The following is a 256713-nucleotide window of genomic DNA, read 5'->3' on the forward strand; positions in this document are numbered from 1 at the left end:
TTTCCCACTCTGGATTACCTTGGGAGGGTGGACAGAAACCGATCGGCACACCTTCACAAAAAAAAAACCGGCAATGACGTTGATGTGGCCCCGTTCAGATGGCACGACCTATTCAGGTGGAACAATACAAAAAAAAATGGAGTGAAATTCTTTGTTGTGTGTTCGTTTACTCAAGAAACTTCGGTTGAGTACTATAACTAAAATTCACTTTCAATTGTAAAGATCTATTAGACTGTGTCTGCGATATGCCAGATTCCAATAGGGATCGTTTTGGCCTTACTATTGAAAGGAATCATAATAAGGCAGAACCCGGCTCAATATTCTACTGGTCAATCTCTTATAACAGCAAGAAGAGATCAATGAAAAGACACAATACATTCAGCATAAAACTGTTCAAGTAGACAAAATTCAATTAGCACAGAAAATCATTACACTCATTTCACTCTACGAGAACGATTATGTACGGGCCTGTTAACATGACGTACTCCAGTAAAATGTACTGTTCAATATTTGTGCTTCATAATAAGAACTCGATCCTAAACCGTCCTCAAATCGATCACCAATCGTCTCACAAAAGTGTGGTAAACATATTTTCCTACTTGGCCACTTTCTTATCAACACGTTCTAATACACCGTGCATGATCATGCCGCCCGTTTTCCGTGTGTACATGGACTGCCGATCGTTGTTTATTTATGATTTCCTTCCAATCGGCCACCTTCCCTCCCGTTAGTTGATAAGATTGATGGAAAAGTGGCAGCACTTGGTTGCGCTAACCTCATCGACTTATGAGGACGATTGGAACGAACTCATCCGTCTTCTAAGCGCCGCGGAGTTTTATTTTTCGGGCTCAATCAGTCCGAACCGGTCCACTTCCGCCATGGCCTCGTATGTACCGGCCGGGAAGGAATGTGTCCAACTTATTAGAACGATTGGGAGCATTCGGATGGGACGGCTAGGATGACGCGCGAGGTAGGATGTGTTTTAGGGGCGCGAGCTGTAAGCTGCTGGTCAGCTGACCCGATTCGTCGATGCGGAAAGATCGCCCCGGTTAGTGATAATGGGAAGATGAGTTCAGATTCGTTCGGTGAGCGGCGGTCCCTCTTATCATCGCTACGTTAGCTTTGGGATTCCTTTTCGCCCAGTTAGACAATGCTGGGTGGCACTGTAAAAGTCACCGTAACCGTACCCTGAGCTGTTGCAAGCAAACTGATATTGTTGTGCGTTGTTTGTGCACCCGTAGACCTCCCCCTGAGACGGTGGTAATTAGCGGCGAATGAAGCATTTTCCAAGACCAACTTCTTGGTAGCAGATTGTGCATTCAGTCGCTGGGCGTTTTACTTTCATTTTTGTTTGATTTCACTCATAAATCAGGCAGGTAGTCGGAAGATAGGCCACAGCGATAGTGACGCGCGAGCGTACTATCAGCTTCACTTTAATAAACTTGACATAGAACCGGGCAGGAACAGATTTGGATCAAGATCTTTGTGTGCTCCGTTCGTGCCACATTAATAAGTTGCAATTGAACGTCACAGTGGCGGTATGGAGCAGGCAGTGTGGCTGTTTTCTTGTTTTAGTACAACGATACTTTATGTTTAGTACAACAGGGGCACACTCACAGTTAGGAGATTTATATTATTACGCTAAAAATCCCTTTACTGAAGAATTTCTGACGTAATTGGGTGTAAGTTTTTGGATACTGTTTGGAACAGCCACTACTTCTGTGCGCGCGATATCCCATACAATGATCGTGCCAGAAGGAACGCAAACCTGTTACTACTTACGCTATGCTTGTGACACATGTACGACACAGTTGTTTGTTTGTCAAATTAGTACCAAAACTCAGCACAAACCCACCAATACGGTTGATGACTCGAACATGCTGATTTGTGCTACCGCGCCAAAACCACGACGAAACATTTGTTTTACATACGCATTGCGAGAGTTGACGGTGTCTCACAGTTTCCGGTTAATTGTGGTAGGAATGTTTGCTTCCGCCGTTACAGGTCTTTTGCGAGTTTTTGCTAAGTGATTTATGTTTGGCTGTGAATTAAAATTAGCAATCTGTGGTATTGTTCGTTTATTTGTTCAAGGTATAAACTTCCTTTTTTTCGAAAATCCGTCAACCTGATAAGTCATTGAAAGGTGAGCGAGAATTAAGGCTCAGAGTAAGTAGCTGCTGTCGAATTTCGAAATCCTACTATGGAAATGCATTGATTAATAGGTCTGTTAAACGAATGAATACAAATTTGTTTAACACGTTAACAGCACTTTCATGGTCAATTAGCTTAAAATGTAGCTTGATTGAGAAAAGAGATTAATAGCAGTGTAAAGTGTTAAATGGTTCCTTTACCGTATTCGAATACAATCATTCTCGTTCAAGCCCAAGTTGGTAGAGATTCCCATTTTTGGTACCTGAATTAAGGGAGTATAAACATAAAAGAAGCAATTATGCTTAAGCCTTGCAGTTCGTTTCGTTTCCAATGCAATCAAACCGAATGCTGAACCAACGGAAGCAAATAGCAAGAAACATACTGCGTCGTGTCTCTAGTCGCAGGGGATGATTTATTTTCGGCCTATTTTTGGTGCCTTTTTCAAGTACGATAATTACGCTTTAAACGCTTTAAACGCTGTATTGATGCGATGCATAAAACAAACGAGCAGATGTGGTTAATATTTTTTTACAGCAATTATTTATAGCAACTTTAAAATTGTTATAGTAATCTGGCTCTTTGAGTTAAAGAACTTTTTAAATCTGCACTGGACACAATCATTTAGGAGCAAAAATCCCATATTAACTTTCCCTTTTCATTCTTAAGTTGCACATACAACACTCACAAACACCTCTGGCCGTATTTTTCTAAATTTAGTGCTAACACTGAATCTCTCGACCCGCACAAACACTACGCATCGCGATGCGTATGCGTGTCACACGTTCGGAACAAAAATAGATGCCGCGTGCAGACTGCAGCACGCGGAACACAAAGGCACTGCAGCTGCACTTGCACGCCATTCGCCAGCTCCTAGCCAAGCAGTGACCGAAGATTCTTCTTCTGCTGCCACACACTGCTACTAGCAAATCGGTGAAACACATGTGGCACGTTACGAAAGCAAAACCAATAAACAGGCGAATAGAAACAAAGGGCCAATAGGGAAAAAACAAAACATTGAAAAAAAACTGCATGTGCAGTGTGTGGGATTTCGTTCGGCCTCACTTTATCCTGTCCGAACCCTAGAGCCCAGAAGAACCTGACGGTTGGAATGTATCCGAGTACTTTTCCATGACAGGTTTGGGCCTCCGAGGCTTGAGATGATACGAAGCGCAAAAAAAAGGTACACTTAAAAATAGACAAGTTCCGATTCTGGGTATTTCTCTGCGGTACCTTCCTCATGCGGACCTAGGGACTGAGGGACTGAGAAGGATAGCAATAAAAAAAAGAAGCACAAAACGGATCACCGCTGAAGAAGATGAACGGAAAAAACGTGGCATAAGATACAATTTGCACAAACGCGGCATATGAATGAGGTCGGTGGACGGCGCCCGAGGATCATTGTTTGCGTACTCTCTCGCCGCTGGGAAGATTATTCGAGATGGTTGGTTGAGGTTCTTAGGAAGCGTTTTTTGTTGTGAAATTTTTGCACCGGTGACACAATGCAACAAGTTGCATCCGTGTTTTGCAGCAGCTTGTTTAATAAACTTTGTTATAATTGTTATTATTGTTATTATTACTTAACATAAGCAAGAAAATATGCTAATATGTTACAAGCTTAATCCAACGATAACAATAAACATAGTTTGAATGAAGTCCACAGTACATAAAACCGATCCATGTGACATGCTAGCCCAACGCAACACAAATGCTGAATGAATGGTATGTGGCAATGTGCAACACGCAACATAAGTCAATGTAATGTAAATAACTAAACAACACCGGCGGCCAAGTATAGATGCGCCAAAGCCTCGCAAAAGCCGTTTCGTAAGATTTGTTTGTCCGGTTCGGTTTCGTTTTCGGTTTTCATTTCTCTCTGTTTTGGTCCGCTCGGCGCACGATGGCGCAATGTGCGTTTCCTTACAGCTTTTATCGCTTTTATCTTTTGGTCGGTTTTCTTCCCACGTCCGTTCTTTGGCCAGTCTTTTGCACAGTTTTCCCTCTGTGCCTCTGTCCACTTGACCGTCCGCGAATTTTCTACCCACCCCCGTGTTCCTTCCAGGAACGGGCGCCGGTTCGATCGGCTTATTCTCATTCAAGGCACAACGCCGCACGATTGGCATCTTCCTTCCAACCACCATTTCCTCAGCTACCCAATCCAAACCGTGTGTATACACAGATACATATTGACAACGCAAAACTTGTAACATTCTTGCTTCGCCGCCAATAGAGGAGCCTGAAACGCTTTGCGTTCGCTATCTTCAGTTTTCCGTTTTCCTTCTCATTCGCATTTCTCGCTGTCTTATGTTGCACTTTCCTGTTTTCGTTCGTCGGTCGCGCTCGAACCGCATTCCTCTAATGCCGCTGTTGTTGATGATGATGGTGATGATAATTTGCAAGCTCACGGTTGGCGCGCAGAACGCTGCTGCTTCCTCTGATATTTTGCAATAATGTTTTTGGGGGAACTTTCACACTTCCAGCCTGCTGTCCAAGGGCGAGGGTATCAACAGCTTTGTAACCCACAATTTGCACCTTCCCTTAAATGGGGCGGATTTGTGGAGCCTAAAATTGGGGAAATGTTATTAGGTATTTATTTAATAATTTTGTGGCAAAGTAAGTGGTAAAAGTTCATCTATTCAGTCGTTTGAAGTTATTTTTTAATAAGAAAAAATAGTTATTAAATTAATTAATTGGACTCAATTGCGATTTCATTCCTGTTTTGCATATGGCGTCCATTTCTTTCCGTGTACTAGTTAAAACTTAAATTATATGCCTCTTCAATCGCCACCCAATCTTTGATGCTACAAATTAGTAATATCATTGCGCAAGTAGACATGAAAGTCACTTGCGTCACTATTACACAAAGTTAGTTGGTTTAATTATGAAAACATACTACGCTACAGCTCTGGACAGTATTAAATACATTGATAAAATTCAACCACAGGCAAAATAACAATAGACACTTTTGTCTATTGCAGCTACATTTAAACCATTTAATTAGCTGCGGATAGAAAATCGAAACACACAATCAACACAAGATGCACACCGATCATAATCACGCCGGCCACCAAACGAAATGGAAAACGGCAGCGAAGAAAAGAAAACAACATAAGTAAAACTGTTGATTAATTCAACATAGCGCACATTTGCAACAGGGGCCAGCCACACTACACTCACGCTCGGCAGCACCACGCAACCCAGCCCAAGGATCGGTGTGTGTGCGTGCGCGGCCGGCCCATCGAACGCACGTTAATCTCACGCTGTACCATTTTAGAATGGGCAGATCATGCCGTCGTCGCACTTCGGTTTTGGCCGCCAGCGAAGCAACATCACCGCCGTTCGTTTGCTACGCGGTCCGACAAATTTTCCCGGTCGCTTTTGAGCTCTTTTCGTTGTTTCGCTTTTTTGGAGGTTTGTGTACGATCGCGATCGTGTTTTCTCTTTTGAAAAAAAGGTTGGTCTACGTGTGTGTGTGCGTTCGTAATTTTTGCATCATGCAAAATGATGTAGTTTAATGTGTTATTCGAATTTTGTGTCAGTGAAGCAAAACTAAAACAACTAACTCGTGACTAGTGCGTTTAAGTCACCGATCTACCCATAGTGTGCATGAAACTGTTGCTTTCGTGTAGATCGTGTTCGTTTTTGATAAGATTTTTGGAAACGTTAAAGCATTGAAACTTTCAATGATAGTGCTGCATAATTCATCCAATTCTATGCCCAAGAATGCTGGTAAAGCAGTTCGAATGGAAGGTGTTAGAACAAATTTAAAATAAAAAGCAGTCCATGTGAATGTTTTATCAATGGGGCAGGTTCGGGTTTTAGGTGGTTCGGCTTATCTTACGCGTTTGTTGTAAGAGTGAAATAATGTTACGATTACTAAGCGTGTGTTAGCAAAACCACAGATATTGCTTCGACTAGTAGTGCATTATGTTAAGTGCGTTCAGTTCAACGTTTTATAGATGATTGAAAACACTATTTCGTTCTACTTTTCTGGATGTAAAACAAAAACACATCGTTCGACTTGGCGCATTCCTGTGGTTGGTGAATTTGTAAAAGCAGAACTGGTGTCGGTGCGATTAGAGCGGACCACATAAGCGTACGAATGCAGCGGACATGTACCGAAAACAGATCGAACGTTAAAAGCACGCCCCGAAACGTGTTTTGGATGGGTAACGCATAGAAGAACTAAATTCCATCTTCTATCGCCCCCGATCGATCTTGCCTATTTTAGTCTAATGCTACTAGGCGTTCAGCATTATCATGGGTTTAGCGCATCACCGGACGCACGTCGCTTAGTGATCGCTTGTAGAAGAAAGTTATTCTAAATACCAAACGAGTGTCAAGCTTTTGGGGGCTTAAAACAGCTTTGCAATAAAAAAAAACACACACACACACCATTCCGCCCCAGTGCATTTGAAATAAAACGCCGTACAAAAACCGATATTTTCTCACCCACAGTGGTTCGTAGTGTTGTGATCGATCGACGAGCGCCTACGCCACCATCATTTTTTGTTCTGTTTTTTTTTAATCCGGAATTTTAGTTTTTCTTTTGGTGATCGTGTCGATTTTGGAAGGCGAAAGTTTAACCTCCAGAAAGTTCGACGACAGCAAGCGTCCCAAAAAATAAACCACAACGCTACACGCGCGCCGGTTTTCGAACGATCGTCAGAAGCAGCCACTTTTGCTGATACAGCAGCGTGGTAAGTTTATTTACCATATGCTGGGTGGCCCGATTATGCCAGGGGAGTGTATTTTTCGTTACTTCTGTGTGTGTGTTTTTTCTTCTTTTGGTTTTTGGGCCGTTCAGTCTTTGAACCAGACATGCAAGATTTCTACAACGTGCGTAAATCGTCTGCTACGGGATGCGAGAAACGTGTGTGATATGTGTGCTGAGTGCCGATATGCCATGGATGCGTGGTGTGGCGGTTAGAAAACAGGACGGAAGTTTAATAGACGTTGTAAAGACACTGTGATGAAAATTCATGTACAATGAGAGGTATTGTGTGAATGCATGGGTCAGGGTTGTTTGTTTGTGTATGAGTCGAAGCGACTTGGACATTCTTTCCAAATTGGCTCTTTCGGTTCTGTTCGTATCGAGACTCCATATTTACCACCAAAAAATGGTTGTGAAATGGAACCACACGAAATGAGGAATGACGACGCTCAAAAACATAATGTCAGTGAACGACACAGCTGTGCAAAGTGGAGCTTACTGAGAAAAGGTCGTTTTTCGTAGGAATCGGGAAAGTATCATCGAACATTCAGAATGCTATGAAAAACTCGAAAATTAATTTTAAAACAAAATATTGAGGTGCTAACTAATATCAAAACGACTTACAACTAATTTAAACCGTTCCGTTATGAACTTCAAATTGTGTTAAATGTACCATGAAGTACGTCTCCACCAAAGGGTCTCGTCTAGAACATCCATAGTGGCAGAGGAGTCAGGGTACCGGAGCTGTAGACAATTAGTGTAGCATTCACGACTGTTACTTCCCTCGCGTGCAGCATAACACTTCGTTTGGCCTTCTGGGTACGAAGTGAGGCGCCTCGTCGAGACCTAGACCGTGAGCTTCACTTTCCCTTCGCTGGCAAGTGGCGAAACGGCAGCACCACCAGCACCAGCAATGTAGCAGTAGCGGTCAGCAGTTCACTGTAGTAGCCACCAGGGCTACTAGGCACGTTTTGTGTCTTGCACTATGCACCATCGAACCGATATTGATCAGTGATAAGCGAACCTGCGAGTGGCGCTCCCTCAAAAGTACGCTGATGCTGATAATGGAGTGTTTCGCACCCTTTTTCCCAGATTCAGCTTCACCCTGCATCGATCGGCACACCACGTTGCTATCCGTGCAACGATTCTGCAACAATAATCATTCGCGAGCGTTAATGGTGCACATTTAATACATTCCAAACATTGATAATCCTGTCCTGATAGATCAGGATTGCCTACGGCGGGAAGGCCAGCCAGCAAAACACAAAACATTCTAGAACATTCACATGTCACTGTAACGGATTAGCTGGCTGATCAAATGTCGACCCTCGAAAATAGCGTTAGCCTTGCTTCACCCAACAACCAATCGTACAGGTCTGAGGTTAGTTCTGATGTCGCTCCAGTTCTTGTCGCCAGATGCGTAAGAAGATCTCCTGCTTAGTATCCATTAATAACTTCTGCGTCGCGGCTACGTCATTAGCTTTGCGCTTGTTGTTCAACCATTTTGGAACCGGTCTCCGGCAAGCTAGTCACCCCGTGTCCTCCTCTCCTTTATCTGGCCCGGCAGCTCCAATGCTGGAGTGCTATGACCTACAGCCAGGTGCGCCATCACTAGCCGCTAGTCGTAGTACTATCACGCATTCCATCTGCAAACACTTTCCAAGCGTGGCGTACCAACAACACGTTACAGAGCCTACGGTGCCCGTTCGGTACAGCAACTCCCAAGGTATGACCTTGACTTTGAGACGGCGAGTTATGTGTGCGCAAATAACAACCGTCTGAAGAGGCCAATTGATGGAGAGAGAGAGAGAGAGGACGTGCGAGCAATGGAAACACACAGACCTCAAAGATGTTGGGTAGCGAAAAGTGGTCGAACGAGTCCTCGGGCCAGCATTGTAATTCGCACAATCGTTCCACAAACGTTCGATGGTATTGCTGGTACAGTTTGTTGGACGTGATCATCGACGATCGGCCCGTTTTCCACGGACCGGTCGGTATGTGCATGATGTGAAGCATTTTGTGTAGCCTCGTATCTAAAGCTCTAATGCATTATATTGTTGTATACTGATCGTGTTCCCGAGTTGTCCAAAAACAGACCGCCATACATGGCTGGCTGCACTCGCTGATCGTTAGCGATGGTGTTGAATAACAAACTCTCAGCCCGGTGCACGATGCGTTTGGAAAATTGTATAAATCTTTCGCTAATGATACGATGGAAACTTTTGATATTGTTCCCACTCAGGTTGTATGATTACTATCTCTCTCGCATTCTCCCTTAATACTTTCCGAAAAGTAAAAGAAACCCAACGAAAATGTAGTCATATTGCCATATGTGGGTGTGCACCCTTCTAAATGGAGCTTCCGAGAAAACGAAACGCACCAAAGGGAGGGTTTCTTTCGGTAGAGCAATGCTTACCCACAGTTTCATTGTCAATTCCAGCTTTTCCTGTCATTGTCCGACGCGCCCACACGGTTGTCTGAAAAAAAGTGCCATCCATAACGTGTTTGTTTCTGTATTTGGAGAGAGGCGCGGACCAAAAATTGTACATGTGCTGACCATATTTGGCGGCCGGCAAATGTCTGGTGAATGGCGGCGCTTCGGTTGCTTCTTCGATTGTTGGCTCCTTTTTTTCTGCTTCGAACAGCTAATAGTGCGATCCTAGCGAAAAGGGGTTATGAATTATTGGACAGTGAATTGTGTGCTTGAGTGGAGTGTCAAGATCAGCAAGATCGTGTCATTTGATGGGGAAACCCCCAAGGGAATTCGGTTAGTAGATAGTGCAGACTACTTCGTTTTCGCCGATCTTCAATATTGAATGGTGGTTTGATAAATCATCCTTCATTTTGTTGTGTGGTTGTGTTTCAACATGGTTAATTTTTGGTCTAGTCTTGCTTTCTTGGCGATCAATCGAAACAATAATCAAACACCCAGTACCTAATGTAAAAACCGGTAGCAGTCATGGGATATCGGTTACGCACGACTTCCCTGTGACGCCAGTTAACGGCGCACAACGCCACCAGCGTGAACGGCCGCATTCGGGCAAATAAAGTTCACCCCAAAACGTATGATGCAGACAAAAAAATTAAAAATCCACCAAAACGAAGGCTCGTACGCGGTGTGTAGCATGCAGTGGATACGCGAAGTTGTGGAGGTAGGGCTGGTGTTTTTTTATCTTAAAAATTATATGTATTAAGAAGCACCCACCCCTTTTCTCCGTTCCATGGTCCACATGGAGCACGTTTTTTGGTCGGCTACCTTCACCGCATTGGACGATAAGATAAACAATATGTACAAACGAGTTGTACCGCATCCTAGGGGCCAAATGGGAGACGCAAAATGTAAACGTGTTACCGAAGAGTTACCGAAGTTGAACGATCGCAAACCATGGTGCCCCAAACGTACGAGTCTTTCCGGGTATAATATATCTAGCGCCAGGTTTACCAATGTATGAGTGTGTGTGTATTCTTGAATCGGAAGAATAAGTGTAAGAAACCACCTCTTCGATGCCAATCAATGTTGCTTGTCTCATGCGAAATCACATCGTCACGTGAAGCCGCTCGAGAGTATGGCGCACCGCGGAAGGTATAGGGTTAACCGGATGATCACGAGTTTTTTGATTATTTGGGGTGACTCGTTCCTAATTCCGATACAACCTCGATTGCGACAGACTTCGATAAGTCATGACTCAGGTGAAAGTGAAACAGGAGTGGTGAAACAGACGATTGATATGGGCATGTTTGCAATCGTAATATTATACCGAAGTCGGAAGCCCACGGCAGGAATCAAACGGAGGCGGACCAATTTAAATATTCATCGGAAAGTGTGTCTAGATGCTGTCCCCATACCGATTTAGACGTTCGAGTTTTAGTTATGTACATGTGGTTAAGAAACATTGTCCTGTACTAAAAACGTACTAAAAACTATTAAAGCCATTTAAGGTTGATTGGTAGGGATCTTTTTGCTGGGAACACTAACTACAATAATATCCCGTGCTAAGATTCAACCAGCTCTTCATTCTCATCTTCAGATGCCGCCACAGAATACGATCGAGTTGACCACCAAACCGGAAGCGGAGAATGGTGCTACCGGAAAACTTTTGCCCGCCAACGGTAATGGTGAGACGGCAAAGGACAAGGAGGATCCACCCACAACCACACTGATCGTACCACCGGACGGTGGTTGGGGATGGCTGGTAATGGTGGCGTCCTTCTTCTGCAACGTGATCGTGGACGGTATCGTGATGAACGTCGGCAGCTTCTTGGGCCCGATACGGGACGAGTTCGGTGTTAGTGAGGCGGAAGTGGCCCTGGTCAGCTCGTTGCTGAGTGGGTTTTACCTGCTGACCGGTCCGTTCGTTAGTGCACTTGCTAACCGTTGGGGTTTCCGGATCGTGACGATCATCGGTTCGATTGTGGCCGCCCTAGGATTCTTCGCGTCGCAGTACGCCACAAGCATAGTGTTCCTGTACATAACGTTCGGGTTTGTTGGTGGCGTTGGATTCTGTTTCATCTACGTACCTTCGGTCATCACCGTCGGATATTACTTCGAAAAGTGGCGTGCGGTCGCGACGGGTATCGCTTTGTGTGGTTCGGGAGTCGGTACGTTCATCTTCTCTCCCGTAAACGCGATGCTAATCGAGTCGCTTGGTTGGCGCAGCGCTCTTGTTGCACAGGCGGCCATTATCCTGTTTTGCATCGCATGCGGTGCTATTTTCCGGCCGATCCAACCGACCGAGGTAACCGCTACCAAAACCGATGATACCCCGGCGGATAAGGGTATCCTGCTGGGCGAGGGCTTACCGGTCGTCTACACAAGACCTTTGCCTGAAGGACGCTACGCCTACTCGATGCCAAACAGTTCGCACAACACGTGGATGGGAGCGAACCCGAACTACCAGTATCCGACCGCTGCCGAGATCTTCCGTCAGGGCAGTGGGCACAATCTCGATCGCCGACCATCGCACACATCCGGTCAGCTGGTTAGTCACAATTTGCAAAGCACCACCAAGAAGCTGGAGAAGATCCAGAAACGCCTCGCCGGACAAATGACACCGGACGATACGATTCATGCGCACGGTTTCGCTACGGCACACCATGAACTGAATCCTGTCGGTGAGGCGGACGAGGAAGAGACAGAGAATGGGACACTGCTAACGGCACCGGAGCAGCAAGCTGCCACAATCACGACGGCATCGACTCGCCGGCATACCGTATCTGGACGACGACCGAACGAACCGGCCAACTCGCGGCATGGCTCACGAAGAACGCTGAACGACGGTGCTCGCCCAATGTATCGTGACGATATCTTCTTCACCGGCTCCCTTGCACGAATTCCACAGTACAAGTCGCAAACGTCCCTCGGTTACCATATGTCTGTGACGCGGTTGCCGACACAGGCCGATGTTGAGGAAACGGAAACCGAACAGTGCATGGTATGTCCGGAAGCGGTCCGCCGTACACTGGCTACTATGTTGGATATGTCGCTACTGAAGTCACCCTCATTCATGATGCTAGCCTTCAGCGGGTTCCTTACGATGATGGGCTTTTTCGTTCCGTTCCTGTACGTCAAGCAACGTGCCGTGGCCGGTGGAATGGCAGATGAGGTGTCTACGTTTATCGTTTCGGCTATCGGTAAGTTAATAGCTGCGTTCTCTTGTGATCGAGGGCTAACAAAGTGCATTTATCCAACAGGTATTTCCAACACAATTGCTAGGGTGGTCTGCGGATTGCTGACATCCTTCAAGAATATCAACGCACTGCATTTGAACAATGCTGCAATCACGCTGGGAGGCATAGCGACAATGATCAGTGGTATCTACATTACCGAAGCTTACCAGTTTACGTACGCGGGTATCTTTGGACTTGCAATAGGTATGTTATTCGGTACAAACTAGTCGTAGTACAGCTCATCTAACAAACTTGCTTTCGGTTTTACAGCTTGTTTCTCTGCGCTACGTTCAATTCTGGTGGTCGATCTGATGGGACTGGAAAAGCTCACCAACGCCTTCGGTATTTTGTGCCTGTTCCAGGGCATTGCTGCGTTCCTTGGTGCACCGATAGCAGGTTAGTATTTTAAACCCCTTTCTGCGCTTCGTAAGGAAAAATTTTGCTAACTACGACGTTACTCTCTTTATAGGATACTTTACCGAGCTGACTGGCAGCTATGATGCTTCGTTTTACATTTCCGGTGCTCTTATCACACTGTCGGCCATTCTCTGCTACCCGCTGGCCATTGTGAACCGATGGGAAAAACAACGTGCCGCTAAGAAGGACTCGCAGAAAGTTTAGTGTGGATCGGCTAGCCTGCAAACCGAGGATTAATCTATTATTATTCTAATATTTGCCTTTATTAAAGTACGTTAGTGTACCGCTACAGTGCCGGCGATACTGTGCCTGCGGTACACAGAGCGAGTGAGAAGCTTCTAATCGAACATAAAACAGAAGCATCTTATCATGCCAAGCTGAAGCATCTTGCATTGGTGGAAGAAAGCAAACAGTCTTTCGAATACGCCATAGCGGCAATTGATTGATTGCTGATCTCCATCACGATATCCTACAGCGGCACTCGCACTTTTAAGGATAAGCCTGTAAGGAAATGAACTCGGTGCTATTTCATCAATAGGCTCTCATATTAGTTAATATTTTATGCAATCAATAATCTTGGCTTGGCTGGTCTTGGCTTAATTACTGCATACTGCATTCGAGCTAAGCACATCGCTAGGTAGTAGAGAATGATTGCAAATTTTGCTCATCCATAGCGTTATTTGAACAGATGGTTTAAATCGTATAATTTAAGAAGTGTCAACAACGGTCTTTACCTGCGCGAAGCAATGTTTGGTTAAGCAAGGCAAAACCCGGAACAAGCATACATGAAAAAGATACAATAGTGAATTTTTTTAAACACTCTTCATCTGACTTAAGCCGATCCTGTTAGCACACTTTTTCTTTTAATACTTCACCATACAACCGTTTAAAATAGGGAATGGGAATCAATTTCTAAAAACAAGAGGATAAAATTATGAATTGCATACATTCGCTTTTGCTGCACACTTATAGCAACTAATGTATCAAAATTGTTCTAGAATGTTCTGGCGATACAATTGCTTATAAAATCAATTATCAGCCATGTTTAGGATCTAGCCAACGTACATACAAACTGCACCGTTTAATCTGCTTCCATGTATGTTAGCAATATTCCCACTAGCTGTTACATGCGTTACAATTTTGCGTAACGTTTCGAGAGACTGAGCAAGGGTCCAACGTAAGCCGTCATTCCGACAGGTGTAGAAGAGCTGATTGAACTAAAAGACATTCGACTCGGGGTTGACTGCAGGTACGTCTTTAAAATGCAAGACTTCTGGTTTCATCAATATTTAAACATACAGCAGTAGTTCCTACCATGCCATACTCTTCCTACCTTCATGGGAAAGAGTCGCCCGAACGAGACAGGAAGTCCATAAGTTTTATTTAGATTTGTAATTTTACACTCCTCATTAACGACAAACCTGTACGCAACTGTCCACACGGTACGGTAACTGTCCATCCATGCAGAAAACGGATCGCGTTAGGCTTGCTGTTTGTGGCCGCACCCCTTTTGTTTGATATGTTTTTGTGTGTTAGCAAAGCAGCATAACGATACGAGTTTTCTGTGCGCAAATAAAGTAAAGTACACTGAACGAGCGTAAGCTGCATGTGTGAATCACTAACCACAAGTAAATCACGATTGAAAGACATTAGCATAGCAGGACAGAGCAACGGGCGAAGAAAACAGGATGCATGCAAAACGGAACGCAATACGAGAATAAATTATCTGTGATATCAGCATATATGAACTATCTTAAGAATATGTTGTTGATATAAAACTGCAGACATCACGGTGGGAAGGGAGTCGTACATCCGCTCATGTGTCGAAGCCTGTGCAACACTATTAACTCTTCCAGAACTCTTCCACTCTTTGAACTCACGCTCGGAGTTAATGTCTTGAACTATAATGCCTTGCATACTGTTCGTCAGGCATGGTCCGGAGGGCAACACGAAATGCGACAGAATTAATTCATCTATTTTTCTGGTACCCCATAGCTGTAGATGGTAGAAGAACGTATAAGTGGAATAAATATACCTAATTTAAGATTTGTACTTCCTGTGGGAACGAGTGTGTGTAAGTTCGAAATCGGCTAAAACGTATGGTGAAAGAAATCGAAACGAGTGACGCAACGGTTCACTTCCTGCTTCCCATTTTCATTGACCAGGATATTAGGTAAGTTCTGGAATGGAATGCATTTCGAAATAGCCATTTTTGTTGATTGACTCTAGCACTTGTAACGGCTCATACAAACGCACCCGCAAGCTGTCACCGTGAGCCAAAGCTTCCCAGAGTGACGGAATTCCATGCCCAAACGGGCCATTGCGCAGGTCCACCGCGTAACGGTCAAATGGTGTACGCTGTCTCTCGTTCACCCAGAGGAGGAGATTTGAGTTGAACTTTTTCTTGTAAGATATCGATTATCTCCCGAATCTCTCCCTAACAGTTGTGACCGTCGTCAGCGTAGTGGTCGCGAGCGTTAAGACTGGTGTGTCCCGTGCAGGAGCTTTCGTGGATGATGGCTGTGTGGTGATGCGAAGGAAAAGTTTATTCTGTGAAAATTAGCCGACTACTGGAGGTTTTCCATTCGCGATAGTATTCACGATAGAGCTCTAAAGGACTAGAGCATACTTGCTGGAGAACAAACAGCTTTCACTTCCCTAGCATTCGTTGGGAGGCTTTCCATAGTGGAAACGACCATCTCACTACTCATCTGTGAAGTGTAGAAGTTTTACGGAAGTGCTTTCAAACTAGCACAAACCAGAACAACTTGACCATCCAGGTCGGGCGGATTTGGTGTCAGCTTACATGCGTTATGTCATTCATGTAAACGAACGTTTCGGTAGGGGCGAAAGTGTTCATCCTAACGGGAAAAGAAATCGATGCCCTTGTGAGTGGTGCGGTGCGTGTGTAGGTGTGGGCTCTAATCCGTGACTAGGTGACCTGGAGCAGCATAACCCGTACAACCTGTGCCTGAAAGCGCAAACAAAAACAACGGAAATTCGTGTGCAGGCTCGGTACCTTGGAACGTGATATTCCGAAAAAAAAAAACAATCGACACCCCTGGTAGCACCCCAAATACTTTCCTTCAATTGGAAGAAATTATTGATCGTTCCGATTAGTGACGACGTGAGGCGTCCCCCTAGTGTCAACCATGCAACCCTTCTCGAACGACTACGGTGGAGGGTACGGTGGCAATGGATACGACCAGCAACCGCAGCAAGAAATTCCGATGCGTCCACAGGGTGTCGCACGGCCGATGGTTGACCCGGAGGCCATGGGTGAGGTAGACCCTACACTGTACGTTCCCAGCGTTGGGGCCAATGAATCAGACCCCAAAAAACCCAACCCTGCAACAACTGCAACCGTACAATCGCTTCTCGTTTTTGTAGATACCCCCAGGCGAAGGAATCGACACACAAGATCCGGGGCAAGTCGGACATACTGGAGATGGTGTTCGGATCCGTCGACCAGGAACTGCTGCCAGTGAAGACGTTTTACTTCTTCTTCTACTCCGCCTTCGGTTCACTGTTTCCGCTGATGGGTGTCTACTTTAAGCAGATGGGTATGAATCCTGGTCAGTGTGGGTTACTGATCGGTACGCGTCCGTTTGTGGAGTTCCTCTCGGCTCCATTCTGGGGTAGTTACGCTGATCGGTAAGTGTTGGACACGAAGATGTTTTTGTCGTAGAACGTAGAATAAACTCACTGTTGTGTTGCAGTTGTAAAAAAGGTAAAATGCTATTGCTGGCGTCACTTGCGGCATGGATTATCTTTACACTACCGCTCGGCTTTATTCAACCTCCGGCTACGAGCTGTATCGAGCGAAAGAATGCAACCGATTTCGAGCTCCGAACACCTCAAGTACCTCGTATTCTGAAGCGCTCCATCGACGAGAGCATGCTGGAAGAGATCAGTTTCGGCAAATATGCCACGGATAGTGACAGCTCCTTCACCCGGTGAGATACTTGGGGAGAGTTGGACCGAAAGTTGGAGTGAAGTAACTGTTTGTTACTGTTCTAGGGTGGAACGCGCGGCTCGGCCAGTTGCAGCTGCGGGAGTATCCCCGTTGGATGTAAGCTACGCCAACAACTTCAACGAAAAGCTGCATCGCGATTGGGTATCGCCGTTGTTCTCGTCGATCGTTTATCGTACAGCGGTATGTCGAGAGATTCTCTGTGCAGCGTGTTAAAATCCGTCTTTCTGTGACTACAATATTTCATGCTTTCAGGACATTCAAAAAGCGTTCTTCTTGTTGCTGCTACTGGTCATTATTGGCGAGTTCTTTAGTGCACCAGCCATCACACTGGCGGATTCAGCCGTCATCACGATCCTCGGTGAGGATGCCGATCGATACGGCCATCAGCGTATGTTCGGCTCTTTAGGTTGGGGATTGGCCATGTTCTTTGTCGGCATAGCGTTGGACCATTCGACAGCATTCCCGGACCATCCGTGCGGTCCGGAAAAGCAGGAGAAGAACTACACCATCTGCTTTGCCACGTTCTCGGTACTGATGGGAGCGGCCCTGATCTCCGCCACACAGATCCAATTCAAATATGACTACTCGGTAAGTATGTTGTTAGTTAGTAAACATTCAGCAAAAATAGACGTAAGTAATATCATTCGCGTATCTTTCTAGGAGACCCAAGAACCTGTCCAGGTGGAGAAGGTACCACAAGAACCGACGCACGAGGAACAAATGCAGGCTCAGCTGGCGCAACAGCTGCAGTTGCCGTCGCTTGCGGCCTCCGGAACAGGGATGGCTAGTGCAGCACCACCTCCAGCAGCTCTCGGTGCCCAGGTAACCTAATTGACGGCCACCGATAAACCGACCTTTAACATCTCTCCTGCTTTACAGACAAAAATGTTTGCCCAAACTACACGCGAAATGCCGGAATGGGTAACGGTGCTGAAGCAGTTCAAGAATCTCAAGTGTGCCTCGTTCCTGTTCGTTGCGTGGTTCATGGGCTTCGGTATCGGGCTCATCTTTACCTTCCTGTTCTGGCATCTGCAAGACTACGGTGGTTCGCCAACACTGTTCGGTGTCGCCTCGGTCATCAACCATATCTCGGAAATCTTTGCCTACTTCTTCAGCTTCCGCCTGATCACACAGATCGGTCACGTGAAGGTACTCTGTCTGGGGTTGGTCGGTAACATTCTTCGCTTCCTATACATCTCCTACCTGAAGAACCCGTGGTGGGTGCTGCCGTTCGAGTTTATGCAGGGTATGCACGATTTTTTCAGTGACTTGTGTGTGTATGTGTGTGTATGAGGTGAAGATTATACTTGGAAGTTGTGCTCTATCTTTACAGGTATCACTCATGCTGCCGTCTGGGCTGCTTGCTGTTCGTACATCGCGCACAATACACCCCAACACTTACGATCATCTGCACAAGGTAAAGTAGATCCCGTAAAACCGTGCCAGATTGTATGATTCAAGGTGAAACTAATTTTAAAACATCCGTTACAGGAGTACTGCAAGGACTTCATCACGGATTGGGTAGAGGCTGTGGGGCTGTCATTGGCGGAATGTTCGTCACCTACTTTGGTACAACGGCCACCTTCCGTGGTTATGGCGTGATCTGCATTTTGGTACTTGCCGCATTTGTGTTCATCAACTTCTACCGCAAAGATGAAGGCTTCATCTCAGAAATTCCTACCACGGAGGATCCTCATCAGGTGCGTCTAGCGTTCGAATAGGAGTTTTGCGATTTTCTGTAAACAATTTTATTGAAACATATATATTCCTTTTAAATTGCAGGTCGCAGAAGAGACGGCCCATCTGGCTCCTCACGGTGTTCCAAGCAATCCTATTCCACGGGCCCTCTCCAGCACGCGACTCAACGAGATCGGTCAGCAGAACGTTGATAATGGCTATGGCACCTATCAGACGACCGGTGGAGCTTTGGATGTGCCTGGTGGTGCTCCAAAGAATCCGTTCGGTGCACCGCAAGGTAACGTGTATGGCGGAAACCAGTACTAAACATTAAGCCACCACAAAGATCATTTCAAAGACAACAGAAAAGCGAGAAAAAGTTCATTGACTGAATCAAGCAAATTGGTACACGCGAGTCAACGGTGGCGAAATTGATGTCTACAAGAGTAACACACAGGATGTGAGTGTTACAAACATATGAACTATTTCACTTAAGATACTGAGCGACCAAAGTGTCAAACCCCTTGTACATGAGCTCAAGCAAAACGCCATTCAGCCATTCCGGCCCACATGCCGCCACCGTCGACGGCTACTTTGATGTGAAACGTAAAGGCGTACGATCGGTTGCAGAGACGCGCGGCACCATAAGCCATAAGCCTTGGTCATGGTTGTTAGCTACTAATTCTTAGACATCAGTAAAAAAAACTCGTGAAAATCCCAATCGCATAGAGAACACTCGTTTAATCAACCCACCATCTTGGAAAAGACCTTACCAATCGAAACAGCTGTCGTTTCCTTTCGTGGATCACTGTCCCAAGGTATATAAATATGCACTTGTCCCGCATATATTGTGTACTTACTCTTACTAATACTAGAATTAGTATTTCCAAGGTACTACACGCACCTTGATCTTAAGCAATTATCATTTGACGGCCACTTGCGTCATTCGACTCGTTGTTGTTTTCGAACTCGTTTTTCGTATAGCCTTTTCCTGTTCCTCTAGAAAGAAATGAAAAAAATTTGCTTGTTATCAGGTAGAGCATTCGAGCGACATCAAAGTTGCATTAATACTATAATCTATCTATCTATCACCGCACATTCTAGCTGGTGCACGGTGTGTCTGTTTAATCATAAGTTAAGCGAGCGGGACATATAAACTATCTAGAGTAAAAGAAGCGAAACAAAACGATCGACATCTATTGAAGAAATCTCGTGTAACGTATTAATGGTGGCATAATGTGCAGGAAAGCGCGTTTGAACTCTAGGGAAACTTTACATTTATACAACTGTTATAATGTCTATTCTAGTGTAGTCTAGTGTCCTGAAGGAACACATCGGTTCTAGATTACGCGACAAATAGTATGATAGGTATAATATAGCCATCATGTGGATGTGGTTGTACAACTCTCCCTCACTCTACCGTTTGTCTGTTGGTGTGTGTGTTCTGTAAGTGTGCTACCAGTGTTGGATCCCTGTGTAACGTGTGTACGAAACGAGTGAAGCGAGTCCCAGTGACTTAAAAATTAAAAACAATGGTAACAAAACATTAGTATATCGAACTCTATTGATTCCAACAATATCTTTCGAAAGTATCGAATAATTCTTAAGTTAACCAAAAAAAACCATTTTATGCACACAAAAATACATACAGCAACGTTGAACGAATCCAGAAGAATCGAAAAATGTGACGTAAAAACCATTCCAAGGCACAACGAATTTTGCTCTCATTTGCATGCCCTTTTGACCCGGTGAAGCTTGGTCCTGTTGGGTTCTCAGCTTCATCGTTTTAGTAAACTCTTGGCTAGTTTAAGTTTCTCCACAATGTCTCTTCAAGCAATGTCATAGCCGCAAGCAGCGATGAACAAACAAACAAACAACTAAACAGAACAATCTTATATAGTATAAAGTATAATACGGTGGCAATTTTTACGACGAACGTAAACATTACACGCAAAAGCTTTATTATCTCTAGCGAGACATCAGTGCGCATATCAGTTTCCAACCTTATACGTGAATGGTATTTTTATTGAGAGAGGTATATTTAAACCAGCAGCATATTGAATTGCCTACGGGATGGCACGGTAAAACGGATGGGTTTTTGGGATAGGATGCAACCGGCGTACCTGTATGATACGATTGGTGGGAGGGTATGCATTCCATCTTGCGCTATCTTACAGAGAATATTTACTAAGCGTATTGGAGCAGAAACAAATATTAAAAATATATATATACACACAAATATTACGATGAAAGCAAAAGCACTTGCGGTGAGAATGGCAGTGTAAGCGGAGCATTCCAAGATCAGATAGCACACCTTATATATGTTCATTAATTATGGTTAACAATATCGACACACACACATACATATGTGCGAATTTAATAAGTTACTGTTTTACCACCGCTACGCCATTAGGCAGGACGGTGCCAGTATTTAAGCTACAAAAGTATTACATACAAAATTACAAGTTATTTATTTCAAACGAATCGATTCATTCGTTCTATTGCGATCGTTGATTGCTGATGCTCTGTTGTTTACAATCCCATCGTAATCCTGATAGTTGTTTTCGTGACCTACCAACCGTAAACGAACAACCTGAGTAAAATCTTAAATAACACTAATATCGATCTACTAACTAACACGGATATTAAACAATCAAACAGAGCAACCCATTTGCCGTTCCAACGCATGACATGCCCATGATCGATGTACAGCACAGAAGAAGAACTGCATGTAAGAACGACCCACAAGCACACATACATACAACTATTGTAAGAAATGCACCGCTAAAAAAATTATGCTGTAAAGGTATCTCTAACTGCGTAAGCAACTCACCATCATGGGCAAATAAAGACAAAACGTTAAAAACGTACGCCACGTGTCGATTGCTTTGTTCTAACGTTGATCGTAACTTGTTAAGGATTTACAAGAACGCTAATGCTACCTGGGAATGCACGGCAGACAACGATCCGAGCGCCATCTAAATGCCAGATTCACAACCATCCAACGCAACGATAAGGCCAAACTGTGGTTGAAACATTTTTACGCACTTTTCGATGGTTTTAATGTAATTTTACTTATTTGCGAAATTATTCCGCTCTCCAATTAATCCGCTATGTGTCCCCTAACTGTCCTTCGACTGCTTTCTTTTGCGTTGAAAGTGTTCAAGTTTCAGTGCGAATGGTCTGTAATATGTGGTCATAAAGCACTATGGGATCGTGGCAGTATTTTCCGTCAAACTTCCCAGTCAAGTCTCCGCGTCTGTCAATTCCGTGTCACTTGAGCTAGATTTGTTTGTGTGTCGCGATGGGCAAGAAGCAACGGAGTGCGCTACGACTCTGATTATCTCGGCTTTCGTTATGAGCAAAAAAACTCGGCTTAAATAACAACTCTTGGACTGTACCTCTCGATTCAGCAGCACAACGGCCAGGGAGCAACAACGCGCAGTGGAACGGTGCAGGAAGTAAACAAAGAACGGAAAAGGACGCGCGCGTGTGCATGTGTGTTTGTGTGCGTGTGTGTGTGCGAGCTGGTGTGTGTGTGTGGAAACTGCAGAAAGGAAGCTGCAATTAAGGACATCACCCGGGCATATTGAGTTGTGTTCGGGGTGCTGAAATTGTGTGTCCATTGTTATTACGTGATTGTTAAGTGCGTTGGTAGTGTGTGCGACAGAAGAAGAGGCAAAACGCACCCGTGTGACCCGAGCGTGAGGCACGAGTGAGGTGGAGAGATTATACCGGCAATCGTGGAAATTCGAAGCTATCGGACAGGATGGGAGGATTGCAGGCGGCTTGGTCCATCATGTCGATGGTGACGCTGACACCGTTCTTCGCCTTCCTGTTTACCATTGTGTTTATGGCATCGATCGGAAAATCGTTCGGTGTGAGGCGCCTCTACGTGGATCTGTTGGTGAAAATCTTCGAGGTAAATATCGGAATACGACGGAACATTCTAGTACTGCTCTCTCACAACCTTCGGAAAATTTCACGCGAAAAAGGAATCGTATCCTTTTTTTCCATCCCAGCACTGTCTGTGCGTGGGACGATGTCGCCCGTCTGGAAAGAAAATCAATAATCTCCTGTTTGTGTCTCGTAGCGGTTGCCTCGTTCCTAAGTAAAGGGTACAACGCAAAGGATTTCTTCAATCAACGCGATATGCGTCCTTTTAGGTGCTAAATATCGGAATGTGAACGGGCGAAAGCCGAAACCCTGCAACAAGAAGCTACTTACGGTGCATGAACGTGCTACGTGCTAATGCATATTTACCGGTCGTATCGATTCAGCAAAGGAAACCAATCTCACCCAGCACGCTTTATACTGGGCTTTCACACAGCAACCCCGTAGCGGCGGAAGCGGAAGATTACCGAAAGCCGAGAATTGAATCCATAATCGATAACCCGCCCGTGGCAAATCGGTGTTGCTGGTCAGCAGATTTAAGTCGCTTTTATTATTCTACCCACGATACATGTGCGGCCCGCTGTGTTCGGTGGACACATGTGCGGCAAGAGCCGGGAGTAAGAGGACACGTACGACGGCACTCCAACCAGTCCGCTGGACCGCAGTACTGCTGAATCATCATTATGCCTTATCAAATGTGATGTTAAACCGCGACGGTCTCGATGTGTTGTTTTGTCCGGCCCGCAGGTTGCGTTAAACGCACTGCACAGCACCACCGCAGGGTGACCATGACGCCTATTTTTTGTTGTTTTTTTTGGATTGAGGATTGATGTCCTCCGGGCGAGAATTGAGCAGTCTGCACTTTAACTTGTTAATGAACCGTAATCTTTTTCAGCCGTAATTCAAAATGCTGTGACTGTGCTTTCCGAGGGTTTTTAGTGATTGGTGGTCCAAAGTGCGGTGAGATGTAGATTTGGAAACGAAGGCTCAGTAGAAACAACTAACAACAGTAGCATACATTGTACATAACAGAAGGTTATACGCGCACATTATGGAGCTTAAATTCTTCATGTTCATGCGGAGTTGAAATGTTCCTTTAAGTTTAGGTGATCTAGTTAGCATTGAGGTGACAGGAAATACTGTCGTCGGAAGTTCGTTGGAAGTTCACGTTCTGACCGTGGTTGTTGTTGCTGCACCGCCTGTTGTATACCGTTACCGTTGCCCTTTATACCGCATCGCAGTAGCTGTAGTGTTTGCAAACGGCAAGGGAGACGTGCCTAGGGCCCATTATCTATACGCTTGACCGTGAAATTATAATCGCCTGTACGTACGAACATCCAGCGCTCTATCGGACCTTTTAAACGTTGTATATGCGCGCGTGTGGCACTGTTACGCGGTTTCTCTACGATGCGGTCAAGGCCACCGATGGTGACTGTGAGTTTCGCTCGGATTTCACCACCACACCAACCGCATCCCCACTAAAATGCACATTATTTGCACACTATTCTGTCTTTGTTTTCATTTAAGCGGAGGAATTTATGTGATGCGCCTCTTTGTACCGGAAAGCACAAGAAATCCCTTGCTTTGAGTCTGCAGTGATGTCAATAATCACAAGTACAGTACGGCAGCGAACCGTGCCCCTCGTACACGGCGATGCGGCAGAAGGAATGTTTGGTGATTGTATTGTGATTTTGTTAAATGGCCGGCCTGTTTGTGTTTATGCGATGCCATCGTCAGTGAACCCGAAAAGTTGGGGTCGTGGGTCGTATCGGGAAAGAAGTGCGCCCAAGCGCTCATTCGAATGTGTTTCCTTTACGCCTCATTGGACGAAAACTCGCCTTTACTGTTTCCTGCATATGCAATCGATGCAAGTTCATTAGATTTGACGTGCATCGACTGAAAAGGAAATAGAACCGGTTCGTTGTAAGCTGAGTTTAGGATAAATGATCTGACCTCCATTGCGTAAAAAACTATGCACAGATTTTAGCACGTGACAGGAAATAACTGCAGCATCCTAGGGTCAAGGAAAAGCTAGCATTCTATCCCATTTAGTTACCTGCATATAGGGCATTTTATGTAAAACCGATAAGTTTGATGCACCTCTTCTTTTTGCCTTCATTAACAGCTGAATTTTATTGGCTAGCCGCCTATAGCGCCTTTATTAGCTGGTACTTTTTTCATTTACCACCATACAAGCACGTATAAAAACCAATAACGACGCAAAATGTTTCCCCCAAAAGCCAAGTACCGTTCGATAAGATTACATACAAAAGGTACCTAGACGCAATTGGGCCGATACCTTTATCAACAGGCTATATAATCGGAAGGTACGATATTTCGCCTTATTTTGCATTTTCAATGCTTTTCATGTTTACGAAGGCGAATACCGTGAGGTTCATTTTATAGTGTATGTGTAAAGAGCCTCACAACAACGACCGATCGAACAGGTGATCATTTTGAATGTGCATATTTGATTGGTCGTGCGTTATCCGTGACGTACGGCCGCAACATCATCGCGTGTTATCAATCATCATAAAAGAGCTTTCTTTTGAGCGTTATCAATCCGTTCGGATTTATGATTCCTGAAAAATACGACTACCAATGCCACATACAGCATCTAGAACATTCCTCAAAAAAATGCTGTGAGGTGCCTACACCCCCTGCACTAGTACAATCGTTGTGAATTCGTGGACTTGCTACCCTTTTTGCTTCGCAACAAATCTCCCCCATATCGGTCTCCTAGCAATACAGTGAGGTTTCAGTTTACTTACCAATTAGCTTTATTTATTTGCTCTATTGCTAGTCCCCGGACAGCCAGCAGAGCATCCCTCGTGCTACGCTTCTGTTCCAGCATACGACACCTTAGCTTACTTAGATTGACGCAGAGTGCATTGAAGTGCTTGCATCCTCTCTTGCGCAGCAGTGCACGGTTGGTGATGGTGGTGGCGTGATTTCATTTTTCCATCATCATCACACCAAGGCGAGCGAGGACTATCGACTCTATCCTTTTCTTGCTCTCGCAAACCTGTCACGCATTAGCAACAGTTATTGCAAACGCAAACAATTTTCCACGATTCAAAACATTGCAAGACGACGCACTGGGTTAGTGCGCTGATGTGACGAGCCGGAGCTACCTTCCTGGCCGATGGATTATCAAAAATAAAACTGTTCACATCAGCCGAGGTGCGATAAGGCGGAGCAGAACTGCTTGTTGTTAGAGGCAGTGGCCATCAGCTGGGTGATATAAAAATAAATAACAGCTGTGATAGAGGAAAGGTTCTTCGCACAAATTGATTTGGTTGCAATCAAAATCTCAAGAAGCCACAAAACCCTTGACGCTCTCCGTCGTTGCTTGAGATGGCGTCACAAAGGGGGGCTATTAGATGCTACGCATGACGTAATTATGAATGAACTGTGTTTCGTCGAAACGCAAGACAGCACAGCGGATCTGTGGCCTTTTCGACTCTGGTCGCCGGTGACCTCCAAATTCAGCCGAAACTCGTCTCAAAGACGATGCCAGATTTGTTGTTCACATACCATTTTGAATGTTTTTCTCCAACAGTATAACCTAAACGATCGATCGTCGTACCGCGCAAACCTGCCAGCCACCGAGAGTGGTTGGAGTTGATCTTGTAATTAGAAGCCGAGTTGTTTTTTTACATTCATTCTTTGAGACGGACCAACTTTTTGTGTAAATTTGCTATCGCAAGCTTTTTGCTGTGCGAAATAATCAATTTATTATTCTTATGCGTAACGAGACAGGTTTTTTTTTCTTTTGGTAGACATATTTTTTTAAGAGTATGATGTTTCTCTCTGTGCAAGATGTCTAATAATAATATTCTCCTGCCTTCCCTTTCTTCTTTTAGTTCGGTCGACAAAACATCGAATCCGTTCGGAAGCAACAGTTCGCAAACATTACAAAATCAGATGCAGAAGAGGAAGACACACCTACCGGTGATAGTCTTAGCACCGAAACTATCGATACAGGCGATGGCACGGGAAGGGCAAACACAAACGGCAACATCCCGAACGGTGGCAGCCATCGGTATATGAACGGGCGCGACAACTCGTCACACATTGCGAACGGTGGCAATACCGTCATTAGCCGGGCCGAATCGCTTATCCTCTCGCCGGAAGTTATTGATGACACGCGCAGCAAACATGCCGAACCACACGAAGATGGTAGCGGCGCCGTACGGGACAATGGTGAAGATGGTGACGACGAAACCAAATCTGACGGTACGGAGGGTGAACAAGAAGCGGCCGGTTTCAAGCTGTCAAACTGTCTCGACTACGTCAAGTCCGGCATGGAAGCGATCATTGAGGATCAGGTGACGAGCCGATTTTTGGCGGAGGAGCTTAAAAATTGGAACCTGCTGACGCGCACCAACCGGCAGTACGAGTTTATCAGCTGGCGGTTAACGGTGATATGGATGATCGGATTTTTAATACGATACTTCATCCTAATGCCGATGCGGGTGCTTATTTGCTTCATCGGGGTAAGTTGTCTGCTTTTGAGTCGATCGTACGCTACAAGGAAATGTGTGCGTGTATTTACATGCAGGATGAGTAAAGCAATGGAAACGATGTTAGAGAAAGATCATCTAAAGATGTTCCCTTTTTCTGACAACGCTTTCGAAGCCTTGCTTTGTAATGTAGGTACTAATTGTTTTTTTAAAATTTTCCAATGGGATGGCATGGTCTTCCGCTGCAATACGCCACAAACTATTCCGCTTCAAATCGAAGGTGGTCTACTGTGTGATTGGCTTCGCGTTCGTGGGCATTCTTCCGACGTTCCGGTTGCGCCGTGCCATGAATGACATCGTGTTCAAGCACACGTTCCGTATGATAACGCGCTCAATTTCTGGCGTCGTACGGTTCCACAACCCGGAGTACAAACCGAAAACCTGTGGCTTCTGCGTGGCCAACCATACGACACCGATTGACATTGCGATCCTTTCCACCGATTGCACGTATTCCTTGGTGAGATACCTGGTGTGCGGGTTGTACGATTTCGGCGAGCGATTCTTTGAACGCGGAAGTGTGGGATGTTGATCGTGTATTCTCTGATCCTACAAGTTGGCCGTTGTTTTTTTGTGATTGTATGCAATCTCTGTATTTCATCAACCGGTATTGGGTAGAGGGCAAGGAACACTGCAAGGAACTGCAAATATTGTACACTTTGTAAATATTCACAATCATGCATGATTGTCCAGTGTCGTCCATTTATTATAGTAAGTGGAACCTCAATTTCCTGGGTATTAATATAAGGCTAGTTGTAAGGAGAATCTCACCAAGCACAAATCCGTTGACCTTGGCATCCGCACCGTTGATAAAAGCTAATCGAAATTCGTCAGATAAGCAAACAAAATTGTAAGAAACTGTTTTCTACTTGCAAATGTTTTCACTTAAGGAAATTTGATAACAATGTTGTTCTTTAGAATCATTTCAGAGTCATGCCCAATTCTGCAAACGGTATCAGTTTAATTAAAAAAATATTACACGTATTTCGGAAAAGTATTGCTAAACCTTTTTTAAGGGTAAGAGTAGCTTTAATTATTTCGCAGTTAGAAAATACAGTAAAATGAAGAAAAAAAGGATTTAAATCTCCCAAAAATGGATCCTATTCGCCAAATTTGCAACAAAATACTCAAAAATGTTTACACTCTGCATGAAAACATAGTGATACTACAAATTATTCCTTATCAACAAAAAAAAGACCCTTACTTGCCTCGTAACGTTTCCCAATTACAATTAATTTTCTGTACGATAAGATGTAAAGATTGTAAAGAAATCAATTTCGTAACCGCATCGACGCCTCCATCTAACGTGTGCATGGCAAGACGGTAACAGTGCTGCGGCAACGAATGTGCTGCAAAGCAAAGTTCAAGTCAGGTGATAACACATACACACACACAGCATGATGTGGTTGCATGGGTGAGACGGTGACATCGGGCATCGTGCACTGTTACGATGCAGTTATATGCTACGCAACAACTATAAATTCCCTCACCAGATACCATGGGGATAGTAATAAGCAGTTGAGAGAGAGAGAGAGAGAGTAAAAGTGAGAATCTGCGGTCAATGAAGAAGCCTTACTATCCAGCAAGGCAGCCGGTCAACCGTTACAGCACATGGTTTGTGTTGTTGTTTCGGTTCCACTATCAGCTGCAACTGTTGCATACTTTGTGCCCCCGACGAGAGGGACAATCGACTTCCTTGCGCTGTGCAACTCGGTTCCGATCTCTCATCTGCTTGATGACGTCAAACGCTGTGAGGTCACTTGTGGAACTATGAGCAATTGTAGTAGAGAAGCGGATTTTAAATTTTTGAGAAAATGGCACTGGTAATTAATTTTGATTTTTTTTTTTCAATTAAAAATGGTTCAACCAATGTGGCCAGTAGAGGACAGGAAGGACAAGTAGAAATATATTGCGTATCACGAATTTCATAGTCGTCTACCCCTTTTTTGGCAGCAGAAAATCGAGCATGAAATGGGTTGAAGTGTCCTTTAGGAAAATGTGTTCCCTTGGTCAATGTATCGATTAATCCAGCTTGTATATTGCCCTATCGTTCGTTCGAAGACCATACCATCGCCCATACAATGTAAGATATACAACCACAACAACAATCTGACAATCCTTCCATTGGCATTTGTACCTTTGTTTAGTTACCCTTAAACCATCTGTAAATATTGCTCAACAGCATCCACCAATGTGCTCGTTCATTTTTCCCTCCTCTTTCTCTCTGGCATCTCCCACATTCAGGTCATTTGGTTGACGCTCTGCACCGCCGTGGTTGGCTGCGTGCCGGAAGGTTCCATCAAACGCGCGATGGTGAAGAGTGTGCTGATTCAGTGTTTCGGCTTTCTGTCGAGTGCATTATCATCTGTGATCAATTATCATAACATACAGAATCGTCCATTGAATGGCATCTGCGTGGCAAACCATACCAGTCCCATCGATGTGTTAATGTTAATGTGTGACAATTGTTACTCGCTGGTAAGTACGGCCAAACCCGGTAGGAGGATGTACTACATCATTTACCACCTCTCCCGAAACTGATATGATTCGCTCGTAAACCCTTAGGATATTGTGATAGCGATAAATGAAGTATGAATCTCCTTTTCTAATATACCTTTTTATCTCTATTCACACCACTACTAACTGTATCAAGATCGGCCAACGTCATGGAGGATTTCTTGGAGTGCTTCAGCGTGCCCTAGCTCGGGCCTCACCACACATCTGGTTCGAGCGGGCGGAAGCGAAAGATCGGATACTGGTTGCAAAGCGGTAAGCAATCCCAGTGTGAGAAGTGATTGTACATTTATCCTAACGCCATTGTTGCGACATCCGTAGGTTAAAGGAGCACGTGACAGATCCGAACAACCCACCGATTCTGATCTTCCCCGAGGGTACTTGTATTAACAACACATCCGTGATGCAGTTCAAAAAGGGTAGCTTTGAAGTTGGTGGCGTCATCTATCCAGTGGCCATCAAGTATGTTGGTCTCGTCGGTCGTATTTGCTTTTTGTGCACCCAATCATAACCCTTTCGATCCCGTTCAATTTAGATACGATCCACGGTTTGGTGATGCCTTCTGGAACAGCTCGCGGTACTCGATGATGCAGTATCTCTTCCTTATGATGACCTCATGGGCGATCGTGTGCGATGTCTGGTATCTGCCACCGATGGAACGTAACGAGGGTGAATCGGCGATCGATTTCGCGAACCGTGTTAAGCGTGTCATCGCTGATCAGGGTGGTTTGGTCGATCTCGTCTGGGATGGACAGCTGAAGCGCTCGAAACCAAAGAAAGAGTGGAAGGAAAAGCAGCAGGAGAAATTTAGCAAGCTGCTAAAAGGCGAATGACAGACAGCCTAGCGGTCACCGTACCGATCCCGATGGCAACCACCGTCGACGGATCGGAGCAGCAGTGCAAAAGTTACACCTCCTGAAGAGGTGCCAGAAGGGATGGAGCAAAGACCGCAGGGGTAGTCATATCCACAGTAGTGTGGAGTCCCCTAACCAATAGACCATATACGGACGCAATAGGGTAGCAACAACCATTCTTCTTGACTCTTCACAGTTAGATTAACCATCAAACTTATCAACAAAGCAATCATTCTGCAGGAACGATATCCGTTTAGCAATGCACAGTACTATTACTTTATTCCGTTGCGTGTTTATGCATTACGCACGGGTGAGGATGTATTGTTCAGTAACAAACACCAACTATCACCACCAAATAACAAACTAATCATATGCGCTTAAGGCAAAGAATAGCCTCGCTCACTGTTAAGAACCACTCTTAATTTAACTGTTTCCGTACACCCGTTCGCTGTTTTGGTGCTTCTGTAGTGTGCGTTTATTGTTTTAACAATACCTACCATTTACGTTTAGCGCATACCGCAACTGCAACGGCTCCTCACTGATGCTCGTTTCACAGTAGTACAAACCGATGATGATAGCACAGTAACCTAATTTACTTAAGACGAGCGAGATGTCGCACGATACCCAAACAGAAGCAAAAACACACCAACAGAGCATCAATAGTCACAGGCACGCATCAACCCTGGTTTGGGTAGCATTTTTTCCTTGTCCTTTGCTATGATACGATACTGTCTGTTTGCTTGATTTACCTTTTTCCAATTCACCTTTTTCCATTCCCAGTTCATTGCATGTTTCCGTTCAATTTGTTTTTCCGTAAAGTTTTACGTGATGTAAAATTTGTATCCGATATTCCCTTATATCCCTTTTTAAAAAATCAATTTGTTTTCATGATGTTGCGCTTACAGTTTGTTTTTTTTTTGCATTTAACACACTATTTTCTTATGTTTCTTGTGATGGAAGCAAATAATTTCCTGCATGCTTTTTTGTCCCTGAAAAACAAATCTGTCGTATAGGCGGAGTAGCTAAAACCCGCGTGTAGGGTAAAAGGGCATCCCCGGGCAGCTAAATGGTACCATACGAGTACCTTATACACAAACACACACACAGTCGAAGTGAAAGGTATTCTATGGTGTAAAGGTAGCATTAATAGTAACTGTATATTATAAGACTGAACATAAACCAGGTGATGGAACGAGTGATGAAAGCAGGAGCAGATTGATAGCGGAAGCAACAGACAGGGGCGATTGTGGTTTGTTGTCGTGCGCATGTTAGGCATATAGCGTGTTGCGAATCGCCTTTGCAGGGCCGAAAGATGCGTGATGAAGATATTTATAATCGATGAGAATGAGGACTGCACCCGTAACCTATTTAGTTGGAGAACAACAGGTAGGCAAAAGACTATACGAGAAAGCGAGATTTATGCCCGATAAACTGAGAAGAGTGAATAAATAGATTAGAAATCGGACACCTCGGTTCCGTGGGTCCTAAAGTCAAGCGTGAGAAAGGTTTGTTGTGTAACAATGTGCTCTGCAGTGCTGGAATAAGAAGGGACAGAGAAGGGGAAACGCAAATACAGCAAAAGACAGAATAGACAAAGCGATACATTCATCTTGTTTGTGGTTTATATAACAAAATATGAGGCTAAATTAGGTGCAACCATCGTACTTCGCCAGTTTGCACCTTGTATCACGCTACTGAGTTGCATATTTGGTTGCCAACAGTTGCAGTTACGTCTGTCGATGCATTTAAAATTAAGTGTTGTGTTGTGTGTTTTGGTTATCGTTACATTTGTGTTAAGAAGCGATGTATACCACATGTAAAGGTAGACATTATTTCAAATAACAGGAAAATGATTTGGCAGTTTCATGCATTACGGTGCCAATTATGGCCGAGCGAAAGGATGTTGTATTACCAGTACGATTTTACTACTACTACTAGTAACTACTACTCTTGCATCCCCGATACATGTGTCTTTACGTAACAATCCGAGTATGGGAGGAAAAGAAAACGGTCAAGTAAGGCCTATCTAAGGAGTTGGAAATACTTCATTCAAAATATACAATCTACCTACCTGCATGGGAGGCAAAATTCGATAGTAAGTTACAACTGCCTACTGGCAAATAGTGTCACTAATAGCAAAGACAAAGAATCAATAGATTTACCCATGCACACTGAACCTACCACGTCTGCCAAACAGCAACATTTGCTAATAGGAAGGCATAGTTTGTGAATAGTCTTTTCGGGTGAGTTTTAGTGTTAGTGGCACAGGTTATTCGCTCACACGATGTGCATCACAATGCACTACCTTGTACAGCACCAAGAACAGTTGACCGTTGTGTAGAGAAGCAATAGGGAACTAGTGAGTTGGAACACCACACCAACAAGGACCATGAGTCCAACTGCATATATACTTATAGACGTTCAGAATAGTTTCAGCTGCAGAAAGCAGTGCAACATTGGAATAATGCATTTGCTCTATGCTTCTTTGCCTGCACTAAACCATCAAGCATTGCTCTAGTTTCTTGGATGCAGTATTGTTGCCGGGAAATGAAGCAAAGGGCAATGTGAAAAACCAGTGGTTCAACCGAGGGGTTAACATTTACTGACTAGTCAGTTGAGTTGCAAAGTAGCGCAATAGGAACCTAAAATGCACGAATGAACTAAAACATGTGGGAACAAGGTGAAATGCTAATACTGCTGTCAATGATATTTATGATATAAAAATACATTTAAAAACACACACACAATCTGGATGCCTATGTGTTGTATGGATGGATATGAACCTGAGGGAGATATTTTCCGAACAGAGGATAATTATTAGACAGAGAAATAAAATGTGGAATTTTGTTTTTCCTTTTGTTAAATCGTGTTTGTATTGCATACGCTTTGTAGATGATAGTAAAGATATATTTTTCGAACACATCATGGCTCTTCGACCTTTCAGATTTTTTCTTGATCTGACTGGTATACGACTTACTAGATAACTATGTCTTGATATAAAATTTCTCTTTACTGGTCACGGTCAAGCACCACCATCTACGAGTTGCTGAATCAATTGCGAATTTTCTTTACATTTTGGCTTCTTCTCTTTTGTTTTAATAAAGGGAAACAATTCCTCGGTATCGTACCTAGACCAGTTGGACAACATCTCTACATCTGTTATGTTGTCGTTGCAGACGCTTTTCTCGAGAAAGGGAGAATCACTTGAAATAAATTCTTTGGAAATCGAAACTTCTAGGTCAACTACCGGGCGCCTCCTTAAATCAAATTCGATTGTACTATAACACTGTCGAATCTTCACGAATTTGTAAGTAATTTTTTAATCTTCTAAACAATCTAAATAACGATTCTAATTAAATTACTACATACTAAAAGTTTAACAATAATGATAGAGAAGAAAAACGTAACGTTCCCATATATTTTTTATTCGCGATTCAGAAGTTACGGCCATTTAACGATTAATATTTTTTATTGTTTCCGCAACCCTTTTCCATAAGATTTTATATGAAAGATTTTCTTGGATTGGGAAATATTCTGCAAAGATTGATCGTTACGTTTTTCATTCATTTTCGCGGTAATGGGCCAACTGCTGTTAAGTCGCCCCTGCTTATTTAACCTGCCCAAGAGAATGTGAAGTAATTGCCTAGTTTTAGGCGTTTTCTTCGAACAAATTACACGAACTGGTTTGTAGGGTATATAGGGGCCCACTTCTTGGTGTATGTTTTTAATGGTGGGCGTAAGTTATTGATTACTTTCCTTTATGTTCTTTCCCGGACAGAACCAATTGTATTTATTTTAATAAAAGTGGCTCGTTAACGTTTATAATTCAGCTTTTGTTTTTGCTTTTTAGCTTTTCCTGTTTAATTGAACTAATGTATATATATATTTAAAAGACAATTAAAAAGAATTAAATTGGCATTCGTTTACACCTTCTTAAATAATTCAATGTGGCCCATTTAACGCATCTTTCACATTATTGCTGTGTTTGGTTCCAGCCCGTGTTTTATTCTTTGCGACTCACCAGAAGTAAACCGCTGAAACGCATAAATCATTTTCAGCATCGTTTTTATTTCGGGGGACAAGCACAAAACTGGAAAGCTTGATGCGCCGACGGAACCAGTTTTATTTCAATGGCTTTTCGGTCTGGCAAAACCAGACCAGCGGCTCCCTGTACTGGCATAGTTGCCGCGCGTACGTCGGGGTGTCGGTAACCGTAACTCGATTTATTGACGCGCACGCATTACAAAACTCCAAACTCGCATGTTTCATCCGATGGATGACATTTAAAAGATTCAAAAAAATAATCTTAACCGGTCGGATGATTATAGTAATACAACGCCTCCCATTTTTGTGCTGAACAGAGGATGGGCAAAGTGGTGTGGGTAGAGTGGGGTCGAAAATAATCACATGTTGACTTTGGCATGGAACGAACTTCTCGGAACGCTTCGGGCGTGTTGGAATCGGGGGTTTCCCTGTCCCTGACCGGTGGTAGCTCACTGCCTGTCTGGCCCACTCGATGGGACCGCCTAAAGACGGTAACGGGCTGTCTGCGTAAACTGCTCGCGCACGTGACAAACTGACGGTGCGCTCTGACGTTGGTCGAAACCATGGTAACGATTGCTGCTGCAGACCATTTTCAAGACGGCCGTATTGATCATGATTACCCTGTTACAGTACACTAGAGGCAGAATGCATCCGAGACGAGCGAATCCGTTGGACATGCACTGCACTGTTGGTTGCATTGTGTCTGCAGTTGCCGTTGCATAATAGTCCACTCCGTGACAGCCATCTACTGTCATGTCGCCACATCCCCCCATCGTATGCGTCATTGCGCAGCTTAATGCGCGAGCTTCTGAAGTGCATCCGATAATAGAGTAACGATGTGCTAGTTCACAGTTTACAATAAAGCGACGCTTAATCGGCTGGCTTATGCTTTTGCTATACGGCCTTGCGAGAGTTTTTTTTTATGATGCATGAGACATTGACGAATATTGCCTCATATCCGCTGTTTAACTGGAGGCTAACCTGAAGCGAATGTTCGGCTAGATTATGTGTTTAAAACATAACAGAAAGCATTTATTCTCTGGTAAAATATGATAAACATGCTGCCCTAATCTTAAGTAACCTTAATAGAGTATGTTCGAATAAGTTAAGTTATGTTTGGTTATGGTTCTACGTGGTACAATCGGCTGTCGGTGTCGATTGGTCAAAAGGTCTATCCAAAGGTGAACTCATCTATTCTTTGTTTGAATCATGTCATGAACGAGAGGAAAGTTCTTTTAACTTGTTCCGGCCTAACATTCAACTGCCTCCGCTGACGTCAAAGTCCCTTTGCTTCTCAGTAGTGCCAACTTGCCAGCACCGAAGAAAACTTTCCGCTTATTACAAGCCCCGGCTGGTGATTGGATGGGAAAGTGCTTCCGGTTTTCCATTATCACGCACTAGAAAGGTCAACCCTCGTCCAGGTTGCCCCGGTTACCTCGGTGGATGGAGTTTGTGATTCTTTTATGTTGTATTTAATGTACGTTTTCGTCTTGAACTTTAAATTTTACTCTAAAAACAATATGCTTGTGTCACTGTAAGAGTTTTAAGTTGGTTGTATACACGTGATAAAAGGTTTTTGTGGAAATAATTTACAATGGCTAAAAAGGAATGAAATATTCTTTCTGTAGACTGTGATCCTCCTGTAAGAGATTCTAACCAATTGCATATTATCAGGCGTAGAAAAAACGAAGCATTTGAATAGTGATGTATCCCGCCTTTCTTACCTGGAAATTGTTTTTTCTGTGGCCTTTCGTACTGGTTGGTTAGTTTTTATGACTCTTTGGCGGCTGTTTTCACGACCAACTTCATCTGCATATCTGAAACTGATCTCTTTCCCTCAAACACGAAAACAACCTTAATCTAGCGGTGAAATGACTGTGATTTCTGGGGTGGAAATGCAACTTTCATTCCACGTACCAAGAAAAAGCCACATATCACAGAAAATTTAAGATGGCATTCAACGATCGTCAGCCAGTTTCGCCTACCACTTTCTGCATTCATTGAATGCAAAATTGAACATTGGCAAAAAAACACATTAAAGAAACTCGGAGTAAACTATTGTGCTGCTACATGTTGAGTCCGCTTTCGCACATCTCCTTACCATAAACAATTGTCACGGTTTGCCTGACGTCTTCGGTTTAATGTTTTTCATGCTCTCACCCTCTAAAATGTGGAGGTTCTCAGTTTTCCCTACATCGCTTGCTGTGTGCATGCGTATCTTCACGACCCACCGCCGCATTGTGTTGGGCTGCACGTTTTCCTTAGTTCGCACGTTTTCCATGCCACCATTCTCATCTGCAAAGAGGGACAAAAAAATGGCTACGAAAAAGGCAAATAATTGTCTATTAGTGTTGATTTTTTAAGTTAATTTATTTTTGCGCCAGGAAGCTTCAAAACCGGGTGGAAGGGAAGCAGATGCAAAGGGACAGGCAAACGGTGTCTTGTTCGCTGCAAGACGCGAAACAGAAAGGCAACAATTCATCCCAAACACATACACAGAACCGATCAGAACCGTCCGATTTTGGATCGTAACGTAAACACAATGGAGCGGGCGTATAATTTATCGCTCGCATATATCTGGAGAAATATAGAATTGCTAATTTTATACCTTCCAGCAACTGTAGGTAGCGTTTAAAACGGGTGATGGCATCGGATAGTTGAGATGAAAAAAAAGTTTAATTAGAAATAAACCCAGGGAACCCTAGGCATACTTTTCTATCTAACCTTGACCTTATAGATGTTTGTTTATGATACGTGAACTACAGTCACTTTTCCCAATTATCCCCCCCCCCCCCCCCTAAGTGGAAGCTTTATCTTACTGAAGCAACCAACCAATCGAATTAACAAACGAAATTTCCTCAATCAACGACCTCCGGCTAGCGTGCTTTCCTAACCTCAAACGCATTATGCATCGTTGGGGTTCGTTTCGCCCACCTTTCTTGGCCGTAAAGCAACCATTCGATGTGGGGGCGTGCCACATGCATCAGTTTCGCCTTCATGCATACGCTATTGATGCATCTCGATGCTAACAGTACGTCCAGGTAAGATTCGTGGAATTGTTTCCGGCTTTTTGCTAAAGCACCAAACAATAGCCGGGTTGCAGTTTTCTCAGCAGTGTTTTCAAGTGTTTTTCACTTAAAGGTCATTGAATCGATGATTGATGATTGACTCCCAGTGCGGTGATAGTAACTAGACGGTAGCACGACTCTAACCGGACGGAAGCACCGGAAGCGGGTGCATCACGTTGCTCTATCGAAATCGGGTTTGGAACACGCTCATCGTTTAGGTGGTGTTGATCTACCTAATTAGCTTTTTATGCCTTTCAGACGAAACTCCCCAATGAATCATTCCGTTTGCATTTTGACTTAAGCCGCCTCAAAAGGGGCGGCAAAGGGGTCGAATTGATTAGCCAAACAAAACCTTGCAACCTTGTACGTCATCGAAAGATCGAGTTGCAAGGACGTAATCGATCCGGCTAACACACGCCAACAAGCGTTTTCGACATCCAATTAAGGTCTGCGTGGTCCGATCGATGGAAGAAGACTTCCTCTTGGCGGGAAAGGTAAAACAAATGAAACCAAAAAAAAAGCGCGATCACCGCCACTCGTCCACCGTGCAAGAAATTAGCGCGACAGACTGGACCAGTCCGCTGTGTAACTCGTGCGCTCTAACCAATCCATCCGCATAGCTGCCGTACGGGGTCCGCTATTACGACCACACTAATCATACGAACTGCACTCGATGTATAGGCTCCGGGGTAGGGTAGCATTGGTAGTAAAAGGAAGTCTCGAATCCGATGCAGACAACCGCACCGTCACCGGTGGGTAGGACTGGATAGATTTTTCTCGAAAACAGATCCCGATCGGGGTCCGTACAAGCGGCCCCCAGTATGGAAGGGGAAAGTTGTTTGGCTCCGGTACGGTGACGTGTTCGTCGTTTGCTGCATTTTCTGTCGTTCATGAGCAAAATCAACGCTTTTGGACGCGTTTAGTACATTAGTAAGACATTCGGATTTTATATTTTGCGTTTATGATTATGGATCGGAATGCTTGACGCAGTACTGTGCTACTAGGACCAGAAGAATACATTTTCAGTTTCAGGATGATCTAAGTTTAGCCCACTAGATTGTATTGATCGATCAGAGAGGGAAGCTTTGAATTTAATTTTAGACTGAGGTCAAAGTGCAAAAAATCCATACAAACATTTGTGCCACTCGTGGGCGTTACGCACCCGTAACTAACCGTTCCCTTTCACCGGCTTTTTTTTGGCGTACGACACAACAATTGCACCCGGTAGAATAATGATCCTCCTGCCTTTAGGTTAGGTGCTCGCGCCAAATCGTAACACCTGAAAGAAACCGCCGAGCTTCGACGAGTCTGGTGGATGTATGACTTTCACTCCGATTGCGAGCTACGGACGGCAGCGTCCGGTGTGAGGATTGTAATTATTACCGTTGATGGTATTATTCTTTTTATTTTTAATTTACAATAGTAATAGTAGTAGTAGTAGTGGCTGTGGTATTAGTTATAGTAGCGCAGTCTTGATAGGCGATGGTTGTCCGTTTTTTAGCCTTTTAGCTTTCCATCCCCACCACCGAAAGATCTCGGTCGGGCGCGCGCTCGCAGAAACCATAAGGGTGCTAAGCAACGAACCTCTTTAATACTCCCCTCAGTCCCACCTCCCATCTGTCCAACCAACCCCCCCTACCAGCGACCATCATTGTGTGCAGATCGTGTGCATCTCGTGTGCACTCACTGTGAAGGGGTAGCTTTTGCTTCTCTGTCGCACCATCGCGCTCACACACCGGTGCGCTGGGTGGTGATGTGCGGTAACGCAGAAAAGCAAGAAATAGCGAATCTCGCGCACGGCCAGCGTCATTCGTCGTCAAACCGTACGTGAAGTGCGTTCGTTTGCTCTGCGAGCTGTCGGATAGTCCGCTGGACAACAAACACCCCCGAAAGTAAACCGTCATTTCCCACCAGGTCAGTACTCAGTACCGTTTGTGCGAACAGTGGTGCATCCCTGTGTGTTTTGTTTGTTTGTGCATGTGCCTTAGTGTGGTTTGTGTGCTGGTAGTAGCTGTGAACTGTTTGAAGATCCCTTTTAGTAGTTAGCCGTTACTAGTGCTCACCCCCTAGAAGATCCTAGGTGTTTTTTCATCACTTGCTTTCGTTGGCCGTTTTCGCCTGGTAATCGAATGTTTGTGCGTCGTTGAAACGTTACCCCGATCTGGTCACTCACTCAGGCATCGTCAACTCGTGCGCATCGGTGTTACACTGATTAATTTTTATTAGAAAATTGTGTGCTCTTCTTCCTGCCCGGCATTGTTCCGGGATGATCGCACTGGAATGGTTAACAAAAGCGATAGGGATCCCACTTGGTACTTGGACAACATCAACAAAACAATAAAAAAAAAGAAATGGAAATGGAACCCTTGTCCCGATAGCCGGATGGTCTGATAAACGGCAACAAGTAGCATTCTCCGAGCTGTAAATACGTTCTTACTCCGTCGTTAGTGGCACTCCGCGAGAGCGTTGCAGAGCATGCGTGCTTTATTATAGTTGCAGTAGCTTTTGGCTGAAAATTTTGTGGTCTTACGTCGACGATCAGTTTTGATTTAAACATTTCCCGATACCTGTATCATTATAGAACCACCAGTTCGTGAAACTCACGCAGATCACACCTCAAGATGCGTTCGTTCACCGTTGTTGCCGTGCTGGCGCTCAGCTTCTGCTACGCCCAGGCCGCCGACGAGCCTGCCTCCAAGGAATCTGCCGCCGTCGCTGCCGAGGGTGGAAAGACCTACAAGCGACTCATCCCTGCTGACGTTCTGCGAGGTAAGTGCAACCTAGCTGTGTTACCAATTGGTTACCTCATCTCCGTAGCTGGCCCAAATAATCGTGAACCGGATTGTTCCATTTGCGCCACAAGACACATTGTTTCCAGCAGACAGAACACACGGAATGTATGGTCGGGCAATGTGTGGCGCAATCGAAATTGGATGTATTTGATTTGCTGTGGCCCTAACAGGCCACACCCGGGGGTTTCTGCAACGCTGCAACGTGTGTGTGCGTTGTGGTACTATTTATTTGCCAGCAGAAGACGAGACGCGTCTCGAGGCGGTGTTTGGAGTGAACTCTAAACGGTTAAAAAAGGCACCACACCTCTTTTGGGGGAGATTCGCCATCGTGCGCAATAACCTACAGTGGCTACCGTTGCTACAGCGTTCCGAGTTCCGCTAGGGTGCGGTTGCAAAAGGAACACCATTGCTTTCGGAAACACCTACAAGAAGATTGGTAGGTTGCAACTGTGCCATCGTAAGGCGTAAGGTTGTGTCCTCATTCGGCATCAGCTCCATCGAGAATTGGTTTTGGTGACACGGTTTGGTTGTATTACTTTGTAGTACAACAACGTCTGCCGCCGTGTGTGTGTGGCGCAACAACGATTGAGCAATTGGATGGATGACGCGTTGGCAATGCGCCATGCGTTCAAACAATCAGGTCCAGTGCGTGTAGTCGGCCTGTTCAAAGCGGCCGAAAAAATGCAATCTGAACCGGTTCGTATTAAAAAAACACGCACCAACCATTACCGGTAACGCATGATTTAGTGTACATGTACGTGCTTTCCATCCAGTTCTAGATCGATCACAGAAGCCAAGGCTTTGCAGGACCGGCCCTTTAGCGTGCGGAACCCTGCAACAGTACCGCACACTTTTGAGATACTAATCGAAAGTGACATCTAGCGGCAAACACCCGCCAGCCACAGTGGTTTTGGTGACATTTTGCTTAGCCAGAGCACTATCTAACTGGTATGGAGTTTAAATAAGCCACCATAGTAGCCGGCCTACTCGATCGTGCACCACATTAGTGACCACTGCCTGTTGGCATTGAAGGGACGGCTCCGAGGGCAAGACCGGTTCGATCCTTGTCCAGCAGTACGCTGCCTTTCGATTAGGTTTTTTAGATCTGTCCGCTTCAAACTAACAGCACCAAACCAGTTGCCGAGTGCGTGCCGCAGGTATCAAGTATTTGCTATGGGTGGTGATTAAAATTTCTATCTGGTGCAACCCGTTAGCGTAGGGGGCAAGCAAAAGAGTTGAGCACAAAAATGAGTGTATTCGGAGAGGTTAGGCGAGGCTTGCAGCTAATTAATCCTACACTCCGTCCACTATCCGTAGTTTCAGTGTCACCTTCAGGCAAAAGAGAAGAAAAAGATGTAGTAAAAAAGAGTTTTTGATAGTACTCACCTTCTGCGGTGGTTTTCCCCGCTTTCGAAGAGTAACAATAAAATCATTGTAGTTAATTTACACAGCGAACAAAGCACTCAACCCAGCGGAAAGCCAACGACCCATGGCAGCGCCACGTGCAGCTTGGATAATTATCACGAGGATGTTCTTCTTACCTGGCAGCATACTTTTCTTCTCGCAAAATGGTGGTTTGAACGCGGAAAAAACCACCATCACCACCCTGCGTTCCATTTAACCACCCCGAAGTCGCGATGCGATTTCCGTTTCCGTCTGACAAAAAGCCGTTCGTTTGTAAAGTACCATTTTGTTGGTGGTTCTGTTTTGTCAACTCGATGCACTGTCATGGCTTCATGGGTCTCGCGCCCAGCATAACCGTTACGCATTGACACTGAAAATTGGAAAAAAGAAACACCGGATCGGATGAAACATTCGCATCCACTATTTGCGCGATGATGATTTTTAAGGTCGCTGGTTTTCGGCTGGCAGAAGCCCATCGCCATCGAGCATAATTATGTGGCGATGCCAACACACACACCCGATTCCCCGGTTCACCATGCACACAGTTCATGGTTGTGCGTTTGGGGCGTAGAAACAATAGTTTCTTCATTTTACACTACCTATGCCCAGCGCGGGCTATGATCGTGAAATTAATGCACCTGCACTGCATGTTTACGAACACGAGCCGCATTATAGTGACCCTGAAGTGTGTGTGCTGCACGGCTACCGATCCCACCCGAGCTGATCGCTTGGCAAATCGTTCTTTGTAAATCGATCGACAAATTAACGCTCTAATGGGCCTTGGCGGACCACTGCCACACCACAACTTCATGCAGGCAGGCAGGCCAGAGCGGAACGAACTACATAGTTTGTTTTAAATTATGGCACTTTCATTAGATTGCTCGATCGTCACACCAGTTACACTTCGAAGGTGCGTTCCTCTCTCTCTCTCTCTCTCTCTCTCTCTCTCTCTCTCGCAACGATGCATTTAAAGATTTGTTTAAAAAAGGATTGTAAACTATATTAAAGTGATTTCGCTGCTCATCGGACGAGAAAGCCATTGAAACGTTGGGTCGAAGTAACCGGATCTTGGTTCCTTTCACTTTCGAACCGTAGAGGCAATCTTATCCCATTTAATTCGTACTATTTCATGTGCAGGCTGTTTCCTCATTGTTTTACGAGCAGTGCGGGTGGGACGATCTGTGTTCCGTAAGTTTCCGCTGTGGGAGACATATTGCTACATTGTGTTTCTTGAGCGTTACGAATCGATTGAACATTCGAGATGGCACCACAAATGGGCTGGTCGTATGGCTATGTGGCTACGGTTACTAAGCTACTAAGAACTGTTATGGTGTGGTTAAATGTTTTATATTAAAGTGAATTTGACAAATAATTCCATTTTCCAGTGAACATACAAACATTTTCAATAAGTAACCTTATTTAATACAACCTTAAAACCCTTCCAAACATGACTCACCCACCCAGATAGGTTGTTTGTGTGATATGTTCTTTTTCCTCGCTTTCTGAAGCATTATAATTAGCGAGTCGCTTACGAACGCCATCAGCCGCACAAAAACTGTCGACAAAGACTCTGTTTAAATCCGTGCTGACTAATTAATTAGCATCACAGGCGATGGCAAAATGAATGGTCAAGCTTCGGCTGATGATGGATCCTATTTCAACGCTTTGTTCGCTGTTTACTGTTGTTGAACGGTGTCCACTGTCAAGGTGATGGTGAATTGTTCGCCGCAAGAGGGAGTTACTATGAAGTGCTTTAGTAGCAGGGGGTAGCTACTGTTCAACGAACGAAACAAACAAAAAAAAACAAGTAATCCAATCTCGCCCGTGCTAATTTGCTATTCCGAGCGTGAAAAGCGATCGTGAGGGGATGGCGTCCGCAGGGACGTTGCACACCTGTATGATCTCTTCGCGACCGTGGTCGAAGGCCACCTAAGCTGCAAGCTGGAAGCTGTGTAGGACGTGGAAAGGGAATGGTGAATGGTTGAGGGAGATTATCGATCGTGCGTTGCACAGCGACGAGAAGTGAATGGGAATGTAGTTTATTCGCGAATGATCCTCTTAATGATTTTTTATGAGATCATTCCACCCTACTTGTCGCCATGTTTCGATTATCTTTCGTACTTGTTTAACTTGGCTTGTTATAAATTATTTTTCTTCAGTAGTTTCTTCTTCTTCTTTTTCTTCTTCTATGGCACTACAACCTCGAGAGGTCTCGGCCTGCCATTTCTGGCTTTCTGTGACTTAATTTTACCCGTAGAAAAGTAGTCAGCCTTTCGTACGGGGAGGCGGTCTGAATGGGATTTGAACCCCGGCCCTGCCGTGTGAAGACCGGCGCCGCTGTCGCCTCGGCCACCGGACCGCCCCGTCAGTAGTTTATTTCCGTTAATTCACTGACTCAAAGGAGTTGGTGGTGAATTTTCTTGCAGCTCGTGCAGCTGCATTCGCACTCTTTCTATATTCGATCAGACGAACTTTACTTTCGATCTGCTTTCGAAGGCGCATGCATTATGCAACTCGACCGGCCTATAAACAGAGGGCCGGTTCGGGTATGTCAAGACCCATAAACGGGTCGGAAAGAAATGGCGGCAAAATAAATACAATACTGTTACTTTTCGCACAGGCGCAGCCAATTTCTTGCTATTGCTTGAGAAACTTGAGCTCGCCTTCGCAAAGGTAAAATATTTAACATGACTGCCAACCATGGTGCCCATAAACCAGAGAATGGACCCAAAGAGAGAACATCAAACGCAAACGCACTATCCCGTCACGTTCGATGAAAACCTTCGGCAAGTAAGTGATGCCAAATTTGCATATTACATCATGGATTGCGAAACAAACTCTACGGAAACATTTGGAAAACGGACATGAGACAATCCCTTACCTTTCCTTCTTTCGCTAAGCCGACGTTAAGCGGCACAATGGTGTGCTTCTTTGTCGGAAAAGGTGCCATGGTAGCAGAAGAAATAAGACATTCATGTGCGCTCAGTTGCGTGAAGCAAAGCACAGAAAGGAGTAATATGTTGGCCATGGCAGAGGTGACCTCCGGTCATCTACGGTGGGCAGATCCAGCTCCGGAAATTCCCGGGAGAATAATGATAAAGCATAGAAAACCTGTTCGGATACTCATTAGTATGCCAAGTTTGAAGAGTATTGTTGCGTTTTTGGGCGGTGTGGGCGTTTCGGGGTGTTATTTTCCATCCGAATGGTTTCTTTCTACAGAAGACGCCATGCATGACGTCCATGCGTCCAGAATGTTTTGCTTCGTTTGATCAAATATTTTGTCCCGATTTTAGGTGAAGCATTCTGATCTTAAAAAAGAAAGATTTTTTTGTTTGTTACAGTACAAATGTGATTAAATTACTAAATCAAACGTTGTGCTGCAAATTGAATTCCAGATTTCCCCGGAATGTGCTTTGCTTCGACCAAGTGTGCCACGTTCGAGCCGGGCCAGTCCTGGGATCTGACTCCGTTCTGCGGTCGCTCCACCTGCGTCCTGTCTGACGATGCCCAGCCACGGTAAGCCGATCTCACCTCAACACCCGTATCGCTTAGCTAACGATTGCTTCGCCTTTCTTCCACACAGCCTGCTCGAGCTGGTAGAGGACTGTGGACCACTGCCACTGGCCAACGACAAGTGCAAGCTGGACACCGAGAAGACGAACAAGACGGCTCCATTCCCGTCGTGCTGTCCTTCCTTCACCTGCGAACCGGGCGCAAAACTGGAGTACCCGGAAATTAAGACTACGCCCGAATCGGCCTCAGAGCAGCCAGCCAAGAACTAAGCACTGAGCGTCGCGTGTGAGTGTGTGTGCGAGTGTGGTACTGTTTGCGTTATGTGCAATCAGGCCACCGGCAAACAAGCAAAGCATCTTAATCTACGCCCCTTACGAACGGCACGTGAGCGGTGAAAAGGTCCTATCCTAAGAATAGAACAAAACATAAAAAAGAATGCCTCAAAATAACATAACCACACAAAACAAAAAAAAAAACCCCAACCCATTACCCTAAAGTCCGACAAGTCGTGCAAGACTACTCTTCTGACCTTTCTTTCAATATGATTTCCTTTTCGTTTGTCATTAGCTATCGTTTACATGCTTCCAATGTCTCCAGACAAACTCTCTTTCAATGGAAAGGCTTTTCTAATAGCAAAAAGGTAGCGGCATACTTCCTCAATGATCCCCTCGACAGTAACAGCAAGCAGTATATGAACAATTAGTCAAGTTTGTGATATTAGAAGTATATATTTATCTGGAGAGGAAACGCAAAAGCAAACAGCAAACAGCCACATCCGAGTACACCAGAAACCTGTCCACAATGTGTCCTACGCGGACGTCAGAAACCAGTAGGCAGTAGGTTAATGGGAGAAAATCCTAGTAAGGATTGTACACTGCATGACAAACAGTGCACTGGTATACTGCGTTCGGTTCGTATCGTTTGACACCGCAACCATTCCACCGAGAACATTCCGACCCCGAAACAGGTTTCTTCGCATCTCCTCCATCCATTCATCTACTTCCGGTGCAGACGATCATTTTGTATTGCGCAATGCCTAGATACTGTTTTAAGTTTTGTAATTTTGTTTTTTCGAACAATCTTTTCAAATAAAATTCAATTCAGTACTGAATTAATAACGTAATCCATGAGCTGTGAGTTGTGGATTTCTTTCTTTTTTTATTTTGCACTGAAAACATGAAACACCAATAAATTTAAGTTCTTTTGGAAATAATGTTGAGCCTTTGTGGGGAAGTGGTCTTCGTTTCTTAGCAACTGAAGTTGTTTGAAGTAGATGAAAATTTGAAAATTACAACCGTTACAACCACGTGGTTGGTTTCTGTTTCCCATAATTGCGGCCAATTTTGGCGAATGTTTGCTATAACTTCTGTGTTTCATTTTTACCCCTAAATGTGGTTTAATTACAAGGTAATAGTTCTGTCGTGGACGCGACTATCTTTTTCCATTTTAATAATCTTCATCTTTTAGAGAATGCATCTGTCTTCGGTCCTCGCTGCATGCCGTTCTTCACTCACATGACATCCTTGCCTTTTGCTTCTTTGCTGTTCGTCTACACTAATTTGTTAGCTTGCTTGGAGTATCCGGAAAGAAGTCGATCTTCATCCTTTGTTAATTTAACTTATATTTTTGCTTGCATTCGTATTCTAGAGCGTATCAACCGAAATCAAACTAAAATCGTTTTTATTTAAAATCACACCCTTGCGTGCTACAACTTTGTACAGAAAAAATTATTTTGTTTTTAGTTTCTAGATAAATTAGTGTCAATTAAAATAAAATTATGTCTTAAGGATTATATATTGCATGTCTTACTTTTATTTAAAAAATGTTTCATGAAATGTCATTCATTATGGTCGGCTGCAAAACCCTTTGTCGTCTTGTCAATCTGAACATAAAATGACAGCTGTTTCAGGGCGTATGCACACGATCAGCAACAAGTTGGAATTGATTTTTACTACACTGCTTTAAAAAAGATTTTTGTTCAAACACAATAAAATAGGACGTATTTTTAAATTGCAAATAACACAAGCATTTAAAACGGTTGCATTTTATACTTTGGAGGTTTTGTTGTTCTGATCGACCTTCCAGTCAAACGCATGTTTGAAATCGACCCGAGTTGTGTGGTGTGGTCCCGTTCGTTGTTTGTTGTTAGCAGACTTAATATCAGCATGATTCGCTTTTAGCCGATTTACCACAAATATAAAGCAAATTTCGGTTGTGAGAAAAGAATTAGTAAAGCGAACACTCCAGCGAGGTAACTTCCGGCCGTGCAACACACCGGTCACATTACATAACCATGGGAGGAGGTACATCCAAGGTAAGAAATGTACCAGATGACGATTTGCCGGACCCGCACCGGTTCTTTCTCTCCCGCAATACAGCAACACTCCGTACGCAAAAGTTAATGTCTCCCAATTGTTTCTTGGCAGGCGGAAACCACTCCGGGAAACCGAAAAGATCCGGATTTCACCCGGTTCAAGGCACGGGTGGATCGGGTGTACATCGCAGGCCTAAACAGAACGTACGATGACTATGTACAGCGTGCGGCACGTCACCTGTTCAAGGCACAGAACTTTCAGGACGTTATCGTGGAAACGGCAAAGTAATGCGCACTTCTAAATCATGCGCTGGTAGTGTTATAAGTTGTTCTCATTAATAACGTTTCTCTCTTCCCGCATTTTTCAGTGTTAAGGATGAGCTGTTGCGATTAGGTATCTTCAAGAACTTGCGCATTTCGATCGATACTAGCAAAAGTGACGATGCGACCAAAAACGGTTACACGGTGACGTTCGCGGGTGATGAACTGTCTCGGATAACTGGAAACGTTGGTGTAGAGGTTGGTCAAAACGATGGGGCAGCTACCACAGGTAAGCGGAAGCGATGCGATTGATAGCTGATGGATGAAGCCATGTCCGACTTATGAACGCGTCCGATCGTCCATTGAATTCACAGAGCTGGTCACACCAAATTTGTTTGGACGCGGCGAACGGCTAAGCATCAATTTAAGCCGCAGCTATGTTAAGAACAGTGTGCTGAACATGAAGTTTACCAAACCCTTTCTGCATACGGCCGTGGGCGACTATGAACCAGAGTAAGTCGGGCTCGGGGAAAACATTCCGTGGGAGATAATCGTTCTGAATTTACCACCGTTCTTCGGCAGGACCTCAATTACCCTGTTCCGGAATGCGTCCCCCCATCCATGGTCCAAGTATCGGCTCGAGGATAATGGCATGCTGTTCGACTTTTCCTTCGCCATACCGTCGCTTGGCTTCAGCAACAGTCTTCAGTACGAACTCGGCATGAAGGAACTGTTTGCGCTCGACAAGCAGACACCATTCTTTGTGCGCGAACACTGCGGTCCGCGGCTTGTGTCTACCTTCCGGTACATCGGCCAGTACGACGGTCGGGACGATAGCGTGTTTCCTTCGAACGGTGTGTACGTCAAGGGCACGACCGAACTGATTGGTAGTCAGCTTTCCCAGCTCGGTATTGTTCGGCAGGAGATGCACGCAGAGCTGAACGTACCACTGTTCCTCGGTGCATCGTTGCAGCTGTGCGGTCGTATCGGTGCGATACTGCAGGACAAGCGCAAGGAATCGCTACCCATCCATCAGCTGTTTTTCCCCGGTGGACCGCAGACTTTGCGTGGTTTCGAGCTGGCCGGTGCCTGTCCACGGCGCGACGGCATTGCGGCCGGCTGCCAATCGTATTGGGCCACCGGGTTGCATCTGTGGAGCCCGCTACCGTTCAACCAGTACTTTGGCGGTTTCGGTAATCTGTTCCGGACCCACGCGTTCTACAATATTGGCACGTGCGATACTTACACGACAGGTGCGTTCATCAACAGTCGATGGGTTGCATCTGATCTGACCTTAATCTCTACCTTTTACAGACAAACTGCGCAGCACGGCAGGCATCGGCATTGCATTCCGTATGGGCCAGAAAGCGCGCATCGAATTCAACTACTGCCAACCGCTTTCGTATGAAGCGGGCGATCGAGTGGTGAAAGGGTTCCAGTTCGGCATCGGCTACGAATTCGTCTAAAGCATCCTTTTTCTCACCATCAACCAACTACCCCCGGTTTTGTTTGGTCGTCCGAACCGCTTTACGCTTTTTCCTGACACTCTACCGACACTGTTCGTCTCAGCCAGCAAAGCTTTTTATCCGATGCAATTGTCTTCGTTCGTATTTTTTCGCATTTTATCCCTTAAGTTGTTTCCTTTCCGGTTCTCTGTCTTACATACATTGCCGTTCCGTCTCGCGAGTCAATAAGTTTAAGTTATGACACAGCGTAAATAGATCAGTTGAAAATAAAACATAATGAAACACGATGTTCATACGGGTGAGCGTTTCTATTATTAGCTGGTGACATAATCATGTGGCCGGTTGTTTCTCAATCGCTCGCATCGTTTGCACACTTTGCATTAGTTATGATACTTTTATTTGTTCTTCCCAGCTGCTCGACTTAGTACTTAAGAGAAATGTTGAAAATTGTGTTATTCTGATAGGTACTCTTACCACGCGCCAACACAGGTGTGAGTGGTAGTAGGTAGCGCTGTGCGAGCACGCACGCCTAAACGGATCCAATAATAATGCAGCAATAATCAAAACGATTCCAATCTTCACATCTCGATCATTTTATAATATCTTTCCAGAAGAAGAAAACAAATTAAAAATTAACCGTTCGCTCCTGACATGCTGGAGTCTGCCGATAATGGGTCCCTCCAAAAGGGACATCATGTTCAGTCGCAATACCTCTACTTTGTACAATGTTGTAACGATGCCAATTGTCGCAATCGCATAAAATGCGTCCTCCTCCTCCTCCACCTCCCCCTTCTCGCTGCAGTTGGATGCTAATACATGCTACCACTTATCTTACGTACATATAAATTACGCACTAAATTGCATACATTGTGCCCCTTGCTTAACGCCTAACGCTTTCACAATACACACCGATTTTGCGTTCGTCTAGCCGGCTGTGAATCTACTCTCCTATACTGCCTGCGGCGGGCGCGTGCCAGAGTACCCTTTTCTATTTGCTACACGCTTGTCCGTCCCCGGTACGAAACAGGCGTTAATAGCACGTTAGCTGTATTTTTTTACATTAAAACGAAGACGGAAAAAGTAAAACGCCAAAACGCCAACTAATAAAACGAACAAAGAAAGAAGGGCCAAATCAGTTCCCCACGTCGTGCAAAGTGCAAAACTAGAAACGACGGAGTGGAACAATCATAGTACAGTAATTTGTATATCTCTACCTTGGAAATATCAGATAAACGTTAATAGCTGAATATATTAAACCATCATCGGCGTGATTTTGTGTGAACGACTTTATGTGTATATGTGTGTGTGCATGTGTCCATGTGTACGTGTTAATCCCTGCTGAATGTGTGTATGGGCTTAAATGTGAGCGCAACCGCCATCCTTTCCAGTCTGACGAAAACTGTACGAACGAAAAATGTACACAAAAGCGCTTTGCTCTACTTTACGGTGACGGAGAATCGTACTCCTCATCGGTTGTGCCGTATTTATCCTCGTGGAACGCTTTAGAACTGTCGCCGCGTTTCACAAAATCCATCGCGGATTCCTCCAGCGCTTTCTGTATCATTTCTCGCTCGGATAACTGCCCGAAGCCTGCAACGGGGATGAAACGTAAAATAAGGGTGAAATTGACTGTACAGCTGGTTAAATCTGGCATCAATATCTTCCAATGGAATATACTCACTACCATCGTCAGTGTAGGACGATTCGAGCAACGATTGATAAAACTCGGACATCGGTGTTTCGTCGCGCAGCGGTAGCTGTGGTTGTTGTAAGGACATAAACATGCTACTAGAACCACCGCTGCCACCGCTTTCTTCCTCTCCACTGTCCACCCTGACCGGAGGCGTTGTGCTCGATGTGCTCGGTGGAGAGGGAGCAGGTGATTTATCTGGAACGCGAGAGCGAGAAGCTATCAGTCGTAACATGGACTATCCGGCGAATGGAAACAGATAAACATACCTTGAACAGGACTTTCGGACCGACGTGGACTGTTCGAGGTGCTGCACGCACGATTGCTGTTTGCTTTACACTTTTTCGTTTCTGCGGTGTTCGGTTTTTCGATCCTGTTGCCATCAAGAAGAATTAAACGTGAGGATGCACCGAAAATAGGCTTCATAATTGATAGTACTTACGGTGAGTTCAGATTACGCTTTTTCCTACGGTTGCAGTCGCCGCTGCAGGTTGTGCTGTTGCTGGTGGTCGTGCTACTTGAATTCGTGCTCGAACCGTAATAGTATTGCTGCTGGGAGGACGACGGCGAAGAACAGCATTCCAGCTCGAACGAACTGTTTTTCGAGCTAGAGGAACAAGCGCCTCGATCGCTCGCATGTCCAGATACAGACTGATGGTTGCCATGGGCTGTCGAGGGTGATTTGCGTAGCTCCAACAGAAACGAGGAAGCCGTTTGCGATCCACTTGCACAAGCTGCCATCATCTCCGTAGAGGTTATCGTACTGCTCGTGCTCTTGTTCTGGCTCGATCCACCTCCGGCACCGAGCCGACTTTCGCGACAGTACTGTGCGTAGGATTCGCGCGCAATCTGTTCCGCGATCTCGTCGTTTGTTGCTTCCCAGTCGGTAGTTTTGAGCTTGTCTTCCAGCATCGTTTTTTCGATCTCTAGTTCCTCGCTCATGCGCACCGCATCGGCCACCTCCTTGATGTCGAGCTCGTCCGGTCGGTAACCGGCTAGTCCGAGACCAACGCCGACCGATGCTTTGTACGGGTTAACGATAGCGTTGTAGTGCGAGCTGCGCTGGTAGGACAGCCGGAACGGTTCGTTACCGTTGTTGAGTTGATCCGAGTTGAAGATATTGGTAGGTTCTGTAAAAAAGCAAACCGATAGTGAATCGTGCACCCGCTTCCTTGGAAACCTTGTTTCTTACTAGTTTGATAGCAATATAGCTCCACGGAACGATTGTACATCTCAGACATTGCTTGAATTTCTATGTGATTGCCGTGCACATGATTGGCGCGCTTCCGTTCGACGTAATCGGCTATATCTTCGGTAACAAACTGTGCAAAATATTCGCGGTTTTTGTACTGTAACGATAAACGCAGCGAAACGTTATAATTGTCATGTCGATCCACTCACAAATTCACTCTTCCCGCTTTATCCGACTTACAATGTAATCCATCGTTTGCTGTCGTATGACTTCATGCATATCTTGATCACCGTAAATCTGCAGGGATATGGCACGAAACAGGCACGCACCATCTTCCTCCATCTCGTGCAGGATAAAGCCACGCTCGGACAGTACCTTCGCGAACGCTTCATCGCGCTTTTTCCATTCATCCGCCGTCAGCTGTGCGTCCTTCTGCTCGAAATACTCGTCACCACTGTTGTAGCCTGAGCGGACATCCTCCAGCACAGCATTGAGATCAACACCCGACACACCTGGGTTGCTTACAACACCCTGATGACCACTCAGCAACGTTCCACTCGAACCGGACGATTGGTGTGTGCTTTTTGGCGAGCGGCCACCGCCGGCAGTGCTGGCCAGAGTGCTGGAGCAGGTTGAGGTTTGTTTTTTGTTACTGGCTGACGGTTGCAGTACGACATGATGGTGATAGCTTGGAGAACCGGCAGTTTTCTCACGTTCGCGGCTTTCCCGCTTGTGGTAATGATCACGCTTTAGGCGCCCAAGACTAAAACGAATAAAAAAGAGATGCATTATTTATCAGGGAGCTAAACTCACATGGATCAGAACACAAATGCGACTATTTCCATCCCGTGATTTTTTTTTAAGTAATACATTGTAGAAGGATTTTCTTTGCCTTCATAATGACACTTATTTAAAAGATCCATTTTAAGCAAAATAAATTAATTTCGGATTTTGACAGTAGAATCCTTTAACATGATTCTACCAGCTAATCTGTTAAAAACAACAGTATGGGATAGTATAAGTATATAAAGAAACCAACATTAATCATAGAACCGTGCAAACGATTTTAGACACAGTATCCGTATACACATTGCAGAGTTAGGAAAAGTGAAACGGAGGAGGAGGTCAACACTAAAAATAGTATCCTCCCCTTGATCCACAGCACAAGACAATGCATACTGCATACGGGAGCCGAAAAGCCAGATCTGTTTGTATGGCAGTCCAAATAAAGCGACAGAAAGTGCAGGAAGGAAAAAAGCAAATCTTGCCATCTCTAAAAATCTAAAATCTCTACAGCAGTCTCGCGTACGGCAGGATTTGTTTCACCTTAGTATGCGAATAGATCATCCCTTCGGATGTACCAATTCCTCATCGCGACACATCGGTTTGGAATCGCCCTTTCCGTCGCCAGTGCCGTGCGTTAACATTTGGGGGATGGGAAATGGATGGATCCATAGCATTCGCAGATGGAACGAACGGCATAAAAATGGCCGATAACATATAGGCAGTACTACCGGAGCAGCAGTTGGGAAAGTGGGGGGGAAAAATACAATTTCCATTAACTCCCGTATTGCCAAATGAGCCGTCCCATGGCACACAATATGCACTAATGTTACTGTCATCCCCTTCTGCCCCGACCAACATGACGACGCCATTTGCGAGCAAGCGGAATCGGAAATCGATACTACGTTGTTCGAAGTATGTTTTCCCTACTGCTGCACTTCCAGTAAGAGGGTGGGAGATTTTCAATAACATTGCTGCTGCTGTTCCTGACTGAGCAGTTGTTGCGATCAACATAATTAGAAGTATTGTACCAAGGCGTGAGGTGATTTTCTGTCTTACTTTTTGTGTGGGCTCCTACGATGACGTACTACGCTATCGTTTTCGAAGCTGTGAGGTGTTAGCACCCGTTTTTCCCTTGGCAGCGCCTGTGGAGAAAACAAAATGGGAAGGAAGGAAAAAGAAAAGAAAAAAAAACGCGTGACACACATATTCACTTTGATGAATTCCTCCAACCTATGCTGCAAAACGTTAGAGTGTAGGTGGCAATGAGGGAAGGGAAACTTTTAACCCCTCGGGGAAGCAGATACCGAGCCTTGTGCGAACCAATATTTACTTGTGATTCCGATGACGACAGCTGATTAAGCACCACATTACGGTGCGACGTTCGAACGCTTGCATTGCCAACACCATGGACATTCTGAGGCGTGCCCTCCTGCGTTTCCTCTTTAGCACTTTTCTGATTGACCACGGGTTTAATAGTCATCGCGTATTTCCGTTTTTCACACCATGCAAAGCCACGGGGTAACCTTTGCGTACAGCTTGCAAACGACCTTCTCTTCAATGGCTACAATCACAATCGCACGCACAGTTTCACACAAAGAAAAAACACACTTTTCTAGCACCGAGTAAGTTCTTTCCCGAGCACGAACTTCCTGCACACATCAACCTCGTACAGATATTGTGGTACGACGACGACCACGACGACGACGACGACGACAACGACACGAAAATCTGCTACTGCCTTTAGCCCACGGTACTACGCTACAACATTCGTGCAACAACGAGTGCGAGATGATGAATATTTCACTTTTTGCACGACCACTGGTGACGACAACTTTAGAAATTTATGGAAAAAGCTCTGCCACTCCGTTAAAAAAGCAATAGAGGCACACAATATTATTGTTTAGCAGCTGGGAAGCAGCGAGAGTGAGTGAAATAGGTGTACTTTGATGTTTTTCCAGAAGTGCGAAGTGACAGTACAGCAGATTGCTCGATTCGAGCACTGCCACGATTCGAGTTCTCGAAAGGGCGATGGTGCGCGAAAGTGTGTTTGTTTGTGAAAGCAAATGTACAATTTATTGTTTATTCAACAAAATAGAAGATTGTTGATGATCACAGCACAATTCTTCTGTCTGATGCAAATTATATTTTAAACTGAGACCATTTGTATCGGTAGAAACAGTGCTAGCTGCTACCGCCCATAAAACATGCGCTGTACAATTGTAAACATCTTTTATTGTTCAAAATGCATTAGGAGTACACTTATAGCCAGAATATTCACACCTTACGACCAGAATAATATAGAAACAGCCATCACAAGACATGCAAACGAAACGTAGGGAGATTTCCTTTCGCCAACCCGTGCAAACTTCCAGAACAGCCCCAACATGCTAAAATAGAACATACAGCAAAGGTAAAGATTTGAGTGATGAGCCAGACTTTTTCTGTAGAATATCAGTTCATCGAATGAATCGTACACTGCTTACCCTTTTTTATTCCGGTCCACAATGCTGGGAAAGAGCGAACGCAGATATGTGCAGGTGCAAATCAGCAACAGGAGAACCGAGAGCAGGCTTTGAAAGTTGAATATCGCACTCTTTGGATAGGTCAAATAAGAACGTTAAATCAATATCGAAAGGGTAACAGGGCAAAAACTTACCATTTTGTAAATCCTACAGCAAAACGGAACGCGCTACTAAATACAAATATGCTGCAATTGATTTGAGTTTCTGCATATGACGTAGTTCTTGTTTACGTTTTTGCACAACACGGAATGACAGCTGTTGACAGCACTCAGGAGGATACTGCTCGAAAAGCTTAATTCGACCTGCTGACGGCCGAATAGTGGTCTGCTCAGCTGGACATCCATGATCGTTAATTATTGATGCGTATTTTTACAGCAATTTTAGGCCATAAAAATATGTGTAATTAATATTGATGTGAACTCCTTTTTCACAAAATAACTTTTATCAATCATATATATTGATCAATAAAATAAAAGTATGCTCTTGTAGATCCGCCAGAAAAAAAAATAGAATTCTTTGTTGTTTGTCGCGCAATTTGAAACATCCTACCAAATAAACAAACAAACGTCAAACAATTTCTACACGTGCCGCGCGTACCGGGCCAGAAAGAACGGAAAGGAAATTCAGTAAATGTTCAGCAAAAATGGCTCAGTTTAAGAAAACCGATAGTAAAATCTACTCAAAAACCGCGACCGTGCTGTCGGCAGACACAATCTATTGGAAAAAGTTAGGTGTAAGTAGCAATGGAAAGCTCCGTAAATTGCGGTGTTATAACCCGATCGCTTGACGATTTCCAGGTTCCAACATTGGTGAAAGAGTTCGGTGCGATAGACTACATCGATTTCAGCCCCGTAGAACCTTACCTGTTCGCCGTAACAGCATCAGTTCGCGTACAGATCTATAATCCCATAACGAAGCTGGTGGTAAAAAATATAACAAAGTTCCAAGAGGCTGCTCACGGTGGATCGTTTCGCAAGGATGGCAATCTGTTGGTAGCAGGCGACGAGTTGGGCAAAGTTCGACTGTTTGATGTGAGCACCCGCACGATTTTGCGCTTCTTCGAGGGACATAAAGCGCCAGTACACCGTACGTTCTTTACCGCGGATGGGCACCATGTGGCGAGCTTTTCGGACGATCGTACTGTAGGGTACTGGGATATTGCAACGGAAAACCATTTGCACTCATTTACTGGACACGAAGACTACATACGAGCCGGTTGTACGAGTCCCATCAGTCCAAACATAATCCTGTCCGGTGGTTACGATCGTAAAATACGTATGTATGACACACGGGCAAAGGACTGTGTCATGACCGTCGATCATGGGCAACCGGTGGAATCGTTGCTGTTTCTGCCGAGTGGCGGAATATTTATCAGTGCCGGGGGTACCTCCGTCAACGTGTACGATGCACTTGCTGGAGGACGGCAGCTGGCGCAACTTTCCCAGCACCACAAAACCGTTACCTGTCTGCAGTTGGCCAGCGATGGCAAGCGTCTCTTCTCAGGAAGTTTGGACCGTCACGTAAAGGTGTACGATATCGCTACGTACCAGGTGGTGCACACAATCGACAGTTCGAACGCGATTCTGAGCCTTGGAATTTCCAAGAATGATGAGACACTTGTTACGGGCATGGTAGATGGATTGATCGCTATATATCGGCGAGAAAGTGATCCGCGCGATGAGCAAACTACTCAGCGGAGTACACGCAAGAGCCGCTATCAGCATATTTTCGAATCAGCTGACCAGCAGGTTGATGAATTTAAATACGGTCAAATTGAAGGTCACGATCGGATGCTGCGAAAGTACGAGTACAAGAAATCGCTCGATGCGGTCATGCTGGTTAAGGTGCGTGGCAAGTGGCCTGAGAAAACGGTAGCCCTCATTAAGGAGCTTATACGTCGGAAAGGCTTACATCGCGCGCTCGATGATCGGACACCGGAATTTTTGGTAACGTTCGTAAATTTCCTCACGCGACACATAGGCGACTATCGCTTCACACCGACGTTGGTCGATGCGAGCAACATTCTGCTTGACGTCTACGAGGATTCGTTCGAAAAATTCGCGGGCACCGTTGTGGGTAAGGCGTTCGTAACGCTGGCGGACAAACTACAGACGGAGGAACAGCTGGTGCAGGAGTTTTTGAACGTTCAGGGTGCACTGGAAATGATTTCCGTTGCGGCTGATACGGCGGAACCGGACAGTGGAGACGATGCGAGCAGTACACCGTACGATGCATCCAATAAGGCAAAAACCCATACGGTCATATCGGTAGATTGACTGAAAAATGTACACACGCTGTAAGAGGTAGAAGTAAGACAAAACAAAATACACTGCTTTCCCGTTGGAAACATACCTCGACCCGTATTCCTTCCAGCACTATGAAAGACACATCACCGCAAGGAGGTTCAATGCGAAAATGGTAATCATTTATTGCGTTAAACTTTCATTTTCACGTTATTCGGATTTTTTTTATTGCAACAAATACTTGCATCAACGAAGAAAGTGGCAACGTCGTAGAGCATGCATGTACCAGGGAGAAGGCTGAAGTGTTAGAGTTAAGTTGGATAGTTGTCGTTTTTGATTTGCATACTTTGAGTACAGCAAAGAGTGTAGGGAGCTTGTTTTAGATATCGAAAAATAGAGACAACAATCTTTAGTATTATCCTTTATCACCAGAGCGTTGATTGTTAGATAGATTTTTGAATGATGGGCGATACGATGGTATGTTCGGTTCGTGGTACGTGAGTGTTTAGGTAGGAGCGCAATACAATCGCACCAGTTTACTTAGTACAGCATGTTACTAGCGGAGGCATATTCTATCACAAGGTGAGTAGGTCCTCCTGCTCACCGTTGCACTATTGCGCTATGCTATGGTTCAATGCAGAGCGTGGGAATATGAGTGTGTTTGAGTACTGTGAGCCTCTGTGCCTTGTGGGGAATGTTGTTGCATTTTTTTTTATTTGTGCATTAGCTAACCAACTGTGATCGGTGGCTGAGTACCGAGGGATTGTTCTGGGTTTACACTGTATTGTTTCCATATATATATAGTTTTTGGGTCCACTGGTTTTTGTATGATTTGTTTTCAACGTGTTTTTTGTATCTATATTATTTAACATAGTGTCTTTTGCTGTTTGAGGAGCTTGTCTAACCTAAACGATTCGCGAACAACACTGTGATTGCACTTTTAATGGTAACGATATGCTGGGATCGCTGTTCCGCACGTCGATCGTATCGGTGGTGGTGGTGGTGGCTGTGGTAGGGAGGGCTGTTTCTGGTGTGACTGATGGTGATGCATCGCTCGGTTGCTGTTCCAGTAGTGGTTTTTGCGCTGCCGTTCAGCATGTATGATCGTCTGTTCCTTGGCACAACTGAAGCGAGGGTTGTAGGCGTAGGTTTAGAATCAAAACTAAGGATCGGTTGAAAACAACGCTACTTACAGATATCGCGATAGATCCTCAATATCGATCAGCGTGGCATCCTGACTGATATGCAGCTCATCCCGTTCCATCAGCAACTCCACCAGCTCCTCATTGAGCACCTCTGCATGACCCTGCAGCTCGGTAAGAATTGTCTGCAGCTGATGGACGTTAAGCCGGGTTAGATAGTAACGGGAAAGGCGTCGCTTGTCTTGTGCCAAACTAAGCCCGGCCTTCTCGACGGCGGTGTGAATCACCCTCGTCACGGGAGAGAGTGGCAGGCTTCGTTTTTCGAACTAAAAAACATAATTTTCTAAGTAACACAGTGGACTCAATTCAACATCGTGATTATTGTACCTCCATTTGCATGTGTGCCATATCCTTCGCCTGGCAAAGTGCCATCCTTGCCTCAATCTGTAATTTGGCCTGTTTCGTGAAGAAATCGCACGTGTCACTCTCCTGGAGAAGAGCCTCGCAAAATGGATTCACTTTCGGAACTGACGGACGGAAAAGGGTTTGGTTATTCGTAATATTGTGGATTTAGAATGCTATTCCTTACCTTTTTGGAACTGTTTCTCAGGGACCACTATCTCCGTACTATGGGTTTGGTTATCGTCATGTTTCTGGAAAGACGGAATACGAAATAGATAACACCGTCCAACAATTAACCGAGCATGTGCGCTACCAACCTTGTTCTTTTCCTTGCAAGAAGAAGTTTGAATATCACTAGCAACGTGAGCGGAGTAAGATGAAAAGTTGGCCTCTCTTCGAGTGAGTTGAAGCGTACTAGGACGTGCCTCGGGAAAGTCGAATGATGCTTCTGTTTCATCTCGATTTGCTACTCGGGTGAAGCGTGTTACATTTTGGTGCCCGAATTCGGAGGGATTAGGTTGAGCAGCAGATTGCCCTAGTGAGCTGTAATAATCGTTACGAATAATCCCGTGCTCCATGACATTCGCCGGCTGCGTTGGATTGTTGTGGTAATCCATCGGGCCCGGTGTTGAGTAGTGATGCAGAAGATGATAATGATTCGTGGGCGATTGTTCGTTTGATTGGCGCGAACGGGTAATCTGTACCGTTTGGTTCGAACAATCGTCTACAAGATGGTATTGCACCTCACCCGGACTTGATCCGGCACTATCCCCACTGTCGCCCGATGCTGGTACGTCGCTGGGAGATGATGGGTAGGAATCTACTCCCGATTCCTCCACTCCGTACGGTTTGTATTCCAACTCGCCCTCATCTGACTCCTGCTCCGAATCTTCCGACAGTGCACCATCTGAGGGTGGTCCAAAGCATTCGATTATTTCATCCAGCACTGTGTCTGGCGGTAAAGACGTTTCCTGCTGGAAATTGCTACCAACTGCTTGAACCAACTCGATCGCCGGTGAAGGTGGCGAGCGGTTTCCTTCATTATCGTCCTGTACCGTATCATCTACATCTTCATGCTTCATATCCTTTTGGAACCCATCCATTAGAGTGGTTGCTGGATGATCATGTTCCTGAAGATCATTTAGCTTCGCCATGGTATCCACCTCGTAGCTCTTCTTCAGCTGTCGTTCCGTTCTGGCCGTTACTGATTGCTGTTCCGGTATCAAATCTGGCTTTTGACTGTTGGAGAGTTCCAGCGTTAACTTCGCAAATTCTTTACACGTTTCGTGTGCACTCGAACGATGATCGTAGCTATGCTGCAGCACAATGTCCGGTGGAGTGCAGGCGTAAATTACCGTCGATTCCAGCTGTTCCTCTGTGTCGAACATGGAGGTTGTAAGCGTGGGCGATTTACGCCCAGTCGGAATGAGTTGCATCCGTGTTCGATGGTAGGGTGAATTGGACGGGAAAAATTCTTCCGTTTCCAGTGCCGTCGTCATTGGTGGAGCGTGGTAAAGCGAGGACCGAACGATCGGTATGTCCATGCTGGAATGTAGATGCAAATTTTGCTCATCCACTTGACTGTTGTCACCACCGTACGAGTTGCCATTTTCGTCGCCCGGCTGCTCCGGCTCCTTCTCGCGCTGTTTCATCTCGTTGTCGTCCGATTCGGACACGTACGAGTCCTCATCGTCATCGGACGGGTTTTCCGAGCTGTAGTCAAAATTATCCTCGTTCAGCGTGTACGCCAACGACTGAAAGCCCGGATAATTCGGGTTGATGATGCCCTTACGAATTCTGGTGCACATCCTCGCGCTGGGCTGGGGTAGAATCTTATTATGCTGCTTTTGTGTAGAAGAAAGAAGATGAAGAAAAATTTGCTAGACACACAGCGTGTAGAACGACTTCAGCAATCCACTCACTCCGCGGAGTGATTGTGTTGATGCGATAATCAAAAAACCATGAACCTGGTCTTGGCACGAAAAATTCCGCCGTGATACTAACCATTGCGCCGAGAGGTCGAGTGGTTGGTAGAAGTATTTTCTTCAATTTCATTTCCATCCATAATAAAAAGGAAAATGAAAAGCGAACAAATAAAAAATACATAAAATAGCGCGACGGAAATTGCTACTCGGCTGAAGCTGTGCCGGGCAAATAAAGTAGACTTTTCTTTCGCGATAGTTTGCTGATGACAAAAAAAATGGGTCAACGGTAATCAGGAAATGGATAGAGTTGGAACATAATCTACGTTTCATTTTGTGTCAAATAAATTCTATCCATTTAACAGTCATTACATTCGCGTTAGACGGTTTGTTGCCAAAATAAGTCCCTCGCCACCAGGAGCTTTAAATTCCCGGGGGGAGGAGGAAAAAACTTCATTGCTTCATTATTTATTCATTATGTTGACGAAAACTCCATAGGTTTTCGACGGTAATTTTTACTTCCCCTTGGTAATATTGAGCTTAAATACTTGAAAACAATACCGAAAGGGGATTACAGTACCTTTACCGCAGCCAAAAAATCCTCTTAGTGTCATCCCAAAAGCAACAAACTTTTCTCCATTCTATTTCGCTTGAAAATCGATTCGGCCGTATCAGGCTTCATTAATCGAGCCCGGTGTGATTGGCTACTCGTACTTCATGGGTTCTTAAAATATACATACATACATACACCCACAGAGCCACTTAAAAATGCTACTTACCACAGGAGCAGTGGGGTAAATTTAATTCCATTTCAAAGAAAACCGCTGCCCCCCCCCCCCACCAGTACGACTGGTACATAAATTTAACTTCCTGCACTGCAAAAACCCACGCCTAATAATGTGGATGGTACCACCAATTCACATCCATTCTGGCCGGGCTGACACACGACCACGGCACGGGATCGGACAGGGGGTTGGATGGATGGAGTGGCCAACGACTGGTACAAAATAATGGAAAATTCCCAAGAGCTGGCCTGCTGGAACACGACACGCGCGCTAAATCTCGAATAACAAAAGCTTTCCCGTGAACAAAGGCTTCCACCGCACGGAATTAATATGTTGTGCGAGCCTTTTTTTGCACCCCAAACCCCCCCCCCCCCCTTGGAACCGGTGTTCCATTTATTATGCGTTTTACTTGTTAGTGTTTTTTTTTCTGTTGCTGTTGTTTTCATTTTTAAATACATGCAAACGTTGGCTATCGGTTTACCTCCGGCGTCCAAGGACATTCCCGGTAGACAGGCATCCAGAGGCAGGTAAAGGCACGACCGGGTAGGCTCGTTTATTTATGTGCGTCTTGGCATGCTGTTGCTGTAAATCTTTTCCGGTAATGTTACCGCCAGTTTTTAATTAGATCGAATTCGCGTACACCTGCCTTCCTACATTCGGAAAATGGTACGAATCGTACGTTTCTTTCTTTACGCACTCACATTAGCCCCATGATCAGGCTGCAAATTATTGTATGCAAATTTTGTAGTTGTGAAATTTTATTACCCCCTATGAGCAGCCTATTCATCCCGACTCCGTCACTCGTGTAAATGGATGAAGCTACTTTTATCAGTTCCGATCCCAAGTTGGAGGATCTGGGCATTACGAGCCACAGCAAAAAGAAAGCGTTATAAATTGCGAATTGTGACGTCCCGTACCGAAATTAAAGCGATTAAAGGTGGCAGAAAATTAGAATGGCTGGCAACTTCTTCCCACTCGTGATTGAGCAGCTGCCAAAAGCGAACGAATAATGAGAGCAGCTACAACAACAACATACAGGAAAAGATTGAACGGAACAGGAAAGGCACAGCCCGAAACACGAAACATAATCCCATTACCTGGTCCATCTTAAGGTCAATGAATTATTCAACAGGATTTGGAAATAGAAATGAATTTCGTTACGCCCAGCAGCAGCCAAACGCTGACCATTGCGTCGATGTTTCGTTCTTGATCCGACGGTTGCTTTCAGAATGCATTACCAGCCGAGGGATAAGTCGTTGGCAAAAAATCCCCATCATACCACCCACCGGAGAGATGGAGCGTTCATGCTTCATGCACAAAACGCACCAATTTGTACGTCACGCCACCTGAGAATGATGATTCGTCACACCAGCGCACCATGTTGGTGTTGGTGTTAAAATTTGTCGTGTCCTCGACCTTCGGCGAGAGATAAGAGGGATTCTTTCTTTTTTTTTTTTTGTTAAAGCGAGAACAGAAAAGTCCTCGCCATTCTCATCCAACTTCAATTCCAACTTGTCGCAATCATGGATGGTTGTCTCTCTTTTTGCAGAGGCACAACAATATTCTGAAAAAGAGACGGACCATGATTGCTCGGTGTTGGTGAATGTTCCTTGCTATTGGAGTCATCAACGCTGCGGCAGAGAGTGAGTGATATGGTGACAAAAGGACTTTGTAGGACAGTGAGCGAATTTGGTACTATTTTTTGGGAAGAACAGACACCCACCAACAGCAACAACGGCAGTGCGTACTCTCTGCCAATGGCGCTGCCGGGCTGCAATGAAAGGGGGTACACAAATGGAGGAAAACAACATTTGAATGCCAAATGCAAATAGTAAATCAGTTTAAGCTGACCTTGACAAAGAAAATGCTTTGTCCCATGTAGTTTTATAAGCAGTGAAAACGAGTTGGTAAAATGAGATATAAATGTTTATGAGGTTTTGATTCACGACATGAAATGTTTCCATGAACGCTTGAATGCTGGCAAAATGCTACACAAAATAAAAATAAAACCTGTCCACCGCTTGTTCAATAAATGCTTGTTGTGTCACGTGGGTTGCCGCCATTTAGGCGTCCTTCACGACTTTCAAATCAGTATGTCACCAACCAGCGCCGTCCGGAACGTTCCTTCACGATTTTATCGCTTTCTTATGGTGTATAATAACGATAACGATTAAGCATTAAACATTCCAAAAATTAGTTTCCATGCTGGTCACAATCTACCGGCAGGCATTGGAACTCCTAATCCCGTTCCAATTGCGCGACAAGAATGCCGAATGCAAATGTGTGCGAGCGGGTGTGCTATAATTGTAACCGGTCATGACCGGCATTGCTTTCGGTGAAGTAATCGACCGCAATCGACCTCGCACGGCATGTGACGTAAATCGAGAGTTTGTGCCTCTTTTATTTTGCTTTGTATTTGTTGTACCCTTTTATGCTTGCGTCCATTTCCATTCCGTGGCATGCGATTGTCTCTAGCGAGGGACACTCGTTAGGACACTTTCATAGAGGCGTTCGATAGGCGATAATACAAAAATACAACTACACCACTCCCCATCAGCATCACGTGTCGATGTGCTTCAATCGAGCCGCACGATTATTGCGCTTGAATGGAACGATTTTCAATTCCGCCCGCCCAACCACCCAACACCGGAATCGTATGAATGACAGCGACCTTGAATCGAGCGAGAGCGAACAAGGGATTGGTGTTTTCCGCACACGCTGCCAAATGGAAGTTTTGGAAATGCGTTCCCATGTAGAATAGAATATTCCAGGGCGCACCCCCGCCCACTTCCGGAGCAGCGGACTTAATGGTACATGTGCCCAACGGGGTCAAACATGATGGGGATGTTTGTGATAAAAATAATTCCCGCTGGCACTTTGAGTTCATGCGCGCCACGTCGATGAAGGCGTACTTGTTACCCGTAGTGCCACTTCCGTAACGCCGCACTCATTACGCGAATGGTTTCGTGTCATTTCGTAATATGGTCCCGCCGACTTCTATCGACGCATTTCACCCGTAACGTACGTCGGACGTAATTGGTTTGGCGTAAGTGTTCTGCCCTTTTGGTTTTCCAGCCTACCAGCGACTTACGAATGAAGAAGACAGTACTTGAAGATCGTCCCGTTTTCGTTTGTGCCTCTTGGTACATACCTTTACCGTTTGTCCGAAAAGTACTGCCAAATCTTCGTCCGGCCACAATCGAGATCAAATTTGCTCGATAAGGATTCACTCTTAATCAGACAGTTAACGTCACTTCATTCGGTTTAAATGGGGCACAGCAACCGCAGACAACTAATTACCTATCTGCACTAATTCTTTTTTCGGTCCTTCGGTTTCGTTTTCGTTCTTGCCTCGAGCGTGGGGTCGGGTCCGTTTTCCGACACGGTGCGGCACTGTGTCTAAGCACTTTTAATCGTCTCCTTAACTTTGCGGTACACTAGTACACCAACTCTGTGATCAGTGGCGTGTGTGAAAACCAATCCTCTTTTCACATGATGAATGAAACGCACACGAAATGTATCGCACGTTTATTCGAAACGTTGTAGTTGCTATTGCTGTCGAAAACTGTCGCGGGATTCTCAGCTCTTGGTACGCTTCTGGTGCGTGATGGTGCGCATGCTCCTTGCAGTGCAAAAGCTTCGTTTGTGTTCCAAAAGAAAATGAGCAAAATAATCTTGGGCATACGGATTCACGTTGTACCCGTGCGTGGCAGAGAGAAAGAGTGAGCGAGTTGTAGAGGAAATGACGGTTGACGTTAAGGCTCCAGGTCGTTGCGATTTTCCTGTCCGGAGTGGTGTCCATGTTTTGGAGCATTAGCGTGGGGCACGTCAGTGAACCCTTTAGTGTCTAGTAATGTATAAGTATTTTCAACGGCTTGTCAAAATGAAATTGTCATATGGATACGATTAATCCAGGAACTCAATACGGCCAAATAATAGCATTAACAGCATGTATTTAACGTTCTCTACAATGCTGTGATTGGGAGCCTTGTTCTTTTCATTCGTCTATTCATTCAACCGGTTTACCTTAATTGTTGTTAGCTCGGTTGATGTAATTACCGCTCAGATCCAATGAATTCAATTTATTCTCGGAATTCAATCTTACGCCACAACGGGTTAGGTGTGTTGAAGAGTGGAAAAAGTCAGAACTACGCATCTTTAAAAATAACCTTTTGTCGGTAAAGCTGCACACTTCCTTCACAAACTGTATCTTAACTTTTTTCGAATCGTCCAAACACGTTTCCGTGACATCTGTCAGCTGCAGGCGAGTATCCTCTCAGTAACCACCGAAAATACCCCAATCCATCGATCAGCCAGGCAAAGATGAAGCTCACGTACAAACAGGTTCTTCCTCGTAGCAGCCACCTCCATCTTCCGTTCTCACTCTACTCCACCCCACCCAAAAATACTCGTTAGCAACGCATGCGATCTGAGAGCGAGTGTACACAAAGAGAGCTGTGCTGGAAAGCGTGGCCAGCATTTCGAGAGTGAAAAGCTCACGCCCCCCCCCCCCCCCCCAAAAGCTTTCCACCTTTGACATGACGCTTCCGCGAGAGAGCACTCGAGAGCTTATCGTGTTCATTACCATCATATTTGCGCTCTCAATCAGCACTTTTATCTCTCGCCCGCTTTGCCCCGCCGGACCGAGAAGACCTGTCGCTTGATTCGGAATCTGTACGATTTGATGCTCCCCAAAAGTTTCAGCGCGCACTCAGTGCAGCATCCCGTCAGCGACATTTTCCATGCACGAACACCAGCAGACACGGAGCGTACCCGAGAGCACTCACGGCGCTATCGGACGATCGAATGTCAAGCGCTCCGGACTCGGGCGAGCGCAGCATCCGGCACCAGTTTCGGCTTGGTTGGCTCCGCTGCTGCTTTGAACTCGCAAGGACACGGGTCACGTCGTCGTCTGTGTCGTCCCCGTCGTTGCCTGCCTAGCTGGCTGGCGTAAGCGGTTCCTGTCGAAGTGAACCGTTCGTCCGTTTTGGTCACCCCGTCATTTGTTGACAGCTTTCCAATTTCTCAGCCTTCGTCACTACTATCTGTGCTGTACCTGTTTCGTTTTCCATTTCCCGTGCGGTACACCTTGACTGTGAGCGAACGTGTGAACGAGTGAGTGAGTGCGCGTCTTGTGATTTGTGGAAAAATCTTCTTAACTTGCAGCTTCAAAATCCGTTGCAGAACGTCCGTAGCGAAAGCGTGCCGTGTACCGTGAAAGGAATCCATCCGTTACGCGTGAAAAGCTTGTTGTTGTGTTTGTGTGTGTGAGTGTGTGTGTGAGAGAAGGAAACGGAATTAAAAGAAAATTAGCAAAGTGTGATTCCCGTGGTGGTGTGCAAGTGGTGTGGGAACGTGAAAGCAACCGGGCTGTACAGCCAGAAGCAAGCAGAAAGGATATCGAACACAATTGGAAGGAATCGGAGCCGTGTAGCAGAAAGGATTTTCCAGGGTGTAGAAAAGGTTCATTTCCGGTACGCGAAACTAATACGGTTCATTGTCTGCGGTAACTTAACCACCTTAGTAATCTTATCCGTCACTTCAGGCGTCATGTCGAGCGTTTCAATCTGCTTCAATCTTGACGCACGATGATAGCTGGCCTGACGAATCATAGGCCATTGACGTGCTGTTACAGCGCGATATCCGTCACGTGGGTTGTTTCGTCTAGGCCGTGAACGACTAACTGCTGCTCAGTCTAACCTCCAGCGGCAGTTTGATTGCAAAACCAATGCGCCTTCACCGCAAGGCGCCGTGTTTTGTTTCGTTGAGTTTTAAGTATTTGATCCAATTCCAACGAAACGAATAATAAAAATCTACGAAAATCTCTTTCTTTCCAATGAAATACGGATTTATTGCCCACAGAGGAGAAACGCAGAAACGAGCACTCACTTGCTTGTGGAGCATGTGCCAAGGCGGCCGTTTGCTCCACAAGTACACGCACTGGACAAGGGCTTCCGTTCTGGTACGTGTAAGAATGCAGGCACAATCGAGCTGCCAAGGATACTCGACGGAACGGAACCCCGTTATGTGTTGTAAATAACGTATCGATCTGCACGTTCCCGGTTGCCCATTGTTCCTTGCCACTGCCTTTGCCATACACCCCTACCGTACCCTTTCCCAGCTCAAGAAGCAATCCTTAAGGACTTGCCAACCTCGTCCAGCAGCATCCACCAGCCACCGGCAGGGTGGGCTAAAAGGCACATGAGTGTGCGTACGTACGTCCTTTTCCCTGTCCACAGTGCCAGTTCCATGCTGCCAACAAACCAGCTCGATGAGTGACGGTCGTCAGCGAGTGCGAATGAGCGAGTCGGTTAGTGGATTCGTTTCAATGTGTGAACGAATGAGAGTAATAGAGAGAGCGAGAGAGAAAGAGAGAGAGAGAGACAGTGAACGAGGCAGTCCAGGACCTAGGACGATGTTGTACCGTGTTAAGCACGGGAAAGCGGCGATTACGAATCCGGCGGTGGAGAAGACCCAACAAAGATGAAATTGCGAATTATTTTCATTAGGATCACTTGCCCGTCCGTACAGCTAGCGCCGGAAATGAAGTGTTAATCTCCAGTGGAGATGTCCACAGCACGCGACAGTCAAAACACAAAACACCCCTTCACGAAAATTAACACATTCGCGATAGAATCGTGGCCTTGCATGGGAATGGTGCAGAAAATGGCGAAGGATGAGCCCTCGGGAAAGTGGGCAAGCGAAAGCATAGGGAAAGGCCATTTTCTATGTAAACAAACGATTTGCCGAGACGTCATCTCTGGTTGCCATCGGCGATTTGGGTCAGTCTCGGTAATTTTCCGCCCAATGCGAGGGCTCCGAGATTGACTAAGCTACAGTGGCTGTACCAGCCGCTGCTTACATGGGAATGGTGAAATTGCTTGTCCCACGGGCTTAGGAGCGTCAGGAGAACGGTCTCTTTTCGCTTCGCTATCGCAACCCACCCGCCGAAGTCACTTTTGTTAATCCGGTTTAACGATTTTTTTCTGTTGCTGTTGTTGTTGTTGCGGCCGTTTCGTAGCTTTTGGGAGTCTGCTAAGGAAGAAAATGTATACGGTTTGTTTGCTAATTCGATTGGAAATCCGCTCGAGAGCGTTCCGGGTGTGAGAATGGATTAAATCGTTCCCCATTCTACTGAGGAACTGAGTTTGCTGAGTACTGTACAATGCTGGGCCGCTCCTGGAAAAGTCCGGAAACGCATCGCAGTCAACCGGACCCCTAACCCGAACCGGGGATTCTTATGAGGCGTGCAGATGCTTTGAATGGGCTATAGTCTCCGTTCAAGTGGTTCCGAGCTTGGGCTGGTACGCTTGATACGTACGTGAGATATTTGAGTAGCACTAGAAAGCGTCGTAGAGTACAGGTAGCGCCTTCCCTTCCACCACCACCATTACCGAAGGGATCGTACATCACGCAAAACGTACCGTCGGAACACCCTTTTCTCGGAAGCGCCCATTAATTGTTTACCTTTTGCTCATTCGCACCTTGCGCCTTGTGTCCCGTTTGGGACAGGTATGTACAAAACTCCAATCTCTCAAGGGGACCGGATTCATCGGACCTCACTTCTTGGCACACTTGGTGCTTTCGGTACCAATCACGCCTGTACGCCATGCGTCCGGTTGTTCACCGACAAAATTGGGCGAAGCTTTGCGGATAGCGAAAAGCCAAAAGTCAACGAGCTGGAACGGAACAATAACAGAGGTAAAAGGAAAGGAAAGTAAAGAAAGACAACCACGCATCAAGTGTTCCGAAACGAATCATAAAAAGAGCAACACCGGGTTGCCCAAATTCAAGCCCAAACAAAAAAAAAAAAAAACACCCACACCGAACATAACCAAACAAACTTGTGAGTCATTTGCGGGATGGTAGAAAATGGTTCCCCTACAACACTATACCCATCATTAATGAGATGGCAGTCGGGTTTGGCAGGTGCTTCGGTGAGTCGGTGGTGAATGGAGGCAATCGGTGACCGAGAGGAAAACACTAGACACAGCGTATCCTTGCGTTTTATTGGGCCCCAAAAAGGAGGACAACCAGGCCAGTTAGCCAGTAATGTGATATTTCGTATTCTGTGTCGGTTGGTTCTTGGGTCCGGTCGAATATCGTTATCCTTAATATATATATTTTTTTGGCCGGTGTCCGAAACTTTTCAGCCGCTTTTCGCAGATACGTTCGATGTGGATACTCGCGGGCAGGTAAAGACTGGAAAGCGAGGCTTGGGGTCAAGCGATTCGTTCGACAAAAAAAAAAGGCAAAAGGAGCATTAGTTTAGGTTCAATAGACTACGAACGATCGAAGGCCCCTTTCCATCGGCCTTTGGATGAGTTTGTCGGTGGGTCCGATCTATCTCTATCTGGCCATCGATATCTGTCGTTGACGGTCAATGTGTCATCCATCGCCATCGATATCTATGGGCAATTTCGAAGAGGAGAAGGGTCGTAAGCGAACAAGATAAGCGAAAAGAAATTGAGATGCTGTGTCCGTGGTGTTGCCGCTCACCCGAAGCTTATCTTTTTCTTTGCACAGCTTTCCTCGGACATCTATCCTTCCCGTTCTATCAAGATGATCATTATGCCGAGCTTTATTGATGGAATTATTGTACAATTTCCGAAGCCATATCGGCTAGCGCTGCCTGCCGTAACCTTGTCCTGGCGCCTTCCGTCCCAGTAAGCGTTTCGGTGCCTGAAAAACGACCCAGACGGGGTTATAAAACGTGCAATTGGGAAGCTAAAAAATGTTGCAACTTGGACTTTTGCAGGAGTGGACGCAATAGGACAAGTGAACCAAGCACACACAGACACTATTGTTGGGCGTAAAATGGCCAATAAGTAAGTGGGAATGTGTGTGTGTGTGTGATTTGTGTAGTCCTGTGGTACGTGAGTTTTTCTGGCGTGTAGTGCACGCACCACAGTGTAAATCAACTAGGCATTGCTTCACCGTTTGTAACGCTCACTCGGTGCTGTAAGTGTCCCAGCTTCCTCATCAGCCATCAGAGGGCGCGTGTGTTTTGTGTGCTTTCCCCTTTTTTTTGTTTGTTATTTTAACTCTCTCTTTTCCAACCCTTTCCCCATCCGGGCCCATCCATCCCAACACTGCAACGCTCCTCTTCACTCGATCGAAACAAACGTCAAAGCCGCTGTATGAAGCGCTATTGTGATAACTACCACTCGGGAACGCGGGTGCCGTTCTCTGTACTCTCTGTTGCTGTCAACGTCATCGCCTTCTGATCCGCTTAGCCGTGCTTAAGCTATGGATGCTGTGGAAAGCAAGTGCGCCTTCACAGGAAGCACCGTGTGATAAGGGAGAGCGGAGTGCAAGAATGTTTGCACTTCGCTCTTTGCTTTTTCTCTTTGTATATGCCGTTCTGTGTGTGTGTATGTGTTTTTTTGTTTCGTTCTGTGCCAGTTTTTTGGTCGTTGTTGTTGTTGCTTCTGCTGCCTTCCTGTTTTCCCACCACCAACACCACCACCACGGCTTGTCTCACTAACTCACAACGGAACAGAGTGAAGAACTCCTCTCCACTCAATTTGGCCGTGCACGGAAAAAAAACCAAGGAGAAGAATTATTTGTGCCGCCCAGGGCACCAGAAGGGGAGTCAGCGGGCCCGGAGGATGCGTTGTTAGGTTTGCAATTTGCGAGACCGCCAAGAGTTGCTTCGTGGTTGGTGCGCGCACGGACAACGGTGGCACAGAATTTCCCTCCGGCACATTTTTGCGTCCGCGTCATCCGGCCGGGACCCGCCCGGTTCTGCAATCTACGCTACAACAACGATCCGGTCATGTCATCTATCTTCCCGTCAGCATCTAATCATCATTTTTCTTCCTATCCACTCGCTGCCATCGCGTGGAACGTGGCGCTCAGCGATAACGGGAACAAGTGAGGCAGGCAGGAAAAGCAAAAGGGGAGCGCCAACGCTCCGGTGCACGTTGTGTGCAGAAGCGAGTAGTAACGGAGTCGCCGAGTGAGGTTATGTTTTATTTTTCTCGACGTGCCTCCTCTTCACTGGTGATGGTGGTGGTGGTGGGTGCCATGATCGACGATGGACCAAACCTTGTAGCCTTCTTGTGCGCGTGTATGTATGAGTGTGTGTGTGGACACGATGGCGATAGGGCTATCACCGTCATCTGCCTTGCCAGCGTGATGAAACATTGCGACCAGCAGCACGGAAGGGATACAACAAAACCCCAATAACATGGCGCGACGGTGGCACTGGCAGGGATCCGGAGAGGATCCAGTAGAACGAGCCTGATTAGTGACACATCAGCATGTCATCGGAAAGGCGAGCGCGGAAGGCAAGGGGCACGGTGCCGGTTACACAAAGCGAACATGACGCCGGAAGATGAATTTTCATTCAAGTGGTGGCCGGTTTTCAATTAGAACGATATACCGGGATATACCGTCGTGTTTTGGTCCATCCCTCTTCGCTTTACATATGTTCCGGGCTGAAGCTTTTTCGCTTACATTCAATCCGGACCATGTAAAACCACATGTTTGCACATCATCTTCCTGCTGCCGTCTTGCGCCTTGGTAAGGCTAGCGCTCGTGCCGTACTGCTCGTTCAAATAGGTGACGGCATGCATACGTGAACGTCACCTTGACATTTATCAAAACTGGCTACGCTGATCGTTGCAGTGTTGCGATTTGGATGCTACTACCGGCTGGTTGACTAGTGCGGCACTAGGACACTCTGAAGTGAATGAATTACGCAATTAGTTTTCCCTGTCCTTCTGGAGCAAACCGTACGGGGAGAGTTGTAGAGAGTGCCTCTTTGGCTTGGCTCACTTTATTTGTGGAACATTCAAGTGGTTAACAAGTTTTTAACAAGATTAGTTTGTTATTTAATCAGCGTTATCGATAGCTACGATGCTTCAGGTAATCGCTCACTATTTGGTTGCACCCAAACGCCTACAGTTATGCAATATGCTGAACAATATGTTAGTATTTTAATCTACCCTATGCTTAGAGCGTTACAACAAAAAATCCAAAAAATAAATTCTTCCGAGTAAATCCAGCTCGGTCTAATCCATTGTCTCACCTACACGCATAACTGGACTGACAGGTCTCGGGATCTACACGTTTCTTCGCGTTCAGCCCGTGTGACCTTCTGTTGGCATTCTGTAATGTTTATTATTTTTAACATTGTAAGCCGGGCGATTTGCTCTACACGTCATGGTTCCCTAGAGCGAATCACTTTTCTTGGGGAAAACTTTTCAAACGGTCCTCCCTTCCTGCGCTTCTCTACTCCTCTTATCCACTGCCATCCTCCCCTTGTTCCGTGCACATGCATCGAGACGACTCCCTGTAGAGAATTGTATCATCAACAGTCAAGGGAGCTCCGTTGATCATCTCTCAGTAGCCGCTTCCGTGTGATTAAACTGTAATTTAGCGTTTAAGATTTAAGTGCCGGTGAGATTGTGCGTGTTTCTGTGTATGTGTGTGTTATTTTTCACTCTTCCTGGTCTACTCGGGTTCCATCGCCGGTGGCTGAGAAAAGAAGTGTGTTATCAAAAGATCCACTTGCAGATGGTGTTTATGGTTGGATGTAGGTGTGTGAGTGTGTGTTTTTGTTGCGTGAATAAGATAAAATGGAGGAAAAAGCTTCAGAAAAAAGGATCAACTTTCAACGATGTGAAGGACGCGTTCTTGCGCGATAGAATGAGCAGGCATGCACGCATAAGCGCGTGCACAGAGACACAAGGATCGTGCAAAGAAAAGAAAAAAAAACAAAACATAGCACGAATGTACAAGACAAAAAACAACATCTTTCGCTTTTCACACTGTCCTCTAGGGCATACGATAGGCAGACACATGACACGGCGGTACGGATCGCAGGAGAATTTTATTTTATTCGTTACAACAAAATTCAACCCGCCTTCGCGCTTTCCCTGACTGGAAACCTGCTCCGTCTTCCTCCCTTACACTCCCTTCGTTGAGCACTACGCCCCATCCATCTCGTTTGTGCTTTCCTTAATCCACCCCGAACAAATCACGCCCTTTCCACTCCCGTAAGAGCCGTTTGCAATTTTCTGCCACTTTCCATCGTCGTCTGGTACGAGCTGCCTGGAACTCGAGTTGGGTAGGGTGAAGGGGAAGATATTGGACCAACGCCCCGTTTACCGTATCAACTTATCTTCTCCGGCTTCACCTTCCTTTTGCCACACTTCTATTCTTCCACCAATGTGTTCACGCATTTTGCACGATTCATTTGCATAAAAGCGTCCCCAGAAAACCAAAAGACGTCTACCACCTACTGTTCCTATCCCTTTTTGTGGATAGCTCAGCTCCGCTTGGCCCGCTCCCACCTTCGTCTTCTACCTTCCTCCCTTGCGCTCCTTTTCTCTCTCTCTCTCTCTCTCTCTCTCTCCCTTTCTCTCTCGATGGTGTGGCTCGCTGAGTTTGGTTTGCCACAGACCGTGGGAAAAACGTGTGCCGAACAACCGACCAGGCGTCTCCATCGTCCACGTGCGCTCCCGGTGCCATAGATAATAAATGTGCAGCGCTAATGAAAAGCAACGGTGGCGCACAGCAGCATGGTAAAGCCAATGGAAAGCGATGGTTGTCGCGTTATGCTCAGCGGGCGAACGGTAACAGCTGCTGTGACTTTACCATTGCTTCGTCCGACTTTGGCAGTGGTTGTAGTTGCTGTACTTACCGAAGCTCTCCACCGCGTCTGGTAGGTAGGCTCGTCGGTGGGGGCCGTTTTTCTATCGCTTTTTGTTTAAAATACAAGCAAAACAATGGAGGAGATAAAAAATGCCTCAAAAATGTTCACTTCGCACACGAATCATTGTTTATTATTTATTCTCGTTCAAAAGGAAGCACAGCCCACCGCCTCTATTGCTCTAGTTCTTCTTGAGAGCCATTATTTCTATTTATTCCTTTTTTTCGCCTCTGTCACAGTGCGTTCCGTTTGCATACATTTTGTTCTCATTTACACTGCGTTTTTTTTGTTTGCATACTTCCTGTTTCCCTTTTCTACAGCACCAGCGCTCCTTCCTGTGCTATCAATTTCATCGAGATGATAATAGACGATTGTTTTTGCACACTTTCTCTCTACTCGCTGGAAGGAGATTTTGAATAATTACTATTTATTTTTCCATTTCCATGCTAATGCGAGTCTCTGGCGGGGTCCAATTGCTGCTGCACGCTGTCATCTCCTTTTTCGGAGACGCTTTCGTAATTGAAACCAGAGCTCAATAAGATGCAATCGAGACACGATAAGTCACAGCACCATGAGATCCACCCCACTGAGCTTGGGTCTCGTTTTTATCGAGAAGGTTTTATGCTGTTCAAGCCTTGTTGATTAGCGTAAGTGATGGATTGTGACGTGTTCGAATCATTTCTTGCTTTGATGAGCTTGAAGCGATAATGCATCTGTTGGTTCCTGTAATTGGTTGATTTGTAATCGAATGCTTACACTTTAATTCAGTAAAGCAGACTTATAGTGTATTGCATTATATGAATTACAAGCTTTGACAGATCTGGTAGATAAGTTGCGCATAGCAAATGGGACGATGGCTTTGCCATATCGGACTGGCCTACATAACCTTTGTGTTTAATGATGCTGTTTTTTTTCATTCATGAAGAACGGCCTGACCGTATTGCTGATAATGCTGGTTACTTAATGTGACTGATGGTTTAGGCCCACGCCCACTTTAATTAGCACAAATTTATTTGCGAACCATAGTTCACGAAAAGTCTCAGATTTATGACTGGGTAGGTAGTTCTAAATCAGGTGCTCAACTTGTGATTCAGTGTGGGAAGTACTTTTATCAATGCTAATTTGTGTAGGATTCTAAAATATTTTTGCATTGTTTATTAATATACTAAAGAATCTTAATTAAATATTTTTAAAAAACGTTAGATAAGTGAATCATTTACCTTTGGGTGATGGTTTAATTTGTAGCTGATAACGATCCAAACATCTAAAGAAAATCAGTAAAGAACAGTGTTACGCAAAATTGGCCAATTAAAATCGTTCACACATCAAATTGCACAGACAACAACTTATGCAAACAGATCAACGATGTGTTCCAGAACAGTCCCATAAACCGTGAAACGCGCAGAGAGAAACAAAAGGTACAGAGCAGTAAAATTATAAATTGAATTATAAATGTGCCACTTGAACAACCAACTACCAAAGAAATCATCATTAAAAATGTTATAACAGTTGTTTACCAAAGACAAACCATTCGGAAGCAGTTGAGTTGCCTCAAAGCTGTAAAGAGAATAGCTTCATTCGATGCAACAATAGCAAAAAAAAACCTAACGGTACCATCTTTAACGCTTAGTCTGCCAGAAAAAGTTTCCGGGAAAAGAAACCGGGTGATTCTGAGTCTTGCTCACCGACATTCGTACAGTCGTGTGCGTACGTTTAATTGTTTCGTTTCGTCGAGCAAAACTGTTGGTTCTTCGCAGCCGCAAACAACGTATCTGCTGCAATATTTTGCTGCAGCAATATGTTCGGTTTGCTTTGTAGCCGCCGTATGCCAAGTTTTTTGCTGGCGAGTTGTTCGAAAACGGGGAGCAAGTGAAAGCAAACACCCAAATACGGATAAGCGCTAAACGGATTTTCTTCCTATCGAGTCGCACGTCGTGTCGTACGAGTTTGGTGCCCCGGTGCCAGTTACCGATTGAATCGGACAGAATGGCACCAGGTTTCCGGCACGGTACGGTGTGGGAAATCCCGGTAACACAAACGAGCACCGAGCACTTTCCGACCGCACCATGTACTGCGTGTGTGTTTGTGTTATGTTTTGCCTTTTTTGTGTTGTATTTTGTTTTTTCCCTCATTTTTATTTTTCCAGGTGTGGAGCGCGAATGTGTGTACCGTTTTGGAGTGACAAGTGATGTTCTATTCTTTTTTGTGTGCCTTGTTTCATTGTTTAAGCTTTAAAAAAGGGTGTTATCTTTCCTTGTTTTTGGCCCCCCAAAAAAGCCCACCATTACCTATGTCATTTATTTTCCCGGCCCGCCAGTGTGTCTCGCTTTGCCGCCAATCATGTGGAACGTTGTGTTAAAATCATGCCGTCCCAAATTGAGCACAATACTTGACAGATCGAGTTGACGGGGTGAAAAGTTTTCCAGTCCCCAACAAATAATCAACATCTTTATGAATACTTTGCTTGATTACTGAGCTACAGGGGATAAGAAATGGGGCCACATTACGACAGGTACGAAATCATTTTAAAACCCCTCTCTGATTGAGGATAAGGGTAGCACACTGTGACCCGCCAAATAGCAAGGGCTTCACTTAATGCCCACTTTCACTAAATCGTGTGCTCATAATTCATTTGTACCTTGTATTTTTTCTATCGCTTCCGTTTTTCTTTATTCAACTTTAAACATTCCTGTGCACCGTGGGCACGCGCGACCGGAGCCAATCGACCTGCCGGACCCAGTGGATCGGTGGCATAAACGCTCAAGCTATAAAAAACAAACTGCTGGCGGCAAACGGTGGACGAAACGAATCGCCAACAAAGGAATTGAATTAAATTTCCACTTATCACCGAGGTCACGCCGAGTAGATCACCGGGCGGCTCCATTAGCTGCCCCGATGGTGGATACGGGAGGGGGCGGGCACGGGGGTATCAGTCTTGCCGCCAGCTATAGGAGGGACCGAAGAAATTTAAATCCCATTCCCAATCTACACACTGGGTGTGGTGTGGTTTCGTGGAAATAGGAAGGCAAACATTCGAGCTTCAGCTGTCCGTTTTCGGTAACGCTTTTCGGTTTCTTCTTACGTTAGTTGTTGGTTTCTTTTACCCTGTTGAAGGTGTTTGTGTGTGTGTGTATGTTTTTTGTAGTCATTTTCGCGTTGTTGTTATTGAAGTTGATATTTTTATTTTTGTCTTACGTTTTCATTTCCGTTATTGTTTTTTACCAAGGAGCTGAAGGTGTTCAGTCATGGAGGTTTGGTCGTGCTTTTTGAACGCTTGTGTATGTGTGACTACGTTATTCGACAAGTTCTACATGGGGTGATATTGCGCTCGTACAATGGAACAATCAGCATCTTTGTTTTTTTGTTATGTTGAGTATAAAACATCAGCAGTCAAAATTATTTGTGAAACACTTAAAAAACCATACAATAAAAATCTTTAAATTACTTTCGTTATTCCATCAGTGGCTGGGCGCCTCCATCAAGCGATCGTGATAAACAATCTTTCCACTAATGCATCTTCTAAAACTCTCAGCAATGTTCCATAGTTGGTACAAAATGTAAAATACATGTCAATTTTGTTTCCTTAAAAAAACGCTCTCCATGCATTGTGTTGTTGAGCCATCACGATAGCTAGCAAGAAAAGCCTTTTCGACTTTTTGCTCCACTCCGTTGTTCAATTTTACGCTCCCTCCCATTCCTGGGGCTGACACATAGTGAAACTCCATTTGCCCCGAAGGTATTCACAAATATTTCTTCTTCGTTGTATTTCTTTTTGCTGTTTTATCATTACCGAGGTTTACCGAACGTACCGAAGCGTTTCGAGTTTTTTTTGTCTGTTTCTCTTTCGTGTGTGTGTGTGTGTGTGCATGTTTTGGGTATTATGCTTTACTAGGGTAAAAAGATGAAAGAAGGTACATCGAACTGGATGGGATTTGTTCGCCTTGTTGTTTTTCTCCTCGGTCAGCAAATGAAGAAACTGGTCTTACCCGCTGGGGAGGTTAGAGTTCAAATTTTCCGACTGTCGTTTAAGGTGTAGCAACACCGTTCCAGCAGCCCCAAGAGAAGCTAAATTTGATGGGAAATCGTAATCATGAACGTATTTTCCCAAACTGCAGAGAGTTTAGCAAAGAAAAGCGGTAGTATATTACGAAATGGTTGGACGCTTGCTACCAACCAGCAGCAGCTAGTGACAATCATGCTCTGCGCTTTCCACAATGAGCACCGGCCGAACCTTAGTACCGCTCGTCGTTGGTCTACAAAGCGGTCCCTACTTAATGAATACAACTGCTCTCAGCTGACTCGAAAACACTCACCGGTGCCGGTGCAAATGGGCCTTGGGTTTGGTTCCGAACGAATGTTGCTGAATGACAAAAGTTACTGGGGAACTATAATGAAATCAAAGTTTTCCCCTCCACGGGGCTCCATGTGGCTGAATGTGAGATGAAAGACAGATATAAAGGGTCCAGTACTAGCGGCCGGGGTAAGACCGCAAAGCAGGGAAAACCCGCCTAGCTCGCGAGCAATCTGGGGCTGCTGGTAAGTGCTTTGCATGAGCAAATTTGACCAGAGCGGAACACAATGAAACTTTTCAACGCTTTTTGGGTTTGTGTCTTTTTTCTCTCAATATATTTGCACTTTGGCCTTACCCGAACAGTGGTGTAATGCTAGAAAACGAAAACCGTAGGGTCGACATGATGAACCCGAAAAATATGAAAACCCAACCAGTGCTGCACCGGGGTGCTTGCTGGTGGGTCTTCTTTGGGATGCCGAGTTTGCATGCAAGGCATAACTTTTGCGTGTACACGAATTGAATTTAATGGACTTTTGGACTCTCCGCCTCTGCGATCGTGCATCAATTTTTATGGTAGGGGGCTGTGAGCAATGTGGCCTGTGTTAGCTTTTTGGCGAATTAAAAGTCGATTTTTCAACCTTATGTACGTGTGTGTGTATTGTAGTGGGGGAGATTTTTTCACCCCTCTGCAGTACACTGAAAGCTATAGCCTTGTTTTAGAGCTTTCGACAAGCTTCGATGGTTCTTGGTGCCCTATCGGTAGCCGTTGTTGAAATTAATTAACACGGTTCTGTGTGCACAGGTATGTGCGAGACAGAGTCTGTACAAGCGGAGTAGAACTAATTATTACTTCATTATGAAATTTTATAATTGACCACGTACACGACAAAACATGACAAGATTGGTGTGCGCCTGTATCATGATCGAATGCCATGTTGGTGGAAGAAATGATAGGATAACATGTTTGATTATCTGGCATGACCAGAAAAAAAATCTTAATTTAATTTGTGCTGTAGATCAATCACACACAATCATTGAATCTTGATTGTGTTCTAAAGTTGCTTTTTAATTAAAAAATACTGCACCATCCATAAATGCATGATTAAGCTAGGCATGTTAATTCATCTAAAATATGCATCCACAGCAGCATGCTCTAGTTAAAATAAGAATGACTACGTCAACAATGTGCTTTATTGAATGCATTATTAATACATCGTTTGGTAATTGAGACGACAGAATTTTGCTAAAACTCTCGTATTATTTTAAGATAAATCGTATTATTTCAAGAAAGATTCAACAATCATTATTTTCGACCCATGGAGAAAAAAGTTTATTTTAAATCAAATTTTAATTTAAAAAGAAACTATCACATCAGAAACAAAGACTGAGCTGTTAACCATGTTAAGGTCTAGAAAACCGATGGATGGCTGAACTTATAAGACAAGCCTTGGTTAACATTAATGGTTCGTCATAGGGCTTTTCCTACCACGAGTGTTTGAGGCAACTATTGAAACGTAGCAGTTAGAAATTATTAGATAACGTTTGACTAGTTTCGTGAGACATCTTTTATTTGCAATCCTTTTTCGTAGGCTTTTATTAGCATATTACTGATTGACATTTTTATTTTTATAACTATTGGAAGAAATTTTATTATTGTTTTATCATACAGATTCTCAACAATTTTAAATATGGAACAATAAATCCGCACGCTCAATTAATCCCAATATATGTATTCGTCAAGGAATTTGCCTACCAGTTTTCAATGTTTTTTTTTTTGCTGCGCCTCAAGTTCCGAAACCACTCTCCAACTTACTACAACCCAAACCACCCCGGTACGTTCTCGTTCGCCCATCCATCAAGTGCAGAATTGAAAGCGATTGTTTTTTATGCTTTCATCCCGTCCGTAACATATAGGACCTGCCTTTCAGGGCCGATTTATGCTTCGCTATTAAATAAAAGCCTAAACTTTAACGCGAAGCGGTGGAAAAAACTTTCGTCATCAAATTCAGTTTTACCTCAATCTTTCTCCCACCTTTTTATTTTATTTCCTTTTTTTTCTCTCGCTCTCCGTTGCGCGATCATGATATCATGATACGCAAAAAAGGGTTTCCTTAGCTACATCGTAAAGTAGGCGGTGGGGAAGTTTCTTGTAATAAAATTTTTATCGGACAGAAGATAAACCATGCTTAGCGGAAGCGGGTTACCTCGGGATATGCAACCTGAAGCGATCCCTCCGAACCCACGGGTCTGTACGCAGGAAAGTCGAACCGGAGTTGTCTGCCAGCATCATGCGTTGTGGTTGAGAGTGGAGAACAAAAAAAAAAGGAAAACAAAACTGGGCGATAAATTTTCACACACTGTGGACAATAAAATGTGATAAAATTGCGGAAAGTCACAAATTTCAATCTTAAACTTTAGCATCCTACAACCAGGCCGGCGCGAACGTAACAGATTTTCGGCTTCGAACCCTGTAAGCCATATTACTAACTGTTGGTTGGCCACAGAACGCACACGCTCGGACACACACACATACACACGGAGCAGCAGATAAAAACAAGCCATATTAACAACACTTTAATGGGTGGTATATGTTTGTAGCGATTGGCGACAATAATTAACAACTGCCAGCAGAACGGGGAATCGAATCAGCAGTGCAGTAAGCAGTAGTAAATACGTTACCTGCGAGCTATAATGTTCGCTACAGGAGCAAGTAAAATAAATGGCACTCGCACCAGACCAGACAGACACGTACTGCGTGCTATCAGTGGTTTAAATTGTGGGAAAAGGATTAAAAAGAAAACGTTGCAAAACGGTACCATTTCAGCCAGTTGTGCGTGGAAACGCAAAAGCATGCTGCGTGGTACAGTGTTGTGCACGCCAACTTACATACCATGATTTGTTAAGTGTTTGCTTTGTTGTTAGCAATGATTGGCGCTTTGGCGAAAATTCGAAAGTTCGATGAGACTGCTGTCAAATTTTAATTAGGCCGACTTTCTGCACGTTTAACTAACTATAACTATATAACGACTATCTAACTAATAGTAAATTAAGCAAAGGAAGCCATCAAAAGCCAGCTCGATAATTTTGAAATAATTTAATTTTTCATATGCTATGCCGAAATCTTAGTCCAATCCTGCAATAAATTGTTTACGTTTACTGTATTTTATATTAACAAAGTAAAAGCACTTATACCTGCCTACTTGTGTAAACGATGCCACTGTAATCGTTTCTATACACACTGTTAACTCCCAGCGTATCAGTTTGCGCGGTGGTTTGAGGCGCGATTGAAGAACCATTCGGTGCGCCACTTAACGGCACACTTGTGATGCATAAAGGCAACCAATTGACAATGTTCATCATAAATTCATTAAAATGGCGAAACATGGGGCACACATACACGCATACACACAATTGGCGCTACGCATCAGTCGGCTTTACTAAACGATGCAATAAACGGAAAGATAAATCAAGGATGAAACAAAACTACACTGCGTCAAACTGAAGCTTTTACTTGTATCACTTTTTTTCCACCATTTACGTTTGGTTTGATTCGAAGGATTTTTTTTCAACCAACCAATGTTGAAATCGGCTCGTTTCGAATGCGAAGCACGACTTTGTGCCCGAAATCAACACCGATTGGGAGCAAAATCGAAGCATAATTCGATATAAGCCTTGCCCAAGCGTTTTGATCCATCGCTCGTTCGCAGTCAATATCGTGACTCCGCCCGCCACCGGAGGTTTGATCACAACCTTTCAGCCCTTTTTGCTCCCCAGGCTATCATTCACTGATCAAAAGCGATTCCATACTCCTGTGCGTGTGTATGTGTGCACTTTTTTCCTTGGTTTTATCCAACGGAACGGTTCGGCGTACGGTTGAGAGTTACGGCATCCACGCAGATGGATTGGTTGTGTTTGCTCCATTCCAGCCCAACCCGTTTCCGGTACCAATCGCACTTCGGAGAACTGGGAGAAAAAATCAAAACTATACCATTATCAGTCACTCTGGTGCCATCGTTAAATGTGACCGCCCTTTTTTGTTGCTGTCGGACGAGTATCCTCTGGTATCCGGGGCACGGATTTTATACCATTCCTCATTGACCAGGACCAATCTGTGATTTATTTTACGCAACATCAAATCGGCCCAATAAAATAAAAGCAAGGCAAAATGCAACAACTTCCACTTCCACACCGGCGAGTGCTCATCGGTATCGGGCAGGGATAGACAAGCTGTTTTGATGACGGATTAGATTGTGTATTTCATAAATTTGATAAAGCTCTTCGGGGGTGACTTTCTCGTGATTGAAGAGCCTGTTTGTGCAATAGATGTGTTCAAAAGAAAATAATCGATATTCTTGCCTTACACTAAAAACTTAACCCATATTTAACACATGAAAAACTGTATGGGTTTTCAGCATAAGAGTGGTGAAAAAAACAATGAGTATCTTAAACCAACTCTTAAATTGTACGAGTTTTGAGACCGAAGCGCCTAAATATATGCAATACATTGTTTTACTAGCCGCTTGAATAAGATTGTTACCATTGAAATGGTAAATGTATTACTAATATATAATTCTTACAGTGTTCACTTATTGAGAATATGTTTTTGAATCTTTTATAGTACACACCAATAATTATACAAACCTTCAATAAACTTAACAGACTGACACTTTGTTCTTCCCTGTCGAAGATGTGGACGATAAGGCTATGCTGCTTGAACCAGGCAAAGAAATGGTCCTAGTAGAGTAGACGCAACAATCACTTAAACGCAAAATCATCAGCAATTTGTGGGCCGAAGCTTGCAAGCATTGAATATATAAAAAGCAAGTCCTATAAAACACACCCTCGCGCCACATGGGTTTCTCGCAAAACGGAAACCATCGGCTGACAGAAGAGACAGGAAAGACATGTGGCATTATCATTGGAAGAAGAGGAGCAGTGCGGAACGTAAACATATAAAATCATTCTAATACAATGTACACACCATATTGTGTACAAGTGTTTGTGTTTCTGGCGAAAGCCTGTCCGTCAGCATAACAACCAGAAGCGTCCGTCAGATGTTTAGAAGAACTCCAACCGCCAATTTCGTCGCCGTCCCGCGCTTTGTGCGTATGTAATCGCTTACGCGAAAAACGGAATGACGCGCTCGGCGCACACACTCACATCCACATGCACTGAGCACAGCTACGCCTAAAGGTATGCAAATGTTAATATTTTAACACCACCTGCTAGAGGTTCATGCGGGTGGTGTGCTGTGAATGCACACACCGGAAGCGGCAGCTCAGGCGCCTACAAACGACACAGCATCCATTACAATTATGAACAATTTGGCGTGTCAGAGGCCGGGGATTGGGCCAGCCCTTATGGCTCTATTAACAGACAGAGTGTGGATACAGGCAGCGCCAAAAATAAAAGAGAAACAGAGAAAAGCAAAATAAAACGCCATGTCGGCAAAGAGCACGCGTGTGGCTAAGCCGCAGGCAAAAGTACGCACCGGATCTGTTATTCCACGGAACTCCCCGATGCTGCTACTGCTTTGTAATTCCGTTTGAAGTGAAACCACACATTAGGACGGAAATGGTGAAGCGTATTTTGATTTGATTGGCGGTTTCCAACAGCATGCAAATCTCGTCGCTCGCTCTGGCCACAACTCTCGGCCGAATGAAGGTGGCCGCCGGTGTTTCGGTGCGTCGAACAGAAACGATAAATAAAAGCGGCGTAAGAGTGCGGCTACCTGCTGCTCGCTCCAAGGACCAACAACCCGTACCAACCCGTGGGTAAGTTCCTTGGGAGGCACAAATATTTTGCTCCCACCCACCGCGAGCCCACTTCGAACACATGGGAACCGGGTGTGCTGTCAGAAAACGTAACCTATAATCCCACGCCTTGGGTATCCTTTTTTATCCCCACTTCACTCACTTACTGACGCTCGCTTTATACTTGTGTCCCTCCCCGACCAACGAACCGGCATTACCGCCACGCCGACGAAAGTTATTTCTCCGAGGTTTTTCGAGCACCAGAACCACAACATTGATGGTGGTCGAATACCCGGCGACCGTGTTTCATGAGTGCTTTTGATCGTGGATCGCTGGCGAAAGGGGAAAGCGTTGCAAAAACAAAACGTAAAGATGCCACATGCAAAACGCAAAACGTTGTTGGACGGCTGTCAAACCCGCCGGTTGGTGAATTAGGAATTGGTGTGAGCGGCAAATAAATGGAAGTTACGAAACGTACAAATGTTCCCCGGTCGGGAGGACCGAGAATCGAGAACGCGCATATTTTTGTAGAAAGAGACCAACCGCCCGACCGAGCCACCAGGCTTCAGGGAGTTTTCCACCTTCAACCCTCCCTCCCGTTCGGCTTTCCTACCTGTTCCGCGGTCCGTCGCACGGTAGAAAAATCCCGGTGGGATTTTCAAATCATCGGGAAAATCATCATGAATTTATGAATGGCTGCAGCAGGACGATGATTCGATTATGATTATTTTTGGGGCCGGTCTGTTTGGTCTTATTTGGTGATGGCAGGTTTTCCATTCCTTTTCTGCTCGCTTTGCCTTCTCTTTTGGCTGGCTGGGGTTTCCAAGAAATTGTTGATCGCATCTTTGTGTGTGTGTGTGTGTGTGTGTGTGTGTGTGTGTGTGTTGTGCCACAGCTTTACAATTCCCTCTATGTAAGGGCAAAAGGTCCCGGGATGCTTTGGTGGCGAGAAGGCTAGTGAAAATTGGGAAAATTCAAAAACAAGGGAATATATTGAAAATGGTCTCTCAGGGAAGGTTCACCACCAGCAGCTTACCAGATATCGACAAGTCTAGGCAAGTTTCAACAAAAAACAAAAAATGTCGGAAAATGCGAAAGAACACCAACGTCGATCAAATAGGGTGAAAAAAAGAAACAGTTTTAAATATTTATGACACTGTCCAGTGGATTTGTGGCGATTAGTCCACCGGGAGGAATGGAATGAAATAGCAACGGAAAGTGGAAAATAAAATGCTCTTACACACTCCCCATTCCACGGGAAGCCGTTTGGATCGTTAGATGTTGCCAGGGAAAAATGGTGTGAAAAATGGGTTTTGTTGCTTAGTGAAGCAGCAGTAGGCACCCGAAAGTATGCACTCCTACTCGGCCGGGACCAGCACAGGACGCTTTAATGCGAAAACGATGTTGCCAAAATAGGCGCTGTAGCTTTGTTCTCGGAAAGTTAATCCTCTTGCTACAGAGTCGCATAATTTACTATTTACAGATGGGAAAGGCGAGTGTGGACTAAGGGGGAAAGTAAAAAAGATTTGTATAAGGTTTACATAATGAAACTTAAGCTAGTCCTAAATAAGGAAAGAAATCAATTATTCAACTAAAGTTGTTTTCGGAACTATTAAAACCATGCAAAGTACAACAACTTTACCGAAATAAATTTCTACGTCATGTGACTGATCAACATGTCTTGCGGCTTATTGTTTTCCGCAATTATTGTATGTTATTGTTATTATTGTATGCTTATTGCATAACAAAGCGCTTGCTAATTGTTTTCCATTCCAATTAACCGCCAAAACGTGGATCCAGCTTCATGCTTAACAAGGAGCGTTAAAACGATTATTTGAATTCTCTTTGATGGTGGCTATTCACGGTAAGCTTAATGTAATAATCCCGTAATAACATGGCATAACATTTATATGCTAGCCGAACAAATCTTGTTGGGCAATTGGGCAAATTTGAACGGTGTTACAGTTCAAAGTTCGTCAAAAGACGCTGCTTTACGAGAGAAAATATTTAAATAATTTGTGAAGAATACGCTTTAAGTTTGTTACAAGGGTTGTTGCATTTGTTGCAACCGATTTTTTTACGATAGGACGTTTGAAATAATGGATAATAATTTATAGAATGATCCCTTGAACAGGATTCAAAAAAATATGTTTTTGTTGCATCGTGTCTACTACATCACCGATTATAATTTGTAGTAATGCTTCGAGCAAGGGCCTTTAGCACAGAAATCTTTCACTTTCTGGTGTTGATTTGCGGTGGATTGTATTAAAACTTTTAATTCAATTATCCAAACCTTGCCGCATCCCGTATTACCAAAGTCAACCGCCTTTAAGTGGTGGCTTACTGTAACGGGAGTCTTTAGGATCATAAATACCGAGCAAGTGCTTCCAATTTGCACGTGTGTGCAAAAAGTCACCCTGACCTTTCGCGCCCTCTTGCAGCCTCTCGGTCGTTCCTCAATTTTCCCCTCTGGTGAAAAGATCCGGGAAGGTCTCGTTCCAAACTCAAAAAGGGCTGCAGCCTTTCCGAAGTGTTGTTGGGATGCAAGGCGGTACGGCGCGTGTGTTGGAGTGGGGTGGGTTTTGGGGCTTTCGAGTAGATGAAGAAATATGCAAATTCATCGCTCCGTATTTCGCTTACCGAGCAATTGATTTATCCATTGCCGGGCGCTTGCTTTCGACAGCCTGGCAAAGGACGCATTTATTTCCTTGTCTTTCGATTCCACGGCTCAATCTTCCCTCGGGACGCTGTACGTGTGAGCGGAAATATGGTGGGGTGGAGTACGGGCTGCGGTGGTACAAGGGCAAGGATGCTTCCAAGGGAGCTTATCTTTTAAAAAGCCAAAAGCGTGCGTCAAACGCTGGAGCAGCTGGATAGCAGCACTGGAGGTGAATGGTTTTTAATTTCTTCTGTTCGCAAAGCTTTTGCGCTTGTATTTCCTGCAGGAATTCAAACAAAACCGAGTGAACGGAACCGGATGGCGATGAAGGTGGGGTGAAGGTAAGAAATCGGTTCAAATGGAAACGAATGATTTCGCTTCTCCGAATTGATTATCGATCACTTCTTCACATCGCATCGCATTAACGAGGCGCGAAGCATGGGGCGGCCTTATCGGCAAGAGGTCGCCGGGTGGCTTATGTGGGTTAGGCATTCGCTTTCCCGAAATTGAAGCGAAACTCTCATCCTTCTCGTTGTGCAAGCTAGGCCCGTTTGGGACAGCTGCCTGGAAGATTAATGGGGAAGTCGAGCACCAGCAACAGTGGCAGAGGTAGCAGTCGAGCGGATTGTGACTGATGTAAGGATATGCTACCAGCGAGTTTTTGTGACCCTTTGTACTTTTTCTTTGCTTGCCATTTTTCTTGTTCTGCTCTTCGTTTTTGTGCCATCACGTGCTTTCGAGTTAAGCATGTGTCTAATTCCGCAGTGTCACAATGGCGTGTTTGACTCGATGATAAATCTTTCCTGTTTCGCCTGGTTAATATTCTCCCGGGAGAAGATCGTTTTATTGGCCCGTGATTTTGGCAGGGCAGGGTCGTTAAATGTAAGACACTGTGGGGCTGTACATGGAATGTTATTGGGGAAGGGGGGCGGGGTTGAGTGAGAGAGTGGGAGTGGGAGTAAGGTACAGAATGGGATAATAATTTGCCTTGTTTTTATGGTTGCCCTTTTCGGATCACCCATATTTCGCGCTGTCTCTGTCTTCCACAGTCAAGGGTACCGACAAGCACGATGCTTCTTGCAAAGAGTGGCCAGCCTGACGTCGTGTTGTGATAAATATTTAAAACGTTTCGGTCATCCGGGAGACACGAGATAAAGCTCCATTAAAATTATTTCAAACACTTTTTCCTACCGCTTTTAACCAACATCCTCACCAAGGGAGAAGGTGCAATCAGTAGAATCCTCTCGGTTGAAGGAGCCTTTAAGTAGGGGAACAGCTTTAATCGCATTTTGATTACTTTCAGGTTGCTTTGAAGGTGTTGCGCCGATTTATGTTCTGCTTGATACGGTTTGTCGTACCACACAGTAACCAGAACTACCATGTAAAGCGATCAATTGCAATATTCCACTAACATTTCTTAACGTGACCCAAACAGCAAACGATAGAGTCGTAACAAGCTGATATGATTGTGAAAATTGCCCAACTTTAGCCGTATTGTTTTATGGGTTGCATACTTTACGGCCAATTCACAGGAGCAAATAATGATGGTGGCAGTGCTTACAATAACTAAGCTTGTTATAACTTTGCATTCAACTTTCTAATCCTTTCGAGCAGGGCAAAGGTTCTTCCCGTTCAAAGAAGTGCTTCACCCAACGCGGTGCTCCTTTGCATACAAAATCCTTTCATGTCACCTAAAAAAAAAGTCAACACCACTTTCGGTACGACCTTATTGTAAATGAACCCGCATACAAAACCGCCCCCGGGGGTAGTAACAGTCATCCTGCTCAGCTCAATATCATCTTCCAGCAAACATTCCTTGCTGTTCCTGCGTAGCGCCAGGACCTGGCAGCATTTTTGTTTTTGTTCCTCCTAGCCAACCGTCGGACGTAGTCGTACACTCATAAAACTGTCACCGGAAGCAACTGTCGGGCGGCTTCGGAGTTCACGATGCGGACAAAAACTTTTGTAAAATTAATTCCATTCAGTGGGCAGAACAAAGCAAAAGTGAGGCCAAAAAAATATATACAACAACAACAAAGCACAAGGAAAGACTTCAAAATAGCGAGCCAACGTGAAAGTCGTCGAACCGGGACAAGTGCGTGCATACTTGCAGGCGGTTAATTTTACTGCCGCCCGCGACTGGTACGGGAACGAGTTTACGACTTTTCGAAGGCGGCTGTGCTGCTGTGTTGCTGTGGCCGGTTGTGATAATATCCACAGCATCCGGCAAGTGGCCTGGTTCTGTCAAAGCTTCAGGCAGATTGCATTCCACCAACCGTATGGAGGCCGATGGGGTTAGTGTTAAAGTTTGCCTCTAAGCTCGCGTCCCCAGCCAGGTCCCTGCTCGGTGCTTCCGCGCTTTGCTCTCGCATCCTGTTGGGACATGTTTCGGGCGGATGGCCAAAATTGTTCCCACTTGGCCGGGGGTTGGTTTTGTCTCGCGCTTGTGTACATGTGTCAGTGAAAGAGTTTAACCTAATTATTCTGCACCATTCCTGGGCTCTGGGTTTCGTCGTGGTGTATAATTTGCCTTTAGGGGACGAGCAAGTACGACGATGGGAGAAGTTCTTCGCCATAGCCATCCGCTGGTTATTACCCAAGGGTACGGATATCTTTCAACGATCCGGAAAACCGCCGGCTGGAAACTTGGCTGCCCGGGGGAGGGAAAAATTAAAATAAACTACCAACATTCCACACAACCAATTAAAAAGAAACAACAAACTTCTAGCCCACCACGCTGCCTCATGGTGGAGACGTGGACTGATTGATAATTAATGTTTATACAATGCTGGGAATTGTGATGGGATAGAAGAGGGTTCGGAGAGGTTCGAGGAAGGGGAGAGGAGATACACAAGGGTCAGCGAACGTCCTCCAAATAATCCTCTATGTGAGTGAGTGTGTTTTCATTCTGCAATCATCCTAATACATACTGGTCAAAACTGGAGCCAAAAAGTCAAATGCGGATGACAAGCATAACCCCAGTTTTTCCTTTTGCCAATGTCGAGCACACAGACACACACACACACACATACAGATACACTTACTCACTCAAAACTCTGACTCACCCCGAACTGCACTGGAAAACCGTTGTTAAACGATTTGAACAGAATAAAACACTGGAAATCCACTCGAAGAAGGCAGACAAACTCACGGACATGGTGCTTCCATCTGGATCATGTATGCATATTTGCTGGCGGATATAACGCTTAACTCACGCCAGCAACCCGGGCTGCAGTGGCCTAGTTTAGTGGGAATCGCCACGTATGCACATTGCATACATAACGGCGGGACCGGGTACCATGGGTGCCGCTTAAGTACACAGCGCGCCCGTTTTAAGGGGATTCCATTGGATGGCATCACTGTCAATTTGGGAAAATCGTTTGCCAACTGTTTCTGTCCCAGTGCAAGAAATCAGTATCGCTTTGTACAGGGGGAGGGGACGACAAAAAACTCGAAATCTTTTTCACTAATAGGCCCGCAGTGCACCAGAAGCAGCAGCAGCAGCAGGACACGGTCAACGCCGTGTAAGATGCGATAGAGCACATCGAAAGAGTCAAATGTTAATCAACCGTTACAGTGCTTCCGCGTCTCAACTTGTTGCAGACCGTTCACCAATCCGTTGGGCGGACACAGCTTTCCGGCTGCTTTCCTTTGACCGGATGCTAATGGAGTATGTAATGTTTGGCCCCCCTCCGGCATCATCACCACCTCGTTCGGCTCGTTATCGTTTAGCTGGTTGATTATTTTTTTATTCCGTATTATCGATAGCATCCCAAAAGCGGAAGGCAAACGATACGAAGGGTGTGGCCATAAAGGGAGGGACGTAAATAGCGAAAAAAGTCCCAGGAATTCCTACGATGATGATGATGACGATGATGGTGGGAAGCAAACAGGAAGACCATAGTAGCCCCCTTAAGCTGGCCGAGATAACTGTTTGGATAGATGAAATGAGGTTATGAAATATGCAAAGCATCGTCATTCCGATGCAGTAGATGCGAGCGGCGAGCGTCCCGGCAAAGGTTTGCCCGCTTTTTATTTCCTGCTTAAGGTGAAGATACTTTTCCTAGTGCTGTTGTTGTTGTTTTTGCCTGCCGTCAGCAGTAAAGATGGGAGGGTGGGTTTCGTCTCGATATTGAAATCCGTTCCCTTTAACCACATGTATATTACATCCTGGGGAGTATATTCATGGGAAATCAGCATCCCATTTGGTGTGCTGGAGCCCATCTTTTGTGAAGACCGTTTTTAGCGAAAATGGGAGAGTATTGTGTCTTCCGGTTAAGCACCCATTCAGGGAGCTGATGAGAATGAAAAGCCGATGTAAACATTGACCGAGCAACAGAATGTATCCTTTCAGCTCAAAAATCAAAAGCCTTACAAAGTAAACAGGCAAAGTGTGTGATGTGTAGTTTTTTTTCAATTTTTAATACAAACGTTAATTACTTCACCCATTGCGGGAAAAGACACTGTTGCGGACTATGACATTTTATGGAACAGTCGGGCCTCTATAAAACGTGAACTTCCGCCACGGAACAGGCGTAGTCGTGCGTTGGTGTTTCGTGTGAACAGAACAGTCTTGGCACTGCTTTTTTCGCTATGGATCCGGCAGCTCGTGAAGTGATCTTTCAGAGTAATGTTGGTTTAGTACCGCAAAGTGTGCCTCAAGTATAACAGTGTGTTTCTGGTGGTTCTTACCGTTTTTTTATCTTCGGCAAATGCCTATCTCCATCTCCAGGTGTCTATCGATTCAAAAGGACATGGCTGGATGGTCCTAAACGTGGCAGCAGCAGCAGCAGCAGCTTGGACCGCCTGTCCAGCGCCCGCTTGGAGGGCCTCGGCAATGGTCTGTGCTGTGGCCACCGTGGGTTGGGATAGTTCGAGCAGCCACGAGCCCGCTTCCGAAGCATGCTAGTACCGCATCCGCTTCCGACTACGGTCCAACAACGATCGCGTTGCCAATGAAGGCACTCGGGAGACGCACGGACGGACGGCAACACGATCGGCAACTGACGGTAGTCTTCCTGCTTCTAACGATATGGCTCTCCGGTACGAGCAGAATGTCACCGTCTGGGGTAGCGGGAACCGGTGCGGCACCCGCTGGCTCACTCAACAACATCACCTATAGCAACAGCTTGGTCAAGACAAAGTATGGACCACTGCGGGGCATCGTCTTCCGGACGGTACCGGTGGTCGTCGAGGGCTTCCTGGGTGTACCGTACGCGTCACCTCCAATCGGCAGTTTGAGGTACGTCGGCCAAGCTCTGGTGCAACACTTACAGCGTGCCATGATCGTATCTTCATTGTTTTCGTCCCAGGTACATGCCTCCGGTGACGCCGTCTACGTGGAAATCTCCACGTTTGGTAGATCGGTTTGCCCCAGTCTGTCCGCAAAAGCTGCCCAAGCTGGACGGTACCGATGCGGGAGTGCTGGGAGATCTACCAATCGATCGACTGAAGCAACTCCGACGGCTAGTACCGACGCTGGTCAACCAGTCGGAGGACTGTCTATATCTCAATCTGTACGTGCCACACGCAGGTAGGTCAACGTGCCGCACTTCGCAGGATGCTGTGCCCGAGAGTAGCCCACGGTCCGGCCTCAATTCCGTAGTGCATTGCAGTGTAGAACGTTTCAAGCACGACTGCAAGCATTGTGGGAGTGAAGTCGTCCGATGGAATCAACAACGACCGACAGATGTACTCACCGCGGGTTTCAATCAACCCCTCGTTGGCAAACAGTTCTCCAATGGGTTTTTCGTGGCTTAATTTTGATTCCTAATTTCACTGTTACATTTCGCATCCACTTCCTCTTAAACACCACGACACGCCAGATGATACTGCTCATCGGCCGGATCACCTCAAACCATCAATTGTATATATCCACGGCGAGTCCTACGAGTGGAACTCCGGCAACCATTACGATGGTTCGACGCTTGCAATGAACGGGAATGTTATCGTAGTTACAATAAATTTTAGGCTAGGAGTTTTAGGTAAGTTCGACGCCCCGTTTGCTCTTTCTTCCTATCTTTCGCCATTTCCCCATCCGTAGATTCCGCCGACTATGGCCACTGTGCTCATCAGCAAAAGTTCGCAAGATAAATACCTTCATTTGATGTTTTTCTTTGGCAAAAGTTTCGAATAAAGCTTACTAACTTCGGAAACAGGTGCTTTGTGTTTTTGTTGCTTTTTCCGGGAAACTTGAAGCTCTTAGAACAAAGGCTGTTGACATTTTTATTAAGTTTGCGTAGAGGCCGCAGAAAGCGACACATCTGTTCGGTATACTTTCATCCCATTGAGTTCGCAAAGCAGGCACAGCGATACTGTGTGACAAAAAACACAAGCTGTTGATACATACAATCATGGCACGTGATCACGTGACTCAATCAAATTGAGTAGTATGTTGTTTGTGGTGGGCAAAACTTTCACCGAATAGCTTTATCGGCGGGATATTGGAAGCGTTTCCTTAGCCAGTTTATCATTAAAAAACGAAGTTCAATAAAAAAGGCTTAACTAACCTTGTTCAAGCAATATACAGCAAGATTGAGGTAGTTATCTAAATATACATTTCAATCTTGACAAAGTTGACAAAGTAACACAAAAACCAGTCACTCACAGCATAAATAAAAACAATATAAAACAGATACCACTAACAATATTTGTGTGTGCTACAGAAAGGGAATGACCAAACCAAATGCTATTAGTCTCTTGCTATATTCAAAACTCCAATTAAAGTTCCAGTTTTCCAACCCATAGGCAAAGACTGAGAAGTCAATTAAAAACCTGGGGACGATTTTCCGACGAAGTTCCTTATTTAACTTAGAACAATTAGAATAAAAAGAAATGCATAGCCACTAAAACTACACGACAAGCTAAAAGACAACTTCAAACAACTACTGCCAGTTGAAAAAAAGTACACTTAAACAGTAAATAATTCAAAGTAGTTTCCTTCCCTTTTGTGCGCTTCATCGCACCGTACCACTTTTACATTTCGCTCGCGTATTTGCCTGTCGGCTTGGCAACGAAGCGTAACGCAACCAATGTCCGTCCCGCAGAATGAAATCTTGCAAATTAGCGAGATCATTATCTAGCGGATAGTTTTAGTTTTTTATCCCGCCCACCAGTCACAGTTTGTTTGCTTCCCCGGGAGAGCCATACTGCGACGGCATCGAGAGCACGTTCGAAACAATATTCCACCATCCGATGGGTGATGCAATGAAGGAAAGAATTCAAATAAAGCTAAAGCCACAGTGTAACCCACGCGACCTAACCGACTGATGGGTGCCGTTGGTACCAGGGCTAGCAGTCTAGCCAACCGACTAACTAACCTTTTCCGTCTCGTTCCTGCTCTTTCTCGCCCGTTCGGAAGGTTTTTTGAAAACTGGTGCTAAGGGAAGTGCTCAAGGCAACTTCGGGCTGATGGATCTCGTGGCCGGTCTGCACTGGTTGCGCGAGAACTTGGTCGCGTTCGGGGGCGATCCGGCAAAGATTACGCTGATGGGCCACGGGACGGGTGCGGCCCTCGCCAACATCCTTGCCGTATCACCAGTGGCTGGAGGTAAGCTAACTGATATCCAACCCGACACCACATCGACACGCTCTCAGCATGCTCTGTTTGTCTTTTCGACAGATCTGATCCACCGTGTGGTGCTGCTAAGCGGTTCCGCACTGTCACCGTGGGCCATCCAGCGGGATCCACTGTCCGTGAAGCGCAAAGTAGCCCAACAGACCTCATGCACGGGCGACGTGGTGAACGAAGATTTGGCCCCCTGTTTGCGGACCAAGTCACTAGCGGAGCTTATGAATATATCGTTGAGTAGTCCTAGGTAAGTTTTGTACGTGTATTTGTTTGTTCATTAACGTGTACAGTATTCTATTTTTTTTTTTTTGCCAACCAAACCACCACCACCAAGCCATGGGTTTAAAATCCAGAGGGAAAGCACGGCTGTTGAGCGTGCGGCAACCGGCAACCCATTAGCTTTACATCATAAATGTTTCATGGTGTCCTCGGAGTGTTTATACTTTTCATTATGGCCTGACACGGTCACAGATCGTGCGGACCTTTCGGAAACACATTTGCAAATGGGACCCTTTTTTTCTATAGTTGTGACACAAAACGAAAGTTATGACTCAATGGCATAATTATTACTTTATGAGAGTTTCGCTCTATGTTTACAATGTTTTTAATGTGGTTGATTATTATTGCAAATGTTTTGTGGGCGTATTAACCCGAATGACTTTTTTGATGACCAATTACTGAAATCTTTGTTGGGTTATTAGCGGTTAAGTACAGTCCCGTTAGGGTAACGCTGCTTAAGGGTTGATAAATGTTTGTATAATAGGATGAACTTTTTTAAGCTTTCCATCAAAATCTTCGATACAGTGAAGAATGATTATTCTTAATGTGCGTTCATAGCAACTTAATAAGCGAACAAGTTTTAATATGATAATTTAAATACTTGGTAGTTCGATGCTATTTTTTGTCTCTCATACGGCAGGATCGGTGCTATATCATATCCAGAAATTACAGTACCAAATGAAGGATACCGAGGAATTTGAAATTCCTCTTTCCGGAATTAGACTTTTGAGCCCAGTTGTCTCATTTACATGTTTGTATGCACCTGTTCAGATCACAATCGACATTGCATAAGTGAAGAGATCTTGTAAGTGGAATATTTAACTACTTTCAAGGACCTACTGCTATGAGGCTTGCTTAAGAATTATGCAGTTCAAGAGATTTGCCTTGCCATGTTGCCAGGATTCAATTAGAAACGCAAATTATGACAAGTTCTTTGCTGTAAAAATAAAACTGTTGGCTGTAAATGTTTCCTATTTCTAAGAAAACTATTTCACTCGAGACAAAAATACAATATAAACCCATATAAAAAGTAAGGAAGAATTCATAACACAAACAATGCGATTACAAATCTCCAACTATACATTCAAACTTTTTTGCGGTAGAATCCCACGAGCCCACTTTTGAAACTTTTGCCCCACTACCACACGAATGTTTTTACTTCCCTTTTTTTTTTTCTTCAAACCATCCCTAAACAGTACCCACTGAGTGTTAATTAAAGTGCAATAAATGCAAAACAATTTGGAGGGGTCCTTTTTCTTTTGGCTTTTTCGTGGAAACAGATAAAAGATGCCATTTCTGTGCCTTTCATTCCATTATTATGTTAAAACAAAAGTGCAAATCAGCCCTTGAATCGAAAACCGTCCGCTCCGATTGCTCAGATTACATGGAACTTCGGCCGTAGGGGTGGGGCGATTCACTTTAGGCAGTATATAGATATTATTAAAGAGCAGGAAAAAAAGCTTAAACAAATACTTGGCATTTCACCTTTGAGAGGGGAATGGACGCACGGGTGGTACAGCAAATATCAACAAAACTCTCCCGCTGATAATTATTATCTTGTGCTGATTTTTAATTTCCTTCCTCTCATTGCTACGGCTTGCGGCGAAACAGATTTTTGCCAGGATTTGCACCGTTTGTCGACGGAACCGTCATAACACCGGCCAAGGCGGCCGTTATTAATAATCTTAAAATACCGACCGACTCCGCGATCGCCAGGTAGGACAATATTTACGATGATGACGGTAATGATGATGATGATGATGATGATGTTTTTGGAGGCCCGACCTTTTGTGACCTTTTTCTTTGCGCGTAACTTTAGCCATCCGCAAAAGTTTCGGTACTAACCGGTCTGTTTCTGCACTTACAGTACCAGCGGCATCGAGTTCAGCAACTTCCACAAGCAGGACGTCCTGTTCGGGCTGACAACGTACGAGTCCTACCTCGAGCTGACGGCCGCGGATCTCGAGTTCGGCTTCAACGAAACCAAGCGCGACCGCATCCTGCGCACCTTCGTACGCAACACCTACCGGTTCCATCTGAACGAGATCTACTCCGCGCTGAAGGTAAGACACCTCCGTGTTGGCAGAACCGCGTTGTTCGCGTGAGCTGCGGTTTGGACCGCACAGCCCGGGCACACCGAAACCGCAGTCAAAGTGAAAGCGTAAACTATCTTTTAGACAAAATCGGTTTAATTCCTTTCCTTGAAGTGCGGTGTGCACCCGAGCGCTCTAATCTTACACGCGCAAAACGCGCGGAACGCTAATGCTGGTGAATAATGAAACGAAAACTTGACGGTGGTTTTTAACCAAAAAAGGAGCCGTAAGAGGAAGCAAAAAACGCTGCCCTCCTGCCATCGAGTTCGGTGCGTTTTGCCCTAATTCACTGGTGCTGGTTGAACTCGTTTTAATCAATAACAAGCAATTTAATTATTTAGTGGCAGGCTGGCAGGCAGGAAGGCAAGCAAGTTCAAACATTTTAACGTATCGAAGCAAAGTCGAACGTGGATTTTTTTTTCTTTGCTTTTAATAGCGAAATCAGCAGGAACCACAGGGTTACTTGCCGGAGTTAGTTATTAGTGATCATAAAATTGTTATTTTGAATGCAAACTTTTTTGTTTTGTTTGTGTTTCCCTTCCATCGGGCATAAAGGTACCAACACCGTTAAAATATTAATTTTCTAAAAAAGGAAAATTGGCCTTACTTTTCAGAACAATTTACATTTACTTTAGTATAAGAAGATTTCCAGAGGATATTAATTAGTAATATTTTAAAATACAGCAAAAAGTTTTCTAAAATGATCTGTCTTAATTTTAACTAAGATGGATGTAAGTAGTACGACCAAGCCGTTCTTTGCGAATTAAAAAAAAAACGATTTGTTATGTTTTATAAACTAACAGTTAAAGTTGTTAATATTATCTTTGTACATAACTGTATTCATATCCAACAAAGTTTCAAATAACAATTTCATGATTATTATATTGGTTTGTAACATAACCAACACGAGAAGTGTCTCTGTAACTCTCCTCAAACTTTTACAAAAAAAACACACACACACAAAAGCCCTATAAAAGCTAAAGTTTCAAAAAGTTTAGTAAGGGAAGTATCCAGCAAAAATTGGCCACTCTCGTGTTGCTTGTCTTTCATGCAACTTTAATTAAGACGAGGGAAAAGCTCTTTAGCTTAGTGGTTACAGTAATCTTTTGCTTTTTATCGCTACATTTATAAATCTCTCTCGCACACACACTCTTTCTCTCTCTCTCTCACTCGCACGTGCTCCTTTATCCCCCATTTTGTCTTTGAAAATCACAAACGACACGGCCACATAGCCGCTTCTTGCCTTTCATCCTTTCTGATCATCCCTTTGTTGGGGATCCATCGACAACGCCATTCTCAAACCTCCTCGAAACCTTTGGCTACAAAAATATTGCAAAATTTGCTTTAAATTGATTAGCCAAACAAATTAATGAGAAGGACAGCGTGCGGGGGCACGGGATAAACTCAGTGGGTGGCGGTAAATTAATCACAAAAAATCTTATTAACGCTTCGGTCGAAAGCGTCGACAGAGCTGGGAAGCCAATGGAAGCGCAAATCCGTAAATTGCCAATTAACTAATAAATGGGTAAAAGTCAAACCGAGGTACCAGAATCGAATTCTTTGGCCCGGAATGTTTGATCCATCCCTGCGTTTGGGTGGCTAAAGAAAGGATAGCGTTAAGGAAAATAGCACAAAATAAATGTCCGAAACGAACCGACTGTCAGGGACATTCATTTTGTGCTTCATTTTCGATTTCCGCCCGGTGCTGCTAGCGGGAAGGAATAACTTTTATATATATATATATATATATATATATATATATATATATATATATATATATATATATATATATATATATATATATATATATATATATATATGTGTGTGTGTGTGTTTTTTTATTTTTAGTTTAAAATTTGTGGTTATAGCAGGATGCTTCGTGCTATTCTTACCCGTGAATGCTTTTAACGTTTCAAAAGTTGATTTTTTTTACATTAACCTTGTCAAATTAGTTCAACTTTTCGGCAGTGTGCTAATGCGTTACTACTTTAACCTTGTGTCTTTGTGTTGTATTTCTTGTATTTTTTCGTTCCCTTAGAACGAGTACACCAACTGGGAACGTTCACCGAGAAGCGCCTACGGCTATCGGGATGCAGTGTTGGAACTGTTGAGTGATGGGCTGACGGCGGCTCCATTAGTTCAGCTTAGCCATCTGCACAGCCTACAGGGTGGACGATCGTACTTTCTACAATTTAAGCATCAGTCTCATGAGTGGAAATTCCCCCAGGTATGTTTCTAGATATTTGTGATCTAAGTATTGATAGGTTAAGATGAATTAATTAGCTGCACACATTATAACGCCTAAAGCTAAGCATGATAATGTTTACAGTCAGTTTGGCTTTAAGTTGAAAAAGTTTAAAAAAATGGTACAAATGTTATATTTAAAAAAAAATTCGCACTAACCAATAACTTCTAAACCACCAGCGGAGTGGGTCCGTTCGCGGCGAGGATGTGCCTTTTGCATTAGGATTCTCACCATCACCGATGTTTCCACTCACCCTCACCCGGCTGGACATGCAGGTCAGCAGCACCGTGATGCGTTATCTGTGTAATTTTGTAAAAACAGGGTACGTATTAGCCACCGTCCCTCACCGATTGCGACGTCCACAGTGTAAACGCGGTGAACCGATGGAGGCGCCTGGTACTTTTCCACTTTAACATTCATAGTCCCGATTTTCTTGCTTTCAATATCGCCAGGAACCCGAACGGACTACGGGGTTCACCGCGGATGGATGTGTTCGTGAACAGTAACAATAAGCGTAGCTGGAATCCGGCAAAGAAACCACACAACGAGACGCTCATGCGTCAGCTCCTGTCGTCCTTTCGGCAGCAGGATCCGCTGCAACCACGAAATCCACTTCCGGCCATCCCGGGCCAGTCCCTGCTGACGCCGGAGCAGGCATTGATGCAACAGCAGCTGCAGCAGTACTACCACAAGGAAGCCAACAACCGCCAGCAGAAACATTCGCGCCGGAAGCGAACGAGGTATTCTACCGACTTTCAGCGGTACAATTCAGGCGAAACGGGTGGCTATGGATCGAGCGAGGAGAGCGGGCTTCCAGGCGGATCGAACGGCAACGATGGTCAGGACGGTGATGAGGATGATGACGATCGGCAGGACGGTGGAGATTCGTCCTCTGGCGGGCGGGGCGAGACTGAACCGAGTTATTACAGTGTGGACAGTGACTATGTGTACAGTGGATTTACGACCATCAAGTACAATCTACCATTCTGGGGACATTACGACACCACCAATCAAGTTTTCATGGAAATAGGTAAGTGGGTAAGGGACGAAGGAAGCCACAGTGATTACACTGGTGCTTTGTTTACATTTCCATTCAACTAACAGTTGCGTACAACGGTAATACTAAGAAAGAGCTCTAGCAATGAATATCTAGGTGTAGATTTGACGAACATACTTTTGATATTTTATGAAGGATAAAATTTGGTTGGGAAAATCCATAATAATTATTATTATATTGTATTAATCACGTGGGATAAGCGAGTAAAGTGCTTTGCTCCGTAACAAAGCTATTGCCTGAAAGTTTCATTCAAATGAGCACGGTTTATATAAAAAAAAAGTTTTTTATTTTGTTTGTAGTATTTTGTTTTGAATGGTGTTGTTTGATCATTACTGTTTAGATTCGTATCTTAGAAGATTGACTGACTAGAGCAATACCGTTGATATAACTCCTCTTCGAACTCTCCTTTCTACAAATTAAATATATCAGTATGAGTAAGCTTTACTTAAACATCGTCGCATTACAGGAAGTCAAGTTGTGCCGAAAAGTCACTACCGAGGACATAAACTTTCGCTCTGGCTTAGCCTGATTCCACAGCTGCACTCTTCCTTCAATATTCCCGAGCTATCGATGAGACACCATCACTTCAGTGAAGAAAATGCAATGTTCTACGATGGTAGGTAGACGAACAGGTCATGTATTTCAGGCTTATTTGTCTTCAAATAAAATATTTAACACTCTCTTCGACAGGACTGGTGCGTGAACAGATCATAGAACCACCGCTCATGCACATCGGCTTTGTAACGTCGACCACCTCTAAAATGCATAAGACGGAAACGATCGCCTCCACCATACTGCAATCCATCTCGACGGGTATGAAAACGAAGTTTAGTTTGGCTTTGTTCTAACTTTATGTTAAGTTCGTTGAACCGGATTCAAAACCCCATCAACGTCAATACCATGTTTCATTCCGTTCTTATGTTTTCTCTATTCGTTTAACGCAGAATGTCCCCCCAATATCACCTTCATCCAGACGGCTTCGGCATCCTGGCCACTACACAATTCCGCGCTTCCCGCCCATCACGGCGACTCTAACCGTAGTCTGATTAACCGACTGACGAACAGCTACCATCGCAGCTACTCGACCGCACTCGCCATCACGATCGGTGTCGGGTGCTTTCTGCTCTTTCTCAACGTACTGATCTTTGTCGCGATCTACTATCAGCGCGAAAAGCGCGAAAGCAACTCCCGCATGAAGATCAATCTGCTCGAACTCGAATCACGGCTGAACGTTGTCGAGTCTTCGTCTGGTGCTGTGGCGGCAGCTGCGGCTGCCGCTGCCGCTGCCTCTGCCGCGTCTAGCGATGGGCAACAGCTGAAGGAGGAAACGTCTTTCAGTACCACTCAGGCACAAAAGCAGCAATCCCTGGACACAGATGAGCAAGTGTCCATAAAAGGTGCAACGGGACGAGTGGCTTCAAACACCGCCAATACTACTGCTACGCTCACTAAGGCTGCACAAAGTAGTGGACCTAACGGCATACAGACAATCGAACTATCGCTGACACCACACTATCACGGCCATGGACATGCGACCTCAATGCGACGCAGTAGCACCTCCGCGATTAAGCACTCGCATAAGTGTGAACTTCAACAGCAGCAGCAGCAACAGCATTTGTACCATCATCATCAGTCGTCCTGCAGCAACAATCGTACGGTTTCACCCAAGAAGGTCTCAATCGTGTCGCCCAACCCATCGGACGAACAATCCTCATCCGGATCGGCATCATCGCTCGGATCGGATCATCCGGCCGCTGCTGCTCATCCGCGTGACACAAGAAGCTATTCCGTCGTCAGTCTACCGAAGGAACTCTGCAATCAATCGACGCAGTACGATCTGGCAGAAGTTTCGCACCTGCTCGTTACCTCGACCGATCCCGCACCGCGACCAACGATGACCAGTATCGCCACCATGACCAGGAGACGCGATCTACGTGAAGACTTCCGGTCCACACCTGCCATTAGTGGTAGTACCCGCTCCTTGGTAACGGTCAAGGACTACACGCACCGTGACGGAACTGAGCTTCTGATGCAGGGTAGCAGTGGTGCAGGTATCTTACGACCCCCGTCGTTGCACCAGCTTCATCATCATCCTCATCAGCACCTGCATCATCTACATCAGCCACAACAACCCCTGCAGCAGCAGCAGCAGCAACAACAACAGGAATCCTCCAGCAACAGTAAAAAGCGTGTACAGATACAGGAAATTTCTGTGTAGAAGCGTAACCTTCCTTTTGCGGAAGTCACGGGGAGCATACGACGGGCGGAGGGTGGAATCAATCACCCACTTTTATGTTGTTTTGTACACGAACGTACTGAATGGTGTGTTATCGCTTTGTGTATGACAATGGTGAGTCACGTGCGTCAGGGCTAGGCGTAAACTGTACATATAACAATAACTTACAAATTTTTGTGCTGTAAGAACGAATTGAAAATTGGCTCCTTTCGCAGGAGCAAGGAACGCACAGTCACCACGCACAGCGGGACATTAGCGAGTGCGTGACAGGTGCCAAATTCGTCCACCACGTGACAAGTGTAGGGAACGAATAGTGAAATACGGGAAAATAAAGTGAAATACGACCGATATCGAAAGTGGAATGCGTGTTTTCATGTGTTTTGTTTGCTTTGCAGTTCATTTTCGGCTTGGTTTGATGGAACTTGACGCTTCAAGGTTGGAATTTGCAAGGTAGTTCGAATAGCCTTTGTGGAATTCTCTAGTTTATGATCTGTGAGTTCCATGCAAGACTAAAATATCGTTTCAACGTTTAAGCTTATCGTGGTGAACGACATACTGAGCTCATTTTCACTACGGAAGAACGGTGAGCTTTTTCGTTCCTAAAACTAGAAGGATTCTTCTATGTTGTAAATAAAGAAGCATCCGAAATTCTACGAAACTGCGCTTACAATTGTTTTTATTAGAACCCTTGGACCTATCACTGTCCAGTGTAATTCTCTTAAAAATATTAAGGTCATGAAGCTCATCGTCTTACCGGCATTATTTTCTTAGAATAATTTAGCAAGAGCTCAAACTTTTCACTATAATAAAAGGCGGTGAATTGTTGTGCCTAAAGATTTTGAGGCTAAACCTAGGCAAATGTTAAACAGCATCAGCCTGTTAAAAGTTTTTCCCAGTACATTGTAGCACATTTGAGCAATTTATCTTCCACGAATGCAGAAGACCCGTTTCTTGCCGGTTTCTTTTCCTGTCAATTTCCCCGGTGCTTTTTTTTGTCACAGCAGCAGCAAAGCTGTTCCGCTTGAGCAGCGACTGGCGGCACGAGACTTCTATTAGTCATCTTTTTTTTAGCAATGTAAAAGTATTCCAGCAATCGAGTACTTTTTGTGGACACGGAGTGGAACGGCATTCGGGTTTAATGTTAGGCATGTTCGCTGGAATTTTCCAAACCTACCATCCATGAACGCTCTCCTACAGACCGTATCCCTCCATCAGTGGTGAGCACGATGGTGGCCAGCAACTATCAGTTTACCTTGCCATATCTATGTCTCTCTTTCTCAGGATACGACAGGATCTCCTCTTTTTTCATTATCGGTAGCTATTACTGCTAGTTGAAGAGCCTACCTGAGCCTACTGCCCCCCCTAGGACGAACGGAAGTGGATGAAATGATACTGCTCCCAGACCCGGTATCTTGAAGTTTCTGGAAACAGATTCAATCTTCACTGCCGACTCCCCCAACCCAACCTTCCCACACCCTTACTACGTCCATGCTCTGGTTAACCAGATTCCCTTCCAGGTGTGTGTTGCGAAGGTCGAGATTTGCGAAAAATGGCAAGAAGCCATCGAGGAAATGTAGAAGCTAGTAGTAGCACCCCTCAGGCCAACACGCCACGCAGAAAATATTCAACGGATGCGAGGAAGGGAATTTAAACATTTCCGTTTCCCCCGTTCAAAGTAAGCGAGACGTTGCTATCGCTACAGCTGCCGGGACAGGGACTGGGCGGAAAACACATACTTGAGCCGCCTACGGGAAACTTTCGTTCGAACAATTGGCTCTCTTACCTGCTACCGTGGAGGCCGGTTTACACTCCCGTACCACTGATTCGATTTTCCCATCCGTGGAGCGTATCTCGCAAGCCTCCCAAACGGCTTTCGGAAAGGGGCAGATTACATTACAAAGATTCACAACCGAAACGAGAAAAACGCGTCTCCGGGCTTGGGTCAAATAAAGATACTTATTTATGTGCCGTACGACGCTAGGTCGGTTCCCCGTTTCGGCCGGCGTGCGGGCGTGCAAGGGCGGTGCAAGTGAAATAAACCGGAACCTATGAACCCTTCACCTTCCCTGCCCAACGCCACCTAAAGTAAACGCATTTCTCAAGGCGTACACACCTCAAGTGTAGCTAATTATCTTATCTTTCTTACGCGCTATCTCACGCTGTCTCTCTCTCGTTCTCTCGCTCTCTCTCTCTCTCTCGTGCTACTCTCGTTTACGTGCTACAAATGAAAAGCGCCTATCACTTTTCAAGCGAACGCTACGTGGGCTTCGAGCGGAAGTAATACCGTCCCACCCGGCCCACCCAACAAAACAAGGAGAAAAGTACAAAAAGGCGAAAGAAAACATCGTTCGAAGGAAGGAAAAACTTTTTCCGAAACCGTCTCGCCATTTCGCCGTGCATCGAACCACTCCGTGCTTCAAATGGATTTGCGGTTGAATTTTAAGTGCTGGTTTCTCAAGACTCTTCCCCGGGATTGATTGTGATCCCTTCTGCCCTTTGTTCCCCCGTGGCCGTATTTCGGGGCGTAGCATAACCTACCCGACCGGGCTACTCTGTCCTGGGCTAGCTTCGGGCTATGGGTTTAATTCCCGGAATCTATCTTGATGATACACTAAATGGTTTGACTTCATTACACCGGAGAGCGCGCCAACGTGTTTACCTTTTCAAGTGTGGAGCACACGCCACACGGTGTGCCATGTGGGTCGAAGAATTACATAGCGAACGGCGGATAAATTGTGATTAACTTGAAGAACGTTTATTTCAATGGCTTAGCACGGTTCTTAGTCTAGGACGGTGCCGTTTGATGGCATCGGATAGGTAATCCTCTCACCACAGTACGAGACAAACGAAGGGGTAGCGAAAGATGCTTTTAGCTTTACGACTAAAGCACTCCAATTAAATAGAATAAAAAAGTGATCAGATTGAAGAAGGGGGAAAATGAATCAGATACACTTTTGCGATTACCTGGAATGGTATTAGGAGACGAATCAGATGTCCTCACTGTTGGCACCACAGGTAAGCCTCCTGGAACATGGACATCCATGGTGAAGCGTTTTTGTACGGGAAATCGCTCGTCACGTACGGCCACTGCCACATCTGTACGCAACGCTCCGGGTGAGGCATGATCGCTAGATGACGCCCATCAGGCGAGCAAACTCCCGCAATGCCTAGCTGGCTCCCGTTTGGATTCATCGGGTACGTTTCGGTCGGATTGCACGCGTCATCCACGTACTGCATCGTAACACACTGGCTCACCAGCAAACGGTCACGCGTGGCATCGGTGCGGAACGAGAATCGTCCTTCAGCATGCGCCACCCAGCATCCGAGCACACTGCCGGCCAAACGGCGCAACATGATCGATCGACTCGCCGGAACGCGCAGCGTTACCCAACGGCTTTCAAACTTTTCCGACCGATTGCCTACCAGCACTATCTCCGGCACGCTGGCAGTGGCAGTGGGTACCGCTGCAAGCCCCGTTTCGACCCAACCGATCAGCCCCATTAGCTGACAACCGTTGCACACGCCGAGCGAAAACGTGTCCTTGCGCTGGCGGAAATGTTCGAACTGCGGGGCGATCGTGCCATTGTACTGGATGCAGGCGGCCCATCCCTTGGCCGAACCGAGAGTGTCGGCGTAACTGAAACCACCTGAAAGTTAAGCAAATAAGTCACGTTCCTTGTTTTTAACCCTTCTTATTCGTTTCCTAAGCGCGCAACTTACCAGGAAACACGATGCCACGGTAGCGATCGAGCGTAGTGCGACCTTGCAGCAGATCGTTCATCACCACATCATGCACCTCGAAACCGGCGCTGAAAAGAGCAGCCGCCATCTCGCGATCACCGTTGGTTCCTTCTTCGCGAATCAAGGCCACTTTCGGTCCGGTCGTGCTTAGCTTCAGATCAGCGTACACCGTATCCGGATTGAAGCTGACCGTGTAATGCGGTCCGGTACGACGCTCAATGCCCGTATATTCTTCAATCGCACTTGCCTTTGCTTTCTGGAGCTTTTCAATCTCGAAGCTAGTCGATTCCCAACGATTGAACAGATTGAACAGACTGTCCTGTAGCAACAACGCTTTGCCACCGGCACGAACCATCACGGACTGGGGTGAATGTAGATCGGCCACTGCGACACCACGGCCTACTGGGTAGCAAGGAACGGAGGCCTTTCGGAATGCATCCAGCACCTCAGCAGCGTGTTGTTGCTTCACTTCCAGCACCCAGCCACATTCTTCCGCAAACAGCACCCGAATGGCGGATGCTTCCATGTTGGAAACATCACTCGAAGACAGCAACTGTTCCAGGTTAATCTCGATCGACGTCAATCCAGCGAAAGCCATCTCGAGCAGTGTGGTAATCAGACCACCATCGCTACAATCGTGTCCGGACAGCAGACATCCTTTGCGCAACAGTTCCTGCGTCACGTTAAACGCATTCTTCAAGCACTGGGCATTGGTCACATCGGGGCACTCGCCACCAAGCTTACCGTAGCACTGTGCCAATACGGATCCACCGAGCCGGAAACGCAGCCCTTCAATCGCTACAAACAGCAACGCAGTGTCCGTTCCTAGCGAGGCCGCCTTCAAATCGGGCGTCACCTTTACCGTCACGTCCGGACACGGAGCGTACGTGGATACGACGAGCGTTCCTGGGCTAACAACCGTTTCTCCATTCACGCGTGCCGCCATCGAAAGGGAATCTTTTCCACCGTCGATTGCAATCTGCAGCTGACTCATCAGTTCGCACATAGCTTCACACGCATCGACTAGCTTGGCGCCTTCGCCAGGAACCTTTGCGGCCCACATCCAGTTGCCCGAGCACTTCACGTCCGCCAACTCGCTAATGCCAACAAACGCCAGATTAGAAAGCGCTTCCGCCACCGTCATTCGGGCAGCCTTTGCCGGATCGACCAGACCCTTGATCGGTTGGGCACCGATTGACGTTGCAATGCCCTCGCGCGCAAAGTGTGATACCGCTACCAGCCCAAAATCGGCCAGAGGTGTATGCAGCGGACCGACACACTGTTGTTGAGCGATCAGTCCCGTGACCGACCGATCCACCTTGTTCGTCAGGTAGCGTTTACTACCAACCGTGGCAGCAGAAAGAACCAGATTCAGCGAGTCTGCTAGCTTCACTTTCGACGAAAGCTGGAACTCGTCCAATCGTTCGTCCATGTGTTGCAGATGGAATTCCTTCTGGGGCATCTTGCCTAGCACGTGATCGAGATGCATATCGAACGGTACGTGCGAAAGCTCCCGGGCGCACTTTGTACGATCGGCAAACTTTTCTGCAGTGCCATCGAACTCTTGCTCGAGCAGTGTCACAAACCCAGTGCCCGTTACCTGTCCAACGAACGAAACCGGACATCTTTCGCGATCGCAGATGCGTTGCAGCAGGTCGCGGTCGCGTGCGTCCAATAATACAGCATTATTCTCCTGATACTCGGCACCCCAAAGCTCCAGAGTGGAGATAGTCGGATCGCCGAGTTGGAATGCTTTGGAAAAGATCACTGCACCGGCGCAACCCGGTTCGACTAATTCCTTCAGCACGTTACAGTTACCACCGGCGCCTTGATCGTGGATGGCCAGGATGGGGTTACGGTCGCCCAGCTCGATACAAGCGCGCACTACACGGTTCAGCTTGTTTTCCATCTCAGCGTCGCCTCGTTGCACTGCGTTAAAGTCAAGGTCCGTGTTGGTGCTGTCACCTTGCACCTCGACCGAACTGGCCGCACCGCCACCTACCCCGATACGGTAAACGGGACCACCGATTTTAGCCAGCAACATACCTGTAAGACGAAACCGAAAACAGGAGTTTAAAAAAGCACCCTTATCAATGCATAGTACAATTCATCCCTACCCTTTTTGGGATCCTGCTTGTCTACCAAATCCGAATCCATCGTGCCGACACCGCCACTAAACATGATCGGTTTCACATACTCCTTTCGCCGACCATCCGCCTGTACCGTACCGAACGAAATCGCAAACCCACAAATCACCGGCTCGCCAAACTTGTTACCATAATCCGATGCACCATCGCTTGCCTCGATCAGCACCTTCAGAGGTCGTGCGAAAGATCCCGGATAATCCTGCTCACTCTCATACGGTAGCTTCTGCCCCGGGATGTTCAGCATACCCACGCAGTAGCCCGCCGTACCGGCAATCGGCAATCCACCACGACCAATGCTCTGCACATCACGCAACCGACCACCAGTTCCGGTAGTGGCCCCACTAAACGGTGAAACCGCCGTCGGCATGTTGTGCGTTTCGGCCGTAAAGATCAGATCCGACTGCACTGAGCGCTGCACAAACTTACCGGGACCATCGAAACAAGAAGCACGTAGCGCCGTATATTGATAGCCCTTGATAGCGCTACTGTTGTCGCTAAACTTGACCGTGTTGTTCGGGTTCGTGTGTCGCTGCGTATCGCAGATCATCTCGATCAGCGACTGCTTCTTCGGTTTTCCATCGACCGTAATTTTTCCCTTGAAGAACCAATGGCGCGAATGTTCGCTGTTGCACTGCGCACAGTCGAAAAGCTCCACGTTCGTAGGGTTCCGCTTGAGCACCTTCACGAACAGGTTAGTATAGTACTCCAGATCCCATTCGTCGAACGCGAGTCCTAGAACGGGAAAGCAGTAGTTTTAAAACACACATCTCCTTCCGCTTAGAACATGCTTCGTGGCAGACGTACCATTTTTCACATTAATTTCTTCCAGCGCACGACGACCCTGTTCCAGCAGCGGAACAAAATACCAATCCTCTTTCGACCGTGATACCGTCTCGTAGAAATCGTTCGTCGGAATGTTACGTTCCGTGTACTGGCATTGTGTCATTGGATCGTGAAGCGCTGGCAGCAGGGAAGAAACGATTGTCACCTCATCCTTTCCAACCGGTCCGTCCAATCCCACCAGGTAACGGGTCGATACCTCAATACGATCGATAAAATCTAGCCCCAAATTGTGGCAGATACCGACACTGTTCGTACTGCTGGCGGTGGAAAAATTGAATCGCGGGCCGATCTCAATCAACACCTGACTAGGGCCTGCCAATAGTCCCGCCTTGGCGGACAGCTGTTCCACAGTGTCCGATTCCTTCAGTATCCAGTGCAGCTTGGCATCGACATCCGCCGGCAGCTGCTTGTAGCGATTGTTCTGCACGTAGAAACATTTCTCTGTCTCTAACGATCGCACACGTGGGTTGACCTAAGCAAAAAAAACAGTGAATTAATGGGGAAAAGCGAAAGGGTTCGTTATCAAAGACTAAAGGTAATAGGAAGCGAGTTCAGTTTTTAAAAACAACACTCTCGTATTTTTCTTATCAGTGACGTTGGCGTCATGATCATCGCTGCCCTTATCAGAGCGAGAGAGGTCCTGCAACACGAGAGCTCGTACAGCCCGGATGATTGGCGATCGTACCACATCGTTGCCGAGCAACAACCTCAATCGGTACCCGGGCAAGGAATTCCTTACTCCTGTGTAACTGACATAGTTTCTGCGCCAAACCCTGATCTTTCTCCGTTCTATTTGCTTGTTTGTTGTTTTCCGTTCGCAAGCTACAAAAACATCGATCAGATGCCTTGTTCCTACGCAATCCAAGTGTTTAGCAAATAAGATTGTGGTCCCTCTGGGGAGCCTTATTCTGTGGGGATACTTTTTGTTGCTAACCTATGGATCGTTTTATGCTTAGTGTCGTTTTGGAACGATTTGGACGAGATCTCCAAACGGGTACATATTATCCATTACAAGTATAACAAAAACAAATTAAAAGATTGTGTGAAAGATTGCCAATTTGCAAACCGAAACAGCTGATTAGTTCTCCAAAACTGCGTTACAAACACACACACACACACACAAGTAAGCAAGCAAACATAGGCAACATGTTGATTGATTTTTGAAGGGACGCGAATTAAACACGTGCGAAAACCGGAATTTATGCTTACGCTTCACCTTACTGACGAAACACCATCAATCATTGCGTTGTTGCTACCACACTTGATTAATGCCTCATGCTACACAAACGACCCGGCGCACATTGTTATTCACTTAAACGAATTTTCACTCATTTAACCCACATTTAATCAATCACAAATTGCGCAAAGAATAACACTTACCGCTTTCAGCGATTCCAACAGAGCGTTCGTTTTCGCGGTCGACAGTGCACCAGCAGAATAGTACCGCGCGATCGTCATGGTTAGAGGAGTTTGTGGATGCTTCCGAGTGCGATGAAAATTCAATTCTGATCGTGTGGATGCTGCGGGTTGATAACGTTATTAGCGGTTGGTATTTATAAGCTTCCAGCCATCCAGCGGACAGATTCGAAACACTCCGGGAACGATAGTTCCGAAGAGCACGCTCGCCGTGCACGACCGAACGGCACCGAAGTTTGACAACCAGCCGTGCATGCCTACGGGTCGTTTGACTGTGTGTGCGTGTGTTTTGAAAGCGAGCGACGCACACAGCGTCGCAACATCTGGAAAACAGCAGGTGTGTGTTGGTAGAAAATGTTATTGTTCTCCGTGCTGTTCGTCCGTGCAGTTCGCGCAGTCGGGAGTTTAGTGTCGCAATTTTTCATCTCACCACGGGGAAAGCTACAATGTTGTGAATGAAAATAATCTGGATGCCGTCAGTGGAAGTGAGGATTAAGCCGAGTTGAAGTTTTTTATTCCGAAACAAAACAAAACAAAAAAACACCTCTGGGTGTGTTGTGTGCTAGTGCGCTGGCGGTGAAAGCAGATAAGCTTCCAGAAGCTGCAGTTGCACCGTTGCGTTCAGGGTGGTGGATGCATATTGCATCTCATTCTGGGAGATAATACCGCAACGAGTGCTTCGTCGCTTGGGGTGTTTCGCTATTTCTTTAATCTCAGTTCAACGGACGGATTTGCTCGAGTGTTTCGCAGCGGCAGTTCCTTTCGTCGTTGGGTTAGTGAATGGTAAGAAACAGGTACGGTCAGAGTATGCTGCTAGCATAACAAGGGGATTTTGCAACAGATCTCTACCGCGGGTAGTCTGCAAACGGTGGAATTTGCTGAACGACATAAACGCCGTGACCTAGTGGAGCAATCATTGTGCGTGTTCTCTTCCACTCGACTAGTTGTATTTTAGTTTTTTTTAGCGGACATGCTGCTGAACGCAGCAATCTTCCACAGTCAATCTTATCCTTGACCGCAGACGGGCAAAAGGAGGTAAAGCAACGAACCGTCAGAGGTCGGTTCCGTTTCACTGAACGGATTACTCATCGCAGCGTTGCGGAGGAGAGCTACGACCGCTCATCGCCCACATACGCGGGGTCGATACAAATTTGGAGCTTGCCGAAAACGGCCACATTCGCTCCGATGGTGAACGGTGTGAAGCGGAAATTCAATTTACCACCACTATGTAATTGCTCCGTCCCCCGGAGTGGTGGCGAAGGTTACGGGACTGTAGAGAAAAGGCGTCGAAGGTGTCATCGTTGCATCGTATCGTTCGAACCCTTCCCTAAGGGCCAATACACGAGCTGACGTGCCGATGCGATGTCCAAATGCCCGGAGGTCACCATCTAACGTGGGAAGGATGGGACGGTGCGCGCAACAGCGAGTGCGATGAATTTATGAACCCTCCTTGTTGCGTCCCCTCCAAACGACAGCGAAACGCCCTGCTTGACCGCGGGGTGCAGCTAGCCGGAACGACACACACAAACAAACGAGTAGTATACGCGTGATTACCGGGTTTGGAATTGTATCACTTCTCAACCACGACGACGAAGATGGTCAAATGCGATCAGGTTCAGCTGGTCCGGTGGCCTCGTTTTGTTTTATTTTTGCGATAAATGAAATGCAAACCACCTCGGCATCCTACGCATCGCCGACAAAAGAAGCGCAAAGAAGGAACTCGAAATCTACACGCGTCCTTATTCAAAGCAAAAAGCGAGGCATAAGAGCAAAACAAACTGAAGCATGGACCTAATTATCATGGCGTGTAATGTAAACAAAGCACCAACGCGCACACACACACATACACAAACACTGAAAGAAGGTGCGCCTCCCGAAGGGGTGCATTTTAATTCACTACAATGGATTGTGTATGGAACGTGGGGACCAACTGTGACAGAAATAGACGAAAAAGTTAACCCCAGAGATATCCTAGTCGCTACGCAATGTCGCCCTAGTCGACCTGCTGTGTCCTGGCCTACTATTCGCTGTCGAAAACAATGAACGATGGAGAGAAAATGTTTCCGTACGTTTGTTGGTTGGTTCCTTTTGGTTGGTGCCGTTCATTCAATTAAATTGATTGACCGAAGAGCAGTGCGTTTCAGCGATTAGTAAGTCGATAGTGCTTGGTTCCAATTACCATCCAAAGCATGCAAAAGAGGCATGAATTCGACATTCGATAGACAACTACGTTAGCGTTATGTGTATGGCAGCGATACACATGCGGTGGCTTTAAACACAGCGAAACCTATTTGGACAGTCCTTCTGCCTTTTCCTAAGCCAAATAGACCCTACATTCGATGGATGTGTCTTGATTGAAAATGTGAGTTTTTTGTTTTTGTTTGTTCCAATGGGAGCGGCAAACCGTAAAATATCAAATTACAAAATGATAAGCAGAAAACAGCCGCTGATAACGCGTTCGTAAGTGGCATAACGTGTAGCACGATGACGACAGAATAGTAAAGAGAGGGTTTAATAATGGGGAAATTTTATCTGCATACAGTAGTTCAGAAGACGCTTACCTTTTTTTGGATTTTCAAGTTCCTATACTGTAATCTATCATAAGAAAAAAACAACTTAAGTTTAAAAAAATCTTATCTGTAGATTCATAGGACTCAAACATTTCCGCTTTTGATTCAAAGTTCTACCTTCAAGTGAGTTTTTTTTCATGGTACAATCATAGCAAGTTAAAGGAAATGAATGTTTTTTTTTGTGAAAAAGTAGGAGCCTGCTGTAACCATTCGTTACACAATTAAAAATTTCAATTGCTTTATTTTGAGTTTTGTATTTAAAAGGTGTTGGTGATCCACAATTACTCGATGATATCGGTACAAAATCGAAAAAAAACTCTCAAGAATACGTTTAAAATTTGAAGAGTGATACTAAACCAAACGCCCTTCACTAGAAATAGAAATCTCTAGGCAGGCTACCAACCAAGGTACCAAGGGCAAGGCCACAATGAAAGATAATTGTTATTGTTTGTAAATGTGCGATTTGTTAAAGCTTTAGCTACACACTGTTTCTTGGAACATCGGCCAGTTTAATAATCCCACCCTTCCATAGTGCGCTTCGATGAAAACAAACCCCCTTACGCACTACGTCTTCACCCCACAATAGGGCAACAACGGGGTAACGTAAAGGAAATCCACGCCAGTGCACTCCATATTGAACCAACCAGAAAGTGGAACATAACGCACAAACAAAACGAAGAACCATAACAGACAGCTTTTTTGCTCGACGATGGTAAAGGTTCGCGCATCCGCAACAATTTGGTGTCCCCTCCAATTGCAGCTTAGAAACAAAGCTCAGAGATACGAGGCACCACCACAAACACTTGAGTGCATCAGCACCCAACTCTTCCTATCTTCGCCCTCAAACCCCGCCACCTATTTTGGTGTAGAAAAATCAGTGCACAAAGTAAATAAAATCGAAAGTCAGCGAACTTCTCCGGCGGATCCCGTGCTGCACGAGTTGATTAGACGTTAGTTTTCCTTCGGACCCAACGGATTGGGTTTTGCTTGGTGTTTGGCGCGCCATACAACCTCCCCCACCCACCGAACACACGCAATCGAACGCCACGCAATCGAACAAGCGAGCTGTTAAAGCGCGAACCCTCGTCCACTATTGCGGTCAGTTGCGCGTTAATGGTACCACCGTGGACGTGCAATTTATGACTCATCATCGCACGCGGACTCACTTTCGATCACCATGGTGGGGGGGAGGGGAGCGATCATGGGCAGCGGATGAAGATGGTGCCGAGAAGGGGAGAAGATTCACTTTTTAAAAAGCCTACTGTGATAATGGAACCGGTCATTGATGATTGAAACATGAACAGCCGTAACCGAGTGTCGTTATCAACATACTAACCGAATTTGGTCGTTTCTTCTCTCTTTCTCTCTCTCTTTTACTTCTTTTACTTTGCAGTTGTTGTGCTCGGTGCGGGTAGGTGCAACTGGGTCCAGCTTGCATCATTGCCTGTTTGGCGCTTAAGTTTGTCCGTGCTTGTCCGTGCCGTGGAGAACCATGGAGGATTACAAATTTCTGTTCAAAGTCGTCTTGGTGGGAAATGCGGGCGTCGGTAAAACGTGTCTGGTACGCAGATTCACGCAGGGGCTCTTTCCGCCCGGGCAGGGCGCTACGATCGGGGTGGACTTTATGATCAAAACGGTCGAGGTGGACAATCAGAAGATAAAGCTACAGATTTGGGATACCGCCGGCCAGGAGCGGTTTCGATCGATCACGCAAAGCTACTATCGATCCGCTTCTGCACTTATATTAGGTAAATGTAAAGTTGATGCAAAGCAAAGCGAAAAATCTAATTTCTTACCCCCTTTACAGTGTACGACATCAGCTGTCAGCCCACGTTCGATTGTCTCCCGGACTGGTTGCGGGAAATTCAGGAGCACGCGAACTCCAAAGTGCTGAAAATATTGGTCGGCAACAAGACGGATCGAGACGATCGGGAAATACCGCAAGAGGTGGGTGCCGAGTTTGCGAAACAGCACGGCATGTACTTCCTCGAAACGTCCGCCAAACAGGCGGATAACGTGGAACGACTATTCTATGACATTGCGGCCGTACTCATAGAGGTAAGCATTTGCGCAGATCTCTAACCACACCGCCTTTACTAATGTTTGCCGCCTTCCGTTACAGCAAGCACGCACGAAAGAGTTTACCTTGCGCAGTGAAACAAGCGTCCTGACGAATCTCTCCCAAAAGACGATCTACCATCCGAGCTGCTGCAGCATTGGCGACCGGAACCATGCTCGCAGCAGTAGCATCAGCGATGCACACTACTCCGACAGCTCAGGTCCGGCCAGCATCGGTAGTAATAGCGGTAATTTTATCACCCAACAGTAGGGAAGCTGTGCAAGACGCGCCCAACTTGAAACCAACAGAGCAAGACACGTTTTGGCAGGAGCTGCTGGGCGTGGTGCCCTATCCTGTTCGGTATGCGTTCTCAGGCTGTTTATAAGGGCGTACGCGCGCATTTGTGTGTTTGTTTGTTTTTTAAAAACACTTACCACAGGGAACACTTGCGTTGCGTCGCCAGGGGCACAACAAAGACATGAGATTTTGCAAAAGTACCAAAAATCGAAAAGCTTCTAAGCTCAGCTGTTCGAAGCGTCACGCACACAATGGCTAAACGGGACGGGGTAAGAAGGAGATTTGCAGCGAGGGATCGAAATCGTTGATGTAAGGTTTAAGGTTTTAGAATATGTTCCTGTGTTAATTTTAGCGATAAATAAATGAATTTACAGAAAATGAAGAAAAGCAGAAGTGATGATCTCTTCTCCATCAGCGGCAACTCTCAAAGCTGTACCGATCGAATCTTATCTCGAAACAGCCTATCGATTTGGGGAGCAATAAAGTGCTTTCTTTCGTTCACTCTGCATTCAAACCACTCCAAACGGGATAGTAAGTACTATTAACATCTTACAGTACATTCATTTTCATACAACAATAATGAGCTATAACAGTGCTATATGCTACCTACAGCGCGTTTGCGAGTACTATTTCATTTATGATTAAAAAAAAAAAAACAAAAAATAACCTAATTGTATGGGATCGCGTTTCCCATTGCTAAACAAATCTTCCCAACCATCCGGATTCGTTCGTTCGTTCTGTTTCAACATTCTGTACTCCAAACTATCAACGATCCTGCCGGATCGTTGCTAATGCCTCACTACAACACTATTACTGTCTAGCGGGTAAAAGATTTGGGAATGTATACAATTGTGAAAACGTTCTTTTATCTACAAATGATCACATTCACCAACATTGAAAGATATCGTTGAGCCTGGGATTAGCATGGAATGTAGTACGTAATAGGGTGGTCATTGTCCTACACTAGCAACGCTACAGCAAAGCCATATTACATTTAAACTAATTTGAATGCTAACTACACCGACTGTTGATACCGCCAAAGCAATCAGTTCCTCCTTGCTCTATGACGAATGCAGCAAACCACAGTCGCTACTTCTTCACTTCTTGGTTTACTTTGTTTCTGTGCGCACATCTCCAAGACAGGACAACGGAAGCGTCTGTCCATCGATTAGCAAGTGTGTCGTGCTGCCGTCTTCAAGAGTGATCTATTTCGTGATGGTGAACGCTGTTGCCGTTTGGGCGTTGGACAGCGTATTGGCAGCCGTATCCTCGTCCGCAATTCCCTCAATATCTTCCCGCTCTTCCTCCTCGTCGATGATGCTGATGTCGTGCAGTGAGGGTCGATGGCTTCGTCGCCAGCCTGAAACAGAAGGGGAAAAAACGACGATACAATAGAGGGCGATTCGTGGCTGATCCTCCACCATGTCTGAGCTCCCAACGCACCCAACGTACCATCCATGGGCTCAAGCTGTTGCTTCGTTTTCTTGAGCAGCTTGGTGCCGGTCACGGATATGAGAATGGCTCCGAGCGGTGCCGTTAGTATGATGCTCAAGATGCAAACCATCTTTACCAGTTCGGCATAGTGAACTTCTTCTTCTGTACGGTTTTCGTTCGACATCACTGTCTTCAGCGCGACCGGTCCGAGGGCTGCCTGTACTGTCGCCTTCGACATCCAGGAAATGGCAACAAAGATCTGCAAAAGATTAGGTGAGTATCAGTACAGAAACGTATGAGAACACCATCACGCCGTCTACCTTTTCTTTGACGTTTAGCTTATCTCCAAAAGCGATTGCTACCGTCGTCAGGATACGGATCACAGCAACCACGTAAATGCTGCCGACACCGATCGATACAATGTGAGGATCCAGTTCAGCGATCTGTAACGATTATTGATTGTCATTGAACATCCCACACGCAAGGTTCGATCTGTAACTACCAACCTTAACGGAAGCACCAGTAATTCCGAACAGAATCGGTTCGAAAATCATCCAGAAAATTTCAAACGCTGTAGATACCGGATTATCTTCCAGCTCCCAGCCCTGTCCACACCAAAAGTAGGACGCAGTGAACGCGGCAAACACAACTCCCAGCGGTCCGGCTCCCTCGAAATGGATCTCCTCACTGCCAAACACCGCGAGCAGTCCCCCACCGAACAGCATCAGTGTGCGAATCGGTACCACATACGCATCTCCGGGTTCGGGCACATACTTGCACAGGAAGCCCCACACGACTCCGAACCCAAGCCCTCCTATGATACACACCGGAGCCTGTGCAATCTGTAGTCCGAGGCTTTGCGTGCTGAACATGATGCTGGAGATGATGCCAAAACCTGCCACCGATACCGCATCGTCAATACCGGCCACCGCAATGATGAGAGTTGGGATGCCCTTCACCACACCGTACCCCTTGGTGCGCAACCGGAACAGACAGGGCACGACGACGGCCGGGGACACTGCACCAACGATCGAACCGAGCAGGATGCTCCACATCCACGGTAGCTGCAGGAAGAACCTTGCACAAACAGCAATCAGCGAGCACTCGACGAACCACGGAATCAAACCGAGCTTCAGTATGGTTTTGTAGATCTTTTTGAATGCGGTCGGATCCATCTCCAGTCCGGCGCGCACGAGAATGATGACCAGGGCTAGCTTGCGCAGTTCGGCAGTCACGATCTGGAACTCACCGTCCAGATTGACCCAGCCAACATTCTTTGAAGAGAGAACAGATTTTAAACCAGGTTATACTTGCGATCATACTACAACAAATTTAGGGATAGTTCTTAATAATCCAAAAGAACGACGTCGAGAGGCTCTATAAAAATATACATACATATATGTTACCTAGCTTAAAAGCAATCGTTTTGTTCCCTTCATAAGGTTATAAGAACGATTCTCCAAAGATACGATACTACTGTCTCCATTTACCCACAGCGAAACTATTCTCCACATATCATAAGCTGTAATAGGCTGATGAGCTTTAACTCGTGCGCAGCATGATACCGAGCTGGGCAGCATGCTAAATACCAAGCGCTCCAGGCTTCCACCGAGCTCCCCTGCGCCTATCGGCTTAAGTAGATGCAAAACGAAACCGGTGGCTTGCCGCGAAAATGCATATGCAATCAACTCCTCATCAATCTTTCGCGCATTCCGCCGGTACCATCGCACAGCTACACAGCGTTCCTGTCCGAAATGGGGTGGGTGGGTTGCTAGCAGATGACTTAATATAATAATAGGGTCTTCAGTGTGCAAAATGTGCCTGCAGTCTAGTAGCGTGGACGCAACTAATATATTATCCGTTTATCCTCGTCCTCGTCCGTTCTAATGAACCGTTCGGACGTAAAGGTTCGTGGTTCTAGAATTCCGATCTCCACCATTCTGACAAGTGACCTTTTTCTCGTACTCCTTCTCTATGGCCGATAATTCACTCAAACAAAGTGTGTGTCTAATGCGGTAACTCACCTGAAACAGTATGCCCACCATCAGCATGCCTATCAACCGTGGTAACGTGGTTAGCGAGATTAGAAAACCGCCAAAGTTGGCAGCCACTGTTAGCACCACCAACTGGAACAGCTGTCCACCGGGGGCTGCCGAATCGCCGATAATGACAAACGCCGTAATCCATAGTAGTACACCTAAGGGAAGACACACAAGTGGTGAGCTAAATCGATACCGAAACATAATCATGATCACCGTACCTATAAGAATGATCGACAGAATCCGGGCAAACTGGCGGTAGGATGGACACAGGGGATAGGGGCAAATTTTCTGCCAGCCTGGCGGTTCCCACGAGGGCGTTGTGTACTCGACCCGACATCGCATGCACAGTGAATAGATCCACGACTGCTCCAACCGGGAGTTATCGTAATCCCGCTCGATCTTCTCCAACGCTTCCGAGAACGACTGCTTTTTGGCACGACCACCAGCCTCACCGTTGTAGCGATCTGAAGAGTGAATCATCGTCGGAAAAGATCAATTAAGCTATACCGGATGAACACCACCTTCTCGGCTGCACTTACCACTGTGGATGGACGAGGTGTCAAAGTTATTGTTATGCAGGTGACTTTTTCTTCGTGCCGGGCCTTCCTCGGAATGGTGCGATTGCTGTGGGAGGGAATGAGACTCGGTTAAACATGGCAAACGATCTGGGCGGATCGGACACACATCGGACACGAACCAACCTGCGATATTTTGCGTTTGTTCTGCTCAAAGCCCAAGTTATCGTGCCCTAATCGCTCGACGACCGGTTCGGTGATGATGCTGACCTTGCGCTTCGTGTCGCCGCTAGACGACTGGGAGGAAGCATTCCCTTCCTCCGAAGGCATCTTGATAATACTGTAGAAAGAGGGAACAAAGTGTTGATCATTGATTAATCTTGCCCGGCGTTATGGTGTGTTGTGTTGTGAAATGGTGAAATATTCATGTGGAGGTTTTTATGATAATTATGATAGAGTTTTCCACGGACGCGCATAGAGTTTACCATGGATGAAGCGGGAAAGGACTATACAATTGCCACGCCGAGATCCTGAAGAAGGTTCTTTTGCGCTTCACAGGGTTTTTTCAAACTGGTACATAGAGAGAGTTAACACTATACAATGCATTCGATCGTGATCGTCTTCCATTTTCAACGTGCTCTGCTTCTCGTCACGTTATTCAAATAAAATAATCACTAAATTGTATTTAATGATTGAGTGAATTAAAAATAGATACGGTCTGGCTGTGATTCCGAAATAAAAAAAATCATTACTCTTTAAACGCTGCAATATGCTTAGCAAAAACAAACAAATAGACTGCTAACTGACTGCCTCAAACTTTCCTCTTCATTTTCATCTCCCACCGGCAGAGCGATATGAGCCCGGCAGAAAAGTTCCAAAGTTATGCCGTGCTTTGCATTGCATACTATGCTTTCTAGCGTTTCTTCCGTCACAGTCGTAATGATACCAACCTCAATGCCAAAGGTCAACAGAGGCGCTGAGAAGATACACAACTACTCTGTTCACCTTCCCAGTTCAGCCGTGCAAAGCGCCAACCAACGCCTCTGATATCTCTGATTGATTGGAAATCAGGCAAACATCTTGTAACATGCATCTGTGTGTATGTACATGTTCCGCCCAACCACGTGGCACCGGGTTGCTACCCTGCAGCGGCCGCGCGATACACTATTCCAGCCAAAACTCAAACGGACGTCCCTTCTCCGGAGGCGCACGAGTTCAGCTGCACGCTTGCCGTGAGCCGTGGAATTCGAACAATCGCACCCGGACCACCCTTTGTTTGACGCTTCAACAATAATTATTGTTTCAAACGGGGTGCTGCACACATACACTATGCGCCCTGGGATGCGTCTAATGAGAGTGCAGTCAACACGCCGGGCTGACCGAGTTTACGAGTGGAGATGAGAAATTAAAAGCCGCCCTCGGAAAAATAACTAACTTCACCTCTACTTAGCAAAAGCGATCGAACCCTCCGTGGCGGGGTGGAATGAATGGGAGGTTGGTTTTGATATGCCGTTGCATGTTAAATTGAAATCTAGGGAAAGATTTGACAGTGAGGATAAAGGATCGCTATGGAGCGCATCTTCAAATCCAATTCTATTTAAAAAAAGCTCAAAAGACCCTGCAGCCCGAGACCGGATGTGGAGAAATATCTGATTGTCAAAGATAAGCCCTAAGAGACGCAACTCAGATCGTCGCTTAATGATGTCTAGCCGATGCATGACAAGCTTTATCAGAAGCTCATAACAATGGTCGACCGGACGAGGGAAGCCAGTTTGATCTCGAGGGCACTGGGTCGGTTCTTAGGGCGTACGTCATCTCCGTCGCCGTATGTGCCACCTTGTCCAAACGATGTTGCCTCACATGGCTCACATACCGTGACCATCAGTACCTCTACCCGGCTGAACGTAGTGCCGTTTCAGCGATACTTATCATTCGCCATTACAGCGAATCGCTTAGCTACTTAGCGAATGCGTGGAGCGTTTATTTTGGACGAACGAACGAAGCACGTGTTTAATCGAAGGGCATCATCTCTCAGTTTGTTGGATCCATTAGAAATTAAATATCTTCCTAGTAATTACAGTTCAAGACTCAACTAGGTTCACAGTTGCAATCATCATCATCGGTCTAGACGGGAGCATTCCTGTTCAGTTTCTCGTTCCAATGCAACTGGTCGAAAAATGGCTAGTAACACGCTACCCCACATTGCAACGCACCACACACAAAAACTAGGTCTAGGTCCGTGTGGATTAGCATGTCAATCGACCGAGATAAGATACAGGGCACCTTCGAAAAAAGCCAGAACCTCCGAAGGAAGTGATAATGCCGAAAACAATCATCATAACTAATTGGCGTCACATTACCAAATCGGGACGTCAACATCGCATCGCTTGTTGATTGACAAGTTTAGATAGAAAACACTTAAACGTTAGGACTGCCTAGGACGGTGGCCAATATGCCTGGCCCATACAACAGATACAATTGACTTTCGATATGTGTGTTTGCGCATCCAGTTAAGAGTCACGAGCGTTTCACGTCCGTTTGCCATTTTAATTTGTGCTTCTAAACTCAAGCAAATCAGTGCGGCACAGGTATGCGACGCGATGAGTAGATGCGTTAATTGAATCAGCAGATGTTAAACGCGTAAATATACCTGCAGCCCAGCAAAATGAGAGCCAATTTCGCAATCAGGTTGGTCCGTTCGCCACTATAAAGGGGGTGGGTGGGATTTCTTTATTTAGAAAACAATCCAAAATCAAGTTGTGTAAAGAAAACACCCTTTGATTGGTAGATCCTGTGCTTGCGTTTTCAATTATCAGTACAGGTTCACGTGATACCTTGTTTTAATTGATATGAGAAAAACAAATTGCATAAGGACAATCGTTGCAATGGCTCGACCAACGCTGATTATAAAAATTAGGAAACGTGAAAGTTTGTATTTAAATTGATTTAAAGACAGCAAAACAAAAATACAATTTAACCATCATATCAATATACTTATTTATCATTTGTAACAAATGTATCCGGCACTCGGCTCGCAAATGCAATTCACACCAAGGATTGTGCATGATTGTTTGACATACGTTCGCGTGTACAGCGGCTAGCAAACACAGGAATGTGGAGGGAGCAATGGACACAGACACAGAACACGTGGCGGTCGTGTTTCTCGACCAGGTCGGAAGGGTGATAAACGGTCAAATCTTCTTCGTCATGAGAGTCATGTGAGTCACGACATTAAACTTACCGCCGGCTTGACCACTCGTGAACCGCTACTACCGGCGTTATGAGTATGATGATGATGATGGTGAGGTCCGGCACGGGCACGGTCCATGTGATAAGTATGCTAAAAGGTGTCTCGACACAATAATGCTTCATATTTACCAGGTCGCCCTGCTGGCTAATGCTCGCACGTTCAGCAAAAGCGGATTCCGCTTGTGCTTGTTATTTCAGGTGTGTGCTCAACTGATTTTTGGAGAAATTCGCGCAAGGCTGTTGCACATGTGAATACCGACCTGGGGTACCTTCATCTTTGTACTTAGAAGGTTTAAGCTTCTGCCCAAAGAATATCATCCTTTTATTCCCGCGGTCACGATCACGATTCGCGCTCGCATCACAAGCGATCGTACGTCACACGACGGTTGTTTGATGACTGGAGTGCAATAAAGCCATGCAATTAAAGGTGACATAATCCAATCTTAGACCTCCCGTTCGCATTGGTTTAAACATCGACGCTATCATGGTGACATGGTGCCCGACGGACAGGAGAAGCGCCAACCAAACAATTGGCACGAGTGCACGCTCGTCGCTAACGTCAATCGTTAATCGACTCTCAGCACCATTCAGGTAGTACTTAATCGATCGATTCAAGCTATCATCCGAACGAACTAGACATCCGCCAATAATAGATAAGGAAGCGCACGTTGTCATCGTCCGAAAAGGAAAGCGTACGTTTCGGTTCTTACTGCGTTGAAGAGCTTTTGAAGTACTAAGGAATCTTTTCCAAGTGCTTTAAAATCTTAATCCACCTAGTATGGGAAGCTACAACCTAGACATTTCAGGGCTAAAACATTTAGAGTTTACTTTTTTTCTCTCAGTTTAGTTCACAATTTCGCTTCTTTGGCACTGCAACTTGGAGCTGTCGTGTCCTAACATTCCTGACTTTCTTAACTTTTTATACATCCAGAGCTGAATATTTGCATTAGGAGACACGATCCGGATGAGTCTTGCCCTGAGGCGGATCTTACTACAACTAAACAGATACTTCGGCCAAAAACTTTCAAGCTTACTGCACGGTCTTTGGAGTCTCAATCATTTAGAATGCCAGAAACTCCATAAGGGGTTACGTCTCCGCTTGGCCAATGACTTTGCCACAGTCAGCACATTCGATTTGTTTGGAGCCACCAGCTTTTATTCTGCTAAAGACCTCCTTGATGACTAAAGACCTCCAGTGGGCTTGATCCGCTGCTGGTCTTGTCACGCCACAATTAGCATTATTCCACCGTGTAACCCTTCTATAGAGATCTAGATCATCCTCAACCCATTATCCTTTCGAATAACTAGAGATAATCAACATAAAAGGAAGAGCAGGTTTAAGCGATGGCAAGTAATAAAAGAGACAGGCAACCATTCACATTTCTTACGCAACTAGTGAAAACCGTCTCTTTAAACGTTTGTGAAAACGATAAACCACTTACGCAAGCTAATATAATAACCTATTTAACAATATGCTAACTGAATCTGAAAGGGAGAATTCTTGGGAATTGGATTTTACTTGTTTACAAAAGAACGGGTTTACATCATAAAAAAAAAAAAACGGACGCACATCCATTTAACACCTTTATCCAACACAACCGGAACAACGCTTGATCTTGATCTTCTTGCTAAGCGATGAGAGATGCAGGTAGTCAATGAACCGACCAAAAAAGCATCTCGCTATTACATCAGTGTAATACAATGACGACCCGACACGCTAGCTCGATTCGCTAGACGATCTCGCCAAACAACATAATTAGAGCAGTGGGACAAACAAATAAATCGATTGCGTTCGGAACCAATCTCCACCATGGCCACAATTGAGCAAAACCACAACATCGATGCGCCCGTTCGTTCGCCAAAACGGATCAATTACATACATGTTCACCCTAAATGGCAATTGGTGGCGTAGCCGATGGCGTCAATGTGGACGCTCGTCTAGCTTGTTCCGGTTTGGGTAGGATCTTAATTGTTTTCTCTTATGCTTTTATGCTCGTGACAGTGGTCGTATGTGATCTTTGCTCCTTTCACACGATCGCGTATCGCGTGTGGATCGCGTGCACAAATTCTTCCCATGCGGGTAGCTTTTACTCTTCTTAAGTGCAGAGTAGTCAAATGACTCAACTACAAGTCGGCTTCATTCGTTTTGATAAGGATAATGGGATGGAGATGCGCCAATGAATTGGTTGTAGGACAAATATTTGTTAGTTTAAGTGCGACCCATTCCGGTCAATTGAGGCAGCCAACATTGAAAGCATCAAAAACATGACGCAGTGCATGTTAAATGTGCTTTTTTCTAGAAGTAAAATGAGGCGCCACGCTCTTGACAGATAAGAAGAAAACAAGTACTAAACAACCTTGATCATTCATTAAGCAGTTTGCGATTGTACTGAAGCACCCATTCGTGGCACATGTGTGAAAAAATAATGCAAAATGCCACGACGAACACCCCGTCGGTACATAAATATAATTTTCACCTTCTTCGCTTATGGACACACCGATCTGAAATCATTATCAAAAACCACCATTCAAGGGGTGACAGATTTGTGCGCGGAATTCATCAAGCAACCGTCGGAAGATTTATGGACGCACACATTTCATCACACGGCTGTGCAGCAGTATCTCTATCAGCCGAACCTCACCCGTACAGACATACCACGCGGCTTGAAAAGGAATTCCATGCCAACCATGCTGCCATGTTGCGTGCTCAAGACGTGTTTTCATTCCATTTTAAGCTAATTGTTTCGCGTACGATCGTGATCGGTAGCGGGGGAAAAACCTGCAATTGCCAGAACAAACGTACCCCGTGTGGGGTGTTCGGGGGCTTCTACTGCATGATAAGGCTCGACATTAATAAGCGGTAGAATTTAATAAATCAATTAAAAGTTAATCAATTAATCAAAGCGCTTCATAATTGCGATGGTGTGCCGCGGTGGGGATGATAACGGTAACGGTCCAAATGGCGGACAGGTGTCTCTAGGACGCACCGACGGGCGATGCTGCTTTTGACTGGTGTAACGAATGCGCAATTAAAACGATGTGCACCTTTTGCTTTGCCTTTCCCCAGTTCCCGGCTACCTCTGGCCGTTGCGACCTTTGCGCCTTCCGTCTTGGCTAACTACTCTTGGTATCGGTACTACTGGCACCAGTTGTACGCGATGGCCATCTTTGGCATGTAACAGGGTCGCTGTCAAAAGTTTCCACGATCGACGCCGGTGAACGAAACAGACCGCTAGACGGCAATGAAATTATCAATTCATGTACGCGCAACTTACGTGTCCCCGAAAGGGAGATAGGGAGATAGAGCGTGAGGCTTCGGGAGTTTTAAGCTGTATTAGAGTGAGTCCCTCCAAAAATTCAAATACGTCATATGTCAATAGAAAGAACAGCATTCAAAATATTGCAAAAATGGCGATCAACGGCAGACGTTAATCTTGAAAAGCAAATCTAGAAAAGAGCTTTTGGAGACATCCGATTTGCAGTGATGCACTGCTAAACCTTGAAACCAAGTGCGTGAGAGTTCACGAACATCAGCATGCGTCCCTTGGGTCATTTCTGCTAGCTACTACCCATGATCGCACCGTTGGCGATCAGATGATCGCCTCCCAACACGCACCAAGCGTTGACGCACAATGGAGACGAAACAGCAAAAGCTGGAGACGAGTGGAGATCGTGTGTAGAGCAGGAAGCTACCTGTAGCTTCCATTTTACTAATCCGGGCACTATTCCATGAGGTATAGTCGTGTAGTAGACAACCATCGGTGCAACCGTGGGAACCGTTCTCACCAATCAACGACGCACAACGCGCTGCTGCCAGCGTTCGATCCAAAAATTCGATCGACTCAACCAGATCACTAGAGTGGGAGGGAGGTGCAAGGGAAGCTATACTAATGAGATACTAAAAGAATGCAACTGGATGGATGCCGCTGAATGAGCGTGGGGTGAGAAGGAAAACAATCTAAACTGCACCAATGCGCTCTATAATTACGTTTTCTTCATGATTTCGCTCCGGGAGCGCTGGGACTATGGTACGGTAGGTTCCGGGTGTTGATAGTACACGCTCGCTGCACTCGCCCGGTATGCTGGCCGGGGACACTGGGAGGGTTGTGAGCAAATTGCACCGGGAGCACAGGGTGTTGCGGTGTTCCTAATCTCACACTAAGCTACTGGCGAACACCGTTTAGCGTTTCGACGCTATTAGCAAAGATGGTAACGAGGATGACGATATTCGGTACCCTCGGGAACTGTCACGAGCTCGCGCCGATGATGGAGGACGATTTTGAACGTCCGAGAGCGATGCACGCGCGACACCAATTCCGATGTTCCCGGCCCGGCATGTACACGCTCAACAACGGAAGCACACGCGATCACGAGCACACCTGGACTAGTGGTACTGGGCCGGAAAACGGGGGAAATCCTCTTAATGCTTCCTCTTCGCTTTACAGTTGACCGTTAGTTAAATTTATTTGCCCAAGTCAAATCACACGCACAATGGGTCGCATGAATGAGTTACAAGGCAAGTGTAGCATCCGATAAACTCATTGTTGTAACCATGCGTTGCACAAATTTCACAAACACACTCCCAGCTGTTAAATTGATCGTATAGAACCACCGGGATACACTGCTATCCTTGCTGGTAAATGCACACGAAACGTTGGATTGCTCCTCTGCCAATTACCGTTGAACCTGATAACAGCAGAAGCTACGGAACGCGGATTTACACTTCCTAGCCCCGGATCTTGTCGGCGTGTTTTGAGCGCTTCTCCGAACCGGGCGACGAATTGCAAGCGACTATTGGGGATCGCCGGCACGGTACCCTTATTTATAAACTAGAACCAAACACCCGCGTCCAACTAATTGGTGATGTTTTATTGTTCTTAACCCTTCCTCCCTGCGTTCTAAATGCGACCGCCACAACCACCGCATCGTCTCGGCCTCCCCCAGCACTCTTCCGACATGCCCGACGTCGACAGCGTGCATGAGCCCCCAGACGAACACCTCCGATACCGACTCTCGCCGTCATCGGTCGTGCGATCGATTCGTTCGGAGGCACACGCTGGAAGCTGTAACTGGGATTCGATCGCCTTTGGGCAGTCAAACGCAGAGTAGTAACGCATAGCTACTCACCTAAGTCAGTCAATCTAAAGCTGGCTTCGAGAACCCGAAAGGTGAAACAAATCTGCAACGTGGGGTCCAGCTGAGGATGGCCCATTGCAATTACAATTTTTCAAGTGTTGTCTTCTTTCCCCCCTCCCCATTGCATTGGCTGCTCTGGGGGATACTGGGATTTATGTCACGACGGAACGACTCGCCGCCCGTAGTCAATCGAAAGACCTAATCAGAGTAGATCGGTGCTGTGTTCGAACCAACCCCGGGACGGGTTCGGTTTTCCCAAACGACGCACACTACTAATATGGTCATCGTGGCTCATGAATAAATATGTTCCAACGTTCGTGGCCGCGCTGGCTGGGCAGAATGAGCTCCCTTTTTCGAACACCAGCTCGAAACCGGTGTATCGAAACAGTTACGATTCGTTCGAGTTCTAACTGGTGTTCAGGGAGCTTGCAGCTTTTTTTTCCTCTAATGAAACCCTTTTCTCTGTTCGTTGGCATGACCGAATCGTACATCATGCTTCGAAACCAGCGAAAGTATACTTGAACCTGCTGGTGACGAGATCGTTCATCGGCACTCAGAACCACCCAGAGCCAGCGCCTAATCAATCTTAGGCAATGGTTGTATACGCTTCACATCAATTAGTATCGAAAGCGGTCTCGGTCGGAACTGCGATAAGGGTGGTAACGCCGTCTACTTGCCACTCCGTCTCTCTCTCTCTCTCTCTCTCTCTCTCTCGCTCTATCCTGCAGCTTAATTACCCCCGGGAGTACATGTAGCCTACAGGCTCTGCATGATTTGAAGATGATTGAGAATGGTACGGTTTAAAGATGGTTTAAGGAGGTCCAATCGTGTGGGCCACTAATCGATCATCATTTGTTTGTCCACACACCGTCTATAGCCGCAGGGAGACAAATGATGACATATCGTTGCTCGTCGAACAGTTGAATTGATTCCTTAATCATTCGCGCGATCATCGGTCATAATCGAATCAAACACCGTCGACCGTCAAGGTTGTGAGCAATCGGTACTACATTGCCAATAATGTTGCTGTACTACTGATTTCCGACGGTGCCACAACACCAGATGCGTCTCAAAATGTCCGGCAAATGAGTAGCACAAGAAGGACCGAAGCAATTCGTGAACCATTTCCAAACAAAGCGACCCTACTTAGCCGCATGGTATCACTAGCACAAGCACGTACGTCCAATTGGCCGCAAAGCCGTTCCGTACATGCTGCGTTTATGTGCATTCTTGCGAGGGGGACCACTAGACGAACCGCTGCAAATCACGGAGTCAAGATCGAAATCACCACTAAGCTGCCTAAGTAACTCCTACGCTCCCTGGGCAGCGAGAGTAATTGAGATGCACCACGAGATGCAAATCGCCAAACAAACCATCAGCTTTAACACTGAAGACGAACGCTTGAATTGCGTTTTTTGTTTTCGTTCTTAAGCGAGAAAGCGTAACCTATGCTCGGTGAATGTTATGTATACTTTATATAAATAAACATATCAAACGAGAGCACTCCCTCAGTGGTCATTCACACCCACGGGAAGGTAAGTGATGTGATAAAGTTGAACGAACAGACTCATACACACGTGATACGGTTGAAGGTCTTTCTTGCCACTCGATCAATCGGTAACAGTAAAGCAAGGTATCAGGGCCAGCAGTCATCGGTCACATTTTCTAATCTTCGCCAATTCCGGATCCATTCTGTACGTTCTGTACGAACCTTACGCACTACATTTTCTTGCATACTAACATACACGTACGTACATATATGCAGATGAGATTCGCGATGATGATGATCGTGATCGTGATGGGAGTGTAGATCATCATTCGTAGGGTATGTAGACGGTGTGTAGATGTAGAGAAGGAAGTGCAACTAACCTGTACCCTTTCGGACCACTTCCGCCACTTCAGTAATTTCAGTAATCTGCAATTGTCACCACGGACACTGGATGGCTCAGATTGTGCCCCTTACACACACACACACATACACGGCACAAAAACACTCCGCAATAATCACCAGCGGCTCGTATGATTTGCACACACTGCACTACACAATTCTGACGGCTAAACAGTAAACTATTTGAGAAGGAAAAACCAAGAATGTAACAACCGATAATTTGAAGTTCGATCGATTAAGTTATAAACATGTTTCAATCAATATGTTCCTGTTCATGATTGTACCAGCTCTAGTTAGAAAGAAATCGCATGTAAGGGCCCAAAAATAAATGAGAAATTCTACACTTCATATACTTCTTATGGCTTGCCCTTCTGGACGTTTGGAAAATTCATTCAACGAAACACTATTTTTTTCTTTCTACAGTTAAGCTGCTCCTGTACAATAAAATATAACACTCATGCACCCTGCTGCCGAACCGATCAGTGGAGCGGTGGGACACAATGAACACCCGCTAACAATCGGCAATCGGCAAACTATTCGCATTGAAACAATGCACACTGTGTGTACGGGAAGGCATACGCATACACTCGGCCCTTTTACTTCGGCGATGATTCCCGACTGCATTCCCACAGGACCCACACCCCAGCGACCCTCATTCAATGGGTGGGTAACGTGACCCACACGCGATCACCAACCCAGACACACACACACACACACGGCGCGACGAGTGTTGCGGCGACCCCGTCCGAAAGACTTCTAAAAAACGTCTTCTTTCGGTGACACGCTTTTATACCGCGGTCCGGGCACGCGTGTACGAGTGTGCCCTTCTCTACACTACCGTGGAAGGAAACACCGTGTCAATATGTAGAACTAACAATGTTTCCGATTACGCTACCTATACGCACACTAATGTGCGAGCGCCTGTGCTACCGAACCTGCAGACCAGCGGGAAAAAACACGGACCACAATCACGATCGGCTTTGTGGCCAACGAAGAAGCCGGTCCGGAGCTAACCCGGACGACAGGGGCAAAGATAATGATGGAACGAAATGGTGTATCCGGAATATGCACGAGAAGGAAAGAGACAGAGACAGAGAGAGAGATCCGGAAGGGGTGAAATCAAGGGGAGGATGAGTTAAGTATCAGTAGTAGACCGTGTGTGACGCGATATGCGCCGGACATCCAAGTGTTTGTGGGGACGAGAAGCTGTCATCTCGCAGAGATCGATCAACTGTGGCACCCACAGCTGCTATCACTGTTGGACGATCTCTTTCTCCACAGGAGTTGATGAGCAACAAATGACTGGCAGCTAGAACTAGAGGGTTATGGGGCTAACATCTCAGCCCCATTTTTTCACATACAGTTGGAACTGCGCAGCCGTTCATTTTCAGGACGGATGGTGGAAGGGTACATCTAGTAAGTAAATTTAGAGAATTTCTTAAACACACACTTTTAAGGCAAGTATCAAAGTTCTATCAAGCTCCATTTTATGTGTGAGAAAAAGGGTATTGGGGGGATACCAACACTCGCATCATGCAAGCGACCGAAACTCTCCACAGAGTAATTGCAAAGTAAATTTTCATAACGTTCTGCTAATTGTAACTGGTATCAACCAGCACGTGGACCGTACCCTGACTGTTACGGATGCCAGTTACGGTTGTAGCTTGCCGATTATCGCTTTCTTCCTACGTCCGAGATAGTTATGGGTTTCCAAAACTGGACGACATTATTCGTACACCTCCAACAGTACCGGGTCGAATCGTTCGGAGCCGAAAAGCGCAACACTGGCAACGAAGAGGACCACAGCTACTTAAAAAAGCCACCAAAGAATTGCGGTGAATTTAAAACGATGCTAACAGTTTAGGTTTTTAGCTTGCATGTGTAATTCTATCTGACTCATATTCCTACTTCAACTATGTGTGTAAATGTCAGGAAGTGCAGAGCAGGTCGGTCGAGGCGAACAGATTAACTAATCAGTATTAACTAATTACTTACAGCGCGGGAAGGTTAAAAACATATAAATCTTAAGGTTATTCCCTGGCCCTCTTTCAGTAGTGACAGTTGTGGACCATTTGCGCAATGAAAACTTTCTTCTGTCTAACAAGCTATTACAAAAACGTTTAATAGGGGGCCCTGAAAGGGTTTTCATGGCCAGGGTGAGTACGAACCGGGATACGTTTGCCAGCTGATTAGCGCCACTTCGATAGGTGCCACGCGCAAATGGATTAAAACATCCTTCAGTCCAGACTGGGGAAGCGGAAAGTGGCGTTAATTAATTTACGACCACTCGTCGACTTTCGACATTCGATGCGTTAAAGAACGCCACAATCTTGAAGGTGAAGGTGCTGAGAATATCGTAACCCTTTCCACTTTTAGCTAGACAGTGAGCACACTGCACCGGCACCATGACACAGAGCTTTATAGGCCCAACGTTCAGCCATTTCAAGCGGAACTGAATCAAGAAGAAACGTTTTTCTGCACTGTTCCGTTGAGCTATGCATATTGCTCGAAACTCATCTGTCTGTCGATACGCCTAGGACCATAAATCGTGTCCGGAACATAAACGTCACAATGCTGGATGACGGATGTCAAAGCTGTTGAGATTTACGTGCGGGCACTAAATATATAAGTAAGGCGTCTCTCACTCAGCAATATTGGTAGCAGATGCGTGAAAGCGGACAAAAGGCAGATTCCTGCCAAGCACTTCTACTCAAAACCGTTTTTTCTTCACGGAGCTCCGATTTTTGTTATGATCGATTGTTTGTTGGAAATAAATATGGGGTCTTCTTATCAACTATCTCACGGTTAGCTCGGCAAGCACCTAACGATATGATTATGCGTTAAATATAGACCTCTACTAGTTGTCATTCATTAATTCCACTAACACAACACACCCAACCCGGTGCACAGCCGACTTAAGCGAATGACTTAAGAGAAGTCTGCGTATGGTTATCAATCTTATTATGGCGCCTTCCTTGTTCCACCTACTCCTACTGGGCTTGTGATGTTTGTCCCACATTTACCGACGAATGACCGTGCGAGATGCGCTATCTGCAATCGTATTTCACTTCAGTTTTAGAAGAAACGCTAACTTTTTTTATAGCTAATAATTTTTCATCTCAAATAAACTAACCTTGCTTTCTTTTTTCGCCCTATTGCACGTATCGGGTTAGAGTGGATGCAATTTCTTGGCCGATCTAGTGTCTGAATAGGCACAGTATGATGAATCGCTTCTGCACGCTCTGATCAACCTGTTCGACCTGTCCGATCGGTATTCGATTTTCGCACCCCTTGTTTCCTGCAGGTGATTGATTTCAAATTCCTGGAACCCAGCCCAGGCCCATCATGATTGACAGCCCATTTACGTACGCAAATTTCCTCGCGACTAACGTCATTAGCGAATAATGGTTCAAAATGAATCGTTACCGTTGATCGGTACCGAAAAAAAATTATCTTCCTCACGCTCTCCTCATTTGCGTTTCGATCACCCTTCCGGTGCACTTCTTCCCCATGGATTGGTTATCGGCACAAAGCGGTCACCGTGTGTGATAAGAATTTATTTTCCACCAGTAAATGTCACCAGGAAGATCAATTGCAGTTTGCGCGTGGACCAGCAATACGAATGGAGCATGCTGGGCGGTGGTAACTTTTTTTTTACTAAGAATGGCCTGGCCGCAAACTATATTTGTAAAACTGTATAAAAACTGTTAAGTCTACCGTGACTTTTCAAACGCACCTACTAATGCGACATGGGGACGCAATTGCAACATAAATACGCTAACGGTTATATAATATGGGACGCATTAGTACGTGCTTACTCTGATTGTTACTTACTCATTTGTTTTCTTAGATACAAATTCATCTGGAACGGGTTATACGCGAACGCTTCCCAGTCGGTTCCCATTCGCAGCGATTCATCCGAGTCGTACAGAACACACTGAAATTGTAAGCAGCATTTAAAATACAAATTTTGTGAACGATGAAACGAAAATGAGGATTTTCATATTGTTTAACACCGTATGCGTTTAGCTCATTACAATGCACCACAAACAAATGACAACAAACAACAAGTCAAACAAAAATTGACTGACTGGGAGGGAAATTCGTTTTCCATCGGTGTGCTTTCTTTCGGGCATTCGGGTAAGCTGGAACAAACACTAACGAACGTATTATATAGAAAGGCGCACCTATATATTCTCCGCGGAATTCGTTTTCATCTACGAGAAGTGTAAAAAATAATTGTTTGCGAAATTCGCTTCGCTATATGCACAAACACACGCTGCATCTACAACTATACCTGTGCCGGACCCCGTTCGTACGGTGCCGGAGTACGGGGGGTCTCTATTTGATTCCCTGTTGCTTTCTACCAATCGATAACAAAAAAGCACAAAACAATGTGGTGTGGTAGAACACTGAAACAAAACCACTCTTGGTGCCCTGTGGGTGTTTTTTGATTCGGCCACCCTGCCTACCCCGGTGACAACACACCCTCCTCCTTTGTTCGCCCTCCTCGATGTCATTTACCTAATTCTAGCTTCGTGTTCCATGTTATATCGTACAGCGTTTAGCACTACCCTTCACGATCACTTCCTGCGTCATTATTTCGTCCAATGTTCATACTACTTATACATTCGTATTGCTATATATCTCGCACTATTACAATGCACGAGCTCTCATTACTTTTGGTTTCACTTTTTGGGATACAATGCTACAGACAAACACAATGCGCCCGTGCCGTATCGTAAGTACATCACGCACGAATGCTCGTCCTAGGATAAATATAGCACACGGTGCTTTTTGTTTCTGTTTGTTCTGCTCATACCGGTCTCGTCTTTCGATGCATGTCGACTTCAATAGAGCCTGTATGCACGGGTTTCGCTTGTACGATCGCTATCTTACGCGCCCCAGCTCCGCTTTGATGGAGCGCTCGGGAATAACAGGCACGCTCTTTTGTACGCTCAGGTGTAGATTATCTGTTTGAAGGAATCTGATTACTAGTGCCCTATTGAATGCTTCCTGCCAGCATCTCTATCCAACCAACCCTGAACAGGTTTCGCGTTTTGTCTAAGACTTTCTCCGTCATCGGGAACGTTGGAGGGTGGTGGAGGGGTGAGTTTTGGCACACTGCCCAAACGTCAACGGAAAATGGATAATTCTAATAATAATCTACACTCGTTACAAACAACAATGTCCACAATCAACAGCTCAACAAATCTCAACTAACTTCTATCGTGTATCATCAATATTCTGCACGTGGTTTGGTGCATACAGTATGTTTAAAACAAAATGCAACCGGATTGCTATTAGCACAAACCCCTGGTAAACGCTTGGTAACGTATTATTTTTTTCTCCTAATAATAGTAAATATCTATATAGGACAAGTAGTAATAATAGGGATCCAAGTGAAAGTGGAAGTAAATCGGAACGCGTACGAGCGGTGCAGCTAGCACGACATCCAACAATCGGACGTTAAACTCCTATCGACATCGATCAAGTGGTTCGGGTTGTGGTGTCGCTGATGATGATGATTTTGATGTTGGAGTTCATGCATGGGCGGATGTGCTGACGGTACTGTACACGGTAGGGTGGTAGTACAGTACGATGAGGTACACCGAGGGTTATGGCTTTGGCAGCAGCGGGATACTGCTGGGATCCGCTCCGGGGTCCCCAGCGACAGCCATGTCTTTTGCATAGCTGGACGATGCTCCTGTAACAAAACATCACGACACCAAAAAAATGGGGGAAAAAACGAGGATACAAAGATCAAGCATTAGTGTGTGCGGAACGGTAACGGCCTCTTTCGCTTTAACAGTTAACGGGCAAGAGATAGCTACAGGAGGCAAGATATACCGTTCCCGGTACGGAACAATTCACTACCTATGTTAAACTCGTTGGCAGCAGCGGCACTGGAAGAATTGTCGTGCACTAATACTGTATGGTTGCGAGTCACAGAGGAATTCGTATTGTTAGTAAGGTCCTTTAATGAGACAAAAAAACATAAAAAATACAACGGTTAATCATTACAACGATACGATCATAATCACAGTGACAGTCTATGCGTTAGCTAAACATTGTTCGTTAGGTTTTTACATTTACAAAACAACATTTACAATGCTACCATAGAGAGAACATTGATTGAATTTGATTCACTTACATTTAAAGCCGTAGGCGAGGCAACGTTGCTGGATGATTTGCTAGCCTTTGCTCCGGAATTGACGGTCAGGTTTGTGGCATCAGGCGTTATACTGTTCTGGTCACCTTTGTCGAGCGAATGCATCAGCTAGTAAAGCAATGCAAACATCATTTAAGTAACATTACGACACCTAAAAGGGCTTGGCTCAAGGCTGAGGCACGTACCTGTTCCACCTCTGGATCGATCGGATCCATTGATTGGTCACCCAGCTTTTGCGAGCGTTCCAGCAGCGTGGCACGCTTGGCCGCCAGATAGCGGATGCGTGAAATCTGCAAATACACCACATCGGTGATCGCCTTTACCGTGTAGTCCGGGATGAATTGATTTCGCGAGGCAGCATCCTGGGCGATAGATTCAAGCGATCCCATAATTTCCTGCGGTGTATTGGCCGACGTATCTGTGCCGAGCATAATCCATTTTCGATTAATAACAACGATCGAGGGTTCCATCATAGGGTAATGCTTAAACATACCACCGCTAGCGTTTTGTGCAATCGCTTGCAGTCCAAAGTGAGTGAATGGACCGCTTTCGAACAAAAGGTTTTCCTTGCCAACGATCACCTCGACCCGTCCCTCCAGTATCAGCACGAAATAGTCCATCGGAGTACCGCAATTGATAATAGTAATGCGTTCATTGCGATCCTTACTCTTGATCCTGATTTGATGGAAAATGTCCTGATTCAGCAAGCGTCGCAGAATCGGTTCGGAGATGCAATCACGTTTAAACGCCGACACCGCTAAAAGAGACGAACAAAATATATCAATTTGCTGCTTGCTGTTCAATTTTAATTTTAAACCATAGCAATGAGGTATGAGCAGGCACTTTCAACTTACCGGTCGATATGTACTGATACGTAGCGAACATCAGTTGCGGCCCAATGCGCAAACCCTGCGTGTCCGCATCGATAGCACGATCCACGAACGTGGGAATGTCCGTTCGCTTGATACGCTCGCGCCGAATCTTGCTTCTATTGTCCGTAAAAACGTCCGTTTCGTCAACAATTTCCGCCTGAATCAACTCTTCAATCACGTCCTCGAGCGTAATTAGACCGAGGGTTTCGTAGAACGGATCACCGTCACCATCCGAATTCACCCGTTGCACGAATGCCATGTGTCCGAAGGTGCCCGACTTGAACTCCTTGAACATTACATCGAGCGTCTGATCGTAGAACACGAAGTGTATCGAATTGCGGTAAAACTCGCACATTCGGCGCACCGGTACGTTATCGTCCGGATCGATGAACGCCAGATCTTTGATGTGTAGAATTGAGATTATGTCTGCTCGCTCATCTCCATCATGCACGGGAATACGTGAAAATCCTGCCCGTCAACAAATGAGAGCAATAGAGTAGTAAGTAAAATCTCCTACAAATAGAACCACTCACAACCATAGGCGTGAAATGTTATCGTACCTGACTTCATGATATCGGCGATGGTAACAAAATCTAGTACCGCATCAATTGGCAGCATGTACGCATCCTCCAGCCGTGTCATCACATCCTTGACCGTTTTCTTGCGCAGCTCGAGCACACCGGCAATCACTTTAACTTCATCCTTATCCAAATCGTTTACGTCGTTGGTAACCTGCAGCGGGGAAAAAGACAACAGCATGATAACACACTACCAGTGCTCGTCAGTCGTTTGAACGCAAACAACACCCTACCTTAACCAACTCTTTCAGACGCTCACGATCGTAGAAATTGCCAATTTCCTCGCCCAAAACGAAATCAAGTATCTTTGAGATAGGGAAGGACAGTGGAGCTGTAATCACCATCACCGCCTTCGTAATCGCGATCGTTCGGGCTCCAACGGCCAGCCCGTGTCGCGAGCAGATGGCCTGCAAGGAAACATGGGCATGATTAGAAAACGTTGCATGCAGCTGCAAATCCCCAAAGTTGTGTTTATACCTGCGGAATGATTTCACCGAAAATCACAATTGCCACCGTGGAACCAATGACGGCAAACAGGCCCGAAGTAAGACCGTCCAGTAGAATGGTAAACGTCGAGTTGACTAGCACGTTGCCGAGCAGGATGCTGCACAGCAAAAAGTTGCCGTGATCGCGTATCGGCTTGATTGCATTTGCGTATTTCTTCTCCGTGTCGCTGCCCGTGTTGCAGAGGATCTGGTGAATTGAAGCAACATACCCGCCACATTAGCGTACTGTTCGCTGATCTAAAAACTAAATAAAACCCCTTTCACACACCTTCAAGTCGGTTCGATCCAAGGACATCAGACCTAGATTGAGCCCGGAGAAAAGGGCCGAAAACATGAGGCAAACACATATGACGCTGATCGACAGCCATAGCGGTAGCATCGATGTATGGCTCGTCAAACGCATCCACGAATCCACTCCCTGATGAAGAAAGGGCGTATCCTTTACAGCTTCCTGTGCATGAACAAATTAAAAAAAAAATCGATCAATGTTAGGTTGCGTTGAGCGAAACAAATAATCGATTAACCTGATGTGTGGCGCCTACATATATACTTTCCGCATAGCACAGAAAACACAGCCGAGTGTTCGAACGGAGCACGTGGCTTTCCATGCTGTAATCGCTTCATAATACCGTAGCCCCCTCCTCCCTACTATCGCACGCTTCCGTTCGCGAAAGAAACGAACCCCACCAACAAGGGCCCTGTGTTTCCTCCGTGGCGTATCCAATCCGCTACTCCCTTATTACGTACCTTTTCAGTTTCTTCCGATCCTTCCAACGGGTCGGTTTTTTCGTACTTGGCGCAAATGTAGAAGTACTTCTTTTGCTTGATCACTTCCGGCAGCTCGATCTCCACCAGCCCGCTCCTACCGCTAGCTTCCGCTTCTTTCACCTTAAAGTGAAAACAATAAACGTTGTGATTTTGCAGTGAGAAACACATGCACAGAATAAAGCGGAATTGCATGTCAAGGCTTACGTGAAATTTCTCCGTGACCGGCACCTGGCACGAACCTAGGTAACGGGACGGTTCGTGCGTGAATATGATGACGGTATTACGCCTGATCCCCGTTCCGAACAGGCGCAACGTAACCGGTGAGTTCACGCGCACCGACGACACACCGTTTTCTTCCATTTCGGGTGTTATTTCTGCTTGCTCGATCCGAAACCCTTCGATGCGAAGTACCTCCTCGTTGTTTGTCGCGGTTTGTACACTGTTGAATGTATTTATTTTGCTCCCTTCACTCTCCCGATCAATGTTGCGTCTGTTGCGTACAGCCGCCCTGCTATGCATCAGTTGATTTGCATGATTTTCTAGCACGCCAGCCCTGAACAAAAAATTTAAACAGATATGGAAAGGAAGGTTTATAAGAATGAATAAAGGACGAGTCACGAAAACAGGGTGGAAAGAAATAATAGGAGAGGATTTTACTGTGTTGGGATAGCAGTTTCGTAGCACTGTGTAATTTGTCTTGAGTTACAACAGCGCAAACATGTCATGATGTCATCCGGCCCTGTTCAACACGGCTCTGCTTTAATCAATAAGAAGTAACCGCGTTAAAAAGCAGCATTATTCAACTCTCGAAGGTTTTAAAATCGATCAAGCCAATCGATGCTTTGGTGAGAGAAGAACGGCTCTCGTCGTATGATGCTATCGGTCGCATTAAATAAATATTACTGGTAAATGGCATTACAAAAAAATCTAAAAATAGGAAAAACACAAAACACCGTTCATAGCAAGCGATTAATTTTGAGTTTCCGTCTGTTACAGACTTCTGCCCTCCAACATCCACCCTTGCCATTGGTAATGTTTTCCTTAACGTCCGATACCGAACTCAATACACCTCCATGATAATGGTATATGCTTTTTTACTTTTTGTGCTTATGTTAATCTTATGATCGGTGGAAACAAATCATCAAAGACTGGACCAGTTGGCACCGCTCTTTTGCAATGCACTATGCACTGTGTTGTTGCACATATCGCGTTTACACGAATTGTCGTTCGAGTGTGCGCAGCAAACTCAAAACAACGAACATGTGTATGTGGCAAATATTTAATTGCGCATTACGCATTTCCTCCATTTCACGTCCGTTTGGAGTAGCCCTAAAGTCCGATGTCCAACAAGCGCTATGCTGGTGGAGAAAATGTGCCCATAGGAATCCCAGCAAGTCAACAAACATTTTAAAAAACAAACAATAATCTTTTTTATTTCAAGATATGCATAAATAAAGTTAAAAGAAGATATTTTAGATAATTTAACAGGTATCAAACAAACAGAAAACTATAAAAGATAAAAACAGCCAGAAAGAAATGTAAAAAAAAATGAAGATCAGGCATTGGACGAGCATGGTTGACTCATAGAACATAATAAGGAGAAGAAAAATGCACATGAACTGAAACTGCATTTATTAACCATTAAAGTTTGACCTGGAGAGATTGGCCAAGAAAAGAGAGCTTATTACTTGCCTAGTGCAGCATTGCACTTCGGTATTTCATACTTAATGCACAAATATTGCATAAAATTAAATTTAGATTAATGTAGCCAGTATTCAAGGTAGCAGCATTCAGGTCAGTATTCAATATGCTGAGCCTTCGGTTCCGAATGCTAATTTCTGGTAAAACTTAACACTCCAGATTGTACAATTCGTCACCTCGTAAAATAAGCACAGAAACATCATTAATTCGCTTCATTTAACCTACGTCAAACTATTGCGATAAGCATCCCACAAACACAAACAAAGCCATTTATTGATACGTTCCCACCCGTTCCAATCAATTTATCAATTCAAAAAAGGGGGTGCGCAAATATAAATGGAGAAAAGAAAACAGATAACCAGAAGCCACCCTTACTGCCGGACAGGTGAGTGAGTATATTAACTTCTTATTCCTCAAAGCGGTCAACCGTCGTATTGAAGGCTGTACAGCATAAGAGGTACAGGTGAGCTAAACAAAAAAACAACGAAACACTCAGCAAATCAAATCGTCCACAGATAACAGAGCACCGGGCGCTATTATCAGCACATTATTATACCCACCCCACTCGCAGCATGGTACAACGTTGCAGAGTGAACTCACGCCGGTTGAAATTTTTCGCCGGCCGCTGTTTGGCGTTTACCAAGTCCGGATATTCGGGGTTTAGCTACCGAATGTGCCATAAAGGACGTGAACGCAAATCAAATAATGCAAGTTTATCCCTCGCTTGAACCGCATCGGAACCATAGGTAAGCTTTCTAGCTTTTGATGGATGAATCAATGTTTTGGTATTTAAAAATGGCTTGTTCACGAGAGTTCAATTCGGCCACAAACACCGCTGTCGCTATGAGGGAAGCGTAACAGAATCATGCCGCCGTGCTGTCACTGATGCACACAGTTTCCTAGTGCGTACAACATCGTGCTCTCACGATAAAAAAGTGTAAATGAACAATGACATCATGACAGTGCTACGATAAGAACCGCAGATTCACTATCATACCAAATCTGGACGTCAGACACGTGGTTGAAGCTTAAACTAAAGGCAGCTGAAGAAATTACTCATTCGGTATAAATTTTAACCTTATCAGTACACGACAATCGGTTAGAATTAGTAGCTGGAACATACAAAAAATCAAAGCCACGGGGCAAGGCCAAATTAAATTTCATGTTTTTTGAAATTGATCCAACATTATAATACAATTTACACTACAACAATTGAAACATAATATTATATATAAGTTAATTAATTTTTTCCTTAACCTAAACCTCCCCAAAGGCCAACCAATTGTATTGCAATTCTAATAATGTAGATAATAACTGGAATGGGATGATAACATCAATTACCAATTATAAATGCCAACTACCTGGGTACCCTTGAAAACCAATCATGCCATATTTCTTCTTTGTTTTTGCTCTCATTTACACACTGTCATATGCGTTCCCGCGGAAGAATTAAAATGCGCCCCGGGCGAATCGTACAAGTTGATGATTGCGTATGGTTGCGTTGCGTTTAGGGTTCTTACACGATTGCGATGAGTTTGTTGGTGGGTATGGTAATGGCATATGTCTACGGTTCTCTATTTTTTTAAATAAAACATTCTCGAAGACAACGACTTGCGAGTAGTTCTGATACTATGAAAACCAAACTTGGGCATTTTAATGTTAAGTTCACAATGATGGTAAGGTACATGTGTCGTCCGCAAATTTAGTGAAAGGCAAATATTTATAAAATACTTCTTAAAACCACAAAGAACAAACGAAAACCAATATGTCTGCATATTAGAAATAGTGCAAGGAAAAGAAAAAAAAGAAGATACTTCTTGCGCGGAAATGAAAGAGAAAAGAGTTTCACTACGAGCTTCTAGAGGCGCAATTTTCTTCTGACCTCTAAATGACCACCGATGGGGATCGAACGTCTTCTCCTTATCCCCGTGTGGATAGCGTGATCGTTCTGCAACCATACTTCTGCACTGTTGGAACAAACATGGAGAGGCACCATGCTCATGGCACGTGCATTAAGATGGCCGTTCATAGTTGTGCTCGCGGAGCAACAAATAACAAGGGGCTAATACATTTATAACGCTCCTAAAAGCGTTTAAGTTATTTCCCGCGATTTCTAAACGGATTAGAACGCATCAAAAGCTTTATATAGATGGATTATTTTTAAATAAGAAATAAGGTTTGCATGTAATGATTCGTGCTTTAACATGCTTCATCCTACTAAAATATGTTTTTTTTTTTGCAAATGCAAATAACTCGGACGATAATTGATGAATTTATTCCCCACATTTGTGTCAAGTGTCTATGTCGACGTGTCGGAAGGTTCGACTTCTAAAAACATATCTGCGTCTTTACACTGCACCTCATCATTGACCACAGAAGGAAATGGATCGTGGAATGGAAAGCCTTTGGAAAACGATCATTCCACTTTTCCTCTTTTTTTATTTAATTTCCACACCGTCGTATGCTGTTTTTCCCAACACTCGACCGTACCTTAATCGGGGGTAGAGGGTATTCCAACGATCTCCACAAGAACGCCTTGTTTAAATGCAATTCTCGGAAAGCACATATGATGCCAGACGGCGTATTCAATTTCTTCTTCTTAACACCGTTGATCGTTCTGAACCCTTCACTGAAACCGGTGCTGTTGTCGCCTGTTCCGAATCATACTCTTATTACGTGGTTTTGCATGGCCGGGCCAGCAAGAGATAATTTGTACTTAATTACACATAAAAAGGTTCCTCTCTTATTTATCTCTTACTGTGATTTTATACATTTTTCCACCAGTCTTATAGTAATTAGGGAAATATAAAGTCATATGTACATGAAAAATGTAGTCCAAAATTGTTAGCTGCTTTTGTTAATGGCTTAACGACCTGTTAGGTCCGGATACAGGATACAGCCCTGAAATTATTAATACCTCGTAGTTGGATATGAGTCCTCATCTTTGGGGAAACGATTCGCATCGGATCTCAACTCCGGTTTCGCACATTTTTGTTTTAAATTAAAATAATGCACACAGTGTGCGCCAAATAACAATTCAGGATGTATCGAAATATCATCAAAAATTTAAAAATGAAAAGATGACATCTAATAAGCTATAACGCAACAATTATTCACGGTTATTCTTGCAATTCAATGCGCGATGTACCAGTGCAGAATGCGTCTCAGACGGACCTCGTTGCCACTACCAATCTTGTAAATTAATCGTCTTAATGGGATTATCGCACACTGAAATGCAAATGCACTCTGTTGATTTTAATTATTGAATATCGTTAAAAGCAACGATTCCAACAACGGAGATCATCATGATTGGAACGACATATTTGTTTTTTTTTTGTATGTTGTACTAGTGCATCGGAATATCCGTCAACCACTAGCAAAAATGCTCTTTTTCCATCACCAAATGTTGTACATCCGGTGCAATTTTGGTATTGTCCCGCGTGTGGTCGAGGCGACATGGGCGCCGGTCTTCGCCCCGTAAGGAGGGCTTGCTACGGACTTCTTTGCTACGGGTAAAATCAAGTCACAGAAAGCTAGAAATGGCAAAACGAGAGACCTTTCAAGGTTGTGCAGTGCCAAGGTCGAAGATTGTCCCGCGCCCGTGTGAATGAAAAGCCCCGCATCTGCTACGTTTCTTGCATTTTCAATGACGGACAAGGGATTTCTTTAGGTTTACGCTTGTCCCAAAGCTTACGCTTTTTTCGCTTCGCACAGCAGTTGAAATGTCGCCATCAAATGTAACCATCATCACCACGTCTTGTGAGCGCCCCGTCAGGAACTGTGAATCCACCGGCAAATGCCCTACCGCATGGTAATGAAAGTGAGTGGAAAAACGCAGCCAGACACCGGCAAATGGCCAACCAACTAATGCAATATTGTGTCGCAGAGTCAATGTCCACGGCACACGCGAAATTGGCGTCACACTACCACCGCCACGACCATCGACTCTAGGACAACTCCATCATACGATCCATGACGCAACATAAGCATGTTCTATTCGCCACGCTGCACCAAGAATAAACTTGGCGGCTCGCAAACACGGTGACGTCAGATGTTGTTGGCGAATATTGAAATGTTATGGAAAATAACGCTCATCGAAAGGGGCTATCTTTGTGGAACGATTTTCGTTTTGGCACGGCTTTTCGTTTAAGCGACCGCTGCAACAGACCGAACAACATTGTTCAGGGCAAACGTTTGTTCTAGAAATTTTCTGTAGGAATTTACCTTAACAGTTGTTTAATAAATGTTTAGTTAACATTAGCATGTCCTGCGAACCATATCACACAGCGCTATTTTGTTGTGCAACAAACCTTTGGCATGATGCTTAAAGAGCAATATGATACACGTCATAGTGCGATAATATTGATAGATTGATAGTAGCATTAGTAATATTTCAAAATGGTAAAAAATAAGCATTTAATTAATTCGTAATTGAGTACGGTGGATACTGTTTCCTATGATATCAGCAACCAGCGCCACTGCAAAAAAGGGTCTGAGGGATTCTTCTACACTTTTTTATACAGTGAAATCTCTTACAACGAATTTGATCTATTTCAGTGTTTGCATTTATTACAAGAAGAACTCGTAACGAGAGAGAAATCCTTCCTTTTGAAAAAAAATCATATGGAAAATTGAATATTTCATTCCATCTCTAAATAATGACCGTACAAAATCAATATAGTTTTAAATTTATGCACAACTTATTAAAAGACAATCAATTTCATGGTTTAAAAAAATTAAAATATCCTCAGGTAGGTGTTGTCACTGTCCAAGCATTGATTGAACAAGACAAACTAGACTGGTTTTGTATGAGCCACTAGTTCGTGGTGTTCCTGCTTCTTACGGAGTATAATCGCTAGTATTGTTTGTTACGATTTCGGCAAATAATACGAGATTTTATTTGTTGTAAAGAGTATAGTAACACCAGTAAATTTCATTGCAACAAAAGAAAGTTTCGAAAGCGGCAGTCACTATGAGAGAGATCACTCTGAAGAATTATTCAAAATAATCCGATAAAATCGGTTGATGTGTTATTTATGTGTTGTTGTACACGATAAGGGAACTTAAAATAATAATTAAAAAGATAATAATGTAAAAAATAGTACAAATGATTCGACTGATCATTACCGACTGTACTAATGTACGATTCAAAATCAGTGCAAGTCACAAAGATGGGATCTGGCGTATGGGATCTTAATTCATTTTTTTATTAAGTTCGTACTGCTAGGGATCTTAATTCATGCTGTGATAGCATTTGATAACTTACCCCTCCTGCATTGCGACCTCCATCGGTGATCCCTGGGCAGACCAGCACAAAATCTTCGCCTGTCTTAAGTACTCCTCGTCCTCCTTCGCCACCGGCTCGAGCGGCAGAAAGGATTCGTACACGTGCACCTGCTCATGACACTCCATCCGGCGCCGATCGACGATAAACGTCCGCCCTACAATATCCTCGGTATACAGCACCAATTTGTCCCCGGCAATGTCGGACATGACCCGAGCTATCTCAACGCGCGGAATGACGATGTCATCGTTCCGTTGCATTTCCGGGGATGCATGCCGGTCGCGGTTGAAGCCGCCCGGGACTACCTTACCCTCGGCCGTGCGCCAGGTGTCGCAAAACAGCAGAACTACCGTAAGGTGTGCAATTATTTTTAACATTTCCCATCTTCCCGACCGGGCCATAATCGGGGTTGAGCGTCGCGTGCTGTACCGATGCGCGCGCGTACACGTACGAAGAAGAAGGAACACCACTAATTCCTTACTTTGTTTTCCCAACTTGGCTCGTGCACACTGTATTGTTGGTACGTCGCTGATTACACCGCTATTGCTCTGTATCACGATTCACGAGACCTCTCGTGACACACACACACGTACGCACGCACACGCACGGGTGTTAGACGACAGGCAACATAAGAAAGTAAGACACAGTGCGGCAACTTAAGAGAACAAGCAAATTTGCAAACAGGTTGATTGCGTTTAAAGGAACATTGCGCGATAACACCGACTGGTACGGAAAGGAACTACTATTACTAGGACAACGTCTCCGGCGGTTTCAGCTCCATTGTTGCGTTAATATCTTGAACAACGTCACACGAGTCTTCGATGGACGAGCAGGGTCCAAATGGTCGGCGGAATGTATCGATCGATTGGGGGTGATTAATGCGGGCTAATTTATGTACTAAATCGTCCACACTGGGTGTGTGTCACACGCGCACTCACACAGACACAGACGGGAGGGGAGTTGGATGCAGGTTCTTTTGCTCGATGACGGTTTTGTTGCGGATACGTTAATAAAGCGTGCGGTAAGGGCTGTCGAAGAGACTCACGAAACGTTGAATCTGCCGACCAGTGAGGAAAAAAACTCACACACACACAATCTTCACAGCTACAGACGACGTTTCGCGGACAATAACAAGAAGACTTGGCTGCTGCTCGTTCTTATCGAGCAATGGTTGTTTATTCGGGGTTTTGCTGTTTCTTTATGAGGGCTCTAGGGAATGAATTTACTCGCGCTACAGTACCACGAACGTTACTTTACGCACACGCACCATGGCAGCAAACGATGACGGGGGGAGATGGACGGTGAGTAATCCACGAAAGAATCGCACAGATTTACCCTCCCGAAACACACAGAGACACACACTCTTGGCGCAACGCGTATGGCCAGTAAACCAATTAAAGCACCGTATTGGAGCTACTGGCTGTTGGTCCCTATCAATTCGCTCCCGTTACCCAAAAACGATCAACGACAACCGCACGGCCGCTCCGCGTTTTCACTGCATATTTACCTTTCGGTTAAAAAACCACAACAAAACAATAACAACAATACACCGCAGTCACATGTGCAGTGTTTTGGCCAGCGGGCACCGTTTCGTGAGCGCACACTCACCCATAGTTCGAATCGCGGTGTTTGCGAACAGTTCAGCATCTGACAGTGTGCATCTATACACCTTGAGGTAAATGTCATTCGGTTGCTGGCTTAGCCGGTCGGTGTGGAAAGCCGTTGCATTTTGCACAGTGCAGGTGCAACGATGATCTCTCGATGCCTTGCAGTGCGCTCGGACTAATCGGGTTTGAATCGACTTTTGAAACCTGCAGCCTGTTGTGCTTACTTATATAATACAAATCATGCTCACTTGAAAAATAAAAACAATCGCGCACTCAGTACAAATTGAATAAGCTTTCGCAATAAACTATTTGCTGTTAAATTGATTCAATGTGTAATGCTCAAACGGGGCAGATAATCAACACCAGAAAAGGAGAGGAAATGATTGACAACCTGACAGCGGCGTTGGTCTTCATGCGGCAGCTCGCGGAGATATAATAATTTGGACCAAGGTGTATGTATTTAGAAGGTGGATTTTTATCGATTTGACAGGGCGACATTTTAGTCGAGTTATGTCAGAGTTTGTTTACAAAAACATATGGTATGGGGCTACCAACATGAACAAACAGCCTCGATTCTCAGTCCTTTGAGCAATTTCGCTAATTTATGGGTCATCTTCGCATATTAAGTGTTGTCCCACAGACGATTGACGATATTTGGTTGCATTTTTCGTCAAAAAATCGCAAGCGATACCACCACCGGCGCCTCCTCCGACGCTGCCGTCACTCTTCTCAATACCCTTCCCCTTGATCACCATGGAACTGTTATGTCAGGTCGAGAAATGTCAATTTGCTCTAAACAACTCTACCTTCTATATCTACATACCTTGATTTGGACGTAAAATCCGTGCCTTCTTTTTCACATCAAACGTATCGTTGTAATCAAACGTACCGAATCGTTATAAAACCTTTTTTTACAAACCAGAAACGATGTGACCAAGTTGAAAAACAGGGATTATTTTCTTATTGTTGATAAATACAGATGTTAAATGCATATAATATATACATTTTGCGACATCCCAACAAACATTTTGAAACACAGTTTTGAATTTAAAACATCGAATACAAAGTCGACACCAAGGTTTACACAGCACCGATGGCTCCCGACTGTTACCACATACACATACCGGTTTAGCGAAAAAGGCCTTTTCACTGCATAGCTTGTTTTGCTGGAAAATATCAGCCTTCCGGCAAGGAAAACCGAACCATTATTCAAGAAAAACCAAAACAAAATTAAATAACACACAATGCCATAGTTCGTTTTAGTTTAATTCATTTCAATTCATTTCATACGATACAACTATGTTCGGCTGTTGATTTCAAACAATTTTTTCTCTAGTTTTTCCTGTACCATCCCACCTGTAGCCTGGCGGCTGTTTTTCAAACATGATTACCCTTTCCTTTTCAAACAATTACAACAGGCGTCTTCGTCCATCGTTTCTCGTCGTCTCCAAAACTACTTTTTGGACCCCATTTCCCTACGCACTATTTCTAAATAACGATAGCTTTTCTAAAGATTTTCTACGACGAATGATAAGATTATGCCGGTAAAAGGGGAAGATACGCGGCCCCTCTTTCCTCCTGACCGACTAGCTGGTTTCGTTTCACACAAATACCGCGCTCTAGTGCAAATTTTTTTTTTTTATACTACGTACAAAGTTGTGGTTTGCTTTCGCAGCGTGCAACGTTACAAACTAAAAGCAATCGGTACACATTTTTACTAGCTTTACTAGCATCTGTTTTACGCCGGAAACGTCCCTTGTGAGTGCTGTTGGGCAACTGTTGGAAGCATTCAATGATCTGGCATTGAAAGTACTAACCCTGCTAGTAACTAACCGACAGTAGCATTGTAGAGGTACAGGATATATAGCAGCAATTTACTTTCTGGCAGGGATTGTTCTGCCCGTCCCGTATTGTAGCTACGAAGGAAGTATTAAATATTAGCGGGGTAATAATGTTCCCGACTTTTCTCTCGGGTTCGTTCATCAGTCTTCTTTTAAACACATGTACAGTTTTGTTTGTGGGGGGTTGAGGGTTTGTTTTCTTTCCTGTTCCTGTTGATAGTAGATAAATTTTCACGCAACATTCAACATTCGCTAGAGTGACAATTTGTGTTTTCTGCTTTCTACATTGCACCACCTTGGTGCCGCATGCTAACGTCCATGCCCTGTCCTCACCACGCGTGCTGTCGATAAGCTTTTTTCAATACATTTAAATGGAAATGTTGGCTTCTGATTGTATTCGGTGAAGTCATGCTAAAGGAAAGAGAACATCGAATGCTATGCTAATGTTGTATGAAGAAATGCAACATTTATTCGCCGCAGGACAAGTTTGATCCAGATTCGGCGAACAATTTCTGTTGGCAACTGTTGAGCATGTTTTTCGTTTTTTGTTCTAATGAGTTATGCACTGAAAAACGATTCCACGCACTCATCACTGCACTAATGGGAGCTTAAATGGCACTGGGCGGTTGATGCAATGGCTAAGTAAATCTAACAACGGTTTCCTTCGGAATCGCGATTATGCTACGGGCGCGGTATGCACATGATTTGACACAAACTACACAAAAGTGTAGAATCAATTTAGACTAGCTTTTCATTTACATTCACCGGAAAAAAAGAAGGAACAGAAACGGCGTATTCTTTCTCTTTCGATTAGCTAAAGTACGACGATTGATCGATTCCATTACACTAAGAGAACACAGCAAAAGTGATGCATACGTGCTCCTCCATTCAAATGTACACTCTCGGCGAATCAACTTGCGGCACAAGGCATAGGGTCATGGCAAGGACGGGCAGCAACCCTGTCTAGAGGGCTGTCCGTTCGTCATACACGACCACTGCATCCTGATCGGTGGCTAGTGGTAGAGCGGCCAGATTTTGCGATCGTGACCGGCACAGGGCAATAATGGCGGCCTCATCATTCCGCATCCGGTTTCGTCGTTTTTTACTAAAGTTTACCTAAAAGTAGTAAAAGAGACAACCCATTATAGATGGAAGAGTTCGGTTGTGCCTCGTTCATTGGTTTTACCTTTGCGTACAGTTCCTCCAGATCGTCCGCATTCGATAGGGGACGTTGCTTATTTTTGCCCCACGACGGCAGGGATCGCGTCCGATAGGTGGTGTTCGTGTCGCTCTCATTCTCATCATTTATCACTGTGGAAAAGGACAGGGTCTGTCGGTATGAGCAAATTGGGGCGGTATCGAAAGGTTAATACGAGTTTTACCTCCACTAGAAGCGTATAGAGGATTTATCGCCCACATCGACTTGTGCAGCTGCGTGTGCACCAGTTGGCTCTGCGGAGATTGGCTGTGATTATGCCCTGAGGAGGATTGATGATGTTGATGCTGCAGTTGTTGCTGTTGATGGTGTTGGTGATGATGTTCCCTAAATTATAATGCAATAATTTGAATTAATGAGGTTAATATACACAATAGAACAGTGAGAAATCGTTTAACAACCTTTGCTGTTGCTGATGGTGTTGCTGCTGATGTTGTTGATAGTGAAGGTACTGTTGTTGTTGTTGTTGCTGTTGTTGTTGTTGCTGCTGCTGCTGCTGTTGCGTTGAAGGATGATGATAGTACTGATGCTGATTGTACGGACTGTACTGCTGCTGTCCGTGCACATGATGGGTGTGTAATTGCACGTGCTGTTGCTGCTGTTGATGATGGTGATGCTGCTGCTGCTGCTGCTGCTGATTGTATTGTTGCTGTTGCTGCTGGTAATGTATGCATTGATGTTGATGGTGCTGCTGCTGCTGTTGCTGTGTGTGATGGTGATGATGTTGGTACTGCTGGGCGGCGTACTGTTGCGGCGAGCTGCCGTACTTTACATGGCTATAGTCCTGCCCACCGGATGCCATGGTGCACTGCTGGTTCGTGGCGGTGTTGACGGCGCTACAGGTATGATGTGCACATCCGCCGGCAGGATGGGAAGCATGATGTAGCGAGCTGTTGCTACCACTGGCTGCGGTGTGCTGCGGGGTGTTGGTGGTGGTGCTGCTGGAGGGCGGTGGAGGGGCACTGTACTGTGGTGGACAGATGCCGATCGAGAGGGGCATCACTAGTTGGTTCGAGTCGCTGCTAGCGCACGATTTAGCTACAATCGAGCTTTGCGAAGCTGCAACGGTTCGAATGATTTAATGCTTTAATACTTTCGTTAAAAAATATTTTATAATATACATTTTTTTAAATAATGCTAAAAATACAAACAAACAAAAAATCCACAGCTTCACCATCAGTCCAAGTTAAGTAAGAAAACGGTTATAAAAATAAACCACACTTTCCCTCACAATCCAAAGGGACAAAAACTTCAAGCTCAATTCTCAAGTCAATGATAGAGGGAATTACATCTTATCGCCTGAGGGAATTGAATCTTTAAAGTGCTACTAAACCTATTTCTATTTTAATTATTCCCTACAGGAATGAACGACAGAACGAGATTTGGTCTATGGAACCTATAACCGGTGTGAACAAACTTTCGTTTGTTCATGAAAATTTCACAAGTATTACGCTCGAGTGATATTGAAAATATTGAAATGAAATACGAAAAAATGGAGACTACAGCCAGGAGGAAAACCAAACTCAAAGTTTAATGGAAAGATCGCAAAATCAACTTCACGCGGAGTTCATCAAGGCATGTGACGAAATTAGTTTCCATGATAGAGGAAAGCTTATCATATGCTTAACAACTCGCGTCTGCCAAGCCGTTGACTAATAAAATAACGAGTAAGCAATTCATGAATAAATTCAGCACTTCAGATGGTTCGATAATATATTAATGTCCGATGTAACTCAAACTAGTATGTACAAGACAAAACAAAAAAAGAAAAAGGATGATTTATTTATTTTTCTTTGTTTCTGGCGAAACTAAATTTGAATTTTAAAATGCATCTGAAGTGTTGGACAATATGAAACAGTGTTTGAAGGGATATAATTTGAATTCTGCTTGTGTCCTTGCCAAACAGAACTTGTAACGCGTTGAAGAAAAAGGTTTTCTATAACACAATTTGTGAATGCATTTAATAAGTTAATAATTTATGTATTCATGGATGAAGTGTACCTACCGTGTCCGTTGTTGGCGGTGGTTGTGTAGTAGCTCGAGTTGAGCAGTTTACGCGTACGTGGCTGCACCCAGCAGCAGAAGAACAGTGTCGCTAGGATCAGTATCAGTATCACGACCGTTCCGATCAATATACCCCAGATCAGCGTCGGTAGGCCCCAGATCGACTTTGCCGCCGTGGCCTCAATCGGATACATTCGTGCGGTTAGCGTCACCGATTGCTGGTACAGTCCAGTGGTCGTGTTGAGCAGCAGCACATCCTCTGGCCCTGAAAATAAAGCACATAAACGTTTTATTTTTATTTTCAGAAGAAAAAATCCGACGCGGAGAGGCGTTTAGTAAGCATTCCTATTCCATTTCACTTTTCCACTTTTTGGGGTACCTGGCAGGACGACGAAATCGTCCGTCTGTACAACGGTCGTCAGGACGGTTGGTGAAGTTGCGGCAGGCATTGATGAGCTCATTTCGGACACATTGTGCACAAGTCCGGACGAAGGCCGATATCCGGCTGGCGGCACGGTCACCGGATAAACTCGTGCCTCGTGTACCACGGTCGAACTGACTAGACGATCCAGCTTGTTTAACAATCCGGCACCAACTCCTGCTGCCGACGCCATGGGTGCCTGTGTTGTCGAGAAGCTAGGCAATGGCCCGGCCATGATGCTCGAAACCCACCGAACCCTTTCAACAGGGTGGGGTTCGTCGTTTGTGACGCACGCAGTTATACCACTTGTTGAGTCTACTTCCGTTCAACAGGAGTCACACAGACGCAAACACACACACAGAGTCATGCAGAGTCCCTCTACACTACACACACACACGACACGCTCGGCGTTTCGAGCAGGCGTCAGTGAGAGGACACTCCAAACTTTTGTTAAAATCACCAAAAATCTTTGTCTGGGAATGTAGGACGTTTAGGAAATGAAGCCACAAAATGGAGGGTAAATAAACAAAAAAAGGGCAAATACTTCAACCCCCAACCGAAAGCGAAAGCTGGACACAGCAGCAAACGTAACATCATTTTTCACTAACATCACACCCCGAGAAACTCTTGCGGACCATCTCCATGCGGGAAATCTGACCATCTCCGGGTAGAATCAACCGACGGAAATGAAACGAGATGAGCACAGTTTGGGGATTGAATTATCAAACGCTCTGCCCGTTTCGTAGCTGTGCTCTCCCGCTTACTTATTTGCTGTCAACTATCAAGCTGCCGGTTGTGGTAGGTGACGTACAACCGGCCTGAGCCATGGTGTCCGGCACGCTCGTGCACACGCTTTATGTTAATCGCTTCACTTCAATTAGTGCACGCGGAAGGGCATACCCGTATGCGAATAGGAAACACATTACGGCTTACTCGTTCGCTATGAGGCCGGTTTCGACTACCAATTGCTTTGGTCACAGGTTGAACATTTCGAAACGAAAGTGGACGGTGTCCGAAAAGGCGGTAGCGACCAACAGTCACGTCGTTGCGGATGGGTGTTCCTTTTTCGGCACGGTCCGAGCACGTTTGATTCAGTGTCAAGCGGAAAAGAAGGTGGACATTCGGTAGTTAATGTTCAATGCGAAGAATTTAGTTATTATAAACTTTGTGCTAACGGTCGCTACAAAGGCGTGCGTCGCGAAGTTCACGGTCAATCCTTGAATGGGACCATAATTCATGATTCATGGTGGTTTATCCATGAGCTCATCAGTGTTAAACGATATAAATTAAAGTACTATTTCGACGGTTGTGTGTATGGGTTGATGATTAGTTGCTAGGTAAAGAAGTTGATGTGCACGTTTTGCCTTCATGTACATTTTATAGCATTATTTGAGTTTTTTTTTAAATTGCCAATAGTCCTATATTTTAACAAAACATTTTAAGATACGCCTGAAAGCTTTTCATATGACGTAATTCGCGAAATTATCCCTAGCCATACTGTGAGTCTCTAAGAAAGCAGGAAGACCAACACCTCCTGAGGCTGTATTGTCAAACAAAAAGCAGAGAATGTCATATTTAAAATGCCACCGAAACATTGCCTTTGGCAAAAGATTTTAACTTTCTCTGTTTGTTGCCATGCATTTTTGTCGTATAAAATTCTAGAAGCAAGATGTCCTTTATTAAGCTACTGCACAGCATAACGTGTAAGAAAAGAGTGCACCTAAAGGGTCCTAAATAACAAATCACGTGGCTATATGATCTTACGTTTCGGAGCTCGATTTTTACAACGGAAGATCGTGGATCCCACCTATATAGATAGAACTCTAGTACTCGGTGTCGTAGAAAATATATGATGAACTTAAACTCGTATTACAATTTGCAAAACTGTACAAAAAACCATTTTCGCACAGTTCGATGAATTTTCAAAGAAAGATTTACAAACTAACTTTACAGTCAACTGTAAATGTAACACGACATTCATGCATTACATTGTTATCATAGCTGTAAGTAGTGAAAAGAATCAAACGCCTTCTTTTATAATTTAAAAAAATGACAAAATGGCCAAGAGATACGAGCACATAACAGTGATAGACCAAGGGGAAGGAAAAAAGAAACTCATTATAAATATTTGTGAAAGCATAAAGCGGTCTTTCCTTAAGACAAGCTTTTCTTATAATTAAGAAACACTTTTTACCAGCGTTTTGTTTCGCTTCCCAAATGCAACGACACGAAACTATGTCACATTCTTATTTTCAACCCATAATAAAAAACCTCCCCTTTCTCCTTCAACCCTCTGCCTACATGTTCATTCAGTATGTGTGTGTGTTTTGTTTTCACCCACAGACATACCCACTGAAGACAACAATGATTTTCTTTCACTGTTGTGCCTTGAGTTTTTCAGCTTGGAAACATCACACTGATGGTTCTCGTGGTGGCACAATGTACCACCAGCGTGAAGGATGTGGCTTGCATACTGAAGTGTCGACCGACTGGTGTGTGTGTGTATGTGGTTGTTTTCATTTATCATTCTATTCACCCATTAGGATTCTAGTTTCTTGCTAAACCCATCGCCACCAAGTAGCTGGAACGCATTGACCCACATCGCTGGTTGCCGGCATAATGCGACAAGGTAAATGGTGCTTCGCTGTAGTAGTTTATGCAAAATTGTTTGCCTAACGAAAAACAGAACCTTCCCACCCGTACATTCTACGCGCTACCGGACGAAGCATTGAAAGGATACATTAGAACATGTGCAAGGAATGCTTCCTGCACTTTACTTTACGCTTAGCCAGATTTTGCTGGTGCATTTGTCTCCTCGGAAAACTGTTTCTTGAACATTTCCTATAGCAAACTGCACGCGTTAATGTGTGCTTTTTCGCATCAACGAATTAACTCAACGCTTTTTGTTTTTCACTACCAGCGAAAACGGGGAACCCGTTCGCAGGTGCTCCAGGCCAATTAACGAGGATACGAATGTGTGTACAGAATGAATATGCTATCGCGGAACGCGGAAAGAAAAATGTGTGTCAAACCTCAAGCCAAACCTCTTGTCGTGGCTTGCTGGTGGTGAGTGAATCTAGCCAGCAAATGAATAAGAATTTTCCACTCACTTCAATTACGCATCCGTTTTTTTCCCGGGGACAGGTACATTCCAAAAAAGCCACGAGTAACACATTAATTAAGGTGAGACTTGTCACCCATTTAATCCACCACCCGCCGTACGATGTACAGAAGCGTACCGCGTCGAGAAAATGATTCGAAAACGGGAGTAGAAAAAAAGGGGGAAAAGCCACAAATGTAGAAGCATTCGAGAGGCTTCATTTCAACATCCCATCCACACCAATTCTTTCGGTACGTTCGAAACGTCTGCGTCGGCAACAGTCGGCAATGCAATGCCGCAAAAGGAGACAGAGGATGGAGAGGACTATTTTTTTCGCTTCTTTGCCACCACATTGCCACCCCCAGTTCTAGCCCACTTTTGCAGTTTTCAATTTCATCACAAGCTTTTGATCTTGGCGTTCGCGTGAAGGCAACAACGCCCAACGCCTTCGGGTGACATGCATGCAAAGCAATGATGACACCGTTTGGGGGAAAGTTTTCCCACGCATCCTCAGGCATGAGTGCGCTCTAATGTTTTTCGTTGCAGTGATTTCAAAAAAAAAATAACACAGTCCTAAGAATTTCAAGGGAATGATCCAATTTTGAGCCCGTTGACTCATTAACAGTGGAGATATGGAATAGTTTTATGTTTGCTGGAAAGGCTAATGATATGATTACAGTTGATGGCATATTTTGTTACAAATCTGAGAAATGATTTCCTTTTTTCAAACTTGAAGAAAGCATGAAGGCTCTACATCACAGAGTATGCCAACAACTTTCTTTAATCTATTTTGAAGTTACCGGATATCACATTTGAATGAAAATCTCAGATCAATCTTTCAGACTAAGCCGATTCGAAAAACCCGCAAATGAGGGTATTAAACGATTTAATATAAAACAAAGCATTTATCTCAAACTCCTCAAACGGACTATTTCGGCTTGTTTTTGTATGTTTCATTAACGTTGTTTCATTAAGACTGCCTGTTACTTTCGGCTTTGTTTAGGTTTCCTTAGATTCACGAGAAATGCTCTGACCAGTCACAAATAGTACCGGATTTCTACCAACTAATACCACAACTTCAGCATCATAGAGTATAACTTTATGAGTTATGTTGAAGACGTATATGTCTGAGAGGCACGTGTAGCTGCCTGCAGCAGTCAATTGCTCTTTTCAAAGATTACAAATTAAAGCCACAATTTATTGCTGAGGAACTGAATCAGTCTCAGGACCCAGGTTTATACACTAAACAAATTTTAAAGAACACATTAACATCACACATTAAGCTACACATTAACAAATTGTTGAAAGCGCATATTGTTTGGAACTGCTCGATTTCTCTATGACCAATGTAATGAAGTTATCAAAATCAAATTTAACGGATAATTTATAAAGGTGCCTAGTATTAAAACTGGAAAAAAACTATAAATAAGACGATTAACGTTCACTGTTCTTGAGCATTTGTTACTCAAACTATGACTTCTAAAGCCAAAACACTTTTTGTTTCAAATAAGATGCGAAATATTCTAAGTTAGTAACTGTATTTAAAGTTCGAAAAATAAAACCATTTTTTTTTCAAAGAGTTTCGATTAAAATGAAGAAAATTTATAATCCGAAATACTTTTTTTGACACATATTTTAATATCATTACCTGACATCCTCATAAAGAATGTTTTCTCTAACACACTATTTTTTGTAGTCAGAATCAGTGAGGAATAATCAATACATAAATTTTGTTTCATATTGTGACCTCACTTTGCTCAGGTAAGACTTCCTCCAACCTTTCCCGAGATCAGGCAAATTCGCACCACTTTAATGGTCCGTATAATTACCAACAAAAAGTGATTTTATAAAAAACATTGTCACGTGTCACTGTGTAAGCACATGAATATAATGGCACCTAAAGCCATCAGGCTTTAGAGCGTACTTTCAACACTACATGCAGACCTACCGAGTCCCAAAAAAAAGCAAGATAAACCGTGCAAAGGAATAACCATCACCAGACAGGTCGTTGAAAATCTTCCTACGGTACCGGTTACGCACGTGTGAAATTTCATTTCGTTCGAAAAAAGGCTGTCTTACAATTATACCTTAGATCTTCGTTACAAAAACACACACACCTACAGCATCTTTAGAACTTCTTCAGTGACCGAAAAGGGTGGCCTTTCGTAGAAAAGTGTACACACTTACTTGCGACATATTTTTGCAATTAAAAGCAAAGCACCCTGCTCTTTCCATGACACGACAAACCGTTAAAGGCTCCTCTTTGCTTCATCGCGATGTTCACGACTTGAAAATGTTATCATGTCCAAAACGCCTTCTTTGTCACGCTTGGGGTTGCTTTTAGCGGCCCGGATTGGAACGGTTAATTCACTTAATTCCCGGCTTGTTCTAATCCTCCGCTGGTGAATCCGATCGCTTGAAATGCCTTTGAAGGGAGACGTCAACGAACGACGAAAAATGTTCTTGGCTTCGATCGGATTTTGTGAGACAGTTTCGGTGACCCTTGGCACGGATGATGCGGAAGGAGGCAGCTCTGCTCCAAACACCTGATTAGCTTCCATCCAATCCTCGAGAAAGATGGTGGCAGGTGACAGAAGGTCAAAGCGAATTGTATTATATGCCGGATGCCCCCCCCCCCCCCCACCATTCAATGCTGGAAAGGATAGCGCTCTCTGTTGTCGATCGTTGTGTGGCACCCGATCCCGACGCGGTGCAGGTGAGGTGCGAGAGGGTGGCACACAATTTTACCACCTAATCCCGCTAATCCTATTACCGATTCGGTAGCAGACACGGGACAACTGAACCGAGTGCACACGAAAGCAAAGCAATTTTTGTCCTTTTCGCGCCGTTTCGCCTATTGACAGTGGACAGCTGAAAGGCTTTTAGCCTAGGGCACGACAGCCAGCTTGCTGTGTTTGTTGCGAGGAAATCCTACAACCATTTTGTTTTGAGCAGTAACCATGCCCTGGTAGGTGTTGCGGTACAACGATGGCCATTATAAGAAATAATCAATGCAAAACAACACAAACACACTATAACTTCTCACAATCACTCTTAACGCACAGCAGAAAACAAAAAAAAACAAAAGAATGTGCTTCGTGTGCACTAGCGAATGATCAACTTAATCGATCGTACGGTTATGCAAGCACGGGTTGAAGTGCTCAAGCGGGATTGTGTACTGCAAAACAGGATGACACGCAACAGTGAACACAGCGACACACACACACACACACACAAGTAAAATTCTTTTCCCTTTTTATCATTTGCGAGTTATTGGTATGCAAACCAGCAATCTAATTGCCTTTGCCGTAGAAGCATCAACATTTTGAGGCTTCTAAATTATGTACGCACTATTGCAATTCACAATTCAATCTCTGAATCTACTATTTTTGTAGCAAGTATTGAAGCCACCACTATTATGATTGCAGCTCAACCGTACAACGCACACCTCCACTATCACCAGCTGACCAGATGTGGGAAACGGATGATTTTCCGCATTACAAACACTAACGCTCTCTCAAACACACAAACCGGCAGGTAAATATTAACAATCACAGAACAAATCACCGCGACCTCCGGTGGAGGTAAATATGGGAAAAACACTATTTTTCCGTACCGACTGGAAGTCAACCGAGAAACACGTGCACGAGTAAAAGTAATATTAATCATTCGCGAGCTACAGAACGTCACATCGAACCACTCACTGACTCATACGGCCATATGTTATTTACGGTATCATAGGTTTTTTGTGGTTATTATTGTTGTTTGCAATTTACACAACCACAGGCCCTTCTGACACTTGGCCCAAAATGTGTATGGGTTCGCTACAGCACTGCGAAGCGCCAGCTGTTGATCGCGAATGAATTGATTTGGAAAATGTAAACAATCTTCAACGGAACCGGGAGCTTACACCGCAAACATAAGCTACGATACGAACGGGAGCAGCAGCTGCGTACGAATGGATCGTGCACGAACGAAACCGACGGTTGATAAGTTGCGAGCTACAGTCAGTTGGGCAGGGTTTTCCGACGTGTTATACGTAGTACGTGCAATTTACTACAAAGCGTATAACAGTGTTACAGTACGTTGATGTATCAAGACTAAGCAAGTTGCGTAAATAATTTGAAACTCATCTATTCAACAAATATTTTGATCTAACAAATATGTCCGTGCCGTTCCGTTTGATCTAACAATACTTCTTCAATGTGGTTTACTTGATTTTCAGTTCACATTTTCTTGTGCTAAATTGACGCAAATAAATTGTTTTAATACGCTACCACAGTTTTCAAAAAGCCTTATGGTTTAGTTTTGATAAAGATACTTTGGAAAACATTAAGTCATGCGTCTGTATTATCCAATTATACAAAGCGGATGTTTTGCCTTTTTTGTTATTGATTCATATAATTTAAAAATGTATTAAAATAAACCGAATCTCCAATTTAATTAAAGTTTACAACAAAATTATTATTTTCTGAGAGCCCTATCGTGCATGGTACTGAGCGTTCCATAGTGCCAATGCTTCATAGAAAAGCATGGAAAATTGAACTGCTTCTCTCACCTCTTAACTTGGTTGTGTTTTCTCGTAAGTTCACAGGCCGAAGTCGGAAAAACTGTCTCGTTTTTCATTCGTGTTTCACATGTCGTATTTTAGGTATGAACAACAGAGAGAATTGCCAGCACTCGTTTTCTCATTTGACACTTTCAGTTGCGCTGTGTAAGTATTGTACGCTTTTCTTTCTTCCCATGACAATTTTAATTTTTTGTTTAAAAATGAAGTAAAGGTTTTGAAAAAAGTAACATTAAACAGTATACTGTTTAAATGAATGTTTAACTTTCAAAACTATTTTAAACGTCCAATTGTGAAATATAATACTATTTCAAACGTTATTTTGCACAATCACCCTTGTTGATTTACGATGTTTTAGATCCCAGCCAAAACTCTTCCAACGACATTGTTGCTACTCTGTCAACAAAAGCTACAAACTAAAACATCTTTATTCAAATAACCATTTACGTACCAACATTCTAACACTTTTTCTAATCGCATACCATTTGTTATTGTCTCTAGCTAAGCTTGTGGAAAACGTTATCAACGAACAATAAGACATAAAGTTGAAACGAACTAAAAACCAAAACAATCGGACGTACAAAAAAAAGAAACTATTAGAGCATTTCATTTTCACATTCTCTCCTGCGCGCTTGGGCAATGCAGCAGTATCAGTTTTAGCGTAAACCAGCTGACGTTTGTGGCAACGCTGTCATTTTCATCACTCACTGCGTACCACAGCCATGGGCACTACTTATAAGGCTCCGGTCGAGTCCAAACCGAACGGATGGACCTTTCTACTCCACCGGGACTACTTCCACCGATGGTGCACGCGATAGGAACTGGAATGGGTGCCTGCGGTTGCTTAATCTAGTAAACGTTGCAGTATGTGACTTCCCGCTTTTTAGTGCACGGCAGAAGACAGCACACCAAGGATTGATCCAAATTCCACCATCCATGGCACGTGACCGGACCGGTGCACTAGCTTGGAATGTATTATGTGTGTGTGTGTGTGTGTGTGTGTGTGTGTGTGTGTGTGTGTGTGTGTGTGTGTTTGTGTGCGGTAGATTCGAAAACGCTACATGCTAGGTCTAAGTGGTTCAACGGGCCCAATGACCTGGACCGTGTAGGAACCCTCAGTCCTTGGTGATAAATTGTTGCACCAACTGAGCGCTTAGGTTCCTTCCCTCACCTTCATACCATCATTTTTTGAGTTTCATTTTATTAATCGTCCTTTTCTCCCTGCATGAAATATCCCCAACATCATAACATCACCACGTGTTGGGGTGGATTGTGTTATGGTAAACTTATTAAAAACGATGAAAAATTCCCACGTCACTGTTACCGGTGGCGACGAGCACCATTGCTTCAGCTTTAGCTAGAGCGAAAGTGGCTTAAGAATTGCAGGACAAACAACACTTTTATGGCTCATTAGACAGAAAGTTTTTGTCGTGTTGGTGTAAATTGGGGTTTTTATTTGGTAAAGCGGCTAAAAAAAGGTTTCCTAACATTTGTTTCGGTGATAAGCTAATATTTCCCACTTCAAAACGTGAATGAACCAGAAAAATAGTATAATGGGAAAAACACGACCCAAAAATAAAGTCGATCTAATTTTAAATATTCAACAGAACGTGCTTTTCTTACGAAGGCCTTTATTTCCATTTTGTAGCTTGACTTATGTGTAAGAAAATTCTCGTTTTTAATTAATTTTGCTATGTGCATTAATCTATGTTAGTTAAGCAATTGTAGTAAGGCGGATCATAAACCATAGGCACAACCCTAAACATACTTTGCCAGTATTATTCAACACAATTTCTTTACATTAAAGTACACTCATCTTTCGATCCGAAATTGTACTTAAAAATAGCCATTAAATTTAATTTCAAGAATTTTGCTACCGGCAACATATTATTGGCTAGGAAGAAAACCCTCTTTTGAAGTACATGCCATTCGCGTCATATTAAGTCGACCTGTCAAACTTCAAATTTTGGCAAAAGCAATAAATAGAAAAAAATGCCATAAACGATCAAACGAACTATCTGAGATGTCAGATATACACACATACACATCAGTAGAAATATCGCCCGTAACGTCGTGTGCAAATTTGACTTCCTGCTTGGTTTCTTGGAGCAATGTTCCGGTGAGAGTTTCCTTCGGTTTCCTTTGAATGTACTGCATTCAAACACTTGGACATGTCCGAACGCTCTCGATGTACATCACGTGCAACATCACCGTCACACAATCGCAAAGAATAAAATGTAGCGATGTTTAAACATGAGCATTAGTTCTCAACCTTCCGGATTTCCGGCTGTTGGCATATATGTTGTATGCAAAATCAGTGTTTCCGAGGCAACAGCATACAGCACTTGCCCATGTTGGAAGGTCGAAGAAAGCAGTCAGCATTCCGAACCACTCACCTGTATCAGCATGATGGCTTTGATTTTGCCAACTCTACAATTACACTTGTCTTTTGTGACGTTCGTTTTATCTTCAAAGAAACCTGATCCCCGTTGCAGTACCCGTTTCCGAACCGATAATGAACATTCTGTCAAACTGTCGGATCTATCCGTCTTCGTGGTTGAGTAGGAGCCGTTGGTGGCACAATTTCGCATTCAAGGTACACACGTTCGCCACAAATTGAAGAAGCAAAATGATTTTTACTGGAAAACTTTCGCCACCGGTTACGAAGCGATATTTTTTTGTTGTTGCGATTATGAGATTGGGATAAAGTAGATTTTACTTTCATTAGAAGACACACAAAACAGTAGGGCTAGAATTGTTTGTATGTTGACATGTGATGTTTAAGTGAACAAAAAACATTTTGTGGGTATTAATTAACATCCTGTTTTTTTATATCCTTTTCATGATCCCGTCCACACCAGACATGTACAACCAGCAACTAACGATTGCTTAATGATTTTTCACCAAGGGGAAAATGCAAAAATACCACCGGTGGCAGACAATTATGAACTGATGTTTTCATTCAACTTTCCTCGTTTGCTTCGATAGGGGCCAGAGGAGATGCGAAACCTGTCAATCCACCATCGACATCATCAATCGCCATGACGTGCACCGCTGGGTTTTCCCAGTGAGTTTACGTACATGACTACTAATAGCGCCTGCGAAATGCTTTAACAAAAATGTTCTGCTGAATCACAGCAAAACCACATTTCAACAAATTACTCCATCATATCACGGCACACGGATGCTGCCATGATGCTGAGAGAAATTGAACTCTCTCGATAAACGTCACAAGACTTTGATGAACTAACCCCGACGGTCTGGTGCGTTCTCCCAACTCCCTTGCACCCAACGGTTCGGCGCAGACATATTGACAGATGAATGTTAATTAAAATTGTTCGAAATGCGAAATCCCCTTTCCTTTATCAAGGCAGTTTGGAAGCCGCTACGCCAGGTGCCGGGTCAAAAGTTAATGCTTTTGTGATTATGCTTGATGACATACATCAATCCACCGCACATTAACGCGCTTTGTACGGGTTTGGCGCTTTGTACGGGATTTGTCTTATTTACTGCGAGCGAATGTCGAATCGGTTAACTTCGGTGTGGTTTGAGTCGCAAATTTTAGCGTTCCACCGAATACCATTGATGTATTTGTAATTAGAAAACTGTTGTCAAGAGAAGGTGCAAGTTAGGATGGAAACATTACTCTATAGTTTATTATTTCTGATAAGTTTTCTTTTTTACACGTGTTTAAATAATCTGATATAGTTTAATGGATTTGATTATTTTTTTGGGAATCAGTTGTAATATTTGAACGTAATATAAAATTTGACTATTTTTTTGAATTTTTTGTGAACTTTTATCGTCAACACGGAGCTCACAATACGGCGTCAAGCCGTCATAATCAAACTTTAATAAATAAATAAATAATATAATTTTCCCAATTATGGAGACGCCCAGTTAATCATGAAGCATGTAGTTACTAATATGTTCCACTAAATTAATACAGAGACAGGCTATCGATGGTATAAAATTTCGATCAGGGTCATGCAGTAAAATTCAATATTACAATGTGTTTGTGAGAGATACCGATTTGACAGATAAAAATCAAATTTTTAACGAATGGTTTCCTGGCCACCCTAATTTGATTGTAACCTTATCAGTTTTAAGTACTTTAAATGAAAAATGTAGTAAAACTAGCAGGAGCCGACAGCTGATTTGTACTTCGTGAATTATTTACTACGCGAGTAACGTGTTCCTAATCAGCATTGACTTTATGAGCTGAGAAAACAATACACAATAAAGCTGTCCTAGATAGATAGATAGAAGTTTTCAATATGTAAGCTCTCGTGTTGATTCTCTCACAGTTATAAAAACTAAAAGAAATCTCACAAACAAAAGACCCATGACCACCATCCACAGACTAAGCAGCAGCACAACAAAGAGTACATGCACAACGATGCAACTTTTACCGGTTGGTTGAGTTTTGATTGATTAAATTTTCCTCGGATAGCACAACGTTTGCTCGTTTCGTGCATTTCTTGCTGCAAATTCATTCAGAATGAATGGCATCTTGTTGTGTTGGTGAATCTACTCTTCGAAGGCAGAAAAAAACCATCACAAAAATAGATGTGTCACCGTGTCGCTCCATGAAAAAACCACGGCATTGCTTCATATTGAGATGTTTTCGTCTCTTTATTACGTTTACTACTGACTTGTACGGCAAGTCACAAGGCACAGGCAATTTTCTTCATAGCATCATCTACAACAGATGAAAAGCGCACGATGCAACAGAACGAGTGATTATTAAAAACAATAAAACTAAGCCAGATACAGCCCCGGCTTGAATTGAACAACTACAAAACCACAACCAACAGACAGCAAACAGTAAGAAAGCGCGGATGAAATTATGTTATGGTGTGAAATTGCAGCTCGATGACACGATGGGAATTCGCTTTTGTTTTTTTGTTTCCATGAAATGTGTCTCGACTTTTCACCATTTTGTTTCCGCATTTCGAATACCAACACATTCTTCGAGCGACGGTAAAAAATACGACAAAACTATTCCCTTCAGCTATTGCACAACAAATGCCGAGAAAGTTAAAGAGACGAATGTACACAAACTCACACAAAAATTATTGCAAAGCCACACTCTGGCTGTGTGTGTGTGTGTGTTTTGTGTGGCAGAAGGATGAATATTTTACTTCACTGACATCGAAGAAAGTTGCCGGCGGCTAGAAACAAATGTGGAACAAAGTGTTACAAGTAAAACATTAAAACCATGCCTATGGTACCACCGTACAAACAACGGTGGCGACTAGTTGCGAACTGTTTCGAAGCAACAATGTTGATGTTGTCTTTTTTGCCGTAATAAAGCACATACTTCTAGTGTCCCACAGTTTTCACGCTCTTCGAACAGTGAAGCTTGGCAGTGCTTAAAATAATTGCAAAAAGGAATACGTAGGACGCAAAAGAGGTGGAATGGTAGGGCAGCGAACTACATCGTACCGACCGATTCGATTGTGAGCTGCTAGCCAGAAACTGGGCTCTCGAAAAGCCACAGAACGACAGCATCTTTTATGAACTAGTAGATCAATGAAACTTTAAAGGACTGTTTTTTTTATAAATAAAAAACAATGCCTTCCATGTAAAGCTAGTCAATCATATTGTTTACCAGATTTATAGGGTCTTTTTTCCTGATTATTGTAGGTAATTGATTCATTGGGAGTTCAGTATGTTACTATATTCTAAAATTATAAACCTGCTGCCTCTACATATCTAGCTACATAATAAAAGGTGTAGCACACCATAAAATGACAGGTCGAGGAGCCAACAAAGATAAACAATAATACTTTAGCCGTTGGCAATATGCATATTGTGAGTACATTATAATTACTTCACCGCTGCTCGTTAAGCTTAAAATTCCATAGGGGGTAAAGTATTTTTTCGACAAGCATATTTTACCAAGAAACACTTTATTCACTTCGGCAGAGGCTAACCTGTACCTGGACAATACCTTGTATTGGGGAGCTTGAAAAAATTACATGTGTATATGTAAAATGTATGTGAAAAATAGCTACAATCGCACAGCGTAATTGAACCAGGTAACCATTTCACAGCTACCATCAACACCATCGCAACCATATCAATTAAACTCACTCGAACAGCGGTTCCATAAAATAAGGACAGGCTCAAATGAACGTCACGGGCGCTTTTCCATTAATTTTTATTCACCGCTTTAGCCGCATCGGTAGGAGGCATATCTCGATGGAGACGCCCGGTACGCTGTTGAAACAGTGCCGACACAAGCCTCCACCAAAAAAAGGGCACATTCAACCACCGTTGTGTTATTAGGGATTTTCATTGTTTATACAGCCTGCTTAAGCTCACGATACATAAAGTACAGAACGCACGGAACCGGGTGAAAGTATATTATTCTTTCAATTTCATTCTCACCTTTCTGTTATCCTTAGCGCTTGGTATGGGGAAGCCGAAGGAGCAGGACTCTTTTAGGTTTCTTTTACAGTTTACACCAGCGCCAATTGCCCCGGAAGGTCAGACGAGAGCTAATGGTTGGGCAGGCAATAATTTTCACTCTCGACAGAAGGACAGTCCAGCCAGTTCCCGGAGGAAAACAGGCTAACTAAGATTTTCACCACAAAAGGACACACAATTCGCCTGCCCTGAAAGGACGGCAGTAGCACTAGTATGGAGTGTTTAAGCTACCTTTTTCCCAAAATTTTCAAAGGTATTAAAGCAAGGTGGTGCCTTGAATGGATATTTATGGTGGATTTGCTTTGCCTTTGCCAAATCCCCAAGAGATAAGGTCAGGCGACCATAATATTACCTTTGGGAGAGTATCGAGTGAAGGAATGAAGAATATCGGTCGCCTTAGCCTTCTTTTATGAGATTTTTTCTTTGCGCTTCGTCAATCGATAAGGGTGAGTGAATATGTAAAGGAATCAAAACGAACGGAAGCTTACACTAAATCCGAAAAATAAATAGGATATATGTAAAGTGGTACGAAATTAGCAAGAGATTTGTTTTTTTTTTATGAATTCTTTTACATTAAGATTTTAAATACAACATAATATGAGATATTTGATTTTGATGCATATTTAATTTTTTTTTGAGTGAACCATACATCCTGATACAAAAATGCATTTTTCCTTCCAAAGTTGCAATACAAATAATAGTATAAATAAGGTGATATAAAATTTGAATCGCAATGTAAAGGACTAGCGAACGGAAGGAATAAACCAGGAAAAACGATATTAGTTTCGGATTTCCCGACGATTCCACACCCCCACAAATACGCCACCTTCTTGAAAAATCTGTCTACAGGGATAACTCCCCTTCCGGCAAGTGTTAATAAGCCTAGGGTGGCATATAAAAGAAGTTGTTAAATATCTTCTTACTCACAGTCTGCTTTCGTTTTCTCTGCGATTTTCTTTTTATTATTCAAACCAAAGATACACGTCCCGGAAAAAGGTGTTTCTCGGTGGTGAAAGCCTTTCTTAATGAAGCCGAAAGAAGGAAGCACAGGCTGAGATTTGCAATCAGTTCAATATTTTGTGTGACTGTTCACGACTCGAGTGCCGTATTGATACAGACTTTATTGCTTCCACCACACAAAAAGGAACAGGAAAAACAAGGCACGAGGTAGCATAGAACGGGTGAAAAACGTTTTCGGCGTCTGTATTTTCCACACGATGGCAGAGGTAGCGAAATGTAATTGCAGTTTAATAGTTTGCAGAGGGTGAAAGGCCGCACGTAACGGTTTTGCACAAGCTCACAAGTTGAAAACTTTCCACTCGACAGTCTTATGAGCCAAACTGGCGGGTGAAAATACACATCCTAGCAAAAAAGTGAAGCTCCTGCTGAAGGGTGACGGCAAAACTGAAATTAAAATTCCTTCACCAGTTGCTCGCTCGAAGCTCGAGGACGCTAGGCTGGTTTCTGTGGCCTTTTGTTGGCCTTCCGATGCAAAGCGGTTTTCCGACCCTGTTCCGACCAGTTGGAATGTTTAGTGGAAACTTTTTGGTAAATTGAACATTGAATAAATAAAGCATCTTTTTTTTCGTGCTGCTTTAGTGCATCATAAATATGCCGAAAATTTTGTGTGAAATGTGAAAGCAAAAAACGAGCTATTGGACGTAAAATATTTTGCTATAGAGAATAGACTGATAACACTGTGACACCACAGAGCCGTGTGTCTGAACTTGGTTGCGCTACTGGATATTTTTAAGAGGCCTTCTCTGGCTTTCTTTGCTTGATTTACCCGTGGATAGCTAGATTTATCCGTAGCAGTTGCAAAACTCAACTCACAATGATAATGAATTTTCGATGATATTCCTCCTCCTGATTTGGAAGATTTTCTAGAACCACTATTAAGAAAAAAATCAACACTAACAGTTTTATGGACGTTATAATTAACGTTAATTATTAACTATTTAATATTGAGCTTTCAGTAAAGATTATAATGTATAAAATGTGCAGGCAATAGCCTCCGGGAATACATTAAACTAAGGAAATTAAATAAGTAAGAATAAGGAGAGACTGCATTTACATGAGCTAAAACTTTTTTAGGACAAACAAAATTGAAAGAAAAACTTTGAATCTCGTTTTAATACCCTCGCTCTGGACCAGAAGCAGAAAAATAACTAACCCACTACGTACTCAATTGGCAGGCGAGCGTAAGGATTAGAGTTTGGATCCACTGGGTGACCTTAATCCAGCTCTTGCGTTAGCCGTTAAGCTTTCTTCACCTTCGGTAAAGATTGTGTGAATAATAAATAAAATAAGAGACGTCCGATGTACCAAAAGGATTCGAGATTCTTACGTTACTTTGCGTCCACATAAAACAGCACCACTCCCTCGTGGAGACGCCTGGTCGCCTGTGATCGACAAGGTTTTATGTCGTTTCCCCTCTTACGACAGGAAGAAATCATCCGATCGATTGAATCGAGTGAGCGTTTCGGCATGATGCCTTCAAAGCTCATAAAAAGGCAAGAATGCCCAATTTATCATCCACCCATCCATCCTTTGGTTCGCCATTCACCGTACGCCGACCAGTTGAGCGAGCGGAATTAATAATGCATATGTTAACTTCAGGTTTGAGCACGGTCGATGTTGAAGCGTGAAATCATTTACTGTGTTTGTGTTACATATTTGTGTACCAAAACGCACACACGAATAGTCACACATACAAACAAATCAATTGGAAAGACAAATAAAACTCCGAAAATGGACCACCTGCGATGGTAAAGGCGCCAACAGACCTCTTCAAACCGGCGCAACTCCATCATCGGCCGACAACACACCGAAACAGCTGTCCATCGGTCCACGGCAGTGTTCTCACTCCTATGTCTCTCTTCAGATCATTCCGATTGCCACGAAAATGCCCGATTCGATTCATTTATCTTTCCATCGTACAGATGACCTACAAAAAACCTACCAACAGCACACACTCACATCACCATGGATACCCCTTCATGATTCGGGCAGCATCCAGGGGGACACTCTGGAAACAAAGCATTTGCGATCTGTTGAGCAGCCAGTGTCTCTGTAGGTGAAGGAAAAGTTGCGCAGGGTAAAAATCGATTTTCTTCCTCAGTCACCGGCGGGCCCGTGTGGTATACTCCCTCCTCTGTCGATGTCTTAAACCTAGCGCCTACAGAGCTGGATACATTTAACTAAATGCTTGAGTATGTTTGTATGTGTATGTGTGTAGGTTCCTTCATACGTATTCCCTCCTTTTCTTATCGCCCCGTGAAAAAAAGACTCAAAGCGCATTGTATGACAGAAGAGAGAATGGGTCACCAAACAAAGAAACCCCACAATGGCTGCCATGGTGGGGTAGTACCGATGCCAACTGCCGTGCAACTGTTACAAAGACCGTCATGAAGCCATCGTGGTTGGTAAGAAGGGCTGAAATAGAAAACTATGCACACCATCTCCCCCAGGTAAAGCTTATACTTACATCACGGGTCGACGAAGGTGGACAAGTTGAACGGCACTGTGCTTGGTCTCACGTCGTCTTTTACATAATCCAGAACGGCAATCGCAAATTGACGACCCCTAATCGATTCTCCACGAACCTCGCCATATACATTATCCGTGTTTTTGTCAGTTTATGCCCAATTTCCTGCACTTCCGTTACAGCTTCCTGTTGTGGGTGCGTTGTGCACAACAATAACAACAATATCACATGGAAAGCAACACGCAGCCCCCCACACACTCACACACTCACACCTGCACAAAAACACTGGCCCTCGGGATGAAAATCATACGCACACACTAATGGCACACTTAATGTTGAGCAAAATGGCCATTTTCACGCCATCTTTCGCCGGGAAATCTCACTGAACGTGAGTCTAACACTGTGTGAAGCATCGAAATGGGCCTATTTCCTCCGGATTGAATCATAAATCTCAACCACAAAAACGGACAAGCACACCACCATCCACCACGAATGCACTTTGACGGGGCACGAAAGGACACACACACACATAAATGAAAACGACTTCTGGCGCACTGAAATCCGAACGAAAGCACTGATATTTCGATACAATAAAGCTGCAATTAACTAACACTCGCCATCAACACGAATTATCTACGGTTTTCCGTGGTGAAAAGGAAATGTGGATTTCCTTTCGCAATGCAGCGTTCCTTCTCCAGGACGATGGAACGCACAGGCTGTACGAGAGCGCGCGCGTCTACGAAACGACACGCAAAGGACAACGAAAGCACCGTGCGTTAATGTTGTTAACGTTGGTTAGTGTGGAGGAAGCCCGCCGCGATTGCTCCGCTCTGTGCCTGTGTGCGTGAGTGCTTTGATGCTGGATGCTGTTTGCTGGTGCTGCTGCTGCTACTGCTGCCAGTGCTACTGTTGTTGTTTTTACCCATTGACACTTCATTCAGCGTAAAGCAATCAGGTTAAATCGTAGCATTCCGTGCCGCTTTCTCATCTAATCGGTTCTTTCGCTCTCTCGCACTGTCTGGCTGCTCGCTCGCGGAAAAGCTACTGCTGCTGCAGTCACTGCAATTGCACATACTTCGTTTGTTGAATTTTGCAACAGTTTTACTCCAGCACCGAGTATCGCACCAATCTTTCACTTGATTACACACAGCCCAGTCCAGTCCAATCCAGTGCACTATTGTAGTTTATTTTGCACAACCAAACGCAAACGAAACAATCGTCGTTCGCTTCCCTGTAATATCCGCCGCCATCGGAGGAAATTCGATTCCGAGTTTTTTCGGCCCCACTGCGACTGTGTGTGGCGGGCGTGAGTTGCCAGGCAGCCAGCCTCGCGAACGCGCACCATGTTGTTGTCGTGTGGAGTTTCAAAACATTGGACACTCACCGACCAGCGAGCGTGAGTGATGATGGTGAGTGATTTGCCCAGCAATTTTTCTCATCTGTCAAATGCATTTAAATATTGTAATAAAAGCGACTTCAAACGAATAAAGCTGCTACATTAAAGAAAAAATAATCCTAATAATATAAAAATAACTTGCAAGCATGAATTTATTTATTTTTTTCAATCGTGCTTGTGTCGGTGAGTATCCTTGGAGCGAAGTGTCATCCCCAAAAGCACCAGAGTTGTTGTGCATGCGATATAGTGAGCAAACGTGAAAGCTTTCTCCAGTAGGAAAACGTCACATTGCTACTTGTTGACAGCAGGAATGCTACTAGGCTATTAAACCATTTTTTCTTTGAGCCCTGTCCCCCCAAACCCTAGAATAGCACCACATCATCTCGCTCCCCTCCGCTAACGCTTTTAATGAGGAAAAATGATTTGTAGCCGTGGGCTGAATTCTGTGGTCGTATCTTTTCGTACGTTGACGCACACTTTAATTATACCTTTTAACGGCTCCAAGCGTTTCATCCGGCATGCGCTTGCATGTTGTACGCCTGAATAGCGATTTTTCATGCAGCACATGAATCGGCGTTCGAAATGGGGTGTGAAGGTTGTTGAAATTTATTGACGTCGCTTTATTGTCAACTCCTGCTGGCAGAAAAATGGTTTCACATCCATCAAATAAATTGTTGCCATTGTGATACTATTACTACTTTCAAACACGAAACACAAGAGAGCAACAGTGGTAAAGATTGTTTCATGTTGAACCCTATTGCCCCGAGTCTGACAAAGAAAAATGTTGAGATTTCGTTTTACTTCAAATAATTATTTTATTTAACCACCGTTTACGTGACTCCTGTTTGGTGAACCGTGAGCTTCCCTATTTAGGCATTCGGAGCATGGTACTGCGCGCCAAAATGCATTCCAGCGTTGTGTCACAGAATAGCCCCATCACTGTATGCAACTGGCTAGGAGTTCTTCAAGAACGTGCTGTACATTCTAAAAGAGTTTCGATCTTTCTAACCCCTTTCTAACTTACACATGCTGGCCTATGGATTTGTTTTATGTGTGTGTAGATAGTGGATAATATAGCTCGAGAGCTCTATGTTGTGTAGTTTTGTTTAAGATTTTCCTACCAGCTGCTTACATACAAGATTTTGTTTACAGTTCCCTTTCGTTACGTTTGAGAAATGCTTACAAATATATAAATTAGTTTCATCTATAGATGCCATTCTTTTGCTCTGTTCGCGGTTTACCTTTCATTTAAACTCGTTTACATTATTTACCCTGTTCTTCGTTTCCCACTCCATTTACTTATATAACATGCAAAGCAATTTCCTGATTTCCTGAGGAACACAATCTAAACATCTGTCCGTCTTCGCGTATACGAAGATAATCGTTACGTGCCCTTATCCATTGCTCATCATCCAACGAGTCCATCTACTAATTCGCCCTTCCAAACAACAATCTAACAACAAGCATTGCGCTATCTCCTTCACGTCTTAGCACCTATATGCTCTCTCTCTCTCTATCTCTCTCTCTCTCTACAATTTTTTTTACATCCGCCACTTCCTATACAACCTGTAAACCACCCTTGCTATGTCCTTTGTTTCTCTCTGTCTCTCTCTCTCTCTCTCTTTATATCTTTCTTTTTATCTGGTCCTTCAAGCGCTCTTTCTTTAAGGGGGCGATCAATTTAAAGAACGATACTTGCATTTGCACATGGTTTCTAAAGAAGGTCTAAAGAAAAACAACACTACTTCTTACACCACTAGAGACAATTATTTAAGCTCCTATAGCGATTTGCAGGTATGTAGTTGTAGGTGTTGGCGTCGAAATGTGCGCATTTGATGAAAGGGAACAGTAACAGTTGGGAACAGATTTCCTTGCCTGAGGGAAGAAATATTACAACAGTTGCTCTTCATACACGGGGTTACTCGGTCATAAATAGCAAATCTCTTGTTCACATTTAGCTTGTGCCATATTCCAAAAATTCCACAATTTTCATTGTATTTTGGTGAGGGGTTTTGATTTTGTTTTTCTACACTTTCACTCATAAACGGTTTGTATTTAATTTTGTATCAGCAATATGTATGTTGCATTCCAACTGTGTGAGCAAAAAACATCCTTTTGTTCATTAATTTGGAAAGGAGGGACGCTCACTAATACTTCTATAGATGCGCAAAGAGCCACTACATGCTCGCAATTCTGCTTCATGAACGAACGCCAGACACTAAAGCTAGTCTCATTCTTTAAGTCCATTGGTAGATGATAAATAAGGATTTTTGAAAGTGAGTAAAACAAAATTTACGCATTGCTTGACACATTCCTTGCTTGTAAAATTGAAGGACATAAAATAAAAAAATCATAACCTGTTAATCGATCAAGCGAATAGAAATGCACTGTTTTGCAACGCATTAAAGTATTGTATATTTAACTTCTTTCCGCGTGTCATGAGATCTAGTGAGAAAACCACTAGGTTGTGTAATAGGAAACGAGTGTAAGGAAATGCTGGATGGAAGCGAGAGCGAGTTTGCAAGCATTTTTAACACGCGTATTTGAACAATGGAAACAACGGTTAGCACCTATCCTCTGTTCAAAATACTTCCGCGATCGGTGATCTTTCTGTGTCGTACGATAGCAGAAATGAAGCAAATCATTATTTCACTCCTTTTATTTAGATTACCTTTGTTCAATAACACGACAGGGGCCAAATCGACGTGTGTTCGCATTCAGGTCAAAACAAACAAAAAAAAAACGTAACATAACTATGCTTAACGGTTCTCTCACACATTTTTCCTCCCCCCCTATCACTTTATAGCTATGTAGACTTAATTTGTAAAAGGGATTAAGTTTTGAGTGTGATAAAAACTATTTGCACCATATCATTTTGTAGTGTTTGTTTAGCTGTTTGTGTTTCCTGTTCACATTCGTTTGAAAAAATGTAATATGTGCTTCAGCGTTTTTACTTACATCTCATCGAATCACTTATACAATTTAGGTGCAACTACCATCTACCACAATGGGGACAATATGTTTTAAACGTATTACTCTTTTTACAAATTTATATTCCAGCGTTTGTCATTCTTTTTTGATTCTTTGTTCACACGCTTTTCCTTCATTCAATGCACACCCACCGTTTGGACGCTACTGCACGGCATACTTAACAGAATTTGAAAAAGTTTACAGGTAGGCGCTCTCCAGCAGCGCAATCTTTACAAACGGAACGGATGTGCTCGTCGAATTTACTGACATAAAAACGTAAGAAAAGTATGCTGCCTGCTAAGCAGACAAGCAATTATGAAACTAATTCATAACGTCCCGATACCTGCTTCAGCTGCAATTTCGCTAAAGCGTGAGATTTTAAGAACGAGAAAGTAACACTTTGAGAAATGCCAGCGTTAGTAGCAGCAGAAACAGTCCCGTCTCCCTCAGCAGCATCTGCAGCAGGGTCGACAGCAGGAGAACGGAATCTGGTTCTCGGGCGTCGCTATTCCCCGCCACCGCTCGGGCGATCTCATCCGCGTCCGGGGAGCTGAGATCGGGAGACAGTTCCGCCTACAACGGTGTATCAAGCATCTCGATGATGAAGTTATCGAGCTGCTTGTCACCGAGCAGCCGCAGGAAGTTCAGATGGTCGATACACTTGAGGCTGATCGAACGGAGGGCTGGCAACCGCAACAGCAGCTGAGCGAACCGGCCGTCTTCCGACGGGTGCTGCGTTTTGCAGTACTCATCCAAACACGCGTAAATTTTCTCCCGCATCTGGTCGATCTCTTTCCGACATTTCAGGCCCCGGATATCTAAAACCAAACCAAACTACAGATTAGTGAACGTTTTATCGAAGGCGCTTGTGTAAAAGTAAACCGCGTACCGGAGTTGAACAGTATGATAGCCTTAAGAATGCCCAGCTCAGCCCGATTCACATCCAGTCTTTTCATTTTGATCGCTAGCTCGCACAAAATGCGATCGAACAGTGAGTCAACGCCGGCCTGCTGGGCACTGTTCCGGTGCAGGGTGAAGTTCGGTCCCAAACACATTAGCTGCGGCTGCCGTATGGTTACGCGACCATCGTTCCTACCATCGGGCGGTCGTTCTGTTTCAATGTACTGCAAAATACACAATTTTTTTCGTAAGGAAAGCTTTCCTCAATGCAATGCATCCACAATCATTAACTTACCTCCATACTTCGCCATGCAACGGAAGCAATCAACATTTCATTCCAACCACTGCGCAACAAGGTCACCTGATCTTCGCGCGGAAGATTCGAAAAATTTGGCAGCCGTCGAGCAAACTCGATTAGCTGATAGATCTGTTTGTTTACCATCTGACATAAATGCGACACAGCACCCTGCAATAAAACACAAAAGCAAATAGTAAAAAATTTAAACGATTATTCTCGCTCGCTGCGTTAGTGGTTAAAGGTTCGTACCTTGTACTCTGTTGGAATCATAGAAGTCTGCCCAACTCGCAAGTACGGTATGGCGTTGTCACCACTCTTCTGTTCCCCCAGCTGTTCAGCCTCGAGAAACCGATCAACCACTACATCCCGCACCGAGCTGGTCGAGTTGATTTCTTCGGTCTGTAGGGAAGAAAGACAGCACATTGAAATTTTGCATCATTTAAGTATCTGCGACGTGAAGCATGCAAGCAGATGGCGTCCTACCTTCATCGAAAATTTGGAGCTTCGCTGCCTTTCCTCCTGGACTGCTTCCCGCTTCATACCGCAAGCCAAACATTTCTGGTACCGGCAGTACTGGCAGCGGTTTCTTTGGCGTTTGTCTATCGTACAGTTTTTGTCCTCCCGGCACGCGTACGAAAGGTCCTTGCGTACCGTTCGTTTGAAGAATCCTTTGCATCCCTCACAGCTAGTAAAGCAGACAAAAGGTATAGAGAACGTCATTAGAATGTTCAAAGTACAAGAAAGCATGACAAGAATGTAAAATACCTTGTGTGTTAAATGATTAAAGCTAAGGCTTTGCAAGTCTGTTCTTTCGCTTATATATTCAATGTATATAAAAGACGTGACTGAGTTAATGCTTCAATGCTAATTTATAATGTGTGTTTAACAATGGCGGCATTTTGAGAATCTATATTTTTATTAGACAAATTTATCTTAAAACAGCATGCCAAACATATTAAAATTACAAAAAAAGACGGTAAACATTTCTAGGAAAATGACATGGCGTTTCGATTCATTGACACTGGATCACCGCTAAAAATACATTTCAAACACACTTCAAACGCAAGCAGCTGCACAAACTACAAATCAAAAAGATAGCTTGACGTAGATCGCAGTTACCCTACTATTAATTGGTCACAGGCTTTCATTCACGAATTATTCATCATCCAAAGCAGTCGGTTTTCAACCCAGTTTATTAGGAAAGTTACGGAAACCACTTCCAATAGCTTCAACGTCCTGTCCTATCTCGGCGGTTCTCTAGAAACCGATATATTCCGGCGTAGTCTGATGCAGTATTGCATGTGCAACATGCAAAATAGGAAATATTAATGGGATAGCATTAGAAGAATGCCAGCAACGGACGGGAGGAACTACCCGAAGAGGAATAGTCAGCCCGTTTACCTACTTCTCCCTGTGCGCTCGTTACTTTAAATGTCACACGAAGTCAGTGGCGTCGTCATCGCCGTGGTCGCATCGTCGTCATCGAACCGCGGGTTCCGCGGGTGGCATATTAATTATCTAATGGAAAACTGCATTCGAACGGCGCAAGGCAACGGCCGCAACAGTGGATGCGAAAAGGAGAGGATGCAACTAACACAACATGAATACAAGCCTTCATCCATCCCGTCCGTGCGTATTGCCAACGGCTACTACTACCCGAGAGGAAGCAAATGTCGAGGTCAGATGAATAATTTTCGCGTTAAGCTTGGGTCTTCTATCGTCTTTTGCCACCCGCTCGAAGTAAATGATATTCGTTGCCACGTTTCTTTGGCAAAATCTATACGAAAGATGCAAACGTGGGGATTGTAGCGATCTATTTAGATTTATCTCTGGTAGCTGCACAATATTATCTTTTGTTTTAATTGTATCCTTAATTTTGTAGTACTCTGCTTGTTGTAGTCAGTTGCTTTATAGTCAGATAAATTTCAAACAAATTTAGCCCCCTAGTTTAAGCACTCAAACTAACCAAGACAAGCCCTGTCTAATAAATACAACTAATTCTATTTTAGCCATATTTCAAGCTGCATGCACTTACCTATAAACATAAACTATAAACATATAAACTATAAACATAAAACTATAAACTTACCTATAAACACCGTAATGCTTGCCGCTGGCCCGATCACCACAGATCGAGCAGAGATGTTTCGAGCCGCTGAGTGGATGGTTGGGCGGGTACTGCTGCGTGATGTTGGAGGGTGTGTTGGGTCCACTGCCACCACCACCGTTGCTTCCTTGCTGTTGCTGTGAACCTCCACCGCCGACCAGCAGATTCTGTTGCCCACCACCCGTTCCATTGCCGAGCCCACCGCCGACAACAAGCGCATTCTGTTGCTGTAGGACGACGGAGTTGAATCCGCCACTGCCGGGGCTGCCAGGGCCGCAGTTGTTGCCGGGCGAGAACGGACCACCGCCACTTCCGTTCAGCAGTGAAATGTCCGGCTTTAGGTCGGGCTTCAGATCTGGCGGTGAGAGTGGTCCCATGTGACCGACCAGGGCCGCATCGAAACCTGAGCAATGCGAAAAAGAGAGACGAAGACACGAATAAATATAAGCGCATTTGATGACATCATTCCCATATTCCAGCAGAATATGCAAAACGGGTCCCGGACGAGGGGATGATTTATGTTGCACGGAATCGTTGCATACCGATGCTACACAAAACAAGCAGTCACGCAGAGGTTCGACGGTTTTCTATACTAATTGGTTTGCTCTTTAAGCATTCAGCGTTGAGAATATACAGGTAGGGATGGAAACCTTAGAATTCATTTCACATCGTATCACACTTCTATCAGAAATCGTATAATTAGGACAACGTACTGTAAATGATACCGGTGGCGTCCGGAGGATTCAAAAACAAACAACTTAGTCGGATGTTGATGGACAGTATTGTCCTTTGACTGTGATTGACCGTCACAAGAGCAACTAGAAAGGTGTCAGTCACTAGTAGGATAAACTCGGATCTTTTGCTTCGAAAACTTCTATAGACAGTTCGAAGTTTCTCTCGCTGTTTTTTTAAGCGGTCGTATAAATCCAGGCCTGCCATATAATGTCGCAGACGGTTTAGATAAGTATGATAGAATTTTTCAACCAGCTTAACTAGCATAATTATAATAGCTGCAGCTGCATGGAACAGAGCTAAACGCGCAGAACCATAAATATATATACTTTTCAATCCAAACAGAGAGACATTTAATAAATCAATCAAAGCACATACGCGTTACAAAATAATCCAATACATTTTAAATAGAACTCGCCGATTCCCAGTGTAAATATGTACCACAAAAGGGGACGAAAAAAATTATAAACAGATTAAAACATATCTTCCACTCTTCCACTCAATGGATAGGAGGGGTACGTGCTTTGCATTAAGCAAAATAAATGCTCCCCACAATGACAAGAAGGCTAAAACGCATGGGAGCAGGGTGGTTACCACCGTTGCGGCGGAATTTGTTTGCTTGCGGTTAAGTAAGTACACCGATAATGCACCAGATACAACATCGTCGCCGATTTGCGCTCTCTCAAGGTGAAGGGAGAATTCCGATGCGCTCGCTTAAATGCACGTTAAGCGACACTCGTGCGAGACGTGGCATCGGGATGGAAAGTAGTGAAATAACGAAAAGTATACAATGGGAAATGACCGGCAGGATGGGGCGAAGCGAGACAGATGCAGATATATGCAAAATGAAGCGAATGCAACAACAGGAAAGGATGCAGCAATGGAGCCTCTAGGTGCTGCAGAGACAAGGTCTTTTGCTTGTTTTTTACTACTACTACTACTTCCACTACCAGCACCACCCACTAAGCAGTTGGCTGGTTTTACCCGTATCGGATGCATCACAACAGTACTAAACGGAACAGTTAGCACCGCATAGAGGTAGTCATGAATATGCATTAGACGTCTCTTTGCCTGTCCGTCCATATCCCTCCCATGACCATTTCCGTTCGTACTCAATCTTTGTCCACGGTGGTCATTTTTTTCCTCCACAATTGTGGTTTTCTCTATTGGCGACAACTTCGGGAAATAAGAACCGACGCGAACGATATGCAGAGTAAATACAGTTCTATTTGTCTTGCTCAGTAATTCACCTTACGGCAACATTGCATTACAATTCAGCTAAAAGTAAAAGTCCCATGCAACATAGGACACACAAGTTTGTTAATGGATACATAAATTGATTAGGATCGATTTCTTTCTCCTAATCTGTTTCTGTTACATAAAACGGCTCGTAGTATTTGTTTTGTAATTTCTATTTTAAATTAAAATAAATATTTCGCCAATGGATAAAGAAAGCTAAGTGTGATCATGTAAATTATTATGAAAAAAAAATCACTTTACAATCACACCAAAGCTAACCCGATATGCATCAAGCCATGTGTTCATTTCATTTAAGAGCAGCTGAAATTCTGCACACATATTTTGATCGCCATCAATTGCAACATGCCGTAAATTATAATCGATGCATTGTATTTATAATGCACAGGCCAGCTGCCCAAAGTAATGGATGGTAAGCAATGGAGCAATGCATCTCCCAGCTGCACACTTGTAATGCAATGCAATCTAACGAACGAAGCAACAAGCAAAGCAATGTTCGGCGGTGTATTAGAGCAATCAGTTTTTGCAATCAGGATTGCTTCCGGTTGCAGATGCATGTTTTTTTTTTATGTGCGTTAAAAGCAGGATGCACTTTACTTCTAAATTATCCTTTTTGTAGCTTGTTTGGTGCCTTCTACCAGCAACCTGTCTCCCTTCACACATCCTTTTTTGCGTTGCGAACTACACCCGTAGACAAGCACAAGGAAAGGAAGAACGACGATGGGAAACGATGTAAATAATGCAATTGCAAAAGTAAATAAAGCAAGAACCCATTTCTATTACCCATCAGCTGCAGCAGTCCGTACAGCTTAAACCAAAGCCTTAGGAAATGCGCACCAAAAGGAACTAAAAATAATTATGTTGCTGCACAGCAACTTTCATCTGGTGCAGCTGTGTGGATGGATGTTTGCGGCAGAAGTAAAGCAACAAAGGCACTTATTTATTATCGCGTTATTTTATGTTTTTTGTTTTATTACACGCTCATTATTTTTATCACCACTGTCCAGATACTTCAGGCCGGTGGTGCTGTACTTTGCTGTGTGTTAGATGGTGGAAAGGGAAGTCGAAGAAGTTGGAGCGAGGAACAAAAGATAGCTATGGATCCATTAACTCTCCACCTGCTGGCCCTTTGCGGCTCTGCTTTGGCACTGTTTATGTTGAAGATAATGCGTGTAAAAGTTGCAAAGTGCATTTGAGGCATCCATTACGCTTTGCTTTGGTTGGGCTAACTGCAACAGTGTTTCAGGTGCCAAGGCAGATGCATCATATTTTTATTGCGTATTCGCTGTCAAAGACACGCATTCTTACTTAGTCGCATCTGAAAAATTGTCGTGCTTTTTTTTCCTTAAAAATAAAAAAAACTTCCAGCAGGAAACAAAATGTTGGATACATTCTAATCGAAATTGCACTAGAGCTAAACACGTACCCTCGAAATTAGACCTAAAAGTTTACAAACACTAAAGTAAATGGGGCGGTCCGGTGGCCGAGGTGACTGCGGCGCCGGTCTTCACACGGCAGGGCCGTGGTTCAAATCCCATCCAGACCGCCTCCCCGTACGTAAGGCTGACTACTTTACTATGGGTAAAACTAAGTCACAGAAAGCCAGAAATGGCAGGCCGAGACCTCTCGAGGTTGTAGTGCCAAAGAAGAAGAAGAAGAAAGTAAATAAGAAAGTGAAAGGAAAATACAGCAAGGAAATGCAGACTAAAGAGTAAAAGCGAAATCGTACAACACCATCGAAACGGTAGTCAGCGAAGTGAACAAACATGGTACCGCATCAAACGCCAGCACACTTCCAGCAAAATGCAACGCCCATCATACATCCGTCATTTGGCGCCGAAGAATGCAGAAGATGCGATGAGCACAAGGAGAAGTAGGCGGACAGCGTACAGTTTTGGCTGCGCTTCGATGGATATTGATAAGGTACAATACCTTGAGCATGGTCATGGTATGTTTTCCTTTCGATTTCATATCCTTTTTTTCCTTGGCTAAAGCGCTGCATTATGGACCTCAAGTTGCATGTTTTTTTTTGTCATGGATTCGTTATGTGTCTAACCGATTATGCGGCAACAATCAGCTGTGATAAAGAAGCTGATGTTTGAATAATGGAAAGCAAATGAAAATACGTGTACTCCATGCTTCCTTCGTGCGTCACTACAGTACTACAATATGTCCTTCACCTTTGGCGCGTGCATGATGTTTAACGGTGCATCTTTTTTGCTTCTACTCCTTGCCTGTCAGCCAACAGCGGCTTCACTGGGTGGGAAAGTTCCTTCTGTTCGTATCCAAAACGGACCCAACGCTCATGCGCATTGGAAGAATGCAATGAAAATGAGCTTTGATTTCTAGAAAGAAATAACAGTATAGGACAAACCAATAGAGTGAAAACATTGAACACAGCGGGGGAACAATCAAACACCCAATGATGAAACCGAGAGGGAAGTTTTTATGTAATCTCAATCCATATAAACGCGCAAACACACACACACACACAAATACGTTGTGTTCCGCTGATACTTTGGGCAAACTTTTGAAATACTCCTACGATTCTGCCACCGCATCATGTAATCGTGCCCCATTAGCAGGATTATGTATCGGTGAAAAGCGAGAAAACCACGATACATCCCTTCCATCTGGTCCTGAATGTAGATGTACATAGCGCGCAGCCGTGCCGTACATAAGCGTGCCGTCATTTATCGATTATGAACAACCTTCATGACCTTAGTCAATGCTTTACACATTGATCCTTCCCCGAGGTTCAAACCAGCATTTCTCCTTCCACGCGCCGCATGCTTTCACTCTACTGCAGTAAACCTCGCCAGAGTATACTTGGTGGTTCCCGCTAAGGGTACCATTCTTGCTGCTGGTAAAGGGACGATTGGTTCAAGCGGATTGAGCACCGGCTGTAGGTAAGCTAAGCTAACCTTATACCACCGTGGAGCAGACGGTGCAACAGTTGCTGCAATAATGCTTGAAGCTATTTCTAAACGCCCGTCCCCTCCTTCAAGGACGGCGATAGACCGGACATATCCTTCGCAAAAGAGTGCCAGTGGGAAAAGGGTAGCGCCAAGGATATCGAATGACCTCGGTAAAGTTCGCGGTGCTGTGTGTATGGTCTTGGCGTCTTACGTCAGCACAAAAGGGAACGCCAAGGAATGTTTGCACGCTGGAAAACGTAATCGCTTGTCCGAACTATGTACATTGTGCGGGGATGTTTTTTTTTTAATGATATCTTTCGTGCAAAGGATGTTAGAAGTGGGGTTGCGATTGCTGGGAAAATAAATATTGAACATGAAATAAATAATAGAGACGCTCCTGCCCCACCACAATCCTTGCAGTAGTGCAGGAAACTGCATACATAAGGAACTTGCAGTCGTAACTGGCACTATTTTTAGAACACTATTACACTAGACGGTGTCATGATTTAAGTGCAGGATATGGTCTCAAATTGATGTCTTTCTTTTGCTCGCTCGAAGTTTGGATTGATCTTTTTAAATTGAATTAAAACTTTGTTTTATTGCAACGCTGATGCACAAAGGATGCAGTAAAATGTCAAAGGAAAGCTATTCTTCTACATTTTCTTCTTTTTAAACATAACAAACCCGAGAGCGTTGGTACGCTATTTTTGCCTTTCTTTAATAGATGTTATCCCTAGTTTGATATGAGGCGTGCGGTCCGGAAGGGATTCGTGACTCGATATTACAGAATGCAAGCCCGATACCGTCTCATTGGGACACATATCCTCCACATCTTTTCGATCTTGCTTCCCCTCAAATATTTATTTCACGCATCAAATTTCCAAAAAACACAGATTTCCCTATAATTATTCTTGTCAAGTTTTATTTGCAAGAGTTAAGGTTCGGAGGACTGAGAAACAATCCCTTTCTTAGTTAATAATGAGGGTGACTACGTTTTAAAATAAATAAAATTCAAAATAAACAGGAACAACGGAGCATTATATACAGAAATAGATATAAAACTGTTTGAAATGTATGTATTATCTTTAAACACAGTTCTGTCGCTTCACCTCACACGACGCGTTCATATCATTAAGTACCTGTCAGTCCGGCCAGTGACCGATCCCATCGGCCTTGCGCTTGAATGATTGCAGCCACCGACAGCATCGGTTTCTCCTTCTTCAGCATTATGACACAACGTTACACTATGCGGAGCGAAACATCGACACGGGCTAGCCAACTGTCGCCGGCGTTCCGAAGCGTTACGAGCGGTGTTTCGTTTAGGACGGATGGCAACTGTCGATAGTTTTACTGGAGGGGTAATGTATATCACTTGTTTTTTTTTTGTGTGTGTATGTGCTTAATTTACAGCAAACAAGACCACTGTCTTATCTACAATTTCACGGTACATCTGAGGGTTCGCTCTACAGTAACAAACACACAAAGGTGAGTAAAGCAATGGGTGTAAGGGAAGCATAAAAAGTAGAGAAATGTATAAGGATTCACTTTCGTTTTCTTCAGCCACATATGGCGGCACCCGGTGAGACGACGGTTGGTGAATAATTACTCCGCACCACCACTCACTATCTCTTCATTCCCGGCCGTGGAATGATAGCTTCATAAAACGATTTTTTTTATCTAAACAATGTATACGATAAGCAAACTATAAGGTAGTGCAACGAAGCGCACTGCTTTGCGTTTGAGCACAACGAAACTGACGGTGAAGATAATGATAGTGTACTTTCGATTACTTTAGCATAGTTTTTTTCTGTTTCTTTTTCTCTCTCTCTCTCTTATTCAGCTAAACAAATCGTTTGGAACAACATAACTCAAACCATCCAAGCAGCAGTAACAACTCCGTCAACACACTGATTTGATTTGCAATCGAACGATTTTTCGCCCACATGCTATCTTTACTACAATGAACACACACACGCGATCATCCTATCTTCACAATTCACTTTTTTCAGTTAACACATTACTTTGCTGCCATCGGTGCATCCAATCGTTCCTGCTCCGTTAGTGTCGTTTTAGTGAACACGCTAAGCTATAATTAATTTAGCATGTTTAACATTTTTCCAACACATAGCGTGCACGAAACGCATTTTACCCATGTTTTACCAACCAACACTATTTGATCAATTTATGTCTCACCAACAATTAACAATCTAGCTTAAACTGATGTTCGAGATAAATTGCACAATACGCTATTGCAATAACGAGCATCCAAGGAAGATTTCTGACTGTTTACAGTCAACCCTTCCGAATTAATGATACGGTGACAATTCTTTACATTTATAGAAACTCCGCAATTGACATCGCAGACAAAAAATGACCAAGCCAATACATAAAAAACTTTTCATACAGTCGACCCGGAAGACTAGATAAGGCTACCGTGTTCAACGATAAAGTTGCAACAGAAACCCCAATAAGCGCTTTAAGAAGTTACCGCTGAACGATAAAAAAAAAACGATTCACCTCCGTCTATCCTAGACCACATTCCATCGGCTCCTCCACTAGGTCATTTGTTTTTCTTTCTGCATTCAGCGAGATAAGCGTTATCAGTATGCAAAACTGAGCTCAAATGCATATACGTGTGCATTCTCATCCTGCTCCAAACATCGGAGCTTCTGGGAACGTGAGATAAGGTGTGTAGCTCGGCGGTCTGTCCCTCCCCATACCCAATGCTTTCTCTTCCTCTAATGACAATCTAAACGAGGAAGTGAGAAATGTAACGTTTCGAATGCCCGCCAGACATGACGGGAAGAATGACTCGAACCTGCACTTTTCCGGGCGAAGTATGGTGGAATGGAGCTAACGCAGACAAGGGTGCGAAATCGTGCAATGGCGGGAGTCCTTGACCTAGTTCGATTCGCCGCGCCCGAACGGACTGATGACACGTTGGCGACGACAAAAGAAAGAGAGTGCTGCGCATCAACATGCGCGTCAGCTTGTTGCAGTTGCAATCGCGCGCAACAGTCAGAGCACTGTTTTATCTCCCCCTCCAGACGGGCGCGTGTTGTTTGGCGAAGATTTGATTGTTATTTTTCAATTGCTATTGCTATACCCAGCGGTGTTAAATGCGATTAATCAGAATGGAAAGGAGGGCCGTTTAACGAATTGTTGAGTTACGGGAATGGTTTGGGTAAAATATACTTATAGTATTTTGAAACAAAGTAAAGCAATTCTATCACTTTTTTTCAGCTGCATAGCCTTTCTCAAGAAAACATATAAACTTCTTATTTAAACTAATATTGTCTAACATAAGCAATCATCATTTCAACAGCGTAAAGAAAATAGAATTAAAAGATGCTGGATGAAGAATTCCCTTTTGCCACAGCGAAATTGAATTGCACTCTCAAACAAGTAAACCACTTTTAACGCCAAATTGAATAGATTTCTTTCGGAGACAAACGCAATGCTACGTGCTTCTATTAGGATTGTGTCTAGAATGTATGCAGTGTTCACACATTCTGCAAATGGTGTAGCTCTTCCAGTGTTCCACGGCCAAGCATTTTTGCAATATACCATTGGTCATCGTTTTGCAATCTCTTTCTCAGGAAATCACGTTGCAATCCTGCATCGGACGCCCTAACTGTACGGAGAGTCATCACTTAAAGTTACCTATCCCATACAACCCATTGGCTAACAAACACACCAAAGCCAGCATAAAACGTATCTTATCCTTTGGGGAGACCGTGGAATTGAAATTAATGTCCCCGTGAGAATACATTTGCAATGAGCACGTGTTGCAAGCTACACTCTTAATTTAATGAAGAAGCTTCTCTCAGTACATATTTAACGTTTATGGGATTTTGTTTTGCTCTGTTTAGAAACGTTTCCTATACTCAAATAGTTGAGGATTGGAAATCATTTGTACTTAAAAGAAACATAAGAAAGGATTCGTTGTAAAGGCAGTTATTATAGTTGGAAGCCCCCTAAATAACAATATGCTGCAACTCAATCTGACTCAGAATGAACCGAGTTGGGGCAATAACCATTAGCCCCTGTGCTACGAACACAACTCTTAACAGCTTCCCTTTCCTCGTGGCTAAAATGGCTAGGTGAAGGAATGCTTAAGCCGAACGACGGTGCTTTAAACATCTCCATTCCACTTTTACGGCTGTTACGGCTGTCCAGTTGTGGCATTCTGACCGATTTGCTACCGACTGGATGCGATCGTAAAAATGTCATACTGGAGAAAGATTTTTTATGTAAGCCGCCTGAGGCACATGAAGGTCGACAATGGGCGATCAACGGATTCTGTCAAGCCGTGCTGCTAGCGATCGTACAGCGGAACCTAGTGCAATGTGTGCAGTAAAAGTGCATTTACTATGCGGGACAGCATGTGCTTTGCATTTTATTTGCATCGCGTTAAAATTAATAGTTTCGTTTAAGGGTCCATCGCACAGCAGTTTAGCATCGTAACGTTCAATACCGGTAGGCGAAAAAAAGGGAAATAGCTAACTTTCAATTAATCAAGAAACCATTTTCTCTTCAAATATTTTTTTACCTTACCAGTCCGAGTACGAGCCCAGATGCGACCTTCAAAATGTGACACGTCAGTAAAAATTTAACAATTTCCATCCAGTCATCCAGTTGCTGGGCTATAGGTTCTGACAGCATCGTTCAAATGTGCATACTTCCTTTGCAAACGGGGCTTGAACCCATCTAGTGTTGTGGAACTAAACCATAAATTGAAACCGCGATACAGATATGCATCAGCAGGATAGTCTCCAGAGGTCTCCAGAGGTTAAAAAAGCCAACACCTGGCTACACGCGGTCGATAGTTTTGTGACGCCAACAAATCTCTGCGAACAGGGCAAACATTCTGCGGATGTTTCTGCCGAAAGAATTTGCCACTTCATGGCGAACCGTAGCATAAACAACAAAAAATAGAACACGAAATTAAGCAGTGGTAAAAAAAACGCAAAAGCCGCTGCTGGAAGCGTACCAGACGAGAAAGAAATGAACAACAACACAACATGCTGCCTTGCCGCACATCTTTTTTGCTTTTCAACAAAATTTCATTCCACAAACACGAATAAAAATTCGCGCACGTACACACACGCACGCAGTAACTGAACCACCCAGTTCTCCAGGCCCGTGGCGAAACGATCAGTAACAATACCGAAAAAGAAAAACATACACACACACACACACACACACACACTCTTTCAAGGTCATCTTTGGTGACGGCCCCACCATAGCACGATCACTCCGGCAAGCTGGAACACACTTTATATGGTATAAACCGTGCCGGTGTGCAGCGATTTTTTTACAACCTTTTCGCACCATCCATGGCCTCCCGCCTCATCAGCTCTGCCTCGGTCACTTCTGGCAACCCTTCGGATCTCTAAGATCACGTCTGCGTCTGTTGTACGTTTTCGCGACGATCGCTGGAGCACCGTCACGATGCAAAACAAGCAATTCATTTATTCAGTCGCATCCCAACAACAGCCAGGGCGGTTGCATTCCTCGAGGTTCATATTATCTTGATGGTTGGACTCATCTCCACCCAAATGGCCCCCAGACTTTGGCAACCTTTGGACGCACTGTGCGAAAGTGGCAACTGCGTTTGAGGTGTTGTTAAATTGAAACCTTACGAGCATTATGATGATTTTATTTCATTGGTGCTACTTGCAATATGCAGATCTACAGAGATTTACTTCACTGGTAAGGGTTACAAGAAAGGATCATCTTCACAGTTGTGTATCTAATCCAGATAAAGGGGTGCTAACCCTCTGTAGGCAGGATTTAATCCAGTTACTGGAAAACTTAAATTAAAAATCAAAGAAGCCAGTACTAGCAGATCAAAACTATTCGAGGTTGTAAGACCAAAAAAGTTAAGATACAACCTTTCTTTTTGCAATTAAAGTGTCTTCCATTCTTCGTAAACTTATTAAAAACTTCAATTGAAGATTCACACTCAAGATTGATTGATTAACATTGTATGATGCCTTAAAAATAAGATCTATTTACCGCAGGTTATGTTATTTTTACACATCTCTTCATCCTTAACTATTTCGCTCTACGTTGATTATTTCCTGTACTTTTCGATTCCAGTGAAAGCATGTGAAAGCCTGTTTTGCCTGGTATGTACACGATTTCCTTATAATTGCATGAAAAGGAGTATTTTACCTTATCTCAAGTGTTACATTGGTTTTCAAGAATATTACAGGATTTAAAACTTGTATCATCTTTGCACCTGAACGAAACAGCCTTACTCGACAGGCCTAGCTTTCTCATTACAGGGTAGATCAAACTTTTTCCCAGATTTTCCGAGGATTTCCAGCGGTATTCTCGCAAACTGGTCAGTTGCTGGTATACAGAGCTTAATACAAATCGTCGATCTGCTAAGCAACAAATCAGCCAGGAAAGTTGATCGACCGGTTCTGATTACCCTTTCGTTCGTGTTTGATGTACTTACGGAACTTGAGTTGTCAGACATAGTGTGTTGGTCACTTGCCCATCCCATAAGAACATGTAACTTCTTTACTCGTAATCGTGTCAGAACAATAGGAACAGGATCGCCGAATAAATTCCTTTTTCGATCTTTGACGATAAACTTCTAAAGAATTATTTTACATTTATCGTTAAAAATGTCTACACTGGAATGCTGTATCACTTACTGACAATTTTCGATACTCTGTAACTTCATACCTTTTTCCCCGATCATTACTCATGCCTAATCACCACCCATTTAGGGAGCGGGCGGGTACCCTTCGGCACAAAACGCGTGTGCGAGGAAGCATAGTCGGTAGTTGAAACTCAACTGCCACAGACCCGTCTCAGCTACCGATCATTTGACTTTCTAATCCGATGCAAATGGAACCAGCCGTGCAAATGCGGGCTTCTGCTGCTCCCGTGCTTGGAAACTGGTGGCAATCTTGTCCGGCGCGCAGTGCGTGTGTGTGTGAGCAAAAACGAAACGACACGATCGCACCGATCCAGTGGAGAAAGCAGAGCAACAGCCGGTTAGGTTCGACGGGTGCACATGTATAGCCTTGAAAATGTACTGCTGCAAATGACAATACAGGGGATGATGGGCGGACATGCCAAACGGGCGGGTTGAAGTGTGCGTGTGTCAGTGTTTTTTTTTGTTTCCGTGGCGTACGCACGGGTCCAAAAGCATTGACAATAATGTTACCGGTGCCCCGGTTGCCTTTGTTCCCGTGCACCGTGCCCGTCCTTCAAGCATTCGCGGCGTCTTTTGGACGAATCGGCGCACAACACACCAAATATCGGGAAATGGATAGTATTTATGCTGACTGTTGCACACTATTCGAAACCAAACGCGTATGGTTCGCACACCCAATAATAACTTTCTCACTCACTTTCGCACACACGCCCCCTTCCGAGCAGCATAATTCCACCCTTCCATCCCTTCGTCAATCGTCGTACGATTCGATCGCTGGCGTATGATCAAATTTCGACCGCATTCCGGTGAATGTCACTCAATATGGGTTTCGTCTGCGTGTCAGGCACGCCGGCAAACTCGAACACAAGCGAGCGACAGGAAACGGTGACGGATCTGGTTCATCCACGGGGTCCCATCATTCAAGAATGTACCCGGGACACTCGTGCACCTAGCCGGATAGCGCACGGCATTTCTTGGTCGAGTGAGCCAAGACATTCACTTTAACGTGCGCCGGAGGTTTTGGGTTTGATGCTAAAATCAGCAATAAATTTCGCGTATTCTACGTTCCAGATGAGTGAGACCTACGAGCAGCAGTTCCACCACAGGGAGCACTTATTAGCAAAAGAAGAGAGTGAAATAGCTAATTGGACGTCTCGATTCCGGCGAAGAACAATTTAATGAGTTGTGATAAGCTTTTGGGAATTTCCATTGCATACTTTTTATATACATTAAAAAGATATAAGACACACTGGGGCTTGGTACACCATATATCTTTAGTACAGGTACAAGCATGCAAGATGAGCTAACGCATTAAACATCACTTTTGTCTGGGCTATAGTGAAAGGATGAAATATTCTATTTCGCACAGTCGTTACTCTGAACATGAAGAGTATAAAATACAAATTCCGAGAATAAAAGTTAGCACTGCTGTGTGATCACTGCAGCAGAGGCATCGTAAGAACGCATGTTTACAGAACGATGGCATTTTTTCACTTTCAAGTGCACAATCGTTAACCACCACTTTACGCAAATCGTGTCAACGTGCCTAATTATTCACCATTATGTCGAAAATACGAGAAAACACGTAGGATGCACTGGCGTTACTAACGCGTCTTGCGAAAAAAAAATCCAGCAGTTGGTACATCCTTTTCCACTTTAAATAGATATTCATAAGCACCACGGTCTTACGATAAGCCTTATCGATATGCAACGCTAGCAAAAACCAGCACTGTCCACTTGTTCACGCACAATTATTCACCGGCGATGTTTGGTCACAATAGTACGTGTTCCGATATCAATATCCGAGCCAGAGACACTAGTGTTATCACACTATTCGGTTGAAAACCTTCACAACGCGAGCCGCACTTTGAAGGAAACACGCGCTCGAAAAGTGCAACTCGGACGGATGCACTCGCGTACAGAAACGGTTGTCCTTCGAGCGGAGCCAACACGCAACGAACAGAGCGGGCGCTCCACGACCACGGAATGGAATGAATGGATTTTGCTTCACTCCAGAAGACTCCACTTCGAACGCGAAACGCCGCATGTTCGACAACCCTGCGCCGTACAATACGACTCTCTCGGTCTCTCCCATTGGCACAGTCTGTTTCAGCTCTGGATCTCTCTCTCTCTCTAACTCAATCCCGTCGGTAAAGTCAGCAGTGAGAGCGTGAAAATGCGGAATGAGTTTGGGGTTGTATTGAGTGAGCAGCTTCGAGTTCGATTGGGGTAGTTTTATGCTCACCCCATTCAGAGCGAAAGGTACACAACAATAGTAAACAAAATAAACAGTAAAACATGAACAAATGGTAGTGAACGTGAAGCGCCATTGAGAGGATGCAATAGCGATTTTTAGGAAAGTAGGCTCACCTAGAGGGACGAAAGCTAAAAATGATGTTTTCTTACGTTATACGAAGAATTTAAACCAAAGGCTTGCGTAGGAGCATAGCAAAACTTTTATTACAACTCTTGGATGTAGCAATATCTAACATTAAAATGACACATTCCGTGACTTGATTTTACCCTTATGTGTATAGCCAGTCCTGCGAGTGGACGGATGCGTTTTTTTTAATTTCACCTTATTCCGGGTGAACGGATGGGATTTGATCCATATGAAATTTAAACACAAGATACATTAAACATTCGATCAAATTCTTCCAAAAAAGCCTTTCAGGGGCCTATTCTTATCAGCAAATATCCCGGATAATATTTGATATCCAGACCGCAGCCGCTGGTTAAATAATAAATAAATTTAACTACCAATTCCCAAATATTTCCATTAAATGGCAAATATCCACAACGTGTGCCATAAACAAACAAGTTAGGCATAATAAGGAAAAAAATCTACTTTTGCGAACTATTCACCGTCGTGTAGTGAGAATTCGAGCGAGGTGAGAAATACAACTGTGTGAGCCAATGTGAATCGATCGAGTGAGCAGCGCTTGGCACAGCAGAGTGTCATGACCTAGCTCAACGTTGAGATTTTCCCGGGGAAAACGGTCGCCTGTGTAGTGCCGCTCCCTTCCAATGCACCTTCTTTCCATGTAAAACCAAGGACGATTCTGTGGGGCGATTTTGTACGGTGCAAAAGGAAAACCCACATCTTCCCCAGACGAGTTCGCTTTTCTAGTGCGCGTCCTGCTCCCCGAAAGAATCTGCACCGCCAAACCAATCTCAGGATATGCTTCTGCTCGTATTTGTATTTCGTGCGATGATGAATAAATAATAAAACGGTATTCTAATTTTTACAACGTACACACAGTAGCGTCCTCTCGAAGGATGGAGGTATATAATAAAAACAAAACACAGTTCCTTATCGGTGTGTAACAGGATCTGGTGCGATCCGCGTTCGTACAATGAACGCTGGAAAGCCCAAACCCGTTGCTGAACTTTTTTTTCCTGCTTCTCCTCCTTATATTGGCTTCTTCTTTTTAGCTTTCTTCGCCACTTGTTTGTACCGTTTTTGGGTTTGGGTGTGCCGCGCGCAAAGTATCTCGATGGAAACGACCTTTCCCATCGGTTCCTTGAACTTGGGGCGTTGTTGACGTTGCATGGCGCAAGGATTGTTTTATGTGTTTCGGCTCCACCAAGCGCCACCATTGCTAAGGATACCACCGCAGAGTCTGATGGTGCTAGTATATACGAAACACGTACCATTTAGAAATGACTACCGAGTGCCGTACATAAACCATATGAAGTGTAGCTGATTTTGGTGTGTTTGAACGAGAGCAAACCATTTTGAAAAAAGATTCTAAACAGGCAATGTCGTGTGGCAGTCAAAAAATGAACAAAATACATCCAAACTCTAAAGCAAAACTGTATTTGCGAACCGTTTTCGTCATAGTTGTGCCCCAAAAGGACAACGACTTAGTGAGGTAGTCCTGGGAACAAGCCAACCCTCCCATAAGCCCTTTCCTTTCCTTCACACTCATCTCGACAAAGGAAAATGTTCAACAAATGCCCGTTAAGGTGGTGGAAATTAAACTCACACAAACCATTTCTTCGTAGCGGAGTGTATATTGCTTGCAACAGAGGGATAGAGAGCAGTGGCCGCTACAAGGGATGCGACTGGTGCCGTACCACATTAAGGTGTAAAAATATTATATACATATGTGCGTTATATGATCGTCAGCTGCACTAGGTGCCCATCAATCACAGGACAAGCGAGGGCATTAATTCTAACACTCTGAAGATTTCTCATCGAGTACATTATGTACTGGGGGCGGCCAGCATTACTAGGGTGGTCGTAATAATAGTAATAACACAACGCCATGCGATGACTTGTTTTCGTGCAGAAGGATGATAATGTTTGACGGTGAAATAATAACAGTGCAAATGTAGATCAAAAGCGAAGGACGGTCGAACTCTGATGCTACATAAGCAATCGCGTTTTCGTTTTCCTGCCCGGATGAAGGTTAGTGGAATAGAAGTGTGGCAATATCTATGCATCCTTAAAATGTTACCTCTGTCTCGAGCTCTTCCTCCTGTACTCCTCTACTACCTTTTTGCTCCCGTTTTTTCCGTACATGACCAGCGCAACATGATTTATGTTGCGACAGTAAATGCTACACCGTATGGAGAAAAGGACAGAGTAAGACTGGTGAATTTCTAAAGTTGATTTAGGTAAGAAAATTATGCTAACCACATTAAAGAATGTTGCCCCATCGTCAAGGTGTATGACCACAGATGGCCCAAAAAGTTGCTTCGTTCTAGCCATGCGAAAAGACCGAGTTGCATTGAAAGTGGTTATGCGTTTAATTAAAAACAGGCATGATTTGTGAATACTTTACTCGAAGCATGGTTTGGGCAATGACTTAAGTCACACATTATCAGCTAAATTACGTCATACGGACCCAATTTTATGTATTTCATTTGCCTGTGTGTTTGTGTTTTTTTTTTATTCATTAAAGCACATTCGAAAGCATAAACCAGTTTTGAAATGAAAATCGTCTATGTTTGTCCCAAAACTAGTTTAGTAACGTGTGCAAATTGCGAAAAATAAGAGATACAAGATAAACCCACACGACTACTAAAAGGCTGAGGCAAACAAAAGTTAGGCGAAGAACCATCCCCAACGATTAAGTGCAAATTTATGCGAAACGACAGAAACAACAGGCCTACAACAAGCCGGCGCGTCGTTCTTTCATTCGTCCGACGTTTTTCTTTGGTTGCTCCTCCTTTTCGTCACTACTTTTCCTTTTCGACTCTTTCAGTGTTCAAGGTCAAGCACTACCGGTTTGTGTGCGCTCGTATTTTGTGTGCTTAAATATTTGCCAAATTTCGTTAGATGGTTTTGGGTTTTTCTTAAACGTTGCACCAACAATGAACGATACAGAAGTGGATAAGTTTAGTTAAAATTTTTGCTTGACATTTCTCAAGGCAACAGAAAGTTCAGTTTTCTTTCGTAATTTACACGAAACAACCAGCGTCCGGTGGAACTGGAGTCGATCTTGACACGGAAGGAACAAGTATCGAATCTCATACAGATCGTCTCTCCAATGCTAGGACAGACTATTCGGTAATATTTTGATCGTTGTTTTGCCACACATAAGACAAGTGTGCTCAGCCATCTGTCTGTCTGTTGGAACTGTTATTCATTGTGTTAATATTTAGCACGGCTTTTCTGTGCAAGATTTACTTGAATGCTGAGATAAATACGCCAAAAACATGGAAAATAATCGGTGCTAGCAACATTTGATGTTTGTTTTTATAATTTGATGGCCAAGATAAGATTTGATGCTTGACAAAGCATAGTCAAGAAAGTCAAAAATGACAGAAAATTATTCGGAAACTAAGCACCAAATAGAATACATTTAGAACAAGTTTATATAAAAGCGCTATATTGAAAGCAAGCAAATAAAACAACAGCACACTTTGAATGCATAATGGATTTGTGACATCGAAGGCACCAATGTCTTCTTTTTGGCTCTGCAACCTCCATCGTTATTGGCCTCGCATTTCTAGCTTCCTCGACTAAGCTTACCCGTAGCCTAGATAGTCAGTTCTGCTGGATGAGACTCAATACCCAATCAAATCGTGTCAATACCGAAGCCTCTGCCGTCTCAGCTTTTTTATTGTAAAATAATAAAATATCAAATATAACATAAATAAAAAATATCAAAGATTTTTTTAGCAGTGAAAAGTGTTAAACGCTACGAATATTTAAGTTAATTACTACTTCCCCAGACTGTTACTTAACCTCTCCCTCTTGGTTTTCTATCGCTACGGTGGAAACTGTTGCATCTTTCCCAGTCCATGCAGCCTTCAACTTCAACTTCAGCTTCTGTGTCGCACGGCGAATGTGTCCCCCACTTTAAAACCACAAAACACGAACGTATTGCAACTGCAGCAAACCACACAGCAGCGAAGGACAACCAGATGATCAACTTGCAGCAGAGCCAAGCATTATTGCACTCATCGCTGCCTTGTCGTTCTGTCCCATCAACTTTCCTGTGCTTGCCGCCGCTCGCTCTCTTTTTCTCAATTTTCATTTTTTTTAACACACATTTTTAATGTAAATCCCCCCGTATCACAGCTCCGTGGAGAGAGCGACATCTGTAAGTAAGACCAACAACGCATCTTGCATCTTGCACAGTCGGTGATGCATTGGCAAAAGGATGGGTGCACTTACTATCGATTCGATATGCACCACATGCACACATATCCAGCCAGTAGTAAGTAGTGCTGCTGCCACTGATGATGATTCTCTTTCTTCGTTAGATTTTCTGCTCGCAAAACACATCCCACGCCATGCTTCACCGTGGCAAGTCGGTCAAGGATACGTTTCTGTGTTTTTTTTTCTTGCTTCACCAGGAATCATCGCTTGCGGAAATGAGGCCACCACCTATGTGTGCGGCGCGCGGTGCTATACTGCAGGAAACAAAGCGCAAATAATAACACCCTGTTCCCTGATGAAGGGAAAGAAACATCAACAGCATCGTCATCATCAGTACCTGCTACCATACCAGTGGTGAGGATAAAAAAAGCTACCGAAGAAATGGTGCGCGTCCTTTGTTGAGGCGCGAAGAAAGCTAAGCCATCTCAGCAGGATGACAAGGGCATCCGGGATCGCTGATTCCATCGCCGGAAGAGAAATGTACAGCTAATGATGTGATAATTAATGTTCAAACATAAAGCGACTCTACGCACACACCAAATGGCGACTGGGACAAGGTGGACGAAATTAGGCCAAGGAGGTAACATAAAAGGGCTTATCTTTGCGTTGCGTTACCGGTTCTACGTCTAACGTCTAGCGTGTGCGGTTCGATAAGGGAACGCAACAAATATTTTGCCAACATATAGGACAACGAAACAGAAGGGCAACTGTGCGTGTTTTATTGGAGCGGAACTAGATGCCTGTACATCTGTCGCTAGACTTGCCAAACCCGTTTGGTGTTTCTTTCAATTAAATCATGAGGGAATTCATCATATGATCTGCTTCTTCTGCGGCAGACAAGTTTTTTTCAGTTTTGCTACAACAAACGATTGCTAGTAACAGATTGGTAATCTGTACACAGATATTGCCCCAAAAGGAGGTGCATGAATAGAGAAAGAAGGATGAAGGAAGAGTTGGTAAAGTATTTAGCGGTAACATCAGTTATAGTAAGACGCAGAAATGCATTTTATATTTTTTGCAAGTAGCAAAATAAGGGCTAAAACGTTTACATTTTGAATTAAGAAAAAGCTCGTCCTCAATCTCAAAATATTTTAAATCATTAGATTGCACACTAACGAAACTATGAGAAACAAATTTTAATTCCAATAACTGAACGCTCTTGAAGCACCTTCATATTCTAACGCTCGACATTCACAGGTTCTGTAACTAGGACATCATTTTTAATTCTATAAAACGGCCTGACCGCATTTTAAGGACATTATTTCAATCTCTCTATTTCTGTTGAACTGTTTATAGTTAAATGCTATCTCGTACATTAATGTCCAACATTACAGTCTTTGATGTAAAATTATGTGGCAACATTAGACGTCTTACGAAAGAAAAAATTATGCATCAAAGCTTCTCAAAACACTCCATAAAGCACATTTAGCATCTGAACATTATGGACTTTATGGAGAAAGTAGCTGCTTCTCAAGAGTGTTTCTGCTCAATGATGAAGTTTAGCTACAAAGAAAAGCGCATAATTAAGCCAACTCGAAGAATGACGCTTGATTGGATTTTTACACATAACTTATTCCTCAATCCCCACACTTTCTTCGTCAATGACACAACAACTTCGAGCGGATCTCTCTCGAAAGAATCTCGGGATTTCTTGAGCTTGATTTATTGGCAGCTGAATAGGCAGTCCTGCCACGGTTCTGGGGGCGGTATAAATAGTATTTGGTAGCTGTTCCGTCGTATTACCAACAAGCATTTAACAGTCTGATATCAAAATGGAATATTTTTTAAAGCCAATTTTGATCGAAAACACCTTAAACAGAACAGAAATACCAAATGCTCATGGAAAAATTACAAAACAACATTCGATTACCCAGGACACTCTGTTGCGGTATCTTCTCGCCGACCAAAGGATAAAACTCGTTCCAAGGACACTTATAAAATCCTTCAAATACCCTCTTCACTAACAGTTTGTCCCACATTCGCCCTTTGTCCGGTATAATTTTCCACTTACCTCTGTCACCGGTGTCCATGATGTCGTGTGCAAATAATTCAGAACTTATCGTGATGCTGTACCGCTGCCGGAACTACCCAGACAGACTCGAAGAACCACCAACAACCGCACCGCTTCCGTCTTCCGGTTAAGATTTTATGTGTCTGTGTTCACTTGTGCGCAGATACACGTTTCCTGCGGCCTTGATGGTTGTGTCTGCTGCAACCAACCTTGGGGTTATCGGTGTACCGGAGAAATGGGGTAAGTTCTGGTGCCTGGGAAAATACCGGTGAATGATGAGAATTTCAAGGCAGCGTAAACAATCAGATCTCTTCGCAGTGGATGTTCATGGCATTTTCTATTGCTTCGTCGGTGTCCGTTCAAGAAAAGTAAGTTTGCGTTCGAACAAAGCAACCGCAGATCAACAATGCAGCAGGGGACCAACAGCACCAACCTCAGTGTAGTAGGCGAAGGAAAACCGATGTTCTTCAAACGCCTTTTTTCTAAAGTGGGCACACACTGTCACACCGACTCACACAAATACTAGGCTAGCCTAGTAAAAGCGCAATAGGAGATTATCACACAAGTAACAACATGACACATACACACATACAATACACATACAAACACTGAAAACCGGTGGACCCAAATCGGTTCGTTTTTTCGCTCAGCCACCCACCCACAGGCACCCACCACACTCTTGCGTTTCGCTCTTGGTTTTGCGTTCCTTTTCCCACCCTCTCGATGTGACTATTTGCCATCGAGGTCAGACTGCATCATTGGGTGCTTGGTTACACACACGCGCGCGTACATACGTACGTATCTAAATAACACGCAAGAGCACGAAAAAAGCTTCCCGCAAATCTCGGGGTGAAATAATTTCATTCCTTTTTTCTTCTCCTCTTTACTGCACACACAAACACAGCACTAGATTTTTGTTTCTTTTAAATGATTCGTTTTCTTTCGCTGGAACAACACACAATCGTTGTAGGCAGACAGCCAACAGCGGCGAATACACGCGCATTCGACACGCAGTCAAGTTATATTTTACACACCCTCTCTCTCTCTCTCGTTTACAGTGATTATTTGCCCACGGTGAGGGAACACATCAGTCGTTTTTTGTTATTTTTGTTATTCGTTTAATCCCGTTTACCTCCTTTATCACCCTTTCTTGTGGTGAAAATTTCGAGGCTAACGTACACGCACAGAATGATTCTGAATTGAATCGCAGTGGACACACAGGAAGAATGAGGCTACTGCGATGCGTGTATCGTCATCGCTCGCTGTTCTAAATTCCTAAACAACAAAGGCGCTTCTGCTAGTGACGATGACGACAACAATGCCAACCGGGAGAGCGAGATCGCATCGCATGTACCATGCCACTACCACCACAGCGCAGACGAATTTTGAGAAGAAAACAACACACGCGTACGTAAAAATTAAAAGTAAAACGAAAACAATTCGCATGCGACGCTTGTATTTGTGTGTTACGCACTTGTCACAGTGGAAGAAACACAACGCTCCAAATACAGCGTATGATTCAACACACGTTTTATGAAATCAACGGCGAGAATGGAAGATTTGTTTTCAAGCGCATATTTACATTTCGGGCTTGCTTCGATACACGCACTTTGTTTGGTCGTATTTCGAAAGGAACCTCGTCCTCGCTCACACACACAATCCAGCAAGTACACGTTCCATTTGAGTAGTGTGCACTCTTTTGCCCACACCGCGATCGCAAGTAAGACCGTGTAATGAGGGTGGGTATGGCAACAATGCATACACACAGCCACACATCGATCACTGCACACACACACAGAGGCACACACGTCCGACCCTGTTTCCTGCCCCTCTTTTTCACCTGTAAAAACAGGTCGATGAACCTCGTCCCGTGGCTGGCGACAGGTCCGTGTTCGTTGTTGCTGATGCTGCTACGGCTACTTCATCCTACAACTCGGCTCGAGGATAATTTTGCACAGCAACTATCGCGTTCTGTTAAATGCAGACGTTTCACAACGAGGAATTCCAACCATTCACCACACACTACAGCACCACTTTCTTATCCAGCAAAGCGCCACGATCAGGGGGAAAACACGATCACGGCCCTCATGATGGTAGGGGCTCAAAGAACAGCTATTTCCCTCCGACTAGAGGAAAACAACTACCATCCTCCAGGGTTATCGATATTTAGCGCAATGTGTGGAAGCCCACAGATACTAATTTCACACAATTTAGGGCAACAACACAACAATACCGTGCACTATTTTTGCTTTTACCTTTCGCTTCTTTTTGCGAACGCGAGAATTTGTCGAAACGACACACTGTCACTGCTGTCAAGTCGGTGAAGAGTTCAGGGTTTGTAGATAGAAGGTAGGCTCAAAAGCCCTTTTGATGGCCCAGAAAGAAAGAAATCCGCATTTCTGCAATTTTGCTTCATGGAATTGATCAAGGTGTATGTATTTAGAAGGTGGATTTTTATCGATTTGACAGGGCGACATTTTAGTCGAGTTATGTCAGAGTTTGTTTACAAAAACATATGGTATGGGGCAACAAACATGAACAAACAGCCTCGATTCTCAATCCCTTGAGCAATTTCGCTAATTTATGGGTCATCTTCGCATATCAAATATTGTTCCACAGACGATTGACGATATTTGGTTGCATTTTTCGTCAAAAAATCGCAAGTGATACCACCACCGGCGCCTCCTCCGACGCTGCCGTCACTCTTCTCAATACCCTTCCCCTTGATCACCCCGGAACTGTTATGTCAGGTCGAGAAATGTCAATTTGCTCTAAACAACTCTACCTTCTATATCTACATACCTTGGAATTGATTGAACTTTTATCAACGAGCATTCGAAACATCCAATCCCCTACGCACGATGGATCTTAATATGAGTAAAAACAATTTGTTTTTTCCTCAGAGCCAATTCGCCCGGCAGCTTTGAATGCATTCGAATCAAGATCAATAGATTCAAACACAAACTGTCACCATGACAGTCGTTTGTTTACCCCGTGAGCTGGTGCCGGAAAACTGAAATAAAACTGTCTGGCTGTTAATCATCATGTGTTGAATATTAAAATAGGTTTCCTTTTTTCAGTTTTTCACTTGATAAAACACTTTTAGTCGTATAGCCGCAGCACTAGCTTCCATGTCCTAGCACAGCCGTACTGAAATGTGTTATCCAAGTTTCCTGTAATGCGCGTGTGTGTGTATCAAAACATCAACAGCACTCGTCATCGCCTCCGCCGCACGAGTGCGTAGACAATTTAATTAAGATTGCATCCAGTGGGGCTCAGCGAAGTGTGCCCGAGCCGTCGACTCGCGTTAATTAGATTTATAAGATACGTTCCATAATTGGCCACCGTAATTATGTAAGCGCCCCTGATACGACTGTAGCCGGTCGTCTTGCGAGCCGCCGTCGTCATCGAACGACAACAACAAAAACACAACTTTGCACCATCTACTACGTTCAGTATGCTGCCCAGGATCTGTGTAAAGCTCAAGCTGAAGTATGTCCTGGCAACTTTGCTCGGTCTGTACACGCTACAGTTCTTCGGTGCCTTTACACACTTTTTCGAGAAGGATTTTGAATCGACGTTCGATTACCCGCTGAACGGTGACATCCTGTCCGATGTGTACCAACTGCGCCATGGGCAGCAACCGGCTCGGCAACCGATCAACCGGTACAACTATTCCTACATCACGGACTGCGAGCACAAGTGCAAGGAGGACGATCGTCTAATTGCACCCCGGCTGGTATTCATTGTGAAATCCGCCATGGAGCACTTCGATCGGCGGGCCACGATCCGCAAAACGTGGGGCTACGAGCGACGGTTTTCGGACGTCAAAATACGTACCGTGTTTGTGCTGGGCCGCTCGCGCATCGTTCCAAATCGACGTTTACAGTCGCTGGTGGATCTGGAGTACAGTACGTACCGGGACATCATACAGGCGGACTTTGTGGACGATTACTTTAACAACACGATCAAAACGATGATGGGTTTCCGGTGGGCCGTCAGTTACTGTCCACGGGCCAAGTTTTACATGTTTGCAGACGATGATTTCTACGTGTCGGCGAAGAACTTGCTCCGGTACGTACGGAACCCGGTCAACTATCCGGAATATCTGGAAGAAACGGACGAGGCACTGCGAAAGCTAGCCCGCCGATTAGCTCACACGACGGACAATAATGGCGAGAATCGTACGGGTACGGGAAAGGAGATGGTGGCGAGCACGAATCTAACACGTACCAAACGACAGCTAATGACGGAGATGGAACTTCCACCAAACGTGAAACTATTTTCCGGGTTCGTGTTTCGGTCGGCACCGCACCGTCATCGGAGTAGCAAGTGGTACGTTTCACTCGACGAGTATCCGTGGGATATGTGGCCAACATATGTCACTGCCGGTGCATTCTTACTCTCCCACGAGGCACTGTTCGAGATGTACTACGTCAGCATGTACACGAAACATTTTCGGTAAGTTTTGCGGCAAAATGCTTATGCGGAGAAAAGCGACACAAGAAAAACTAACGCGCGCTTTTGTTGGTCAGTTTCGATGATATCTTTTTAGGAATTGTTGCAATGAAGGCGGGAATTGAACCACTCCATTCGGAGGAATTTTACTTCCACAAGGCGCCCTATCTTGGGCCGCAAAGCTACAAGTACGTACTGGCGACGCATGGGTACGATGAACCGGCCGAACTGACCAAAGTGTGGAACGAAATACGAGCTTCCGGTTATGCGTAGAACCGACCGACGAAACATAACACAGAGAGAAACGGGGCATTAAGTTTAGCGAAAAAGTAAAAGACCATGCACTCGAAATGAAAGCGATCGCACCCACTCACCAATAGCGAGTTAATTCAACTAAACGATACGTACGCCGTGCGGGGAACCGTTACCAGTTATCTTTCCTAGTGTGTAGGTTAGTGGTTTTTCACCTTTATCACCCTTCCCACCTATTACGAACAAAAGGGGACTCAACGGAGCGACGGAATGAGGTAGAACTCTTTTTTCCCTGATCGTACATTTAACCTACCTTTCGAACAAAACGTGCTAAAAGTCAGTTAGCAGTAACACGTGGTGAAGAACAATTTTTGAAACCGTAATCCACCGTAGGGATTTGAAATCATTATTGATATACCATGGTAGACCATTTATAGAGACCATTTGTTTCGTTAGCGCGTTCATGCCCCGCGGTCACAGGGTATTTCTTCGAGAGTGGTTAGACAACGAAAACTAGTAACTTTAGAACCGTCGGACGTGCCATCCCACGTGGACGATGATGAGGATAGGCAGCTGTAAGAACTGCGTTGGTGGATAGCCGAACGGTTACGTTTTTTTAACGGTAGCGGCAGTGGTGTTTTTTGCTCGTATTTATCTTTCTCTCTATACCCAACAATTGTGATAGCATCCAATGAAGAGAACATAATAAAACAAAACTTAAGTCTTGGATTCAACTAAAGAGAATGTATTGCCTTAATCACTGCATAGCCTGGTCATTATATTAACTCGAACGTTTGTTTGCATCATCGTGCGGGGTAACGCTGGTGCTGCCTGTTTTCTCTTTGGCGGATAGCAGCAGCAGTTGCAACGTGTCCACCACCTTCGTGTAACCATTCTCCGTTTCGGTGAGCCGCTTCGAACAATCGTTCAATTTTTTCGTATCCTCGGCAATAGATGTTTCAAGCTGGTCTAGCATGCGCTGTAACTTCTCCATTTCCTTGCTGAGCGAGTCTTTTTTCTTTTCCTGCGTTGCTATCCGTTCCTCCAGCGCTGTTTGCTGGGTCCGAAGCTGACTGAGACACTTTACCATTTCCTGGTTATGCGATTGCAAACGTGCCGCCGTTTCCGACATCGTGGCGAGTTATGGGTAGAGTTTATCGTATTGCTAAAACTTCGTTGATTCGTTGTTGGATTTCCAAAACAAAATAGGGACAAATTGGGCGCGTTCTCTTTGGCTGATCGTATGTAAACAACTCGTTGTGGTTTGGTACGAATGCCAGATGTTTGTGGATAAACTACGCGAGGCTAGTTTCACGCACAAACAGAGCGAAAAGCGAATATTCAAATTAATCGAAAGTTTGGTACCCCCCTTTTGTTTAATCATTTAATAGTTAATAGTTGAATCACCAAACTTGCTCTATTTTATTGTGTAACAACAAGCATATAGATGTTTATAACAATCGAAGTATAATTATTTGTAGGTTTTCGCCAGCTCCGGAGAATGACCGTTTATTTGTCAAAGTTTCACGCACCTCAAGCTGTCAAAAATCGGATAAACATCAACAAACACACTTCGCAGCCGGCGCGAACAGAAGCACTTTGGTTTGCATCACAAATGAAATAATTGCCGCAAAATGAGGTAAACATCATTATTTTTCTTCGAAATTTAGTTCGTGCCCACGCTTTCATCGATTATCTTCATCCACAGAATCAGTGTAGATGGATTACTGGTGTACTTTCCGTACGAGTATATCTACCCGGAGCAGTACGCCTATATGCTCGAGCTGAAGCGCACGTTCGATGCGAAGGGTCACTGTTTGCTGGAGATGCCCTCGGGAACGGGCAAAACCACCACACTGCTGTCGCTGATCGTAGCGTACATTATGGAGTATCCGCACGTCGTCCGAAAGTTGATCTACTGTTCGCGTACCGTCCCGGAAATTGAGAAGGTAATTGCCGAGCTGAAGCATCTGATGAACTACTATGAGAAGCAAACGGGCGTTATGCCGAACATTACCGGGTTGGTGCTCAGCTCGCGCAAAAACATGTGCATCCATCCGGAGGTGAGTCGTGAGCGAGAGGGTAAGATTGTGGATGCCCGCTGCTACGGTATGACCGCTAGCTACGTGCGCGAACGGGCGGCTCACGATGAGACGGCACCGGCATGCCAGTATTACGAAGGGTTCCAAGCGGAAGGCAAGGAAAGTCTGCTTCCACCGGGCGTGTATTCGATCGACGATCTGAAAGAGTTTGGTCGGGAGCGGAACTGGTGTCCGTACTTTTTGTCCCGCTTTGCCATCAATCAGGCGCACGTGGTGGTGTACAGCTACTACTATCTGCTCGATCCGAAGGTGGCCGAGGTAGTGTCCAAGGAGCTGGCCCGTGAATCGGTCGTCGTGTGCGACGAGGCACACAACATCGACAATGTGTGCGTGGATTCGATGAGTGTGAAAATCAATCGCCGGTTAATCGAACGCAGCACCACCGGCATTCATAATCTGGAGAAAAAAGTGTCCGAGTTAAAGGAGGATGATAAACGGCGTCTAAATGAGGAGTACGTTCGGTTGGTGCAGGGCCTTAAGGATGCGACTTACTCCCGAGAAACTGACATGGTGCTGGCGAATCCGGTTTTGCCAAACGAAATTCTTAGGGAAGTTGTCCCAGGGAACATTCGCAACGCGGATCACTTTCTCAGCTTCCTGAAACGCTTCATCGAGTACATTAAGTCCCGATTGCGCGTACAGCATGTGGTGCAGGAGAGTCCGGCTGGGTTTTTGCGGGACGTGCAGCTAAAGGTTTGCATCGAACGAAAACCGTTACGATTTTGTGCTGATCGGTTGCAATCCCTGCTGCGAACGCTGGAAATTACAGACTTGAGCGAATACGGCCCGCTGTCGGTGATTACATCCTTTGCCACGCTTGTGTCGACATACACGAAGGGATTCACGATCATCATCGAACCGTTCGACGATAAAACGCCCACCGTTTCCAATCCCATCATGCACTTTAGCTGCCTCGATTCGTCGATCGCTATGAAACCGATTTTCCAGCGATTCCAGAGCGTAGTCATCACGTCCGGTACACTCTCCCCGATGGACATGTATCCGAAGATACTTGACTTTGAGCCGGTTGTAATGAGCTCGTTCACGATGACGCTCGCCCGACCCTGTTTGCTGCCAATGGTAAGTGCATGCTAGCTATTTATATCATCGCATTCTTTGCATTAACCTTCGCATGCTTAGATTGTAGCCCGTGGTAACGATCAGGTGGCGATATCATCACGCTTTGAAACACGTGAAGATACGGCGGTTACGCGCAATTACGGCCAGCTGCTGGTAGAAACGGCTAAAACCGTACCGGATGGTGTGGTGTGTTTCTTCACCTCCTACCTTTATCTGGAATCGGTGGTCGCGTCTTGGTACGATCAGGGCATCATCGATACACTGTTGCGCTATAAGTTACTGTTCATCGAAACGCAGGACAACGCGGAAACGTCTTACGCGCTGATGAACTACGTGAAGGCGTGTGAATGTGGTCGCGGTGCGGTGCTGCTGGCCGTTGCACGTGGTAAAGTGTCGGAAGGGGTAGATTTCGATCATCATCTCGGTCGAGCCGTGCTCATGTTCGGCATCCCGTACGTGTACACGCAGTCACGTATTTTAAAAGCCCGGTTGGATTATCTGCGCGATCAGTTCCAGATACGGGAGAATGATTTTCTCACCTTCGACGCGCTGAGGCACGCTGCACAGTGCGTTGGTCGTGCTATTCGGTAGGTATTTTTTTACAATTGTGGTTGTGTGAAAGGTGTTGCAAACTTGACCTGTCTTTCTGCCAACAGTGGTAAAACCGATTACGGTATTATGATCTTTGCGGACAAGCGCTTCTCGCGGCAGGACAAACGGGGCAAGTTGCCCAAATGGATCCAGGAGCATCTGACCGACAATCTGAGCAATCTTAGCACGGAAGAAGCGATGCAGGTTAGTGTAGACATACATATGGAAAGCAAATGATTCCTATATTTTCATTGCTTGATTGCTTTTGCAGCTTGCCAAACGTTGGCTCAGACAGATGGCACAACCGTTTACACGTGAAGATCAACTCGGCGTTTCACTGCTAACGTTGGAGCAACTGCAGAGCATTGAGCGCGAAAAGCTTGAAAAGCAAGCCCAAGGCAAATAAGTACGAGCGGTCGGATCGGATGAATCAAAATAAAGCTAACAGCGCAAACCTTCTTTTCCATTTTGTCAACCACAGCACATTTGTATACATATATTTATTTATTTCGCACCTTTAACTAACACTAAATAGGATATTGAACGTTTACTGTTCACTTTTCCATTTAACGCTTGCTACACGCTCAATAACGTACGTTTACAGCTCGCTGTTGTTTCCCTTCGTCAAAGCGTCTCTTTTTCGCTAGAAGTCGTTAATGAAGCTGTTCCTAAATATACAATCGCTTCTGGTTACTGCTGTGCAATCGGTAGGATAATTATCCCCCGGGAAGATTGAGGGGTCGTTTCAGTGGCAGTAGTGAATAATTTGTTTTTAAAATATACAATACCGTCCGTAACTGCAAGATATGCGGATACCTGCTTGTTAAACCTAGCGAAATTTCGTCAGGTTGAGGAGCATTGCGGAATCCACATGGAAAAAAAATATTTGTAAATATAGTTAAACCATCCTCATACGCAAATTGCGTTTCCATTCCTCACGCTAAACGCCTATTGTTTGTGCGTCCTTGTGTCATTGGGAACCACCGATTGCTCCTTTTGCTTTAAAAATGTCCCGTCGTAACTCGCTCACAGCACCACTCAGTCTCCTTTGATTTGATGTTTAAATGGGGGAATGTGTCCAGCCTCAGATGGCCAGATCGATCGTCACCAGCACCAGGCAGGCAACGGTCCAACCGAGCACAATCATCGGCCATACGGTTCCCTTGAACGGGCTGCGAAATTCGTTTATAATGCCCCGTCCAATCATATTGTCACAGGTGCGCCGTGCAGAAAGTACGAGCGCGATCGGAATAAGATACTGTATGCCGGTGCCGGCGTAACATCCCGTAAAGCCAACCAGATTACTTACGCTCTCGGTGAAGTAGCACACGATCAGGGGTGGAAGAATGGCGAGCAGTGGGAAAAATAGGCGCCGAAGGAAGAAATGGTACGTCTCTAGCTGAGCGGCATCGAGGAAGAGCGTTTGCAGATTGTTGCGAAGCGTAATGGCCACGATCGGGAAGCTGGCGGAGAGTGTAAACACCGGAAACAGTGCCAGGAAGTACTCGATGGCCTTCAGCAACCCGTTCGTCTGGTTCGCACTCGGCACAAAGTTCAGCGTGTACAGGTCTTTAATGTCGGCGAACGCAAATATCCCGGTGAGAGCGAGCGCCAGATAGAATGCACTGATCAGCACGTAATCGAGCGAAAGGAGCGCCTTCAGTCGGCCCTTGTTGGCGATCGGAGTCAGCAGGCTCGGTAACGAGTGATGACACATGAAGGAGTAGATGCATGTTCCGATGAGGTAAGGAATGCCGGCAATGTCCGCCCGCTTTGGTGTGATCGGTAGGGTGGTAGAATCGACCGGAGCGAGCAATCGATGGATGGCGATGCTTATCATTACGGAAAAGGCAAGCCACCGGAACAGTACGGTGAGCAGTTGCAGATATTTGGTCTTTTGCACGTTAAAGAATGTGAACGGCCCCAGCACGGTAACAAACCCTACCAGACACAACCGATACACATCGAGACGGGTAAGTATTCCGTCCTGCCAACACCGCTCCGTTCCGTCGTCATCGTCGGTCGCATTTGCACGATGATTGTGGGCGCAGGCAACGTCCCGAAGGCTTTTTGCAACGGCTGCCGAGTAGATGCTTAGATCGCCGTACAGATACACCGCCAAACAAAAATAGAACAGGAAGCGTTGGCTGCGGCCGAAAAACATGTTCGCCATCTCGCCCAGTTCGATCTTGCTGGACAGACTGTAGTACGTCTTGCGGCAGTACATGATGTTGAGCGGCATCTGCTCAATGCTCGAGTCCGTAATCGGCTGTTCCACCAGTCTGGCTTGCTCGTTGTCCGAGTCGGTATCGGTTGCCTCCACCAGCGATTCTATCGTTTCCACATTGCTGTCCTCATCGTGCTCGATCACACGATCGCGCTTGATGAACTGTAAACGCTTCCAGTTGTGGACCGCATTCGCACAGGCCATCGTTTCGATAACGAACGTCACCGTAACGTAACTCATGAACGCCAACACCACAATGGCCAGCGTACCGAGAATCCATCCTGCGTGACTAAAAGCGGACGGTAGGGCGAGTGCTCCCGTGCCAACGATGAGATTGAAGACGAACACAAATCCGACCTAACAAACAAAAACAAAAAAAAAGGGCGGAACGGGTAAACGTACAGAGCTTCTTCACGGCTGCAAACTTTCAATCGTTGGCTTACCCATGTGGGATACTCTTCATGAGCGCTTCGCGGGGGCATCTCATCGGTATCTTGGCAAATCACTTTTTTCCTACCGGAAGTTGACGACCGATGTCCAGTCAGCAGAATGTACGCACTCCAAGTCTTGATTTTGCTTTATCATACCATGAGGGGTACTGATTTCTGCTAAAGTTCCTCGTTTGCTGGCTTCTGATATGACACAAACAAAACAAAGGGCATCGTGTTGGTGTTGGTGCGATAGGTCCTGGTTTTTAGCGGGTGTTTCTGTGGTGCAGAGAGGTACGTGGGATAAAAACCGTATTTGAACGAAAACATATTTTAAATCGATAAAAGAAATGAATTAATTTATTTAGGAATAGTTTACACGTTTTGTCGATAACAAAATGATAAGAAAAAGTCATAAAAGTTCTTAAGATGTGTTAGATATGTTTTGAAAAAAACACATTTGTTGAACAAAAAATATTTTGTTAAGATATAAGAATAAGATAAGATATAAGAATTTGGAAAATAATCGCAAACACAGAACAGGACATTTTCGTTCATTTTCACTATTGGCCCCAGAAGCTGCAGACGTGGCGTATGTTGTCCCTGCCGCGCTGCGTGTTTAACCGGATAATTCCGGACTACCCTGTGCTGGATCGGAAACGTCAAATACGCCCGTTTGTTTATTTCCAACTCCGTACGGATTTCGATCACACGCGGGAAAAGCGCGCCTTGGCAACCGCGTTTTTCTAAGCAACCGAAGAAAAATGTTGATTAGTTTTAACACAGCTTACGGTGTGGTGTGCAGAGCATATCGGTTGTTAGTATTTCCGGGTGATAACTGTCCGCGATAAACCAGTAAAACGATATCTACCGAGGGTGACGGGAAAATGTCCACTGAATCGTTCTGTGCTGCAGTACAAAATCCGGACCGAATGGTACGGCAACGAGCGTTGAAGAATTTCGAGGTAAATTTCATCCGCGATATCGCGTCCGATGAAGAATGTTCTCGATTGTACGATGAAACGTACCTTCACATTCTCCGCTGCTATGGTGACCGGTTCGAGTCCGTGCGGACACTGGCCGTTTCGGTAATGGACGTGCTGTTGGGTAAGCTTCCTACCAACGATTACTATCTGGGCTGCATTGTGCCAGTTTTGGTGAAACGCATCGGGCAGGCAGAAACGATTGAAGAAAGCGAGGAACTTCGTTTGCAAATGCTGGAGCAGCTGGAGATGTTGGTAGTGAAGTATAGCGACCCGGATGGAAGTCATGGTGATCCGTTGCTGAAAGTGTTTGACAGTGTGGTGGACATACTGATCAAAACGTTGCGCGATCCGTACCCGGCCGCACAAAAGAAAAGCTGTGAGATCGTGATAGCCCTGGCGGAGGCTACGCCGAGCTTACACTACCGGGCGGAAGTGCTGGTCGAGCCGGCTAAATCGATCCTGCCGCATCGGCACTCGGCGAACCGTATAGCGGCTGTAGAAACGCTTGGAGTGCTATCGCTGCACATCCTGTCCAACGGGGACCGCGTGTCGGAGATCATTATGGCCGTGTCACCATTGCTGATGGACGATGTACCATATGTGAGGCGTGCATGCGGCCGTGTGGGATGTGTTATGCTGCAGAAGCTGCGTGATCGCTATTCCTTCTTCCATCGCATTCTGCCGTTGGTCTTGAACTGGTACGTATTGCGAACGGGCATATCAAATGAAAAAATGTAACATGAAACGATCCATTCGAACATTTATCTTTTGCTAGCTTGTGTGATGAAACGGCTGAAGTGCGGGAAGACATTAAAGCTGGCTGGAAGAAGGTGGGAGAACTGTACTACACTGAGAATGAGACCGAGCTATCGAAGGTAGCTTTGATCGAGAAGCTTCCGGTCGGGTTTCCGGTTGATCGATACGAGCGGCCAACGATCGCCTGCCGTGCCATCGTACAACGAAGTCTCCGGGTGGTGAACTTGGTGCTGCATGAAATGGAAGAGTGGAAGGAAAATATTCGTCTTCACGCTACAAAACTGTTGAAGCAGATAGTTTTACATGCCGAGAGCGCCTTTTCAACGCTGTTCGTCGAGGTGAATCCGGTGCTTGCGAAAACATGTATGGATGCGGAAAAAAGCATCGTACAGGAGGTAGGATTTTGAATAGGAGAGCACCTTACCTAATGTTAATTGGTCATTTATAACTTTCAGGCGCTAAACGTGTGTGAATTGATGGGCATTTTGCTCGACTACGAAACCTGGAGTCAACACGTATTGAGCACGTTTCGCAAGTATCCCACCATCGGACAACTGCGCTGTATGCGCACCCTCTTCGCTAGCTGTGTGCAGGACGAGGCAAAAAGCAAAGACGTCCGAAAGTTTGCAGCACTTCTGCTCGATCCCGACGTTTGTCACAATCATCAGGATGCGACGTACCAGCGAGAGGTGTTAGAATTTTGTACAATTCTCGCTGCCGTCGGACAAAAGCGAGATAAGTTGATTTCAGGTCTGGAGGAAATCTCAGTCACCGAATCGCACGACGGTGAACAACAAACTCTCGAACGAACACTGTACACAGTGGCCCTGAAGATGGTGGCTTTCTGTCAGGGTATAGAGGAAAAATCGTTGGTGCGTGATTTTGGTGTGGAGGTTTTGCGTCAGCTGGACAATGACTTGGATCGTTTACATCAGCATCATCTTGCGAGCGTGCTCTGCAGCATTGGCCATCTAGATAGTGAAAATTCTGACGCAAGCACAAGCATTCTACTGCTGTGTGGAATTGTATCGATGTGTGGATTTCAGGTAGGTAAAGAATACAATTTTCGTGCATTTATGCACTCATTGCACAAATATTTTGAGAGTGTCTGCTAAGAAAACAATATGCAATTCCAGGAAACTTACTTTTCTGTCCTGAAACAAACGCTACAGAAGGCCATCCAACATGCGGCTCCAGAAGGCAAAGTGAAAATTTTCAGTGCTATTTCAGTGGTAAGCTAAGCATTATTGGTTTTATTAAGCTCAAATGGCGAATTGGGATTGTTTCGTAAACTTTTTTGTTATTTTCTCTTCACTCGTTTAGGCAATGCTATCATGGAACGTTCATAATCAACAACCGAAAGACGAGCAAATGCAAATGCTGACAACATTCACGGATGGTAAGTAGTTGCTGCCATCGGAGGTAGAACGTTCCTTTGTGTGTAACAATTTCATTTTATGTATCATGATCGCTTCACGCAGACTTAATCGGACCTCATTTGGTGTGGTCAGTGGGCAGAAGCGCCGAATCAGTACGAACTATGGCAACAGCCTGTTTCGCCTCGATGGCGCAAGGTGTTGATGCGGAAGTGGTAAGCATTCCAGAAAAATTGCATTGGATTTGTATAAAATGGCCTTTGTATCTCTATCTTTCACACACTTCCACCCCTAGTATACATCGCTCTTACCGAACTACCTTAATGTGCTGGCCGGATTGATCGATGATAATTGTATCTCCACACGTGCCTACACGTTGAAGGCGTTAGTACGGCTGCAAGCCCTAAACTTTGAATCGCTGAAGCTGATAGCGTTCCCCATCTTGTCTCGGCTGGACGATCCAAGTCGAGAAGTACGCGAACTAGCTGCCGTGTGTCTTGGGCGCCTCAAACTTAATGTGGCTTCGCCCGACCAGCAAAGCGCGCTTGAACGTTGGCAGGACATACTGCGGCAAATTCTATCGGTGATGTTTCTTCACCTGGAGAATCCAGAAACAAAACTGCGATCTGCAATATTCGGTAAGTGCTCACAAGCTTAAGCAATACGCCACGAACCTTTGATTCAATTCTATATACTAATTGATCGATTTCGTTCATTCACAGAGTCGCTTCAATGTTTGTACGCTGATAATCGAGACATGATCACCCAGCTGGCAAACGAAGTACCGTCGGGATGTTCTTACAAGAAGGATCTGCAAGCCATTACATCTTCACCAAGAAGTACGTAGTGTGAATTAGAGAAAGAAATTTGTGTGTTGAACATTTTTAGTGTAAAATGTTCTATGCATTTGGTGGACGAGGAAACGCACGATAATTTAGTTATTTGTATTTTGTAACTTTACAATGTCTGAATACTGTCTGCAATTGATCAATTAAGATTGCTTCTGCTCCGGCCAGGCCGTCCTTCATGAATAAAAAAAATAAAAAAAATTGCTCACTACCTTTCTTTGTTCTTCTTGCCCTTGGATTTGGATATCCGAGCTCTCTTGTTCTCCACCTTTTCCACCGGGTTAAAGCAAGGCCGGAAGCTTGCCGGTGCAGCTTTTTCGTGGGATTTATTGGCATTCTTTGGGCGGTTTGGGTTACGTTCTGATAACATTTTTTGAGCTATGTTGTTATGGATGGGCTAAATAGATCTCTGTGTGCTTGCTAGCGTACAACACACTTAAGTGGCAACGTCTTTATCGTAAGAATTTATGAATAATGCTGCATGCTGACAGGAGATACTGATTGATAATTCCAATGTAATTCCATGGTCTGGGGTTTTGTCCCGGAACTCCAGGTTATTTGCAGTGTGAACAGGGATTACCTCAGTATTGTACTGCTATTACTGGATTGAACTACGATAAGGTGAAATTGTTGGCAGCAAATATGAAAATTAATCATGTTTCACTAAAGTAATATAGCTGTGCGACTCCTGTTTAATTTAATTATTAATATTACCTGGTCTGCAAAGGTTTATTCTGTAATAAATGCAAATGTACTAAATACCCATTTACGCTATCTTTAATATGTTGAAATGATGTAATTAATTAAATATTTCTCACACCAGTATAACAATTTCAAGAAAAAGGTAAGTGTTTAAATCCGCTAAACCGACGGAAGGTAACTTATTGTTGCCTAAACGGAAAAGGAGGTCGTATTGGCCAATAAGAGCATTTACCGCTACTAGTCCAGGGAAGTGCTGCAGCTGACGAAATCATTCTTCCTCAGACTGTTATTCAGAACATTCAGCCAGATCTGTCTCCGTTGTACTTATCTTATCCCGTTTCTTTTGAATTGTTGGTCAAGACATCTGTTATGTTCTATCCATGCAGAACGCTTTTATTCGTTTACACATTCAAAATAGATTCTTTATAGTCGGACTGTTCGATTGCTTGCAGATTCCACATTTCTTGCCATTAACATTAAACTATATAACTTTGCAAGTTTGAGGAAATTAGAAGGGAAGCGTACCGTTGAAGTATGTGTGCGTCCTTTCGTAATGATTGGGGTCGGCCCTATTGCAGCTTTACAGTCATCGAAAGCCATCGAATCGCGCTACAACGGACAAGACGTAATTTAACTTTTTACATCAAATCCAGTAGCGTAGTATTTGAAGGTCTCTCATAGCAACAGATTATACATCCTCTGAAGTGTGTATAATTTGAACTCGCTAAAACTACCGGCAGAAGAGAAATGGCCGTTGAACTTTGCAATGTTTTTAATTACTTCCAACCAAAGTTTGTGGTTTTTTCTCTTCTGTCGTGTTAAGACTTTTCCCGCGAATGTTGCAAGTAGTAACCGATAGGCGCATTTTAATTGCTTTGGTTGTTTGTCCGTATCTAGTGTATCGAGTGCTTAACACTAAACCGTCGTTAAGCGTTAGCTACCAAAAGTCCGTTTACGTTTCGAATGGAGTGCAAAAAAAGAACACTGGAAGATCCAGTTCATCAAATTGGGTTCGTTTTATGGTTGACGGACGCAAAGCGTCGTTTTCAAAAAGCACCGAACGTGTCGAAAGGAATTCAAAGACGATGGTGATTACGCACGGCACATCGGAAAACAAGTTGTCAATGCTGTTCGTTTTAACGATTGTCTCACATGGTTGTAACATCCAATGACGGCTGTATGTTGAGCGATTGCATACGGCATCGAGCTGTACGAAATGATTAATAGTGTCGTACGAATGTACTTTTCCGACTTACGAACACCTCATCCGCTGCTTCACACGTTTCGCATCGTTAATAAACACACAACGTTCAATTTTAATTAGAACATCAATTTAGGAACCGTTTCAACTGGCCACCGTCCTTGCTGGAACGCTGCTGTACTGCTTTCGTGTCTGCTACGGTGTTGGTTTGACGATGTGGAGAGAAAACAGCGATAAAAACTGGTACGCATCTGTTGACCAACAGTTTCCTCTTTGTTAAGTGGATTCGATTTGGCCAGCATACGCGTGTCTACCGATCGAGGAAACAAAAACCGTGACTGACCGACGGACGGGTTTCAGTTCCAGCCATAGTGCCGTTACTACAGTGATGTACACCGAATGCGAACATAATGAAAGTGCCGTAAATAATGTTCCTATTTTTAGTGGCATTGATTTAAATTTAATTAATTTTAGCTGACATCAAGCTGTACACAATTGCTTCCAGTGATATAATGCTCAACGTAACCCACCCCAACCCCTAACCAATGACCTCGGGAATCGGTTATATCGCCATAAACAGGTTGCTATTGCTTTCATCATGAGGTTCACCACAATTCGCAGGTTCATAACGCTTTGTGTGGTTACTGCTCACGGTAGCATCGTGTTTGGTCGTAAGATTTTACCTACGACGACTGCTGCATAATTTATTACCTAACAATGGGGCATATACGTGGGTGGGAATTAAAAGTTTTGAAAGGTGGACTTTTTCTTGTAAAATTTAAACACTTTAAGGTGAGTAAGACATTTAGACACCAAAAAGCTATACTTTTTGTCTAAAGTATTGTAGTGTTGAAAATTTTCCCCGATTGATCTGGTTTGGTCGGCACTGTCTGCACGTGTATCGAGTCTCCCATGGCTGTACGGGCGCCACATCGATACTTCATACGTTTCTCAATGACGGTCAGCTGAAGTAGTAGTGATTCTACTTTGCGGAACTTCCTTCATTGCCGTGTTCGTGATTTTCCGGAAGCTACAGCAACAAGCATGTTGCAAGGTAATAAGTGAGAACGAATTCGTCCACAAAGGAACGAATCTCATTGGGCCATCGGCCGATCGGTCGCATGTTGGTTGACGTTTGGAAGTTAATTTGCTGTTCCCGATGCGTGTAAGGGGAAAGCGGGTGAACGTTCCGGGTGGATTCATTGGGCGTAGGATTGAAAATTGTTCTGGGGGAAGAGTGTGTGTTTTACGAGCTCGCTACTAAACGCCGGTTAGGTGGTGGCTGTATGCATGCACAGTGATAGACGGACCCGTAAAACCATCCTGACGTGTGAGACAAATTCCAAATCACAAATCAGTGATCGATTAGAAGTAGTTCTTCTGTGTTTCGGTTTCTAGAAAGCGAGCTTCTCAATTCATTCGAATACAAAACGAGTACGAAATGAATCGTTCATTATGCATTTGAAATTTGGGACTTTTTTTTCGATTAAAAAATGTGTTTCCTTCGTTGTATTAAATATTTTGTACAGCAAGCATATAATTATGACTTATTAACTGAGATCGAAAACAATATATTACCAACCACATAACGCTACCGATGGTAAGGAGAAACAAAAAAAGTTGTTGGCAATGTTTAATAAATTATATTTCAAATGACTGAAATTAAAAAAAAAATGTATCACCAGCCCTCACATTAGATGCCCCCTCTTATTAATCCATTCTGCCTTTGTTTTAGATTCTTCAGCTTAGAACAGAATCACAGCCTGTCATCATCGATTCAGCAAAATCCAACCACCGGTGCGTAACCGCACCGTTATATGTAAAAACACTGGCACTGGAAATTAACTCCGATCTCACGGCGTCGGCCAAAAGCCGTCGAAATGCGTTCGGTGTAAAATCAAAGCGAAACGAGAACAGCAAACAGAGCAGAAGTACGGTGAGCATAACCAGAGAACAAAAACAAGCGCGCAAATATACAAATAACGGTGGGCGCAAGTAAATAAATGTCCAAACAAATAAATCAAACTCATCCGCGCACGCTCGCGTGTTATGCGGTGCGGCCTGTGGATGGTGGTTGGCTACGAGGCGGAAGTTATGAAGTGGCCGGATTCACCCGGGCCATAAGGGTCAGCCACACTAGTGGCTGTCACGGGCAGACCGCAAAAATCTCCAATTCTCCGCCATTGGCCCCATTTCCCCCCGACTACTTGGGGCTGGTGTCCGCGAGGGCTGGTTTTGAATGGTGTGAAAAGTTAGCGCCCGGCTAATGGTAAACCCCGGAAACCTGATCTATTGGAACCTTGTGGCAGGCGGATGAAGTGGGTGAAGTGGGTATTTCCTTTTTTGCTTTTGCTTTTCGTTTTGGTTGCTGTAGTCCTCCGGGATAGCCCACGGGGAACCATTACCGATAAAACGACCCACACGGATGGAGTCAATCGAACCTCTCTAACCCGGCGGCCGTGCAAGTGTGCACCGTTTCCAAACCCTCTTATCGCTTCACCACAAATCACACCGGAATGATAAATGAACAAATATGATTAATATTTTTATTTCCAACTGGCCAACTGGATGCGTGTTCCACCGTGTATGTTCACGCACGCTGACGCATAGGCACAGTGGTGTACGAAACGATGGGCAATAAAAGGCAAGGAAATTATGTCATCGGAAAGATTCAGGCTTATTTGCAACTGTTTTCTCTAAATTGTTAAAACCCTTTTTGATGTGTACAAAAGTTTAATATAGCTTTATTAAATTGCAATAAATCGACATAGTAAATTGTCGGAAGAAAACTGCAACTGCAGTGAATGACACTTGTCAAGCTCCGATGGGCCGATCATGTCATGAAAATGGCACCGGTTGATCCAGCCCGTAAAGTCTTCTGAGATCGTCCACATGGACAGAGGAGTTGTTTTAGGCAAAAACTAAGATCAAGTGTTGGCGTAAATGCGTTCACCACAAAGGTAGGAATATTGGATTGGCACACGAGTGCTATGGAGAACTTCGACAGAAGGTTCAAACTGCGAAGCAGAAAAAGTTTACATGAACCCAGGTTCGACCCACGTCCGAAAAAGTTCGGCCCAGGTATTTTGTGCACTACATTTTCAATTTTTTTTATTTTGAATTTATAACTGTTATTCTTAGTAGCTATTATGTTTTCCTTTATTGCAGTAAAAAATTCGTTTTTTTTATTAAATATTAACATAATGTAATTAATAACAAACATGTTCTCATTTGCACGACACACTGTAGTTCGATGTTGTTGTTTTATTTTTGTTTCTATACCTCCATTTTCTCGTTTTAATCTGGTTTGTTGTTGTTTTTCCCACACTACAAATGCGTTCATTTTTAGCCCTCAGTGTGTCCTTCAGTTTTTTCTATAGAGCAAAGAGACTGCGAAGCAAATGTTGCGTGTGTTGGATGGAATGTAATGGCGGGAGTGCGAGGATTCGCGAAGAAATCATGTACGACTGGTTGTTAGGATTATCTAGTGTTGGTGCTGATGGTGGTCACATGGCGAGCGGGTGCGTATAATAGTGCGTCCCGAACAGGACGCACCCACCTCGCCCAACCGGATTGTATTGAAGGTGCGGCTGGCAGATGAAAGTAATAAAAAATAATAAATAACAGCTTTCCGCCGTTTGAGCTGTATGTGCAGGCGCTTAAGGGCGCACGCGTGTGTGTGTGTAGGATGTGTGGCAATATTTCCTGCTTTAGCGCTTTTCATCATCCCGCCCTGCACAACAGAGGCAGGAAATCAAGCGGAAGTCAAATCTTTACCCATAATAATATCCGGTTTCTCCGGGTCGGTTCTTGGCGCGGTGGGATAAGAAAAAGGGAGGAAGCAGGGGCAGGAAGTTTGGTGATGATTGTAACGCGCTTCATGAGGTTAGCGACACACATCAATAAATAATGACAGTCGCCGCTGTCGGCTGTCGGCTTAACAGCGCTCGGGCAAGCATGGGAGTTAGTTCCGGACCACTCGGTGGCTGAAGGAGCGAACCCAGAGAGAGAGAGAGAGAGAGAGTGAGGTTGCGAAATGGAGTTGTGTTTTTTTCCTGCTTCCTTATCGCTTCACTCTACATGAACCGGATGTTGTCGAGGATGTGCAGATTACGCGGAGCAGGAAGGTTTGTAGTGGAATTGACCACGGATGGCTTTAATCTACAGACAAAAAGTACCGGATATTCCGAGGTATTAAGAGTGGTGGGTTAGCGGATTAAGATAATATATCATGCATGGTTGGGCATACTGGAGCGAGCAGGCAGCAATAGCAAAGGAAATGGTTTTTATAGCAATGACCTTGAACGTTTGAGATGCGATCACGAGGCTCGTTGTGGAGGAATGAAACAGAAAGTAATTGTTTGGATTTGAACCATTGTACGATTAAGATAAATTCATCGTTCCAAGCTCAACCTTAAGTTTAATTAGAAACTCAAAATAAAATGTAATGAAAATTATATCGTGTTTTATTCCAAAAACAATTTTTTTTAGTTTTGCAACATTATGTACTAAACAAATAATTATATAAAATTCTTTCTAATGGTTTAACTTGAGGTTGAGGATAATTGTTCTAAAAATTTTAATAATCTATTGTATCGAAATTAATATTGTTTTTTGTGTTCATAAATTTTTAATAAATTATTTTGAAACATGATCAATTATCTCAAATAAAAGGCTTCATTGAACTGATGATTTTACGCTATTTTATGTAGCTTAAGAAACAAATGATAGAATGTATGTATAATGGTGCTAGCCTAGAGCATTCGTGAACCTAGCGACTAATTGTTTAATGAAAGCATAAGTCAAAATAATGCCTTTTAAATTGAATGCAACGAACAAACGGCACAAGCTTTACGGTTCTTGGGAGGTATTCGTGTAACTCCCGAGCAACAGACGACGGCGGTGATGAAAGTGGTGGCAATAATTTGCTGTGCACACCATCGTTCCTCTATCGCACTCAGGAAAGTGAGCACTCCGTTTTCCATATCCGGTGGCCGGTCCAGCATTTTGTGACCCCACTTTTTCCTGGTGCTCCATTACATTACTTCGAACCAAATGTCCCATTCGTTATCCCTAGCACCATTTAACCCCTTTTTTGCGTCCCATGAAAAAGGCCCTTCATATGTGTGCGTGTGTGACTAGGAGCAAAGACGAATGGGTGAAACACAAGGAAAATGTTGCTAGTTCCAATGTCCGTGCTTCACTATCTCCGACGTCCGACTTGGAAGAGATTTTAATTGCTATTTCCTTACGTGACGTTACGCGCGCATCCTGCCATCTCCATAACGTGTGCCTGGAATGGTACGAACGGTTCCGGGAATCCGGACACATCCTTCTCGTCGCCAACGTTTCGCATCGCGTGATCTGTTCCACCGACCGAGTTCGATGGGTGGCGTGCTAGATCCATAAATTCAATCCATCCCAGGCTCCCCTTTGGATAGCGTCAAACTGTTATCTTAGGCATGTTATCTAACCGGTAACCTTTGGGGGAATGTGCACATTCTGGTAAGACACGGAATTGGTACTGATGTTCGATAGCAGCGGAGAAGAGGGGGGGATTGGTAGATCGGGAGGAGTCAGCAATGGAATGAACTCTGCACTGAAGATACGCTCTGCACTTAGACGGACGCTAAGTCGTACGCTCTTCAGCAGTCGAATGGAACGTGCTATTCATTTTAGGCACAGGGCACCTTCGCTCCACGTGCACGCGTTCTGCCAAGAGCTTAAAATGTTTCCACGACACTAATCCACCCGTTAGCGTGCCTTCGAGAAGCGAGGGTGCGATTTTTGGCCCCACCATCACCCCGACCATAACACTGGCCGGTAGTGGCGGCCCACAGTGAAGGGAACGCTCGTCTGATAAATGCATCATATATGCACGGTGCTGCACAATGGATGGTTCGTGAAGATAACACATTTTTGAAAGTGTGCCGTGAAGTGATGGAGTAAACTTGACGCTGAAATTTTACACTGACTGCCGGCACCACCAGTCTGGACATTCAATTTGTCCGTAAATCGGTGCCGTGTCCTATCGGCACGTGGAATTCCATGAATGCAATTCTTGTTGCGTGGCGGTTCACAGGTTCACTGCTCATTGGGCACCGTTCGATATGGCATTCGGACATTCAGGCAGGTGCTTAAGAAAACACAATGCACAGAAGATTCTAGCGCTAAAGTTGCAATTTGTCCACTCGACTTTAAGTGCCGTCTGTGTGCGAATTCTGTTTCCGAAAAGTCTGACTGAGTTGGGTCTAGCTACTGAAACGAATTTTCTCATGCCGGTACAGTGACGGTGCAACCTAATTTGAATATGCCTGCAGGTTTACGTGCGGGTTACAAGCCTCTTCTCCGATCGTTCATGGTAAAACCAGAATCGGTGAAGGAAAAGGTAATGACTGGACCAGTGCACAACGCTAACGACCATGCAGACCAGGTGAGTGCTGAATAATACGCTGCTCAAGATTAGGAGGTCAGTAAAGGGAACTAATTGAATTTTGTTGACTTGCAGTTCCGGACTGTGTGTGAGCGGCGATGGAGCGGAAATGGTTTGCGGCTGGCGGCTGGCAAATGGTCTGGCAAATGGGTGTACCAACTTTTACCATCGAAAAGACATGATAATCGGTAGGCAAACTCTTCGGCTGGCAAAGAAGCGACCCCTTATCGGGTAGGATGAATCTCGAACACCAAACACGCTTAGATCTGTACAGTGTTGAACCGCTTACCTGGGACCGTACTTTACCGGGGGACGAATGTAACGATCTTTACGGCTACAAATCGTTACGTTTTGCAGTGTGCAAAACTGTGTTGAATGTGACCGTGCGTGTGTGTGTGTCTGTATGCTCAGACACACCGCAGCTCTGTTTGACTATTGATAATGGAATAATAACTCATGTCCGACGGAGAGGACATGGGAGATCGTGTCTCTGGCTGGCGGTATCCTTTACCGTGTGGGTGTGTGGTCACCGAGGGAATTGTGATGTATTGTTTTATGATGGATTTTAGATGGCTTTTCCACCCTGGTTTGTTTTTACCATCCCACGGGACTGAGCGACTGAACGCGGCGCGAGGAAGCGGTAGCACCATTTTGTGGACTTATTTTACAAATTTGCGTACGGAATTTGAAACATGCGGTGACACCATCAACCGTTTGGGTGGCATAATTTATGGGCTCGCTAAATCGAAACCTGTTGAGCGAAAACGATAGAACTCGAAACAAAGATAGATGGGTGGGGTGGTTGGGTTTATTTTATTATAGTATTTAAAAGGTGTGAAGCTTCAGAATCGTTATAAAATATCTAACAATACGGCTGGGTTTTTTGTCATGAATAAAAAAGGAGGTTCATGCAAATAGTTTTATGAACAGGTTTTAATACTAACAGTAAACAGTCTCTGTAGCTTGATGTTAGAAACGATTTTTATTCGATGAAAAAGTACATCTAGTGCAAAGAAAAAAATCAATTTGGCCTTCTAGTGCACGAGAATTGACAAAGGATTTGTCTGTTTGCTTTGAGGCTTCTGCTGACCGGTTTTGTTTAGAAAATATCTGCTACTTACGACAAAAAATATTCGAATTCATCGAAAAAAAAAAACAAAACATTTTCAATCCGTTGCTCGTGTTACAACACACTTTGTCGCTTGCTTGATTTTATCGGTCCGTCACGAGTGTATTGTTGGTCGTATTTGCCCCGTTTCGCATTGCCTGTCCAAGGGTGTAATATTGTCAACTTAAGACAGAAGAAGGAATTTCCAATAAAAATGAAAACCACCAACCATCCAGCCAACCAACCAACCGACCCCATTTACTGAGCTGTCGAGTGTCCGCACAGAGTGTTTCTACGTAGGTACGTGGTTTCAATTACATTGCGAAGAAAATTGAGCTACACTTTATCGCTAGCCGCGAGATTGCTTATATGGATGTTGTTTGATTTTTCTTATCGGAGAAGGGAGAGAAAGAGAGAATGGAACTAGAGGACATTGTCTTAACATTGCCACTTGCCGTACAGGAAAATAGTAAAGTCAATGGAGACGCCTGGTGCTTTGTAGTTCGGATTTCAAATGTAAGCATTTGAAGCTCATGCCAATAGTAGTGCTAGTAGTTGTAGTGGTTTGTAATTGATTTTCAATTTCCAAAAAGCAAAACTCGATACGTTGAAATCTTCTTGAGATTTTTTATGGATGTGCTCAAGATGTCTAGAGCATCAGAAAAAAAAATGGAAGGATCGGAAACGGTTCGCAATGCGGGTCAAGAGAAAGTAACGATGGAGGACTCGATAACTTTCCCCAATAATATTTTAGCCTTCCTGAAGGGTTTAGATCGGTGTATATATTTATTATTTAAAAGAGTTTTTTTTATTACAAAATGCAAAACATCATTAATGTAGATATGAGAATATTTTGCGTTAAAATGTTGAAGCCTTTGGATATTCTTAGCGGATGCTCATTAACTAATCGAGCAACTATGCTGCAGTAAAAGAGAACAGGGTATTTCTCCACGAAGTAGTTGGAAACAATCAGAAAGTAATTGTTTGCTTAGGAGTTTAATTGAACAAATTCTTAAATGAAGATTTTTAATTTTGTGCTTGCAAAAAATCTAACGTCTGAGCCTGAAGGCTTGCCAATTTTTATGCAGAGCTAATAAGCTTTAAATCGTCTTGGGTCAAAAGTCTACAAAAGTCTAGTCTAAACCATTAGAGAAGACAATTATCATCAGTTATAATGACCCATTGAATATTTTCTCAAAAAATTTAGTTAATATCACATTTTATTGATAAATAGGCGATTTCCTACCGATGCTGTTCAGAAGCATTCATTCATACTAACGTTATTCAAATAAATGTTTACTGTGCAATAATTCAACTCGCTAGGGTGAAATATTCAAAACCATTTTTCTGGATAAGAATTACTTTTGTATGATCATTCGCTTATGCCAGTCCAATCATATCAACCGTCGGACGGAATTACTTAGCATTAGCGCTCTACAGTTTGTCTTCTACCGTGCAATTGCAGTGCACACTCAGGGCAAGACGCATATAGACGATAAATGATGGTGGTACCACTCGTCAAACAGTGCCCAATAATGTTGAACCCTTTTAGCTTTACCTCCAACGGGAAGCCCTAGCACGGAAAAGCCAATAATGGCGCCCAGTTGCATGCACCACTTCCAGACTGCTGTGCTGTGTTGAACGAGATGGCCAAGAAAGAGAGAGAGAGAGAGGCAGTCTGAACAGAGAGAGAGAGAGATGATGATGAGGAACAAAATAAAAGAAGCAAACCACCGACGAAAAGCAGATAATGGAATCTGAAATCGCTTCGCAAGATTGTGAGAGTGGCTTAGTAGAGGTTGAGCATTGCAGACAACGGAGATCCGACAGGGGGCGAGATCCATGCACGGGCTCGACGGAAGGATCGACATGAATTTTCCATTATTTAAATCAACAAAGAAAATTAGCGAAATTGATTTTATTCAAAATATTTTTATTATATAATTTGTCCGGAAACTTGTGCCGCCCGTGGAGCGTTCTTCGCAGCTTCCTATTCAGTTCTTTCGTGCAAAAAGGGAATTCTTGCAGTGTGTGTGTGTCTGTGCGAAAGAATGGAGACAATCAGCAATCTAACCCGATATTAAACGTTCAGCAAAGGAAAGAAAAGCAAAGTCGGAAGGATATCCCCGCAAACCGTTGCACCGTCGTTAGCTCCTTTGCCGGCTCCTTTCTTTTCGAGTCTGGAAGCTGCGTCGTTCAGCATCTTTTCCCAAAAAGGGAAGGTCAATAAATTATTCAACGTGTGGCTAATGGCTAATGGTGGCCGTAGGGCTGTCTCTTCCGTCATCCCGTATCGATGCAAGCAGGAGATACGGGTGAAAACTGGAGAAAACGGGAAAGCGATATTGGGCGCGAAAATTTGATTACATCGCAAGTGGTCGATAACGATTGGGGAGGCGTTTTGGGAGGATGTGGGGATATGATAACTGCAGTTAAGCATAATCTCGGAGCGTGTGGTTTGTGCTGCTGGAAGGAAGAAGCTATGGCCGTCGAAACGATTGAACTGAGTGGTTTGCAGTACGATTGGTGTGGTTAAGGCTAAAAGTTTGGTGAAACTGTTGGTAGAAAAGGATATGGATTCGTGATGAGCCATACACGTTGTTTGCTGAAATTTAGGAGCTACAACATATTTGCAGAAATAACATTTTTTTAAAATTTGGAATTGAATATACTATCCAACGTACCAACTCAACTCAATTGAAATTGCTGCTCTTTGAGCAGTTTAACTCATTTGCGTTAAACCCTCGCGCGTTTATTGAACGTCTACCTACACGTTTGAAGCCAGCCCACATTAGTCTAGTGAAATGTTAAATGGGCCCAAAGCGTGTGGGCAAGCGATAAATATTAAGCAAACAATCGGAACGTAACCAATTGCCGGATTGGATGGATAAAGGCAGTTCATTAAATTATCTCCGTGCTTTCATTCCCGAGCTACAAATGCAACACATTGAATGTAGCAGTGTCATGAGTGTTCCCCCCTGACGGTTCGTGATGCATCGGCCAGTGTGCCAGTGGCATCGGTTTCAATTCAGCACTTTGGCATCATCCCGACACCCTTACCTTTCAGCATCTCATCTCAAAAAGCGATAAAATTCTAATTAGAGCTAATAAAATTATCTACCCACTCCTGAGGGTGTTTGCGTGTGCATCTGTCTGCGTATGTGTGTGTCTGTGGGCAGCGACAGAGCACATCGAGGCACAGTCATCGATGAAAGCGTGTCGATAGCTTTTGCACCATTCATCTCGTTCCTTCGCGTTTCGTGTTGGTGAAAATAAGTGAAAAATTGCATCTCTCTCGCAATGAACAAAGTAGTCGAGCTCCCGGAGGTTTGTCGCAGGGTGGGTAGAATGCGGTAACAACGGCAAAAAAAAGTTTCCCAACCCTTGTCGGAAAGCCTTTTAGTGCTGTTGGTGGTGGTGGTGTGTCCTTACGGTGTCCGGAACCGGGATGGGTTTTAATGTTTGCACTTGCATTGAACTGGTCGCACCAGAATGCATCAGCGCTACGTGTGCAACGGTTAGGTGCCGATGGAAAGTGCTCGAGAAAGTGCATCGGAATTAAATTGAGTCAGCTCATCAAATTTCAACGCAACTTTTCGGTTCATTTTGGGGAACGCGATCATGCGGTGGCAAAACAAAGAGCGGGAGATCTCTGGGCAGGAATGTCAAAGTGACGCGAAAAATGCAGAGAGAGAGAGAGAGCTGGACGGATAGCGTGTTAGTTTTTCCTTCCCGTCTACTCACGCTGCCACTCGCGAACATCCCTCAGGGGCTTCGTACGCTTGTGGGGGCAAAATTTCCCCGTAGCTATGCCACTGTTTGCCACTCGCCAACAACCTGCTGCCCGGGGGTTCATTGTACCGATACGCGTTCGCTTCCGGCCGACGGGTGGTGTGCCGGCTTCAATCATCGCCATTTTGCAACCGTCAACATCAGGTTTTGATTCGGAGTCGCACGTTCCGCTCCGTAAATGGTAATTATGCTGCCGGTGTATAAGCGCCAGAAATTGAACCTAATTGATTTATTTTAATTAGGTAACAACATCCGTGCGCACAAACACATTCATCCTGCATGGAAATGGAATACATAAAAAAGGGTAATGGCGGCACACATACACACACACACACACGCGTTCACTTAGCCATATGAAGTGAGAAACGCCTGTGAAACGTATCCCAGCTCAAGCGAAGCCTACCAACAGTCGCCTTATGACTCCTTCATCAAATTGTGCCCCTTTTCGGGGGCACAGTCATGTTTGTTATTTGTTGTTGGCATACCGTCCCTCGGTTCCTGTTTGCATTATTGCCCCATCCCTTTTTCCATTCCACGGCCCGGCTTGGTGTGTTGCGTCAACTGTTCGTGTCGCGCCGTGATCATCATCATTATGATAATTTAATCTAATTACAAGCAATCTCTTCACGAGCGAGCGTGATCCACCGCTGTCGGGAAGCGTGTGAGTGATGGGGTGTGTATGCAGTTGTTTTTTTTCTTTTACAGTTTTACCCACTCCACCTTGTTTTTGCTTTGTCTAATTTATCTCTTTTTTGTTGCGCGTCATGGCAGCCTGGGTATGGAACATACCAAACACGTATGCATGTAGCAAGGCGCTCCCAACACACCAGAACCAGCGCATCCTTCACGCGTAGCACTTTCTGGGGTTTCTGGGCTGGGGTTTAGCAAGCAAGGGTGCTTTGGGAATTTCGGATGAAATTTTTCAACCTCGACCAAAACTTTTACCTACCAACCAGCCAGCCTCACGGCACTCCTGCCACATCTGTCCACCGGGCTAATGAAGTGGTGCTGATACCTTGCAACCCCGTTAGATAAGGGTTCATTCTTCATCGGGAAACGGCGTCAGCATTATTGCTGCGCACCGTACATGGGATAAAACGATGGGGAGGAATGTTAAGGATGGTACAAAAAATAGTACGAATTAACTTTAGAAAATCAGGTGCACAGACCAACGATTCCCAGCTGGCTGGGTGGTTTGGATGTGCGATGGTAGGAGCGATATGACGGGTAATGTAAGCATAATTGATGGGGATATCTTCATCGAATCGGGTTCGCCGTTATTACCGTTTGCTGTTGAAAAGCGCCAGTTGGTTAAACAACAAGTTTTGCTGCCTCCTCACCTCTGAAACCCCTCCACCTACCCTCTTCCGCTCCACACAAATGAGCTATCTGGTGCGATGGGAGAAAGAGTAAAATTATAGCTAGCGCTCATATATACCAGGTGGATCGTGTGTGTGCACGCTTCTGTTGCTGCTGCCTTGTTGTTGTGTAGGAAATTGATTAGCGAACGTGCTTGGGGTGGGAAGTCGATTCGCTACAGGGGTAATTTGTTGAATTTGTGTAACATAATCGGGACGAGTATGTAACAATCTGGTTTCCTGGTAAATGAATTGAATGTAGTATCCAGTTAAAAATGGAAACAATAGTCACTGTCGGAAACAATATATATTTTATAATACATAATTTTAATTTGTAGAAACACTGTTTTATTTTTAGTTTAGACTGACGTTTGGGTTAGGAGTTTTAGAATTTATCAGTTTTGTTTCCTGAGATGAGGAAAATTCTAAGCTGTATATGGGTTGTACAGGCATTGTTTCTTGGCCTAATATATTTTATTGAGCATATATTATCTGGTTAGTTTGGGAACTCTTAACGGTGAACTTTATAAACAAAATAGCTACACAAAAACACTTTGGAAATCTTTGGAGAGTGGATAGTGTAAAAATCAGCATTTCCCTTGTTTATTCTTCACGTAAGCTACATCGTTTGCTGCAGGTTTGAATGTGAGGTTCGGGATATATATATATTAACTTTTGAAATTCTCTTATGATTTTAAACATGGAGACAGTCAATGTATGAATTGAAAAAGAATAATGATAATACAAAAACATGTTTACATATCAAAGTTTTCGTGAAAAATAGATTATCCTGAACGGATTTTTATATACCCGCTGCAGAGAGACTACTTTCAACGTGGCAAAAATTCGAATGTTCTTGATGTTCTTGAAACATTCAGTGGCATAAATACTTAGCAACAGATATTTAACGCACAAGCTTATCCGCGCAGTGAAAATGAATATTTTGCCAATCAATCATGATTTGGCACCCAATAATTCTTGACGCATCGTAAAACTTTACCGAAACGATTTATTCTCATTTTCATCACTCGCAAAGTGATTCATGCCTGTAAACCCAGCTTTCTTTAAGATGATCTGCCGAGAGGTTAAAGAATTTATGGAAAAAGGGATACACTTGAAACACGACGTAAGAAAAAAAACCGCATCCAGAAAACGTTCTCCAAACTGACCCATTCTTCAACCCATATCTCCTGTGCAAGAAAAAAAGGATGGTGAATTAAATTCATTGACCAAAAAAGTTGCAATCCTCCTGGAAGAGGTCATACCGGCTTGCGGCGCTGTTTTGAGATGGAATTAACCACAGTCGCTAAATCAACCACTAAATCCTCGCATTCAATTTGCCATAAATTTCTTTCGAGTCGCTCCCTTCCATCCCGACACATTGCCGGTCCATTTGAACAGCATAGGAAAGGAAGCGCTCGGTGGTATAAAAACAATTTCAAACGAACCGAGCAAGGACGGTAGCTTGCAAAGGGGAAACTGGGTTTCCAAATCGGCCGCTGGAATTGACGATAGGTGGAGGCCTTTTGTTTGGATTTCCGTTCTGCTTTGAAGGAAGTTTTTGTTTTTAACTAGCTTTTTCCCGCAAGGAAAGTTTCTCGTCTACAAAGGCATAAGAAACGGTTGAAGAGCAACTGTCCACAATTGGAACGAGCCAGTGGTCAGCGGTTAGAGATAAGGAAACGTTGAACTTAAAACAAAAAAAAAAACCCGTACAGAAGAAAAAAGCTCAACACAGTTTTTAGTGAGAGTTATAGTGGTAAATAAATTAAACAACCACAAACTGCATTGTAGGAGAAGCGAAAAACTAAGAAAGGAAATAAATGTGTGATAAAAGTGGCAATTCTTCTGACCAATCTTGAAGTTAAATTTTCGTGTAGAGATTTTAGGCTTTTTTGTGTAAAAAATAAAAGATTCTGCATTCCACACAAGTGTTGACTGAAACGAGATTTTAACACCACCTGACACAACAACAAAAAATCCACTACTCCATTTTGTGGTCAACTCGATGGGCAAGCCAATTAGCCATTAAGCCGAATAATAGACGGAATTGGCTTTTTATGCGAACGATTTTTTTTCTCGTCGTGGAAATTGTCCCCCTTCATTGGTGAGGCTAGAACCACCCGAAACGTTCCTGATGCAGCAGAAACAGTAACGAAATTTACCGCACCGGAACGGAGCAGACGTGTCAAGTGGCTGAATCCTGGCTGTCCCTTCTCGCTCGCTCACATTTTGCTTTGATAAGTGAACGGGAAAATGAGTTTTAGTGCATGATGTGTCCTTCTAGGCCGGGCACGCTTCTGCTCATTTTTGTTCCATGCCAAATATTACTATTATGCAACAACGTAGGACTTGCTTACACATACACCCAGACGGAGACCGTCCATTGCCGTGGCTAGTTTATTGGAGCCGGACGCCACGAAGGAGCACGTTTGACGTAAATTGTCATCATTGCGCCAGCATAACCTGCCGCGCCCGAACCATGGCCTCTCCGAACTGCGGAGTGGCGAGTGTTGCTTTTTATTTTATTTGATTTCATTGCCCACCCATCGTTCGCTTCACGTACGCGTAAAAAGTGATCTTTCCGGAGGTCGGCAAAAAGGTGGACACTCATCGTACATAAACACACGTACCACCGGAAGGTACACCATCAAAAGTCAGATCGTTGGGTTTGACGAGGCAGAAAGTATCTCTCCTCGGGGGACGTTCGGGCTGCAATCAGTGGCACAATCGTTTCATATGGCACGCTTCCTGTCGAAGAGAGTGGGCCGGTTGGACGAGTTGGAGTGCAGTGGTGGAGGTCGTGGCACGGTCGACCCCAGTATCGCTAAGCGCTCGACTAATTAGGTTTTCATCGGAAATTATGGGACGTCGTGTCATCGCTGTCATCATCGGTGTCAGGTGGTTCCCACCGTTAACTTGCTGCAGCTACGCTTTTCCCTCCTAGCGCAGCTCTCGCACCATTCCCTTGCACGCCCATTGGATAGATGAGCAAATCATGCTCATTTTGCTGTCGCAGCCGGTTCTATCGTATAGTGGCCAGCAGTAGTACCGCTATGGTTCACCTTCTATATTCCGGGCTTCACTTCATGTGCCGGGCCAAGTAGGCGAGAGGCTGAACCACATACACCTTATTGACGCACACACACACACACACGCTCGTGCTCTGGTGACGTTGTGGTGTTTCCTCGTGATGGCAAAATGGCAGTTTGTTTATGTTTCTATTATCGTAAATTCACCGACGCCTTAACCTGGCAGCGACAAGCGGAACACTTATTAATCAACTATTTTTACGATACACCAGCACACAAAGCTGCTATAAAGTGAGGCAGCAACGAAAAAAAAAAAACAGGATACAAAAATCGTGGTACTCTTCTGCCCTCTGACGGACCGTGTGTTATCGGGTTGCTATGGGGACAAAATCACGGTGTCGCTAGCTGGAGGCTAGCAGTCTAAAGCACCATTGTTTTGGGGCAATCTAGGTAGCATTCTAGGAAGATCGTAAAATTACGGATAAAAGCTTAATTGGATAAAATTTTCATAAAAATGTGGGTAGGTTTGTACAGGCAGATCTACCATTATAGATTATACAGAGATACATTTTAAATACATTGACTAAACAAATTCCAAAGCTATAATAATAGTCATTATAAGAACGATTCTATTTCAACTAGCGTCTACCCTTATTATTAAAGAATTATTTTTAAATTAGAGATCAAAACAGGATGTTGATTTATGGCTGAGTAATATAATACAATATGAAATACGATTATAATTAATGAAATAAAATAGGAAAAGACTGAAAGAAATCATTTTGAAACGATAAATTAACGAATTACCAAATTGAACATATTTTTGGCTTGATAAACTATAATGGCGAGTAAACACCACAGAAGATGATCTTTCCATAGCATTTCGCTCCTGGTAGTTTAGAATTTATATACTAAACGCCGTAGCTAGATTTGTACGGAAGTGACTGGACTAAATCACTCGTCCATCTGTACCCGGTTGCTGAGAAGCGCTCAGCTGCGCAGAGCTGAAGCGTGCGCGTGAAGCGTTTGTTATGATGTCATCTACGGATCGATCGATCGGTTCAGCATCGATATGCTGGCTCTTCAGTGCAGCTAGGTGGCTTACAGACGATATGTTGAACCAAGCTGGCTCATTGTTGGAGGTAGGTCCGGTGGATGTTTTCCCGAAATTGAAATAAAAATTTGAATGTTTGTATCGACTCAGGGTCATTTTGAACACTAAATTATTTTAATGAGGCCATATTTTGTGGCTAGTGAACGATTAAATAAAGTTTTTAGTAATAGTTGGCATTCCGTTGGTCTAAGCGACCATTGAAGTGACGATCAGCTGACTCGTCCGAATATCTGGCGTGGATCATATGACTACCGACCATCAAGCTGAATTCAAAGATTGTTCGAGTTACGCACGATCAGTAATCAACACTAACCGGTCGAAAGCGTCATTTTACATCAGCAAATCAATTCAGGTATAATGTTTTCCTCAAAATATACAAACGTACCATAGAGTTTTCAAATAATCTTTTTTAAGCTCAAACCACGTTGTGCCGTACAATATTCAGTATATTCCTAAAATATCTTCCATGTTATGTTTCCCATCGTGCAACAAACCATCATGCAAAAATACTATTAAATGCAGAATACAAAATTGAGTTTTTATTACAATTTAACTTTTGGAAAAAGTTGACGCCAGTTTTTGGCAGCAGTGTTTTGTGGGTGAATGCAATTTGTCACTAAAAGCATGTCTCACTACAATGGAAACAATTGCATCACAGCCGAAAAACAGAAGCACTACAAAAACAATATCAGCAGGTTCTATTTAGCATTTGCATGCACTAATATTGCATTACGCACTATATGCTTCCTGATGCTGGCAAAATTGAAAGCATCGTGCATGCTTAATGCATGGCTCGGTAGAATGTGGTGAGGGTGCCACGAAGGTACAGATGCGCTGCATAATGAATACTGAGGCAGCAGGAAAAACTACAACAATTTAAACACTCCACACTGGAACCCTTGACAATGGAGCACTCGGTCTTGCTAAGTTTGTCACTTTGCAGGGTGGAGAAAATTTCATTTTGCTCGTTACTACGGCGTGCATTCTGCTAAGGATGTCTTTTTGTACCCGTTGGGGGAACGGGAATAGTTTTTTACGGCTCTTGGTGCTGTTGTTGGTTTGCTTGTATGAAGTTGACACTGTGCTTGTTCCTTCTCGCCGTGTTTTGGAAACTCATCGTAACAGGCGCCCGGCGCAGCGTTATCAGTGACATCATGCCGTGCAAAATATCAACGACATGGCGTAGTTTATAAGCTACTCTAGTAAAAAAGTGGCAAAAGGAAAAACACACACACACACACCTTCACCATCACCAGCAGCAGGAAGTGCGAATGGTGCGCGAAAAAACGTTTTTCGCGCTTGGTGTTTGAAATTGAATTCTGTTAAGTGTCAATTTTGGATGAACGACGTAATGCACTTTCGCGCGGCTGCATAATGCAGCCCCGTGTGTAGGAGAGTAGCTGTTTTTTTTGTGCGCCCCGTGTGTATAAATAGTTTTTTTGCTGTTTTTGTTTCTTTCGGGTGCTCGACCCTGCTGTGTTGTTATGTGGATGGGGTTTTTGTAAAATTTGCACATTCCTCCTTCGGTGAAACTTAGTTTCGTTTTTGTGTCGTTTGATTTCATTAGGTGTTATTTTACTTTCTGCATTTTTTCATCTATATGAAACATAGATGCACACTAAAAGCTTTCCATCAATGTTGAAATGGAATCCATTAATTTATCGCTTTTCATCGCACCGCGAACGGGGGTGTAATAATCTTTGATGTTTATGATTGAAGTGCAAATGTTGCGTTACGGTTTTTTTTTGGTAGCTAGAAAGTAGTTTAAAAGCATATTTATTTCTTTCAAAAGCTGGGTTATTTTCCCTTTTATCAGACGTTAGAATGAAAGATTGTTTGAATAACGATATCAAACAAATATCGATTTTCGTTTTTGTTTTATTTTATTCCCGAAGGGTTTTTCTACGCGTTAAATTCGACAAATGAATGCCAAACGAATTCTAGCCGTGCAGTTTTCCCGGCAAGTCTTGGCAATAGTAAAAGATGTTTTTTACTGTTAATGTTTTTTCCATAATTGTATCCTTAACAGGTTTTTTTTTTCATGTCATACATTCCAAAGGCATTCATTATCTTTTTTATTTGTGTTATTGTCTTACGCGTCTAATGAAAATGATGAAGAGGATGGACATGCATACTAGCTGCTCTTTCTTTACCCTGATGCTTGTAAAACAGATATTCCTCGTTTTTTACTTTCTATATAAGCTGACATGATCGTGATGTTAATCAGTTTGCAGAGAACTTTCATGGCTACATTTGCCCCACTGATCATCAACATGTCCAACACTCCTCTCATGTTCTCTTCGCACAGTGCCAAATGAGGTTTCGTAGAGCTCTGCTTTGTCGTGATTAATTTTATTTACCTTTATAATATGCTCACTTCATCTCGGATTTCACTTCATGAATAGTCATCGGGAGTAAGGTTCGTTTGTAAGTAGCAGATCATCTGTGCCATTGCTGTCCGTCAAGTTATCGCAATTGTGTCCCTTCTATGTTGAAGGTTTTGCAATTCTTAACAACGCTTTCCATCGAACAAAGATTACGTGCTGTTCTTTACGTTTTCTAGTATTTAATTCCGTGTTTCTTTGAGCTGATGAATTTGAGACCACTGAAGAGATTCCATTCCCTTTCCACTCATTCCCTTTCCAAGTGCCTTTCCACTCATTTCAAAAATGCACTTGAATTCCAATTATTAGAGTTTACTCTGATTTAGAAAGGATCTATAAACATTCATAAGTTAAATGCGTAATGATTTAAAAGTTTTCGAATCAGCAAAATGAAATTGAATTATCTTAGCATTGAATTATTTCATTTTGTTTTAGTTCCTATGGTTACTCTATCGGACGATAATACGATGAAAGTCAACATCAAACATGTTTCTTAATCATATTTCATTACCCTGAGCATTGTTTCGTGTGCGGGTGTGTGTGCGTTTTTTTCTACACTATGAATGAAAATCTGTTCCTCAATTTAGAATGCATTAAGGTACATTTCAATTCAATAACATGCTGCATCCCATCGTCATGTTCCTTCGGGCACACTGGGCAACCGTGTGTCGGGGAGCACAAAACGAGGCTGCTGAATCGCCGATAACGTCGGTACCGCCCAGGGGTGCAACTGAAACCAAGCTGGCATGAAAAGCGTTTTTCTCTGCTGGATGGAGATGGAAATTGAAATTGAAAATGAATCATGTATGATGTATTATAAATCGTACCGATGGGAATCGGGCCCCGGTACACATGCCAGCAGTATGGATTCGCATGTGGTGGGCGTTTGCTGCATCTTCCCGTGCGGCGGAGAATCGGGAAAACTTTAAACAATATTTTCTTCACCTTCACATCCTTGGCGGAAAGGATTGCGTTGTGGCATTGTGGAAAGGGTTGAAGCCGTGCAGAACGTACTTTAGTTCGTGCCGCTTCACTTTGCTTCCCGATCAATGATGGATGATGAGTGTCTGCGCCGTACTATTGCCCTTTTACGCGAGACACCGGGTCCGGGCACTCCGCCGGGGGGTGTAGCTTTATGTTCTTACGTTATTTTTCTGACACTGCTTGCATTGCACCTCGTCGGCACACCATCAGACCGTACCGAAACTGAGCTGTTTGGTGTGCTGCTGTTGAGGTGAAAGCTACCCGGTTTTGATCGGAAAAGCACGAGAGCACATACACACACACGTAACACGGTGAACGTCGTGGCGCCTTCGTCAACGTCACCGTTCGACAAGAGCGTAATAAATAGTCGACGAGCACGGTATCATCCGGGTGCACCAGTGCAACCGGGTACCGGGAACTGCATTCGATTACTTACTTTTCACGTACCTTTTTCCCTTTACGGTGTCGGAAGCATGTAAAGGTGCACCCTACCGAAAGTACAAGAAATGGAGCTCGTGCGAAGCTGGTGAAATGAGACACAACGGACCGATCTCTGCCGGTGCGAATCTCCTTCGAGAATTGTTGAACCATTACGTATGTTCGTACTTGGAAAAGTTGTTTCTTATTGCGGATGTAACGGTACGATAGGTAATCCTATTTCCGGTCGTAGCTATTGAATTGAGTGGCCCAATGCTGGTCAACGTTCGATTGTTATGAGATGGGATTTAGGATATTCTACCATCTGCAAAGTCGTGGTGCAGGTTAATTGTTTCGTGAAATAATAATTTACCTCCGGATGAATGAACGATGTTTTTAAGTAGCTTACTTCTTTTTATTTCAAAAATTACTCTTAGTTGTTAGCAGATCTTTCTGAATTTTTGCAAACGTCTGCAGTTCCTGTTTTGGCCAGGGTTATTATTGAAGTAGGTTGTTGCGTTTCAGGTTCATCAAAACTTTAAACTTTTGACCGCCACTGCACGAAACTTTCCTCATTCCAAACTTTCCTTTTTCTGCTGATTGTTTGTCTGTCAGGCACGGTCAAGGGTCCTTTTTACTGTCGCTGAAACAATTTTGTATCCTTTAGGATCATAATGTACTTACTGTTAATTAAACGGTTAGTGGTTTAAAACTAGTGATACGAAAAAAACATTCAAGTGCAGTTGTGGGGAAGCCTAGGCTCTAGTTGGAACGTGAATTCTAAGTTATTAGAATTCAAGCTCTTATCACCTTTTATTGAATCCTCGTCTAACATGCATACCCCGGCTTTAAAGTGAATCAATCCCAAAAATTTGTACTTGTATTCAGAAAGAGTAATGCACAAAAACAGTACGCATCAGGCATACTAGCTTCAATGCAATCAACCACTTTGTACTGAACAACACTTTACCACCACCCCTTAAATTATCGCTAATGCACTACGAACGGCGTTGATTGCGGAAATGAGCACAAACTTTTCCATCCGCTCCGTTCGGGATCGGTTTTATCAGTTGCCCTTTTCGTTCGCCGCAGCTTTTTGGGAAAAGTTTGACCACCCATCAGGAAACGTGTTTGGTGTGAAGCTGAATTTCCTGACAACATGGACGTTTGCTGCTTTCCATTATTACGCAGATTAGTTTTCGCTTCGCTCACATTCCCTCTGATGGCGATCGATGCTCTCGAAGTAGCTCGCAGCAGTAATGTCTGCCCTGCCCAAACCAAACTGGCACCACTCTGATCGAAACCACAAACTGAAATGATAAAACACAACTTTCCGCTGGACCAAAACAAGATCAATTGACTGTCAAACAGCTTCAAGTTGAAGTTGCGCAGCAAACGAAATGGAAGCAAGAAATGTTGGAAATTATGGTAGTAATTTTCGTTTAACACATTCCTGTTGCTTTCTTCATCCTTTTCACCATGGCGGGCGTATTTTGGCCTTCATCATCTTCAAGGTTACCCGGACTGGTGGCAGAAAACTTTTCCAAACGGAATTGTTCACTTCTTACCAGCCCAATGCAAGGAGAAAAAGCTAGTTTCCCTGTTTGATGGATTATGTTGTGATGTTCTGTTGAAACTTTCGTACGGAACTCGTTGCCTCTCCGATGATGATGACGATGATGGGACTGATGTTGCAATCGGAAAATTGATAAAAACATTAGCAAGTTATGGTATGCGGTGGGGTTTGTGTGTGCAAAAGGGACAAAGAAATACACGGTAGTAATGTGATTTGATTGATTTTTGGCAGGGTTATTTATGGGTTTGCTTCCGTTGTTGGATGCATGCGGTACTGAAAAAGCGAGGTAAGTAAGCGAAATATTTTCATCAAAATTAGGGCAACTTCTAGCAGACAATGACAGGCATTAATAGCGAACATCTAGTGGGAAATGATCGCAATGACTTGGAAGGTACTGAGACTTTTAAATTCCATACATATATCTTCCACTTGATGGGCCATATTTTTTCATATGAATCGAGAAGCATCACAAATGGGCAGAGCTGCAGGAGCTGTAGTCACTGTCCCCTGGAGGCACATCAGACAATACCACCGAACATTGATTGCAAATCTGCCATTGATGATTTTTGATTGTTTGTTTTTATTTTATTTTCTGTCTCCTCCAACCATTGATGTCTGTGTCTTTCGCATTTTAATTATCTCTGGCGATGATTTAATCGACTATTAATAGTGAATTAATGTCGCAAATGGCCGTTGAAAGGATTGCCGAAGCACACCCGTCGTTTATTGCCCAAATATCAATGAGCTTCGCCCTATGCCTTTTTTATTTTGAATGTTTTTGTTTTATACGCTCAAATTGGTCCGTGTTTCGATGACGTATAATGACGTTGTTGTTTTTTTTTTTCGGGGCTGAAAGTGAGGATATGGGATAACCCCATTATATTATTTGTGCATCCTCAGCACGGGTCTGCAGTTTACGATATGCGATGCAACTGGCCAGAAAACCGCCACCAGCAGTCAAAGGATGTGCACAGGTCAAAACTGGTTCCTTTGTTTATCGCTTCGATACTCGGGTGTTTGCGGGTATGCACGGTTGTGTGTTTGCGCGTGTGAGTGTGTGTGTGTGAAAAGGCTTTTCCGCAAATAAATATTTCACTAACGGGTTTCACGGGTGGACAATACCCAGCATCCTTCCAACCGGGAGCTAAAGCGGGACAGTTTCGATGGAACGGACATGAAGCGTTATGGGGCTCGATGGATGGTGGAAAATGATGCAGAATCAATTTAACGAACAAAAGAACAATTAAATGAGTGAAGCGAATAATTATTCCAATATGTGCCGAAAGGTGCTTCCCGGCAGCCGTAAGGTTTGAAGGGTTTCAGCTGGTTGGCTGGGTGATTTTTGGACCCATGGGGTTATGCAAAAAGGATGCGTCGTCGCGTGAACATGGAAACAGGGGAAAGGGAATTGCCATTGTTCGTGAGTGAGTGAGAGCAGGAATGGAATGGAAGATTCATGGAGCTTTTGCATAGCAACGCAATTGGTATGTTTTAACAGAAGTGATTGTTTTAACGTTTGGCACTCAAACTATTAGCAGCAACTATGAAGAGCTGCCGCAAGGCAGAAAGTCGTTTGAGGAAAGAGACTTGATCGGATGCATCTAGCACTATGCTACCGTGCTATTGGAAAATAGATTTTAATATGTGGCTGGTTTGATAGAATTTTACCAAAATCTTGGGTATAGGTCAAATGCTTCGAAAATTTCGAAGTCCATTAAAATTCAGAAGGTTTATAACATCGGTTCTGCTTTCAACAAAATGCGTGTAATAAGGACGTACGAAAATGTGAGAAAAATAGCATAAATAAGAAAATAAAAGCACAGGCACTTAAAAAACAACAATCGTTTGAAAATGATTGACGTTTATATGCTCGTGATGATGCTATTTTTCGACCCAACAATCCTTTCCCGGTCACTATAGTTTTTCTCCGTCTTCTTACTGTAGACCGTACGCAATTGACGCATCAGCGAGGCAACATTCCATATCGATAATGCTTTTGATTGTTATGCCCAAAAACCGATTGACGAAAGCAAAAAGGGGTCCGTTCTATAGCTTCGAGCAGACTGGTATAGAAATCTGTTCGTAAGTCTAGTGCTGGGTGCTTCCCATTAACTTGATTAAATGACAAAAAGGAGAAAAAACTGGTGTGAATGCGGATCGTAACTGACGGTGGCTGATTTATATATTATTAATTTTCCACAGACTGATGTGTTACTTGCTGTTGAAACATTTTGGGTGGCCAATGGTAGTGCACATGTGAAACACTCCGAACGGTGCAAACGGCGTGAGTGAAAACTAAAGGTATAATGAAAGGAAATGATTCCCTTCCTCGGGGCTCACTGGGCTCGTTTGGTACTGGCGTTTTTGCACATCTGAAAGGTTTTTGAGTTTATTTCTTGTGTGCTTTATTAATGTTTTCTCACTCTCTCATGCTCCCTCTCCCTCTCTCTGTTGTGCGTTCCATTTCCGTACTAAATGCACAGCACAATCAGAGAAAATTGACGCAGGTAGGAACACTCTATTCGGTCGGTCTATTAAGTGAATTGTGAAAATTCGTCGAACGTAAAGTTGAACGTGATGTTGTGTGGCTGAGTAATTTGTTAGCTTTTCGATATCGAGGTGTGGCGGATAATTTTCGCTTTCGGAAATTTTTTAACGCTGGGTGAGCTTTTACTTTTCACTTGTGCGAAACGAATTATAATAATGCATTGAATATTTTCTGTGGTCTTATGTTTTGGGTGTAAAAGTAGATTGCTTTGTGTTTACATTCTAAATGGCAATCGAATTTGCTGAAAAATATATTGTTTTAATTGTTCGAATTAGCAATACCGCAAAGTCGTCCTTCTTTTTCTTCTACTTTGATGGCACTACAACCTCAAGAGGTTTGACTTCCGGACTGCCCCATGGCAGCGGCCGTCCTTCATGAATAACAAAAAAATGTTTGAATTAACTTCAAACTTTTAAGGCGTTAAGGCGTCTCGGTCTATTACAGAGGACTTCGATACCACTCACGAACTAGTGCCATCGTCTGTTATTCTTATATATCATCCTGTTTGGCGGAAGCATCAATGCCCCGACGATTCTGCTTCAATTTCCCGTAACAGGCCGCTTTTTTTTGGGATATGAAATTCTTCTTCTTCTTCTTTGGTACTACAACCTCGAGAGGTCTCGTCCTGCCACCATTTCTGGCTTTCTGTGACTTAATTTTACCCGTAGAAAAGTAGTCAGCCTTAAGTACGGGGAGGCGGTCTGGATGCGATTTGTACCCCGGCCCTGCCTGTGTGAAGACCGGTGCCGCTGTCTGCTCGGCCACCGGACCGCCCTGGGACATAAAATACAAGGGAAATAAAAGCAAATTATCTGATAAATATTGCAAAATGATTTATGCAATGTCTTTATTCGAATTAAGCTTGTTTTTTGCTCAGCATAGAATAATTTTCTATGTTTCAACTAAATTGAACGTTGTATAATATGTACTAAACAAATGATCTATGAAGAATAGTTTAGATATAGATAAAATTTAGAGAATAGACGTAAAAAGAATACTGATTTAATAGCTTTATGCTTGCAGTTGGGTTGTTCACTTTTCTCTTTACCTTTAAAACACTGAGGCTTTTTCAGATAATTTTATTACATGAAATTCACGAAAAGTTTTTTATTCTGTTTTTGCGATGCCTATATCTGCCCTTTTATGCCTTTTTAAAACGTAAAATTATATTCATGCATTGGAATGCACAATTCCACTTAAGTTAGATCACTTCTTATGTCCGGTGCGCTATTGTTTAACGCCCAACGGGGTTGGTTTAAGCCCACATCCACATAAAGTAAAATTGCGCTAACTATGCGCCTAAATTAAAACAAAACACTGTCACTGCAGGTGAGAGAATAGTTCTCGAAACGGTCGAAATAAAGCAAAAAGAGGCCGGCGAACAGATCACATTCTTTCGCTGGACCCAACACCTGACAGAATTCTAAACTGTGGTATAAAACATACGAAATAAAGAAAAACAAGCAATCCCAGTTGGGTTTTATTCTAATGGGTGTCCTGGGCGAGCGAGTTCGTGTCCGATGTCGATGCAGACTCTGCGAAAAGGCCATGCAATAGGGAGATTCGATGGTCTGGTGGGTAAAATAAAGGGAAATGAATCGGAACCCAAAAAAAAAGGGGACAGCGCCAAACATCACAAACAAATGCGGACCAATGAGACCCTTCCTGTGTGCATCGAAAACGCGATGGTTCTGATTTATGCGATGCACTGCCAACCACCCGGGGTGGCATTATCAGTGGCGCGTGGAATATGCACGAAAACAGCAACAGACACGCCAAGGGAATGCAAAACGGGTCGGTATGCAATGTGTGTGTGTGTAGCAGGCCAGTGCGCCACCAGCCGACGTCTAGAGCACCATTTTGGGCGCACGGATTGGTTTATTTTTATTCTCAACCCTTACGCTTACGCTCGGCCATGCAGTCGCTGTTCGGTATTGGGGCCTTTTTTCCCACCCCGATCGAATGCGAATTTTATTTTATTCCATAGGGTTGGCCACAATTGTGAATATGGTGCTGCTCGTGACAATATCGTGGCTACCGTAGCTGCGGCAGTGTGCAAATAGTTGCATCCCGTTGCACCACGGGACGTCCGCGGTACGATAAATTGAATGATCCTCCAAACATGCAAATGAGAGCAATTTACATAAATCACAATCTTTCGGTGACGCGATTGACAGCTCTATTGTGCTAGCAGTTGCTTCTTCCAGCGCAAAGTTTGGTCAGGTTTGCTTCAGCGTGTGCTGTAAAAATATGGTGCAAAAGGGTAAGAAAGGTGGGAAGGTCTTGTTGTTTCGGAATACACACCATCGGTTTTGGCAAAAAACCTTTACTGCTCCTGCTTGTGCTGTCACTGCTGCCAAACGATGGGGACGGCAATGGTAATGGTAGAGCTGCCGATATTAAACGCTTTGTCGTACTGCGGACAGCAATGTCGCTGTCGAAACGGGTTATCACCGGGGTCTGCTGAGATAAATGGCCTGTGGTCATAAATTTCTGATTAAGAAAATACGGTCCACCGTTACACTTTTCTTCATTACGATTGTACACAAACACATACACACAGCAAACGAAAGGAAGCCATCTTGGCAGAAATGAAGAGTGGAACAGACCGTACGTTTCTGATGCAATGTTACCTCTCAAAGAACAGTACAACGTGGCAAGCAACACGTTTGTCTCGGGCCAAGAATTCGTCAATGTTCGTCTAAATCGACACTGAACGGTAAGGTTAACGCGTGGAGATGGGGTTTGATTTAATTAAGAGACTTAATTTGAGCGTTTCAAGATTTATTTTAATAAAGACAAAAACCGTTGCCGTTGCCTTTTGGGAAGGGTGCCATTTGTGTGGTGTCGTTGCAATTAGAAACGGAGTGGAAGAAAGAAAAAGAATGGAATTTACACAACACATATTTTCATTTGTTATATTGAGGGTTGTTTTGTTTGAAGAAAACAAGTAAAATGCTACAGGCTGGTAACAATCAGATAAGTTTTTACAAACACATTTGAACTATCTACAACATCTTACTGTAGTCAAGTACCGGGCGCCTCCACGGTGTATACATGGAGACGCCTAGTACTTGAACTCGTAGGGCTAAACATAGCAGTTATTTCTATTGTGAGGTCGCTCGACAATCAATGGACCTTTACAATTTGTATTCTACTGCGGTTTGCTACACTGATGAAAATATAAAAAAATACGAACACAGTAAAAATAGGTGAACCGGGCCTAGCAAAATCCGCAACAAATGCCATATAGGATGATACAATTGCATTCAATTGATTTTTTCCAACGCACATTTGTCCCCTGCCATTTTAGTGGATTGAACCGTTGCATTGAATTGAGCCACTTGGTAAAGGATCATCGAGATGTAAGTTTACCCTTACCGTGAAACAGAATAGGTGTGCAGCGATTAAAATTAAAGCACGATTACAATTGAATTTAGGCCGTAAAACGAATTATTTCCGAAGTGCAGTAGAAAATAAGTAAATAAAAGAAGTGCTTTGTGCACATACAACACAGCAGTGTCGTTTGGAACACAAACCCGTTGAACATGGTGGCATGGTGGTATGTAATCCGATTTACTATCGCCGTTCATGATGAGGTTTGTTAATAGAAACAGAAATGGATTTTTGAAATACTTTGTTGTAGCTGGGTAGTTTTGAATGTGAATAATATCGTTTAATATCCTCCATAGAAAATACATATGCACTCGAGAATGGGTTAGAAACATTCAAATGTTGTAAGGTGCAAAAGGGCACTCAACAGTTTCAAAATTATCTTCAAATGGGTGATGATTAAAATTATCAAATAATCATTCACAATATTTTTTGACCGTTCTTTTACCACATATGAGCCGCCCTGCTTTACAACATAAATGCAACCCTTAATTGATCAAAAAGCACACGACGAATAGAATGTTGCACTGCTTTTCGAGGCGTGCAGCAAAACAATGGGATCTCACTGGAAGCGTTCACTCACCGGAACATCGGTGAGACACGGGCCTGCGCAGTGGTTTGTTTTTCTACCATGTTCACTCAATGTGTGTGAGCATCGGGCAGCTCACTGTGGTGAACGTAACGAAGTGAGAAAATACGAGTGCGCAAGTTCGTTTTTAATTGTGCAAAACAGAAACTCCAGCGGGAGAACCCGAACGGGCATTAAAAATGAGATTAATCTGCTCGCTCGGCGCTTCGCCACGAGTAAAGGGAACTTTTCTCACCAAACCGAACGTACTTTGTTTACGTTCTAGCGCTTCGAACGGGCATGGAGCAATAGAGGCGATGAGGAAAAATGTCACTTGAGGAAGGAAAATGAATACAAAAAAAAACATGACGACGAAACCGTTCTCACCACCCTGTGGAATTAAACCGAGACTACACGGAACGGGATGTAGTGATTCTTTGCGATCGGATATCGGGCCTGGAACGAGGGGGGCGTGAGACACGAGGGGGCAATTACTTCGCCGGAACATCAATCATCAACAGCAGCAGCAACAGCAGCATCAGCAGTGTGCAGCATCAAGCCGATGGCTGGAGTGGTGTGGCTTTTTTTAACGACGTTGTCGCCGGACGATGTTGCAGGACGACCGATTGCGTATGTCAGACGTGCGGTGCGTTACTGTGCTCGAAGCTCGCCTCGGAATGGGAAATCAGCCGAGAGAATGAGAACGGAAGAAGAAGCATGAACTCAAAAAAGTCGAACATTGAAGAAGCTCAATATTTCAAACGCCAACCATCGGATTGGGAAATCGATGCGTAGCTTGCAGGCAGGGGTATGTGGACGTTTTTTTTCGTTTTCGTTCTTTTTTGCGAAAGGTCGGGATTTTTGTTTTCTACTTGTCAGAAAGAAAGGGGTACAGAAAAGATACAGATATGTGTGAGAGAGATGCAATAAAAAAAACCAAAGAGAACGAAAGTTTAAACATAGCACGCCATAAAATTGGGTTTCGTTAAGATGTGGCAAAAGGGTGGCGGAGTAGGTGGAATGATTTAGCGCAAAGGTGAAGGACGACAAAAGCTGGGTGGTGTGGGTGGTAAGGATTGCTGGCCTGTGCGTTCCTACCCGTTTGAACATTGATTGACAGCGTCATTATAAAAAAGTGGAATTTGCTTGCTTGCCTGCCTGCGTTCGGTCGGTGCGTATACGGGCTTCAATCTTCATCGGTGACATTGGTTGTGTTTGCGTGCGGGACAACTGGCCCTTCATGCGTACCATTTCGTTTTACCCTCTACCGATTTACTTTCCTTTTTTCTCATTCTCTCTCTCTCCCTGTCTCTCTTGCTCTCCCTCTATTCTCGTAAAGTGATTTTTGGTGGTTGAAGCACCGATGGTGGTTATGTTCCGTGTCATGTTGCATCGTATGTTGCCACACTGTGAGCGATGTAATGAAATTGTTAAATTTATGACAATATTTGTTGAATGCTTGTCATGTGTGTGTGTTTTTTTTTGTTTTACTTTCCACTTGCTCTCATGCATTTGTTTGTACACTTTTAAGCTCACATCGCAAAAAGAAACACATGACGGAGGGAAAAGTATGAGGTATGCATTTTTATAGGAATATTGTTTTTGCCTTTTGCGCGCACCGTAACCCATCCGATGGTTGGAAGGAATTACTGATGCAATCCAGGGCCAAACAAGACCGTCCACTATGACCGTGGACAGTCGTCGATCGATGAGTGTGTGTGTGTAGGAATTGGTTTGGATAAGGATGTTTTTCACCATCCGTATTTTGTTTGCTTGGCCCAGTATCGGTGGAGGCGCCTGGTGTTTTTCAAACATTGTTTACATATTTGTCGGATTTCATTTTCCTTGCCAGATTTAATTGCATGCGCTTGTTGTGGCGGCGGTTTACCACGAACGGTGCATGCAGAGTTTTTGCATTTTTTGTTGTTTGGTGGTTGGCGCTACCCTGTTACTATCAAGTCGTTCATAATAAATGATGATGTTCCGTTCTGTACAGGGCATTACTGTTGACATAATAACGTTTATACCAATTTGCCTCTATAAAATTGATGTAGTCATTGACTTAAGAAGATCAATGGCAGAGGCATGGCTTAAAATATCCCATTGTTAAAGCGCTCATTACTTGCTCCGGTAATGGGCAAGCAACATGGAGTGTTCAACTGTATAAAAAGAACGGGAAGTTGATGTCCCATTCTCAGCCTTACGCATGACTACAGTCAATGGTTCATAGCTGGCAGGAAGAAAAACTTTGTAAATCACTTAACTTTGCTCTTGCGTTGCTACTTGCTTAGCGAATGTCAGCAAACTTTGACAGGAAACCCATCATACCGACCCCAAATGAGCTTCTCAAATTTAAGACGTCAGTGAATGATTGGCCAACGAAAGTTGGAACATTTCCTGGAAATTAATTTTATTTGCCCATTAATGCAGCGTATCCGTTTGCATGCGTATGTAAAAAGCTCTATGTGCGAGCGTGAAAGAATGTGTGTGTGTGCTTGGTTGTCTGTCATTCTACGCGTGGGCTATGAACAAAAACGGAAACAAATGGCGTGATATGTATTACGATGCCCGTAATTTAAGCCTTTTTACTTGATGGATATCCTTAAGCTCTTCTTCCTATCTTCGCCTTGCTCTAATAGACTAATAGATTTGGGTGGTACTAACGACATTCCTACGACGGTTTGTGAAATGGGTCGGGAAAGCTGTTTTCCCCAGCAAGGCAAGTACGCGGTACGATGATTGAATCACCCTCCGCTCCTCTCTTTTCTCACTACCACACTCAACGGGTCGTAAATCTGCACCTTCTATGCGTTCCACCGACGATAACGACGGGAGAGCTGATCGGTTGATGATGGGTCAAAATCATGTTTCAGCACCAAACGCTTCGGCAAGCATCGTGGCTTAGAGAACCCGGTGTTATTTTTACGACCGAATAAAATGAAACAATAATTGAATGCTGCCTGGGTGGAGTAGCGCATAGATTAGTTCCGCAGTTAGCTGAATCAACATCGTGGTGCGTGAGGATTCGAAATATCCTTTAGCTGGGAAACGATTTACTTGGTTTAATCGATGGCTAATGAGCATCTGCTCGATGATCAGACTCTTATTGCTGCCAGTTTTGGGTTTTTAGTAAAAACTTACGTTATTTTGAGTTTGCCAATACAGTTTCGCGCATACATTTGTGGTGGTTCTTTAGTTGTCTTATAAACGTCGTTGTACAAATTGGCTTCAACTTAATACACGCAAGCATCAACCATGTTTAGATGAATGAATTCCATGAATAGGACAGCAATCTTATAAATAGTAACAAATAATTTTATGGTTTTTTTTATTAACATTCGCTTGAAATAGAATTTGCCAGTGAACATTTTCCGTTGCTTTTATAATTTGTTAAAACTTATCATGCATCCGTCGTAACTACAACATTAATGAAAGACTTTCGTTCTACAATCACATTCAATTAAACGAAATATATATTGCTGATGCTTTTTGCTCCCAGCTCGATACCACTCCACAGGATCTCAGGCAATGGATAATAGACAGCACAATGTGTACATTAACACCTGGGCAGAGATCAAACCCCAGGCAGTGCACACTCACACCGCCATAACTGTGAGCGGCGAGCTGACTCGATTAAGTGCAATGCTGTCAGTATAGATGGTGGGCAGCGGGTCAACTGTTGTGTCGCGGTTGTGATGCGGTGACCTTCGGTGGGTCGGATCGTTGCGGTCGGATCGGAAGGACACCTGTTCGTGTCCTTGGCGAGTCGCCCAGTTCGCAGTGTATTTGTAGCCCACACCATAGGAAGCCGACAGCGACACAAACGGGCTCCATTCTTCCCCGAAACCGATAAGAGGATATTAATAAACGCCATCGGCAGTGATACGAGATCGGATCTGGTGTGTGTGCGCGTGGAGTTGGTGGATATGTTGAACAGATTGATAAGTTGCTGGAATGGTTTCTGGCTATGTTATGTTAGATGCGTATAGTTAATTATTGTACTCAGACTTTAAAAATGGTTCTATCACGTTGGTCTAATTTTCAGTGTTTATTCAACAAACATTTCCTCTAGCTTAACGCGCAGTTGATGCATTACGGTTAATAACTATATTTACGTGAGATTAGGTTTCGATAACCGTTGTTATGCTAGTATTGATTTCCTTCGGGGATAAGTTTTCTCCGTTCGTTATAGTGATACCGTTCTTCACAGCCATCGGTAAGCTTTGTCCCTGCTTGGTGATGTCACTAGAAACAGCAGATAAGCAATAGATTCATGATTTTAAGTTGCATGATTGCTTCAAGTCAAATATTTGTATTGAACGAACTAATTTCATGGGCACTCGTTTGAATCTGTTAGTTTTAAAAACATAAAACGACTTCACATTTTTTAAGGCTATAATTCTGCTATATTTACAATTGGTAATGTCAATTGGTACAAATAAGTATCGCACTTTAAACTCTTAATCCTTTGTTTCGGAGAAAAGCATATATGAATCACATTTACCAACAATCATAAAGTACACATTTGATGTGAATTCAAACAGACATAGTTGCTAATTCAACAGAGAGCCGACATTGGCGCTTGCTCAGGTTTTTATGATTTGAACCCGTAAGCTGTTCCTAAGCGAGGACATAAGCGTAGCATTCCATACCGCAGTTTTCGATGTAACCTTCAATAGGACGAATCGAGGATATTGGTAAAACCTTCGCAACCCATATGTAGCCGGTATACGCGTGTGTCAATGAATGAAAATCGAAGGGAATTTCAGCCATGGATAAGTGAGTTGGAAGAATATTTGAGGTTTTTCTCGGTGTCTCGGTCGGACCCGAACGATGGAATAAGGGGAAACACAGGGTTAGTGTACACGATACGGGCAAACGGGGTTTGATAGGGGTTAAAATTTTAATTAAAATGATACGTTTCGCACTAATGCTTAACGCTTGTCGCTTCCTCGTCACCCCGGTTTGGTGGCAGAACTGTGTCATCAGGCAAGCGACAATTGTGGCAAAGTGAACCTAAACGGTCGTCCTGCTCGAAAGCGTGTTCCTGCTTCTCCGTCCACAATACGGCTAAGCTTCTAAGTGTGTGTTGCTGCTCGGATGTCGTCGGTGTGTTTGTTTTGCCTGTCTGTCGCTGCCTTTTGCCACAAGGCCCGAGTCGGTTAGGAAGCATCCTGCTATTCAGCGCTGAAGTTTGAACTACACACAGACCGACGTTGGGTCGGGATCGAATTAATTAGTTTAATAAGTTTGGCAAATGCTTCCATCTCCCAACGATAACGCTCGAGATGAAAATCGATGGCTCACGGATTGGTGGTGATGAAGGTGGTGTGTGCGATTGGCTCGGATGTGTAAAATGAGGTTTCCGAAAAAACGGCGATACCGTGAACCGTTGATTAAGATAAGAAAGGAGTGCTTTTCATTTCCTTAAACACACAGTTGCTCACGATCGAATTCGCTGGGTACTTTGGTTAATTTTGGTTTTTAAGAGTAATGAATAATTGTTAGGATGTTTTCAAACAGAGATTTGAAGCCGTTTGTAATTAAATCAGATCAGATATTAAGCACGTTGCAATATGGCCATGATGACTTAAAACAAATTATAAAGCATGTGTTTGATTAGCTTCTAGTTCAACCAATGATTGACATCAGGTTTTCGGTGTTTATTATAGCATACCATGATAGTAGGTTGAGGAGGAGTTAATCAGTAAATCGATAGCTTATAATCAGTGGATCATTTATGAGTAAACAGACACCACGCTTAAACTCTATAATTATATCTTTCTATCTAGCACAGCAAAAGCTAAACATATATGATTTAATGAGTAGAGCGAACTTTGCGAACCGATTGTTAATGATTTAACCTCTTGTCAAAACATATTACTGTGTTATATCCACAATAAAAAAAACTACTACTACTACTACTACTACTACGTATCTTTCTACCTAGCCAGCAACTGATTGTTTTTCAGTCAAATCTCCCATGAATTGAGATATAATATAAGATTTCGCATTTTATGTTAGTTTATTAGCTCATTTTCTGCATTCCGGTATTTTTATATGGATTCATGAGCTCAGAGTTCGGTTGAATTCATATAAAATTATCATACTTAAATTTTGTTTCATAGTAGATGTGGTAAAAACTGGCATCAGATACGACTGGTATACGGCCTGATAAAGAATTGAACTGATCTATACTTATAGCACGGATAATCGGGCTCATTAGATGCTCCAACACCTTTAAAACTTTTTAACCACCTTTAAACAAGACTATTCATTTCCTAGGACTTCAATTTTCAAGTAACCAATATCCGCAGTACGTTAAATACTGTAATCATGTCGAAAAAATCATGTAGGTTGGAAAAACATATTATTTATTTAAATGAATTCTATCTTTTAATGTGATCATGCCATTTGCTGCATATATAAATGTGACTCTTATTTAAATAGAGCTTGTGAATTCATGTTAACGTATTTTCTCCTCTGTGAGTTGCTAAAGAGATAAACTGTAGTAGCTAATTTAAGCTGATAAATTCGAAAATAAAAATATCTTGGTCCAATAATGACACACTTCGGATCTTTGATTGAGTTAAAACTTTAAAGAGGATCTTCTTCAAATCGAGAAGTGACTAGCGAATTGCTTTGAGCTGTTTCTAACTCACTGCCACTGCCGTGCAGACGTGTAACGGAGGCAAATCGTGTTTTGTTTTTCGCATCGGTTCGGCTATGCATTAAAGATTTGCTCACAGATGATACATGACCGCATCGTATGCTGCGGTAGTTTGGTTCCACATCTTTTTTTTTATTTTAGCTCCGTCTCCTTTAGCTGGCTACGTTTTTAGAAGAAAACCTCTTACCACACAGGGATGGGAGGCATTCTGTGCCGTTTGGCGGCACAGGCCCAGGCGTCCGCTGGAGGTACGTTCCCGTGAGCAGAATTTGCTGTTGTTTTGGCAGCAACATTCATGAGCAGCGTTGGGTGGGGCAGCGTTTTATGCGATAATTTATTCATATCGAGTGCTGGAAGGTTCACCACGGTTGGGAAGCTTTACTGCACATTGGGACATTGCGATGGGAGCTTTTTGCAGTGGGCCGAGAAGGCAAACTATAGCTGAGGCACCGAAAACACCGACCGGGGATGTGCCGTGTCACGTTTTCTTTATAACGTCTTATGTTAATGTCCTGAGCCGAATGAGGTATGTAAGTATCGGCGTTGGTGGGTGGCCTGGTGGAAGGTAGTGCAGAGTGGCAAACAAACAAATACTAATAGTAAAAATATACAAATACATTGAAGGCAGCAATGTACGTGCAATGTCTTTGAAGCTACCGTATCCTGTAAACAGAGCCTGTTTGTGGCCGTCGGGCCAAAGCAAATGGAGCAAATGGGCAGCTACAAAAGTGAGAACATGGAAAATAGCCAAAATGGCTCTATTTGGTTGGTTTTTGCTTGGCTAGCCGATCCACCGTAGGTTGTTACCAGTGGCTGGCACATTATTCTAATGGCATTTGACCCTCACTCCAGCGCCCGACTCGGCTACATCGACGCGAACCGTAGAGCAACGAGCTGGAAGAGATGACACTGGCCAGCCGTGCATATTCGTAACCATTTAAAATTCAAACACCCCGAAATGAACAACATTTGCGGCACATTAAGATTCGAGAGCACCAAGACGACCATGACGGTAATGGTGGTGACGGCCACTAAGCAAGACATTGCTCACTGCTGCAGGATGGTGCGAAGATGGTGGAGAGTGGCCAGGAAACTTCTCCTCTCCCCCTTCCCTGGCCTCCATCGCGTTTCGTGTCGTGTGCCAAGTTGCGCTCATTAGGATGGATGAAAATGGACAGGGTGGATCGGTGAACCGGTCGCGTTTACTAGGCGATTTGCTTTCCGCTGCTTTACAGAATACAGTGACGACGGAAGCTGTACGTTATAAATGAAGTAGAAAATGGAACTTTTTTTGTTTGTTGTATCTGTATTGTTTCGGGAGCTGTGATGTTTGGGTGTGATGTTTTGGAATGGTTAATTTCGCTTTAAAATCTGTTAGTATTTTAATCGGTATTGCTAGATTAATCAACATGGGCTACAAAAAAAAAAAAACACATTAATTGGAACATCATATTTGGTGATTTTTACTACTCTTGTCATTGTTAGCTACTAAATAGCGATTTAAAAAACGCTCAGGTCAGGCGTTCTCGAGGTTCTAGATTTATTATTCTAGATTTTATTTTCAAATTTACACACGTTAACACGTTATGGAAAAAAATTTCAATTTAGCCATACACCAGTTTACGGTTTGTACATCTTCATTCAAATCCCCACTCACTGTCAAATTGCAAAAGCCCTCCTCATCCATTTGACCACATAATTAACAATCACGGTAGTCCAAACGGAGTCCCCTTCAGCTGCCGGCCAGAAAATGCCGGATGTACTGGTGGTGATTAGGGGCGCTCTACATAAAATATTTCAACCGACGTTCCACGATCAAAGGCGTGCAAATTACCAACTGCACGGCGTTTTCTGCTGCCCGGTGCCAGCCGCTAAGCTGGGTCGTGGTTTGGAAAATTGAAAAATGAGCCTCTAAAGAGCTACATATTTTTCGCGATTGCCTTAACTTCAGCACCTTATCAGGTGGTAATTTACTGGCGCACCAGCCGTCCGATGGTGTGGTGCAAGAAAAATAAAAACTGAAACGCAATACACCTTTAAATCCACTCAGCCAACACTATTCTGGCCATCGGGTTCAGATCTAATAAACAACCGAAAGCACCCGTCCATTAGTGGAACGAAGAGCTGCAAGTAACAAACAAACAAAAAACGCAAATCGACCCACCATCTTGTTTGCGTTAGCTGTGCTGCAAACAATTCCACCGGTGCGAGGCTTATTGCACAGGTGTATTTGTGTGCTGCCGCTGCTCCCCCTTACTCGCGGCATCCGGAGTTTAGGCGAGGTTTCTTATCTTAAGCCGGTAATCAACCTTTCCGGGGTTGAAAAGTCTGCGGCTCAAAACGAGTGCTGCGCCAACGATAGCGTTCGGCAGAACTAACGCCAGGTAACGCACCGTGGAGGGTCACGGATTGAGCAGGTCGTCCTCGGTGCAGCTTAATGTGTAACATGCGGAATTATCATTTACCTTCTCGTCCGGAAGGCTGGCTGGCGAAACCGCATTTAGCGTAGCGTAGAACTTTAGCGAGAGGACATTTATTTAGCAAATTACAGCTCGACAGCGGAAGCATATTTGCGGATGCGAAAGGATGCGCCAGGATGGCCTGAGTTTCCTTGTGCGTTCCGGGCCACGTTGACGGCCAGCGGCGTCAGCTGGTAGATCGTTTAGGGGCGCTACTCCGTTGAACGAATCTTTGAGGGCTGGGAATTCATTTTGTGGGTGTGTGTTTTTTTTTTCAACTCGCCAGAATAAATCTGCAAACTCATGGGTATACAGGGGGCCACCGTTCGCAATAGTAATCTTACGGATGGGAATCGGGAGTAAAGTTTTGTACGAAAGTTAGTTAAAGAAACAATCGAGGCTGCTGGTGAAAGGTGAGTTTTTCATTTATTTTTATGTCTGAGGGCACTGATTTGCAGAAGAATATCATATTCTTTTCAGTGCAAAAACGGTAAAAAGGAACTTGTCATTTTTTAAAGGCATTACTTTATGTAACAAAAGAAATAACACTAATCAGAAATTTACAAAGAATGACTACATTTTAATTAAAGGAACAAGGCATTTAGTTGGACTGAAGTTTTTTTTATATACAAAACCTACTATTCCGAAAAAAAATGTTTTCAAAATATTTTATTAACAATAATTGATTTTAATTAACTATCGCTTTTGTCAGCCATTTTTTCGGAAACCTAAAGGTGTATCCATCAGAAAATAGTCTTACTTTTTTCGTACCAATCACTCGAGGCAATAAGTCCCAGCTTGTTGTTTGTCTCCGTTTCGTAGCTACGGGAAGGGAGGCAAAATTTCCGAAAACCTCCTGCAGGACTATCTAATTACATTCCTGGCATTTAAAAAAATACGCGCTTAATCAGTGCGTACCCCTACATCGCTCGAGGGTGGTAAAGGCTTTTTCGTATGAAATCATTAGCAAATGATGTTTTGGTTTCGGAGATAAAACAATCGCAAACCTATTTAAATGCTGGTGGGCGAAAGGGGGAGTGGGCGAGATCTCGATTTTCGAGTACCGTCGGGTGCCAAGTTTTCTTGAGCCTTTTTGTTGTTGAATTGTTGTTTCTTTCTATTTCAACTCACGGTTACAAACGAGCGTTCAGTTGGGAGTGAGCTAGTCAAAAGCATTTTCGCAAGCAAAACTCCACGTTCGATATTTTTGCCGGCGAACTACAACAATTTCTGTCGCCACTACGTTACGCACTACAGTCGTGACGTTATTTCGTATCGGAAGTGATCTAACACAGACCGGCGGCTATTATTTTTCATTAGATTGAGTCAATTTACTCAGCCAACATACTAAAACGCTGTGCCAAACCGTGCTCGAGCGTCGTTTACGCATGCAGCAGACACGCGGCCAGCTCGGTAGAAACAAAGTCAGCGAAATGTGGCAAAACATGGTGAGCAAAAAACAAGAGAAGGAAAAAATAGCGGTACACCCACAAAACTTCCGGTTTCATAATTTTACCATCGATGAAAACGTTTTCACCGTACGGCCACGATCCGGCATCGTTAGTTCGTACGCACAGCGAGGCGAACTATACGCACCCGGCACAGGCGGCACTGGGCTCCGAAACGTTACCGTAGTGTGTGTATGTGCTCAGCCGAGTGAAAAATCTGCTGAATTAAGAGGACATGGGACGCGTTTCGCGATTGCTAGCCGATTATGCTGTGTTCGTTCGACAAAGGACGCGGATCGCTGTGAAGGGTTGGTTTTTTTTCTTGCTCTTCTTCTGCTGGACCATCGGAAGACCGAGTATTGCGAAATGAAAAGCGTTATGAATCGAATTTTGCCATGTTAGGCGATTTTCGACCAAAAATCGTTTGCGTTTGTCGGGGGAAATTTTGGGTCAGTGAAATATGTGCCGTTGGGCTCGTATGACTGTTTCGGGTGAGTTCAATTGCAAGAGTAGTTGCTTGAAATTTATTTTTTAAAGCTCTTTTCGAATTTATGGCTCGTGGATTTATTCGAACTGAAACTGTATTGGATTGAATTAAATTGTAGATTTAATAAGCTAAGCTTTCTGGGTATCTACAAACTGTAGTCAGTAAAGCACCAAATTGCATAGCTCTAGGCGCTCATTTCAATGAAGAAATTAGCTGTGAGTTATTGAAGAGAATAAAGTGCGTAAAACAATTCTTAGTATAAAAACAAATAATTTTGAAAGAAATTAAAACTCAACTCTTGCGAAAACTTTCCGAATTCTACCAATATCTGGGGATCAATTATGAACCTCTTATTCAAATGCTTTAACCTATCGATTCATTTAATGTAACACAATTACTGACACAGTTTTTTTAAGTGTTTGTAGAAACGGCCTCAAATTGGAATCGTTTCCGCCTGTGGTATGCTACTTTTCATCACGATCAGCACCGTTTGCTATTAAAACCCGTAGCTTCCCGGAAAACAATCCCGGCCTTGTTGGGCTCCCTTCCACAACTAAACCACTCGAGCTCCAATTCGGTACGAAATCGAAATTGAATTTATTATTCACGCAGCTCGTATATCGAACGCGGACGCCGAGATCTGCAACCAATGTGCGAATGCTCTCGAGTGTTGGATATAACCAACACGCCCTCAGACCTCGCCGCTTCACTCTACACTCTTTAGATTGGGAGCTCGGAGGAAAAAAAAAAACGATGACTCCAACTTCTGCGAGCGCAACAGAACGTGGTGCGCGTTTTAGAGGGTGGTGGGAAAAGCTGCACCAAAGCCAGTTCAGCATAATCAGCCGTACCGGGCGGGAGGAAGAATAGAGGAAAATCAACACGCGATATACTAAACACGCAAAACCATCCCTACGCCAGGAAGCGGAAGCGCAAACTAAGGTGGGATGAGCGAAAAAACACCGGAAACGGGCAACAAACAGTAGGGCCGGCCGCACGATGGGATGGGAACCGGTATGTAAACTGGCGCGCACTTGTACGGAAACGGCTTCCGAACAATTGGCCACCAATGGAGCGATACTACCCTCCTAGACTTTCCATCCCCCCACCCCTCCTTCACCATTATCGCTTTGAAAATGACCGGCTCGTTCCGGGTGGGTTAGTGACTAGCGGTGTGAACATGTCCGCCTCTTCAGCGAGAATCGGAGGGCTGTGACTTTGCCAACGGAACAGCCGAAGCAACAGGATGCCGCCGCACGCTTTCCATGATGATGATGATGATGACGTTTTCAGGGTTCGCGTTTTTGTTTTCTTTTTTTTTTGCTGGCTGCTGCACGCGGTATGGGTGCTTTATTTTCGGAACATCATTTCACCAACACGA

General features: G+C 44.2%; 21 protein-coding genes and 1 long non-coding RNA gene across 61 annotated transcripts; 12 read left to right on the top strand and 10 right to left on the bottom strand.

The window, feature by feature from the left end:
• The first annotated feature begins 5358 nt into the window (after positions 1–5358).
• LOC118504317 (monocarboxylate transporter 9) lies at positions 5359–14998 on the top strand. 8 transcript variants are annotated; one of them, XM_036038639.1, is made up of 6 exons: positions 5359–5602; positions 6690–6848; positions 10891–12493; positions 12554–12733; positions 12800–12925; positions 12999–13150. In XM_036038639.1, exons 3-6 carry the CDS (start codon positions 10891–10893, stop codon positions 13148–13150), a joined length of 2061 nt encoding a protein of 686 aa, XP_035894532.1. In that variant the 5' UTR covers positions 5359–5602; positions 6690–6848. The 8 variants fall into 8 exon arrangements, with proteins under 8 accessions (XP_035894532.1, XP_035894533.1, XP_035894534.1 ...); XM_036038640.1 differs by having other exon boundaries at positions 5359–5559; positions 6607–6848; XM_036038641.1 differs by having other exon boundaries at positions 5359–5559.
• Positions 14999–15322: 324 nt separating this feature from the next.
• LOC118504319 (major facilitator superfamily domain-containing protein 6) lies at positions 15323–21445 on the top strand. Its single transcript, XM_036038645.1, has 10 exons — positions 15323–16244; positions 16337–16600; positions 16666–16902; positions 16967–17102; positions 17175–17510; positions 17583–17744; positions 17802–18168; positions 18256–18339; positions 18414–18622; positions 18705–21445. Exons 1-10 carry the CDS (start codon positions 16099–16101, stop codon positions 18924–18926), a joined length of 2163 nt encoding a protein of 720 aa, XP_035894538.1. The 5' UTR covers positions 15323–16098; the 3' UTR covers positions 18927–21445.
• Positions 21446–21866: 421 nt separating this feature from the next.
• LOC118504320 (glycerol-3-phosphate acyltransferase 3) lies at positions 21867–33131 on the top strand. 3 transcript variants are annotated; one of them, XM_036038647.1, is made up of 7 exons: positions 21867–22209; positions 22313–22521; positions 26360–26992; positions 27240–27476; positions 29670–29785; positions 29852–29992; positions 30066–33131. In XM_036038647.1, exons 2-7 carry the CDS (start codon positions 22369–22371, stop codon positions 30361–30363), a joined length of 1578 nt encoding a protein of 525 aa, XP_035894540.1. In that variant the 5' UTR covers positions 21867–22209; positions 22313–22368; the 3' UTR covers positions 30364–33131. The 3 variants fall into 3 exon arrangements, with proteins under 3 accessions (XP_035894540.1, XP_035894539.1, XP_035894542.1); XM_036038646.1 differs by having other exon boundaries at positions 21867–22521; XM_036038649.1 differs by lacking the exon at positions 27240–27476 and adding an exon at positions 29261–29494 and having other exon boundaries at positions 21869–22521.
• Positions 33132–34276: 1145 nt separating this feature from the next.
• Positions 34277–35327, top strand: LOC118504321. Its single transcript, XR_004905290.1, has 2 exons — positions 34277–34994; positions 35059–35327. It is a non-coding gene; the product is annotated as an uncharacterized LOC118504321 (long non-coding RNA).
• A 3927-nt stretch (positions 35328–39254) lies between these two features.
• LOC118504325 lies at positions 39255–46332 on the top strand. Of its 2 annotated transcripts, none has more exons than XM_036038653.1 (4): positions 39255–39410; positions 40078–40265; positions 45088–45208; positions 45276–46332. In XM_036038653.1, the coding sequence occupies exons 2-4, from the start codon at positions 40118–40120 to the stop codon at positions 45472–45474; spliced, it is 468 nt and encodes a 155-aa protein (XP_035894546.1). In that variant the 5' UTR covers positions 39255–39410; positions 40078–40117; the 3' UTR covers positions 45475–46332. The 2 variants fall into 2 exon arrangements, with proteins under 2 accessions (XP_035894546.1, XP_035894547.1); XM_036038654.1 differs by lacking the exon at positions 39255–39410 and adding an exon at positions 39426–39617.
• A 766-nt stretch (positions 46333–47098) lies between these two features.
• On the top strand, positions 47099–49533 carry LOC118504323 (SAM50-like protein CG7639). The gene is made up of 6 exons (XM_036038652.1): positions 47099–47519; positions 47632–47804; positions 47888–48069; positions 48155–48293; positions 48363–49033; positions 49095–49533. Exons 1-6 carry the CDS (start codon positions 47499–47501, stop codon positions 49244–49246), a joined length of 1338 nt encoding a protein of 445 aa, XP_035894545.1. The 5' UTR covers positions 47099–47498; the 3' UTR covers positions 49247–49533.
• A 93-nt stretch (positions 49534–49626) lies between these two features.
• On the bottom strand, positions 49627–54869 carry LOC118504322 (OTU domain-containing protein 5-B). Of its 2 annotated transcripts, none has more exons than XM_036038650.1 (8): positions 54245–54869; positions 53971–54149; positions 52369–52891; positions 52129–52285; positions 51379–52066; positions 51206–51309; positions 50928–51134; positions 49627–50836 (listed from the first exon to the last, which is right to left on the bottom strand). In XM_036038650.1, the coding sequence occupies exons 1-8, from the start codon at positions 54392–54394 to the stop codon at positions 50688–50690; spliced, it is 2157 nt and encodes a 718-aa protein (XP_035894543.1). In that variant the 5' UTR covers positions 54395–54869; the 3' UTR covers positions 49627–50687. The 2 variants fall into 2 exon arrangements, with proteins under 2 accessions (XP_035894543.1, XP_035894544.1); XM_036038651.1 differs by having other exon boundaries at positions 53971–54056; positions 54245–54867.
• Positions 54870–55126: 257 nt separating this feature from the next.
• LOC118504326 (protein kish) lies at positions 55127–55718 on the bottom strand. Its single transcript, XM_036038655.1, has 3 exons — positions 55571–55718; positions 55398–55507; positions 55127–55301 (listed from the first exon to the last, which is right to left on the bottom strand). Exons 1-3 carry the CDS (start codon positions 55571–55573, stop codon positions 55196–55198), a joined length of 219 nt encoding a protein of 72 aa, XP_035894548.1. The 5' UTR covers positions 55574–55718; the 3' UTR covers positions 55127–55195.
• A 274-nt stretch (positions 55719–55992) lies between these two features.
• LOC118504328 (U3 small nucleolar RNA-associated protein 15 homolog) lies at positions 55993–57787 on the top strand. Its single transcript, XM_036038659.1, has 2 exons — positions 55993–56169; positions 56234–57787. The coding sequence occupies exons 1-2, from the start codon at positions 56080–56082 to the stop codon at positions 57710–57712; spliced, it is 1569 nt and encodes a 522-aa protein (XP_035894552.1). The 5' UTR covers positions 55993–56079; the 3' UTR covers positions 57713–57787.
• A 52-nt stretch (positions 57788–57839) lies between these two features.
• LOC118504327 (schwannomin-interacting protein 1-like) lies at positions 57840–65530 on the bottom strand. 2 transcript variants are annotated; one of them, XM_036038657.1, is made up of 6 exons: positions 65082–65530; positions 59541–61064; positions 59411–59474; positions 59209–59348; positions 58873–59147; positions 57840–58803 (listed from the first exon to the last, which is right to left on the bottom strand). In XM_036038657.1, exons 2-6 carry the CDS (start codon positions 61029–61031, stop codon positions 58620–58622), a joined length of 2154 nt encoding a protein of 717 aa, XP_035894550.1. In that variant the 5' UTR covers positions 61032–61064; positions 65082–65530; the 3' UTR covers positions 57840–58619. The 2 variants fall into 2 exon arrangements, with proteins under 2 accessions (XP_035894550.1, XP_035894551.1); XM_036038658.1 differs by having other exon boundaries at positions 59541–61067.
• A 1187-nt stretch (positions 65531–66717) lies between these two features.
• Positions 66718–103132, top strand: LOC118504330. 5 transcript variants are annotated; one of them, XM_036038664.1, is made up of 14 exons: positions 66718–67393; positions 92027–92536; positions 92607–92827; positions 93120–93278; positions 94655–94843; positions 94916–95111; positions 96755–96859; positions 97011–97206; positions 99275–99463; positions 99661–99803; positions 99934–100511; positions 101005–101154; positions 101229–101351; positions 101483–102756. In XM_036038664.1, the coding sequence occupies exons 2-14, from the start codon at positions 92250–92252 to the stop codon at positions 102754–102756; spliced, it is 3810 nt and encodes a 1269-aa protein (XP_035894557.1). In that variant the 5' UTR covers positions 66718–67393; positions 92027–92249. The 5 variants fall into 5 exon arrangements, with proteins under 5 accessions (XP_035894557.1, XP_035894558.1, XP_035894556.1 ...); XM_036038665.1 differs by having other exon boundaries at positions 66719–67404; positions 101483–103132; XM_036038663.1 differs by lacking the exon at positions 66718–67393 and adding an exon at positions 91596–91945.
• Positions 103133–105503: 2371 nt separating this feature from the next.
• On the bottom strand, positions 105504–111056 carry LOC118504329 (phosphoribosylformylglycinamidine synthase). The gene is made up of 5 exons (XM_036038660.1): positions 110886–111056; positions 109467–109977; positions 108633–109394; positions 106495–108561; positions 105504–106421 (listed from the first exon to the last, which is right to left on the bottom strand). Exons 1-5 carry the CDS (start codon positions 110961–110963, stop codon positions 105772–105774), a joined length of 4068 nt encoding a protein of 1355 aa, XP_035894553.1. The 5' UTR covers positions 110964–111056; the 3' UTR covers positions 105504–105771.
• LOC118504333 (ras-related protein Rab-30) lies at positions 110072–116234 on the top strand. Of its 3 annotated transcripts, none has more exons than XM_036038676.1 (4): positions 110072–110220; positions 114885–115239; positions 115299–115549; positions 115614–116234. In XM_036038676.1, exons 2-4 carry the CDS (start codon positions 114984–114986, stop codon positions 115818–115820), a joined length of 714 nt encoding a protein of 237 aa, XP_035894569.1. In that variant the 5' UTR covers positions 110072–110220; positions 114885–114983; the 3' UTR covers positions 115821–116234. The 3 variants fall into 3 exon arrangements, with proteins under 3 accessions (XP_035894569.1, XP_035894568.1, XP_035894567.1); XM_036038675.1 differs by lacking the exon at positions 110072–110220 and adding an exon at positions 111233–111715; XM_036038674.1 differs by lacking the exon at positions 110072–110220 and adding an exon at positions 111233–111704.
• A 142-nt stretch (positions 116235–116376) lies between these two features.
• Positions 116377–130935, bottom strand: LOC118504332 (sodium/hydrogen exchanger 9B2). Of its 7 annotated transcripts, none has more exons than XM_036038668.1 (10): positions 130807–130935; positions 130093–130290; positions 120025–120178; positions 119863–119947; positions 119542–119787; positions 119306–119478; positions 117788–118555; positions 117602–117724; positions 117291–117540; positions 116377–117207 (listed from the first exon to the last, which is right to left on the bottom strand). In XM_036038668.1, exons 3-10 carry the CDS (start codon positions 120166–120168, stop codon positions 117053–117055), a joined length of 1944 nt encoding a protein of 647 aa, XP_035894561.1. In that variant the 5' UTR covers positions 120169–120178; positions 130093–130290; positions 130807–130935; the 3' UTR covers positions 116377–117052. The 7 variants fall into 7 exon arrangements, with proteins under 7 accessions (XP_035894561.1, XP_035894562.1, XP_035894564.1 ...); XM_036038669.1 differs by having other exon boundaries at positions 130819–130934; XM_036038671.1 differs by having other exon boundaries at positions 130697–130831.
• A 3343-nt stretch (positions 130936–134278) lies between these two features.
• LOC118504334 (metal transporter CNNM4) lies at positions 134279–147965 on the bottom strand. 4 transcript variants are annotated; one of them, XM_036038678.1, is made up of 13 exons: positions 147848–147965; positions 145975–146647; positions 139212–139560; positions 138987–139127; positions 138508–138690; positions 138211–138426; positions 137967–138140; positions 137716–137887; positions 137138–137623; positions 136777–137040; positions 136469–136701; positions 136266–136391; positions 134279–135818 (listed from the first exon to the last, which is right to left on the bottom strand). In XM_036038678.1, exons 2-13 carry the CDS (start codon positions 146391–146393, stop codon positions 135555–135557), a joined length of 3027 nt encoding a protein of 1008 aa, XP_035894571.1. In that variant the 5' UTR covers positions 146394–146647; positions 147848–147965; the 3' UTR covers positions 134279–135554. The 4 variants fall into 4 exon arrangements, with proteins under 4 accessions (XP_035894571.1, XP_035894572.1, XP_035894574.1 ...); XM_036038679.1 differs by lacking the exon at positions 147848–147965 and adding an exon at positions 147500–147562; XM_036038681.1 differs by lacking the exon at positions 147848–147965 and adding an exon at positions 135989–136088 and having other exon boundaries at positions 145975–147493.
• An 882-nt stretch (positions 147966–148847) lies between these two features.
• LOC118504335 (putative mediator of RNA polymerase II transcription subunit 26) lies at positions 148848–172012 on the bottom strand. Of its 10 annotated transcripts, none has more exons than XM_036038689.1 (7): positions 159886–160056; positions 153040–153554; positions 152662–152925; positions 151058–151715; positions 150823–150983; positions 150627–150751; positions 148848–150556 (listed from the first exon to the last, which is right to left on the bottom strand). In XM_036038689.1, the coding sequence occupies exons 2-7, from the start codon at positions 153314–153316 to the stop codon at positions 150404–150406; spliced, it is 1638 nt and encodes a 545-aa protein (XP_035894582.1). In that variant the 5' UTR covers positions 153317–153554; positions 159886–160056; the 3' UTR covers positions 148848–150403. The 10 variants fall into 10 exon arrangements, with proteins under 10 accessions (XP_035894582.1, XP_035894576.1, XP_035894580.1 ...); XM_036038683.1 differs by having other exon boundaries at positions 159798–160056; XM_036038687.1 differs by lacking the exon at positions 159886–160056 and adding an exon at positions 159713–159731.
• Positions 172013–173670: 1658 nt separating this feature from the next.
• Positions 173671–200923, bottom strand: LOC118504336 (protein ultraspiracle). 4 transcript variants are annotated; one of them, XM_036038695.1, is made up of 8 exons: positions 200810–200923; positions 198555–198808; positions 178324–178744; positions 176718–176919; positions 176484–176633; positions 176232–176402; positions 175926–176160; positions 173671–175854 (listed from the first exon to the last, which is right to left on the bottom strand). In XM_036038695.1, exons 2-8 carry the CDS (start codon positions 198571–198573, stop codon positions 175610–175612), a joined length of 1443 nt encoding a protein of 480 aa, XP_035894588.1. In that variant the 5' UTR covers positions 198574–198808; positions 200810–200923; the 3' UTR covers positions 173671–175609. The 4 variants fall into 4 exon arrangements, with proteins under 4 accessions (XP_035894588.1, XP_035894589.1, XP_035894586.1 ...); XM_036038696.1 differs by having other exon boundaries at positions 200788–200843; XM_036038693.1 differs by lacking the exons at positions 198555–198808; positions 200810–200923 and adding exons at positions 184388–184711; positions 191677–191918.
• Positions 200924–201518: 595 nt separating this feature from the next.
• Positions 201519–204003, top strand: LOC118504340 (beta-1,3-galactosyltransferase brn). Its single transcript, XM_036038701.1, has 2 exons — positions 201519–203015; positions 203090–204003. Exons 1-2 carry the CDS (start codon positions 202012–202014, stop codon positions 203283–203285), a joined length of 1200 nt encoding a protein of 399 aa, XP_035894594.1. The 5' UTR covers positions 201519–202011; the 3' UTR covers positions 203286–204003.
• Positions 203982–204549, bottom strand: LOC118504341 (13 kDa deflagellation-inducible protein-like). The gene has a single exon (XM_036038702.1). The coding sequence runs from the start codon at positions 204394–204396 to the stop codon at positions 204046–204048; it is 351 nt and encodes a 116-aa protein (XP_035894595.1). The 5' UTR covers positions 204397–204549; the 3' UTR covers positions 203982–204045.
• A 247-nt stretch (positions 204550–204796) lies between these two features.
• LOC118504338 (general transcription and DNA repair factor IIH helicase subunit XPD) lies at positions 204797–207517 on the top strand. Its single transcript, XM_036038698.1, has 5 exons — positions 204797–204903; positions 204973–206446; positions 206507–207033; positions 207103–207241; positions 207309–207517. The coding sequence occupies exons 1-5, from the start codon at positions 204899–204901 to the stop codon at positions 207441–207443; spliced, it is 2280 nt and encodes a 759-aa protein (XP_035894591.1). The 5' UTR covers positions 204797–204898; the 3' UTR covers positions 207444–207517.
• LOC118504339 (transmembrane protein 104 homolog) lies at positions 207503–209924 on the bottom strand. The gene is made up of 2 exons (XM_036038700.1): positions 209708–209924; positions 207503–209621 (listed from the first exon to the last, which is right to left on the bottom strand). Exons 1-2 carry the CDS (start codon positions 209744–209746, stop codon positions 208122–208124), a joined length of 1539 nt encoding a protein of 512 aa, XP_035894593.1. The 5' UTR covers positions 209747–209924; the 3' UTR covers positions 207503–208121.
• Positions 209925–210372: 448 nt separating this feature from the next.
• Positions 210373–213869, top strand: LOC118504337 (dynein assembly factor 5, axonemal). Its single transcript, XM_036038697.1, has 8 exons — positions 210373–211376; positions 211454–211829; positions 211890–212480; positions 212571–212666; positions 212758–212833; positions 212916–213025; positions 213106–213448; positions 213533–213869. Exons 1-8 carry the CDS (start codon positions 210580–210582, stop codon positions 213655–213657), a joined length of 2514 nt encoding a protein of 837 aa, XP_035894590.1. The 5' UTR covers positions 210373–210579; the 3' UTR covers positions 213658–213869.
• Positions 213870–256713: the final 42844 nt, after the last annotated feature.

Source organism: Anopheles stephensi, chromosome 2 (assembly GCF_013141755.1).
Source record: "Anopheles stephensi strain Indian chromosome 2, UCI_ANSTEP_V1.0, whole genome shotgun sequence".
NCBI classification, from domain to species: domain Eukaryota; kingdom Metazoa; phylum Arthropoda; class Insecta; order Diptera; family Culicidae; genus Anopheles; species Anopheles stephensi.

Coding starts and splice junctions, on each gene's coding strand:
- LOC118504332 (XM_036038666.1), bottom strand. Junction 119,788..119,862: donor CACCTCGTCCATCCACAGTG/GTAAGTGCAGCC, acceptor TTCACTCTTCAG/ATCGCTACAACGGTGAGGCT. Junction 117,541..117,601: donor AGCTAAACGTCAAAGAAAAG/GTAGACGGCGTG, acceptor AATCTTTTGCAG/ATCTTTGTTGCCATTTCCTG.
- LOC118504329 (XM_036038660.1), bottom strand. CDS start 110,963: ATGACGATCGCGCGGTACTATTCTGCTGGTGCACTGTCGACCGCGAAA. Junction 108,562..108,632: donor CAAGCAGGATCCCAAAAAGG/GTAGGGATGAAT, acceptor TTCGTCTTACAG/GTATGTTGCTGGCTAAAATC. Junction 106,422..106,494: donor CCGTGGCATCGTGTTTCCTG/GTAAGTTGCGCG, acceptor CTTAACTTTCAG/GTGGTTTCAGTTACGCCGAC.
- LOC118504325 (XM_036038653.1), top strand. CDS start 40,118: ATGCGTTCGTTCACCGTTGTTGCCGTGCTGGCGCTCAGCTTCTGCTAC. Junction 40,266..45,087: donor CCCTGCTGACGTTCTGCGAG/GTAAGTGCAACC, acceptor ATTGAATTCCAG/ATTTCCCCGGAATGTGCTTT. Junction 45,209..45,275: donor TCTGACGATGCCCAGCCACG/GTAAGCCGATCT, acceptor TCTTCCACACAG/CCTGCTCGAGCTGGTAGAGG.
- LOC118504333 (XM_036038676.1), top strand. CDS start 114,984: ATGGAGGATTACAAATTTCTGTTCAAAGTCGTCTTGGTGGGAAATGCG. Junction 115,240..115,298: donor CGCTTCTGCACTTATATTAG/GTAAATGTAAAG, acceptor CCCCCTTTACAG/TGTACGACATCAGCTGTCAG. Junction 115,550..115,613: donor TTGCGGCCGTACTCATAGAG/GTAAGCATTTGC, acceptor CTTCCGTTACAG/CAAGCACGCACGAAAGAGTT.
- LOC118504341 (XM_036038702.1), bottom strand. CDS start 204,396: ATGTCGGAAACGGCGGCACGTTTGCAATCGCATAACCAGGAAATGGTA.
- LOC118504327 (XM_036038657.1), bottom strand. CDS start 61,031: ATGTGCACCAGAATTCGTAAGGGCATCATCAACCCGAATTATCCGGGC. Junction 59,475..59,540: donor CTTGCAAGGAAAAGAACAAG/GTTGGTAGCGCA, acceptor CCGTCTTTCCAG/AAACATGACGATAACCAAAC. Junction 58,804..58,872: donor GAGGATCTATCGCGATATCT/GTAAGTAGCGTT, acceptor CCCTCGCTTCAG/TTGTGCCAAGGAACAGACGA.
- LOC118504326 (XM_036038655.1), bottom strand. Junction 55,302..55,397: donor GTGGACCGGAATAAAAAAGG/GTAAGCAGTGTA, acceptor GTTCTATTTTAG/CATGTTGGGGCTGTTCTGGA.
- LOC118504320 (XM_036038646.1), top strand. CDS start 22,369: ATGGGAGGATTGCAGGCGGCTTGGTCCATCATGTCGATGGTGACGCTG. Junction 27,477..29,669: donor CCGATTGCACGTATTCCTTG/GTGAGATACCTG, acceptor AACTGTATCAAG/ATCGGCCAACGTCATGGAGG. Junction 29,786..29,851: donor CGGATACTGGTTGCAAAGCG/GTAAGCAATCCC, acceptor CGACATCCGTAG/GTTAAAGGAGCACGTGACAG.
- LOC118504330 (XM_036038664.1), top strand. CDS start 92,250: ATGAAGGCACTCGGGAGACGCACGGACGGACGGCAACACGATCGGCAA. Junction 92,537..92,606: donor CCTCCAATCGGCAGTTTGAG/GTACGTCGGCCA, acceptor TTTTCGTCCCAG/GTACATGCCTCCGGTGACGC. Junction 92,828..93,119: donor TCTGTACGTGCCACACGCAG/GTAGGTCAACGT, acceptor ACGACACGCCAG/ATGATACTGCTCATCGGCCG.
- LOC118504322 (XM_036038650.1), bottom strand. CDS start 54,394: ATGACTATTAAACCCGTGGTCAATCAGAAAAGTGCTAAAGAGGAAACG. Junction 52,286..52,368: donor AGCAAACGATGGATTACATT/GTAAGTCGGATA, acceptor TTATCGTTACAG/TACAAAAACCGCGAATATTT. Junction 51,310..51,378: donor AAGCGTAATCTGAACTCACC/GTAAGTACTATC, acceptor TGATGGCAACAG/GATCGAAAAACCGAACACCG.
- LOC118504334 (XM_036038678.1), bottom strand. CDS start 146,393: ATGGCCCGGTCGGGAAGATGGGAAATGTTAAAAATAATTGCACACCTT. Junction 139,561..145,974: donor GAGGTCGCAATGCAGGAGGG/GTAAGTTATCAA, acceptor TTTTTTGTTCAG/GGCTGGCGTGCTAGAAAATC. Junction 138,427..138,507: donor TGGATCGAACCGACTTGAAG/GTGTGTGAAAGG, acceptor TCAATTCACCAG/ATCCTCTGCAACACGGGCAG.
- LOC118504336 (XM_036038693.1), bottom strand. CDS start 184,475: ATGCTGAAGAAGGAGAAACCGATGCTGTCGGTGGCTGCAATCATTCAA. Junction 176,920..178,323: donor AAGCATTACGGTGTTTATAG/GTAAGTTTATAG, acceptor CTGCTTTACTAG/CTGTGAGGGATGCAAAGGAT. Junction 176,161..176,231: donor TTGCATGGCGAAGTATGGAG/GTAAGTTAATGA, acceptor TGTATTTTGCAG/TACATTGAAACAGAACGACC.
- LOC118504337 (XM_036038697.1), top strand. CDS start 210,580: ATGTCCACTGAATCGTTCTGTGCTGCAGTACAAAATCCGGACCGAATG. Junction 211,830..211,889: donor AAAAAAGCATCGTACAGGAG/GTAGGATTTTGA, acceptor TATAACTTTCAG/GCGCTAAACGTGTGTGAATT. Junction 212,834..212,915: donor GCTGACAACATTCACGGATG/GTAAGTAGTTGC, acceptor CGCTTCACGCAG/ACTTAATCGGACCTCATTTG.
- LOC118504323 (XM_036038652.1), top strand. CDS start 47,499: ATGGGAGGAGGTACATCCAAG. Junction 47,520..47,631: donor TGGGAGGAGGTACATCCAAG/GTAAGAAATGTA, acceptor GTTTCTTGGCAG/GCGGAAACCACTCCGGGAAA. Junction 48,294..48,362: donor GTGGGCGACTATGAACCAGA/GTAAGTCGGGCT, acceptor GTTCTTCGGCAG/GACCTCAATTACCCTGTTCC.
- LOC118504328 (XM_036038659.1), top strand. CDS start 56,080: ATGGCTCAGTTTAAGAAAACCGATAGTAAAATCTACTCAAAAACCGCG. Junction 56,170..56,233: donor TCTATTGGAAAAAGTTAGGT/GTAAGTAGCAAT, acceptor GACGATTTCCAG/GTTCCAACATTGGTGAAAGA.
- LOC118504319 (XM_036038645.1), top strand. CDS start 16,099: ATGCAACCCTTCTCGAACGACTACGGTGGAGGGTACGGTGGCAATGGA. Junction 16,601..16,665: donor TGGGGTAGTTACGCTGATCG/GTAAGTGTTGGA, acceptor GTTGTGTTGCAG/TTGTAAAAAAGGTAAAATGC. Junction 18,169..18,255: donor GCCGTTCGAGTTTATGCAGG/GTATGCACGATT, acceptor CTATCTTTACAG/GTATCACTCATGCTGCCGTC.
- LOC118504317 (XM_036038636.1), top strand. CDS start 10,311: ATGAGTGTGTGTGTATTCTTGAATCGGAAGAATAAGTGTAAGAAACCA. Junction 10,446..10,890: donor AGTATGGCGCACCGCGGAAG/GTATAGGGTTAA, acceptor TCTCATCTTCAG/ATGCCGCCACAGAATACGAT. Junction 12,926..12,998: donor CCTTGGTGCACCGATAGCAG/GTTAGTATTTTA, acceptor CTCTCTTTATAG/GATACTTTACCGAGCTGACT.
- LOC118504335 (XM_036038689.1), bottom strand. CDS start 153,316: ATGGCCGGGCCATTGCCTAGCTTCTCGACAACACAGGCACCCATGGCG. Junction 152,926..153,039: donor CGATTTCGTCGTCCTGCCAG/GTACCCCAAAAA, acceptor CTTTATTTTCAG/GGCCAGAGGATGTGCTGCTG. Junction 151,716..152,661: donor CACCGCCAACAACGGACACG/GTAGGTACACTT, acceptor GAACCGTTGCAG/CTTCGCAAAGCTCGATTGTA.
- LOC118504340 (XM_036038701.1), top strand. CDS start 202,012: ATGCTGCCCAGGATCTGTGTAAAGCTCAAGCTGAAGTATGTCCTGGCA. Junction 203,016..203,089: donor ATGTACACGAAACATTTTCG/GTAAGTTTTGCG, acceptor TTTGTTGGTCAG/TTTCGATGATATCTTTTTAG.
- LOC118504338 (XM_036038698.1), top strand. Junction 207,034..207,102: donor TGCGTTGGTCGTGCTATTCG/GTAGGTATTTTT, acceptor TTCTGCCAACAG/TGGTAAAACCGATTACGGTA. Junction 207,242..207,308: donor GCACGGAAGAAGCGATGCAG/GTTAGTGTAGAC, acceptor TTGCTTTTGCAG/CTTGCCAAACGTTGGCTCAG.
- LOC118504339 (XM_036038700.1), bottom strand. CDS start 209,746: ATGCCCCCGCGAAGCGCTCATGAAGAGTATCCCACATGG. Junction 209,622..209,707: donor ATGAAGAGTATCCCACATGG/GTAAGCCAACGA, acceptor TTTGTTTGTTAG/GTCGGATTTGTGTTCGTCTT.